The sequence below is a fragment of the Lynx rufus genome, unplaced genomic scaffold, assembly GCF_022079265.1.
Source record: "Lynx rufus isolate CCGP_SWC_20201006 ecotype Redwood Valley unplaced genomic scaffold, mLynRuf1.p SCAF_4, whole genome shotgun sequence".
Taxonomy (NCBI): Eukaryota; Metazoa; Chordata; class Mammalia; order Carnivora; family Felidae; genus Lynx; species Lynx rufus.
Window position 1 is genome coordinate 43160949 of NW_025814856.1, and position 288358 is coordinate 43449306.

Below are 288358 nucleotides of genomic sequence, written 5' to 3' on the forward strand. Positions count from 1 at the left end.
TGGTCCCACCACTGGCCCAAGTCACTCTCATCAACCTTTTTCACTGTCTCTAATGCCCCGTTACTATCTGGAATTAACTTACACATTTGTTCATTGCTTGTCAATTTCCTGTCTATATCTAGTGGAATACAAGCTCTATGTAGGTAAAAATATCTCAGGTCATATACGTTGCTGCATCTCTTACACATAGTACAGTGTCAGACACATAGTAAGCACTCAATAAATATTTTTATTTTTTATTTTATTTTTTTTTATTTTTTTAATTTTTTTTTTTCAACGTTTATTTATTTTTGGGACAGAGAGATACAGAGCATGAACGGGGGAGGGGCAGAGAGAGAGGGAGACACAGCATCGGAAACAGGCTCCAGGCTCTGAGCCATCAGCCCAGAGCCCGACGCGGGGCTCGAACTCACAGACCGTGAGATCGTGACCTGGCTGAAGTCGGACGCTTAACCGACTGCGCCACCCAGGCGCCCCTCAATAAATATTTTTAAATAAATTAGTAAGTGATTGCCCTCTCAAAGTAAGCCCCCATGGCTACTTATGGGTGACACAATATTTGCAAACACTTAAAATTTTATTTTATATTTTTAGAATCCACTTTTAACATATGCATTTTAATCACAATATATCATTTGGTTTCAGGCACTTTTTTTTTTTACTTTTTAAAAAATTCATGATGTATACTGAACACAAGAAGTTTGCTCAGACATACTCAACCTAGGCAGGAATAATTTCAGTGTTGTTTGTTCAAGGACTAGCGTACTTAACACACAGCCAGTGCTATTTTAATATTATTGTACAGTTGATACTCACTGATACTATGTCACGAATCCCTTGAATATTTAAAACCTTTGAGCTGTATTTCATCTCAAGATATATTTATCCATTCCTTCCCAGTTCCAGGATTATCAGTCAAGTCAATCCTCCATGATTTCTCCTCCAGACTTTGGGAGTAGCCTCCTAAATGTTCTCCCTATTTTGAGGAATCCCCTGTATCCTTCACAAGACATAGCTTATTGACACAAAATTCTATCAAGGCAAATCTTCATCAAGCACAGAGGATTTTGTCAACTCTCTATGTTAAGACCTCCACAGATCCCATTTCCTATGAAGTTCAAACTGTCTAATCAAGCATTCAAATTCAATTTCCTTCAACAAATATTGAAAGTTCTCCAATAATTTAATTCAGCCTGTGTCTTGAGCCATGGTTTTTCTTCTTCTCCTTCATGTATCCTTCCTTTAAGTCAGACCGTACTACCAATGAGATCTCTGCATTTTTTTTCATTCCCAAGTCTCCCCTCATGTGAATGTCTCTGCCTGCATTGTCCTTCTTCAGATCTACTTCCTTCTGCAGAAGTCAAATCAAGTTTTTCTTACCCATGTTCAAATGTGACCTCCATTCTGAATACTCCTCCAAGCAACAAATAATTCACCTTTCTTCCTAATACTTATTCCATGAAGTGGAATTTTATTTCCATACACTTTGTTTAAAAATAGGTCATTTTTTTCTCACGTACTCATTCTCAGAAATATTGTATTTACTCTTGTTGAAAATAAATGTATAATAATGGAATTCTCAGTTCTAAAGGGAAAACAAAAACTAACCTTTAATATTTGATTAGGTATACTTTATACCTAGTGCTTTATAGTTTATAAAGCATTTTTTAATAAGTTACACTTTTAAAAAAATTAATGTTTATTTATTTTTGAGAGAGAGAGACAGAGTGTGAGCAGGGGAGGGGCAGAGAGAGAGGGAAACACAGAATCTGAAGCAACTCCAGGCTCTGAGTTGTCAGCACAAAGCCTGATGTGGGACTTGAACCCACGAACCGAGAGACCATGACCTGAGCCAAAGTCGGATGCTTAACCAACTGAGCCACCCAGGTGCCCCATAGTTTATAAAGTATTTTATGTGAAGTGCTTCATCTGTGCTTGAGAGTGACTGGAAGAAAGATCCTTATCTTTCTTCTCTAGCTGGGGAAATTGAAATTCAGAGGTACAAGACTCTTCAAGAACCATAAGGCTAGAAAATATCAGAGTTTATGAGAATGCAATGCTCGGATGAAAAATTTTGTTCACCATTTATTCAAGACATTGCTTCTTGACAAGACTCAAATATATGTAACAATTTTTTTTAAGTTGATGTCAGTTGTGTTTAGGGGCCAGCTTTTGCTCATAGTGTAATCAGATTTAAAGAGGTAGTCTCCAAAATTTTATGACCAACTTCTTTATTTGTGATTCTTTTTTTAATCCAACGGGTGGATATTTATGTTATATACATTAAAAAATAAAAAAAATATAAATTAAAATTCTAGACAAAATAAACACTTACAGAATTTGTAACATTTTCTTTTCTCATTATCAGTAATTCACCTTGTATACTCTGTAGGTGCAAAGTGCCTCATTTTAGAGCCTCTGCATTGTAAAAATAATAAAAGTATTTGTTTTATTTGGAAGAGTCACAGGGAAATAGAAAACCACCTGTACTTACAGCAATTCTCATCTCACCCGAGTAACAGGGAATTTGAGGTAGAAAAGTAGGCCATTTTTGAAAAAGTGTCATTAAGGTAGAAGTAGATAAAATTGGGGAAAAGAGATTTAAAACATCTGTTTCATTAAAATATTATGCAAACCTTAAGAAAACACATACAGTTACCTATTGCTGTGTAGCTAACTCTGTAATTCTGTGGGTTGTCTGGATATTTTCTATGCTGATTTCATTTTGGTTCTCTCTCATGTGGCTCACTGAGTTTAAATCAGAGTAAACTAGAAGGTTGGAGAGATGGAGAGAGAGATAGAATTACCCAGGGTGTCATAAGTCATGATAAAGGGCTGGGTTTTTTCAGTATACCTCCAAATTATGTAGATTTTGTGCTGTATATTGCCATTTGTTCCCTACCCTTCCCTTCCCTTCCTTTTTTTCTCTTTTCTTTTCTTTTCTTTTCTTTTTTTCTTTTCTTTTCTTTTTTTTCTTTTCCCTTTCCTTTCCTTTCCTTTCCTTTCCTTTCCTTTCCTTTCCTTCCCTTTCCTTTCCTTTCTAGGAAACACCTTAGTATATTTTAAAGAATCACATGAGAACCTTTCAAAATGCTGTGTCAGAATCCCACCTTTAGCAATTCAGATTTACTCATGTTCAGTTTGGTCATTGGGATTAAGTTTAAGTGTCAGTTCAATGAATTTTCACCAACTAACCCACCCAATGTAACCACTACTCAAATCAGGATGCATACCATGGCTGACATCCCTCCAATCACAGCTGAGACTCAAAAGGATAACCAGTATCCGACTTCTAATCACATAGATTAGGTTGATATTTTATATGCAAAGTATATGTAATATATAACTTATATGTGTCATATTTATCTATAATCATGCATGTTACATGTATGATTATAGCATACATAAAATCATACAAAATGTACTCTTTACCAGGTAACTTTTTAAATTCAACATTAACTCTGAGATCCACACAGGTTGTTGTGTATAACAGTATTTTGGCTAACTGCCATTAGTGTATAGGATTCCATTGTAAGAATCTTTCACAGTTTATCTTCTCATTCAACTATTGGTGGGCATTAGACTTTATATGTTTTAACTTTTTAAATTATTTTTCCAGCTTTATTGACATATAATTGAAAAAATTTTATGTATTTATTTAAAGTGTACAAGGTGATGATTTGATATACTTACACATTGTGAAATGACTACCTTAAGCTAATTAAGATATCTATCACCTCACATAGCCAAAAGATACAAAATATTTTGTTTATCTTATAGAATTAGTGCTAATTTCAGAAACAAACATAACAGACTTTAATGCTACTAAAAAACAGTCTCAATCTGAAAATGTACCTGATAGGTTATCAGAAAAACAGATGAAGAGAATTTCTTTCTCTTCTCATAATTAATAAATGAAGCTTGCATATCCTAAAGCTTGCAGCAAACCACAAGTGTTGTCTTCTCACATTACCAGAAATTCACCATGGAAAATTTGGTACATACGGAATTAAAACCAACATTTGAACAAAGAACAAAACTCTCCCCAAATGCTCACCAGCTATATAATCAGTTCTCAACACTGAGCCAGGAAACAATGATGATTTCTTATGTCAAAAAGGGCAGGGAGATTTGTTTCTTTTTGTTTATGTCTTTTTCCTGTACTTGCATGTGTGGGAATTACAAAAAGGACTTATATCAAAGAACACAGAAGTGGTACATTTGCCATTGGAGCTCTACACAGCCACAACTGCACAACTGGAAAGGGAGGCGGGTGCAAACCCCCCATCCTTTTCCTCATCAGATATCTGATTCAGAATCACCAATAATTGAAGGAAGAGTGCTTTCTTGGAGCAAATTATCCAAATCAACCTCATAGCCACCATATCTCTTTATAATTGCCAATTATTCTTTCCATTTTGTACTCTTTATGTGGCATGGCTAAACTGAATCCAAGGCCATAAGTATGATTTAATATATCTAAGATCATGACTATAAATTTATTTTGCTTACCCAGACTTCCAGTCCGTCTTAATTAAAAACTGACAATTTGCCAAATGATTTTCTGTTGTGTGCTGAAATATTTGTGGAAGCTGGACCATGCTCTGTGTTAGAGAACTTATTTCCAGAGTCCAAAGCACATAAGGTTTGATGGTGCAGATAGGATTTTTTATATTTTATTTATGTTTTTAACAGGTTATTAGTTTCCATTGAAATATAGTTGACACATAATGTAACATTAGTTTTAGTTGTACAAATTAGTGATTCCACAAGTGTATCCATTAGGCCATGCTCATCACAAGTCTAACTACCAACAGATGGATTTTTTTTAGAGAACTGTTTCCAGAAAAATCACCTCCTATTCAACTGCTGGGTTTTTCTGTTTACCACCTAGCTGGATATTCTGCCTCTTTGCATCTGCCAATTGCCTGTATTTTTACAACATCAAAATCATTTCAAACGAGAGCATAAAATAGAAAAAGGAGGCAGGAGAAGTCAGACCAGGGGAAATAATGTGTACCTGAGGACTGGCCTTTTAGTCTCCTTCCAGTTTGGCCCTTGGTAGCATTGTAGTTTGTAATCCATGTACCAGAAGGTGACCACAGTCCTTTACAGTCTTGATACTCGGTGATTTTAAGACGAAAAGCCTTACATAACTCACTATTTGTTAATAGTTCTGATGAAAGAATGTACATCACCGCTTCTTTCAGCTAAAAAGCACTTTGGGACTCATCTGTGAATTTTATTTATCCATCTTATGCTGTTCCTTTGGGTAATTATGAATGAATTGCTCTGTGCTGTCCTTTCATCAAGCATTTTCTGATTGTTATTTTGAAATTTATTTTCAAAAGCATCACCAATGGAGTGTAGTCACACATGAGTGATGCTTTTTATTTTTAAACTCTAGTGCTGCAGTTGAGTTGTCGAATGCCACATTTTCATGGCTAAAGCTATGCAGTACTCTCCTGTCCCAGTCTTCAAAGCTCATTGATTAGTCTGCCTGTCTGTCAAGGTGGTCAATCAGTTAATTCAGTGGGATGCTCAGACACTCCAAACAAATGATTAATGTGGGGAGACAGACTGAAATACATGTTTAGCAGCTGATGTATTAAGAAGGTAAACACTTAGCCAATCTATAATCATTTGATTCTTCACAATTTACATGACTGCTTATTTTCAATAGATAACTAGGGAATGATCAGGGGAAATCTGAATCCAGAAAGAAGGATTGACGTACTTGGCTTAGCTAAAACTATGTTAAATTTCCCTCCCCTGTATGGTTTTAGACCGGAGTTGACAAAAAAGGCAATTTGAGTGAGACTGAGTAGATAGAAATGATATATTTCTCTGAAAGCTATATGTAAGTAATTGTGATGAGAGAGACCCAGGTAAGCTAAGAGCTTGTCCTCAGTTTCTTTCTTCATATCCAGCTTTTGTCCCAGCTGCTGGCATTGCTGATCAAGAGTGACCCCAAACCCACTCCCCAGACTTTTCACTTTATTTGAAAAAAATTGGCTGTTCTAAATTTCCAAACACTATGAAGAATTTTGACTTTGATAAATAATCAAATACTTAGCTCTTTTGTATATTGTTTTAGGAACTATCAAGTTATATATATATATGGCCCAGGTTAAATTTCATCTCAAATTTTATTGGAAAAACAGTACTTTTAATATACTTATCCATTTAAGTTATTCAGAATTCTTTAATTATACCATAATAATTAATAATCAACAGTATAAAGTAAAAAGGAAAAATGTTATTTTCTCCATTATGTATTTAAAAAAATGAGTAAAGCTACCTCCTAAGACTTTCAGTTAATAGCAGACCTGAGTCTAAAACCCAGAGTGTCTATTTAAATTGCAAACTTCCTTGGGAGGGGAAATGCTTGATCTCTAGAGTCCTTTGATTTCAAGAATTTGATATCCCAGGAAGATACAGATTGAGGTCTTAGCATAAATCAGAATAATCAAAGTGCAACTTAAAACATTTATATGAAGCTCAAAAGTGCTTCTTTTTTTCTATTAGCTTGTATTACCCAACTCTTAGCACAGGAAACATAGAGAATCAAATTAAGAGTGTCAAAAGTTTTGTATCCCATGGCCATTCCTTATTCCTTCCTCATAGACACTGCCATGTAGTTAGCATTGAACCTGGGCTTTGGAGAAGGGCATACTTGGGTACAAATCCCATCGCTGTCCTTTAGGGAGTTGGCTTACCCCTGGAAAATTTCCTGCCTTCCTCAGCATGTTTCTTCACCTTTATTAACAGAGATAACTACTACTTATAGAGTGAGTTTTACATATTACTATTCACATTCACATTACTATAGATGTAGAAGAATGCAGAGTGCTTAACACAGTGCTCAATCAGTGATAGCTAGTGATCATAGTAGAAGTAGAGGTAAGAGTTGTGTTAATAGTAACAGTTGAAGTAGCAGCAATGACCAATATTCATTACGGGTAGATTGCATTTATATCTCTAAGGGCAGCTCTTAAAACTCAGTCGACTGGGAAATTTGCTGTGTCTTTGATCCCTGGGCTTTGGCTGGCTACTTCTTAGTGCTTCTTGTTGCTCAGAGTCAAAATCCAATGTTAAAAGGATAAAAGGGGGGCATCTGGGTGGCTCAGTCATTTGAATGTCTGACTTTTGGTTTTGGCTCAGGTCATGATCTCATGATTTGTGGGATCAAGTCCTGCATCAGGCTCTTTGCTGATAGCATAGAGACTGCTTGGGATTCTCTCTCTCTCCCCCTCCCTCTGCCCCTCCCCAACTCTCTGTCTCTCAAAATAAATAAATAAACTTAAAAAAATAAAATGGAAAATAGGCCATCCTCCATCCCCATTATCCTCAGTGAATAACTGGGTTATTATGACCACAGATAAACCCCAAACTTAAACAAAGAAATAATTATGGGTGCCAGAAACAGATGGGAGGAAGTGTGGCAATGCAGATAAAATTACCCAAAATTGTGCTTCAAAATTTCATTTCAAAATTTTGGCTACAGAATCAGTCTCCTATCCATAAATCAAGGCTTCTCAACTTCAATGCTATTGACCTGATAATTAATCACATTTTGAACCAAATAATCCTTTTCTGTATGGGACAGTCCTGTGCATTGTAGAATATTTGGCAGCATCCCTGACGTCCACACACTAGATGCCAATAACATCCCCCCCACCTAAGTCACAACAATCAAAAAATGTCTCCAGGCTCAAAAAGTTCCTGGGGAACAAAAGCACTCCCAGCTGAAACAATTCCTGTATACTCTTGATTTAAGAATTCTCCTAATTCCAAGTAAGTACCAGTTACACTCTGCCTTTCCATGTAGGCTTAGCCTCTGATTTCACACCATTCAAACCTACTGTGTCTTCAGACCTGTCCTTTCCTACTGAACCATCTCTTCACAGTGGTTGACAGCTGCTTTAGGGATATGTCCCATCAAAGATATTCTGCTTGTGCCCTCTTGAAAGAATAACTACATGCAATTCATACTGCTCTCTTTCCCATCTTTGCACCTACTTCCTCAGAGGTGCTCTAAAAAATAGTATTTTTCATTGTTCTAAACCTTAGTTTACTCTTTCGTCAGTTTCTGAGGGTCTCCAAAAACAGCAGGATTTTGTTGGCTTCTGCAGATACTATACTGGTGATACATTTTTGAAAAAGCAAAATGGGCTTTTAACTGAAAACAGTGTATCAGGACTTATTTAGTCTTTATAGCAAAAATTCACATGAAGAAACTGAGACTGTAATAGATTAAGTTTCCAACATTGCACTATAAGTAAATGGCCATTCCAGATTGTTCTGCCTGACTCAGTATTCTGTGCCCACTGCAGTGTACCCTTATAATAGCATTCAGGAATTCCTATGAAAAGTGGGGACAGCCAGCATTAACCATATTTGTGTGTGTGTGTGTGTGTGTGTGTGTGACAACCTAAGCCTGCTTTTAAAATGATAATCATCTCACTAAAACCCTGAATCAACTATGTCCCAGAGGACCATAGAGAATAGTCAGATTTTTTGGTAAGCAACTCATATACTTCAGAGGGAAGGCAAGTTTCTATCTACTGACCTGTCATGAAGCAAGCTGTCTCTTTTTTAAAATGATTTAGAGGCAGCTGGCCTCCAGTCTGCTAGTCTGTTCATGTCTAACTTGGCTATTCATCATCAGAGTCAGGAATCTCTGCCCATTTCACATAGGTATGTATTTTTCTACTGGAAGATCTTTCTCCAGAAGTGAATGGGTTCAGGCCAAGGGTCTCATCTTGCGAAACAGAGACAGAACTCAGCACTATTTATATCACAGTCGAACTGACTCTGTGTCATTGCTCATTTAACCTACTTGTCTTCCTATCTAAAGATGTTCTTTCCCTTCTGGCCTTCCGGCTAGCTGTGACATCACTCCAGGCAAACCTTAAGGAGAGGACATTTTTGAGGATTACTATATTTGATTCATCCTAGAAAAGTTTAACATCCTTGCTATTGGTATAGGCAGTGGTTATATACATTATCTTTTTTCTTCATTGCAGTACAAGTTAATCAGTCCAGTTCTGCTTATTACTGACTCATTTCTGGCTTCTTCTTTTGGAATTCTAACCCTTTTGCTAAATGCTCTTATTTCATCTGGAAGTTTGCATAGACTTTAGTGTGAATGCTCCAGTAAAAATAGCTGTCTTCATTAACCTTTCTAACATGTGCCAAATATTGTGCTAACTGCTTTACATGAATGATTTCATTTAATTTTCAGAAAACTGTAAAGGGAAATAGATATTATTATCCCTATTTTAGACAGAGGAAACTAATGAGGAAAAGCTAAACAGCTTTTGAATTTCACATAGCTAGTATGTGGCACACTTAGGGCTTGGAGCCCAGATTTGTCCAATCCCCAGACCCAAGGATGTTCCATTTATTACACTGTCTTTCAGTGAGTTTCTGTTGGTATTGTATTTTATTACTTGACAAGTAATATATTTTCATCTTCATTTTATTTTTTGTTTATAAAATGAATGCCTTCGTAGAATCTTCAAAGATATAAAAGTTGGATTAAAAACAAAAGTCGCAGGAAGTGCTCCTTTCCTAATATTTTGCGTGTGTGTGTGTGTGTGTGTGTGTGTGTGTGTGTGTGTGTGTGTCAACGGCACCTACAATAATGGACTATACCAGTATTCCACTAAGTTATGCTGCTATTTGCTCTCTAACACCAGAAAAGTCACATTACTTATCTAGACTTCAGTTTATTTGTAAACTGATGGGGTTGAATTTATGAGTTCTTAATTCCTTTCCTTCTTTGATATTCTCTGATTTTTCTGATGCATACAGTATTTTTGCCTCACAAGGGGCTTGTAAAATACACCAGAGACAGCACCAGTAATAGGAAATTCTGTATCCACTGCTACTTAACTTTGTGCTTATTCAAATATCTCCATAGTGTCTCTCTCCAGAGATTCCAAGCACTTACTTAATTTAATATAGCCCTTTATAAAATGGGTCTTCTCTGCAAATCTCCGCTTGAGGCATTTTTCTGGTACCCACCACAATACATTCACTTTCACAAAGGCTTTATTTTTTCCCCTACTATTTTCCTGTTCATTTAGCTACAGCCAGAGGTAAAGCTAACAAATGTGTACATCTCTTCAGAGGAACCCAATTTACTAAATGTATTTTAATGGGTATGGGAGCCTGTAGAATACCCTCTGAGAAACAATGAGAAGAATTACTTCTTTAAATACAAAATAATGTAGTATATGTTTTCAGGTTGAATCTTTATATATATATATATATATATATATATATATATATATACACATATACTATACATATATATAATATATACATATATACATATACATATATATAATGTATGTATATATAATCTTTATATATATTTATATTATATATTTTATGTATATAAACATATATACCCACATGCACAGTAGAGTGGACTCTGCTCCAGTTTGAAATTATTTAGCTGCCTCTCATGGACTTTCCAGGTTTCTCATCATAAATGGAACCCTATATATTGAATGATGGTAATGACAACCACTGAATCCTTTTCCCATTTTTCCTTTTCTTTTTAAATTCCAGATTATAATTATGGAAGGAAGTGTAATTAGTAACCATCTGTATGGATTTGGGGTCCACAGTAATCTCATACAACCTTAGTCATCCATTCAACAACTGTTACATGTCTCCTACTGCTCACTTCTAAATCTCTGTGCCTAAATCAGCAAGGACACATAGGAGAAACTCAAACAAAATTAAATTAAGATACCAAGCACTGTGCTATAGGTAAGCAAAGTACTGAGCAAAACTAACAAGGGCCCAATCTTTACAGAGCTTACAGACCAGTAATTTTACCCTTAGGCATGTGCATGCATGCGTGCACACACACACACACACACACACACGCACACACACACACACACACACACACACACACACACCTGTGATTGGAGCACTAAAATATACCCAACTTTAAAAGCTTATAATATGGAAAGCTCACTTCATTTAGCGAATACAATGAAACTACTTTGATGAATTGACCTTCTAAAATCTGAATAATTGACCATTAATTAAATGCAGTAGAGAAAAGGCATTTGTAACACAGGCAAAAATAAACAACAAAGAAACTAGGTGGGAGGAAACACAGGTAGTTCAAGGCCAAAAGAAAGGCAGTAGAAGGTAGTAATGGGAAGAACAGCAGATGAAGCAATAGGGCGAGGCAGGGATCAAGTCATATAGGACGTTGTACTCCTTGTGCAAATTATTAAGCATTTCTCCTTTTGTCCAAAAATAATCTAGTCACTGAGTGGTTTCTAGCTGGATGAGGGAGGTAGGATAGGGGAGAGAAACAACAAAAATGTGATCAAATTTCTATATTGAAAATACTACATTGGCTGCTCAATGGTGACTGTATGGAAAGAATGAAAGTTAAAAAGACAATCATTGTAATTAAGGCAAAAGAAAAAAAGTCAGTGATTTGATGTAGGGATCTGGCTGTAGCAATAGAATCATTTGAAAAGATTGGGGGCTTACTCTAAGGTCTAAAAATTGGACTTTGCATTGTATTATACAGAGAGGTGAGAGGAAGATGTTAAGGAAGACTCCCAGGTGTCTGGTGGAGCATTCGGTTCAATGATGGTGCCATTTTCTGCAGAAGGAAGATAACCAGATGTTGAGTTTGAACATGAGTTCCTTATTCCATATAAGTTTATTATTCTATAGAAGTGTGGACTATAAAAATGAATACCCATGGAGCCAAAAATATAAGGCTGAGTTGGAGCCTTGGTGAACTTGGAAATCATCATGTCATGGGTATGAATAAAATATAATAGGCATAGAGGAACAAAGAGGTACCATGACCAAACATGACACAACTGGATTCAATCTGGTTAGTTGAAGAGAGTGGCTAATAGAGAATATTTAGCAGGCAAAAGTGATGAAGACGTAGCGACCACAAAGATCTGAAGCAAGCTAGAGGGTGTTGTATCACAAAAAGCAAAGGAGAACAGTCTAAGACCATTATTGGTCAAGTAAATGAAGAGTTAAAGGAAATTGTAACCTTAATTGAACTATATCTGTTTATTTAACAAACAAGGAATAAAGTTGTATTTTGCAAAAGGCATTTATGAAAATAGAAACGATGTGTATAGAAATCAATTTATATAGATGTTTAGCTTGGATGAAAGTTAAAATGTTTATAATTTATTGGGGAATAAAATATACTACACATAGTCTCAAATTATCATCACACAGATTATTTCTGCATTACAAAGAAAGAGACTTCCCTACTGGCAAGATATACACATTCCATTCTAACCACGTGATCAAAATTAGCATCACTCTTCAAGGGACCAAATGAAATAGTATGCTTCCTCATACAGTAAGATATATAGAACATCCTCTATGTCATATTCTTGCTCAGAATGTTTAACCTGAATCTAATCTTGTGGAAACTGCCATAGAATTCAGGTTGAGAAACTTCCTTCATGGCACACGCCTTTCAAAACTCTTGATGTGATTAAAAGTAGAAAACATAGAAGAACTGTTCCAAATTAATAGAAACTAAAGAAATTGTATCAAAAATTCAATTTTGATGTGATCCTGAAAAACATAATCAGTTATAAAAAAATACATATTTTTGGCCAGTTGAATATAGTTAATATAGACTAAAATGAAATGCTGTATATGTGTCATTTTTCTCAATTGTGATAATGCTCTTATGATTATTGCAGGATAATAGCCCTTTATTAAAAAATAAATGCTGAGGTATTTAGAGATGAAATGTGATATTCTGCAACTTACTGTTACAGCAGTAAATTGTATTTTTACCTTCTTCCTTCACACTTAATCTCCCTATTTCAAAGATTTTGTCTAGCATCCACCATCTGAAGAGCTTTTGTTAATAGTTCTTTTAGTGCAAATCTGCTGACAATATACTCTATGAATTTTTGTTTGTCTAAGGATAATTTATATTTATTCTTCGTTTATGAAAGATATTTTCACTGAGTATAGAATTGTGGGTAAACACATTTTTCTTACAGCCCTTTGTTTGTTGTTATTTGAGAGAGAGAGAGCATGAGTGGGGGAAAAGGGCAGAGGGAGAGAGAGAGAGAGAATCTTAAACAGTCTTCACACGCAGCCCAGAGCCCAGCTCAGTCCCACAACTCTGGGATCATGACCTGAACAGAAATCAAGAGTGGGATGGACACTCAACCAACTGAGCCACCCAGACACCCCTCTTTCAGCCTTTTGAAGATATCCTTCATTTTCCTCTAACCTACATGATTTCTGAGGGAAAGTGTGCAATTTTTGTACTTGTTTTTCTGTGTATATGTGTCATTTCTATGTTTGTTTTTAAGATTTTCTGTTTGTCTTGATATTTTCTGTTTGAATATGACTCACTTAAATATTTTTAACCCTGATCATTATTCTTATTTCCCTGGTCTCACTTTCTTCTTGTGAAATTCTAATTACATACGAGTTAGACAGTTTGATACTGTCTAACAGCTCTTGGAGGCTCTCGTGCTTTCTTCACACATATTCTTTCTTTATGATTTAGGTTAGGGGTTGCTATTAACTTACCTTCAGTTTCACCTTTTCTTTCCTTGAATGTGTCAAGTCTTCTGATAAGACTGTTGAAGGCTTTCTTTATCACTGTTGTTCGTTTCTAACATATCCAGTTGATTTTTTCCATGTCTGTATAAGTTATCCTGCTGATGTTGCGTATGATCTGTGTTTTCCATTAGAGCTTTAATGTATTAATCATAGTTATTTTAAATTGTCCATTTGGTCACTCCAGTACCTGTGTCATATCCAATTCCGGTTCTGTTGATGGTTTTATTCCTTGGTAGTGTTATTTTTTCCTTGTCTTCCCATATGCTTTAAAACTTTTTGCTGAAAGCTGAACATCTTAAGACTAAATAGTTTCTGTCCCTGGGACTGGGGGTGCTTTTAGCTCTGGTAAGCCTCCAGTGTGGGAGTTTGAGTCTGTCTGGCCAAGAGAGGTACTGGGTTTAGATTTGCTTTAATTATCCTCAGTTGACCGCTGGTTTTGACTTCTTTGGGGATAACTGTGTTTCGGGTGAGGATTGATTTGCCAGAGTTTTTTCTCGGTGTCTATTCCACTCTCCTCTTTGGGGTTCTCCTCTTCGAACTGCACCTCAGACAGAGTCTTTACACATGTTTTTGAAAGTCCCCAAGTTGTATCCCACTATTAGATGTCACTTGCCTCTCTTCCGCCTCAAGGTAAGTGGGAGGGACATTCTTGTTCTGACTAAGCTTCAGTTTTAGGCAAACACTATGTTCCTGGGTTTCAGGATATGGCTGTGTCAGTCTTCTTGCCCTCTTCCCAGCTATAACTCTGGGAAAGATGTATTTGATTTGTTATGTTTACATTTCCGGTCTCCAGCTACAATGTGTTTTCACCACTTCCCTTCCCGAAGGCACTTCTCCCTGCAGTTTGAAGCTTTCCTTCCATAGATGGGGGCAAAGGGTATGAATCGGGTTTTGGGCCTTTTTGCAGTGGCTGCTCTTCCCTCCCCTTGTCTTTCCAATAAGGATTATACTACAACAATTTTTTGTGAGCTTCTGCTAAGGTCCAAAGAAGGAGCCCGCGACTGAGTGCAAAGTTCCCTTTTATCTCTGGCACCAAGAGTTTCTGTGGCGAGTGCTTGAAAGTGAGGGTGAATTTTTATTTTATCTGCAGCCACCAGGCCCATGCTCATCCTTACCAATTTGTTACGAAGGAAGGAAAAATGCTAGCTTACCATCAATCCTTTAGGCATGGTGTTCTTCATATCTGGAGCTAGTTTGTATTCTTGTGATCTCAGCTCTTATTGGTTCAAGCAAAGTTGGTTCAAAAAAGTGTTGGCATAATATTTTCAGCTTTGTGCATCCTTGGCAAAAATTGTTGGTTCCCTGCAACTGCCTTTCAAATGATTTAGGAAAAAAAAAAGTAGGACACAGAGCATGCAAAGAAAAGAAAGGGGGAGTAAGAGACAAGAACTGGTGAATCTAGGAGAAGTAAATATGGATATTCATAATACTTATCTTCCCATTTCTCTGTGTTGACACATCGAAAGTGGTTAGTTACCTTACCTGTAATTAAGACATAATCTGTTGCCTGATAGGATTATGATATTTTTATTAGTCTCAACCAAAATGGGTGAGTCATTTTCTGTCATCCTAGTTGGACATTGTCACCTAAGGTACTCCTGCAGCTAATTCTAGTTTAAAAATAGACATTTACTAAGTATTTTACTTACTTCTGTCTCAGCATAGGTTTTTAACAGAGTTGAAATGGTTTTGCATAGATTTATCACTTACTGAGGGAGTCAGGTAACTGGAAAGAACATTAGATTTGGAATTAGAAAAGTAGGCTTAAGTACAAGCTTATTCATTTAATAAACATTTGTGGATATTTAACAATGTTCTGTTGAGTGTTTTGAAGGCTTGGAAGAGAACAGTCGCTCTGCTGCCAATAGTTCTTTGAACTTGCAAAAGTTACATCTTAACCTTGGTCTCCATCTCTATGAAGTATGGATGACAATACTTACCTCTCTTGTGAGGGTTAGATTCCCCAGTATATGCTAAAGCATTTTGAGAATCATAAACAAATTACCCCAAAGCATGTTATTATAATTCTGTTCTAGTTGCTTATTTTTCTCCACTTGTTAGCATTATTCTTTTGACTCTTTCCTCTACATTTCTATAATGTCCTTGGCCTTTCTTTCTTACTTTATTTTATTATGACTGCTTACAATGTTATAGCCATTTACAACTTCATGTTAATCAAAACCATGAATTTCAGCCAAGGCAACAATCCCTGCCTAGTCTGTGACCTTTTTCCCTTTGATCCCAGCATCTGAAAGCTTTTTATACATTCTAATTCTCTTCCATTTTAATAGCTTTGTGAAGCAGTCCTATTTTCTTTGACTGATAAGATCATTGAAGGTGACCTGATTTTCTCCAGAGATGCACAATGAATAAAACACATTGCTGCACATAGTTGCTTACCCATACCCCCACAAAGCGGAGAAAAACTTGGGAGTTGCTATCTCTATATGGAGGTCATATTAAGAGGAACTTACTTCTCACATTGTTAATGAAATGTGCATCATCAAATCATGAGAGCTACTTTAGTTATTAGTCCAAATCTTTCTGGGTTTTTTTGAGATTTTTATCTTGTTTTCCATGTAAGAAATTGAATAACAACAGTTTTTAGAGCAAGAAATATAGAATTTATTTTTGTTTATTTTTTTAGGTGCTCTTTCAATACAAACATCTAAACTTCTGGGCAATATTTTGTGGAGACACAAAGTTATATATACTTCTCAGCATTATCTGTATAGGTGTGTCTGTAAGTACTATGTTTATGTAGTTTTGAGTTTTCAAGGTGACTTATTTCCAGCTTAGTGTGTGTCTTGCACACAAGGTACTTACCCTTGTGATTTGTTTTTGCCATGTTAATGATTCATGGCTTAAACAGCCACGTTATTCATGAGTGTGGAAAATTGATATTTGAGAGCATTTTATTCTGCTCAGTTGGACTTATTCTTTATAAAGAATCCAAATAGTAATAACATTTACAAAAGACTACTGAATATTCAGCCTGTACCTATTGCACACCCCGTAGCAAAACACTGTCTCTGTCCACTATCAGCCTTCGCCTCTGTCAACCCCACTGACATCACACCTGTCACCACAGCAGTCACCCAAGCACATCTTTTCCTTCTGTTTCTCAAAGATTTATATTTCCAAAGCACTCTGTGTATACTGAATGATTTCAAGACCTTTTGATATTCACCGATTAATATCACTTTAATTATTTCCAGCCACTCTTCTAAGCCTTTTGTTTAGGAATGGTAGTCAAATCTACTCAATGTTTTATCCAAGTATCCCAGAGAGACAAATAACACTGGCTTAACATTCCTATGCATCAACTTTTAATGATTATATTTTCCTTATCAGCGTTGGAGTGTGAAGATAAGCATCTTCCTTCTCCAGTTTTCAGGCAGGTACTCCAGTTAACAGACCTTCCATATGGTTTGTTTTCTCAGTCCTAGAAACATGTGCTTCAGGGCACACTGCTCTCTGAAGTCATTGTAGAACTATAGTTACACAGTAGTTCATTTCCAGCAAGTCCTGTTGATGTTTGTTTTTTTTTTTTAATTCAAAATTGTGTCATCGTCCTGAGCAAGGATCAAATATGTAGTTACAATATGTATTCACTTAGTTTAAAGCATATAATTAATTTGTATTCTGTGTTAAAAATGAAGGTAAGTACTCACCCATCTCCTTTTGCCATTTTCTCTACCTTTTTTTGTTTTGTTTTTGTTTTTAACCTCAAAAGTGTAACTCTTATACAAAGTATGCATATATTTATATCATTTATCACACATTTCATATGGGCAAAGGAACAGAAAATTGATGAAACATGCCTGAATGCTTGTGGCTTAAAATTATATTTCAGTTCCAGCTATAAAAGTGTAATCCAATTGAAATGTTTATCATGCATCTGTGAATATTTTTTCTTGCATATGTAATGGTGTTGCATGGACAATTTAATTTCTTTCTTTAAAAGTAATCCTAGAAAAATTCACTCTATAGCTTTTTCAAAAGATAAAACTAAAGATCAGCTCTATAGGAGTCCAAGTTAAACACATACAATGTATTATCTCAAATAATTATTTCATTTTTATTTTATCATTCACTTAACTTACTGAAAAACACTGGTGCAATTTTCACAGGCATGGTCTTTTTTTGGTCCTTCTTGTGTGGGTTAGAGTTGTGAATTTTAAAAAGGACAAGATGAAATATTCTATATACATAGGCACGGAATTTAAAAGGCAACATACAATGTTTCTAAGTTAATATTGAAATTTACAGTTCTCAGAGAAACAGAATCGTTCTAATACTGAGATGATCATTGAAAAAAGTTAATGTAGTGAAGAAAAATCAAACTAGAGAAGGTAAAGAAAGTGAGTCTAAAGATACAAGGTGGCAAATTCTATTAAAAGACAGTTCCATTTATTCAAAGATAAACCATGGCTTAATACCTATTATTAGTCAATTAGTAATTTTAAGTGCATTTAAAATATTAATGAAAATACATTTAAAAAGAAGTAGGTTGATCAAATGGTGGCGTAAGCAGGTTCTTGGCCAAGGCCATATCTTTTCCTTCAACATTAGTTAAGTACCAAAATGTCTCACTAGGGCCAGTATTCTACTGATCACATAATATACAACTGGATTTCATATATTTATAATCCTCAGTGTCCCTTATTTTCTAGGCATTGTAGACACATTTTCATATAAATTTTCCTTTTCTAATAAGTAAGAGTACCTCTTGGAATCAAAACCCCAATTCTGTTTCTGGCAACCTATAAAGAGAACTGATATCTTGGGGTATCTGAGTGGCTCAGTCGGTGAGTGTTGGGACTCTTGATTTCAGTCCAGATCATGATTCCGGGGACTAGGATTCAAGTCTCGTGTCAGGCTTCCCACTGATCATGGGGCCTGCTTGAGATTCCCTCTTTCTCTCTGTCTCTGTCTCTGTCTCTCTCTCTCTCTCCTGCTCACTTGCTGTCTCCCTAAAATAAAATTTAAAAAACATGTTTTAAATGAATCCATAAAAAAAAAGAAAACTGGTATCTGAATCACTATATTGATTTTTCTGTTGCTACAGAATAATAGTACCGTGAATTTGGTGGCTTAAAACAACATGCACTTATTATGTCACAGTTTTTGTGAGTCACTATTCTGGGCACTGCTCATCTGGGTTCTGTGCTTCAAGATCTCATATGAAAGTGGTACTCAAGGTATCAACCATGACTGGGCTTTTATCTGCAGACTCAACTGGGAAAGGATCTGCTTTTGAACCCTTAAGGTTGTTGGCAGACTCAGTCCCTTGAGTTTTGCTGGATTGAGGACCTCGTCTCTTAACAGGTTGTGGCCCAGAGGCTGCCCTCAGTTAGTTCCCGCATGGCCCTCTCCACACAGATGCTTACTTTGTTAAAGTATGCAAGTTAATTACCCAATAGGGACACTCTTCTAGCAAGATGGAAGTTACAGTCTTATGTAACTCATCATGGATAGGATACTCCATCCCCTCTGCTTTTTTCTCTTGATTAGAAGTAGGTCACTGGGCTCATACACACTGAATGGCAGGGAACTAGAAAAGGGTGTGAATATGGAGGAAAGGTCACTGGGGATCACACTATACTTGTTCTATTCCACAATCAGCAGTTGGACAATTTTGCCAAGTGATTATTATAGAAGTACAATAGAAGAAATAGCATGTGTCACTGAAATCTAGGTGACCTGGAAATTTCAGAGAAGATAATGCTCTGACAGTAGGTGGGAAAGTTTCATTATTAATTATTTACTGTGGCGGGTACCAAAAATTCTAATAATGTTTCATTGAGAAGAATGTGCTTTGAGTTTAGTAATATTACAAAGATACTTTCCTTTAATGTAATGGTGGATGTTTGTCCATGAAGCCAGGTGTTTAATTTTTTGTTAATGTCACATCTGAAGGACACAAACTCATGTTATAATAATAATAATAATAATAATAATAACAACAACAACAACAATAATAATAATAAGCCCAAATTTGGAACTAGTTATACTACAGTACCATAATATACTGGTTTCACTGGAATATAAGGATAACTTTCCTAATGAACATTTGAAAATAAGTAATAGTTATTTCAGTGGTCCTAAGATATGATTCAAACAGATAACTGCACACTACATGTGAGTTACATAGCCTAGGAATTAAGTATCTGTGTGGACATCAAGTTTATGAAATGATGTAGAACATTTTCAATCTTGGTATTTTTCACTTGAAGTTCAAGTTAGGAAATAATATGAGACTGTCAAATTCATAGTATTATATAAGAATATGTTGTTTGTGTTTATAGAATTAGGAACAACTAGTGCTTTTTTAGCATTGCATTGATATACTTATTATGTAAATTAGAGCAATTAAGTAGCTTTACTAGGAATGGTTAAAAGTTGTATGTACACTTGAAATTTCTTCATGGCGTTACAAGGAGTTAGACAGTAAAGAATCATTCCTAAAATTTGTGGAATAATCATTGCTTGTTAAATCTTGATCTAATAAGGAACTTCACATGGTTCACTAGTTGATAGAACCAGTCCTGTGGGATACAGGGACCTCAAAATCCCTTCTGCTTAAAATTGTTGCATTTAAGAAGCTTATCCATGATTTCTTGTTTAATTTTATATTTATTTGCTGTAGTTTTTACACTTAGAGACTCTTCTTTTCCACAATGAAAATCATTTGTTTAAAAAGAATGTTATTTAGAACATGTGAGGAGAAAAAGAACAAAAAAATACAAATCACTTACTTTGGTATCAAGAAGAGCTTTGATTGCATAAACAATCTGAAAGGAAGTCAGGAACCCCTAGGGGTTCTCAATGCACATTTTGATAACCACTGCATTAGAATAAAACCACAAAAGTATACAATTCTCAGCCTATGTTTTGTATTGTTAAAGGCCAGTTACAATGCTAATATATCCAATCCTGGCTTATAGCCAGCTTCTGTAAACAGAGTTCATGATAGAAATGAGTTAGTGCATGTAAAGCACTTACAACAGACACAATAAATATAATCTGTTAGAAAAGCTATATATAGCATAGTAATTAAAAGCACAGACTGAAGACTGCATTGATTCAAATCCTTGCTCTGCTGCTCTATAAACTTGAATTACTTATCTCTGTATCTCACTGTTCTTATTTGAAACATTAAAATATTAATAATGACATCCATGAAGTTTTATGAGGATTATATAAATTAAGAAAATAGTGACTTGCATAGATTAGGAGCTATGTCCTATTTTTTTTCCTTACTGGTTTTTTTAGTTCTTAGAGATGTAATATTATCAATAAATTTTAGGCCTTTGTTATTTTCATTCATTTAACAAATATTAATTGATTAATCTACCAGCTTCAAAGCACTGTCCCAAATAATATGAGGAATATAAAAGGGAGTAAGATGATTTTTGTAATGGAAGTATTTATTGTTTAATATAGAAGATAGATACATATATATATATATATATGTATATATATATATATATATATATTAGTATATTGTAGAAAATGAAAGAGATGACAAGATACCAAATTTGCCAAAATAAAAAGGAGTTTTTTCTGTGTATTTGTGGAAGAAATCATTTTGAGCCACATCCAGATGGGTGTCAGAATTGAGCCACAAAGATAGTTGATGTTACTGAAGGCTTACCTATAATTTCAAAAGAGATTTGCAAATCTATGTTTATACGTGAAAATGTTTCATACCTTCAGACCTTCTTGTGAATCCAAACCCAGTTTTTACAGATGGTTTCACAAATTCCACCTACTCTACCAGAATTACTTAGGAAGGAAAATGACCTTCATTTTGATCATTTTGGGAAACTTTCACAAAGACATCTTTAATTTAGCATGACCAAAATATTGAGTCTTAGGGCATGACCGGCAAAATAAAATCCAAATGCAAGTCATGTAGCCACTCTGCTTTACACTTAGGTGTTTTTCTTTTTTTAATATTTCCTGTGAGTTAGGGCTCTTTCATCTTTCATTTAGAGCATGAAATGCTAAATTGGTGCCTCTTAACTCCTAATTTAGCTTCCTGAGTGGAAAAGACAACCTGAACGTGGCTGCAGCAAGAAGCACTGTGCAGTCTCGCTGGCCGTAGACCTTTTATAGCGTGGGGCTGCTTTAGCAATGGCTAAATGTCTGCCACACTCAGTAGGCTTTCTGAAGCCATTCAATCTAGTCTTCTTTTTTAAATAAAGGAGAGGGGAAAAGAGGTGTATGATAAACTGCCCCTTTCAGTATGATTTCTCCAGCCTACCCTGTTCAAATACACACATAAAAGAAATCTTGTCATATACAAAGGTCTGTTTCATGTTGCCTAAGAGAAAAAGAAGTTGAAGAGTGAAACCAATCAAGGGAGATGAAGAGGCAAGGCCAGTGTGTCCTCATAAATGCCCCAGTGGGAGGTTCACCTATTTTATCCACATAGAATGACTTGCAAAAGGCTTTGTTGTTTTTACAATTCTTAGACTTCCCCATGGATCAATTTCAATGGTGGATTTCCCCCCTAAGTAAACACCTTCCATAGGGAGCTATGCAAGCTCCAAAAGCTGCCCGATGTCTAATGAAGTACTTTTTTTGGTGGCTGACATCAGTTCTTTCCATATATACAATTTTTTTTTCTTTTTCTTTCCTACCTTTTCACACTTTGCTTTACATTTCTTTGAGTTGTGAAAGCCAATGGAGATGAAATAATTAAAGTTGGTGGTTGTTGTACAAAAATCCTTCATATACACAATTTTCATTTGGATCTTTTATAGAAAATATAGTATGTTTATATACACAGTTACAGGCCATGGTGTCAGGCTACAATGGCTGCATTTCCCCATGTTAAGTCCTCATGTTATTCCCCAAGTGTAGCTCAATACTTTCTCTCCTGTAGCCCAGCAGGTGCTTGGTTTTACCTTTGGTCCTGTAGTTTTCATGGAGACAGCAGTAGAGAAGGTGGAATGGTCTGGAGATTGACAGTAGGGATGCAGTATTGCCCGTATTCAGGATTGGTTGCATTATTTGTGAGGCCAAGGTAGAAATGAAAATGCAGGGTTCCTTGTTCATAAGTTATTATGTGGGATCCTTATAAGCATGGGGCCCTGTGCAGCTGTTATACCACTCCCTGACCACCTGGATAACAAAGGTCCCATGTATGGCTGTTCTTTGGAACACAAAGTCTACACGGTTGGGGAAGGTAGCCTATCTCTGACTCCCTGAGCTCCCTATGGTGATTCTTACCTCAGTTCTCCCAGTGGTTTCCCAAATAAGAGCCCCACACTGTATCACTCCCTTGAGTGGACAACTCTTACCTCTGTTGGATCCCACTCCCACCAACCTTGCTTCCTCTTCTTCTTCTTCATCTTCCTCTACAAGAGCTCATTTATCCACCATCAGTCTATTCCCCACACCACACACACACACACACACACACACACACACACACACACACACACCACATCCTAATAATGACCCAATAAGCCAAAGTGAATAATCAAAGAACCATCAATAGCAACTGAAAAATAGTACACCCCACCTCAAGGATAGAAAAGAGGCAGTCTTCATGAACTCAGTGGCTGGTACATACTCTCAGAACTGGAGGGCAATATTTGCATCTATTCATCTTTATCTTTTTCTTTTTCCCTAGAAGAGACTGAAAGAATTCTTACAAGATACCACTTTGTATAAACTACCTCCCCCAAAATGAGATTTTATGTAAAAAATATTGATGATCGTTAAATTACTGTTTATGGGATTAGCAAGAATTTTATCCCTTTGGAATCTATAGGAAGTGATAATATAATAACATTTTAAAAGTTTACATTTGCTAATATTCGAAAAAATTTAAGGTGCGCCTGGATGGCTCAGTCAGTTGAGCGTCTGACTTCAGCTCAGGTCATGATCTCATGATCTGTGAATTCGAGCCCCATGTCGGGCTCTGTGCTGACAGCTCAGAGCCTGGTGCCTGCTTTGGATTCTGTGTCTCCCTCTCTCTCTTCCCCTCCCCACTCATGCTCTGTCTCTCTCTCTGTCAAAAATAAATAAACATTAAAATTAAAAAAAATAAAATAAAAAATTTTAAAGATTACTAGATCTACAGAATGAGCCACCCAGTGTACATTCAATTTTTTTATGGTCTCTGAGGACTGGATTTTGGTTAAAAAACAAAAACAAATCAATTGCGGTTTTTAAAATGCTTTCTATTTCAATGAATCCAAAAATGAAAACTGAGAAATGACTATTCCTTGTAATACTAAAAATTAACTTTTCTTATAACCAAGATAAATAACGGTCACAAATACAGTTAAAATTCACAATTTAAATTTAGGAGAGAGGAATGTTTAGTTATCTCCTAGAGAACAATAGGCTTCTTTCTAAGCCTCTGTAGAAAATTATTATGTGAAATTATTACCAATGCTTTTCTATTAGGAAGCTCAATTCAATTTTATCTTATGGGCTCAATTCCCTGGTGTTTAGGTATAAGGTAGTTTTGTTTTTGTTTTTGTTTTTGTTTTCTGTGCACATGTGTGATTGCATATCTGTCTAAAATAGGCTTGAGTTACTTCACTCAACTGATACCACAAATCTGGCAGGACCTTCACCTTTAGCATGCAGATCTCCATCTTTAATGTGGGAAGAGGCTGAAAAGGCATTCACTGAAAAAACCAAGACTCAGCATGGGTTGACTGTCATCTAGCTTGGTGTAGCTAGAATTTATTATGCTACCTTATGATTTCACAACAGCCTTGTGGCCTGAGTTTATGATTTTTCATGTCATAAGAAACAAAATGTACCCGAATCGCTGTCTCCTATGAACACTTTCCCCACCTCCCCTAACACGCACACTCACACAACCTCGTTTCTAAACACCCTTCACTGCTGTTATCACTGTCTACCTTATTTTTTATAACAAATGTAGAGGCATCATCACATTTGCTAACCTGTAAGTCCTTTGGTTTTATCCAGTTTATTTCTGCATCCCTGAAAGTACCCACCACACTGACTTGCACATTCTGGGTACACTTAGCAAGTATCTGTTTAATGAATAGACATATAAAATAACCTAATTAACAATTTTTGGCTGTTAGGGCCAGGAAATTCAGATTATCTACACCTGAACTGATGATACATTGTCTTCCCCATGTTAACTCCAATCATTTAGCTGTGAATTCCCACATTTAGTACTGACTGCAATGAGAATTCCTTGATGGCTACATTTGAACTCAATGGGAAAGAATTCTGTGATCGAATACTAATGTCCACCAAGCCAACAGAATAAAAAGAAGGCCACTACCTTTGTTGTAAATTAAAACCCAAGATGTGTTCTACCCCTCATTCTACTGATAAATTAGGCTTGAGTGTTAACATATTCTGTTATATGTCACACAGTCAGTGGCAAAATTATGATACAAACTCAGACCTTCAAACTCTTGACTATATTACGTCTCTTCTCACACTATGCTGACTCTATGTCTCTTCCATTGAGACTATCTTACTTTTTCCATCATAGGTACTTTTATCCTTGAAGGATTACAAACAGCCTCTAAGAACACACATAGATGAGTTGTTTGTTAGGTTATGGATCATTAAATAAAAAGTTTAAAATGCTAATATAGTACTGAGAATATGGGAAAAAATCAATGCATATTTTTGAATATTATTTCTTTAATGCCACTCTTCTTCTGGTTGCTATATTTGTAAAGTCACCTTCCTCTTGGGGCCTCTATTTTCTCATGATCTCTATGGTTCACTTTACAAATATGTGATTTTCCAATGCAGTTTAATCTCTTACATAAAATACAGCAAGCATATAGTTAGTGCTGTATTTGCTCAACTTTAGTTATATATGAAGGAATCAACCCTGCAAACCTCAGATTTAAATCATTATTCAGTCTTCCCACCACACTCATTTTGAAAAGTCAAAGTATAATTAATATTCAATAAAATACAATGATCTTGAGTGTTCAGTTCAATGAGTTTTAATAATTGTACTCACCATCAAACCACTGCTTAAAACAAGATACAAAACATTTGTATTGGCCCAGGGAATTTCTCATGTCTTTTTTCAATTAAAAAAAAAATGGAATGCCTCAAAAACCTGTGTCATCCTTATGTAAGCTCTATGATAATTTTGTCTGTGTCAGGCCAATTTTGCTTCATTCTATCAAAGTGGGCACTACCCCCTGCATTTCTTTTTTTTTGTTAAGTTTTTTTTTATTAATTTTTTTTTCAACGTTTATTTATTTTTGGGACAGAGAGAGACGGAGCATGAACGGGGGAGGGGCAGAGAGAGAGGGAGACACAGAATCAGAAACAGGCTCCAGGCTCTGAGCCATCAGCCCAGAGCCTGACGCGGGGCTCGAACTCACGGACCACGAGATCGTGACCTGGCTGAAGTCGGACGCTTAACTGACTGCGCCACCCAGGCGCCCCAGCCCCCTGCATTTCTTATTACCTCCCCTATTCCCTCAGTTCCAGCAGAAACTATTAGAAAAGAGAAAAGAAAATTTCATCAGAAATACTCTTAAGCCAGTTTAAGATCAACAAACTCTTGATGAATATAACCCCCCAGACTGTTTAAAGGTAGAAATCTCTGTTTTATAAGGTGTCTTTATAACATTATTGATATTTTAGAAGGAGAAGACAGGAAATCTCTGGGAGGAATCGTCGTACCCAAACAGAGCATCATAGAGTTGTAGTTGTTACGTTTCTGTCTGATTCTCAGCTCTGTGGAGTTAGAAATTAGATTTTCTTAGCACAGAGTTGATCAGGTCTTTATGAATAAACACTTGCTGAGAAAATATATAAGATACTTATATGTAAATCATAAAATAATCGTTTATATTAATATATCAATATATTAATAATAGATTATAATAGATTGTTCTAGTTTTTATTTTGTAGAATATTTACATCCATTATCCAAGGTACTCCATTCTAGTCTTTCTCCACTTGTATTTCATTAACACCTTCCTGATAACACAAAGGAGCCCTCTGAGTGTTCCACCCATAATGTTTTAATACCCTATATACTGTATACCTGTACCTACCCCCTGCACTCCCACATCCAATTTTTACTTCCTTGGAGTTGATATTGATACCGTTGAGAATGTATGCCCTATTCCTTTTTCTTTCTACCTGGGACTGTAAATTATTGTATTAATCATGGCTTCTTCTTTTCTGTATGTCTGATACTTTACCATCTTGAGCGTTTCTGACCCTGGTGAGCCTGCCCCTCCCAAGGCTAACCAATTCCTACAGATATTAAAGGACTCACCTTTGAGTGGGCTTTCATGTGCGGACTAACCAATCCAGTCCCCATAACTCCAACCACTTCCTTTACTGGGCTCTTAAACTTTGGTCATATTCTCCTGCCCTAATCACTCCAGGGCCAGGTCCCAAACAATTAGGGACAGTCCCTATACCCCAGAGACTGATGAAATTATTCAAACTAGTCTCCCCTAAGCCTTCTTGATGTTTTGCCTCTTCCTTCACTCTTGCGCCCCGATTAACCTTGGTGCTCCCCTGTATGGCCTTGCATGATGTGGCATGTCCTCTCTTCTTGGGAACTGTAATAAGCAGTCTTTTCACTGGCATCCATTTCCCAATCAGTTGTCCTCCCTATATCTAAATAATAACAAAAAAACACATTTTAAAACAATTATGTATCAGGAAGTTGGTTGGCTAGCATGAAATATGGATAGTCTTGAGAGATATTTGTTAGAGTGATTGTCAAAGCCTTGTAAATTCTCCCTGTCCCTTACAAAGTACCATCCCTTACAACATTGTCTATATTGGTGGGGAGTAATGTCTGATCTTAGCAATCAGACTCCTGAGTTCAAACCTTAACTTTGCTACTTCTCACTTGTGTGATCTTGAACCTCATGGGTTAGCTATGAGTATTAAGCAATATGTGTAATGCCCTGCCAAGGTTAGGAATTTCCAAGACCATCCTCACTTCTGATACTAACTGCAAGTTCTTAAAATCCTCAAGATCACCTTCAAACTTGATAATTCCCTTGAGGGATGCAGAGAACTCCACAAAGCTATCATACTGACTGTTATGGCTTGTTACAATGAAATGATACAGATTCAAAGAGAGAGGCGCTTAGAGCAGAGTCCAGGCAAGTCCCATGCACAGGGCTTCCAGCTGTACTCTCCTAGTACATGCGCAGATAGTGCTTACTTCTCCCAGGAAAGATGCACAGCAATACACAAGGAAACTCACTTGAGTCTTGATGTTGTTTTTGTGTTTGTGAGGCTGTTTTTCATGCTTAATCATGCAGATTTGGCTGATTGTTCTTGTGGCTTACCTTAGGCTCAAGCCATTCCAAAGGTCAGTATGATACCACAAAGCCTATGCTTCCCCTTACCTTTCACACACTGCACCACAAATCATCTTGTTACTGTAGACTATGCAGTGTAGCCCCAACCACCCACCGTAAATCACATTGTTGGCGTTGACAATGTGGAGTGGCCCAATGCCCCAGGAAAACAGACGCTCTTTTCACATACATTTTTATGACTTCCCAAGAGTTAAGGATTACATTTTAGGGCAAAAAGCAAACATTCTTTTGGGCAAGTTTAATTTTTTACTAAGCATTTAAACTAGTTGCCACACCCATTAAATGCCTAATCAGCATTAGTATTGTTATTGTCTTAGTTGTCAGGGTAAAATCTCCCCTGCCTGAAGAGTACTATAAAAACACTGCCAAATGCTTACTCTTTCTGCTTTTCTTTTCTGGATTTATGTAGAGGACACTTTTATGTTGTTAATGCGCTTTTTATTTATTTATGGTAACATGTACCTGGTTAAGACTTCTAGCCTTTGGTTAGACCCACCTTAGTTCTGTCTTCTTAAGAGTTTACCCCTTAAATAACCCTGGGTATTCCCAGATCTTTTCAGGTACATTTATAGACAACTCCTGGGGCTACTTTGACAGATAGTAGATCTTCATTCATTATTATTTTGGATCTTACTATTCTCACCTATAGTGTAATCTTATTTCTACACTGTTAGTGTAATCTTGTTCTACATTTCTACACATCCCTATAACTTCTATATTCTACATAAGAACCTATACCCATTATTTCAGCAGCCAAAGAAGTTTGTTTTCTTTTGTTTTGTTTTAAGGAGGCAGCATTAAAAGCTTGCACAAAACTCAGCGGTAAGTAATTCCTTTTTTCCCATCCTGGAAAGGTGCTGTCTTTGTCATAAAACAAAAAGACACATAAAAGGTTACCTTCTTATTGCCCCATCTCATTATTGTTGATGCAAAACTCCAAATTAATTTGCTTGTAGTTATGGAAATATCTCCTTTAACCTTGGCGACACGATCTGAAAGAATTTGTTTTAGCAATGGGCATTGCTTAACAGCTTTTGGCATTTGCTCAGGCTGAACAGTCATCCAGAGAACATGTATCTTCTTTCTTTCTTTAGTATAGTGATCGCTGCAGATTATTTCATAAAATACGGTGCAGAAAGCCTTTACCGTGGTGGCCCGTGTAAAGGCACGATTGCTCTGATTAGCACTAGGGGCTCTGTAATTAGGTATCCGAGTCTACCCTGGAACCTGGCTCTTTATGACCTCAGACAAATAGCTTAACTGCTCTGCTCAAAAAGGGGTGGTAGTAATAATCACTTTCTTCTTTTCAGGTCCAGGAGGAGACAGCGGTTTTTTTGTTTATTTGGGTTTTTTTTTTTCTATTTTGTTTTGTGTTGTGTGCTCTGCCCCTAAAAGTGACTGGCACAGAAGAAGCAATAAATGATTCTTAATGAATGAAAGGTTGTGATTAACGTAAAGTGACATCAGGCCTGCAAAGCCCTCAAACCAGGACCTGGCACACACAAAGCTCTACGTAGATATTCATTTGAAAAACATACAATGAAAACAAAAACAGATCAAATGCTTTCTAGCCAACAAAGTGTGTGGTGATAGGTTTATAGGAATTCTGTTAATTATGTTAGACTCCTAATTGCATTGTCCATTTTTATATTCACCAAATGTATTTTAAGCAATTACCACAATCACTATTGCAGGTCCTGGGGACTCAGAGGTTAACAAAAATAGTAAAATAAAGGACATCCACTAAACTTTCTGCCCATCCTAGGACAGCTCCCACATGTCAGTCAGTGACCAATAGCTGAGGAAAAAGAAACCTGTAGGTCAGTGATGAAAACAGAGTTTAGATCATTAACTTTATTATTAATATTTTGCCATTTTTGTATCTCTCAGAGTCTCTAAAACTCTTGAGATACAAAAGCATTTTCTCTAAGTTGAGAGATTTTTGAGAGACTCCCCTCTTCATTTCCCATGTCTGCCTTAGAGAATTTCTCAAACAGTTGTTTCAGGTTATAGACATAATTGGTTATTAGTCATTTCGGTGTCATTGTTCATTGACATACATCTCCACATTATCTCTCCACCATCTGAAAAGCAGGGTTCCATTTTCTGATTAATCTTTGTCTAGTCATTGAGGATATTGAAGCGGCTCCTGGTTAATTAGACCATTTTATCTCTAACCTCATACATTTTCTGGATGTAACAATGATAGTGGTGTCAGCAATTCCAAGCCCTGAAACCTGGCTAATCAGCTCCTGTGATTTGCTAGGGGTACCATTGTTTCAATTGTTAGAACGAAATTGTCATGAGAGGTTATGTGTATGTGGACATTTTTATCTCCAAGTTAATTACACACATGTAATGAAACCTATACAGTTCATAAAGTAGAAAATAAATAAATAAGTAGCATCTACAGCATTTAGTGATGTAAATCCAGTGCACGCGTGCACACACACACACACACACACACACACACACACAATATAATAAAATAGACTTGTACTCGCATAGGAAGCGCACATAGTGAGAAAGAGCACGGGCTTCTCATTTTACCAGCTGTGTGGACATGGAGAAGTCAGAGCCTTTGGAACATCAGCCTCCTTAAATGTCAAATAGAAATAATACCTACAGGATTAGAAGGATTAAAACACATTAAATAAGGGGCGCCTGGGTGGCGCAGTCGGTTAAGCGTCCGACTTCAGCCAGGTCACGATCGCGCGGTCTGTGAGTTCGAGCCCCGCGTCAGGCTCTGGGCTGATGGCTCAGAGCCTGGAGCCTGTTTCCGATTCTGTGTCTCCCTCTCTCTCTGCCCCTCCCCCGTTCATGCTCTGTCTCTCTCTGTCCCAAAAATAAATAAACGTTGAAAAAAAAAATAAAAAAAAAATAAAAAAAAACACATTAAATAATATGTTATAAGACATCCATTCAATCTACTCAATAATGTGTGTTAATTACATAATAGTTATTATTATTCAAAGAAACCACCTCATTCTCTCAACTCATGAAAGAAAGCAATTAACATTTCATAATAATTTGTATTAAAAAGTTATTTTTAGGGGCGCCCAGGTGGGTCAGTTGTTTAAGTGATGGACTTCGGCTCAGGTCATGATCTTGCAGCTTGTGAGTTTGAGTCCCACAACAGACTCTGTTCTGACAGTTCCGAGCCTGGAGCCTGCTTTGAATTCTGTATCTCCCTCTCTCTTTGCCCCTCCTCCACTCGCACTCTGTCTCTCTGTCTTTCTCAAAAATAAGCATTAAAAAATTAAAAACAAAAAGTGATTCCTTCACTTTTATTAAGATTCCAGAAAATTACAGAAGAAGTAAAAAACAGACAAGTTTGCTATTTCTGCTGGGCTTCTTGAGATGTAGTCTAGCTGTACTAGAGTTTAGACCAGAATTCCAAAAGATAACTGGAAGGCAGAAAAACAAGTGAACTTCATTTTATGAACTACTTGAGGCTTGTTTTCTCTAGCATTTCCAAAGAACTATACAAAAGAAAACTAAACAAAACAAAACGAAAATCAACAAAAATCTTCCTTCAAAGAAGTTTGAAAAACACTGAATGTTAGGTTGCCCCTTGAAGAATCACATTTCTTATTTTAATGGTGAAGTGTCTGAGAACTTCGCAACAGCTCTACTGAAGGAATAAAGGGAAAGACTTAAATCCCTTTAGTTTATTGTTTAGGTTTTTCCCCAAATATTCCACATAACCTGTGTTACCGCACAAACATCTTTCAAAAAATGTTGAGGTAAGTGTTGTGGGTTGAAGAGTATCCTCCACAAAATTCATGTCCTTCCAGAAATAAGAATGGGAACTTATTTGGAAATAAGGTATTTGCCAATGGAATTAGTTACAGCCACTTTTATGAAATCATCCGGATTCCGATTGGGCTCTAAATCCGTGACTGGTGTCTTTCTGAGAAGAGAAGAGGATACACAGAGATACTGTGAAGGGGAAGGTGGCAATGTGAAGATGCAGGCAGAGACTGGAGTGATGTTGACCCAAGAATGCCAAGGATCACTGAAAACCACCAGAAGCCAGGGGAGAGGGCACGGGATGTTTTCTCCTTCAGAGCCTCCAGAACAAATCAACCCTGACAACACCTTCATTTTATACTTCAAGCCTTTTAAACTGTGAGAGAATAAAGTTGTTGGTGTGCACCTCTAAGTTTGAGGTAATTTGTTATGGCAGTCCTAGGAAACTAATAATATTGCATGTATGTGGTATTTTAAAAATGGTGATTTGAAGTTTATTTATTATTTATTTTGAAGGAGAGAGAGAGAGAGAGAGAGAGAGAGAGAGAGAGAGAATCCCAAGGAATCTCTGTACCGTTAGCACAGAGCCCCAGGAGGGACTTGATCGCACGAACCATGAGATGATGACCTGATCTGAAATCAAGAGTCAGATGCTAAACCGACTGAGTCACCCAGATGCCCCTAAAAATGGCAATTTGAAACTGAAAACTTCCATAAAATATATCTCGATAAGAGCTTTCCTTTCTTTTCTGTTTTGGTTCCGTTATTTTATTTTATTTTATTTTATTTTATTTTATTTTATTTTATTTTATTTTATTTTATTTTATTTTATTTTATTTTATTTTATTTTATTTTATTTTTTAGTCATTGCAGGGGCAGGGGGAGAAATTGTGCATGCTACTGATAAAGCCTATGTACACTGCTAAGTAGTCTGATTAAGAGGAGACTCGTAGCTCAGAAGTGGACTCTCCATTATTATCACTTGTGCTCTTGTCAGCAAAAGCACTTGGCACCTGTGAATTATTGGTGCTTGTGAAGAGTTCATAAAACAGCTTCTTCCATGCTAGCACCAAGAGAAACAAATAAAATAAATAATAAAATTAGTAATAGCCAATATATGATAGCAATGTTTGCTAAATTTGAGTTAGTCTCTGTACTTAGCTTTGGAATAGCATGGAAAATTAAGACGAATGTCTGCATTTTCAAAGATAAAAGAGCTGGATAGAATTTTGTTTTCTTTGTCTAGAAAAACAAAACAGCATCCACTTTAATTCAGCGCTTCAGAGAGCTGCGTCCACCCAGCTCTGTTTGAACTGAGTCTTAGAGTGTGTGTCACACTTGGTGGTAGGCCATCTGCGATTTCTCCAAAGCAGTAGAAAGAACAGCCAAGATCATGGCATCGAAAGAACCCTTAGGCACTTGGACCCTTTGAGGTCTAATAGGCAAATAAAGAAAAAAAGTAGATTTGCCCAAAGTCTAGTTCCTTCTTATCTGGAGAGCACTTCCTATCAGGATTCTCTGTTGAGCTACGTTAATGCAAGCCTGGCAGCTACTGCTTCCTAGGCACTTTGCGTGCAGAATTTGGCCATGTTTTTCATACTGAAAATGTGTTACAAGCTTAAGTCACATTTATGGCTTCCCAGAGCCCTCCAGATGAGTTCCTCATTCTTTAAGGTAGCTAAAAGGCATTTGTATTTACTTACCCTACCCCCTTTCTAAAGAATCCCTCCACCCGAATTCCTGTACTTTGGGGTGGTTAAGATTGTGGCTTCTGTTGTTAGACTGACTAGTTTCAAGTTCTAACTTGTGTAAAATGGGGGAGGATCAGCAGTTTCATTACAGAGTTTGGGGTAAGACTTAAATCAGATAATAAATGCCAAGTTACTACATGTAATGTTAGTAAATTGTCAAAAATGTCATCATCACCATTGATTATCTTTCGAATCCCCACTGGGATAAATTTGCACTTGAAAAGCATTCCCTGACTTCACAAGATTCAATTAGATGGATGTTAACAATAATTATCAGAACACCCCCAATATTAGTTATCTTAGCTCCATCAATTCTAATTCTAGAAAATTATGCCAAGAAAATAATAACAAATACAGTATAGGAAAGGCATTTGTTATTGCATTATTTATAATAAAAAACCATAATATAGAACGATGTAAACATTTTTATTTAAATATATTTTGACATGATGGATTATTATGAAACTTGCAACATGTGTAGTTCCATTAAAACTAAAATTTCACAAGTTCTCATTATTAACAGTGAAATTACTTATGTTATATTTTTAACTGGGTCCTGGTAGAGATTAACAATTGACAGCATAGTATAGAAAAAGATTCAGGAATGACTGCTACCAGTATCCAAATTGGGTATTTTTTTCTCTTCACATTTCTGAGACTTGCAAATATTCTATACACATCCATTATTTATATAATGGAATAAACTAATAACCTTAAACTTAAAAACTATGCTGGTTGAGTAAATAAAACTGTCTCCTACATTTGCATACCAATCCATGCCAATGAGATGTATGATGTTCCTAACTTTTCCCCTGTGGTGACAAACGTGGAAACAGGTTGGTAAAGAACGTGAAAAGAGAACATGAATAGGAAGGAGGAGAAGGAAAAGCTTGATGTATACTCATCTTTGTGCAGTCAATGTTTACAAAGTCAGTGTAGCATCACTGGAGAAACTGTTTATGTTCAAATACTCAAGTGAGGAAAAACAGGACCGAAATTTAGTACTGTGTGAACCTTGGAAGAATCAACAGAAAATGTCAAGGGCTTTTCTCATACAGGGAACCGACCAATTTTCCCCACTCATAAAAGAAAAAAAAAGCTTTTGTTGATTATGAGTCTGAAAAAGAAAAATTGAACTCATGTTTGTCATCTCTGTAAATCATCCCTGTCATTTAATCTTTATATTGGGAGGAAGACAATATAGCATAATGAATCAGGGGATGCTATTTCATTTTCTTATTTCATATCTGAGTTTAGTCTAGTGTAATTATGGTGTTTATGAAGTTTAAACTGATGTAGCAAGAGAGAAATAGAACAACTGCTCATCCACTCTAAGGAGCATTTCTTCATAAGAAAGATCACATTGGCAAGTACAGGAAATGTATGAGAGGTTTTTATCAACCAATAATTTAAATTTCTGAGAGACTTTCATTGTGGTAAATTGGGAAAAATATAAATCTATTTCTAAATAAGTTTTAAACCAAAATGAGGAAATCTTAGCAAAAATATTTCACAGTTAGAGGGAGATAGAGGCAAAACAAAAACAAAAATACCTCACCCTAATCTGCTGAGAAAGAACCAGGAAATTATAAATGAGCAGAGCTGCCCTTGGCTGGAGGCAAGATCTCTGAGACAGTAATAAGGAATGAGGTTACCAAACATTCAGAGAGATATGAGCTGATAAAACTTAATCAGCCTAGTTTCACAAAGGGCAAATCTTTTCTGACAAATTTGGTGGCATTTTTGCATGGCACAGAGGGCAGGAGAGGTACGTGCCTGGAATGAGAGATGAAATTCAACTTAACAAAGTAGAAAGGCGTAAATGACATACCTCAGAATGCGGTATAGTCTCAGCTTTCCAAAAGAGGCCATGTGAGTGACCTTTCACCCCAAGCCTACAGATTTCATTAAGATATTCATGTTGGCAGTAAGCAAGAAACAGGATTGATGGGTCAGCATGCTTAGTTGTCACACTCTGTTACCAAAATGGCACCTGCTCTCATCAAGTAATAGACATTTGGGATGTGTCTGTATCTTGGCTGCTCAAGATTTTCACAGTGCTTTTCTCAGTGATTTGTTTATCTTCTCCCAAATGTTCTCCATTCAGTTTGTTATCAGTATGCACATGGAATCAGTGCCATTTCAGGGGGTGACAGTCTTAGCTTAGAGGGCAACCAGTGGGGCCACTCTCATATCTCAATGATAATAATAGGTTTTGTAGGGTTTTCTAACATCTTCACTAGTCTTCACTGAAATGTCCAGGGACATTTTAAGGAAGTGTTTTTGGGTACTTTGTATACTTGAAAGCATGCTGTTAATTCTCACAGGTTCATATTGAAATCCTCTAAATTAGGGAAGTAGTAGTATCAAAGACCCAGAAGTTCAAAAGAATCTGAGTTTGCCTCTCAGCTGATTCATTAGCATCAGCCTACACATCAACTTGTCTCTTTCGTCCTAACCATACAAATAAGCAAAACTGAAACATACACATACAAACAGGTTCTCTAGGCCCTGCTCACTTCTCTCTTTCTCTTTGCCATCTGACTTCTATGTTGTTTATACTGCATGCCATAGTTTTCTTTACATCTTCAGTTCACCTTAAACTTGGCCTTGCTTACCAATCCATCTTGACTTTGATAATGATATTTCTCCCAAGGAAACAAAAGGTTATTTGATTACCAAGTAAGTTTTTGTTGTTGTTTTCCACTGTTCTCTAACACATAGCAACCTTAACTATGTCCTCTGTTAAAACCTGGGTGACTCAGTCAGTTAGCATCAACTTCAGCTTAGGTCATGATCTCATGGTTCGTGAGTTTGAGCTCCACATCAGGCTCTGTGCTGACAGCCTGGAGCCTGCTTCAGATTCTGTGTCTTCCTCCATCTCTGTTTCTACCCCTGCTCATGCTGTCTTTCTCAAAATTAAATTAACATAAAAACAAACTCTCCTTTGTTGGCCTCTCATATGATGGATGTGTTCAGCAGAATAATGGCCCCAAAGTTGTCCATGTCCTAATCCCTGGGACATGTGAATGTGATAGGTTACATGGCAAAGGGGAATTAAGGTTACAGATGGAATAAAGGTTGCTAAGCAGCTGATCTAAAAGGAAGTTTATCCTCGATTTTCTGGTTGAGCCCAATGTAATTACAAGAGACCTTAAAAGTAGAAGAAGGAGTTAGATGACAATTCGATGGAGGAATAGTCAGATTCATTTGATATGAGAAGGGGGCTCCATAAGTTAAGGAATGTGGGCAACCTCTAGAAGCTGGAAGAGGCAAGGAGAAAGATTCTACTCTCAAGCTTCTCAAGAAGGGGTGCAGCTCCACCATGATTTTTGCTCATTGAGAGTCATTTTGGAAATCTGTCCTACAGAACTATAAGATAATGGATTTGCATACTTTTATGCTGCTAAGTTTGAGATGATTTCTTATGGTGGCAATAGATAACTAATACAGTGATTCAGGTAAAATAGTCTTACTTTCTCATACAGATTTTCCTCAGAATTTTTTTGCTCTTTTCTCTCTTTTGTCAGTTCTAAAGATGTTGATAATCTCTGGTCTTTCATCTTGGGCTTTCCTTTTACTCAATTCCACCTTGGTACTAACTTTAAAGAACAATGCCATTCAACTCTGCCTTTCTCCCCAGCCAACTCCTGCTTAGAGGTGGCTACTGGTTCTACATCTGTGAGTCTGTCTGGCAACTCAAATTTAACATGTTTAATGACATTTTTTAAATAGCAAAATCATGAATCTCAAACAAATAAAAATTAACCCATTGAAAGATTTTGTTTAAATAATGAATTAACATGGGGACCAGTAAGATGTTGCAACCTGTTCAAAGTAGAATTCAAAGAACCACATGTGCATAGGCAACAAGAAATGGAAAAGTATATTTATAAATGGAGGCAGAATGGGTTTATCATGACTAAATTGCATGGTATATCAATTATATCTCATGGAAGCTGACACAAAGAACATAACAAAACAAAACAAAACAAAAACCTGGTTTATCCACAAGGGAAAAGGGGGAAAAAACAATTTTATTGCACTGGGTACAGTTCATTTGCATTTCAATGGATAAGAATCATTTGCATCCTTCACAGTTTTCTCTTCCTTACATTGTTGTAAAATAGAGAAAAGACATTGAAAGGCAGAGTTAACTCCAAAAAATGCACTGGACAGGATACCCGACAATTTTCCTGTGTCATTTTGAAATCTTTCACGAATTTTCCTGATATGGCCTATCTCGTTTCTCCCCTCTGTTCACTTTTTCATTCTCCTGATGATCATTTTATACATTATCATTATACATTATTCCTTTCTTCACATCACTCCTTATCCACACTCCATTCAGGATTCATACTCCACTTAACTCAAGCTAAGTGTTCAGTGATCTCTACATTGCTAAGCCTGATGGTATATTTCCCCCTCATCCTATTTGGCTTACCAGCCCTACTTGCCAAACCTGACCATTCCCTGTTCAGATGTTACCAGACCAGTGATGTTTTCCTTTGCCAGATTTTATAAAATAACACTCCTCCACATCAGCCCAGAATTCCTAGCTCTCTTACTCTTTATTTTTCTCCATTGCACTTAATACCATCTCAGGTACCATGTGGTCCTTGTTGACTTAATTTATGTCTCCCCCAATTAAAATACAAGCTCCATTAGAAGAGCAATTTGAGCAGGTTTTTTTTTTCCTTACTCTGTTTTCCAGACCCAGAGATAGTTTCTGCAAATGGTAAGGCCACGAAGAAATGCTTGTTCAGTAAATAAATGAAAAATGAATGAAACTTGTATCTGTTTTCTCATCTACTTTCATCCTCAGTGCCCTCATCTTTCCCCTTTTTGTTTTTCTGTTAACAGTCAAGGAGGGGCGCCTGGGTGGCTCAGTCGATTAAGCATCATACTCGGCTTTGACTCAGGTCATGATCTCATGGTTTTTGAGTTTGAGCCCCACATCGAGCTCTGCCCTGGCAGTGTGGAGCCTCCTTGGGATTCTGTATCTCCCTCTCTCTCTCTCTGCCCCTCCCCAACTTGTGCTCTCTCTCTCTCTCTCTCTCTCTCAGTATAAATAAGTAAATAAACTTAAAAAAAAACAGTTCAGGAAGTCAACATACATGCATTCATCAGTTACAGCTAGCTCAGAGGAATCTTTAATGCTCTCTTTCCTTCATCTCTCACTTCAAATCAGTTTTATCATTCTGCCGGTATTGCCTGGAAACACTTCAGAAGAGCTCTCGCATTGTTCTCATTCTCTTCATTTCTACTGACAATGCCCCAATTATCTCAGTGTTTTCAAATGTTTGATAAATAATCTCCATGACTTGTGGTTCTCTTCCCTTGTTCTTCCAGTTAATCATAGATCTAAGCATGTCAGATAGTCCTGCTTAAAATTGAAAGCACTTCCATGTTTTCTAACTGTTAACACATCAAGTTCAAACCTCTGTAATGTCATTTAAGGGCCTTCAAAATGCTCTACATATACGATTCCATTTCTATATTTTATTATTCCCCTACCTTCCAGACTAATTATATCTATTTTTGAATGACACATATTTTTATGTCTCTATTCAAGCTAGTTCTAGAATTTCCATACTACACCCTTCCCTTTCAAAGGCGTTCTCAATGTTTTACACATAGCTTACATAATACCTTTTTTGTCAGTCTTCCATAACCTCTAGGCAGAATTAATCACTTCCTCTTTGAACTCCCTTTAAAGTATAATCATGCTTTTGGTGTAATACTTATTCTGTAATATTGCGGTTACTTATTTTTATGTCTGCTTCCCTTTCTGGAGTACGTATCACGTGACGTAGAGTGTGTGTTCTGGAGTCAGATTGCCTGCATTCAAAATTGGATTACAATATTCTCTCTGGCTGTTCAATATTGAGCAAGTTACTTAAATCCTCTAAACCACAATGTCTTCACACGTACATCGGTAATATTAGAATCCACCTGTCAGAGTTCTTATAAGGATGAAGATAATTTGTGTACAAGTTAAACTTCAGACCTGGCTCTTAGTACATGTCTCAGTTGCTCTTATTTGATTATAAGCTCCTTGAGTGCAATTTATTTATTTATTTTTATATTATCTGTGCCTGAAGAAGGTTTAGCCAATAATTACAGCTAATAAAATTTGGTTGAATTTGCTTCCATTGGACTTTATCACTGTGTCCTGGCAATATTTAAACAAGCAATGATATCAAATTGTATTTTGGTTTGGCTTTAAACTGCAATGATAAACAGAATGTGAACTGTATGGTAATGTACAGTTCTTGCTATGATTTACTTTATGATCTGTGTACCATTTCTGATGTGTCATACACTTTCCAGGCAGGTTTAATACTCAGCCTTTGAATCACTAGGTCACCATAGATTGCTGCCTGGACTGAAATACTGCAAGTCTCCATGTACACATCTTACACCAAGTGTATGCCATTAGTTCATTCTGCTAGAGTGTCTGATATGAAAATAACCAGAATGATTCTATTATGTTCAAAGTAGCTTTTCAATTAAGAATTATCTTCTCAAATGTCTGTTGCATGAAAGAATTTCAAGTATGGCCACTGTCAGGTAGATGTTAAACTCATCCCCCTCATTTAAAAAAAAATTAAATGTTTTTTAAAATTTATTTTTGAAGGAGAGAGAGAGAGAGAGAGAGAGAGAGAGCGTGAGAGTGAGCATGAGCGGGGAGGAACAGAGAGAGAGGGAGACACAGAATTCGAAGCAGCCTCCAGGCTCTATGCTGTCAGCAAAGAGCCCGATGCAGGGCTTGAACTCACAAACCGGGAGATCATGACCTGACCTGAAGTCGGATGCTCAACTGACTGAGCCACCCAGGAGCCCCCTCATTTTTGATGTTTGCTTGAATAAGGACTCACTGATTATCTAAGTTGTCAAATGAGTGCCAATTTCAACGTATGGCTTGATTCTGATCAAGGTTTAAATTTAAGGCTATTTTGAAATTGTACCTTTTTTCCCACCTTTATTGAGATATAATTGATCTATAACATTGTCTAAATTTAAGGTTTATGATATAATGATTGATATATGTATGTATTGTAAAATGATTACCATATAAAGTTAGTAAGCCCATCTATCATCTCATATAGTGACAATTTTTTCTCTTTGTGATGAGAATTTTTAATAACTGTCCTCTTAGCAACTTTCAAATATACACTATACTCTTGTTAACTATAGCCACCATGCTGTATATTATATCCCCGAAACTTATTTATCTCATAACTGAAAGGTTATTCTCTTGGACAAACCTCACCTATTTCCCTCCTCTGCCCCCCACTCCTCCCCATCTCCACCCTTAACAACCATAGATCTTTCCTCTGTTTCTATGAGTTCATTCTTTTAAGATTCCACATACAAGTGGGATCCTACAGCATTTGTCTTTCTCTGTCTGACTTATTTCACTTAGCATAATGACCTTAAGGTTCATCCATATTGTCACAAACTACAGTATTTCCTTCTTTATGGCAAATAATATTTCATTTATGTATTTACCACATTTTTTAATCTGTTCATTCACTGATGGGCACTTAGGTTGTTCCCATGTCTTGGTTTTTGTAAATAATGATGCCGTGAACATGGAGACCTACACTTTTGAAATAGTATAAAATATATTTGTAGAATGATTACCATTGAACTATTGCTAGAACAAAGTTTTCTTTTCGTTAGAACTTAAAGGCCACTGTTTCCAACCACTGTTTCCAAAAATCAGTTTCTCCAACCCAGCCCTCACATCAATATATCCAACTCTTTATTGGACAGCTAAACCTATGAGCCCCAAAATCCTTGATGTTTTTTTCCTCTGAACATGAATTCCAGAGAAGACATAATTGACTTAGTCTAGGTTAGGTTCAACAGGCTTAAGAACTTGGTTTGGAAACTAAGAGGCTTAGTAATAGAAAGCAATAGAAAGGAAAGAAAGCCAGAGGGGAGAGAGCCTTTTTTTTAAATCCTGAAACTATGCAGAACTGGTTATAGTGTAGTGTGTGCAATCCTGGACTTTGAGTCAAATCTGAATTTGAGTACTAGCTCTATAATTTCACTAGCAGTGTCCCTGAGCAAATCATTTAATTTCTGTAAACGTTAGTTAGGACCAGCTACATAATTTGCAGGGCACAGTGAAAAATAAAAATGCAGGGTCCTGGGGAGGCAGGCCTGGTGACAGGAGGAGGTACCAAATGTTAGCCAAGGCATAAGCACTCAATGTTCACCAGACTCATCAAACTTCACTTATAAAACTCAAATATGTGGCTAATGGTATTAAGAGTGCTAAGGCAGTGACTTCAGAACAGAACCAGAAGTGCAGGGCCCTTCTAAGAGCTGAGCCCCATGCAATCATACTGGTTACATGCCTGGTTTAATTTCCTCTTTGGTAAAACCAAGCAAAGTCATTAGACTCTACTTATTTTTTGTTTTGTTTTGTTTTTCAAATAAAAAAATTGAAATTGAATTGGAAAATGATGTTAGAAATGTAACTTCTTCAGTAGAAGACATTTTAGGGAGTGCCAGGAACCGGGGTAGGGAACTATATTCGGAGGGACAGATTGTGACACAAAGAAAGATCCCAGCAACTCTTTATCTGGATGTGACCTTGGAGATGTCTAGTCTTATTACCCCTCTGTGAAACCTGAAATTTGCCCAAGCCCAAAAATTGGGATTCAAGTAAAACCATGGATAATACACTGTTTAGTTTTGTGTTCTTTTAGATATGAACCTTCTCAGGTGTTTGAATTTCCCCTTAATAACTTCTGAAAACAAATGGTTGACTACCCAGGTTGTTTGTGCTTTCATAGTTCTAGAGAGAAGAAAAGCACAAAAACACTGGTTTCTATCTATTGTTTATTGTTTTGAATCTGTCTTTCTAAGTCTCTTAGCAAGAAACAGATATGGTAGAGTTGACACCTCATAGAACCCAGAGGCAGGTCTCACTAAAAACTGGAACCAAAGATCAAAAAGCTCACAGAATAAAGCCAGTCTTTGTTCAATTATTCTTTGTCTCCATCATTCTACCGCCTGTCTTACTGTCTCAGTCTGTAGACTAGACTAGCATTCTCTAAGTTTTCATGAGTTTTATGGAAAATGGATTGCTCTAATATTCCTGAATAGGTCATATCTTTACAAGTAGCAATCATGTCTTAATATTATTTGCTTATTCCTAGAGAGAGAAACATAGCAGCCCAGGAGGACATGTTCACCTTTGGTCTAGTTAACCATGGCTAGAAGGGTAAAGTAAATCAAATAGGACTTTTTGCTATTAAAAAATTGCCTATTTAGTATAAAAGAAGATGACATGACTTTTAACATAGTTTAAAAGCTGATTTTCCATGAAGATGTTCATGGAACTGTTCAGAAATGCCAACATGCGACTGCCTTAGATACAATTAAATGTTCTCGATATTCAAGAGATGACAGTGAACTGTAGACACTGGTAGGTTTGATCCAGTATTGGAGTCAGATCATAGGATATATATATATTCACATATATATGTATATATAATTAATAATATACGTATATATTTATATATATTTATAAATATATTTATATTTATATAATTTATATAAATATAAATATAATAAAATACATTTATTATAAATTATATTTATAATAAATATAATATAAAATATTTATATAAATATAAATATATTTATAAATCTATAAATATATGTATATAATTAATAATAAATATATATTAATATGGAAGACAAAAGAAGAAGGAAAATGAGACAAATCTACATTAATTTTCAATAACTATGTTTTTTTTTAAATTGTCATTTAAAAGTATTTATTTTTCATTGAACCTATATTGCAAACTTCTTGCTTTACTGTCAAATGAAACAATTTTATAGAGTAGCATTATAATCATAGGTGATTTTATAATAGTAGGTACTATTAATACAATTATTTAATTGCTTATTGTCAACACTCATCCTAACCTCTAGTATATTCTTAAAGTAAAAGTACTTGAAAAAGCACTTTAATTTCTTGATTTTGATATCATATTGTCACAGTTTCAGGTGTTCTTGTACAGAAAAACTAATGTTGTCTTTGCTTTCTGACAGTATAAACACAGCAGCAAAAGTATGCTATTATGTAATCATTCCATTACAATATGAAAAAAAATAAAAAAGCTGAAAGTCTACCAAAAGAGTCCAGTTAGTTGACAAGCTAAACTTTTCACTGGTATGAACTCAACCAAGTTCACTACAACCAAGCTTTTGTGGCTTCAAAATAAACCAGTTTGATAGAAAATGCCTTGTTCTATTAGTTATAAATTCTTAATCTACCAAATGGTAGATTAAGATTTATTTTGTTTTGTGTTTTAAAGCTTATTTATTTTGAGAGAGAGAGAGGGAGAGAGAGAGAGAGAGAGAGAGAGAGAGAGAGAACCAGCAGGGATGGGCAGAGAGAAAGGGACAGAGAATCCTAAGCAGGCTCCATTCTGTCAATGTGGAGTGCAACTCAGAGCCCCATTCCACGAACTGTGAGATGGTGACCTGAACCAAATCAAGAGTTGGGCACTCAACTGACTGAGCCACCCAGATGCCCCAGGATTTAATAATTGGTGTATGTAAAGGTCCTTTGAAAACCACAAATCATCTCCCAAATACAAGGTATTATTAAGTGAAGTTATACCCCAAATTTGGATCGTATGGAATTTGAACAGCACTTTTCTCTAAGTGAAGGTAAAGGAAGATAAATTAATTAATATTTCGTGTGTGCCTCTCTTGTGCATGGTGCAATGCTAGATGGCCAATGTGCATTATTTCAACCAGCTTTCTTTCTTGTGGGGCAGGAGCGTGGTTGGTAATTTCTACAAAAGGAACAGAAAAGCCATTCATATTCTACTGTCAAAAATTAATTACCACTTCAACTTACTTGTTTTCAGTCTTTTGACTTCATTTAAAAGGAAAATCCCATGGCACCTGGTTGGCTCAGTTAGTTAAGCATCCGACTCTTGATTTTGGCTCAGGTCACGATCTCAGGTTTGGTGAGTTCGAGCCCCACATCGGACTCTGTGCTGACAGTGCAGAGCCTGTTTGAGACTCTCTCTTTCCCTCTCTCTCTGCCCCTTCCCCACTCACTTACACTCTTTGTCTCAAAATAAGTAAATAAAACATTAAAAAAATTCCATCACAGTTGGCCTTTAAACAACATAGGGGTTAGGAGTGCTGACCCCTTATGCACTTGAAAATTCATGTATATAACTTTTGACTCCCTGCAAACTTAACTACCAAAACCTCACTGTTGACTGAAAGACTTACCAATAACCTAAATAGTTGATTAATACATATTTTGTATGTTATATGTGTTATATACTATATTCCTTCAATAAAGTAAGCTGGGGAAAATAAAATGTTATTAACAAAACCTTAAAGAACAGAAAATACATTTACAATACTGTACTATAAATAATCTGCATATAAGTAGACTGTGCAATTCAAGCCCATATTCAAGAGTCACCTGTATTTTCTTTAGTATAGTATATGTTCATTTTAAACATTCAAACTATGAAAAATTATGCAAATATAAAAAAAACCTTTATCCCAAGTAAAACTCTCCCCAAAATAAAAATTATTAAAATTTGGTAAGATTTTAGCCATCTTTCTATGCATATAAATACAGAGATATAGACTAATATGAAGGTAGATAAATGCATAGAAAAATGCTTTTATAAAAATGGGATTTTATAATAGATACTACTTTTAACATGAAGACTTAATTGTATTTTAGTTTAACAAAAGTCAAACTGAAGCCAAGTAAAATGAGGAGAATTATGAACTTGTAATAAATGATTTGAGTCAACAAAGATATTTATGTTTGTATTTGTTTTCCTAAAAGAGTCCTCTAAGGGTAAAAGATGCACTAAATAATACCAAGAAGTTACAGTACTTATGCTTTTAAAAATTGTAATTTATATTTAATATATATGTATTTTTATAAGTTGACTTTTTGCTATAAAAGAAAATATTAGCACTTAAACATTTGTAACTACGTTCCCTTATAACCCTTCATTCTTCTATTTATATTGTTATTTTTATATTATCCAAGTTTACAGCTTTCATATTCTGTCCTGTAACTAAAAATAACATGAGGTATAAGTATTAGTTTTATATTTAAATATATTCAGTGTTCATCCTATAGCTCCTTCATTCTTTAAAGCTATATATTGGTTCATTTTTAATTGGCTGAATTTCATTGCTAAGTCATTTCTTTAAGAATAGTCATTTATGTTATATTCTCTGAAGGTTTCTTTTTTATGTTAAAGAATGTTGAATGCCATTAAACTTGGAAGATATCTTGGTAGGTGATAATAGACTTGTCACACTTTTATTCAGAATGTTACAGGCTTTCTTTTCCACTGTCTTCTGGTGTAGAAGGCTACCATTTTAAAATCTGAGATTAATTTAATATATTCTTCCACTTTTTAGATGATATTTGGTTTCAGCCTAGTCTTTTTAAGTCTTTCTTTAACTTTGAAGATCACTTAATCACTTAAGATCACACATGCCTTGGTATTGAGTGCTTTCTTTCAGATGTCCCTAGAACATGGTATATTCTTTGAATTCACAGGAAATATTCTTTATGATATCTGCTGCTGATATATTTGTTTTATTCTCTGTCTCAATGGTGAAGATTTTATGTTGGTTCATCTTTATCTTTCTTGTTCATTACCTGTTTTTCAATTGCTTTTTATCTGTGCTTTTTCAACGTCATTAATTACAATTACCTCAAACTTTCCCTTAATGTCAGTAATTTGACTTCAGCAGGTATCTGATTACTTACTTATTCTAATTGATTTATCAGATCTTTAGCGATGTTGTTTGGTTTACAATTTGTATCCTTAAGTTTGCAACCTCCTGATTTATCTGATTCTATTATTTGTTTTTTCATTGCCATCCAGTTATGTTAGCTTTGTCTGAATTCATGTTCTTACTCTACAGCATGAAATGATTTTGAGAAATTTCCTGGAGTTCCTTGAGTTACATTTTCTTCTTGATTGGTATTTTGTCTATCTTCGGCATACTATGTTTTCCGCTTTCATTTTTGAAATATATTTGCATAGTTCCTCTTCCATTCCCGTTCATTTGCTCATACTTGAGGAAATGTGTATAAACAATTCATGTACTCTTTTATAGAGAGGTATATTTCTTAACTTTTATCTCATCAAATCAGGGACTCTTTTGTTTGTTTGTTTCTCCTTCTTAGCTCCAGTTTGGAGGCTGGATGTGTCATGAGCACCCTCATTTTGTAACTTGAGGGAATGATGGGATTGAGGGAAGTTCAGCCTTTATCAGAATACTTGGGTACTTTTCTCTATTTTAAGGTATTTTTTTAGTGGTGTTTGGTAATATTATTGGTGGAGGACTATAGGTATACTTCGCTGGACAGATGTATTGTTTATTAGTTGGACTCTAGAGTTTTACCAAGTGAGTATATAGGCATGAAACTCTTTGTCTGTAAAATACAGTCATCTTTACTATTCACACTTTCCTGCTTTACTCTCCATAAGCTCTGTTTACTCCTCTTCAACTAGAAAAGGAATAAGATTAACAAACATGATGCATATACAAATGTACTTAACTCCAGAACTAGAGGTTGTTATGAGAGTTCTCAGCATTTTTTCATTTCACCAGTGGAGATAGGGATAAGATTAAGGAGTCAAAAACTCATTTCCTGAGCCTGGCCTGAACGCTTCTTACGGCTCAGTTATTTTTGTTGTTTATTTCGTTTGTTTTGATTAGTTTAAAGTCAATGGCATTTGTCCCTTTTCTTGTTCAGACATTGTTCAGTTCTGTTGTTTACTTGTTTGTTTGCATTTATAATTTCTTGCCCATTTCATTAGGTGTTGGGGTAAAAAGAGTCTGTATTATGTTTTCAGTTCACTCTTTTTCAACTAGGCTTCACAACACAAACACATAAGACTAAGTGTTGCTATTTTACAGTTGAGAGTTAAGTAACTTGTCCACCATTATGTAGTAACTGACTAGGCTAGAATTAAAACCTGTCTGTCTCCACTTTTAGGTTATTAATGAAATGTACTGAAATTATAAATATATAATTGTAATATAAGTATAAATTACAAATATTTTGGAAGACTCATGAGAAGGAAGTAGATCTGAGTGGATAGTGAAAACAGTGAAGAGGGAATCAGGAAACCAGAGTTTGATTTCTTGCTTTCTCTTACAGCAAGTAGTGAATCTCAAAAAAGACGATTCAATTTCCTGGGTTTCAATTTCCTTGTCTGTAATAATGGTGACAATGACAATGGTGATGGTGATCGTCATGATATGGTGACTATACATTTACTTGTACTGGGAACAATATGCCATACTTCATAAGCAGTGTATGATTAAATCTGAAAACAATCATTTAAGATACATATATCTTTTTTACCAATGAAGATACTGAGAATTGTTCAAGTCCACTGAGGTCCGTTTGATTCGGAGGTACCATTGCATTTCTATACCACAAAGTCTGGCCTGAGTGGTCTACAAAACATCTACCAACTTTGAGATGCTGTAGAACTATGGTAGGTAGAGGAGATCACCATGCTCTTACATGTCTCTCACGTACAACAATTAGAGTCTGGACTGGGTGTCCTAACATTAAGTCTTGGTATGATGAGATTTATACTTTGTGTTGTTTATTTCAACTTAAAATCTTTTTTTTTTAATTTTTTTTCAACGTTTTTTATTTATTTTTGGGACAGAGAGAGACAGAGCATGAACGGGGGAGGGGCAGAGAGAGAGGGAGACACAGAATCGGAAACAGGCTCCAGGCTCCGAGCCATCAGCCCGGAGCCTGACGTGGGGCTCGAACTCACGGACCGCAAGATCGTGACCTGGCTGAAGTCGGACGCTTAACCGACTGCGCCACCCAGGCGCCCCATATTTCAACTTAAAATCTAACAGCAAAACATCATTTCACCTTAAATGTGAGAATTGAACTCTTCGTCCTCCTCTTTCCTTTCCCTTTCTTTCTTAACAGTTCAGTCCAAATGTCATGAAGGAGCTAAGTAAAGTAGGCATCCACATGAATGTGGATGATGAGAGTTACAGCAGCCCAGCATGAGGTGGTAGAGACTGAGAGGGATGAAAAATCTATCCATGTAAGGCAGAGGGTATCACAGGGGTGGCTCAGAGGCAAAGTGGCAGAGCCCAAGAAAGGTGATAAGGATGCCTATGGTGGTGTAGCCTGGCCCAGGATATCAGAGTCTAAGAAGGCTCGGAAGGGTTCCATTGCCACAGAGAGTGGAATATGACTCTGGATGTTGGGTCAGAGATCAAGTGGAGTGAAAAAGAATACACACAGGATGGAGGCACTGCACAAGGTCAGAACCTGAGTGAGGTGAGAAGAGAGGGGATAGCTTAATAAGTGGTTTCAGGGCAGGTGTGGGAGTAACTTGGGAGCACATGTCAGAACCTGTGCAGGATGAAGAGGACCTTTGTAAAATCTACAGCGGCATTCCCTCGAGATTAGTTATATATAGGGGAATTGAACAAATGCATAAATATTTCTATATATACACATACACACACACTGAGTGAGAAGGCCTGGGAACAAGAACACCTCAGTAACATTGCGTACACTTAGCATCCAGATCATGGTTTCTAAATATCATTCTCTAATAAAAGGATCCAGATTTGCTTAGGAGAGTAGATGACTACTTCCATGGCTACAGTAGAAAAAACACAAGATAATTCTGGGACATTTTGTTGTACAATAAAGTAAGGAAGTATTCAAAGAATGATAGGCACATGTCAAAAAGATAAACTACATTAAATGGGCTCTTGTTGGCCAAATCATTGACAATTTGGTCATCAAAATAATAATAGATTATTACTTGTTTAATAAAATAAGAAATCATTTATCCACTCTGATAGAGTAGACCATTTTGATAGAAATGTATTAATAAAACACTTAAGTGTTCATTGAAGAACAGTATATTTGAATTGTTTCAAAATCTCTAAACACAAAGTACTTACTAAGTATAAGGAGGAAAAAAATAATTTTAAAATGGAAAAGTCTGATAGACAATACCTCACAATCAGTGACCAAAGTTAACTTCAGCAGTATTGGGGCAAATTGAAGTCCTGTACCACCTGAGAGGGTGTAATATAAAGCACATGGTATCCCTGAATCATAGTGAAACAGCAGACACTAAGGTGCACCCAGCTGGGTAGAGGAACAGAGGGACAGAGTAAGACAGTGTAATCAGTGTATTCTGGCTGGTGGGGAGGAGACTTCTTAGGTGATCATTTTTAAAAATAAGAGCCAATTTTCACTGATTCTGTTATTGTTTTTAAAAGTCTTTATAGACCCTTTTTATTACATGCACCCTCAACCTACAGCTCCTACCAGGACCCCTACCCTGTTCTTGGTAGCTGACTGCTCAGACAAGCCCAAACTGAGTGAAACTTGACCAGATCACAGCCTTGTAATCTTCAGCAATGTCAAAGTCAGAAAAATCAAGGAAAGAGTAGGGAACGGTTCCACACTGAAGGAGACTGAAAATATACAACGATTAAATAAAATCTGTAACTCTCGACTGGGTACTTTTGCTGTGAAAGATTTTACTAGGAAAATGTTAAAGTGGGGCCTGAGGATTAAATACTAGTACTCAGTCAATGTTCATTTTTTTTTATTTTGATGGCTTTATTGTAGTTATGTAAAAGAATGTCCTTTTTAGGAAATATAGAAGTTTTTAGGGGTGTTGGGGCAATTGGTTTGTGAAATGATCCAGAGGGGTTCAGAAAAAATATTTCTTTGTATTATTCTTGCAAGATTTTCTATGTTTTTGAGATAGTTTCAAAATAAAAGTTAAAAGTGTATTGACTTCATATCTAATACACAGTTGCATTCAAAGCAGGATCAAATGTTTTCATATGGTGTTACTCTTCTCTTTTTTCAGGTACTGGTCTTTTGAGCCGTCCTGTTTTTACCCAGGAGCCACAAGACATTATTTCTCCTTTGGATTTATCAAAATCTGAAATCATCCTGAATTGTGCTGCCACTGGTTACCCTTCACCCAGTTATAGGTAAAGTCATACTTCTGACATCACACTGTTTGTTTGTTTATTTATTTATTTATTTATTTATTTATTTATTTATTTATTTATTGTCTTTGATGTGAAACATGCACACAATGAAGTGTTTAGAATTACCTAATTTGAAGGATGCAGCTCAGTGAATTTTTACAAAGGTAAAGAGCTGGATACCCACCGCTCAAATGAAAAAAAATTACTATATATATTCCATATCCTCAAGTGTTGCCACTTTCCACTACCCTACTCCCAACCCAGGAACCATTGTTAGATCTCTGTCTTATTCATTAGGATGACTTAGAAGAGTGATTTTTTTTCCTTTTCAAATTTTTATTTAAATTCCATTTAGTTAACATACAGTGCAATACTAGTGTGAGTACAATTCAGTGATTCATTCCTTACATATAACACTCAGTGCTCATTATAACAAATGCCCTCCTAAATACCCATCACCCATCTAACGCTTCTCCCATGCACCTCTATCCATCAGTCCTCAGTTTGTGCTCTTTGAGTCTCTTATGCTTTGTTTCCCTCTCTCTTTTTTTTCTCCCTCCCATATGTACATGTATTTTATTTCTTAAATTCCATGTGTGAGTGAAATCGTGGTATCTGTCTTTCTCTAATTTATTTTGCTTATTAGCATAACACATTCTAGCTTCATATATGTTGTTGCAAAAGGCAAGAGTTCATTCTTTTTGATGGACATTTGGGCTCTTTCCATAGTTGGGTTATTTTTGATAATGCTGCTATAAACAGTGGGGTGCATGTACTCCTTCAAATCAGTATTTTTGTATCCTTTAGGTAAATACCTAGTAATGCACTTGCTGGGTCATAGGGTAGTAGTTATGTTTTTAACTATTTATTTATTTATTTATTTATTTATTTAGAAGAGAGAGAGAGAGAGAGAGAGAGAGAGAGAGAGAGAGAGAGTGTGTGTGTGTGTGTGTGTGTGTGTGTGTGTGTGTGAGGGGGAGAGGTAGGGAAAGAGGGAGAGAGGATCCCAAGCAAGTCTCATGCTGTAAGTGCAGAGCTCCACGTGGGGCTTGAACTCAGGAACCTTGAGACCATGACCTGAGCCAAAATCAAGAGTCAGACCCTTAACCAACTGAGCCACCCAGTCACCCTCTATTTTTAACTTTTTGAGGTAGCTCCATACTGTTTTCTAGAGTGGCTGCACTAGTTTGCATTCCCATCAACAGTGCAAGAGGGTTCCCTTTTCTATGCATTCTTGCCAACATCTCTTGTTTCCTGTGTTGTTAATTTTAGGCATTCTGACAGTGAGGTGGTATCTCATCATAGTTTTGATTTGTATTTCTCTTCTTATGAGTGATTTGAGCAGTTTTTCATGTGCCTGTTACCTATCTGTATGTCTTCCTTGGAAAAATGTCGGTTCATGTCTTCTCCCCATTTCTTAACTAGCTTATTTGTTTTTTGGGTGTTGCGTTTGGTAAGTTCTTTCTAGATTTTGGATACTAAAGTTATTATTATTAGATATGTCATTTGCAAATATCTTCTCCCATTTCAGAGACTACCTTTTAGTTTTGTTGATTATTTCCTTCACTGTGCAGAAGCTTTTTATCTTGATGAAGTCCCAGAAGTTCATTTTTGCTTTAGTTTCCTTGCTTCCGGTGACAGGTCTACTAAGAAGTTGCTCCAGCCTAGGTCAAAAAGGTTGCTGCCTATGTTCACCTCTAGGATTTTGATAGTTTCTTATCTCACATTTAGGTCTTTCATCCATTTTGAGTGTATTTTTATGTATAGTGTAAAAAAGTGGTCCAATTTCATTCTTCTACATGTTGCTATCTATCCTGTTTCCCCAGTACCATTTGTTGAAAAGATTATCTTTTTTCCATTGGATATTATTTCCTGCTTTGTCAAATATTAGTTGACCATATAATTGTGGGTGCATTTCTGGGTTTTCTATTGTGTTCTATTGATCTATGTGTCTATTTTTGTGCCAGTACCACACTGTCTTGATGACTATAGCTTTGTAATATAGCTTGAAGTCTAGAATTGTGATGCCTCCAGCTTTGCTTTTTTTTCAAGATTCCTCTGGCTGTTTGGGGTCTTTTTGTGATTCCATACAAATTGAGAATTATTTGTTCTAGCTCTGTGAAAAATGCTGGTGGTATTTTGATAGGGATTGCATTAAATGTGCTTTGTGTAGTGTAGACATTTTAACAATATTTATTCTTCCAATCCATGATCGTGGAATGTTTTTCCATTCCGTTGTGTCCTCTTCAGTTTCTTTCATGAGTTTTCTATAGGTTTCAGAGTGTAGATTTTTTACCTGTTTGGTTAGGTTTATTCTTAGGTATCGTATAGTTTTTGATGCACTTGTAAATGGGATTGATTGTTTTATTTCTTTTTCTTCTGCTTCATTGTTGGTGTATAGAAATACAACAGATTTCTGTACATTAATTTTATATCCTGCGACTTTGCTGAATTCATGTATTAGTTTTAGAATTTTTTTGGTAGAGACTTTCAGGTTTTTATTTAGAGTATCATGTCGTCTGCAAATAGTGAAAGTTTGGAGAATTTTTCTTGACAATGGTGGCGTGCAGTTCCATGTCGTGGTTAGAATTGAGGGGAAAAAGGAAAGAAAAGAGAAAGAAAGGAAAGGGAAGGAAAAATGAGAAAAGAAAAAGAAAGGAAAGATGGAAGGAGACAGGTAAGGAAAGAATAGAAAAACAGGTAGCAAAAAGCAGAGAAAGAAAGAAAGAAAGAAAGAAAGAAAGAAAGAAAAGAAAGAAAAGAAATAAAGAAACAGAAAAACAACAGAAAAAGCAAGGAAAGGAAAAGATTTGTTTCCACAATTATCAATCAGTTATGCACTTAATTAAAAATATCTACTGGCTTATTACAGGCAGAAGGATATAAGATAGTGGTTCTCATGACAATTTACTCATTAGTTTTTACCTATGAAGAAATACTCTGAATGAAGAGACTACAAATTTCACTGTTGCTAAAGGCTTCTGTTTCTAAGATATGTGTGAATTAGTAGGCTAAAGACAGGTAATTTAGCTTATTATTTCAAATCCCCTTAACATGGTTTAGCTCATCTGTAATATCATAGCATAAAATACTCATAGACAAGAGGCTTTGGAAAGAGAGTGAAAAAAGAACTTGTTTTTAATGTGAAAATGGCAGACTCAGACCCAATTTCCATGATAATAAAGCAAAGGGCAGAGATATTTCAGATAATGCACATTAGCAACAAAATGTAAAGTTTTAGTTTTAATATGACCCTTTCTAACTTAAATTTTATTAAAAAGACTCACTCATAACCTTAGATTGTATGTGTGTGTGTGTGTGTGTGTATAATAGAAGGAAAACCTTTATGATACAGATTCTAACATTATTTGACATTATTTGGATATACCGTGAAGCCACAGGAAAGAGCTATTGATTAAAGCAAGGAATGATCATTTCTAGTCACAGTTCTGATATTTATTCATTGTGTGACCTTGGAATAATCATTTCTCTCTCCTGGCATTAACTTCCTCCTTATCCATAAAGTGAGGGTGTGGTTGATTTTAGTAACTTCTTTTAGTAATTTCCTTTTAGGGAAAAGAATCTCATAGCAGAAAATAAGTTATATATAAAGCATAACTTTGGAAACATTTTAAAAGAAACTTGTCTTCTAGTCACTTCCAGTGCAGTAAACACCTTCACAAACAAGGTTTCAGTGCAAGCATGAAGATATAGAAATTTAGGTAAGTTTGAACAAAACTTTCCCATGGAAAGGATAACTCTAAATTTTTTTAAGGGCCAAGTAACACATGAGAATTAAAGTCTAGCCAGGAAGCTTTGCAAAGGGAAGGAAAATGGATTACATAAAGTTGGTACTTGGGTAGTATTTCTTTTAAATAAAAGTCTTAGATAATCGGATAGCCATGAGTTTACTTCTAGCTCAGAATATATATTTTATTTGGGAAAGTGAAGCAACACCTATGTAAATGATTTGTACACAGAATAAACTATATCAGAAGTACATCTGCAAATGTCATAGAGGATTTCTGGCAGATCTCCTCTTGACCGGATCACCAGAGGAGATTTTTTTAACTTAGTCTACTCTGCTCTAGTCATGAGGTCTTAAGTCTGAGGTCTAGGTGTCTTTTTTTTTTTAATTTTTTAATGTTTATTTATTTTTGAGAAATAAACAGAGACAGAGTGTGAGTGGGTGAGGAGCAGAGAGAGGGACACAAAGAATCTGAAGCAGGCTCCAGGTTCTGAGCTGTCAACACAGAGCCCACTGTGGGGCTTCAACGCAGGAACAGTGAGATCATGACCTGAGCAAAGTCAGACACTTAACCAGCTGAGCCACCCAGGCGCAAGGTGTCTTTGAATAAAAATCATAGAAGTTGTCCTTCTGCCTTCTTTCTTTTCATTTTCTCACGTCATCTTCTTAATAAGATGCCTTCTTTATCCCATGGGATAAAGCAGGATATATATAATTGTGCAGATTTTATGATTAATGGATATGACTTCTGGAAAAATTAGATGACTCATCCAGGGATACACAGGAAGGGAATGTCAAAGCTAGGCCTAGGACTGTTGGTATAGGCCAAGGTCAATGGAATCAAATTTAGTACACATTACAATCACCCAGAGAGACTGTTACAATTTTAGATTTTGGAGTTCTCTCCTTCAGAAATTTAGGGATGGGCTCGGAAATAAGCACTTTAACAAACACTTAATGTAGCAAGGTCCAGTTCTGAAACACATACGCACATACGTATATTATCTAAGGACAATAAACATACCCCCCCAGCCATTATATTCTTGATACAGGGCTTAATTACTTAATATTAAAGGATGTTCCCCAGAAAAAGGTCAAGATTTTAGTTCAAATTCATTATGTTTCCTGGAATTAATATGATATTAATGCAGATGCTTAAAATAGTCATTTAAAGCAAATTTCCTACTTTGCATTATAGGAAAATTCTCCTGGGTCTGCATTCCTATCAGTAATGTGTTTATGACAATCACTGGAAATCATTAATACTATTTATCCATTGATTTAAACATATTAATTAGGACAAAGCCCACACCAAGAGGTGAACCCCTGATCTATATGCACAGTTTAATAATCATTGTACCACAGTGATTAGAATGATTATGGGGATACTGTGAAAAATTCATTTGCTGCAGCTAAGCCAACAACTTTGAATTTGTGTTGAAAAACAATTACTGAGCTTAATTAGGAGCATGTAATGATGACAGCAGTTATTTCAGCGATTGATTCCAACATTAAAGAGAGCTGGCAAACTAAGTGTGGTATATCCTTTGCTTTGAAAATGAAAGGGAACATAGAGGTCCAAAGATCATGCCCTGTAAGCAAATTGTGAAAGACAGTATTATAAAGCTGGTAAGGAGAATATTGGAATCTTGAGAAAGGCCTAAAGACAGAAAATGTTTCTATATTTGATTTTTAATATTGAGAACAAAAAACTGTACAAATTTCTCTAGAAAAAAGATTTGACAGAAAGTGTACTGTTTTTGGCTGTTTTCTTTCAACTTCTTTTTGTTAAAAAGAACTTGAGGTACACAAGAATTGGCTAAATAATTTTAAAGTGGCAGAGTTTATCAAAAACCTCTGATTGATTTTATATTTGATCAATCACTTACCTGTTTGAATAGGGTAGAGGATTACCTATGTCTGTATTTCTTTCATACTACAGTAGACATTTACCATAGTCTCTACATTGGATATTTCAAGATGCTCCTAAAAAAGTCAATGACACTTAGAATAACATTATAAAATGTAATTTCTTTCTTACAGTTATCCACCCTCTTCAACATATTTTTAATACGATCTTAGCATGAAAGGGAAAATAATAGCAAAGCTGGCATAAATCCTGAAAGTACATGGTTTGGACATTGGCTATGTTCCATTAGAAAAAGCCATTCATTTGTTTTTCTAAAAGACTGATTGTCTTAATTCAATATTTTTAAGTGTCTTTCTTCCTAAATGATTTCTATGACTACACACAGCTAGGAATATATCTAACTAAATATGCAACACTTATACTTCAAAATGTTTGGATATTTTGAAGAAAGGGGGTGAAACATGGAGGAACTGGGTTTGATTAAAGATAATTACTGGGTATTCATTCATCTTAAAATGACCAAGTGGAATTTCTAAAACATCTTATCATTCTTTGAAAATAAATATAACTGTAAGGCCCTTCTGCTACTTAATTCATGTACCTATAGTTGACTAATAGGTAAGTCAAGAGACTATTTTCTGCCTAAAATAAAATCTCTCAAACTGCATTTGTTTTATTAAAGAATAATTTTAGTTTGGCATTTGTAAGTACTGTTGAAATATATTCTGCATGGTTAATTTTCCAAGTAAGAGACTCACAGAGACAATCATGTTCCAAAGTAGGTGGGTTATTATTGTTTTATTATCAGCCTCAAATTGGCATTGTAAAATCTTTACTGGCTTTCTTTATACCATTTGTAATATACGCTTCTCGGATTTCTATCTCTAAATCATTTTCAACGTCCAATTTTGCAGTATCGGTTGTGGGTGTTCAGGTATAGTATATGTTATTTGAAAAGTCACTAAAGGAATAGAATGGCCAGTATTATTGACTGAATGTCTCAGTTTTATTTCTCATTTCAAGAGTTATGTTGCCTTCTTGTACACATCTGGGTGAATGTTTGTGATTCATCAAGAGTGGAAGATCTTTCAAATAACGTAGTTGTTGATATCACTGAGTTCCTAAATACAGTCATCTTTGGTGAAACTGAAGGATTGTCTTCACATGTAACCATGTTTGTTGTTGCTGATTTAAATGGTACTAGCAAATAAATAAATACGTAAATATATACATCCGTACATACATGGTCTTAGTAGTACAGCTGCCTGTTGTTTAATACAAGGAATGGTCAACTCTGTATATTCTAACATAATTTGATTTTTTTCCCTTGAAGGTGGAAGCAAAATGGCACAGATATTGATTTTACCATGAGTTATCACTACAGGTTGGATGAAGGCAATTTGGCAATCAGTAGTCCCCGCACAGATCAAGATATTGGCATGTACCAGTGCCTGGCCACCAACACTCTGGGGACAATACTGAGTCGGAAGGCGAAGCTCCAGTTTGCATGTGAGTTTGTGGGGGGAAATTTAATCCCTGTGTTTGTTTAATACAATATTTTTGTTCATATTAAAATATTAGCTTTGCCAATCATCTGTTCTTTGAGGGTGATTATTTATGGAGGTAAAAAGTTTTGACAGCGTGCATTTAATGAATCCATACTCCTAGGGATAGTCAAAATCTTCTTCAAAAAAAGGAAGAAAATAACTGTTATTATATTTGATAAATTATGTTGAGAAATATCTCTAAAAGTTTCAGATATAAATTTTAAGAAATATATATATGACACATTACTGTTTTTCTTTCTTTCTTTTTTTCCCTTCTTCTTTTTCATTATATATTAGTGTGCAGAGCACAGGAAGAAAAAGCTGAGGACAGAGATGTCTTTTGGGGGAGGTGGATATTCTCCCAGGAAATGTGATCATACACCCACAGTTAGATGTAGGTGGAAATAAAGTGGTTGCCAAAGGCAGACTTTATATTAACTGTAACAATGTCCAGCTGCATCACATAAATGTCATCCAAGTAATTACCTTGGTGACATTTGAGGACATTAGCAGATGAACAATAGACATATGGCTTCTTATATCCTTTATACGTAGGGTTTCCGGGGACTGAAATGTTTCATATTGGATCCAGGGATAGCCTTGATTGAAACTAATTATATTTGTTGATATGGATGAAATAGAAGCCTAGAATTTTTCTCTTTACACCTCCTCCCCCACCCCACTTCTACCCACGCCTGCCTCACAGGATATATCAGGGGCCAAAGAGTTAGCAATTAGTCTCTTGGGTGCTCATGGAAAGGTATATTCTGTTACTTTGAAAGAGTAATTGTTTTGAAATTTTACTAATAAAATATATGTTCAAAGCCTACCTTGCAGAACCAATGTAGTCATCAACAGATACATGAATTAAGAATTGAGTCTATCTGCCATTGCAAGTCTTGTGTTCCAAAGATCCCTTGCTTCATACCCATTTCCTTTTAGGTTGGCCATTTTGGGGGTAGTCTTATTTCTGAATGTGTGTGTGTGTGTGTGTGTGTGTGTGTGTGTGTGTGTGTATTTAGTCATAGATACAGATGATATAGATACAGATATAAATATAGATATAGATAGATATAAGCATTATATAGGTATATATACACATACATATATGCATGTGGTTATATATACACAGACACTCATGTATATACACACATGCATTGCTAAATGTATTTGAATGTGTTATATATGCATAAATAGATAATGCAAAAGTTTATGGAGATAGGTGGAATATGAACAAAGGCTTGTGGCTATTTTGAAAAAAAAACAAGAGAGAAAATGATAGAAGGGACATATCTAATCAAGAATAAGTTTTCCTATGAAAACACGCTCAACATCACTAACCATTATGAAAATGTAAATCAGAACTATAGTAAGATACTGCTTCATACCCATTAGGATGGCTATTAGTAAAACACACACACACAAACAGAAAATAACAAATGTTTGCAAGGATGTGGAAGAATTGGAACATTTGTGCGTTGTTGATAGGAATGTAAACTGGTAGAGTCACTGAAAGACAGTCTAGCGGTTCATGAAGAAAATTAATGGAATTACCACATGACACAGAAATTCCATTTCTATGCATTTACCTCAGAGACTTAAAAGCAGGCAGTACTTGAACAGATATTTATATACCCATGCTTATAGCAGCATTATTCTGAGTAGCTAAAAGGTGGAAATAACCTGAATGTAGTGTGTGTGTGTGTGTGTGTGTGTGTGTGTGTGTGTGTGTGTACGTGTAGAATAGAATATTATCCTACTTTAAAAATGGAATAAAATTCTGATACAACATGTGTAGCCTTGAAAAAATCCTGCTAAGTGAAGTAAGCCAGACACAACAGGACAAATATTGTATGATTTAATATATCTGAGGTAACTAGAAGGGAAAATTCATAGAGACAGAGGGCAGAGTGGTGACTCCCAGGGACTGGGTGGAAGGAAGATTCGGGAGTTAACTTTAATTAATACAGAGTTCCAGTTTGGGATAATGATAAAGTTCTGGAGGTGAATGGTAGTAATGATTACACAATCTGAATTTATCCAATTCCACTAAATTGTGCACTTTAAATGGTTAAAATGGTAAATTTTATGTTATGTTTTTTTTTAAATAGTATCATCAGAATTCAGTGGAATAGAGTTGGATTTTTTTTTTCCTTCATCATAATTCTTAAAAGAAAAGAAAAGAGTAAGGTTTCTTTATTAAGTATCTGTTTTGGTTCTTTGTACAGAGAAACTAGTCTAAATGCTAGTCTCCAGCCTAATGGAAAGTTCCTAAAGTACAAGACCTGTGTCTTCGATTAAATTTGAATTCCTCACCACCACCTTCATAAATTCCCAACAGTGCCCATGTTGGTAGAAAAGGCTTTTGATATGTAGGATAACAATGGTAGTGGAATGGTAAGATTTTCGATACAGACAGATCTGAGTTCAAATTCTATCATTGTCAAATGTCTACTGGTAAAATCAGGCCACCTCTAAACAATAGTAAGCCTCTGTTAAGAAATTTATTCAATGGAATTATAGCATTATCCATAGAACAATGACCTGGATTACTGGAGATAATTGCAAAGTCCCCATCCTTTAAAGGCATTTGTGAAATGAAAGCTCTAATTCTTCTTGTTATTTTTTACTGCCTCCCTCAATTTGGTCAAACATTTACATATTTCAAACTGCTACAGTTACTCATAGAAAGGTCTTCTAATTTACATTTTACACTTTCTCCAGACGAGTTTCTTCATCTCTTGTTTTCAAGACTTTTAGGTGCTTTGACATATATATGTTACCTTTCTTGAGCCCAGCAACCACCATAGGAGATAGATGCTATTGTTGTTCCTATTTCACAGATTAAGGGCCTGAGCCTCACAGAGATTGGTGCTTTTTTAAAGGTACATTGTTAGAGAACCAGGTGAAACTTGAGTATAAAAGTAGAGACTCTAAAACTCATGCCTCTCATCTTATAGTAGTCAGTCCTTCCCCAACACTGCCCACACAAAATATGTGTGCTTTTTAAATTTAATTTGCTCTTGGCATAGTACTTGTGAAAATATTAAGCCGTATCTTCAAGATAGTAAACTTCACAATAATCCTGGTGACAGATGCTGTTGATACCCTGTCCAGATCCCTGTAAATGGACAGTGTGCCCATCTCCAGCTTTTAGCGACCACAGCTGCACCTCTTTTACCACTTATGCCCCAGACTCCCCAGGGGATCAGGCTAACGCTGGACAACAGCTGAGAACCCCATCTTGTTTAGCTCCTTCCCCGGAGCTTTCCTGCTTCCCTCCCTCCCTTTATCCTGGGAGTGTTCTCTCACTAAATCATACAGACTTGAATGTCTGCCTAGGCTCTGCTTCTAAGGAACCCAAAGTAAGACATTTAAGACATTTAATATAAGGTATTTGATCTACTTATTGATAGAAAAGTTAGGTCCAGAAGCCCTACTCATGTGAATTTCTATAGTAAGAACAAAGATACACATCAAAACAAAATTGTATCAATAACTCTGCTCCCTACAGGTTGGCAGTCAATTGTATAGTGTCCCTTTGACCTTCAGAACAAATGAACTATGAACAGCCTTTCAGAACCTAACCTGTCCCTGGGAAAGACTCTGTAGGTACATACCTCTAGATAATTGATGGCTTTTGTTTGTAACTTTTATCTGGATGTTCAGCAATTCAAAAACACCCTCAGAGTTTATTTTAGACTCAGCCCATAACATTTTGCCTCATCCTGATTCATCCCACCATGAAACCATGCTTAAATGTGGTCCATGTATACAAAGCTATCTATCATGAAATGTCTTTCCAAATCAAATCAAATCTGTCCTTAACCAGCTCTGTGACCAAGACAAGACTTATTAAAGGTATGTTTTGAATTACTTGATTACAAAAACAGACCCCTTCACTTCTTCCACATAAGATTCTGTCATTCCAAATTCTCAGGTAGATTTTTTATTTTAAGCTCTTCCTTTTTCCCTCCAACCTCAACCCTAAAGCAAATTCTGCAGGTGTCTATTTACCAAAAGCTCCTGCTACCAACCTGGTGTTCTTGAATGATAAAACCAGTTTGACTTTTTACAAGCTACACTTGTAGCTGCTTTGAATTTCTTTTATTTCTCAAGGACTTTGGTGGTAAAGGTTGAATGTAGACTTCTTCCTTTCATATGTATGTTAATGAATTACTCTGTACTTGTGTGAGAGAACATTGCATCTGTCATTGCTCTTCAAAATGTCAACCTTGAGAAAAAAAGATAGGTGTTTTAAAAGAAACCTGTGATTTCACTGAGCTATATATATATTTTTTTGAGATTCTTGTAATAATGCAACTCTACCAATGAATAGATAAACATTTGGGATAAGAGTTACTCATGAATAGGACTTTTTGGTTATGCATTGTTTAATATTTAATCACAGATACCCTTTCAAATAAGATTGTCCCATTATTGCAGAGGAAAAAGTAGCTGGACTAGAATCTCCTAACTGACCATTGATTTATTCAAGCCAACCACCCAGAAAACACCTTATTTATATGAATCTAGCTCTGTGCTTGGGCTGAAAGATTAAATGATAGATAAGAAATAGCTACTCCCTGTCTTCACAGAGCAGACAGGTGAAACCTTAAAAAAAACAGGAAAGAAAGAAATTGCTAACATCTATATAGTACATATTAGACAGCAGGCATTATTTTAAACTCTTTAAGTAAATTGATTCCAGTGAACCTGACAATCACCCTATGAGGTAATTTTCAGATGAGCAAATTGAGGCATAGAAGGATTAACTAACCCACACTATATCACACAACCAATAAGTGGCAGAGTCCGTTTTTAAATCCATGCAATCAGAATGTAGAATCCACATTCCTACCACCTATCACACCTCCTTAAAAAAAGTATCAGGTGAAGTGAGAGAAGTAGACCTAACCTACAATGGAGCCCAGAGTGGGGAATCATAAGGTTTGCCTGGATTGGAGAGAGGGCAATAGAAGTATTCCAAAGGGAATGGGGGCTTGAATTAAGCCTTGAAATACTAGTTTGTTTTCCAAACACAGGTGAGTGAAAGAACATTCAGAGCCAAAGGAGAGCAGGGGCACCTGGGTGGCTCAGGCAATTAAGCACCTGACTTCATCTCAGGTCATGACCTCATGGCTTTTGAGTTTGAGCCCTGCTCTGCTGTCAGCATAGAGCCCACTTCTGATCCTCTGTACCCCTCTCTGTCCCTCTCTTGCTTGTCCTCTCTCTCTCTCTCTCTCTTTCTCTCTCTCTCTCTCTCTCTCTCTCTCTCTCTCAAAATAAATAAATAAACTTAAAAAAAGAAAAAAAAAGGAAAGGATAACAAGGAGAAAAGCAGATATGTGAACAAGCTCAAATACCAGAGAAAATCTGAGGAGATTGACAAAAGACCAGGCATGAAAGGCCAAGTTCATGAAATGACTAGTTTTCTAGGAAGAGTCTGCAAAATAATTTGAAGGCAGGTACTTCCAAATTTTGGAGTCCCTTTATATCCAAACCCAGTCTGTACAAAGTGGAATGATTGAGTGATACTATGAAATGCCAAAGAAGCACACAAAAACCCATCATGGTGTGATGCTTTTAGGCAGAGGCACCAGAGGCAAAATGACTGTGTTTGGAGTATATTCTCCACTCACTGTGACATTGTGCACAAGTGTTCATTCATGCATAAAATGGGGTGTTAATATTACGCATTTCATACAGAATTGATATCAGGACAATACTGATTACACGTTGAGCAGAGGGTAAGGGTGACTGTGAGGTGTTAATGGACTGCTCGGCAGAGACCTGGCTATGCAACTATAATATAATAGACCAAGGCTGGGACATCAGTATTTATCCTCAGAATAATGGAAATATTTTGAACGTAGTTAAGGATTTTGAAGTTGTTTACAAATCATAGTTTGAAAATGCCACATTCTTTTTTTAATTTTTTTTAATGTTTTTATTTATTTTTGAGACAGAGAGAGAGCATGAGCAGGGGAGGGGCAGAGAGATTTTGGAGACACAGAATCTGAAGCAGTCTTCAGGCTCTGAGCTGTCAGCACAGAGCCCGACGCGGGGCTCGAACTCACAGAACGTGAGATCGTGACCTGAGCTGAAGTCGGACACTTAACCAGCTGAACCACCCCCGTACTTTTCTTATATAAATATTAGTCTGATACATTAATGGTGTTACTGATATTATTAAAACTATAATACACATATTTAGGGGTGCTCCAAACCCAGTTTTCACTCTTATAACATGGGGTTAAAGAATTCTTGCTCTGTATCACAGGAATTATTTTAGAGGGTTCCAGGTTAAAATGCAATAATAATTCATTTTAAAGAGCTACAAAAATAGGCATTTAAACTCATCATCATTGTTTTCCTGAAGAATGCAAAGAATTTTATATCTGCAATGCCATTCATCTTTAGTCTATACCGGTAAGCTATTCTAAACCATATTTTATAGTTGGAAAAATTCAAGTTGGGGAACTCTGTTACTTGCCCAAGATCACCCAACCAACAGCAGACCAGAATTTCTCATGTCACCATCTCAAAATAGTTTTTAAATATGTTGATTTATAGATGGAGAAAGTAAAACAGAATTCAAATGAATAAAAACCATAGTCACAGCACAACAGGAAAAGTATCCATGTAAAAGCCATAATATAGAGGTCTTTTATCAGTTTAGAATGCCTTCAGATTTTTTTTCATATATAAGAAATGCAAAAACAGTTATACATGATCCTGATAATATGGTGATAAAGTACATTTATATCTTAAAAATAAATTAAGACCCAGGGAAAAAAATCTAAATAACACTTAGAAACACATTTGGAACATTTAAAGTCTCTGATAATTGTGAAGTATGTGTTAAGTGGGTAATGCATATCTAATTACAAATGAAAATACTAGTTGGCTTTTAACCTTTTTTGGTACATTGGAAAAGAATTAGCTAAACAAAATGGGGACATCCATATTTTTCTGTAATTTCTTGAAAGAAAGTTGATACTTCACTACTGGGTTTTCATTATCATCTGGGAAATAGTACTAAACAGTGTTTCAATGAAATTAATATTCTAAATTTGTCTTAATATACTAGTAACCACCAATTGATAATATTAAGGGGTAAGCTTTGTCTTTGCTTTTAAAGGCAATGCCTATCTTAAGGGGAATTGGAACAGTCACATGGTTGAATTACAGCAAGTCACTATTATATTTATTTTTAAAATCAACAGGGAAGCAGGTTATCCAATGTTTTAGCCTCATTTTTTCCTTCACTATCACTGCTGGACGTCTATTTATGTACCTTATCAGAAATGATACTCTCAAAATTCAGGCCTCCTCTCACCTCCCACCTCTACTTATATTCAGTGGGACCTAGTCTTTTTGGTCCATTTAAATAAAATTGCACATTTAAGCTGCACAGACTGAGTTGGGGCGGGAGAGGAAATGTTAAAAATTAAGTTATTCATCCTATCAAAACTGAGAGTTTCTGATTTATAAAACTAAGAGAGAAACCAAAAGGTAAAATGATTATTTGTTATTCCCTTGCTGTTTGACAAATGGTTTTGAGGAAGTTATGAGCATGCATCATTGAGATTTTGCTTCTGAGATTTATAAAACAACTGGGAATTTTAGCAAAATTTTTGTGTTAAAGAATCGGAGGAAATATTATCTCAGATTTATTGTTAATATATGCCCAATGTTACCAAATAGCAAATTAGAATCAAGTATTTAGAAATACAGGGGGACCTGTGGGGCTCAGTTGAGCGTTAAACTCCTGATTTTGGCTCAGGCCACGATCTTGAGATTTATGAGATTAAGCCCTGCATTGGGGTCCAAGCTGAAGCATGAAGCTTGCTTGGGATTCTTTCCCTTTCTCTCTGCTCCTCCCCTACTCTCTCTCTCAAAATAAATAAACAAACTTAAAAATAGACAAAATAAGATTAAAAAGTAAATAGAAATGTAAAGAGGTTTTGCTGCCAACATCTGGAAATGTTTATCATATTTTAAGGTATTAATTTATATGCTATATTTTCCAAAAGGTTTGACCCATATAGAAAACTGTAAAACACAGAAACAGCTCAATAAAGCATGATTAATCCAGAATATTACCAACACCCCAGAATGCCCTCCCCTTCATACTCTTTCAGTTGCTACTTCCTCCTTCCTCTCCAATACCTTGCTTGTCAGTTTATAATTAAATATTAGCTTTTTGAATTTCATATGTATAAAACCACACAACACATATTCATTGTTGGCTTTGTAGCCAATAATACTTGTGAGATTCATCCACACTGTAGGTAGTCACTGTTCATTCGTTTCCATTGCTATATAATATTTTACGGTATAAATATACTACAGTTTATGAATGACATCTGCTGTTAAGGGAACTCTGGGTTTTTTTCAAGAGGCAAAGGTGAATAATTATTTATGAATATTCATATATATACATACATACACATATACATACATATATGTATACATATATACATATAATATACGTATATATATGTATGTGTGTATATATATATATATATATATATCTTTTGGTACATTTGTGAATACATTTCACTGTTGTAAATAAATAGAGTAGAATTACAGGGCATTTGGGTATGCATATGTACAACTGTAAAAGATAATACCAACTGTTGTCCATAGTGATTTTATTAATTTAGCCTCTTACCAACAATGGTTCCTTGACAACACTAACCATTGCCAGTCTTTTTTCATTGTTATTATTTTAAGTTTTATTTAAATTCCAGTTAGTTAACATGTAGTGTAATGTTGGTTTCAGGAGTAGAATTTAGTGATTCATTGCTTACATATAACACCCAGTGCTCCTGACAAGTGCCTTCCTTAATGCCCATCACCCATTTAGCCCATCTACTGCCCACCTCTCCTCCAGCAACCCTCAGTTTGTTCTCTATATTGAATAAGAGTCTCTTATGGTTTGCCTCCCTTTCTTTTCTCCCCCTTCCCCATGTTCATCTCTTTTGTTCCTTTTTTTTTAATGTTTATTTATTTTTGAGAGAGAGTGGGGAAGGGTCAGGGTGAGAGGGAGACAGAGAATTCCAATTAGGCTCTGCACTGTAAGGACAGAGCCGGGTGTGGGCCTTGAACCCATGAACCATGAGATCATGACCTGAGCAAAAATCAAGGGTCGACTCTTAACCGACTAAGCCACCCAGGCACCTCAATTTTGTTCCTTAAATTCCATATATGAGTGAAATCATATGGTGTTTGTGTTTCTCTGACTTATTTCACTTAATATAATACACTAGCTCCATTCATGTCTTTGCAAATGGTAAGTTTCCATTCTTTTTGATGGCTGAGTGATATTATATACCATATCTTCTTTATCAGTTCATCATTCAATGGGCATTTGGGCTCTTCCCATAATTTGGCTATTGCAGACAATGCTGTTATAAACATCAGTATGTATATGCCCCTTCAAATTAGTATTTTTGTTTCATTTGGGTAAATACCTAGTAGTGCAATTGCTGGGTCATAGGGTAGTTCTATTTTTAACTTGTTGAGGAAGCTCCATACTGTTTTCAAGACTGGCTGCACCAGTTTGCATTCCCAGCAACAGTGTAAAAGGTTTTGCCTTTCTCTGCATCCTCACCAACATCTGTTGTTTCCTTTGTTAATTTTAGCCATTCTGACAGGTGTGAGGTGGTATCTCATTGTGGTTTTGCTCTGTATTTCCCTGATGATGGGTGATGTTGAGCATCTTTTCATGTGTGTTAGCAATTGGTATGTCTTCTTTGGAAAAATGTCTGTTCATATCTTCTGCCCATTTCTTAACTGAATTATTTGGTTTTTGGGTTTTGAGTTTGATAAGTTACTTTTATTTATTTATTTATTTATTTATTTATTTATTTATTTAGAATGAGAGCGCGCGCGAGAGAGAAGTCTAGAGAGAGGGGCAGAGGAGTAACAGACAGAATCTTACACAGGCACCATGTTCAACACAGAGCCTGACGTAAGGCTCTGTCCTACCACCTTGGAATCATGACCTGAGCCTAAATCAAGAGTCAGACACTCAACCAACTAAGCACCCCCTCCCCCAATAGGTGCCCTGATAAATTCTTTATAGATTTTGGATACTAACCCTTTATCGGATGTGTTATTTGCAAGTATCATTTCCTATTCCAAAGATTACCTTTAGTTTTGATTGTTTTCTTTGCTGTGCAGAAGATTTTTATCTTGATGAAGTCTCAGTAGTTCATTTTTCTTTTGTTTCCTTTGCCTCAGGAGATATCTCTAGTAAGAAGCTGCTCCAGCTCAGGTCAAAGAGGTTGCTCTCTTTGTTCTCTTCTAGGATTTTGATGATTTTCTATCTCACATTTAGGTCTTTCATCCATTTTGGATTTATTTATTTGCCACTCTTTTTTAAATTTTAGCATTTGGAGAACATATGTTAAGTGTATCTTATTTTGGTTTAATTTATTTTTCAGATAACTAATGACACTGAGCACCTTTTAATTATATTTTTTATTTTTTTATTTTTTTAATGCTTATTTTTGAAGGCCAGAGAGAGAGAGAGAGAGACAGAGCATGAATGGGGGAGGGGCAGAGAGAGAGGCAGACACAGAATCCAAAGCAGGCTCCAGGCTCTGAGCCATCTGCACAGAGCCTGATGTGGGGCTCAAACTCATGAACTGTCAGATCATGACCTGGGACAAAGTCGGACGCTTAACCAACTGAGCCACCCAGGCGCCCCATATTTTAAGTTTATTTTTGAGAGAGAGAGAGAGCACGTGCCCGCATATGTGACCGAGTCGGGGAGGAGCAAAGAGAGGGAGGGAGAGAGAGACAATCCCAAGCAGGCTCCACACTTTCAGCTTGGAGCCTGATGCAGGGCTCAAACCCACAAACCATGAGATCATGACCTGAGGTGAAACTGGGTCAGATGCTTAACCGACTGAGCCACCCAAGCACCCAGAGCACCTTTTTATATGTGTATTGGCTACCTGCAACTCCCCCTTTGCCCTGACACCCAGCTTAAAAAATCTAAATCATTTTTTAGGGGTACCTGGCTGTCTCAGTCAGTAGAGCATGCAACTCTTGACCCCAGTCGGGGCTGTAAGTTTGAGCCCCATGTTGGGTATAGAGATTATTCAAAAATAAAATCTCAAAACAAAATTTAAACCATTTTCCATTTTTTTAGAGTTGTTTTTCTTTTTCTTAGTGACTGATTCTAGATCTGAGCACTTTGCTGCTTATATATAGGAAACTGCTTCTTCTACTATACAACTTCAGTTTTTACTCTCTTAGTTATGTCTTTTGATAAACAGAAAATTTTAAATTCCATATTGTCTAATTTGTGAATCTTTTCCTATATGTAATGATTCTTTCTGGAAAAACTTTAAGAGATGTTCCCCTGCATGAACTCATGAAGATATATTTCTATGTTATCTTTTAGTTTATTGTTTTGTCCTTCATGTTTAAAATTGCAGTTCACTTGGAAATTATTTATTTGTTTACATGGTACAAGGTAGGTTCAGTATATATATGTTTTTTTTTTCTTTACAGGTCCAACTGAGTCAGCAAATATATTAAAAAATGCATTCCTTAAAAAAATTTACTCTTCCTTCACTCTACTATAGTGTCAGCTTTGAAAAAAATCAACTATGAATGCTTGGGACTGCTTTTAGCCTCTCTCTTCTGTTTCTTTGGTATATCAGCCTATGGTTGTACAAATGCCACACTCTAATAATTACTACAGTCTTAACGATAATTCTTGATGTCTGATAGTTACTAGAATAGATGATATGGATAAAGAAAAAAATGAGGTTCAAATTTTAAGCTGAACTCAAGGAGAAGAGAGCTTGAAGAGAATAAAAAGTATAAGAAATAAGTACCATAAGGTTCTATCCACTTACTGAAATTGAACTTTCTAGTGGCCAGCACACAAGAAAGGGGGTTCATATCTTTCATGGGATAAAAACATGTCATTGTTCCTGTGAGCATAATTGCTCTGACTCTAGAACCTGAGAGGTTTCTCCTGTGAATCCTCATCAAGAGCAAAGTGAGCGATTCAGCAAATGGCATTCCCCTCACAAACATGCTCTCACACTTACTGAGTTTCCTATGGTAGCTTCTTCTATCTCAAAAATAATAGCTAACATTCACTGGGTACTTCTCAGACCTTTTCCATAACATCTGTTGGGAGGCTTCCCAATATGTGCCCAGTTTTCTATTACTGTAGCCATTGTTACCATCAGTATGTGTGAATCCCTTCAGTCTCTGATTTCTGGCTGTAGCCATTATATCAGTAGGATCTCAGAAACACGAACAATAGAAATGAGTTGCTGAATTCTTCAAACTTTGAGTGAATCCAGTGCTCACTCTGTTTATATATTATGTGGCTTTTCTTGGTGGAAACTTTACAAAGCATAGCTCCCTGCAGAACTCCTACCTACCTATTTCAGAAAACTGGGTTAAAATATTCTCCTTGAACATTCATTCCTCTGTGTACTTTTCTTAAGCTAAGCCTCTTCCTGTATTGATAAGATAGATGCTTGGGAAGAAAGTCGTTCTGGATCCTGAATTGGTGTTACTATATTTATGTTATCTCCTGCTCCATTTTTGTAGGAGTGAGGAGATAGGAATTTATAGAAATAAGGCAGGAGCATTTCAAGTTTTGTGATCTGACAATGCCCTCCATGATAGATGCTTTAGACATATGTTCCTAAAAGGAGGTACCAACCTTCTCAACAGTTCTTCCTAGTTAAAGAGAATAATCTGGTTCAGTCCCCAAAACTACCATGTAAAATTATAATCCTGGTTTTATGGATGAAGAAAATGCGGATCAGAGAAGTGAAATAATATGCCCAGAAACACTAGAAAACAGTGAAGCTGGGGTTTGATACCACTCATTCTGATGGTTTAGCTCACTTCCATAATCATTTAATGAGCGCTTGTCAAATTTTAATGTGCATATGAATCACTTGTGGATCTTATTAATACAAGTACTGATTCAGTAGGCCTAAAGTGGGACCCGATAATTTATATTTCTGGCAAGAATCCAGGTGACACTACTGTTGTCAGCTTCAATACCAGATTGAATAGGAAACACAGTCTCAAAATAAGATTTAGAATACTGCCTAAAGGCAATCCACTAGTAGTGTTATTATAGGGGTCAACCCAAGGGGATACAAGGAGTCAGCTCTGTTATGGTCTACATGAATCCAGGGGAAAAGCAAACGTTAATCTGTATTTCCAAACTATAAGATGGCTGTTCAACATATTCAGTGATACGTTCCAATAATTCATATTTCGTGAGCACCTATTATGTCCCTAACACACATGGGAACAGTTTGCACGATAAGTATATTTTCTCTATTTGTGTCTCTGCAGCTATAACCACAGGGTCACCATGTATGTATATAAAACATTAGAATAAAAAACAAGGAAAAAAATGTGCTTGAGAACTATCCAAAGTATGAGGTTTTTAACTAATCCCCTGTCAGAAATACTATTTTATTAAAAAAGAATTCTTTTTTTTTCATTTTTTTTTGATGTTTATTTATTTTTGAGAGAGAGAGAGAGACAGACAGACAGACAGAGTGCAAGCTGGGGAGGGGCAGAGAGAGAGGGAGATATAGAATCTGAAGCAGGCTCCAGGCTCTGAGCTGTCAGCACAGAACCCGACGCGGGGCTCAAACTCACCTAACACGAGTTCATGACCTGAGGCAAAGTTGGAGGCTTGAGCAACTGAGCTACCCAGCTCCCCCAACTAGGCAATATTTTTATCATGACACCAGAAAATGCAAATGAGGATGAGACTAGATCTTCATACATCATTTCACAAGTCAACTGCAGGGTGTTTTCCCCCCTTTTTGAGAATTGTACAACTGAGAGATCAACTTTCACATATGTATTAATAAGCTGTTTTGCATAGATCAATTCTTTCATGAATGGAGATTACGTAACCCTTGTTTAATTCTTCCAGAAATCCCATCCATAAGAGCTACTTGAGTTCTTACTAGTGTTCTATCCCTTGAACACAAAGGATTTATTTTAATTATTTCATCAGTTTTACACAAAAGTAATCAAAAGTAAACTGTGCTAGAGGGCAATGCCAGCCTCTCAGCTCTCTGGAAAGCTCTCTGATCTTTGTACCATTTTCAATATTCTTTTGGAAAGTAATCCTATGGTTTTCATTGAAAAAGACATGAAATCTGGCCGGTTTCATGAAAAAGACATGAAATCAGGGTTCATGACATTTCTGTTTGGCAAGTCTGGCTGTCTGAGGGTCTTGACTCTTGTTATCAATGTAAATATTAGCATTAATAAAAGGTAACATATATTCAGTAAGCCAAGCACTGGGCAAAAAAGTTCCTGGGCATGCTTCAATTCCCACATGAGTTAGTGGCAGAGGTAGGATTTTAAACCTGGCTTTGACTGGCAACAGACGTCAGGCTTGGAACACAGCCATAGCCTTTCAAAGCATCCCCAATGGCAGGTGTCCTAAAGATGTATCTGTCCTGCTTATGGTCCCACTTACCCCGTCTGCATATTCCACCTCTCTGCAGTTCACAGAAAGAAGTGCCAGAGTTTGTGATGCCCTGGATGAAATTGTCTCTCCACTTCAACTCCACATTCTCATAGCAGGAATGAAGAAGGGGTTTTGACAAGATCTCCCATAAACACATAACTAAACACATCCTTGCACACGTTTCCCTTAACATGACCATGTCTGAGGTGTTAGGCCTCCCCTGTGGTATCCATAAGTCATTATAATAAGGCTAGAGTTCCAAGATCACCCCCTCCCCCATTGCCCAAACCCTGATCTGTGCATGACTGCATGTTCTCATTTCTGAATCCACTTTGCAGCCCTCCTTAATTGCTGAAATTCTTCCCGAGATCTCATGAAACCAAAGATCAGTCATCAGCTGAATCCTTCTATTTTTTGCTCTCAACCTTTTCCTCATCATATCATTTTGACTGAAGTTTGGCTTTGATCTGAGGCCACTGCTTCTCTGGTATCCCTCCAAAATGGTGACTATTTTCTCCCACACTCTCTTGCTGCTACCACTTCTACTTGGTCTGTGAATAGGGATAGAGTCCTCCTTTCTCCTCAGTGTCACGTCTAGATAATTCTTCCTTTCTTATTACTAATGCCCTAGGCACTATGCTACCCATGTAGCCATCGTGTTCTGTCTTGAGATCACCCCCATAGTTCCCCGAAGACTTTATCTCCTAGATCACTGTTACTCTGTTCATAACATTCCTGTCATATCCTTGACAATTTCAGTTTTCACTGAACTCAACATTCAAAATTTAATAACTTGACTTCTCAGTTCCCTGTTTTTTTGTCTTCCATTGACTTTGTTTCTTAACTTAAGCAAAAGCCACCCTGACTCCAGGACCTTGTCAAATATCTAAAATGTCAAGCTTAGCCCATTTATGATTTTCAACCTTCTCAACTCTGGAACATTACTTCTTAACTGCCCTGCTCGCTATCTCCTGTCCATGAACTCCAACAGTACTCTGGTTCACTGATTCCTACAATATAGTAATCTTAACAGTTATGCCTTGTCCCTCTTGTCATCATTTCCTCCTTTATTGGGACAAACTTCCCTGGCTTATCTTTGAAACATCTTCTTTCTAGTGTTGGTCTGTGTTGACTGTTCTGTGTTGACTGTCTCAACTGTTCATTTCTCCTTTCATTGTATTCATCTGGTGATCTGGTGGAATCCAAACCATAGTGAAATCCAAAAGAAAATTTTCACCTAGAGAAAAATCCAACCATGACACCTGGTCTCACTTTTAATTCATAAACACTTACATCCAATTGTACCCTAATACTGCCTGACATTAAGATTAGGAAGGCAAGTAATCGTGAAATTCAAAGATGTTATTGCATTACCTGACTCTTCAATATTGGAAGGTCCTCTGTGTGAGGAGAAACACACTAGCCAGTATTTCTCGACTGTATTGTTCAACTGATTCATCGCAGAAAATATCTCAAACATTTTCCCAACCCATTAATTATTCTGTGTTATGGGCGAATTGATACTTAGTCCTGACTCAGGTCTGGTTTTGCCTTAAAATTCTATTGCCTAGTCGCTGGGCCAGGATGGACTTTGCCTGTACCAACCATGTCAGGGATTCTTCACATAATTTGGCACTGTGCCCAACTACATGAGGTTCACTTGCCTGTGTCTAGAGTCATTTCTCCAAAATGAAGCCTATCAAACATTAAAACACACAATGAGGGCAACTTCTTTCTTTTTTCAACCCAGATTTTATACACCATTGGATTTCAAGTGTTGGTCTTTTGTTTTTGTCCCACAACCTATACCCACTGTGTAGATGTCACCCAACTTTCCTTTCCCTTTTAACACATTCTAACACTCATTTTCTGTATTGAAATTCACTTCTCTGAAGTCTGATTACATGCTGCCTTTCAGGGACAAGTAATGAGACCTGTGTTTCTTCTTTTTGTGTGCCTTTTTCCTCCTTATTAGTGATCAAGTTTTACTAAATATTACTGTAATATTTAAATATAAGGGTGCCTGGACGGCTCAGTGAGTTAAACATCTGACTTCAGCACAGGTCATGATCTTATGGTTCATGGGTTTGAGCCCTGAGGCGGGTTCTCCACTGACAGTGTGGAGCCTGCTTGGAACTCACTGTTTCCCTCTCTTCCTCTACCACTTCTCCCCCAAAAGTAAAAATTTTTAAAGTAATAATAATATTCAAAGATACATAAAAATTAGAAAATAAAGAAAAGTTAATAATATACCTGCATTGGAGACAACCACTATGAACATTAGTAGATTCTTCTAGAATTTTTTCTTATGTGAATTAATTATATACACACATACATATGAATATTTGTTATTTGTGAACTGCTTTTTCACTTTACAAAAATAATTTAATAAAACTTTAAGGCATTTCTCTCCCAATTATTTGAAAGAAAGGAAATAGCTAACAAAAATAATAAAATATGGAGTATAATCAAGATTTCACATTTCTGTATTTTTGATAGTCATGATCCTTGTTTTAAAATTCAAGTCTCCTGACTAAGATGCTCATTTGACTCCTGAGAACTAAGCTTCAGGAGATGCAAAGCTGAAGGGGAAAGCGTATTCTGTACACAAAGGAAGGGCCCTTCCTGTCAACTTGACTTGAGGAGATGGACAGGTAGTGGTAAGATAGATCTCTGAGAACCTCCAAGTTGGGTCATTTTAAATCCTGTTGGTGTTTGGCTCAGTCCAGGGCCTACTAATCTTCTCGTGGCATTTCCTTAACAAAGATCCCCTGTTGGAAAAACAAATTGCACAGATACATTTGGGAAAGTCAGAATGTTCAGTTTCTTCATTTTCTTCCCCTGAACGGATAAGATTTTGTTTAGAGACAGGGACAACAGTGATTCAATGTGGATGTTCTAATCTAATTAATCTATTTCAATCATCCTCCTTTTTTTGTCAGTAGACAAAAGCCCTACAGCATACTTAATCACCCTCCCAGACTTTCATCTTGCTTTGCGTCAGAGGGCTTGGTGACTTTCTTTGCTTCGGCTCTCATACCATCTCTCCTTACAGAGCCCAGCACTGTGACACCATAGTCTTTGCACTTAGGTTCCTGAGAGCAAGAGAAAGAAGGTTTATAGTCGAATTGCTTATTCTCTTAACTGAGTAGCCTTGTTCCTCGCAAAACTGAGATCATAAAAATATTGAAGTCGACTCTCCCTCTTTTTCTTGATGTAAATAGAGCTATCCATGTTTATATTCTCCCTATAATTGTCATATGTTGATAAATGTTGATATTGTAGCTGCAGGCTGAAAGTAAGAACCTTCAAGGTAATTTCGTTTGCTAATTCTCGATAGATTTCTTAAGCAGTCATGCATATTACTGACACCATTTTCAACTGATTGGACTTATCAAGAAATATTGAACTTTTACCTGGTCATCTAAGGCATAATTTTGATCTCAATCTCTCTTTTCTCAAAATTAGCATAAGTCTATTATATTTTGGGTAAATAATTCATGCTTATTGAAGACAATTTAAATGATGTAAAATATGAGAAAACCACAAGACACATCATTCTTTAAAAAATTGCCACCTATGTCTCTTAAAGTCCTCATATGAGTGAAGTCATATGATTTTTGTCTTTCTCTGACTGACTAATTTCACTTAGCATAATACCCTCCAGTTCCATCCATGTAGTTGCAAATGAAAATAATATAAAAATAGGGAGGAGGACAAAACAGGAGACTCACAAATATGGGGAACAAACTGAGGGTTACTGGATGGGTTGTGGGAGTGGGGATGGGCTAAATGGGTAAGGGGAACTAGGAATTTACTCCTGAAATCATTGTTGCACTATATGTTAACTAATTTGGATGTAAATTAAAAAAAAACTAAAAAATAAAATTGCCACTTCTGTACACTTTAATTATATGCCTGTATGCACACATACACATACATACATTTTTCTTTAATTTATTTATTCATTTTGAGAGAGATCTGGGGCACCTGGGTGGGTCAGTCGGTTAAGCCGCTGACTTCACCTCAGGTCATGATCTCCCAGTGTGTGGGCTCGAGCCCCGCATCAGGCTTTGTGCTGACAGCTCCGAGCCTGGAGCCTACTTCGGATTCTGTGATTCTGTGTCTCCCTCTCTCTCTGCCCCTCCCCTACTTACTCTCTCTCTCTCTCTCTCTCTCTCTCTCTCTCAAAAATAAAATAAACATGAAAAAATATTATTAATTTTGAGAGAGTGAGGGTGGGGTGCAGAGAGCGATGGAGAGAGAATGAATCCCAAGCAGGCTCTGCGCCATCAGTGTGGCGTCCATTGCCGGGCTCAAACTCAGAAGCTGGGAGATCATGACTCGATGTGAAATCAAGAGTCAGAGGAGGCTCAACTGACTGAGCTACCCAGGTGCCCCCTCCCCCCCTCCTGCGCACATACATTTATATAAATAGGATCATTCTAAATTTTTTTTTTCAACGTTTTTTATTTATTTTTGGGACAGAGAGAGACAGAGCATGAACGGGGGAGGGGCAGAGAGAGAGGGAGACACAGAATCGGAAACAGGCTCCAGGCTCCGAGCCATCAGCCCAGAGCCCGACGCGGGGCTCGAACTCACGGACCGCGAGATCGTGACCTGGCTGAAGTCGGACGCTTAACCGACTGCGCCACCCAGGCGCCCCTAAATAGGATCATTCTAAATGACCTACTTTAATTTCTTTAAAAGTTTTTAATTATAACAAACGTCAAGCAAATACCTAGAAAAATATTGTAAATTTGTATTTAGATATATGTTAATATTTGGCCAGTATTGCTTCACGTCATGTTTTTAAAGAGATAAAATGTGGCGATACTACCGCTTTTCCCTTCATTCCTCCCCGACCCCTTCCCAGATGTAACCACTTTCCTGAAGTTGGTGATAACATTTCCAAGTATGGTGGTGCTGCTTCGTTGCCTTTCTATTAAGTTTGCATATAAATAACATCAGAATGTAATTCCTTTTGCAACTTGTTTTACACTCTACCTTATGTTTTTAAAATGTAGCCATTTTGCGGGCTCCCCGGGTGGCTCAGTTGGTTGAGCATCAGACTCTTTGATTTTGGCTCAGGTCATGATCTCATGGTTTGTGAGATCACACCCCACATCAAATTCTGTGCTGACAGCACAGAGCCTGCTTGAGATTCTCTCTCTCCCACTCTCTCTGTCCGCCCCCCCCCCTTGCTCATAGTCTCTCTCTCTCAAAACAAAATAAATATACTTTAAATATAAATAAATAAAAATTTAAAAAATTAGCCATATTTCTACATGTTGGCTTACTTCCTTCCTTTTGACTATTGTACAGTATTTCATTGCAAAATAAAATTAAATTTATTCCATTTCAACACAGAGATGGAAATATACAACATTTAATCTTGTTTTTTTCAAGAACAATATATTATAAAGATATTTTCATTACACTTTATGCATTTATTCACCTTTTTATTGAGCTGCTATAATGTGTTAGGCACTGTCATATCTGGAGAGTATAGTTCTTGAAAAAACAACCTTGCCCCTATCCCTCATGAGTCCAGCTAGGCAGTAGAAAAGGGTTCCTATAAATATATAACATTAACAATTCTTAATAGTTGAAGAAACTCTTGGGAGACTAAAGTATACGGGTTATTCATTGGGGCACAGGAAAGTAAGACTCAATGCAGATGAAATGTTTGATGGATAAAAATTGGAATTTATGCACTATCAGTTATCTATTGTATTTTTTTGCATCCAATTCCATAGTAATGTGAAACAAACAATGAGCGACACCTGTGGTTTACAGCAGTAAACTTTTAATTTTGGCCACAAGTCTTTGAGTTACTAGGTGTTTTTTCTAGTCTCATGTGCGCTCACATATTAGCGGTCAAGTAAGCAACTTTGCTGATTTTGTGGGCTCCTCAGCCCAGACTAGGGCATCTGGCCTAACTCAGTTCTTCTCCAGTTTCTCATGATCCTCTAGGTTAGTTTAAGCTTTTACCATGGTGGCTGGGTGGGGTTGCAAGAGAAAGAGAAAGATCAACAGAGTGCAAAGGTGTTTTGAAGCTGGCTCACAATAGGCATGCTGTTACTTCCTGCTGCATTTTATTCACAAGGCCAGACTAGATGAAACGTGGTGAAATAGACTATACCTATGATGAAAGTTGCTGTAAAGTCACATTGCAAAGATGTGGATGTGGTGAGAGGTAGGGAATTGGGCCACTTTGCGATCAAAGTATAAATGATGTGAGGGATGCGGTTGAAAAACATTCCATTTAGAGGGAAAACAAACATGCTTAAAGGCATACAGGCTGGAAGAAGAGAAGACATTTAAAACCGTAGAAGAAAAAAAATAGAAAACATAGAATGGTGTGAGAGAAAGTTGGAGACAGTGGCATGACCCAAATCATCTTGACCACATTGCTCATATTCTAGATTTTGAATTGTATTCCAAGGATAATGGGCCCCTATAATATTTTAAGAAATAGATTACATAATCTCATTTTAATTGACTCCAGTTTAATCTAGTACATGGATTCAATAAATTATATAATCTAGGTTAATTGGATTTCTTTGGCTGATATTATATGATATAATATGATAACATAATAAAGATTGTAATTGTGCAAGTAGTAACGCACTTTGGGAGACTATTCAGATGTTAAACAATGAAAACGTGAGTATGAGAGTAGCAGAAAATGGGGAAAGTGGAGACATTGCTGAGAAACTTTGGATGTTAATAACATTTGCAGCTAGATGGGATGTAGATTTTAAGGGAAAGGATGATATCAAAGATGGTCAAATGGATAGTTGATACTTATCATTCACTTTCATGAGGAAGACTTGAAGAACTCCTGAGGGAAAGAAATTAAGTGTCCCATTTTAGAGCTGCCGTATAGTTAGACATGAGGGTCTATGCTGCAGACATATGAAGTTGACAACGGTTTGCACATAAATGTTACTTGAAGCCATGGGAGTACTTGAAGTCACCAAGAGTGAAATATTTGAAAGGAAAGAGGAGAGCCCAGAAATAAATCCAAAATAATTCCAAATATTAGACATTAAGGAATATAGACAGATATGTTTGTGCTTCTAAATGGCTACATAGTATCTGATTATATGACTTTACCATATTATTGTAAATAATTGGTTATTAATGGAATTTGGTAGACTTCATTAGACAGTGCTATAATCACTATCTATCATATGTTCCTTTACTCATTTGGCCAATTATATCCTTAAAGTAGATACTGGGAAGTTGAATTGCTAGGGAAAATAGGTTTTACATTTTTAATGTGAATACATCTTGATTAACAACCCTTGAAAAACAGTTATAGAAAATTATACTTGCAGCTGTGATGAGTACACTATTTCCTCAGTCCTTCTCAATATTATATATCACATCATTTTTCATTTAGCATCTGATGAGTGACAAATTTTTGTTGTTTTAATTTGAATTTCTTGGGTTTATTAATAAAATTGAACATTTTCATATGCTTACTGGAAACTGGAAATTCTTTTTCAAATTTCCTAAACATGGTCTTTGCTTATTTTTGTATTGAGGAATTCATATTTTTCTTAAGTATATTTCTTTTTTTTTAATTTTTTAAAGGTTTATTTATTATTTTGAGTGAGAGAGAGACAGAGCTTGAGCAGGGGAAGAACAGAGAGAGAGAGGGAGACACTGAATCCAAAGCAGTCTTCAGGCTCTGAGCTGTCAGCACAGAGCCAGATGCAGGGCTTGAACCCACGGACTGCGAGATCATGACCTCAGCCAAAGTCAGACGCTTATATGACTGAGCCACCCAGGTGCCCCTTCTTAAATATATTTATTAAGTATATTAATTTTTTTATATAAAATACGTAAGATATTTCCATTTCTATTTAACTTTTCATTTGGTATTTTAGCCTGTATAACTGATTTGGTTTATTTGTGATTCAATTTATCTCTCATTCCCTTTATAATTTGTGTGTGTGTGTGTGTGTGTGTATGTATGTGTGTGTGACACACGTATATACATTTTCTTAGGCCCAGGCTCATGAAACTATTCCCCTTTAGTAGTCTTGTAATTTCATTTATTATAATTAGGTTCTTATTCACCTACTATTAATTTTTGTAATGAGCTTGAGGTAAAACCTCTAGCTTTGCTTTCTCACCTTCATCCTATAAAGCTTTCTCGTTTTTATTTATTAAACAGTCAGGTGTTGACAAACTTAAGCAGCCATTTTCCAGGGAGAATCTAAGTAGGTCTTTGCTGTGGAGGCAGTACAGCGTAGTAGTTAAGAGTGAAGTCTCCAATTATCCTAAATAATTATCCACCCCCACATATATTCATCATGTCCCCCTTCGCAGGATGCAGCCCTGGCTGGTGACATGGTAACCTCTTCTACAAAGCACAAAGCTGCACTACAGGGTGCTGTTTCTACTCTGGAGAAAGCCCATTTATCATCTAAGGACAAACTTAAAATGGCAGCACTGCCTAGATCTTAGGAGTTTTGGGTGCTTTATTCTTCTTATGAATAGGTCAGATACAAAAGTTTCAAAGGCAGCCATTAAGACCAAATGCAGAGTCTAAACTGGAGAAAGTGACTGAAGAGTTGCCTTTGAGTCCATTCCATCAAGTTCATTTTAACCTGATTTATGTGGCCATATGTCTTTCCCCCTCTGCATTTCCTATATAAGCTTTATCACAAATCAGTCCCCTGTAGGTTGTATTGGAAAAGCAATATGTGTGATTGAGATATTGTTAACAACAAAGCATGTACTGGTCCCAGAACTGTTAGATTCTGCTTGATAAAATTTAATATTTTGAAAGGAGGGGAAAAAGGCTATTATTCCAACTCTTTTATTTGTAGTGTGGGTGAAGTTCCTTTTATCTCCTCTACTTTCACTGTAGCAGTATGACTGAGATTCCAATAAATTATTGGATGCAATATCCAGATGTCTGGATGATTTTTTGGTGCTGCTGCTACTTCTTAGTGGGCGAGAGAAAGGATAGTTGAGGTTCTGGAAAAAGTGTCAAAGCTTAGCAATAAAATAAGGATTTCATTGAACAGAAAGTAATGAAATCACCCAATTTATTTCCCTTTCACTGTTGTAATGCAGGTAAATCTTGCTTCATATGAGTCACAAAGCTTGAATGTGCAGTGGCCTGGCTGGGGTGGCGCATGGTTTATGTGTAAGGAATTGGAAGAGTACTCATAAATACCTTTAATAAAAAAGTGTGGGTGAAGCAGCTTAGTTCTTCAAATAAAAGAAGTTTCATTTGTGTCTGGGGATCATAGCTGTTACAAGTCAACTTCCTCAACTTTTTCCTCTCGTATCATCCTTCTGATATCACTGTACTCCTGAGGAGTTATATCTCCAGTTCATGTCGTTGCTCTTGGGTTCAGGTTTTATCTGCTCCATGGTGCAGCTACCTTTGTCTGAGGGTACCTTCCATTTTCTTTCTCAGATGTCCTTCATGGCTGTCACATACCAATCATGCAGATTTGATTGAGATATTCGTCTCAAGGAGTGTTATTCGCGGGGTAGACCAGGAAGTTGCAAAACTTTCCTGTAGAGAGCAACATAGTAAATATCTTTGATTTACAGGCCAAGGCTTCTGCCATTATAGGGTAGAAGCAACCATACAGAAACAAATGAGCATGGTTGTATTCCAGTACAACTTTATTTACAAAAACAGGCAGTGGACTTAACTTAGCTCACGGTAGTTTACTGAGCCCTCAGGTAGACTTAGAATATATTTTTAGATGTAGTCTGCCAATGGTAACAGTTAACATTTATTGAACAGATACTTAAAAATCTCATATCATTTAGCAAAACTAAAAGGTAGTTACTGTTGTAAACCCATGTCACAGATAAATAAACAGTAACAGACAAAGATCAAGTAATTTGCTAGTAGAAAGGATTTGAAATCAGTCTCACTTGGTGATCCCAGCTTCTAACCACAGTGCCATAATGCTTTTCTAATTAATCCATAGGAATGGACATGCCATGAAAACACGTTTTGGTGAGACGTTTTCATGTGTGAATGACTTTTTTAATAAACTATTAATAAATAAAGTATCATCTATGTTCTGGCTTATTATCCACACGATGCTAGGTTTCTATTTTTATTTAAATTTTAACTGTTTAGGGTTGCCTGGGTGGCTCAGTCAGTTAAGTGTCTGACTTTGGCTCAGGTCATGATCTCATAGTTTGTGGGTTCAAGCTCTGCTGACAGTTCAGAGCCTGGAGCCTACTTCAGATTTTGTGTGTGTGTGTCTCTCTCTCTACCCCTTCCCTTCTTGTGCTCTGTTCATCTGTCTGTTTCTCTCTCTCTCTCTCTCTCTCTCTCTCTCTCTCTCTCTCTCTGTCTTTCCCTCTCTCTCTCAAAATATAAATATTAAAAAATTTAATTAAACTGCTCCTATTTTTATTCAAGCAAAATAACTTACTGGTCGGGAAAACATGGAGGAGACTAAACATTAAATATGTAAAGGCAGTAGCATGAACTGAAAAAAAGAGACAGGAACAGAGTTAAATGAGTTGAGTTTTTAAATTATGGCTCTATCACTTAAAAAATGTACGATTTTGGGCAAGTTGCATTCTGAACTATTCACTAATTGTGAAACTAGACACTAGAGAAACTCTAGCTGTATAGCTATATTAGAAATTATTTTGATGATTTACTGAGTCACTAGAGAAGTTTTCATAGTGATGTATCAATATGTAATAATCATATATATAGCATAAAATGGAATTATATGTAATTATATACATACATAATGATCATATTCATGAATGTTAAAAAGTCACTTTCTCTATAGATGAGTAAAAAAGTCTGTGTTTAAATGATCTAACCCGAAAATTCTGTGCATTGGAAGCAAAATTTTAGAAGACATTTTTACAGATTCTGTGGTTTAAAGAGTTCTTGAGGGTCATCTAGCCCATTCCTCTGTCTTCAGGCAGAGATATTCCTAAGCCAATGCAGATGAGATCCTGTCTATTTCTTGTAGAGAAGCAATTTGGTAAAAGTGCCTATAAACCATTTGCAGATAGAAAGAGAACCTCTTGAATACAAATTGACTCCCTGATTGTAAGTGACTTTGTGATGACAAGCAAGAGAACTTTTCAGAAACACAGAATATTGAAAACATTTCGTTTGTTTTGGCAAGTCAGTGGCCTTGCCTGCCTGTGGCTTCCAGATGGGGGTTCAGGCTGGAAACATCCGGAGGCCCCATTCGCACTTACTATGCAGCACAACACCTCTTGCGGTCCAAAGGTGAGCCTTAATATTTTATGCCATTAACTGTGTAGTCCCAAAGATGGATTCAGGGCAGGCGTTTGATGTTGTGGCGTGTTTGGGTTGCTGAACACCACGGTGAGTTTCTCTGTCTCTCTTCAACATTTTAATAGTGGTAACAACAACAACAACAACAAATTTCCCCTTATCACTGGTGCTTTAGGTAATTATGCACTCAAAGAAAAACAGAAATTGATTTGTCTTCATAATAAATCATATTCTCTGCTTTATGAAGAAATAATTAAGGAAAACTGCTCAAATTTAATGCGAAGCTTCAGAAAACTCCATGTGTGCCATGAAAAAAAATTAGAGAAACATTGATTTCCCACAGGAGACGAATCAATTTTGTCTGTTTAGTTCATTGCTGTGTTCATGGCTCATAGAGCATTACTTGGCAAATAGTAGCTGCTTAATAAATTGGCAGATGAGACCTGCTTTAAATGTTTGTCGCACACTCTAATTGGTTGACTTTCTCTGAAGGCAGAGATCATGACACAGATTTGGATTAAGTAGTACATTTGGGGAGTAATTCTTCTCAGAAAGCATGGTGAAAGAGTAGGGACGTTTATCGGGAAGGGAGAAGACCCACGAAGAGTAAGGTAATGGGGTTAGCACTGTGGACAGTTGTGGCTCAGTAGGACTTTGCCCCTCCTACAGACGTTAGAGAACACAACTCATGCTTGCTCCCCCTTAGGGCAAGGAAGCTGGGGTATTTCATAGCAGCTGCCATACACCTTGGTTGAGTTTTACTCCTGAGGATATGAAGTCCCCAGACACACTGGAATTTGAGGCATTCTGTTCCCATAGAATAAAGAAATCCTCCTCAAAACAGTCTCAGGCAAAGGGAACAAGGTACGGAAGGTAGCAAGCCCTCAATTATTAACTGCCCCCTCCAAATGATAGGTAATCCCTAGATGGGCTGTGGGGTTAGGGGACTTTTACAGTGGCTACTACAACCATACCTTAAATGAACCACAACACTTCTGTTTTCCTAAGTGACACTCATAATGTGAGAAAATTCAAAACATCGGTTTGATTTTTACATTTATTACATAGTTTTAGTTAAAAAGGTCACAGATGCTTCTTATCTAATAAGCAACAGAATATGTAAAAGTTAAAAGATAGCAGTTCAGGAATTTTGTGTTTTCTATATTCTCGGCTCTAGTATTTCTATGAGTAAACAGGGTATCTCCCAGTTGTTTCTACTTGATTACTGAACAAGTGATTGGACTGAACTTATTCTACCCCTAAAATAAGCAAAATACCTAATTGAGACAATTGCATAGTGATCTCCTTGATGAATCGTCATACTGAAGATGTTAATTATGGTCTCTACCTACCTTATAAAAGAGCAGGTCTAGGTTACTAATAAATAGGTAACCTCTTTTCTGGCATTGGACATCTCAAAAATCTCAAGTAAAAGACACAAATGAACTTCATGGTAGGGTCAAGTTTGTGGAGTGGCTAGGAAAAGGCAAAGTGGTTTACAGGCTGAGATTTTATGGGTGGATGAACTATCCAAGCAAACACAAAGAGACCAGTCTGCAAAGAAGTAAATAGAGCTGATGGTGAAAGGAAAGCAGAGAGGACACAGGCCAGTTGCCCTTGGAAAAGGGAAAAAGAGAGATGGAAAGAGAACAGCTGAGTAAACCTTACTGTTCTCAGATGTGTTTCCACTACCCTGTTGGCCTGAAATTTTTCTTGGTACGTTTTGAACTGCCCTCTCCTTTAGTTCAGACTACCTTAAGTGAATTTCTTTCCCTGGTATGCAGAGACCCATATATTCACATTTTTTTTTTGTATTCACATTTTTAAAATTTTAATTTTATTTTTTTAATTAGATCCAAATTATTTAGCATATAGTGCAACAATGATTTCAGGAATAGATTCCTTAATGCCTCTTACCCATTTAGTGCATCCCCCCTCTCACAACCCCTCCAGTAACCCTCTGTTTGTTATCCATATTTAAGAGTCAGAGACCCATATAAAATAGTGAACAAACACGATGATTTTTCTATCAGCAGAAATTGGAATAAATTAGAAAATCGACATAATACTTTAGGCATTATGGCATTGTGGTAACAACTGTAGGTCATACTCCTTGGAATTTGAAATTTAGTTCCATCAATTTCATTACTAGTTTGTTAGTTGACTTATTGGCAATTTTCTTAATTTTTTGTGTTTAGCATTTCTTATGTAGAATATGCTTAACACTAATGCATACTACTTAGATAACCATATAATGTGCTTGTAATGCCCACACATGCAGTGTAAATTTTATGAAAGTTAAGTATACACATAAATACAAAGTGATAAATATAATAGAAAAAAGGAACATAACATAAAATAGAAATATATACAAATCTCCATGTAAGTAAATGAACTATAAAGTTTGTGACAGTTATAACTTACTGAGGCCTATTGGACACAGTATATTAAACAGGTCATGTTTGGTATCTCACTTAATTCTCATAATAATTCACTAATATAAGTGGTTTTTATTTACTTATTTTTATTTCTTTTAGAGAGAGAAAGAGCACACACAAGGTGGGGTGAGTGGCAGAGGGAGAGAGAGAGATAATTCCAAGAAGGCACTGTACTTGGTACAGAGCCCCCTGTGGGACTCAATCCTGTTACCCTGGGATCACGACCTACGCTGAAATCAAGAGTTGGATGCTCAACCGACTGAGCCATCCAGGCGCCCCAATTATGTATTTTTAAAAAAACATTTATAGATTAGATTTACTCATCTATTTTTTCCCAGCAAATGTTTGTTGACTGTCCTTTATTATCAGACACTGGGCATATTAAAGAACACTGGAAATAAGTGAAAAATGAACGTTTCATTGTCTCATAGTTTGTAAATCCAAGAGCTAGATCCAAACACAGGCTTATGTGAATTCAAAGCTCAAATATTTTTCTTTCAACTGTGTAACCACTCTTTCTTTTTAAAGAAAATGAATACTTTCCTTTTGCTCATGGGTTTGTTTCTCTCTCCTGGGCCACACACAGTCTTTTATAACCAGACTTCAGCAGAGACCTGCCATCATTTCTGCCATACCCCACTGGTTGCCCAGACACATCCTAGCATAGTGCAGTAGGAAGGGACTAGACAAGGCAGTGAATACCACCAGTCGGTTCTTACAGACCATTTTGAAGTTTGACTACTATATCATTTTTTAGAATAAATCCTAGCCTCATCTTTATGATTGATCCAATAAAATTTGTATCCTTGTTTCAATTCCTAGAGAAAATATTGTAGACTCTATGCATGGTATATGCTATTCACTCACTCACTTTAGAGTTATAACTTTCTTAATTCATTAAACATGCATTTGTTGAACACTTGCTTTTTGTGAGCACTGACCTAGTTACTGTGGGGAAAACAAGGTCCCTCTTTTCCTGAAGCTCGTTGTCTATTTAGGAAATATTGAAATAAATTTAACTAATAATAATTTCTGACAGTGATTAGACCTTTGGGGGGAAAATAGAGGGTGATAGGAAGCTGAAACTTCAGATTGGTTGGCCAAGAGAGACTTCCATAAAAAGGTAGCCTGCAGGCTGAGATTTGAATGTCAAGAAGAATCCAGCTTTCTGGGGATCTGGAAAGAAGTTTTTAAGCAGAAGAAATGATAAGGCCAAAGGCTCTAAAGGGGAGGAAATTTAGTGTGTTCTGAGAAACAGGAAAATAAAGTATTCATTGTGTCTGGAATTTTCTGAACAACAAGTAAAAAGGGGTAATAGAATTGATATCATGTGGACCCCTGAATAGCTTTAGTAAGCTTTTTACAGTTATTGTTATTTCTCTGAGCTCATTCATCATTAATCAAACATTTACTGAGTATCTCCTGTGTGCCAGCACTGTGCCATGTACTGGGAAAGCAAAGACCAGCCCATCTACTCATTTTGTAAAAGGAAGTCCTACAAATCATTGCGCGGGAATAGAGTCATTTTAAAATCAATTTCATGAATACATGCACTCATGAATAAACTCTACATTGATGAGATTCTTATGGTAAATTATAATTAATGCAATCGATTTACCTTTTTGTTAATGTATTAAATCCACCCCTATCTTTTGCGCACCTGTCTATGAGATGCAGGCTGTGTGTCCTGGTGGTACAAGTCTGAGACCGAATGTCCCAGTTTTACCTTTGACAGAAATGAGTCCTGTAGCTCAGACCGCTTGCATTTATAGGAAACTCCTTTCAGTTTGCACTCTCTGCTCTTAAAATCTTATAAAATCTACTCGCTGCTCTCCAGGAGGATCAGTGTCCACATTCCTGCATATCCCAGCGAACAGACCTTCCTTCCAGCCCTTCTAACTCCAACACTGCCTCTGCTGAAGTCCTCTTCCCTGCTCAACTCTTAGAGGTTTTTTCCTCTTTCTTGATCTTAGTTTTGACCTAAAAGTGAAACTTCTTAATTCTGCCCCAAGTAGTGCACTCGCTAAAATAAAAATTCATTCACATAGTCTGTCTTTTGCATCCGAACATGTGTGGAAGTTTGAGGGAGGAAAGACCCGAGAATCATCTTTTATTGAGTAGTCTTTTTCTGAAAGTCCTCTAGCATGCTGGAAGTTGATTTTACTTTTGTTTCTGTCCCCATCCCCTCATCCCTGCTCATTGCCAACACAGACCACTTTGGTCCCTTCAAATGTATCCTGTCTGCGGTTCCACCATGTCCTGTGGATCCACCACTTTCCTAAATCAGATTCCCAAATCTCAGGCGTCTCTACCGTCACTTTTGTGGGGTGTGAAATATCCGTGTACCACCTATACTATTATTTGTTTTTTTTTTCAATCAAATTGCTTTGATTTTTAGTACATAAATATGTTAGAAAGTACACACTTATTACCACTGTATCTAGAAAATTAATGTAATTCATCATAGATAGATAGGAAATCTAAAAATCCCTGTGTAGCTATTAAAATTTAAAAACATTTATTTCCATAACACTTAAGTGCCTTGCCGTACAACCAATTATACCTACCACACACAACGGTAATCTCTCTTGTTTACCTCTCAAGGTTACTATAAATATTAAAAAAGATGACAGAAGTGAAAGTGCTTTGGAAAGTAATGGGATTTTAATTTAAAATAGGCTCTCATGCTCTCTCTCTCTTTTTCTCCTTCTCTGTTTCTGTGTCTGTCTCCTTTTGTGTCTGTCTCTGTGTGTGTGTCCCTCTCTTTCTTTTTTTCTGTCTCTAAATGACAATGCATGCAAAATCCTTATCACTGGGACCTTAATTACCCTGAGGGCTGAGCAGGAGGAACCTGCAAAGGAAATGCAGATTGCATATGTGACTCCAAAGACCTTGCTCAGAGTAAAACAATTTGATGGAAAAATAACAGTATTTAGCAACAACCCTGAAGTCAGTCTCCCTAATTCCAGTACTGCAGGTTCCTGCAAATTGAAGTCAGTAGGATAGAAGCTCTATCTTATGTCTGTGGGGGGTCTTTGAAGAAGTGCCCTCATTCCACACTAAATATATAAACAGGAGTAGTAACACATTACCCAGGGGCTCTGCCCCATTACCTGGGAAACCCTGCCTTTTATTTTCTACATAGGTTGCAAATTTCGAAACTGAACTTTCTGACTAAAACATCACAAGGAACAAATGGGCTTGTTATGGGCTGTGTCTGAAAAGAACCACATATTTCGTGCCATGGCTCCCATTAACTGTTGTCAAGGGGCCTGGAGCCTTGTTTCCTGGAAATCACTCCCTTTTCTCTAATGACCAGCACAGAAGTGGCAGCAGAGGAAACTATGAGTAGGATTGTTCCTGAAAGGACACAAGTTCCCCTCATTTGCCACCAGAACTTACACCTCCAGCCCTCTTTGCTGATGACCTGGCACAGAAGCTAAGAACTGAACCTGTGGCAAAACTCCCTCAGACCTCACGGTGGCCAGTGGTCAGTTTGGCTTTTTTGCTACTATGTTTGAAGACTTAAGAACCCAGGCTAAGACTTTCCTCCCAAGAGGCAGGACAGATTGTGCTCACTTGCTTTTGGAAAAAAAAAAAAAAAGAAATTCTGCTTTTCATTCTTCTTTTCCCCTTCCTCTCTTTCCCTCCTCCCCTGTGGAGTACTCAGAGTAATGTTCTGAATAGCTGAAAGTGTTTCTGGAGTTAGAGTTAGGGAGGAGTACATATCCAGCCCCTGTCTCGCTGGTCTTGGGCAGGTTACTTAATCTTTTGAACTGTGGTATGCTTATTTACAAAATGGGAGTCATAGTACCTACATCTCAGGGCCGCCGTGAAGATTAAACCTTATGATGTTTCTAAAGCTCCTGGAACTGGGAGAGGTCTCAGTAAAGAAGAGAATTCTCCTTCCCCTATGCTAGAAAGCCCCTTCCACTGCAATTTTCCGGAGCGCTTAGCTGTTCAATTCAAATGTTTAACCAAGATCTAATAAAGACCGACTATCTTTGGATTAGTGAGTTTGATGCCCACAGTACACTAGGTTTTCTCTCGGCCAGTCAGGACTCAGCAAAATCCTCCCGTCTTCATTTTGGTAGAAAGACATACCTTACTGACACACACCACTGAGTCCCCATCTTCCACACGCAGTGTTGCCTCCTTTATTCATCTGAGGACTTGACCTGTTCTAGAAACTCCCCTTTGTGCACTCGAGAATTATATGTATCATTCATAAATTCTAGCAAACACAAACAGCCTGAAGAAATCTCTTTAGAGATTACTGACTGAAAAGGTACCAGCATTGTCCTCCCCAAAGAACAAAAGGTGGGAAAATGAAGATATGCCAAAAGGCACAGCCCATGACCTGGGAGAAGCAGGGTGGCCTAGGATTTTTCTGGCTCCCGAAAAACCAAGCCAAGAAGTGATTTCTGCCTCCCCCTGAGCTGCCTTGCTTTCTGAGCGGAGAGGTTCAATGGCCCTCCATCTAACAAGTCCTGTCAAGTTGGCAAAACATGGTCTGTAATGAAATACAACGTGATGTGGCAATACTTGGAATAAAATTCACATACTTTTGACTTCAGGCATTTTTTTTTTAATTTATTTATTCACTGAGCATTTGAGCTTGGCACTGGATGGACAGAAAAGGAATTTTCGGGCTCTGTCTTTAAAAAACATGATTTGCTAAATCATCAGATACTGAAATGAAAAATGGAAATGAAACCCATTTAAAAATTCAAAATGTCCAACTTTTGGTGATGTGCAAGTATATCATCAATACTATAATTAAATCCACAACATCATTTATTTTGCGCTTAATACCTTTTAAGCATTTTAAAGACATTACATCATTTTTCCTGTGTGACACATGCTATTATTAGGTTCATTGTAAAACTAGAAAAAACTAGGGCCACCTGGATCGCTCAGTTGGTTAAGTATCTGACTCCTGATTTAAGCTCAGGTCATGATCTTGAGGTTCATGAATGGAGCCCCACATCAAGTTTCATGCTGTCAGTGCAGAGCCTGCTCGGGATTCTCTCTCTCCCTCTTTCTCTCTGTCCCTCCCCTGCTAACATGCACATACTCTCTCTCTCAAAATAAATAAATATATATTCAAAAATGCATATAAAACTGAGATATAAACAGACTAATTAATATGCCCTAAATCAACAGCAAATATGTGCTGAAGTGACCATTTGAACCCAGAGTCTTACCTGAAACCTGTGCTCTCGATCATTTCATTTCTTCAGTGATAACCTTGTACAGAATTCATTAGTGGCTTGTTTAATCTTTGCATGCCTACTTAGATTGCTTCTTTTCTTTCCAGAAACACTGAAGATCTCCACGGCAGTGTAGATCTGACATCTCAGTTAAGTAATCTGTCATCTCAGTCTATCTTATGCTATCAAAGTTCCATCGCTCCATCATTCCCCTCTGCTTCTCTTTCATCCAGCTAGTTATAACTGTAGGGAATATGAAAGCTTAATAAGAGGCAATTTGGGAACAGGCCATATCTAGTATTTGTCTGCATATATATATATATATATATATATATATGTATTTTTTTTTTTTTTTGGTCATAGATGTCACTGCTATCCCAGCATTAGGCAGACAAATGAGTTCTTTTTTTTTTTTTTTTTTTTTTTTAAAAATTTTTTTTTCAACGTTTATTTATTTTTGGGACAGAGAGAGACAGATCATGAGCGGGGGAGGGGCAGAGAGAGAGGGAGACACAGAATCGGAAACAGGCTCCAGGCTCTGAGCCATCAGCCCAGAGCCTGACGCGGGGCTCAAACTCACGGACCACGAGATCGTGACCTGGCTGAAGTCGGACGCTTAACCGACTGCGCCACCCAGGCGCCCCACAAATGAGTTCTTTATAGAAAATCAAATTCAGTCTTACATGTACATTTTAATAGACCAAATGAGTATTCCATAGTTGCTCACAATGTTCCATATAATAAATACTTTTCTCTCCAAAAACCTAGATGTTCAGCTGATAGAAAAGAATATATCAGCCCCTCCTCACTATTATCCTATATGTTTTTTTTTCTCTTAAGCACCATAAGGAAATGATTCTCAGTGAATTCATTATTCCCAGGAAACCAAGAAACAACTTCTCCACTTATTTATGAAGTTTTATAAAAATCTTTTTACATAAAAAGAGGGGAGGAATTTTAACTCAGATTATAAATGAATTTGACACCAGAAGCTCTTAAAATACCTCCTTACTTCATGCTTAGATATTAGCATTCCCAATTTATGTTCAATATTGAGACTCAGCTATTGCCTCTTTTACAGGATTTGACAATAGCGTTGTGCTTTATTAGGTTATGTCATGTTATGTTAGTGAGTTATGCTAGGAAACACAATAATATCATGAACACTGTAGCTGAGCATATAGCATCCTGAACTTGATGGTAGAAAATGAAAATGGTCTAAGTAAAGGTATTTTTGTATGCAACTTAATAAAGTCCTGGGAAAATTACTTACAGAACCAAGATCTTCAGCTTACTCCAAACCACCGATAAAAGTAAGTAAATAAAAGGAAAGAGTAACATGAACAATTTGATATTCTCATGAGTGGCCCTCTTCAAAGGGGAAAACCGAAGAGGAGATGTGAATTCAGAATAACCTTACTATAATGTCTTGATATTCTTCAAGAGTACTTGGATTTGAAAAGTTACGAATATCATATCTAGGAGTTCCATGAGACTAATACAGAACTAGAAAATTATTCTTGGTATCTCTCACCATTTCTCTTTTGCTGGGCAGGGTATCAGTGGTTTCTCACCCAGCAAAATGTTTGTGCCATAGGCCAAAACAGAGCACATACCTCCAAGGTGGAGACTGTTCAGGAAGGTGAGCAGGCACTCTTCAATGCTACTGACTCCAGTGCAAACCTTCTGTGCTAAAACTAATGCAGAATTTGCAAAGGGGGAGTAGTATTCTACTGGTGCAAAAACAAAGAGCAGTAAAAGAAACCTTGGAGTTAAAAATCAGATTCAGTGTCCTCAAAGTAGCAGATAATTAACATTGTTTTTGAAATGCAGAGAGAGAAAATGAGCCCTGTCTCTGGTTTGGGGGCAGATCATAAGGTCTGTGTAATGGGGAACTCTACTGAGAGAGGCAGTACAATCTGGCAGTTAAGCAAATGCCCCCTAGAGTCATGGTATTTGGAATTTAATTTTACTTCCTTTACTTATAAGCTGTGTGAACTAGGGCAGATCTTTCCGTTTCAGAGTGTGGTAGTGGGAGCTGGAGGGTGGTGAGCTTTGTAGAAGAGAGGGGGAGGGTTTTAATTTCTCTCTGTTCCTGAAAGAGGACTGGAGTGGGAAGTTTATAGAAAAAAAAGAGCAGACGTGAACAACAGAGAGAAGAACTATAGATTTTTAAGAACCAAATATCGAACATTGGTTGGATTCATCTCACTAAATCCCTAAGATTGATAGAGGCACAAATACTGCAGTGGTGGTGCTTCCTATTGGGAGGGGCGGGAGCTGAGTATCTCTCTATGTTGGCCAAGCTAAGCTGTTGAGGTCTTTGTTTGCAGGGATGTGAGGGTGGAGATAAATGAGGAAACACACCTGGAGAGGACACAACGGGGGTTCTGAAAAGTGAGGATATTGGGAATCAAACGATTTCTAAACTTGAAAAGGTAGTACTTCCTCCCCCAATCCAGGAATTTGCAGATTCTTTGGAAAGGCACTAACCTTTTGTGTTGTTTGTTTGAACGGAGTGGTAGTTATGCCCTATTTCATATCTTGTAAATGGCAGGAAGACCCCAGTGAGCATTTGGAAGCAGAATAGCATCATGATTGAGAGTGTGAGCTCTGGAACCAGACTACCTCCTTTTCAGTTTGGTCTTGACATCTAGAAACTGTGGTCTTTGCTCTGTTGCTGATCCTTTATGACCCTCACTTTCCTTCTTTGTTAAGTGAATGTGGTAGCAGTACCTGTGTCCCAGGGTCACCGTGAGAATTCAATGAAACTAACTTCACGGAGTGTCTGGCATGTAGTAGTTATTCTTGACATATTCAAGAAAGAAAAAAAAAATATTTAAAATATTAAAATAATGTGTGGCAAGTAGATAAAGATCCAGTTGATATTATTATTCACCTTTTGAACAACTCAGCTGTAGTATGTCCTGCTTGAAGCATGCATGTTTTCCTGGTGAGTATCTGTCCCAATCCCTGACTTTGTGGGTGTTGTCCTCCTGCTCTGGGTAAATGAACCCTGGGCACCCATAGCCTTCCTCCAAGCTTATGAGAGTTGGCAAACCGCTGGCCTCCTTCTGTGTCAGGGGCTGACGTTGCCAAGCACATCCTCTGATAGTGATCCTCATGCCTTGGCAGCAAATAATACAGTTTTCTCACTTTAATTAGGCTGAGATTCATTCCTACACATGGCAGCTGCACAGATGTATTGTCCTTACAATTAGATGCTGCAATACTTAGCATTGCTTGGACTTAATTTTAAGTACATTTTGGTAGCCCCTGTCCCTCCTCTGTACCTTGGTTGCTCCAGGAGAGAGCATATGGCCCTATAATTCTTTAAAGCTCATTTTATGGGCCATTCTCAGGCACTTCCTGCTGGCCTTTGGAACAGAGCCTTGTTTGTGACTGCATTTTTGCTTATGCTCCTGCCAAATGCTTCCTCCAAAACCAGCAATAAAACCACAGGATCCGATAAGCCATGGTCATCAGAATGGCTTAATGAGAGCAACCTCAACAATCGAGGTCTTTAACAACAACCGTCACTGCAGGACTTATACCTTGAGCACAAGGACAGCCTGGGCAGGTCACCTTTGTGGTTTATGGGAATTTCTCCAAATAATACAGAATTTGAGACCATCTCAGGGAACGATCTCACACTAAGCTATTTTCTCTTAAGCAAAAATGGATAGGACAAAAATAGAAACTGGTGATTCTTTCCGGCCTCTCCATATATAAGAATAAATCTAGTCTTTAAAGGAGTTACAGAGCAAAGAAAATTTCATTGAATGCTCCAATGGCTACCTAATTCAGTCAGCCTTTGACTCAAAATAATCTGAAATATATCGTGCCTCTGGCTAGCAAAAAGGCTACAAGTTGGATACTTAAAACAGATCTTTATCAGGGGTGCCTGGGTGGTTCAGTCCGTGAAGAGTGTGACTCTTGGTTTTAGCTCTGGTCATGATCTCATGGTTGTGAGATCGAGCTCTGCACTGAGTGTGAAGCCTGCTTAAGAGTCTCTCTCTCCATCTCCCTCTGCCCCTCTCCAACTCACCTGTGAGCACACAAGCACATGTTCTCTCTCTCTAAAAAAAACAAAACAAAAACAAAAACAAAACCAGATCTTCATCAAAGTGTATTCACATAAGATGGCACCTAGTTTAAATAAGGCAAAATTATATTTTGTCTATCATTTATGTGCTGTTAAACAGTTTTAAAATCTGAATTATTAATTAAAACCTGTGAACTAGTATCATTTTGGAATGACTATGTTTTGATAGCTTACAGGACTTGTTTGACTTTTGACAGATGTTGATTTCCTTTCATGTCAACTATTAGATACCCCATTGTAATCATAAAAGGCATGAAGAAATTATGTTACAAGCGGATCCTATATAAGTGGAAATGAACACAGAATATATTAAAATATCAGCCATCTTATCAACAATGTGTTATAATGGCTTCTGATTAACACTGAGAACATGATTGATGTTACTGGGGGTATGGCACACTAACAATGTGACATTGAGAAAATTCAATCCAAAGCTTGTTAATTTCATAGAATCATTCAAATTCTCATTACTCCTTCATGACAGTTTTTGTTTTTGTGACCATTAAAAAATAATGACAATTTAATGGGACCTTTCAATAATGATAGTAGGAAACACATTTTTTTCAAATGCTCATCTGTTGTTACAACAAGAAATAGAAACAGTGGATACAATATATTGATTTTTGGTTTTAAAAGAGTTTGTTAACTTGATTCTTATTGAGTCACTTTTAAAATTATGGAAACGCAAGTCATAAAGAACTTCCAAGTCAAAGCAGTAGTTCACGTCAATGGTACCAACATATGTAGGTTGATTTAGCTTTTTCAAGGGCAAAGAAAAAAAAAGCACATATTTGATTAAAAATCCTCTGTAAGAAACAGACAAGGCATGCCAGGTCTTGAATTAGTGTAAAGCGAATGGCTGCTAATCAAGAGCAGGTGGGGGAAGAAAAGGGGGTAGAGCTGGGTATAAGTAGAGTTTATATTGGCCAAATATTTGTATTATTAAAAGTTGAGTGTATATAAGAATTACTAAATTTATATATCAGACCTCTTACTTTTCATGGATACAGAGCAAACGTATGAAAAATAATCTTTGGGAAATAACTGAACAGCAAGAATGCTTCAAATTGAAACATTCACCTACAAAAAATTTTATTGGAACCAAAATATGCTATTTGACTTGTGTTTGCAAATTCATTCATCTTTACTTTGTACCAGGAAGATGAAAATATAGTGTCATGACTTGATCAGTTGGTATGTCATAATCACAATAATTACCACATATTGATTATTTCCTCTATAACACACTGTAGTTTAGATACTTTAAATTGATTATTTTATTTAATCCCTACCGCAACCCTGATAAGTAGGTTTATGTATTGCATTTTTCCCTTCCTCAATGATTTATCCAACACTGTCCCATCCATTTCACTGAGAAATTTGAAACCACCATGAAAAATGTTCTCATCTAACCAGCAAATAATCCTACTGTCTATCTTATATCAGTAGTTAATATCTTTTTTTTTCTTGATACCCCTTTCTTAAAAAGGTCACTGCTTCCACAGGAGCTCTGATTACCACTTTTCTGACTTTTCAAGAACTTCACCCTAATCTGTGTCTTAGAATCAGCAATCTCTTTATCTAATTGTTTATATCTATATAGCAACGCTGCCCTCCAAACTCCTCCCTGTTCTCGAAATCTTACCTCTCATTCATAGCCAACTCTAAAGAGTTTAGACACCTGTGATTCCGATATTCTTATCTACTACCTACTATTCACCTCTCAATCCACTTTATCCTCTTCTCCATAATTTTACTTACATTTCTCCTGTCAGGATTACGTATGACCTTCATGTTGCCTAATACATTTTTCTGTCCGCATCTTATTCCATGTCTTAGATGCTGCTTTCTACCTATTTTCCCTTTTTCTGTCTCCCTCTCTCCTTCCCTCTTTCCCTCCCCTTCCTTCCTTCTTTCCTTTCTCTATAGTTCTCTACCTGTAAATATTGGAGATTTTTAGAGTTTGATTCTAGATGACTATCTACCAAATTGTTCTTGCCAAAAATTTGAGAGTCATCCCATGGGGATTACGTGCATTCCTATGGCTTTAAATGCTATATATATGCTCTTAAATTTCATTCTCATAAATCTGGACCTTGCCTCACCTGTGAATTCAGGGCTCATATGTCTTATAGCTTACATGACATTGTCATTTAGATAACTCATGGATAAGACACACACAATAATCAAAATAGAAGTCTTCAATCTCCCTAAATCACACCACAAATTAATTTCAATTATACTACAATGAAGTTGTTAAGCAAAAAAGGCACACACAATTTATAATCTTTATATTTTTAAAGATAAAGAGAGCTGTAGGTAAAGATCTAATAATCTCCACTTCCATATCTTTCATTCACGTCCTTGAGATAACCAAGGTGAATAATAAAAATGTATATATTCTATAATTTTCTCTATACCAATTAAAAGAGATGCTCATATTTAGGTTTTTACTTCATTCTTTCACGGTGGGATAGGTCATAGCAATATTTAGCACTTTTTTAACTTAATAGTCTAACTCACTTTCCAAGAACTTTCCACATGAGTCCTTTATATTTAATAAATTCTTTCTAATCATGAATGGCATTCCATTCTATGACCTTGTGGATATTTTTCACCTTTTGCACTGATTTATTATTCAGTTGTTTCTTGGTGTTCCCTTTTTACTTTTAATATAATTCCATTATAATATAATAGCCCCAAATGTCCTGATTACTGCAGTTTCTCATTGACCCCTGCCCACTATGTGCCGATGAATAGTGCTTTCTTTCAATATTATGAAAATTCCCTGCTGTTATCTACATCTAGGTTTTTAAACATGTTTTTCTTTCTGCAAGGAATATTTTCCCTTCTCCATATCACCATTGCATGGCTGTCTCTCATCCATAACATCTGTATCCTGTTCTTTTCACTTACAAGATAGGTCAGTTAGATAAAAGTTTAAGCTGCTGGGGTGCCTGGGTGGCTCAGTCGGTTAAGCGTCCAACTTCTGCTTAGGTCATGATCTCATGATCCATGAGTTTGAGCCCTGCATCGGGCTCTGTGCTGACAGCTCAGAGCCTGGAACCTGCTTAGGATTCTGATCTGCCTCTCTCTGCCCCTCCCCTGTTGGCGTTCTGTCTCTCTCTCTCCATCTCAAAAATAAACATTAAAAATTTTAAAAAAGAAAAACAAGGTTAAACTGCTATAATACAGAGACCTCAAAATAAATGCCTCAAACAATATAGGAGTTTATTTATCTTTTCTATGATGATCCAGAGTGGATGTTCCAGATCACCTGTGGTTGTACTCCATGCAATCACTCAAGTACCCGGGTTAATGGTGGCTCTTTCAACTTGACCAGGATCTTTCCTGTCATTGGCAATCTAGATGCTGAAGGTATGGGTGGAGAACATACAACTGTGGACACTTCCTTTCACACATAATAGAAGTTTCACTCGTTTCTCCTTACCGTATGAAGTGCGAAGATGTCTGCGAAACGTAGCCTCTGGTTGGAGCAGTGTATTTGATCTACAAATCTATTATTATGGAAGAAGGGAGCATATATCATTTTTGTAGACAACCAGCAGCCTCCACACCATAATAATCACAATTTGTAAATTATACATTTGTTGCTTTGTTTTTTAACTTGTGTTCTAGTTTTCCTCTTAGATAACAAGCACAATAAGGGCAATGTACATGCCTGATTCATTTACCAATACATATTCTCTCCTTAATACGCTTCCTGCATTTGAGTAGGGATTCAATACAAATTTGTTAAAAGACTAAATGAATGTATAAAAGAATTTTACAGGTGAAAAAACCTAAGGTTCAGAGAAGTTCAACAATTTACTCATTCCTGGATGCTGAATGACCATTTTCCAGGAATGTTGAAAGATTTGTACCTCCTGTGGATGGCTTAACAAGATAACTAGTTAGCTTTCTTCTAACAGTGAATTTATATGATTGTTTTATGGTATAGGATATTACAACACTCCAAACAAGATCATGATGCTACTTTTTGATGGAGTAGAACAAGAAAATGAGAAAATATGCCTTCTTTCTCATTGGTTCAGTCACATTGAACTCTTTCCCTCACTCTGTTCCATCCTAAGTTCTCACAGACTTCATGTGCACATCAAATACCAACCATTAATCTAAGATGCTAGAAGATTACAGCAAACTTGCTGCATATACATACTTTTTTTTTTTTAATCACACCTTCCCTGGGCAAAGAAAGTAAATATGTGCTGGATTTTAAAGATTTTCTGCTGGGCTACAGGCTGCCTGGGAGAATAAAAGTAAACAGATAGTAGGTATTGTTAATAAATGTTTTCATCACATACTCTGATTATATGAAAAAGGAAGAAGAGAAGAAAGAAGAAAAAAGAAGGAAAAAACAAGATTTTTAGAGATAAAAATCAGTGTAGATAAATTGATCATCAACTAAATCTTCTGGTCAGCCAAGTATGGGTGTCCATTACTGTTAAGAATAAAAATAAGTTTGAGATTCTTCTTTAATGTGTTTGTTACTGCAAGATGATTCTAAAGCTGTTTTGTTTGTTTTCCAAGATATTGAAGACTTTGAAACCAAAACAAGAAGCACAGTGTCCGTCCGAGAAGGTCAAGGTGTGGTGCTTCTCTGTGGCCCACCACCACACTTTGGAGGTATGGTGGGGGGTACTTTGGGTCACACCATTAATGTGGTCTCTTGATGAGTAAAGAAGGTACATCTTGGAGTCAAAGATAGCTCTTCATCAAATCAAAAGGAACTTCAAGTCCCTTCAAGTTCATCCTATCGCATCTGAACAGTTCCATTGTAAATCATTTTTAAAAGAATTTTTTTCATGCAGTCACTCGAGTGAAAATGAGTACCTGAGTACCAAGTAAAAATGACCCCTGATGCAATCTGATGCTTGTCACCCTGAATGTCAGGAGACAATTTGTTTAACCTCCTTTGGCTCAGTTTCCTCCTCTGTAGAATTGAGACACAAACTGATAATCTGTATTACAGTGCTGTTGTGAATGTTGAGTGAGCTAATGAATGCAAATTGATGAGTGTAATGGCTAGTACTTATTCAGAAAAGAAAGCTGAGATTGTTATTTCATTGTTGCTATGGACATCCATGGAAAAGCAAATTCCAACATTCCTCTTGGGAACCTCACCTTAACTATTGTGAGAGGAGAGTTACCACATTAATTACAAGCAAATTTTGGATGGCACCAAATCAGAGTATCTCCTAGCAATGGTGAAAACATGCACTTGACACCAATCTCTAGTTTGTAAGAATCTGGACTGATCCATGAATTAACCTGTTTGTTGCCAAGGACCTAAACCATCTACTCATTCGCACCCCCTCAGGGTTGCATTTGGTCAAATGATTTGGTAAAATATGGTGGATTCTTAACCAACAGTGAATCTGGAAGAAGCAGCATCACAATATCCATGGAGTTATTTGATTTGGTTCAATTCAGTATCATACTGACTATATTATAGTTAGCGTAATAATAATAGCAAATATTATACAGCATAGATCTAAGTACTTTACATGTATTAACTTTTAAAATTCTCATAGCAGCTTCATGAAAGAAATACTATGATTATTGTTTCACAGATGAGAACAATAAGGTAGAGAGAGGTTAAGTAACTAGTCTATGGTAACATAGCTGATAGGTCCTGGAGCCGAGCTCCAAATCCAGCCAGAGTGGCTCCTAGAGCAGCCCTTTTATAGTTTAGTCCCACTCTGGAATGGGAGAATTTTGAAAGCAGATAGAACAAATATTTAAAAATAAAATGAAAGCTATTTTACCCCTAATATTAAACAAAATATTATGACCTTTTAAAACCTGAAAATATTTTTCCATTTGTTTCATTTTTACACAGTTACATGAAATGCTGATGCAAAAAAAAAAGAAACTGATTAGAAGTTAACAATATTTTATTCAAAAATATTACACAGTAGTATAACAATTATGCTCACCTAAAATATTGGGGGAGAGTTGTACTGTTTTCAATGCTATCTGAGGTAAAATAGTATTATTCTACAGCATTGAAAAAATATAATGCCGCTTATTTTTTAACCATAGGGAAATTATTTTTTAGTGGTATAACCTAAGATGACAAGACAGGCAAAATCTTGCCTGTTTTGTGCTGTCAGTCTATGTCAGTCTATGTCATTTTATGCTGTGACTTTGGTCAAAGAATCTTGTCAGAATTGAAGATTATTTTCAACTTTGTTTACCCTGAATGAAGGTAGCAGAAATGTCAAATATTTGTAAATGAATGTCATATATTTTTAAAAGGCAGCCAGATAGGAAAAGCTTTCCCTATTACCTTGTTACCTACCACCATTAAAGTATGTGTTGATCATCTAAAGCATGTAAGACCCTTATTGTAACAGTTCTCTCTGCTTAATGCCATGAGATTAAGTCATAGACAAAAACTGCCTTCCATTAAGACCTTTTTAAGTGAATAACTAATGGCTATTGCATGCAAGTTATGACAAATTTGTCAGATACCAAATTTGATTATATCATATGTTTTTAGCAGGATTCCAAGGTATTTGTCAATATTGACTTCATCCGGCTATTGTAGGAATTTTCATCCTGAGAGCTCCTGGGGTTGTGCATGCTTCCTCATCTCTACAAAGGCAGAAATACTGGAATACTTTTCTTCTGTTCTTTATAGTTCTCCCAATCAAAACTGAGGGGAATATTGACAGACACCCTTTGATCCAACTATATAAAGAGTCATCAATTCATTAGAAGAGGAAAGTATTAATAATAGTAACAATGACTACCAATTATTGACTTGATATCATGAGCAAAAAGGACTTTGCATGATTTTCTCATTCCCAGGATTCTGATCATTAAGAATAATCATTTTTAAATGAGGAAACCAAGACTCAGATAAACTAAGTAAATCAGTTTTCAGTTAGTAAATGAAGACAAGATTCTAGTAGAGGAATTTCTGACTTCCAAAAAAAAAAAATTGCCTTTGGATAGAAAGCTCTGTAGTTAATGGTTAAACCTCAGATTGTGTATCAGTTTCAACACTCTTACACCTCCAGTTTGCTAAAAGTTTTAAGAGTGTCTTTAACTGGCTCATTTGAAACAATTCTTTATTCTTCCTTTTCCTTTCTCACCTTCCTGTGAAGGTGAATTGTGCCAAGAAAGACTTCAAGAATGTAGAGAAACATATTGGTTGGATAACCTTCAAACTGATTTAGTGGACAGCTGGTTTAAAATGAGCCAATTTTACACATAGACATTTTTGTCTTTGTAATTTTTCTCTGGTTTAGGATGTATATATGTGTGTATATATTTGTAGCTTCAAGCAACACCCAATTATTAGTTCACAGTTCTATATGTCAGAAGCCAAAGGATGATGTGGCTGGTGTCTCTACTCAGATTCTTACAAGGACAAAATCAAAGTCATGACCAGATGGCATTCTTTTCTGACAAGTCTGAGGAAGGCTCCGTTTCCAGGCTTACTCAAGTTGTTGGCTGAACTGGGTTCCTCGCCATTGTGGAACTCAGGTTTACCCCAGTTCCTTTCTGGCCAGATGTCAAGGGCCACTGTCATCTTCTAGAGGATGCCTGCACTTGCCACATGTTTTCTTCCATCTTCAGAGCCAACAGCAAAGAATACCCCTCACATCCATTCGTTCTAATAGTTCAAATCTCTCTAGCCAAGATAAGGGAGAAATTATCTTAAACGTGATGTTATCAGAACATTCTGAGTTATATATATTTTTTTCTCTAGTGTATTCACAAAACAAAACAAAACAAAAAAAACTTGGAAAACATTTGTTAAACAAGGCAGGCCTGGGGCGCCTAGGTGGCTCAGTTGGTTAAGCGTCCGACTTCAACTCAGGTCATGATCTCACGGTGTGTGAGTTTGAGCCCCACGTCGGGATCTGTGCTGACAGCTCAGAGCCTGGACCCTGCTTTGGATTCTGTGTCTCCCTCTCCCTCCGGCCCTCCCCTGCTCACTCTCTGACTCTCTCTTTCAATAATAAATATTAAAAAAAAATTTTAAAAACAAGGCAGGCCTATCAGATACATTGTAGTTTGTTTTATAAAACAAAAGCCAAAAACAAGAACGATGGGAGACTAAGAAAAATTATCAAATAGGTTGAATTCTATAAATTGACCTGGGGGAAGAAAATGGCTCCAGGAACAAAACAAAAGGAAAAAGTGTGTAGATGGATTTCCCATATAAATGATTAGTGATCACTCAGTGAAGTAGAGTAATCGGCATAAACCAAACTCAATAGGTGCTGTTTTATTGATGTCCTTTTTTTCCCCATATAGACCAAAGGAGACCTGACTTCAGAATAGGCTTTCTTGTGGATATTTCCTACCCAATTTTAAAGGTAACTGTGAGTGTGCTGTTCTTCTAGAAAGAGAGAATTTATAGATAAAGCTTATTCGAAAGGAAAGGGACCCATAGTGAAAGAGAAAGAAACCTAGGCAATAATGCCAGAACACAAAACTGGCACATTCTGCTTTATCTCTTAGAAATGTGATATTTGGACACAAAACAGGAACCATTCCCTATACTCTGAGGAGAGAAGTATATTTGCTTCCTTAATCCTATTTCTTAACTACAGATAAACTCCATGAATGTGACTGAATCTATGCCAATAGAGCCAGATTAAGCCCCCGTTTCCATCTTCCTAAAAAAATATAATTCTAGAATGTTACAGAGAAATATAAATTTTTCTGAAAGTTTTGCCTCAAGACCACAGAGAGTGCTACAATGTTTATCTGGTTGAAACACTTTATACCCTATTAGACATTGTTTTCCTTTCTCCTAAACTCTCTCACTGGTAGTCTATGACTTCCCTCGTCTCTACACAATCTCCAACAGTCCCTTCTATTGTCTATTATAGTTATTATCCATAATTTGGATACCCATGTCAGAAAAATACAAGTCTCAAAAGAAAAAAAAAAGAGAAAAGAAAGAAAGAAAAATACAAGTCTTCTAGTTAGCCTCTTGGTGCTTGGCAAAGCTAAAATTTACTAGTCAGCTAAAAAGACTTTTCCTTTCCTTTACTAGGTCTCTAGAGGATTCTATGATCTCTTCTCTGTATCCAGGTTTATGTGACAAAAAGAGGCAATACACTATTTATTTTGCTTATTCATTTGGGGGAGGGGTCACTGAGCCTTGAGATAGACTATGAACTTTGTTGCAGGGAAGTCTTTCTACTATGGGTTTTCACTCACCTCAAGGATGTACTTTTGCTTAAGAGCCTTGTCACTTTAATGGAGATTCTGCATAAGTCATTTGCAACGTCACTAAACTCAAAATTATCCTGAACTTTTTGAATGGAGATGAAAAACTTGAAGCCAAAGCTGTTGGATGAATTTGAAAATAAACTATCAGTAGATCTTCATGGGTGCAGTGAGTTAACCCAGCTTCACATGAAGTTTTTTTTTATTTAGAAAAAGAAAATTAATCTTTTATTTATTTTTGAGACACACACACACACACACACACACACAGAATACAAGCAGGGGAGGTACAGAGAGAGAGGGAGACACAGAATTCAAAGCAGGTTTCAGGCTCCTCACTGTCAGCAAAAAGCCCAATGCGGGGCTGGAACTCACAAACTGTAAGTTCATGACTTGAGCCGAAGTCAGACGCTTAACTGACTGTGCCACCCAGGCACCCCTGAAATTTTCTTTAAAAATGACAGAGTGAAAGAATGGTACATGTTGTCTAAAATAATTAAGATCACCTTCACTGTGAAATTATAGTTTCATCATGTCTAAAGTAAAGCACATTCTTTCCCTTTATTGTCTCAATATAAAATTCTCAATCCTGGGCTCATAAACATCATAGGCTTAAAGTTTGTTTTAGAGGAAATATTCCGTTGTCTTCTCAGATAAAACTTTTAGGTTGGTACAATAGTTGAATTTATGCCAGTAGTTTGGAGCATGTATGTCTGTGGTAGGAAGATAGCACTGCTGTTTGAGCCCAGCGTTTGTATTTTCATCAATAAAAATGTTGACAACTCAACATAAATGGAAAATCATTTTCAGCAAAGTCTCAAAATTATGTTATAGAATCAAGAGGAAAATTACATAGAGGAAAAAGTGCTAAATTTTCATATGGCCTTCTACCTAGTTAGTTTTTTTTTTCCCCCTTCTGTTTCTGGAGTAAATGACAGTGGTGTTTTCTTAGTAAGTAGGACAAATCAGCAACAACAGCATTACTTTGGGGTTGCTTGAGTGTGTAAAAGGCAGACAGGCTCAAGAGTTGCCTGTTGGTATAGTAATGACAGTGATAGCCATCATTATTGAACTTGCACTATTATTTACTCAACAAATATTTATTGTGTACATCCTAAGCCACTCATTTTAGTGAATTTTAGGGATAGTGGAGAACAATGTGACAAAGTCTTTCCCTTCATGAATCTTATAATAAGCAAGTATAAAAATATGACAGATGGTCATAAAATCTAGGGAGAAAACTAAAGTGGGTCAGGAGTGGTGGGTGTTGCTATTGTATATTGTGAGGCCACAGTAGGCTTTGTTTGTATTTGAGAAAAGAACTAAAAGAATGAGAGAGTGAGACATCGAGAAAAGGCAGTTTGGGCAGAGGGAACAACATGTGCAAGGGGCCTATGGTAGGGCTGTATCTGGCACATTAGAAGAATAGCAATAAAACCAGTATAGAGAAAGAAAAGTGTGCAAACATGAGACTAGATGAGGATATAAGCACTACTTTAGAGCTATTTTAGAGCCTTTGAATTTTACTGTGACTGAGATTAGAATGCCTTGTGTGGTACTGAGCAAAAGACTGACATAATTTATCTGACTTCCAGTTAAAAATTTTATTATTGGGACACTTGTGTGGCTCACTTGGTTAAGCATTTGACTCTTGATTTTGGCTCACTTCATGATCTCATACTTTGTGAGATTGAGCCCCGCATTGGGCTCTGTGCTGACAGTGCAGAGCCTGCTTGCACTCGCTTTCTCTCTTTCTCTCCCTCCCTCTCTCAAAATAAATAAATAAACAAAAAAATTTTTCTCTAGAGAATAGACCATAAAAGGGCAATAATATAAGGAGTTAAAAGTGATTCAGGGGAGAGATAATGGTGTCTTGAACTGGGATGATAGCAACAAACAGATGAATAAATAACCATCTTCACTATATGTTCAGAGGGTATACCTAAAATAATTTCCTGGAAGATTAGATGTAGACTGTAAGAGAAAGGAGTAGTTTTTGTACCGAACAATTAGAAGAATGGAATGCCATTTATTGGGATGAGACCAATAAAGGGAGAGCAGATTTTGGAATGGGAGACATCAGGAATTTGTTTGGGTACATTTTAACTTACAGATGTCTATTAGATAGAACAATGAAAATTTTGAGTAGGCAGTTGGATTTACATGTTTATGGGGAAAGCTCTGGTTTGGAGAAATCAATTCAGAAGTTACCATTGTTAAAAAACTAAATGTAACTGAATAAATTTAAAGATCTGATTGGCTTTATTCAATGATTTATGAATTGGGCAGCAAACCATCTTGCAAATGGGAAGGAGCTCTGAAGAGCTGTACAAAATGAAAGACTTTTAGAGACAGAAAGAGGCAAAGCAAGGAAGTCGCTCTAGCAAAGTAAATTGTTTCAGGCAAGGTCACCTTCCTCTGGAGGACAAATAGGGTCTGTCCGGTGGATTGCCTCACAAGTGCTGACCCGGTAATTCCAGATTGCCTGGTTAAGGGTCACATTTCTGGGAGAGGCCGAAACTGGAATTTGGTTTGCCAAGGTGGGACTTAGCACCAGGGACTCCATTTGGGACCTATTGTCTATGTCTCTCTTTTTTTCTTTTAACACCATGTGTAAGTAGTGTTTAAAGCATATGATTGGATGAGATAATGAATACCTCCTGTACACTGGGCCATCAGCTCAGCATTTTCTGTACCTCAACTCATATAACACTTTCAAAGAAAATGTCTCCATTCTAGAAATTGAGTAATTGTTTTAAAGAAGTAATTGTTTACTTGACCAAGAAGACATACGTTGAGTGTAAACACTACTGCATTTATTCTCCTGCCTAATCTGACCTGACATAATCTGGCCCACAATAGATGATAACTGCTGAATAAAGTATAAATGGAAATAGCAAGTCCTCTTATCTCTATTGGAGATTATGTAAACAGCACCCAGGGAGGTAAATTAATTTGCATAATGTTACTGTAACACGTTAGAATCAGAAAGATCATGTAGCTGACCAGAGTTCTATGCACCACATTTCCTGTGTCTACTTTCAGAATCTTATTCATACCCAGTAAGAATGTTTTCTCTTACTTTCCATAACATCAGACACAAGTCTTGTGTTACAGCCTGTTTCCATTTGTAGAGCCCAGGGTTTCTCACCATCAGCACTATTGACACTTCAGGATGAGACGATTCTTTGTGATAGGGATTGTCCTGTGTTCTGTGTATTGTGAAGATGGTTAGCAACGTTCCTGGCCTGTGCCCTGTTGGTACCAGTAGCACTCCCTCCCCCAATAACGAGAAGGAAAAATATCTCCAGACTTTGCCAAATAGTCCCTCTCAGGCAAAATCACCCTTGCTTGAGAACCACTGAAATAGCCCATCACTTACATTTTCTGTATTTAGCTCATCTATGGAGGATGGAATTGAGCAGAAAAAAGGAAGTCTGGTCTTTTTGTATTTGCCTTCATGATTTGCCCCTCTTCCTTACAATTGGAGGTTTCTCAGAAGTTCACTCAGACACTGGCTGTGTTTTCATTTCTTCTCTAGGACATGAGCAGTACTAGAGTTCTTTGGAAACTAGCACTAATAGGAACTCAGAGGGCCTTTACTTAGTGGTTGTTTGTAAATGATAGAAACAGCTATCTCCATGATTCTGAACACGGGTGTATAAATCAAAAGGCATCTAATAAAACCTAGGTGGTTAAGCAGTAATTGTGGAACAAATGGGAACTCAAATCGGAGTGGCTGTAAAGGTGTCAGGGCAGTGTTCTGGGCTGCATCATAAACTTGCTCAATACCAGTATCAATGACTTCAACCCAGAAAAGGAATTATTTTTCTTGGATTAGGTCTTTGCCGCTGAGCTAGCATACCCATGATTTACCACCCAACAGCCAGTCACATTTAACTCCAAAGCATTGCACAAGGTTTACAGTAAAGTACACGCATTCCAGGTTATTCCAAAGGGGAGATTTGCCCACTAAACATGAGAACAATGCTTCAGATTCTTTATTCTTCTCATGTATTTTCTACTTCTAGACACATGCTACCAATTTCGAAGTCTATCTTACAGAGCCAATAGAAGTTCTCAGTGTCATTGTTCTTCCACATGGGATACCTCTCCTCTAATAAAAATGACATCCCATATAATGGGTACAATAGCATGGATCTCTTGTGTTTGTGTTTTAAATATTGCAGTGCAAGATATAGGGCTGTAAATTATGTCAAAATGTAATCATGCTCTAGGGAAAACAGTGTTTGTCGTATGCTTGAGGGAACACAGATAGAATCTTCAATTGCTTACTGCAGATCTGCCATTTCTAATAATAAAGTTGTAGAGGATGGTGTCAGTGTGAAACTACAGGCAGTGCTTCAGGAAGGACCAATTATCATTCAGTTCTAATGTTACTGCTGAATCATCACAGGGAAAATGCATCACAATCATTAATAACATAAATGTCATAGGTGGTGGAGAAAATATTTAAAAATTCAATGGTTTCAACTTAAGTGGCTCATGAATTATACATTTAATTAAGAAAAGCCAAATGGGAAGAATTTTAAACTTCTAATTTGTAAGGTTTTTTTTTTTTGCTTTCCCCATTAAAAATATACAAATTAAGCATTACAGTGGCTGATGATGGAACAAAATAGATAAAAGCCCCCGCGGTAGTATGGCTGTTTGGGTGGATGGGAATAGGTGACCCATAGGGAGAAGGGAGAAAGGCGGGATGGAAAATATAGTGACTGGAAGGGCTTGCAGCTTAACTTCTTCACCAATTCACAGAGGAGCACAAAGGGGTACCTGGATTCTAGAACTACTACAGAACTACTGCCATAGTCCCCTCTTCTCATTCACCAGTAAAAAGAGAAGGTTGGGCTGGAGGATCTTTAGGTCCCTTCCATCCCAGACATGCCACAAATCCATGAACTGAGGAACATCCTCTTTTCCAGACTCCCACGTACCGCCCAAAGAGAAATATACGAGATGGCCACCATTTTGTCAAACTCTGAGCCATTTCCCTTCCTAGTATGATTATGCAGAAGAGATTGAGAATTACCACTGTATTAATGGTTTTCAAAGCAGTGTTCTGAGACACCCCCAGTCTCAGCATTTCCCGGGAATTCGTTAGCAGTGCAAATTCTCTGGTTCCTTTCCTGACCTACTGAGAGTGAAACCGGGAGGGTAGAACCCAGCAATTTGTGTTTTACCAAGTCCTCTAGGTGATTGTGATGCACCCTGAAGTTTCAAAATCTCTATTCTAGTGAGGCCATTTTGGAGAAAATAATTACTTCTTAGTGGTTTAAAAAATGCATACTATTCCCCACTAGTACTAGCTACAAACAGGTTGAAGTGATTGAGAGTGACAGATTAACGTTTCATTCTGTAAGATTCTGAGGAAATTGAACACAGGACAGACATTGTTGATGGAGGGAGAGGATGGGTAGAGAGGAACAGGTGTCCTAGTTCTCAGTAGGCTTGGATAGGCAGAGAGCTTGGGTGTTTAGAAAGAAGTGTCAGGGTAAGGAAGAATAGCCTAGGGGATTTGGCATCTGAAAGAGCTAGGTTCAAGTCCTACCCCTTGCACCTGCAAACAATGTGATTTGGGGAAATTACTTTTATACTTTTAGCTCCAATACCCTGTACTATTTAATGGGCATATTATTAATAGCCAATTAGCCTCACAAAATGAATTTATGGATTGATGAAACAGGTATGAAATAAAAGTGCTCATTACTTTTTATATAATTTTGTTTATTTCTGAACCACATTCTTCTGGCAACTTCTAAATGTTCCACTATTGAAGAAAGATACATCACATGCAGGGATAGATCAGAAAGTTTTAGCAGTCAAAGTGAAAATGAATTCACCAAGGGAGAAATGGAAATTACAGTCTCAGGTCTCAAGATTATAGGGTAAAGAATACAAAGATTTCTTGGGCATTAGTGGCAACTTGTAATTTCTGTTAAGTGAGAGGGTTACCTTGGATTTCATAGAACTAGAGATTATTCCTCTTCCCAAATCAGCATTGAATAAAGATCCCTAAGCTGGGACATAGCCCTGGGAATTTTCTCAGGATTGTCTTTATTTCACAAAAGGTTCAAAAGATGAGGAGTCACTGACAGCAAGGGAATCTGAACTACATTTTTTCCTTCTCTCTTTATTGAAGAAAAATTTACTATCTAGATAGCTCTCAGTTTCAAACAAAAACCCTTTGAGCATCTTCTCTTTGGTGGAGACAGAGTAACAGGCTTAGAAGTGAAGCAGCAAAGGACATCAGTAAAGAAACTTAGAAGCAAGAGACCACATGAAATGATAAAAGACTCCAGTAGAGACTTGTAAAAGCAATGAAGATTCAATACCCAGGAATAGGACAAGAATGTCAAGGCATATTTTCAAAAATAAAAAGTGAATTGCATTTATGCATACTTGATCTAAAAGCATTAGACTCTTAGAGAGATCAAAGGAACGTTGAGGGTGGAGTAGACAATTCATAGCTTTAACTTCCCATTCATTGCAAAAATAAATATTTTTTCGTAACATCTCAAGCAATGCTCATCTTTCCTCTGCTTTGTCATCTTTGATAGAGAGCTGTTACCTCATAAATCACCTGCTATTATAGTCCTGAAGTTTAGGATGGTCTTCATTTTATTAAAGACCATATAGCCTTCTGTAATCCCCAACAGCCAAAGTCCTATTTTTGCCTCCTGGACATCAAGAGAAAGGGCGTTACTTAACCCTTCATACGCCTGGCAGCAATTCAGTCTATGAAGACAGCTCAATTATTCTTCCTCACCCTGCTCCCAGGGTAACAATCTAAGTTATCATTTTCTTTTGTGACTTAATTTCTGGCCTTTGCTATGTTGGTTATCTGTCTCTTGATATACTTGAGAATTTTAATTCCCCTTCCAATAAGAAGTGCTCTGAACATAATATTCCAGTTCACCCACATGAGCCATTTGTAGGGTGTTGAAAATACAGATTCCATGATACTTCACTCAGATATAATGAAACCAAATTGCTAAGAGTAGGATTAGCTATCTGTATTTTAACAAGCTTGCTTCGTGATTCTAATGTGCTCTGAATAAAACATAATACTCCAGTCTGAATGGTTCAGAGTAAGGATGAAAAATATTATTCATCTATTGTTTTACAAGTTGTAATTCATTCTGGTGTTTAGCTTTCCTGACATGATTTTCATCCTATTTTTCCCATTTGTACAAATATTATATAGTAATTTAAAATTGTAATATGACAGAAACACATTATGTAGAGAGTAAAAGTCTTTTGTATTTCTTTCTCTTACCCTAAGAACACCGTCGTATACATTTCTAGGTTGCTGAATTAAATAATTTATATAGACACACATATACACATGCACATACACACAATACTAAATATCTTGATTTACAACATACTTTACACATAACCATACATCTTTGATTTTTTTCTATCTGAATACTACTTTTATAGGCTTAATGCCACTCTCTGCATTTTCACATTCTATACATAAGTGGCATTTTTGTTGATTGTTCTCTGACATATCCTCTCATATTTTATTCCTTCCTGAGAATTATCAGAGTTGTGTCAGTATAGATGAATTCATTTTTACTAAAATAACTTATGAATTATTGTTAGAATTTAATGCTTTGGCTCCTCCCCACTATTAATGGTCTATCTGTAGGCTCTTATGTCTTCCTCCCTCTTTCCTTCCTTCCTTCTTTTTATGCTTTCTAAAGTCTGGTTTCCTAAGTGTAACATCTCAAGCAATGCTCATCATTCCTCTGCTTTGTAATCTTTGGTAGTATATTGTTAATGCTTTATATATTTTCCTCGGAGAAAGAGGTGATAAAGATGGCAACATTCCCATACTCCCACTTTCTCATGAGTGTTTCTATGTAGATGAAATTTAAGGGAAGAATAGCTATCGATCTGTTTTGCCTCCTCATCCTTTAGAGAATTTAAATTCAGTAAGGTTAGTGAAAAATGTTTCAGCCGGTCTGCTTCCACCTGGGGTAGACTTCTAGAGCATATCAGAAATAATTAGTCTCTTTTGGCTTTACCGTATCATGCTTCTGCACCGGTTTTTAATAAAAGTGCAGATGACAATGATGGCCCAGAGCCTCTGCCTGACCAAGAGGCCCCTAGTTGCTTCAACTGTTCTATGAGCTGTGATTTCCTAGTGTGTGGTTTCCAAGTTCATCTGCAGGTGAAGATGTTTTCAACCATGTGTATTTCCCTTCTTCACCCCCAGTACCTCCATATTTGAACCAGTTATATTCTTTACTTCCTTAGACATAAGTTCAGTTCTACCTAGTTTTCATGGTATACACAATGTCTTAGGTTTCAGATAGTATCACACTTAAAAACCTTAATCCATGAGAATATTTTTGTTTGTTCCAAGATTTCTGGCTAAAATTTAAAAAGATAGACATGTGATTTGTGCATAGATGTGAAACAGCTGTAACTCTCACATATATAATTCTGGTAGGGAGGTTGACTGATACAACAACTTTGGAAAATTCTTTTGTAGTTTCTTATGAAGTTAAACATATGTCTATCTACCTTAAGTCTCACTCTTAGGACCTTATCCAAGAGGAATGAAAATGTCAATAGACAGTCTTATAAAAGAATGTTTATTTCAACCTAATACATAATGGTCCCAACCTGGAAACAATCCAAATGCTCATCAACAAGAAAGTGGCTGAACAAATTGTGGTCTATTTATAAAATGGAATATTACTCAGCAATAGAAAGCAAAGGAGTACTGATAGTCACACAACGTAGATGAACATTAAAACTATATATATGTTAAAAGAAATCGGACACAAAATAGTACATTCTACTTGATTTCATTCTTATGAAATCCAAATATAGACAGAAATAATCTATGATGATAGAAATTAGGCAGTAGTTACAATGGTAGAGATTGACCAGAAGGAGACATAAGGAAATTTCTGAAGAGATAGAAATGTTCCATATTTTATTTTGGCAGGGCGGCTATATAGGGTTTGTAATTGTTACAAATAAGTAAACTGAATGTTTTAGATCTGTGAATTTTATGGTATGTTTAACATATACATATACATCAATTAATCTCTGGAAATCATATATATATATGCTTATATATATATATGATCCATTTATATATAAAAGTCATATATATCATCCACTTGTATATATAAATCATATATATATAAATATGTATATATATCATCCACTTATATATATAAAGCATATATATATCATCCCTTTTATATACACAATATATAATGTGTATATATATGCAAATATATATATATATAATCCACTTATATATGTAAATTGTATATATCATCTACTTATTCTCTTAATACCCCATCATTGCATTCCTAATTGAACAAAGCTAATGAAGGGCAGGGTGACCATATAATTCATCATCCAAATTTGGATACATTTGAATATAAGGGAATATTACAATTATAACAGGACAACAGTCATAAACTAGACAAACAGGGGCACAATTTTATTCCAGTTAAGGAGAGGAGGACACAGAAGTTTCAGGTAAGAGTGAATACAACAAAAATAACACTTTTTTTTTTCTGTTTTCCAGATTTATCTTATGCATGGACTTTCAATGATAACCCCTTATATGTCCAAGAGGACAACAGACGGTTTGTATCACAAGAGACAGGAAACCTATACATTGCCAAAGTGGAACCATCAGATGTGGGCAACTATACTTGCTTCGTAACAAACAAGGAAGCCCAGAGAAGTGTTCAAGGACCACCCACCCCATTAGTGCAGCGCACTGATGGTAAGATGATGAGGTCTCTTGGGAATATACTTTGTCCATTGCTCTTGAAGCCTGGGGAGTTCTCTAGAGCTTTCTGCTGCCCTCTGGTTCAGAGGAGCCACATCATGAGTGAGTGGAGGTTTCATCGACAACCATGATGAAAATCAGAAATCATAAAAAGATAGTAGAAAATTCTATAACTCACTCACACGGTACAGTATACATGATTCTGAGTATATTGCACCATCTCTTTGGCATTGGAACAGATACTTTCTTTGCTTAAGGAACATTTTATGTAAACAAAAGTTTGTTTGGAGAAGTAGGCGTGTGTGTGTGCACGTGTGGGTGCTGCCAAACTTATTAATCAAATACTGTGTTTTCAGTGAGCATATGATGCAGCCTTTCTTTAATGCCTCTTTCTCTTTCATATTTGTCTTTTTGTTCATCCTTTATTTACCTGGCTGGCAAAATGGGGAAAAAAAGGTTCACATCCAAGGAAAGCAAAGCAGCAAACATTAATTACAAGCATTCCAAAGAGGAATGAAACCCAGGATTCGTACTAATTATAGTCCTCCAAGGAACAGAATTCAGATTGGTCTCTGATGAGTCTTGTAGCTTCGTCAAGTCATAGCTGGCACAAGATTTAGAAAGCTGGGAAACCTAGGGAAGTTATGAAAGTAGAATAACCCTCCAGTTGATTCTTTATTTAAATATTCACAGTGGTAAATGTAAAGATAGAAAACCTGTTGATGCATTTTATGATCAGATCTGGGCTGGAAATGTAGTACCTCATAGAGTTTTTCTCCTCTCTGAGCATTTTAAGAAAAGCAAGAACATAATGCTAATAACAGCTAACAGAATTATGGAACCAATTCCATACAGGGAGTTCTTATGACAGAGTTTTTATAATCACTAAGTATCCAAATATATTTGCATAGTCTTAATTCAGAATTCAGCAACCACTAGATTTATTCACAGTATCTCCCCTTCAGTGAGTACTCTGTTCACGACAGAAAGAGCTCATAAGCCAATAATATGCATATAAATTCTACCATGTTTTTTCTTTTTTGGTCTACTTGTAGTTTCTGCTTCTCCCCTTCTTAATTCCTTCATACTCCCATCCCCTCTATTCTCTTTAATGCATATGTGGTAAAAAGAGATCAGAAGAATTATACCATATTAATGTAATAGTATAATATAAAAAATATCAAACCTCTTCTAAAAGTAGTCCCTGAAGAAATATCAGATGTCAAGAGAATAGAACCTAGAAAATTGAACCAACGTAGTTGACTGAACTAGTAACTAGTGCTCTCTACCTCCTCAACCATAGCTTCTTTAAATGTTTGGAATGATCAAGGTCTTAAAAATCAAGTATTTTTATTTGATATATATTTTGTAAGTTTTAGCTTTTGTGCGGTTACACTGGCCACCAATAAACCATTTATTTTTAGAATGTATTATTCTGGTGTTTGGTATGTAAGTAAGAAAAAAAAAGTGGGGGGATCCAAAATTTTGAAGAATTTTGATTTGCCAGTGATTAAATTAGCTAAGTTAATGAGGATACCCTAAAGATAGATTTCTGTTCCACCTCTGGTAGGTAGCATGTTTACAATATATTTGACTACTGTCTTATTCTTATCCCATATCCATAATTCCTTATTGAAAAACTTAAAACTATATAACAGAGATGTTTTTTATAAGTGTACATACATCAAAACCATTTAAGAGTAAATTCTTAATGAACTGGCGTAAGAGTATTTATGCCATTATTTATCTCAACTGTTGTTACTACTTTATAGGTTTTGTTGCAAAAATACTGTTATTTTGTATTAAGAGACTTTATACAGTGTTAACTGAAAATTTCCTTACTCCTGAACAGATGTGGCCCCATGAGTTCTGTGAAGGAGTGATAGATCTGGATATCTCTAGAGAACAAATGTTCTTGATAATTCAGAAACATTTTATATTCTAGATGCATTCGTTCCTTAATTGGAAGACACATTTTTTGTAAGATTCAATATGGAATACAGGGAAATGTGGGATGCCTCTATTCTGATACTTTGATATATTTTAGATATTTCTTATTTCAGGAAGACAGGAATGAGTTAATTCTGTAAGTAGCATCATGTAGTTTTTCTTTGCCCTCTGTCACTCATTAAAGTATATAAAAATATTGTTAATTGAAGGACAAAATAATCAGATTTTGGTTAATGAAGCATTTACTTCACAGAAAACTTCTATTCTCCAGAAATGCTGCTAGCTCTTTTGATATTTAACAGGTGTGATGGGGGAATATGAACCAAAGATTGAAGTGCGTTTTCCTGAAACTATACAAGCTGCAAAGGATTCATCTGTAAAACTGGAATGCTTTGCCCTTGGAAAGTAAGGTTTTTTTGTTTTGTTTTGTTTTGTTTCTGGTTGTTTAATTTAAAAAAAAAACCTTTTTGTTATTCAAACATTGCTGTAAGGTAAATTACCAAATAGATTTCAAATGCTGGGCAAAAGTGGAACTTTCTGATTGGAATTTAAACAAACATGCCTAATACTCTGAAAATGAGTGGGCCTGCAGTTCTCCCCGAATGTATTGATAGTTCCTCTACTTTGAGCATAATGAGTATTATTTAGGCAGCATCTTGCAAAGGAATATGTGTACTTGTATAAGACGGTGAGCAAGTCACTAAAACTTCAACACGCCCTTCACTCCATCTTGTCCTACAGCCAGAAATATATTGCCTGGAGTGTCTTCTTGCTTGATTAATCAGCAGTTCTCTTTAATGAAAAACCTGCAACTGCAAGTTTCCAAAATAAAACTAATTAAAGGCCATTGTTCATAGCAGATCATTAGAATTGAGCTCAACTTGCCCTGTAGTGGAGGCACTTTGTTTTCCGCAGATGAGTGTTTATCAGCCAACAGGTTTGGAATGTGTTTAAGCAGTCAAATATCTGCAATTTTGCATAAAATGTGCAGACATCTCTTTGTGCCAAAAGGCACTATGCACACTTCACTCTTATGCCTGTAAATAAGAGTACCCACATCACAAAGAGATGGATGGCTAGACTAGATCTGCTGTTTAAAAACAGGGTGCAGATGAATTAATCACCTGGCGACATGGTTAAACTGAAGTTCTGTAGGTCTGGGGTGAGGCTTGATTTCTCCCTTTCTAACAAGCTCCCAGGTAATGATGGCTTTTCTTTTCTATAGAACATATTTTGAATCATAAGAGACGTGACACTATGAAATTTGAAGGTTCACCTCTAAATACAGGCTATTCTGAAAGCAGGCACCACATTTAGAAAAAGGGATTTACATTACAAATTTGAAAAATGTTTTTTAAAGTTTCCATTTTGTTGTTAAGTAAATATACTGAGCAAGCCAAATAATGCTGGCTACTAAATCCTTTTAAGTTCCTTTCTGATGTAGTTTTAGGGTGATGGTGGGGTGGTTCTGTAGCCAACAGCCAAGAAATAATTCTTGAAGATGTCTTTGGTGCGAAAAGGGTGAATTTATTAAAACATGGGGACAGGAGCCATGGGCAGGAAGAGCTGCCCTGGGGTCATGACTGGTAACTCATTATATACTCTCAGGTTGGGAGGGGGTCAGGGTAAGTCTCTAAGTATTTTGGAAGCAAGGTTTCCAGGATCTTGAGGGGCTAGCTGTTGCTAGGGAAATGGCATTTATTACCATTTAGTGAAACCTCAGTCATGACACCCTTCAGATGTATGTATCAGGGGCCCCATAGCTTGGCATATGATTGTGTATATCTTGGGGCAGTTGAGATAAAGGGAGTAGACTTACAGGATCCTCGAGTTTGGGATAATGTTAAGCTAAGGGTCTCTTTTGCCCCCAGCAAAGTGACATCATGGAGGCAGCTGAGGTCCTAGAGGGAGGTCACTCTGAGGGTCTCAAGGACTTGTCAGTGGGCTATAGGCAGTAAGGGAATTTAATTTTTCATTTGCCTTAGTTTCCCACATCACCATGGCAGGCACCAAACCCTTGTCCTTTGTTCTCGGGTAGCCAGGAGTGTCTGAAGAATATCACACATCCTCCACCTCGGGGGCTGCAGTGCCAACCTGTATTTTGCCCTCTGCTTGCCTCACACTCCCTCATCACTTTCTATATGAAATTTTGTAGATCTTTAAGTTAAATTTCTGAAGGTACTCATTTTTCATGTATTCAAAATACCATATTTTATTTTCATACAGTATTGGTTCCACAGTATGTGTCCAATAAATAATTATTGACTGATTAAATCATGCATAAGAAAAGGACAAATGGGAACTTTCTGTCACAGTTTTTGTCTTCCTGCCTTTTAAGACATGATAAACTTTCACCATTTTCAAGCTTTCTCCAAAATTAAAGTTTATAAAAAAACATAAAGCGTCAGCAAAATACTTTGAGAATTAGACAATTTACTTAAAAAAAAACAATGAAAGATAGCAACTGAAATTTCATTTATAGCTAATTCTATCATATTTGGCATCAGGGAATATGGATGGATTCCTGTAATTAAAGAAAATATTCTTACATAAAAAAAACTTTGAAAATTATTGAGGCTGGTTCTCAGGAATTTCATATAAATAAATTACCTTTGTTAAACATTTGTTAGTAAGAGTTTAGATTGTATATACATATATGTAATCTATCTATATGTAATCCTCATAATTATTCAGGGTATATCATATTTTTATTATATATGAGAAAACTGAGGCTCAAATTGGATAAATAACCTAATCAATTTAAGCTCCTGTTAACACAAGGGCAATTCAAAGCTAGTCACATCTCATTTTAAGTTCTGAACTTAGAATCTTTTGAATAAATGATTAAGATAGTTTCTCGTGAAACCAGTGAAGACAGATTCAATTCCCAGTTTTCTCAAGAGTTGTCTGACTGTTAGCAACATGCTTCTTAAGCTCCACAAATTAACATGTACTCATCCGAGAGGACTTAATGTGATACCAGCCTTTTATGTTTATTTTGAAGTATGAAGTGGATAATACACATAAAGAACATTTAGCATTGAACTTGGTGCTTAGGCAGTGAATGTTCATTGAGTTATTCTGAACCCAAAATTCAAAATCTATTATCTTTTGTCTAACCAGTGTTTGAGTTAGTGGGTATGATGGAACTAGAAACAGGTATCTAAGAGGGTACACAAGTTCTCATCACTGCAGCTCATTCCTTTTCTGTCTCATACTAATGCCAGTATAAGAGAGAGCAACAAACAGAGTCAGTTCTGGGGTAGAAAAGAGCAGCAGTAAGGAGAAAACTTAGTCGATTAATAAAGGTTCTGGATTGCTCACATATCAGGTTTCCTAATTTTATTTATTTCTACATTTCATTTCTAAAAACTCAAACCTACAGAGATACTGGAAGAGTAATAACTGCACAATGACTTCAATCATACATATCATTCACCTGAACTGACCAAGTATAAATCTTTGCCACATTCCCTTCTGTCTCTCTCTGTCTATCTCTCACTCTCTCCCCCAGCCCCACCTTTTTCCCTCTCTCGCCTCTTACCACACACACGCATACCCACACCTGCACACATGCCATGCATTAAAATAGATGGGTCGTTATGTTATAACTTGGACTGCATTTTGGAAAGAGATATTTATGGCAGTCAAAATATTGCTTAAAATACACACTCGGGTCGCCTGGGTGGATCTGTCAGTTAAGCATCTGACTCTTGGTTTCAGCTCAGGTCCTGATCTCACCGTTTGTGAGCTCAAACCCCACATTGGGCTCTGTGCTGGCAGTACAGATCCTGCTTGGGATTCTCTCTCTCTCCCTCTCCCTCTGCCACTGCCCCACTTGTGCTGCCTCTTTTCTCTCTCAAAATAAATAAATAAAATTTAAAAATGTTTACAAAAAATATCCACGCTCAATTTCAAGCTCAGCTTGCTATGAAATGGAGGAGTGGAAGAAAGAAAAAAGGCAGAGTTAGGAAACTTTGACCATCCCATTTAGAGTTCACCATTTGACTTCACTCTTAGGATTCAGTCATGAGTACATACTAAAAGAATACATTGGAAGTAAATGGAAGGAGTAGATTAATAATCCAAACAAGGGAACTGAAGCCTTAGGATATATGAGATAAATTGTTAAAAAATCTCAAATGGAATGATTTAGCAATAAGTGAAATCATCTCTTTAATTAACCTCATGGTGATGGAAACAGTCAATACATTAAAACGTGACAACTAGTGAAACTACATATGGTAAAATTTATTACCTTAAAAATATGTGGGAATACCTAAGCTTCCTGATATAATTTGTACTAGCAGTATTCGACTCAGGAAAATTTAAGTTGGAAAAATAATAGGTTAAAAAAAAACCCTCTTGAAATGTTTAATCTCATGTGTATGTCCAGAAACAACTTGATGGATAAATGGTACATTCATTGTTAAGTTTATACATAAAAGATTTGTTGCAGAGGAAATAAAATTAAGAAGAATGGGAAATGATGAAGATTACTTAACTGCACTTCATAGAAAATTGTCAAGGAAATAATTCATTTAATGGAGTATACTCCATAAGATTTTATGTGACAAAATTAATCAATGTTGAGATTATGTTTTGATTATGTTATGATTATGTCCTTGGGGTTAAAACAGAAAGTCCAAAGCATCCTCTGGGTCAAAGTGATAGTGTTAAAATATCCAGTATAAGAAACACATACTTTGTGTAATTTTAGTGTAGATACATTTCTCATTTCTTCAGATAGACAAAATCTATATGAAAATTTTTGTGTACTTTGCAAAATTATACATATGTATATCAAAAAGAACTTTTATATATGCTTGCCAGCAGTTTTCAGAGAGCAAATTGCATTGCAGTTGAACTAGTGCAAACATACTGAGAATGCTTTTTGGTCCCTTATAAAATTTGATATCTCTCAAATATTTTACCAACTTTTAAAAATTTGCAAATTAATAAACATGAAAAACAATACATTCTCTTGAAAATTAATTATGTGATAGGCAGAATTAACAATCTGAAAATGTTTAAAATCAAACCTTTGCTTCTTAAATTATAAATCTATATTTGCACGTTTATTACAAAGTGTTTTTAGAAACTCTACTGAAAGATAATTATAGATCATATTCTCTGACATCTCTTCATGAATATATTGCCGTGCCGCATTTGGGTTTAGTTATTTTTTTTCCAAATATAGGGACTACTTTGTACAAGTAAGTTTGAATCTCCTTGTTCACTTTCTGAGATGCCACACTTCTTTGTAAGATGTCCGATAAACACAAAACTGAGCAAAGCTAATCTGGGGAGGAATGAAATCAAAGTTCTATTTCTTATTAACACTCTAAACACTTTTGTTAAACGACTAGTGAATGCTTTTTTGCTATCAACTATATATTCATTTAACAAGGATTTACATATTTTGGTAAATAAGAGAGATAAATAGAGAAAGGGAAGGAAGAAGACAGGGAGGGAGGGAGGAAATCAGGTGAATAGGTGGATACAAGGGGGAAAGAAAGGTCAATGTCATCTCTTATTCTTATTAAGTTTTTCATTTTTAGAACCTAAGACAGTTCCTAAAATACTTACTGTTTTTTGTGACATGTTTTTGGAAAGCAGTACATGCAGACTTGCATAATTAGATGATATCCCTTCTTTCCCCATGGAATATTCCTCCTCTTGAGTGTGTAGCTAGTTTTTGGGACTTGTATCATGCTTGGTGTTCTCTGAACTTCCAGCGACTAGGACTTGGTAGCTGTTGTTAATTTTGAAAAATCCCCAACCATCATGACTTCAACGATTTCTTTTATTCATTTTCTTCTCTGTTCTCCTTCTGGTATTTCTGGTAGACATCTGTTGCACCATTTATAATTGCCCACAGTTCTTAGATATTCTGAGGGTTTGTGGGTTTTTTAGTTTTTCATTCTTTTTTTCTCTTTGTGTTTTGGTTTGGAAAACTTTTACTGATATTTCTTGTAGTTCACTTATTCTTTCCTCAGCTATATTCAGTCCACAGGTGAGTCCATCAAAAGAATTCTCATTTGGGGCGCCTGGGTGGCTTGGTCGGTTAAGCGTCCGACTTCGGCTCAGGTCATGATCTCACGGTCCGTGAGTTTGAGCCCCGCGTCGGGCTCTGTGCTGACAGCTCAGAGCCTGGAGCCTGTTTCAGATTCTGTGTCTTCCTCTCTCTCTGCCCCTCCCCTGTTCATGCTCTGTGTCTCTCTGTTTTAAAAATAAATGAACGTTAAAAAAAAAAAAAAAAGAATTCTCATTTGTATTACAATGGTTTTTCTTTCTAGCATTTTCTTTTGATCATCTCTTACAAATTCATTTTTTTCTGCTTGTATTAATAATGTGTTTTTTTATGTTGTCTGCTTTCTTTTTTTTTTCCACTAGGGTCCTCAGCACATTAATCATAGTAATTTTAAATTTCCAGTCTGATAATCCCAAAATATTTGCCATGTTTGAGTATGGTTCCCTTGCTTGTTTTTGTCTCTGAAGACTGCTTATCAACATGCTTTGTATTTTTGTTGTTGTTGTTGAACCACTGATGAGGTTTATCAGTTACAAGGAATTGAGGTAACTAGATTTTAGGGTGAGGTTTATCTAGCAAGGAGTTAAACTGGGTTTACTGTTTGCCACCTTTGTTTCCTGTAGCTATGGTGTCAGAAGGTAACATTTTCTCTATTGTCTTTGGTCTCCCCTGCTGTCTTTGGTTTTCCTGTAGAGACTCTTTCTCAAGTAGAGCCTGAGTCTGCATATTCTATCAGGTATAATGCCCTGCTGTTATACAGGGCCCGACTGATAATATGAAAGTCCTTGCTTGCTAATTCCATCATCTTTGTAATTTATGAATCTGTTTCTGTTGACTTCTTTTTCTCCTAGTCATGATTCTCATTTTTATGCTTTTTAGGTTATCTGGTAATTTAGCTTGAATTATAGACATAATGTTATGTTGTTATATGCCATATTGTGGTGTATATTTAAAATACTAGATTTTATTGACAGGATTTAAGGTATTATAAATCTGCTTGATCTTTCTGTGGCTTATTATGAAGCCTAGCTAGCTATAGAGTAGACTTTAGTCTCAGGCTAGTTAACTAGTAAGATGCATGCCCCTACTGAATGCTCCAGTGTTTATTAAATTTCTCTTCTATAGCTTGGAGGAAATCTGCTGTCTTACAGCCCTGTTTGAGTTCTGAAAATTGTTGTATGCTCAGTCCCATGTGATACACTTGTGCACTTTCTTTTCATAATCCCATCCTCTCTGATACTCTGTTGTACAATCCAGTCGCTTTGGCCTCATGTGACTCCTGAACTCAGTGAAACAGTAATGCCCTATTTAGGTTCCCCTTCCTGATTCTTTCCTCTGGAAAGGGCCTGTCGATAGAAAAACCAAGATACCAAAGGCTTGCTTCATGTATTTCCCCTCCTTCAGGGATCACAGTTTTGTGCTGTCCATTGTTCTGTTTCTGGGATCAGGCTTTTTCCTCATGTAATTGTCCAGGTTTTCATTTGTTTCCAGTAGGAGGGTAAATATAGTCCCAGTGATCTGAACATAGCTAGAAGCCAGATATTGTTTTTAATGCTAATTATGAAGGTGAATACAGTGAAGTTTAGAGAAATTAAGTGTCTAAATCAACATAAATTTAACTCTGGAATTGAAATGTAAATTTCACTGATTCCGACTTCAAAACTCACACTCATAGCCATTTGATATTTACATTAAATTATCTTTTAATATATGAATTTATTCCCTGTGGGTAGAAGCAGTTAGCCCCAATTGTATAAATGTTTTCCTCACAAAGTCTTGAAAAATTTCAGTAAAATATTTAAAAGATTTTGTCTGAGGAATGGAATTATAGATGTATTTCCCATTTAGAGTCTCTGTAATTACTAACATTTCAGCAACAAGTGAGCCTTATCTTTATGTATTAAAAATAAAAAAATAAATAAAAATATAACCTTTTTTAAAATCCAGGCGATTTTTAATAAGAGGCAAGAAGCGTTTCCAAAAATCAATCAGGTCCACTGAGGAGCATTCCCCCCATGGGTTTGTATGAGATGATGGCAGTATCTACCATTTATAAAAATCTGGGATAGATGATTAGAGATGGAACAGAAAACACAGTTTCAGTGACAGAAACCCATGTGGGAGACTGCTGCCATCAGGCAGGCAGGGTGACTAGAGAGTGAGGTCTCGGGAAAGCTGACTCGAGTGTTGACTCATAGAATCTGACCATCCTAAAACACCATAGACTAGCATGAATATAGAGTTAAGACAGAACTTGAGATACCTGCTTGAACTTTAATTGCTATGACTTTGGGGATGTGTAACTCACTTTCCGTGTTGGGGTTTCAGAACTGACGTGATCACAGCTTTCAAGTCTCAGCTTTGTCTCATTTGTTCAACATGGCAGACTCTTAATTACCTAAGCTGCAAATTAACTATATTGTGAAACACCCTAAGAAACTCTGTTTGTAGGTGCTATGCAAATGTAGTATGATTGACAGATAGATTTTAGTGTCTCCTTTTAGGGAAATATAGGCCTTTGCTCTTAGTGAAGAAATTAAACTGATATCCCTCATAACTCTAATACTTCTCTTAGAAACAACCAAACACATTATCCTTCTTCTTCTTCTTCTTCTTCTTTTTTTAACCTTAATTTAGAAACATTGCTGTTAGTGCTCAGAAATGTAAATAAAATTAGTAGCAGCACTGAATGTTCTATGTGTTCTGAAGCCTTCACACAGGACTATATTTATGTAGACATGTATATCTTATTTATTTTTTTCTAATTTATGAAGGAAAAGATACCCAGTTAAGCAATAAATTTGAAGTTTCAACAAGATGTTTTTAGGTATTCCAGAACTTTCAGATGACAGAGAAGCTATCTACTGTTTACTTTTTTCTCTTACACATATGGATATCATTGTAAATTATACCACAGAAAGGTCACTATGGTACCTCAGGAGGACAATGGCATTTTCAAATCAAACTAGGTACGTTTACATTTTTTAGGCCTTTAACAGTTGCTTTAAAAGAAATCAAAGAAGTATCGTAAAATTTTCCTAATTGCATGACTTGTAAGTAAGTTGGCTTTTTTTCCCCCTGATTGAATTGAGTAGCTGGAGAGCAGAATATTATTATTCCATGTATGTTTTGTCCCATTTGCCCCACACTGAGACCTAGTCTTTAGGTGCTTGTTAATTGCTTTGCATGTTATTGTGATACGATGTTGTTTGAGGTAAATTGAAAATTCTGGTAAATTCTATGGTAAACTTCATAAACTACCCCCCCCCTTTGCTGTGCATGCACATCTGAGAACTGACAAATATTCAAGCCAATCTTTCAAAAATTGAAGGACATTAATCCTCAGCAAGCACACATATACATGCACTCACCCTAGGATTGAATGACTTATTAGTGGATTCACTAACATTTCAAGACAACATTGCTTTCTGGAAAAAGTGTAGACTTTGAAATCAAAAAGATCAGTGTTTAAGTTCTAAATTCCCCTGTGAATAGCTGGACTACTCTGATGAGTTTACTTATCTGTAAGACAAAGGCAAAATTAGGTAGAAGATAGATAGATGATAGATGATAGATAGATAGATAGATGAATGATAGATAGAGTAGAATTATTGTAAGGACTGGAAATACTATTAAACTTACCTACTTATATACCAAAGTTCCTGGCCCATAAGAGGTAATCAATAAATACTAACAATTTTATTAATTATGGTAATTGTCAGTGCTGCTTTAACTGAGGAGGTAAAAAGGAACACACAGGAGAGAAAGGATCTCTGCATTTTATATGTGTGTGTGTATGTGTGTGTATACATGTGTATATACATGTGTATATACATGTGTAAATATACATGTATATACATGTGTATATATATATATACACACACATATATATAAATATTTATGTATGTGTGTATACATACACATACATTATATATACACATATATACATTTACATTATATATACACATACACATAACATTATATATTCACATTACATATGCATAAACACATTTTTGTTTGTTAGTTTTGTTTTGTTTTGTTTTGTTTTGTTTTGTTTTGTTTTAATCAAGTAACCTCTACAACCACTGTGGGGCTTGAACTCATGACCTGAAGATTAAGAATTGCATACTCTACCAACAGAGCCACCCAGGCACCCCATGCATTATATTTTTGTGCTAATATAATCCTCAAGGACTTGCTCAGAATAATACCTTTACCATTTCAAAGTTCTGTGTTCAATAACATGTATAAGGGTTATTGTCATTCCTTCACTCATTTGGCAAATTGAACACAAGTATTTGTTAACTCAGCAAATATGCTTTGAATGCCACATTCAATCATTAATTCCTTTATTCCTTCACTTATTTAGTCAGCCAGTCAGAAGGAATTCTACAAGCCACAGACACCAGGCTAGGCTCCGGGGAAATAAAGAAAATTACATGAAAGCCCTGTGGAGTTTGCAGGCTGCTGAAAATAGAATGGGTGTAACAACACATGATGATACATTTTTCTTGGGATCTGCTCTTTCCTTACAAATTTTTGGTGAAGAAAGAGTCAAGGATACTCACTCTGGGAGTCTCACTGATTATCTTTTCCTCAGGCTGCCCTTTGTTCAATTGAGATTAGAGGGGGTCACTCTCAATTCCTTTGGTAGAGCTAATTTTAGGCTGTTGTTTAAGGGGTCCTTTGTATCTCTGGATAATAGGAGGTTCTTGCTTCTTTTTTTCTTCTTTCACCAATATTTCCTTTGATTAATAGACTTTTGGATAACAGTTTTAGAACAGAAAAACTGAGCAGATAGAACAGTGAAATCCCATATAGCCCCACCCATTTCCCCTATTACTAACATTGTGCATTAATATGGCATATCTGTTTCAATTAATGAACCAAGACTTTTATTCACTGGAGTCCATACTTCAAATTTGCTTGGTTTTTGTCTAATGTCTTTTTTTCTTAATTCCAAGATTCCATATAGGGTACCATTTTACATTGAGATTTTTTGGTCTCCCTATTCTTCTTTGCTTAACAGTGTCTCAGACTTGCCTTGTTTTTGGTGACCTTGACAGTTCTGAGGAGCAACAGTCATTGTCATTGTAGGATTACCCTCTGTTGGAATTTGTCTAATATTTTCCTCATATTTAGACTGAGGTTATGGGTTTGGGGGAAGAACACCAAGTCAAAGTGCCATTTCACCACATCGTATCACTGTTACTATTCCATCACAATGACTTATAACTGCTGATGTTGGCCTTCATCACTTGGCTGATGGAGTTTTTGTTAAGATTCTCCACTGTAAATGTACTGAGTTTTCTCTCTTTCCATATTGATTGTTTGGAAGGAGGTCAGTATACACCATCCATATTTTAATGAATAGGTAGTTGTGATTCACCTCCTTTAAGGTACTGAATCCTTATACTTTATTTGGCATTCCTCTGCATGGGAGATTTGTCGTATTTCCCTGCCCATTTATTCGTTTATTTCTATCAGTATTGATCAGTGAATATGTATTTCATACTTTGGGTTATAACCCTATACTACTTTTATATACTGCGTTGTTCATGTGTACATACATTATTTTGTAAAATGTTTTCTAAAAATCTTAAAACCATAAAGTATGAATGTATCTGCAGGTCCTTAAACGCCTTCTTTACCCTCATTTGTGATGACAGGAGGACATTTGAATGTGTATTTTCATCCAGCCTCCTCCTGGTAGACACTATATTTCTTTTTGTTTTGTTACCACTTTTTGTTGCCACAAATAATGATGTAAGGAATACTCTTGTGGCTGTATTTTACCCATGCCCATGAGAACTTCCTCAGTATATTTTCAGAAAATTAGAATTATTGGATAAAAGGAACCTAAAAAGCTAAGTATTCTGAAATGTGTTGCCCTGTTCTCCTGAAGAGTACTTGTAAAGGGGCCATTTTCACAGACCAGGGACCCAGCCTACAAGTTGGGTCTCTTTTGATCTTACGTGCATACTCTGAATCCAGTGTCAAATACTCCTTTCATTTTTTCCCCAAAAACCATAAAGTGGAGTTTAACAGTGCTGTTTCTAAAATTAAACTAATTTGAAGGCTCTAAAACTCATCCAAGAAGAATATATGTGCTTCTGGAAGCAACTCGTCATCTTCCCATCTCAGTCTATCACCACCTGTCCTAGGAGACCTACATTTCTTACTTTTTAAATAGTTGGCAACTGCATGAGAGAGATGTCAAATCCACAATGGTATTGAACTGAAGGAAAAGAAGTTACTTGCTTCCTTTTTTCCAGCTGACCTTGAAACCATTCTCTACAACCTTTATTGGAATCTGGAGGTATCTCAATATGTTAAAACAAACAAACAAACAAACAATTCTATCATTTCATCTTCTGAACCTTGGACAAAAGGAACTCTATCCACTGGTTAGATAAAGAAAATTTTCCAAGCACATCCTAATACATCCTAATAAGATAACCTGTTTTGTATCTGGTTAGTTGATGCAGGAGAAGGAAAACATGATGGTTTAGAGCTCAGTCTCTATGAAAAGACACACTTTGGTTCAAATACCTTTTTATTTTAAGTTTACAGTGTGATACTGGATATGTTATCCAGCCTTTTTCCGCCCCAGTCTCCTTGTGTACTTCTGTACTGTGGATAACAGTAATCCTGTGTCAAACAGTATGGTTATAATGGTTTCACTGAGGCACTTAACACAGTGCCAGGCATATAATATGTGTTCAATACATATTGCATATATTAATGATAGGATGATGATATATTAGCATACCATATGTAATGTTTCCTTTATGTCTTTATATGAAAGCATATGGTTATGATCAGAGCTAAAATCAAGCCCTATAAATTTGACAGAACATAGGCTTCCACAACCTCACATACCTTAACTGAAGTGTCATTTTCTTTACTTTAGAGCAGCATAATGTTCACACAATCAGAGAAGTATTTATTTAGGGTTAATATTATGTATTGACAAAACATTATGGACAAGCTGTTAATTAACTTCTAAATGCAGTATCATTTTCACCTTGGAATGCTGGTCTCCAGTTTATGTTTCACGTGCAAATTAGTACTTATTTTACTTTAGTTAAAAAGAATAGAAAATGGCAATAAAATTCTTAGGGAATCTTTAAATAATAGAGCCTTCTTGTCCCTATGTGATGATGATCATGTTGATAAGGAAATTTAGTAAACCTTGTTTGTGGTTCAAAATTTGTATTTCACAGTGGATTCTCGTATTTCCTTGTTTGATCTTCTCAAGAAGCCTTTTATGTACCCATTGTTATCTCTAGTTATACGAGAAAGCGGAGGCTCAGAGAATTGGGCAATTTGCATTCAGTCACGTAAAACCTGCCTGTGTCCTTTTACCCTACATGCAAGTACCACTCTGCTACCATTGCTATTATGACTAAACCGTTTGTAGTTTTTCAGTTGGCTGCAGCAACTGTACTGTCAAATACCAGATGAATACACGCATACCATAAAATTTTTCCCTCGGAGAAACCTGGCATAGACACTGACCAGTAGAACAGGATCATGACTGCGTTTAGATCACTGAAAAAAAAAAAAAGTTTTCCTTTTTCTGTAACACTGAGATTGCTTTTCTACAGAACTCATGAACATATCCACATTGTATCCCCATAGGACAATCTTACATTCCAAGCTCTTTGTATGAATATTTCAAGTTGGGGAAATGAAAGTAGCTAGCTGAACAGTCTGAAAATTTAACAAAGGCACTCTTTGCTGGTTTTGTTATTCTGCTTCACTGTCTTCGATTAAAAATGGCCACTGACAGGATTTTCTGAAATGAGGTTCAAGTTAAGAATAATCCCAAATATAAGCATCTTAGGAAACTGGTTCTCTGTACCAGTTTCTAGTTAAAAACTTAGGATAGCCTGGATTTAAGCTGTGGATAATGAGGTTTAAGAAATCCAGGGGAGAAATATAAACTTTCTCAAATAGCACTAGTAATGAAAATTCTATTTATGGGCTAATAGTATAGAATTGAAGCACAGTTTCTAGTAGTGTGTGAAGAGCTTTAATTTAACTTCCAGTTGAGGTTGGAACGAGGCCAGATGGTTAACAAATGTATACTCCGTCTTCAGATAAAATTAATAGGATGCTCTCTCAGTAAAAGCATAATGACGAGAGAGAATGGAGTAAAAGTCCTTATTTATGGCAATGCTTATTTAAGAAGCACAAAACCAGAGGGGCAGAGGAACAAAGAAAGAGAGAAAAAACTTTGCTGTTATTATTTGGTAGTATTTCATTACTGTGAAATTTCAGGAAACTTGATTTAGCAAATAGTAACCAAATCAGAAAAGGATTTTGCAATGCTCCTTTTGAAATACAAGACTCGTGAGCGCATCACCTATGGTCTGAAGAAACTTTGGATAAGAGAGTTGCTTCAGATTGGTTTTATTTATTGAGCTTTATATACAAGCTAAATTTCTACATTGTATTTGGGAAGACTTTAAAAAAAAAAAGAAGACAAGGAGGGATTGAAGCTAAAAGCAAAATGTTGCCAGATATGGCTGATATTTGCCATTAGGATAATGACAGCACCATGTATTTTGACTTCCCTTCTGTAACAGCACAGTTTCAAGAGATTTAACGATAATCTCCATTCTGAAGACCCCTCAAAGATCCCCCTTGCTCCATGGCATTCTTCATGTATTTATATTTATAAAGTATGCATTTTATTTTTTTTTATTTATTATTTTTTTTAATTTTTTTTTCAACGTTTATTTATTTTTTTTGGGACAGAGAGAGACAGAGCATGAACGGGGGAGGGGCAGAGAGAGAGGGAGACACAGAATCGGAAACAGGCTCCAGGCTCTGAGCCATCAGCCCAGAGCCTGGCGCAGGGCTCGAACTCACAGACCGCGAGATCATGACCTGGCTGAAGTCGGACGCTTAACCGACTGCACCACCCAGGCGCCCCTAAAGTATGCATTTTAAATAGACCTCTTATTTTAAACTAGGATGAACTGCCAGTGAATATTGCATCACTAACATCACCAACATGGACAAACTAGGTAGATCCTAGGGAGAATGCTGAATCCACAGTAGAAGAAGTAGTCTACTAGTGTTTATAATTGAATGGGTGGTAACTCAAAGAATTGGAAGGTGAATCACAATAAATTAGCCTGTACTGGAAGTCTAAGTGGAGGAGAATTGGCAGGCAATAATTTAACAGAAATTACCTGTCTCAACGTGAATTCCATTCCAAAAGGGTAATTAGAATTGTTAACAGCTGCCAGCTGAGTATTTAGCTTAGATGACAAATGGAAGCCATCTGTCACAATGCCTGGTACATAGTAAGCACTCAGTTAATGAGTATTAATATTCACAAAAATGCTCAGGTATCTTACACAGGACTTTGTTTCTCTTTGGAGAACTCTGTATAATTCCTTTCCTCCCTCCCACCATGGTCTTAGATGATTAACCATGTTGGAAAACAAAGGTGGTTCACAGCAAAACATGTAGTATCTCACCTGAGAGATCTCTGCCCTCAGGGTGAGGAAATAAGCATGACCCCTATGATCCGGGACAGTATCCTAGCAGCCTATGTATAAAGCAGTGAGAAGCAGGAAATTACTTCTAGAATCATATGGGTATGTTTGTGTACCTGTTTCATTGACAGTGTGGAGATCTATTTTTAATTTGCAAATGGTTCATAAATCAATTTATGTTGAATGCATAGTGAAAGGAGTCCTTAACAGAGAACAGAAAATAAATAAATAGCAGCTGGGATTTTTCCTTTTGAAATGATAACAATAACATAATAATGATTTTAAATGATTCTCTTAATTTATCATTAACACTCAAATGTAGTGTTTAATGTGTGCTAAACAGCATGTTGAACATGGGACATGGATTGTATCATTTAATCCTCATAAAATCCTGTGAATTATGTACTATTATTAATCCCCATTCCACAAATGAGAACATTCATGTTTATAAGGTGGAACAAAATATAGCTGATAAGTAGCTGATAAGAGCTGCATTCTGCTCTGTACTGCATAAATAGTATTCTATTATGACAGCTTCATTATTATAATTATTATTATTTACATAGCACAGTATGTCTTAGAAAAGTGAGCTTGCATTAACAAACTAGACTCATTACTAACATAATTTCATTTTTTGTAGATTCCAGTTCTTCCCACCCACTGTCCATTTGGGATGCCTTTAGAAAAGACAGAGGGTGTGAAATCTAAAGCAGTTCATTTAGTGTCTTCATAAGAAGTTTCAGGACAAAATGGGAACTTTTGATTAAAATGCATATGTATTTTTATGTAATCTGTGTTTTGCACTTATTCTCTCTGTCTCTATATATCACATTACCAGTGATAATCAGGAGGATCATGGCATTCACATTTAGCAGTGACATAACAAATCTGAAAAAAAATCTCAGCATTTAATTAGTAACTGTGAATTCTTATAAAACCATTTGATTTTTCTCCCATTAGTAATTTTAACATGAAATGTAGTCACAAAATACAGTTGATAAGACTTCTTTTAAAAAAAAAAACTTTTAAAATGTTTGAGTGATTTTTTTGATAGTGTAGTTGCCGTGAGAATTCTAATGTATGGAGTATAAAATGTAATGTCCACCATATTGTTTTTTTTTTTTTAAGTTTATTTATTTTGAGAGAGAGAGAGCACAATATGCATGAGCAGGAGAGGGGCAGAGAGAGGGGGAGAGGGAGAATCCCAAGCAGACTCTACACTGTCAGCACAGACCATGAGATCATGACCTAGGCCGAAATCAAGAGTCAGACACCTAACCAACTGAGACACCCAGGATCCACCAGCAATCCACCATTTTGTATAATTCAGTCACACAGCATCTAAATCCAGGCATCAGAATCTATTTGTCATGTCTTTTGTTGGGGTGGAGGGGAGAGGGTTGAAAGCATCAAGAAAACAACTCAAACAAGCTTAAGCCAAAAAAAAGAAAAAGAAATGTATTGACTTACAGAAATGTTCAAAGAGAGATTTGGGGGGGGGGGGCATCAGGCATGACTTGATCTAGGCGTGTGAAGAATCCCAAGATTCTTGCCTTTGTAGTAGCTTTAGCTTTCAAAGATACTTGCTCCATTTGGTGGGAAGGAAATTGTTGCCTAGAAGTTCCAAGTTTCTATTCTATCTGAGCAAACCACAGTGAAAAAAAAAAAGATTCTCTTTTCAACAGCTCTTCCAAAACCATTCACAGAATTGAGTATTGTTTTCTCTGATTGGTTGTCTTGGTTCTCATAATTGACCAATCCCAGATACTATGGTCCATCTGCTTCTAATGGCAAGACCTTTATCTTGTGCTCTCTCCTGAAGCCAGAGGTCTAGTCCTTTCAATTCAAATCAGATGAAGTAAAGTTAGGAGGCTCTTCAAAGGAAAATCAAAATGCAGACAGAAACCAACCAATGACCCAACCAAATATGGATCCACTGCGATTGAGATTTTAGGACTCTTAATTCTTATACCCTTCTTCAAAATTGAATAATCTTACGTTAGAAGATTATATTATAATCTCCCTAATTAAATGGTTTGTGGGAGAAGATTTATCACTCCGCCCCCAAATGAGGTAAAAAAAAAAAAAAAAAAAGATGTTCTTTTTTATGTGAGAAACTTATCTCTGTGTTCAGCCTTGTGTCTCTTCTACATTTCTATATCCCTTGCCTTTTGCTATTATTCTGGTGTAAATTAGACCTTGTATGTTCCGCAGCCAAGGCTTTCCACTAGGATTCTACTGCTTAGTTCTGGTCTTGTATTCCGCTGATGTTTAATACTTCAGAATACCATTTCTATGTGTGTCTAATAGCCATACCATACTGAGAATTATTTAAGGCTTCCTTAAAATCGATGTTATAATTAAAGTAGAACAAGGCCAGAGCATATTGGGAATTCTACTAAATTGGTTTTCCAAGAAGCAGACCTTGAAAGGATAATTTTTTGCAAGTGGTTGGTTAGAAGAGTTTTTAGAAAGAACCCATGGGAGAATGAAGAAGTGGGACAGGGAAGGAAGAGTAGCCAAGCAGAGTATGGTATCAAGCAAAATGTCATGGAAGTTAAATTTGCCTCAGTCCTGTATGGGAGCTCTGGAGAGACTCACACCTGAGAGATGGCCCCAGCAGGGGCAGGGAAGATAGAATATTTGTATCACAGCATTTAGTCAGTTGTCGATTGATAGCTGTCCCTGGGGATATGTAAATACCTAGCTGCTTTCACCTCTTTGAAGGGAATGTTAGCTACAGCAGCTTGAGGGTGGTTGTCACAAACAGATACAGATACTCAATGTTGAGGGTAATAGCACTTCAGAATCTGTGGTGGCTAAGGGATCAGAAGGCACACAATTAGAGTACTGACACTGTCTGCTGCATTACTTCTATTGGAAAGGTATATCTCTATCGGATATGCCGTTTCATCCATTAATGGAAAAAAGTGTATCGAGAGAGACTTCGGTGCTATCACTGAGTTCTTCTGTGGAAAGTAGGAATAGTTAGGATGGATGGGACGTGTTCTTTTTACCCCAACTTAATTTGGACACTTAAAATGGTGAGCCACTTGGGGCGCCTGGGTGGCGCAGTCGGTTAAGCGTCCGACTTCAACCAGGTCACGATCTCGCGGTCCGTGCGTTCGAGCCCCGCGTCAGGCTCTGGGCTGATGGCTCAGAGCCTGGAGCCTGTTTCCGATTCTGTGTCTCCCTCTCTCTCTGCCCCTCCCCCGTTCATGCTCTGTCTCTCTCTGTCCCAAAAATAAATAAACATTGAAAAAAAAATTAAAAAAAAAAATGGTGAGCCACTTGAATAAACCTTTTTTTTTTTTTAAGGCGGTGGGCGGGGCACCTGGGTGGCTCAGTCAGTTAAGCATCATGATCTCAGCACTCATGGGTTCCAGCCCTGTGTTCAGCTCTGTGCTGCTGGTGCCAAGCCTGGATCCTGCTTTGGATTCTCTGTCTCTCTCTGTCTCTCTTTCTCTCTCTCTCTGTCTCTCTCTCTCTCTCCCTCTCCCTCCTTCCCTGCCTCCCTCCCTCTCCCCCACTCACACTCTTTCTCTGCCTCTCAAAAAATGAATAAACATTAAAAATTAAAAAAAAAATGGAGAGCCACTACTGTAAAACCACAAATGCCAAATCCGTGGGTGATCCTACAAAAGCTGTAGGGTCTGTATTGCCTTCTGATTAAGTACATAGCTTTTAGGGCAAAGAAACTTGGAAATAAATCCTATTTATGCCCTGTAACTATAGGAAAAGTAAATGAAATGACCTTTGCATGTTTTACCCATACATAATACCAGGCACATAGCTCGTGGTTAATAAGCAGTAGCTATTTATTGTGATATCATTACAATTATTTTTATTAAATGCCAAACAGACTCAGATTTAGATAGTTATGTTAAAAATTGACTTCTGTTTTCATAATCAAAATAAAGAACTATTATATAACTGGCAAATACTCAGTCTTTACTGATTTTGTTTTGTCTGAATGCTTTAAGTTAAAAGCGTTTTTCAGTTAAATACTCTTCATGTATTGGTCATAAACCTCAGAGGTACACTGTCATAAAAAAATGGGAAAGGATCATGAATTTAGACAAGTATCTGAGCCTCTATTTATTTTTCTCTTTATAAGTAAATTTTCTTAGAAATTTTTATTACATAGATAATGAATGCTTTTGTAGAAAAATAATGGAAAATAGAGATAAGCAGAAAGAAGAAAATTAAAGGCATTAATATTCCTACTACTCACAGATAATAACTTTCACTGTCTTCACATATGTACAACATATATTTAAAAAATTAGATGATAAGGCATATACTACAAAATTTACCAGACTTGGTGAAGATCTTCCTATATGAATAATTTTTCTTCTAGAATTTCATTTTTATTTGTAGTTTTGTATTTCATAAAATGAATATATATAAGAAAACCAGTTATCTGAGGTTAATTGTTGGTAGGAATATGCCATTCTACTAAAATGTCAACCTAAATTTGTGGTAAGTGGAAAGTCTTTTTAAAAAGACAAAAACTAAGTGTATCATAATAATTATTTTTTGTGTGTTTATAAGAATTCAAGTCACGTTTTTAACTATATACTAATTCTGAGAAGAATAGACAAATCACACACTGACTAGGGGATATGTTTTCTGGCAAATCTATAGGAGCACATGTATGGCTTTCTACGTTGTTTATGTCTTTGATTTGAATGGAAGGGCCATCATTGTTTGCCAATAAAAAATTCCTTGGACTTGATCAATTTTGCTTTATTTGAATCCTCTACTGAGTCACCATCACCAATTTTCTTCAGTTGTTTACTACTCAAATCCCACACCTCGTAGTTAACCACTTTGTATTTCATTAGGTGGTTTCCCCACATTATTTTTGTTAACTTGAAGAAATCCTGTATCTTTGACAAAGTTTACAATTTGGCTTTGCAAAATGATTTACTTTCATTATTATTGTTAATTTAAAAATTTATAATAGAAACATTTAAATCATCTGGAAATCTATTAGGGAAAGAAGAATGACTTGGCAGTAGCAAAGGAAAGATGTTAATGTAAATAGATTAGGGACTGATCTTACAATCCTGCTATAACTTTACATGTAGCCTGCATTTCTTTATATTATATCTGTAAAAAATAAGGCCTTTCTCACCACAAATTTCTAAATTCATCACTCTTTGTTAGCTCTTCAATTCAGATATTGTAAATATATTTTGCTAGTTTAAAAGATATTCATATTAGACTAAAGATATTAGACATAAGATATTAAGCTAAATCTATAAAGGAACTCCACAAATTCTAATGGTACAATGTAAAGTTATCTTTTATGTTATTTATTTATTTATTTTTGGTTTTCATTTTAGATAAGTTATAAATGAGTACATTCTTTTGAGGATGATAAAACCTATACTCCCAATTTATGTAGATCTATTACATAGTACTGGTCCTGCTTGATAATCTAGCTCATTCATCACAGAGGTCTTCAGTTATGTATTAGTACCAATTTAGCTATAGAGCAATCTGTATTTTACTCTTAAAACCTATAATATATAGAAGAAGCTTGCCTACTCTTAAATGTCACATGCTCGCAAAGAATTTCCTGACCACCATATTTACACTGATAAAATCTTGTTCCTATTTCTGCACTCTGTTTCCTTTTTGCAGTTACTGCAATTTACAAATGTATTATTTTTTATTATTTATTTATTGTATGTTTCTCTGCTGGTCTTTAAGCAACATGAGGGTAGATAATGTATCTATTTTATTCATCAATTTATTTCCTGATAATAGCACAATGATTTGTACATAGCAGGCACTTAAGAAGTATTATAAATTGCTGGATGAGTGAATGGTGAATGCTTGCATGATCTGAAAAGTAGTCATAACATAATAGATTGATTGGAAAATTTTCCTTGAGAGTTATTCTTAAGGACACTCTTAATTTATCCTGCTGTCGTAAAGACTAAATCATCTTCTATTCTAATGAAGTATAACTGTTTAGTCCAGTCCCCGATATTAGTTGGAGGAGGTTGGATGGAAACCCGTTGCCAGGGAAAGTCAAGTACAGCAAATCCCAAGCTATTCTTGAAATCCCGAACTTTCAACAGGAAGATGAAGGCTTCTATGAGTGCATTGCAGGCAACCTTCGAGGAAGAAACCTTGCAAAGGGTCAACTCATTTTCTATGGTAAGCTAATAGAATTTCAAAAAGTATATGAAATTTTTGGTAATATCCTTCATAGGAGATAGTGAAGGTCGTTAGCATGGTGTGGAAAATGTCATAGGAGAAATAAAGAAGACACATGTGTAGGTTAGGATGCTTAATACACTAATGGGCAGGTGGGCATGACCATTTTTAAAATACGCTTTTAATTCCATCATGGTCTTTACTTGCTATTATTTATTATAATTGTCTTGAAAGTATCAGCAATGTCACATTAAAGCTATAAAAGTTTATAACACAAAGTACCATAGAATTCAATATATTTCCCATAAAACATTCAGCAACAGCTCATGACAGTCTTAATTATTATCCTAAGTAGAATTCACAAAAGGAGAGACTGACAGGAGAAATATAATACTGAATGGTAGTTTTCAGTATTTGTTTCTATTTCCCAGATTTTGTCTGTTCATATGTAGATAATAGAAAAATAATGTTATTACTACACTTAAAATATATGTTGGTCTCAATTACCAGAATCTCAAACGAAAGCAAATATTATATAAAAATTGGCTTCATGTCTTCTTTTATTCAGACCAAAATACACAGTTGCATAAAGTTTGCTTCTTTTTTTTTACAGAAAATAAACCATAATATATACCCCAGAATTATCAAAATGTTTGGTGCCCTTAAGATATTCTTAACTTATTTTTGCCAAATTTAATATATCAGTACTGGAGAACTTTTTAAGACTGTATTTACACATGACCAAAAATACTTTTCTGTGTGACATGTTTCTGTGTGACATGTTTACAAACAATGATAAAGTAATTGGGGAAAATATGTATTTTTTTCATAACTGGAAAAATCTAAGGTATTGTAATTACCTCATAGGAATAGTGATTGAGTATCCTGTGGGGAGAGTAAATTGTGCATTGATTATATTATTTTCCATTTCCTTTAGAATTTCCTATTTTAACCTTGAATGAAAAGTATTGTTTTATATATATAGAATATTATGTCCTGCTGATTATTCGTCTACAGTTGTAGCTATATATACAGGTATTTTTTAAAACATTCTTTCACATCTAGAATCCATTGTAAATAAAATAGTAAGGATGTGACTGGGAGTTTTGGGTGGCACCAAGATATTAAAGCTTTGGCTAGTTTTTAATAGAGATTTCATTTTTCTATTAAGTAGACAAAGATATAACCCAGTGGTTAAACAGGAAATGAAAGTATTTATAAACCAGAAGTCAATAAGAAAGTGCTTTCTGTACAGAAGCTGTTAGCTTACACAGCAGATTTTACAAATATTAATTCTTGTCATTCTTAATGATAGTAAGAAGTAGAAATATTTGTCATTAGCCATTTAATGAGTCCACATGGTCCTTGTGGGGTAATAACAGATAATTGGTCAATAAGATAAATATTATACTTCTTATTAACCTATTGATTTACTTGTTATCATGCTCCCAAAGGAGCAGAGTATTGACTCAAGTACCTGAGAATTGCATAATACCTGATAATTTTAAGAAAAGAAACGGTTTTATTATATTGCGGTGTTTAAATTCAGAACCCTTTTCTTCTATATTCCATCTTTATTACCTCAAAAAGAAATCTTTAAGTATCATCATTATAGAAAATGATACCATTATAATAATATCATTATAGAAAATGAAACCTATTCAGAGAAGTTAAGTGACTTTCCATAATCACTCAGTAGGGAAAGAAAGAAAATCTAAAATCCAAGCCCATATAGTTGACCTGAAATCCTAGGTCCTTTGTTTCATGCATTTCCTACATTGTTGAAGATTTAAAACTTTGGTCTTTAGAATCTGAAGCATGCAAAGAATTTACGTATTAACAAAATAAATACATTGTAAAGTTATAATTATCTCATTAAGCATTAAAACCATATGTATTTCAAACTTTTACAACCTATGTGAATTTTATATGTATTTATTTCTTCTCCCAGGTCAAACATATGTTAAGAAAATTTCTCAACAATCTTCACAAATTGTAACATTTTGCTAATAACATTCAGAAACATGATTCACTTTCATCCATACATCTACTTCATCTAAGTCTTGCCTTAATATGTCCCTCAAAACTGTGATAATCATATTCTGTAACTGGAAGTTGTCCCGACTTCCACAGGTGATAATCCCAGGCTTAGTTTCTACTACAGTGAGACATCATGATTCCTTCTTCTCAGTGACCAGCTCTCTGAAGGACCTTTTATCTTAGTGGAAGCAGATGTTGCAATGGGAAAACCCTGGAAGTCAGACATACCCGTACAACTTTCAAAGACTCTCAGTCACACTTCTTTCTCCATCCACTGCTACAGTCACCAGCTCTAGGTTTTGTAGGTATAACCTGATAGAGTCTTGTCTCAGGTGCCACACCAAGTCCGTCTTGTTTCCTCCTTCGGTTTTCTTTGTTCTCTTAGAGCCTACTCAGCACTTTGGTACACACAACCTGGGTCTGCTAATATAGAACATCTATACTAACCTTGAATGACAGTGGACAGAAGCCAATGAATAAATGCTTCCTCTTCCTTTTCCTCAGTAGGCAGTTATAAAGACCCCTTAGAAGTTCACAGAGGATCAAGTAACAGTGGCCCATCTTGGTGGCTAACTTAATAACTGACCCTTGCATTGCCTCTTTCCTTCCCTGTAGACTCTTCCTCTTCCTGATGCCTTATCTTTGGGCTGGCATTCCTAACAGGCAAAATGAACACTACCCCTTAACTTAGGCTCTGCTTTCAGGGTTCAAAGTTTGGCTTCTCTGTTTTTTAACTATGTCTTCTCGAGCAGGTTATCTCACATGTCTGCAAACATCTCTACAAATGACTAGAGGGAGAATTAACTGCAATTACATATCTAGCTTATAAAAGCCTGCAATTCCGAAGGAAATTGCATTCACTCCTACGTATCTGAGGACAGACCTAAATAAAAGAGGGATAAATGACACAGCCAGGCAGCCTCCTGTCATTTTATGAAAGAACATTTGGCAGATCCTCACCACACCAGGGACTATCCAAAATGACCAAGCGGAAGAATTCCCCTCAGAAGAATCTCCAGGAAATAACAACAGCTAATGAGCTGATCAAAAAGGATTTAAATAATATAACAGAAAGTGAATTTAGAATAATAGTCATAAAATTAATCGCTGGGCTGGAAAACAGCATACAGGACAGCAGAGAATCTCTTGCTACAGAGATCAAGGGACTAAGGAACAGTCACGAGGAGCTGAAAAACGCTTTAAAGGAAATGCAAAACAAAATGCAAACCACCACGGCTCGGATGGAAGAGGCAGAGGAGAGAATAGGTGAACTAGAAGATAAAGTTATGGAAAAAGAGGAAGCTGAGAAAAAGAGAGATAAAAAAATCCAGGAGTATGAGGGGAAAATTAGAGAACTAAGTGATACACTAAAAAGAAATAATATACGCATAATTGGTATCCCAGAGGAGGAAGAGAGAGGGAAAGGTGCTGAAGGGGTACTTGAAGAAATTATAGCTGAGAACTTCCCTGAACTGGGGAAGGAAAAAGGCATTGAAATCCAAGAGGCACAGAGAACTCCCTTCAGACGTAACTTGAATCGATCTTCTGCACGACATATCATAGTGAAACTGGCAAAATACAAGGATAAAGAGAAAATTCTGAAAGCAGCAAGGGGTAAACGTGCCCTCACATATAAAGGGAGACCTATAAGACTCGTGACTGATCTCTCTTTTGAAACTTGGCAGGCCAGAAAGAATTGGCACGAGATTTTCAGGGTGCTAGACAGCAAAAATATGCAGCCGAGAATCCTTTATCCAGCAAGTCTGTCATTTAGAATAGAAGGAGAGATAAAGGTCTTCCCAAACAAACAAAAACTGAAGGAATTTGTCACCACTAAACCAGCCCTACAAGAGATCCTAAGGGGGACCCTGTGAGACAAAGTACCAGAGACATCACTACAAGCATAAAACATACAGACATCACAATGACTCTAAACCCGTATCTTTCTATAATAACACTGAATGTAAATGGATTAAATGCGCCAACCAAAAGACATAGGGTATCAGAATGGATAAAAAAACAAGACCCATCTATTTGCTGTCTACAAGAGACTCATTTTAGACCTGAGGACACCTTTAGATTCAGAGTGAGGGGATGGAGAACTATTTCTCATGCTACTGGAAGCCAGAAGAAAGCTGGAGTAGCCATACTTATATCAGACAAACTAGACTTTAAATTAAAGGCTGTAACAAGAGATGAAGAAGGACATTATATAATAGTTACAGGGTCTATCCATCAGGAAGAGCTAACAATTATAAATGTCTATGCGCCGAATATGGGAGCCCCCAAATATATAAAACAATTACTCATAAACAGAAGCAACCTTATTGATAAGAATGTGGTAATTGCTGGGGACTTTAACACCCCACTTACAGAAATGGATAGATCATCTAGACACACGGTCAATAAAGAAACAAGGGCCCTGAATGAGACACTGGATCAGATGGACTTGACAGATATATTTAGAACTCTGCATCCCAAAGCAACAGAATATACTTTCTTCTCGAGTGCACATGGAACATTCTCCAAGATAGATCATATACTGGGTCACAAAACAGCCCTTCATAAGTTTACAAGAATTGAAATTATACCATGCATACTTTCAGACCACAATGCTATGAAGCTTGAAATCAACCACAGGAAAAAGTCTGGAAAACCTCCAAAAGCATGGAGGTTAAAGAACACCCTACTAACGAATGAGTGGGTCAACCAGGCAATTAGAGAAGAAATCAAAAAATATATGGAAACAAACGAAAATGAAAATACAACAATCCAAACGCTTTGGGACGCAGCGAAGGCAGTCCTGAGAGGAAAATACATTGCAATCCAGGCCTATCTCCAGAAACAAGAAAAATCCCAAATACAAAATCTAACAGCACACCTAAAGGAAATAGAAGCAGAACAGCAAAGGCAGCCTAAACCCAGCAGAAGAAGAGAAATAATAAAGATCAGAGCAGAAATAAACAATATAGAATCTAAAAAAACTGTAGAGCAGATCAACGAAACCAAGAGTTGGTTTTTTGAAAAAATAAACAAAATTGACAAACCTCTAGCCAGGCTTCTCAAAAAGAAAAGGGAGATGACCCAAATAGATAAAATCATGAATGAAAATGGAATTATTACAACCAATCCCTCAGAGATACAAACAATTATCAGGGAATACTATGAAAAATTATATGCCAACAAATTGGACAACCTGGAAGAAATGGACAAATTCCTGAACACCCACACTCTTCCAAAACTCAATCAGGAGGAAATAGAAAGCTTGAACAGACCCATAACCAGCGAAGAAATTGAATCGGTTATCAAAAATCTCCAACAAATAAGAGTCCAGGACCAGATGGCTTCCCAGGGGAGTTCTACCAGACGTTTAAAGCAGAGATAATACCTATCCTTCTCAAGCTATTCCAAGAAATAGAAAGGGAAGGAAAACTTCCAGACTCATTCTATGAAGCCAGTATTACTTTGATTCCTAAACCAGACAGAGACCCAGTAAAAAAAGAGAACTACAGGCCAATATCCCTGATGAATATGGATGCAAAAATTCTCAATAAGATACTAGCAAATCGAATTCAACAGCATATAAAAAGAATTATTCACCATGATCAAGTGGGATTCATTCCTGGGATGCAGGGCTGGTTCAACATTCGCAAATCAATCAACGTGATACATCACATTAACAAAAAAAAAGAGAAGAACCATATGATCCTGTCAATCGATGCAGAAAAGGCCTTTGACAAAATCCAGCACCCTTTCTTAATAAAAACCCTTGAGAAAGTCGGGATAGAAGGAACATACTTAAACATCATAAAAGCCATTTATGAAAAGCCCACAGCTAACATCATCCTCAACGGGGAAAAACTGAGAGCTTTTTCCCTGAGATCAGGAACACGACAGGGATGCCCACTCTCACCGCTGTTGTTTAACATAGTGCTGGAAGTTCTAGCATCAGCAATCAGACAACAAAAGGAAATCAAAGGCATCAAAATTGGCAAAGATGAAGTCAAGCTTTCGCTTTTTGCAGATGACATGATATTATACATGGAAAATCCGATAGACTCCACCAAAAGTCTGCTAGAACTGATCCATGAATTCAGCAAAGTTGCAGGATACAAAATCAATGTACAGAAATCAGTTGCATTGTTATACACTAACAATGAAGCCACAGAAAGACAAATAAAGAAACTGATCCCATTCACAATTGCACCAAGAAGCATAAAATACCTAGGAATAAATCTAACCAAAGATGTAAAGGATCTGTATGCTGAAAACTATAGAAAGCTTATGAAGGTAATTGAAGAAGATTTAAAGAAATGGAAAGACATTCCCTGCTCATGGATTGGAAAAATAAATATTGTCAAAATGTCAATACTACCCAAAGCTATCTACACATTCAATGCAATCCCAATCAAAATTGCACCAGCATTCTTCTCGAAACTAGAACAAGCAATCCTAAAATTCATATGGAACCACAAAAGGCCCCGAATAGCCAAAGGAATTTTGAAGAAGAAGACCAAAGCAGGAGGCATCACAATCCCAGACTTTAGCCTCTACTACAAAGCTGTCATCATCAAGACAGCATGGTATTGGCACAAAAACAGACACACGGACCAATGGAATAGAATAGAAACCCCAGAACTAGACCCACAAACGTATGGCCAACTCATCTTTGACAAAGCAGGAAAGAACATCCAATGGAAAAAAGACAGCCTCTTTAACAAATGGTGCTGGGAGAACTGGACAGCAACATGCAGAAGGTTGAAACTAGACCACTTTCTCACACCATTTACAAAAATAAACTCAAAATGGATAAAGGACCTAAATGTGAGACAGGAAACCATCAAAACCTTAGAGGAGAAAGCAGGAAAAGACCTCTCTGACCTCAGCCGTAGCAATCTCTTACTCGACACATCTCCAAAGGCAAGGGAATTAAAAGCAAAAGTGAATTACTGGGACCTTATGAAGATAAAAAGCTTCTGCACAGCAAAGGAAACAACCAACAAAACTAAAAGGCAACCAACGGAATGGGAAAAGATATTTGCAAATGACATATCGGACAAAGGGCTAGTATCTAAAATCTATAAAGAGCTCACCAAACTCCACACCCGAAAAACAAATAACCCAGTGAAGAAATGGGCAGAAAACATGAATAGACACTTCTCTAAAGAAGACATCCAGATGGCCAACAGGCACATGAAAAGATGTTCAGCGTCGCTCCTTATCAGGGAAATACAAATCAAAACCACACTCAGGTATCACCTCACGCCAGTCAGAGTGGCCAAAATGAACAAATCAGGAGACTACAGATGCTGGAGAGGATGTGGAGAAACGGGAACCCTCTTGCACTGTTGGTGGGAATGCAAATTGGTGCAGCCGCTCTGGAAAGCAGTGTGGAGGTTCCTCAGAAAATTAAAAATAGACCTACCCTATGACCCAGCAATAGCACTGCTAGGAATTTACCCAAGGGATACAGGAGTACTGATGCATAGGGGCACTTGTACCCCAATGTTCATAGCAGCACTCTCAACAATAGCCAAATTATGGAAAGAGCCTAAATGTCCATCAACTGATGAATGGATAAAGAAATTGTGGTTTATATACACAATGGAATACTACGTGGCAATGAGAAAAAATGAAATATGGCCTTTTGTAGCAACGTGGATGGAACTGGAGAGTGTGATGCTAAGTGAAATAAGCCATACAGAGAAAGACAGATACCATATGGTTTCACTCTTATGTGGATCCTGAGAAACTTAACAGGAACCCATGGGGGAGGGGAAGGAAAAAAAAAAAAAAAAAAGGACGTTAGAGTGGGCGAGAGCCAAAGCATAAGAGACTGTTGAAAACTGAGAACAAACTGAGGGTTGATGGGGGGTGGGAGGGAGGGGCGGGTGGGTGATGGGTATTGAGGAGGGCACCTTTTGGGATGAGCACTGGGTGTTGTATGGAAACCAATTTGTCAATAAACTTCATATATAAAAAAAAAAAAAAAAAAAAAGAAAGAACATTTAATTTACACCCCACCTGTTTCTATGAATTATAGTAAGGATAATACCACCTGACACCTAAATAACACTTTAACATTAATTAAACCAGTTTTTTTTGTTTGTTTGTTTTTTTTTTTTTTTTTTTTTTTTTTTTTTTTTTTTTTGCCTCAGTACAATGTAGAACTTGGTCATATTTCAGAATAAGGTTTTGGATAATGGATGCCCAGGATTAAATTTAGGTGCTGAGCTTAAATAAAACTCGAAAGTTCTCATTTCCTATCAAGAGTTTTATGTTGGGGAAAAAAATTGGAATCTAATCCTCCTAAAATGTGATAAGGCTCATATTTGAATTGTGCTTCAAGCTATTGAATTGTAATTATGTCTGATATAGATAAACTTCCTTTTAGTTAGTTCAAACCAAATATAATCATGGGCCTTTGCTCACAGTGGGTTCTGATTTAGTATACATTTTCTAACTTGACCTATGTACTAATATTTACCATGAAATTATTCTCTGGCCTTGTTCTGCATTTGGACGTTTTCCTACAACTCCCAAGTTGCTATAAAGGGACATCACAATGACAAATGGCAAACATTTATCTTATGCCGAAGGACCACTGATATTTACAAGATTTCTGTTGTTCCACATTGAGGCTTCTACATTTCCCTTCCCTCAATCGTGTGTTTTCAGTACAATTGGGCCCAGTTAGCTTTGTCCTTCTGCTTTCTATAGTCCTTGGAATGTTGCGCAATGTTTTGGATAATTGACTTGCCAAGTAGTTGTTCTTATCTGTTTTTGAAACAGCCCCACCAGAATGGGAACAAAAAATCCAAAATACTTACCTGTCTATCTATGACAGTTTGTTTTGGGAATGCAAAGCTAGTGGAAAGCCAAATCCTTGGTACACTTGGTTAAAGAATGGTGAACGCCTCACTCCAGAGGTAAGCAACTATGTTGATATTAAAATTTCACCTAATCTCCTAGGGAAATTTTTTTACTACCAGTAACAGCTAATGTTTATGGGATGCTTAGTAGGTGCTAGGAAAGGCAGTATACTCCTCACATACACTAATTTATATAATACTTAAATAAGCTCAAAGTAGCTATTAATATTATCCCCATTTTTCAAATGAAAAAATTAAGGGTAGAGAGGACAACTTGCATAAGGTCACACACTACTCAGTGATAGATCCATATTCAGATATCATCATCACCATCACCGTCTTAATTAACATCCACCAAACTGTTGTATGAGCCTGGTCCTATGTAAATATTTTTCCATGCGTTTTTTGGTATCCTCATGACAATTTTATGAGAGAGATGCTGGTATTATTTCTTCCATAGATGAAGAAAATTGGTTTCAGACAGGTTAGGTCACTTGTCCAAAGTCACACAGTAGCTAGTAAATATTAGAATTTGTTCTAAACATAATCTGATTACGGAATCCAAGCTCTTAAACATTAACCACTATCTGGCTTTTACAAAAACTAATGATTCTAAACCCATAGGATGTGGAGAACTGAGGTAATTATCCACATTTTTCAACTTGGAGCATACTTTATTGTACAGTATACTGAAAATGAGACAAAATTGGCTCCCCCCCCATCACATTATCCAAATAATTGTGTTAATTCTCCCTTTTACTTTGCACTTGTAGGCACAGCTTGGGCCACAAAGAACATCTAGTGTTTAGAAGATGAAAATAATGCTCTTCTTTGTTTTGGTTTTAGTGAAATTTTCTTCCTGAATGCCTTTTTGCATAGAACATTTTCTGTTTCTTCCAGCCTACTTTCATTATCCTTAAAGGATGGTAATAGGTATACTGAAATATTTTTTTAAAATTATATTTGCTCTATTAAGCTATTTCATTATGTGCACTCAAAATTGTATTTCTCTACTCCAAATGGGACTCTGTAACAGATTTGGCTGTTTCAGCATACTATGGTAGGCTTCAGAAAAGGGGAATTTAGCTCCTCCAATTAGAACTACCAAGCCATCACATTTCAGGTCTTTGGGAGACCTTATGATGGAAAGCCAAGGATATTTCTAATCATTATATTCATGTCTAACATTATTATTAGCCATATTTCCTGAAATAATTGGAAGGCTAGAATCATCCAAATTATTTTATATACCATATAACAGAGTTAACATACATTCTATGCAGACAATGCCAATTTTCAAAGAAATGAGAGAACGTACAATATACTAACTACTAAAATTATAGGAAGGATATTTCTTTTTTTAACTTCAAAAAGCTGCTCAGAATCTTACAGTATATTAAGCTCCATCTTCATAAACATCAGTTCTCATGCACCAAAATATCATATATTGTAGAAATGTACCAATGTTTAATAGTGTATTCTGGTTAAGAGAGTGCCTACATTAACACACTAACATCTTTATGTGGCTTTTCTTTTATTAGGAAAGAATTCAAATAGAAAACGGGACACTTGTCATAACTATGCTGAATGTGTCAGATTCTGGTGTCTACCAGTGTGCTGCAGAAAACAAATATCAGATAATTTATGCAAATGCAGAATTGAGAGTATTAGGTAAGTCATTCATTTATAACCGAAAAATTCAAAATGACATTTTAGTGAGCTATGATTATACATAGTATCAACCCAAGTTTTCTGTAAATTAGAGATTGCTTTCCTTTGAAATAATGGGAAATGTCTAAATTAACTATAAAAAAAAGGCAGGGTGAAAATCATTATTCTGCTTGAGCAATACATTAGTGCTTCCAGAGAAGTCTGCTGTTGAGTACATCCAAGCCAGAACAAGGGTCCTCCAAAGCTGATCGTAGCACATGTTTTGAGTACAACTCAAAATTATCCTTTAGGAGTGTTTCAACTGCTAACAAACAAAAAAATAGGAAAAGAAAATCTCAATTTATAGTGATTTAAGCAGGTATTTATTTTATCTTTTAACAAGAATTTCAGGAGTGGTAACTGAACCACAGCACCGTGATTGATAATATTATCCTTTAAATTTTCCCTCATGCTTGTAGCCTTGAGGGAGTGACTGCTCTAGCTACAGGAATAAAACCCATACTTAAGGGAGAAGGAGAGGGAAGGGACAAAAGTGACCAAATCTATCCCTCTCATTAGAAAATACAAAATTTCTGTGCATCCTTACAGTAAAATCATTTTATGACAATGGCTAGAACCCTGTCACAAGACCACCCAGACCTCAAGCAAAGCTGGGCAGATGAGTCCTTGTAGTAGAAATTTTGGGATAGAAGCAGTTCAAGAATGTTATTCTCAGTGGTGTGTGTTACAACAAATAACCCACCAGTCTCTTTTGTCACAAAGTTTTCTTAATGGTAGGAAGAAATGGAATGAGAGAGGAAGGATCAAGCAAAGAGACAAGGTTTCATAAGCTTATGGACAATGGCCATTGATTTGTTTATTCTTTCAATCACTACTATTTATTGAAAAGTTATTGTGTACTAAGTAGTAAAGATATAATTATCAATACTTAAGTGATCTTTACTTTCATAGAACCTATAGTTTCACTGAGGAAAAAAAGCTAAATTTTAAAATATGATTATTATAGTGAATAACTGAGAAGGTGTTATCAGACTTCATGACAAGCTGAAAATAACCTAAATTGAGGATGTTTTCTTGAAGCCTGAGATCCGTAGAAAAAGCATGCACAAGTCAGTAAAGAGAAGCAATACTTTAAATGCCCAGAAACAAGAGACCATGGCATATCTCAAGGAATTTCAGCCCACTTAGACTTCAGGCTAGGAGTGAGGATTGGACACATGGCTTCCCACATTCATGAAGCTGGAAAGACTCAGATACATCCAGGCAGTCTAATAATTTCTCACCCTCATGAATTGGTATTTGTTCAACATTTATTGAGTGGGGACAAAGTTGAAACTGACATTTAAAAAAAAAAATCTGCTCAGCTTGCCTGCTTCTACCGAAGGCAGAGTATTTCCATTTAGCTGGTGAAAGGCTTGCCTGAATAAATCTGACAAAGTGATAGAGTATTTCTGCTTTATTTCAGTGATATTTTATATTTCCCATTTAGGATCATTACCTTGACTGGAAGAGATTTAATGATTTCCCTAATCAAGGTTAAAATCTCTTCTTCTCTCTCTTATGGGACCACCTTCACCCTCTTTGTTGTAAACACGATTTAGAATGTGGCTCTTTGTAACTTGGTTCTTCCCCTGCTCTGATTGCCCTTTGTTATTTCAATGACTAGAACCAAAACAAAAATAAATTACATTTATTGAACACATACTTTGTGCCAGGCACTATGCTAGAGTTCTTTACAGATGTTATCTCATTTAATCTCCTCAGTAAATTTCTGAAGTAATTATCTGTTGTCAACTTCATTTTTCAAATGAAAATAGAACTCCAAGATGCTAAATTGGTAACTTGTCCCAGAACAACCTGAGCAGAATAGCTTGAAAAAAGCCCTGCATGTTAACCTTAAATCCTGTCTCGTATACTACACCATCAGGTTACCACGTGTTAATTAAGTGACTAACTTAACAATTTGGTTTTAATGTTGTTTTTAGCCTCAGCTCCTGATTTCTCTAAAAATCCTCTTAAAAAAACTTCAGTTGTACAAGTTGGTGGGGATATCACTATCGAATGCAAACCAACTGCTTTTCCTAGGGCAGCTATCTCCTGGAAAAGAGGAATGGAGAGCCTGAGACAGAGCAAAAGGTAAATAGATCTCTTTTGTTTTATATTTTGAGATATTTTGCCATATAACGTCTTCCAAATCTAAGTCTTCTAAATCCTCTCCCTTAGGGTAAGCTTACAACTAGGTACTCACAGATACCAAACATTTTCACATGGCAGCAAAAACTAAAGAATCTTACAAACTTAAGACCTATTTGTATAATTTTGCTGCAACATATTTAGTGCATGCACTTATAATAGACATATTTTAAAAAATCCTTTAAGACCTTTTTTTCTATATTCAGCTTGCAGCTTCTTCCTGACCCAGCCTGCTGAGAAATCAGTGAGAAGAGCATTACATAAAAGAGAAAGACACTTATACTCACACACCTGGTGTTGTGGTTTTTAAATAGTCACACAGGTGTTCGCCCCATGACAAAATGAATTCTCCACATGAAAAAAAAATGTAGAGAGGTTCCTGTAGAGAAAGAAAAGAGGTTTCCTTCTGTTCTAGATGTGATTGAGAAATCCTGGATCAGCACTGGCATGTTTTCTATGAGAGTTTAGACAGAGCAAAACGTGTTTTTCTCTACTTAGAATAAATTTTGCTGCATTGTACTATAGAACCTTGTATACCTAGGGACAACTAGGCAATATGTGTGGCTCTATTGGAATGACCCATGCGTGTTACCGTGTGACCAGATGTGCAGTGGAATACTACCCTGCATGAGCCACTGTGCTGAACATAGGAAAATGTTTCAGTGAGCTATTTGTCAGATCATATGTGTCACTAACTCATATGCGTAGCCTACTAGTCCAGTAACATAAATGAACAAGACAGGCCATGTAAAAAAAAGGACAGGGGCACCTGGGTGGCTTAGTCAGTTAAGTGTCCCACTTCAGCTCAGGTCATGATGTCATGGTTTGTGGGTTCGAGCCCCACGTCAGGCTCTGTGCTGGCAGCTCAGAGTCTGGAGCCTGCTTCAGATTCTGTGTCTCCCTCTCTCTCTGCCCCTCCTCAGCTGGCACCCTGTCTCTCTCTTTCTCTCAAAAAATAAACATTAAAAAACGTGTATAAGAAAAGAAAAAGGACAGCTGAAGCATGATGTATGATAAGATATGGAGATATGGTGGTTGCCAGAGTATAAGACAGGTCTGGAGAGTGAATTCTACACCAAAACCAGATAGTCACTCCCAGTTTAGGTAGACATTTTTTTGTGGGAAGATAGAACTTGAGACAGGGTTGTAGAACTTCAAACATTTCCAGAAAAACTAGAAATCTGGGTTTTGGCGTTGAATCTTCTGAGCCAGTAAAAATGTCATAGGCTGGAGGCAGGGATGCCATTTTTATTTCTGATCTAGGACTGCCTTTGTAGTCAAGAGAGAGAGAAAAGGGGGTTAAAACAAACAAGAAGTGCAGGTGGTATAGAGTGCTATCAGGGTTATATCTGGAGCCTTGAAGACGCTCTCCTGACGTGACAAGATAGACAAGATAAAGACCTTTCCAGGGCCCTCTCATTCCTTGCTGTCCCCTGTCTCCAGTGGTCTCTATAGCCCTACACTGAAGCTTTTCCCAGGACAGGGATTTTGTCAAATCTGTCTGTGCATGCCCTGTGCCTTTGGTATAGAACCTAAACTCAATAAATATCTGTGGAACGAATGAATGTGTCAAAAAGGATGAATATGTAAGACGTCACCAGCTTTAGGGAAAAGCTCTTCTGGACAAGATGCCTTGAGACATAAGAGCAGAAGCTTCGAAGCCAAGGGGAAAAGATTGATGAAGGGGAAATCTGTTTCCCTAGCCCTGACTGGGCTCCTTCCTCTGTGTAGACTGCCTAGGAGATCACTGCAGGTATTCTCAACAGCTTTGGATGTGGATTCCTTTTAAATGATTCCTCTTCTGTTTCAGATTCTGTGTCTCCTTCTCTCTCTGCCCCTCCCCCGTTCATGCTCTGTCTCTCTCTGTCCCAAAAATAAATAAAAAACATTGAAAAAAAAAATTTTTTTTTAAAAAGGGGCGCCTGGGTGGCGCAGTCGGTTAAGCGTCCGACTTCAGCCAGGTCACGATCTCGCGGTCCGTGAGTTCGAGCCCCGCGTCAGGCTCTGGGCTGATGGCTCGGAGCCTGGAGCCTGTTTCCGATTCTGTGTCTCCCTCTCTCTCTGCCCCTCCCCCGTTCATGCTCTGTCTCTCTCTGTCCCAAAAATAAATAAAAAACATTGAAAAAAAAAATTTAAATGATTCCTCTTTGATTCCTAAAACCTAGTTGAGGTTCGAAGACACTGCTGTAGAATTAGAAAACTCAAGAGATACCAAAGTATCAAATGCAGCACTTTGTACTGAGAGTCTGGACAAATTGATTACTTCATTTCCTAAAGTGACTCAAAGTCCTCACATAAGGAGCAGGAATGAGTGTTGTTTACTTTCTATAAACGTTAAACACTTAAGCACCATGCATGTGGGGAGGAGAAAGAGAAGGAAGAATATTTGAATAAAGTAAGGAAATGAGAGGAAAACAAAAGGTTTGAGGGAAACTGCTTTGAAACGACTTTTCAGGTTTATGTTTTGTTTTGTCCCATCTAGAATGAATTTGGGACCTTTTCATCTTTTGAATAATCACTAAGAGCATATCAGAATAAGCATTGTCTCACTAGAATTAATTTTTTTAATGTTTATATTTATTTTTGAGACAGAGCAAGACAGAGCATTGAGTGACAGGGGAGTGCAGAGTGCAGGGAGAGGGAGATACAGAATCTGAAGTAGGCCCCAGGCTCTGAGCTGTTAGCATAGAGCCCAACTTGGGGCTCAAACTCTCAACCACAAGATCATGACCTGAGATGAAGTCAGACGCTCATACGACTGAGCCACCCAGGCACCCCGTGTCTCACTTTAATTAAAGGAGTGATCTGTGTGATTTCTATTCACAGATGGTTCTTCTCTAATTTCGTTCTCTCATTGCTATAGGACTTCATTATAGGTTTCAATAAAAAGAAACAAAAAGAATTTTCTCCTGAGCACACATCTTAAAAAATTGAAAAAATAAATAAATAAATCTGAGCCGCAGAAGTACATAGTAATTACAGAGGTGTATCTCTGCCAGTTCTAGATTACCTTAAGCAGTAATTTGCAAAGGTCATACAACTATCCATGAGACTTTGTGTCTCTGCATGATCCCTGTCCTGTCCCTACTTCTATTGCCTTCTGACCTGACTGGTTTCATTGAGTGCATGGCTTCATGCTGCTTTTTGGGAAATACTGCATCTGTGTTTTTATTTGTGTTGACTTAATGGGTTTTTTCTAGTCTCATCATAGGGATTTCCAAAGAAGTTGAAGGTAAAAATTAGAGAAGGAAGGAACAAACGAAGGAAGGAAGGAGAGTAGGAAGGAGTTTTACAGAGCTAGATCCTAAATTCAAAGACAAAAACACTGAATCCCAGTGTACATTTTGAAATGCCATGCCAGACTGCTTATTTCACTTCAGGAGAAACAGAAATATAATTCCTACCCTTTCATACCTCTGTTAAAACATGACACAGTTGTACACATAGAAAGGTTTAAAAAGCCACATATGGACAACAACTTAAATGTTTACAATGATCCCAAGTAGGAATAGTTTTTAGTTCTTGACCTGTGTGGGAAAATGCACATTTTTACTTTCTGTTATAAAACTTGTATACGGTGCTGTCTCCTTTGAAATTTCATTGTCACTAACTCTTGCTTCCAGTAAAGTGTAACTACCTAGAGATGGTTGAAAGGACTCTAAAGAAGCCTATTCAAAGTAATCTTACTGTATTGCCTACTTATAAAAAAATGGTGGCAATATATATATTTTGACACTTTCCTCTACTCTTACATGAAATGAGACAGCATACATCACCTATATAGTAAGTGATAAAGCTTAGACTCTATGCCAAGTTGCCCATCTCTGTTTCCAGGTCTATTCCACTCAACAGGTAACAGAGAGCATACTTGATTCTTCATTTTTGGAATGGCTGTTATTACATGATTTAACCTACTTTCACGTGTTGGTAATTCAGATCAAGCAAGAATTCTAAATATAATTAATATGTTTCTTATTGGCCTGTGTGCTTCAGTTGAAGTCTTGACTCTTTTACGATTTCTGTCTTTGTAAGTACTTGTATTCATGGCAGACTGTCCAAGTAGAAAAGTTTTCCTACATCTGAAAATAGATAGATGGCATTACAGTCCACAGGCTTCCTGGTTTCCTGCTGGGAATGTATGGTCTTAAGACATCTACTTCATTCTTTTTGGAGCTACAAGTCATTTAGCAGTAACACCTAAACTGAACAGAAGCAGAGGTACATTCCTGTGGTGAAAACGGGGATGTATTGCAAAGAATCCTGCATTGGGAATTAGAAAATGGGGATTTTGGGGTGCTTGGGTGGCTCCGTCGGTTGGGTGACTGCATTCACTCAGGTCATGATCTCACAGATGGTGAGTTCGAGCCCCGTGTTGGGTTCTGTACTGACAGCTCAGAGCCTGGAGCCTGCTTTGAATTCTGTGTCTCCCTCTCTCTCTGCCCCTCTCCCACTCATTCTCTCTCTTTCAAAAATAAACATTAAAAACTTAAAAATAACAACAACAACAAAAAGAAAACGGGGATTTTGGTCCCAGTTCTGTCACTGATGAGTGCCCTGACCTTGTATAAAACCACTAGCATATTCTCTCTCTCTCGCTCTCTTTTTTTCCTTTGAGGTGACTGTTCTCTGGATTTATTTAAGGTGAACTACAATCAAAACAACTTTAAGAAACATTAAACCCTATACCCATGTAGTGACTGCCAGAATAGGGTTTATATATTAGAAATAGAAATAGAAATCAATGCAAAACATTAGTGTGCCAGGTTAAAATTGCAGCTGCTATCATACTTATAATTTTCTATATATTGCGCTGGTTTCCTCAGGTGGCCAAGCGATTGAGCCAGACATGGTGATTGCTTTAAATTGTTCGAAACAGCTAAAATGATCTCATTGGATGGATTCAGAGGTTAGAGAGCCCTAGCAGCCACACTGTAGCACCACAGCGTGGTGAGAACCACTGTTTCCTTTACCATTATATGCCCAGCACCCAGCTCAAACCTGGGACATAATAGACATTCAATAAATATTTTCTGTGTTGCTAAATCAATGAAAGGTAACATTTACTTTGGGTTGTTCGTATCCGCCTGACTTAAGACATTTTGCATTTAAACCAAAAACGTACTTAATAATTAATAGGCCCATGATGTGTTCATTCAGTCTGTAAATATTTAATGAGCACCTATTTTGTTCCAAACACTGGACTAGGTGTGGTGGGTAAAATGTTAAGCGAGTCAAATATGTGACACATAATATCCTTTCGTAAGAAAGTGTTTGTCTTTGAAGTTATTGGGAGTCAGAGGATCTGGGTTCAAGTCCCAACCCTACCTCTCATGTAGTTGATAACTTCTAGCAAGTCATTTAACTTCACTAGTCCTCACTTAGAGAAAATAGTACTTGTCTCTCCCACATGGTTCTATGAGACTCAGTTGGTGGTATCTGTGGAAAGGCTGGGTGATCTCTATACTCTACTGCTATTGGGTGCATTTATTGCTGTTATCCTAATCTTCATGCAAATCCTAGTTACACATTCTTACCTCTACCAGCCAGGGTAAAAACCACAAAGGTATCTCTGCAAGGCATTCTGAGGCAACTGAGGGAATCAATTTCACATCGGCTAAGTTTGAGTAATCGCTTCTTTTTTTTTCCTCATGGATCCACTTAGCAAGTGAACTGACAGAAATCAAAGGCCTAGATTTATTTATCTCCTTGTGCTCAGCGACTGCTGGCTATCTGCTCAGGGATCACCTCGTAAATTTAATAGGAAATGTTAACCTGCTGGACAGACAGCTCAAAGTTGTCCTCTGACAGGCAGCATTAAATACAGTGCCTAAACCACCTGGGATTTGGTCAGAGTGTGCATAAAATCTCTGAACAATAAAAATAAAGGGATAGAATGTTTTCCCATTATTGAAATATAATTGAATTAATAAATAATCCACCACATTTCTTCATTCTTCTAAAAAACAAAAGGAAAGAAAAACACACATTTCTCTCTCATTTCCTAAGATAAAATAAAATAAAGCAAAAGAAAACAAAATAAAATCCTGTTATATAGCAGACAAATGGTCATTAATAATGAAAATAACCATTTTAAACACTTTCTATAAGTCAGGCATTATATCAGATACATTATATATCTTAAAATTAAAGTACACTTTTTTCATATGCAGATACATTCCTGAGGAACAAAGTTGTCACATAGTTACATATGGTTACTTTTCTACTATCTTTACCCGGGTAATCTCAAAGAGCTGAATAAAAAGATACTTGGAGATTCACTGACTATCAAACTGAAAAGTAGAGGTTCTAGCCCTTGGCAGTTGGTCTTAGGATGTTTTTATATTTCCCAGACTTGATATCAGAGGACTGGTGAACTCCTAGAACCAATTTTATTACCTCTATCCACTTGGGGTTGGAAAGGGGGGGGCAGGGAGAGAGGGAGAGAGGGGGGAGAGAGAGGGAGAGAGAGAGAGAGAGGGAAGGAGGGAGGGAGAGTTACAAACAGACCTCACATCCATGAATTTTGTGTGCTTTATTCTCTAATATTGATACTCTGAAACCCTGTGTGGCCCTGGGCCCTTGACACAGTACATATACCTTTTGGGAACATATGAATCCCTTAGATAGCATGGAATCTAGTAATGGAGTTTATTCAGTATTTTTGCCTTCGAGCCCCAAACCTGGCAGGCCCACTTCCAACTGCATAGCGCTCCAATGCCCTGAGCTCTCCCTCTTAACACAGTAGTCCTTTGTGAGGAAGTGCTGGGCGGGGGAAGGGGGGAAGTCAAAAATGGCAGTGAATGAGTAGGAAAGAGGAAGTAGAGATGAGTGAGTAGGAGATGAAGAGAAAGAAGGGTAAGAGAAACAGGGTATTCTCTGTGCCAAGAAAGAATCAGTGGTTCTTGAGCAAGTAGTGTCATCTTTCTTCTCTTCATGAGCAAAAAGAGTACCCTTGGGAGGATCTACTTGAAAGCCCTTAGCGTAGTGACACAGAAGATGAACAGAATAAAAATTACAGTTTGTCTTCATTCCACTCTTTGCTAAACTAGCTAGACAGAGTAGTTCCTTTGGTTACATAGGCCATTGCCCAACATTTTGCCACCATTCTGCTTTTCCCAGGAGCCTTTTTCCAACCATCTCACCTTGTGGGTTATCACCTAATGGGGGTCTGTCCGCCTGGATGCAAGAGAGCCAGTGATATGATGCCTCCTTCCTGTTTGACCCTTCTCTATGTATCTTTCAATGTCTCCTTTCTCTATCACCACTTTACCTTATTCCTTTACCTTTATCCTCAAGTGCTCAACCTTCATAAAATATCCCCTCCACACAAGTCTATTCAGTGCAACTTTAACAAGAATGTTGTCACCAGCACACAGGCTTTTCTATCTCTTCCTCCTCCTTGCAAAGCTTCCTAATGGAACAAGCAAATAAACCTAATTTTATTTCGTATCACCAACTACTTAATGTAATAGTGCTTAGTACATCAGGTAGCATGAGTATCAAATAGGCAAATGAACCATATGTTCCCATGTTTAAGGAAGAATGACAGTCTGCATAATGCCAGGCTTATTACAATCTCCCTTCTGTGCTCCTTCTATGTAATAAAATTTTAAATTGTTCCTACTCAACTCCTGAGAGCCTTGTTAAGGTGAGCCTTTCCAAGGGAATACATGCTAAAGATGTCAAGAGCCATCTGATACTCTTGCCTCTGTCACGCAAAGATTTAACAAGCTGAAATCCTGTGCGCCCCTGTCAGTCTTGCCCTCATTTTTTTCCCTCTTGCCATCCAATCCTTCTTTCTTTATCCCCACTGGCCTCTACCGATCCGGTGCACTGACCCTTCAGCAGAGTGCGTGTGAAACCACCTGCCTGCCATGGTCAGAGAAAGCTCTGGTTCATTAAAGATGTAAAGCCTGCCTTTAAACTCAGCCTGCCCAGCTGAGTGTGCTCTGTTTTACACCACTGCCTTGGGTTAGACTCTTACTGGTCTGGTTCCCTATTTGAAATGTTTTAATGATGGGTAACACCATCCTGTAGCTTTAAACCAAGGGCAAATATGACCAAGCAAAAAAGTTCCCCAAATAAAGAGCACCTTATATTCTTGCACCGTACCTTATGTCGAAAAATATATAAGATCCATTGTAGAGTTTTAATTTGTAGTCTGTATCAATAGGCTTCAAACTTGATCATGCATAAGAACCTTGTGGAAAATGCAGATCCCAGAGCCATGTCCAAGATTTTCAGTCCGTGGGTATGAAACGGGACTGAGGAATCTGCATTTTTATTGTAAGTTCACGCCCTCTGCTCTGAGGAGAAGCTGAGACTTTTGAACATCCCCTAGAGAAACACTGGTTTGATGCAAACATACTGCTTGAGAAATAGAAACTTCATTGTATCTCCTTTCCCCCCAGAACTTTGCTTCCTATTTAAAGTGCTTGATTCTTTGTCTTATCTCACTGCCAAGGAGATAGAAGTCCTTAGTTCAGTTGCTGTTTGGAAACATGAATACAATTGGCCATGGAATGGTATCCACTTACTTCAGTGCGTGCTTCTAATTTCTGAGTGACATTTATATCCTCCAAAATTTACATAAATATTCAGCAGCAATAATTTTATAGGAAGAAAAGGTCAGTTATTAGTGCAATTTACACAAATGACCTTTTGTTCTTAGTTTGACGTTTGTGGAAAGAAGTGATTACTTGATGTGCTTAAAATACAACGCTACTTACTTAGAAATGAAATGGTTGCTCTACAGGTATTTGTTACACCCACACCTTTTCATCCATGCTGGTGGACATCTAGAACGTAAATCAATAGAAATAAATGGGATGGATAGAATTGCTGTCTTGTAGAAATTATGATCCAGTTGAAGAAATAAAAGCCCAACCAACTGTGTGAAAGTCAGTCTTGTTAATATCTTCACAATGAAGAGTGAGGCTTGTCAGAGCATTTTTTTTTTTTTTTAGTCACTGGCTATTATTTCCCATTTTCCTTTGTCTTTTTTTTCTTTTTTTCCCATAGAATTGTTTTTGTTGTTGTTGTTTTGTTTTGTTTTGTTTTTGGCAGGGAAGGTGTTCTTGTTTTGTTTCCAAAGGAAGCTAATGCTAGAGCCCATTTCATAAAACAGCTAATAGTGAACCAATCTGACTAATGTCCAAGAGGGAGACCCAGAGCCCCTCTCAATGCCCCGCCCAGTTGCCCTCAGCCATAAGCTGCCTTCCTTCCAGCAGCCCGTAGTGTGCCCTGAGAAGCCCCTATATTTCCTGAGAGCACAGTTAGAGAATTGCTGATTTGGAGTGACAAATCTGATTCTCAAGTGTGACTTGTCAAACTATTCATTTATTTATACGCACAGTTGCAAACCACTTTGACAGGCCTTGTGAAAAAATTCTGGGTTTATAAATTTGAATGAGCTCCGAGTCTTGTGGGGGAAGCAGACAGGTCAATAGCTCCAGTGCAACGGGGTGTGTGTTATCACAGACAAAAGATGGTGAGGACTGACTCAGCTTACAGCCTTTCAGAAAAGGCCTCAGCAGGTTGGAGGGACATGAACTGGCCCTTGAAGTGTAGGGAGGAACTTTTCCTAGAAAACAAAGGTGCGGAGAACAGGTTGATTATGTGTCTGTCTTACCGCGTACACAGTGTCACACATGATGCCGGTTGAAAGGTTTGGATATACACCTACCTTCCTCCTTGCAGGAGATAATTCCTGCACGTACAGACACAAATCATTTTGAGAGCCATCCAATGGTTGACTCTTTGCCTGCTTAGGGATGCTTAGGTATACTTAAATATACACATTTTTGTTTTCCTTCTAAGGTTAAATTAACAAATACAGTCAGAAATCCGGCTTTCTCGTCGTTGACCCTGAGTCTCCTCAAATAATAACAATACTAGTACTAGTAATAACATCAACTTATGGAGTACCTATCATGGGTGGGTAGTGTGTTGGGATGTTAGAGACATCATTTCATTTACTTTTAAAAGATGCCTATGAGGGGTGTGTTATTTATATTTTTTAGGTGGTTAGAACTAAGGCTTAGCGAAGTTAAACATCACAGCTAAAGTTACACACTTTTAAGTCATAGAAATACGTTCACTTCCAGGAAGATCTGACTCCATTTTTCTGTGTAATCTTCAGTACCACCATGTAGGCCTTTAGTTAGTTTTCCGATGTAACGCAGTGTCCATCTGTGGAGCCAAAAGCAGAACGTCATACTATATACATTACTTACTCATTTTTTTTTTTAGTTAAGACTAAAACTCTTCTAAAAACAGTGATATATACAGTCACATTCTAATTTTCTATCAATAAAAGGTATAGAATAAGTCTGTATGTTGTTGCATTAGATGGAGTCTTAATTCACACCAATAAAATAAAATAAATCAGTCCTCTTAATGGCTTAGCCTCCTCTATCTACAATATTCAAATGATTCAAATGACTGATTAGATTCTTTAAATTTTATTTTTTTTAATTTACATCCAAATTAGCATATAGTGCAACAATGATTTCAGGAGTAGATTCCTTAATGCCCCTTACCCATTTAGCCCATCCCTCCCTCCCACAACCTCTCCAGTAACCCTCTGTTTGTTCTCCATATTTAAGAGTCTCTTCTGTTTTGTCCCCTTCCCTGTTTTTATATTATTTTTGCTTCCCTTCCTTGATGTTCATCTGTGTTCTAAAGTCCTCATGTGAGTGAAGTTGTATGATATTTGTCTTTCTCTAACTGATTAATTTCGCTTAGCATAATACCCACTAGTTCTACCCACATAGTTGCAAATGGCAAGATTTCACTCTTTGTTTTTTTTTTTTTTTTGAAACCGGTTTTCTAAATTGCTTTCTTTTATTATTATTTTTTTTTAATTTTTATTTTTATTTATTTTTTTTCTTTTTTTTTTTATTTTATATATATGAAATTTATTGACAAATTGGTTTCCATACAACACCCAGTGCTCATCCCAAAAGGTGCCCTCCTCAATACCCATCACCCACCCGCCCCTCCCTCCCACCCCCCATCAACCCTCAGTTTGTTCTCAGTTTTTAACAGTCTCTTATGCTTTGGCTCTCTCGCACTCTAACCTCTTTTTTTTTCCTCCTTCCTCTCCCCCATGGGTTTCTGTTAAGTTTCTCAGGATCCACATAACAGTGAAAACATATGGTATCTGTCTTTCTCTGTATGGCTTATTTCACTTAGCATCACACTCTCCAGTTCCATCCACGTTGCTACAAAAGGCCATATTTCATTTTTTCTCATTGCCACATAGTATTCCATTGTATATATATACCACAATTTCTTTATCCATTCATCAGTTGATGGACATTTAGGCTCTTTCCATAATTTGGCTATTGTTGAGAGTGCTGCTATGAACATTGGGGTACAAGTGCCCCTATGCATCAGTACTCCTGTATCCCTTGGATAAATTCCTAGCAGTGCTATTGCTGGGTCATAGGGTAGGTCTATTTTTAATTTTCTGAGGAACCTCCACACTGCTTTCCAGAGCGGCTGCACCAATTTGCATTCCCACCAACAGTGCAAGAGGGTTCCCGTTTCTCCACATCCTCTCCAGCATCTATAGTCTCCTGATTTGTTCATTTTGGCCACTCTGACTGGCGTGAGGTGATACCTGAGTGTGGTTTTGATTTGTATTTCCCTGATAAGGAGCGATGCTGAACATCTTTTCATGTGCCTGTTGGCCATCTGGATGTCTTCTTTAGAGAAGTGTCTATTCATGTTTTCTGCCCATTTCTTCACTGGGTTATTTGTTTTTCGGGTGTGGAGTTTGGTGAGCTCTTTATAGATTTTAGATACTAGCCCTTTGTCCGATATGTCATTTGCAAATATCTTTTCCCATTCCGTTGGTTGCCTTTTAGTTTTGTTGGTTGTTTCCTTTGCTGTGCAGAAGCTTTTTATCTTCATAAGGTCCCAGTAATCCACTTTTGCTTTTAATTCCCTTGCCTTTGGGGATGTGTCGAGTAAGAGATTGCTACGGCTGAGGTCAGAGAGGTCTTTTCCTGCTTTCTCCTCTAAGGTTCTGATGGTTTCCTGTCTCACATTTAGGTCCTTTATCCATTTTGAGTTTATTTTTGTGAAAGGTGTGAGAAAGTGGTCTAGTTTCAACCTTCTGCATGTTGCTGTCCAGTTCTCCCAGCACCATTTGTTAAAGAGGCTGTCTTTTTTCCATTGGATGTTCTTTCCTGCTTTGTCAAAGATGAGTTGGCCATACGTTTGTGGGTCTAGTTCTGGGGTTTCTATTCTATTCCATTGGTCTGTGTGTCTGTTTTTGTGCCAATACCATGCTGTCTTGATGATGACAGCTTTGTAGTAGAGGCTAAAGTCTGGGATTGTGATGCCTCCTGCTTTGGTCTTCTTCTTCAAAATTCCTTTGGCTATTCGGGGCCTTTTGTGGTTCCATATGAATTTTAGAATTGCTTGTTCTAGTTTCGAGAAGAATGCTGGTGCAATTTTGATTGGGATTGCATTGAATGTGTAGATAGCTTTGGGTAGTATTGACATTTTGACAATATTTATTTTTCCAATACATGAGCAGGGAATGTCTTTCCATTTCTTTAAATCTTCTTCAATTACCTTCATAAGCTTTCTATAGTTTTCAGCATACAGATCCTTTACATCTTTGGTTAGATTTATTCCTAGGTATTTTATGCTTCTTGGTGCAATTGTGAATGGGATCAGTTTCTTTATTTGTCTTTCTGTGGCTTCATTGTTAGTGTATAAGAATGCAACTGATTTCTGTACATTGATTTTGTATCCTGCAACTTTGCTGAATTCATGTTTCAGTTCTAGCAGACTTTTGGTGGAGTCTATCGGATTTTCCATGTATAATATCATGTCATCTGCAAAAAGCGAAAGCTTGACTTCATCTTTGCCAATTTTGATGCCTTTGATTTCCTTTTGTTGTCTGATTGCTGATGCTAGAACTTCCAGCACTATGTTAAACAACAACGGTGAGAGTGGGCATCCCTGTCGTGTTCCTGATCTCAGGGAAAAAGCTCTCAGTTTTTCCCCGTTGAGGATGATGTTAGCTGTGGGCTTTTCATAAATGGCTTTTATGATCTTTAAGTATGTTCCTTCTATCCCGACTTTCTCAAGGGTTTTTATTAAGAAAGGGTGCTGGATTTTGTCAAATGCCTTTTCTGCATCGATTGACAGGATCATATGGTTCTTCTCTTTTTTTTTTGTTAATGTGATGTATCACGTTGATTGATTTGCGAATGTTGAACCAGCCCTGCATCCCAGGAATGAATCCCACTTGATCATGGTGAATAATTCTTTTTATATGCTGTTGAATTCGATTTGCTAGTATCTTATTGAGAATTTTGGCATCCATATTCATCAGGGATATTGGCCTGTAGTTCTCTTTTTTTACTGGGTCTCTGTCTGGTTTAGGAATCAAAGTAATACTGGCTTCATAGAATGAGTCTGGAAGTTTTCCTTCCCTTTCTATTTCTTGGAATAGCTTGAGAAGGATAGGTATTATCTCTGCTTTAAACGTCTGGTAGAACTCCCCTGGGAAGCCATCTGGTCCTGGACTCTTATTTGTTGGGAGATTTTTGATAACCGATTCAATTTCTTCGCTGGTTATGGGTCTGTTCAAGCTTTCTATTTCCTCCTGATTGAGTTTTGGAAAAGTGTGGGTGTTCAGGAATTTGTCCATTTCTTCCAGGTTGTCCAATTTGTTGGCATATAATTTTTCATAGTATTCCCTGATAATTGTTTGTATCTCTGAGGGATTGGTTGTAATAATTCCATTTTCATTCATGATTTTATCTATTTGGGTCATCTCCCTTTTCTTTTTGAGAAGCCTGGCTAGCGGTTTGTCAATTTTGTTTATTTTTTCAAAAAACCAACTCTTGGGGCGCCTGGGTGGCGCAGTCGGTTAAGCGTCCGACTTCAGACAGGTCACGATCTCGCGGTCCGGGAGTTCGAGCCCCGCGTCGGGCTCTGGGCTGATGGCTCAGAGCCTGGAGCCTGTTTCCGATTCTGTGTCTCCCTCTCTCTCTGCCCCTCCCCCGTTCATGCTCTGTCTCTCTCTGTCCCAAAAATAAATAAACGTTAAAAAATAAAAAGTTTAAAAAAAAAAAAAACCAACTCTTGGTTTCGTTGATCTGCTCTACAGTTTTTTTAGATTCTATGTTGTTTATTTCTGCTCTGATCTTTATTATTTCTCTTCTTCTGCTGGGTTTAGGCTGCCTTTGCTGTTCTGCTTCTATTTCCTTTAGGTGTGCTGTTAGATTTTGTATTTGGGATTTTTCTTGTTTCTTGAGATAGGCCTGGATTGCAATGTACTTTCCTCTCAGGACTGCCTTCGCTGCGTCCCAAAGCGTTTGGATTGTTGTATTTTCATTTTCGTTTGTTTCCATATATTTTTTGATTTCTTCTCTAATTGCCTGGTTGACCCACTCATTTGTTAGTAGGGTGTTCTTTAACCTCCATGCTTTTGGAGGTTTTCCAGACTTTTTCCTGTGGTTGATTTCAAGCTTCATAGCATTGTGGTCTGAAAGTATGCATGGTATAATTTCAATTCTTGTAAACTTATGAAGGGCTGTTTTGTGACCCAGTATATGATCTATCTTGGAGAATGTTCCATGTGCACTCGAGAAGAAAGTATATTCTGTTGCTTTGGGATGCAGAGTTCTAAATATATCTGTCAAGTCCATCTGATCCAGTGTCTCATTCAGGGCCCTTGTTTCTTTATTGACCGTGTGTCTAGATGATCTATCCATTTCTGTAAGTGGGGTGTTAAAGTCCCCAGCAATTACCACATTCTTATCAATAAGGTTGCTTCTGTTTATGAGTAATTGTTTTATATATTTGGGGGCTCCGGTATTCGGCGCATAGACATTTATAATTGTTAGCTCTTCCTGATGGATAGACCCTGTAACTATTATATAATGTCCTTCTTCATCTCTTGTTACAGCCTTTAATTTAAAGTCTAGTTTGTCTGATATAAGTATGGCTACTCCAGCTTTCTTTTGGCTTCCAGTAGCATGATAAATAGTTCTCCATCCCCTCACTCTCAATCTAAAGGTGTCCTCAGGTCTAAAATGAGTCTCTTGTAGACAGCAAATAGATGGGTCTTGTTTTTTTATCCATTCTGATACCCTATGTCTTTTGGTTGGCGCATTTAATCCATTTACATTCAGTGTTATTATAGAAAGATACGGCTTTAGAGTCATTGTGATGTCTGTATGTTTTATGCTTGTAGTGATGTCTCTGGTACTTTGTCTCACAGGGTCCCCCTTAGGATCTCTTGTAGGGCTGGTTTAGTGGTGACAAATTCCTTCAGTTTTTGTTTGTTTGGGAAGACCTTTATCTCTCCTTCTATTCTAAATGACAGACTTGCTGGATAAAGGATTCTCGGCTGCATATTTTTTCTGTCTAGCACACTGAAAATCTCGTGCCAATTCTTTCTGGCCTGCCAAGTTTCAAAAGAGAGATCAGTCACGAGTCTTATAGGTCTCCCTTTATATGTGAGGGCACGTTTACCCCTTGCTGCTTTCAGAATTTTCTCTTTATCCTTGTATTTTGCCAGTTTCACTATGATATGTCGTGCAGAAGATCGATTCAAGTTACGTCTGAAGGGAGTTCTCTGTGCCTCTTGGATTTCAATGCCTTTTTCCTTCCCCAGTTCAGGGAAGTTCTCAGCTATGATTTCTTCAAGTACCCCTTCAGCACCTTTCCCTCTGTCTTCCTCCTCTGGGATACCAATTATGCGTATATTATTTCTTTTTAGTGTATCACTTAGTTCTCTAATTTTCCCCTCATACTCCTGGATTTTTTTCTCTCTCTTTTTCTCAGCTTCCTCTTTTTCCATAACTTTATCTTCTAGTTCACCTATTCTCTCCTCTGCCTCTTCCATCCGAGCCGTGGTGGTTTGCATTTTGTTTTGCATTTCCTTTAAAGCGTTTTTCAGCTCCTCGTGACTGTTCCTTAGTCCCTTGATCTCTGTAGCAAGAGATTCTCTGCTGTCCTGTATACTTTTTTCCAGCCCAGCGATTAATTTTATGACTATTATTCTAAATTCACTTTCTGTTATATTATTTAAATCCTTTTTGATCAGCTCGTTAGCTGTTGTTATTTCCTGGAGATTCTTCTGAGGGGAATTCTTCCGCTTGGTCATTTTGGATAGTCCCTGGTGTGGTGAGGGCCTGCAGGGCACTTCCCCTGTGCTGTGGTGTATAACTGGAGTTGGTGGGCGGGGCCGCAGTCAGTCCTGATGTCTGCCCCCAGCCCACCGCTGGGGCCACAGTCAGACTGGTGTGTGCCTTCTCTTCCCCTCTCCTAGGGGCGGGATTCACTGTGGGGTGGCGTGGCCCATCTGGGCTACTTGCACACTGCCAGGCTTGTGATGCTGGGGATCTGGCGTATTAGCTGGGGTAGGAAGGCAAGGTGCACGGCGGCAGGGAGGGCAGGCTTAGCTCGCTTCTCCTTAGGTGATCCACTTCAGGAGGGGCCCCTCTTCCGTGGGCCTCTCGTCTGCACTTGGGTCCGGTGACTCCGTTCTGCTAATCCTCTGGCGGTTTTCTGGGTTATTTAGGCAGGTGTAGGTGGAATCTAAGTGATCAGCAGGACGCGCGGTGAGCCCAGCTTCCTCCTACGCCGCCAACTTCCTGCCGAGTCAAGATTTCACTCTTTGGATTGCCGTGTAATACTCCATTGTGTGTGTGTGTGTGTGTGTGTGTGTGTGTGTGAGTATGTATACACCACATCTTCTTTATCCATTCATCCATCGATGGACATTTGAGCTCTTTCCATAATTTGGCTATTGTTGATAGTGCTGCTATAAACATTGGGATGTATGTGTCCCTTCAAAACAGCATCCCTGTATCCCTTGGATAAATACCTAGTAGTGCAATTGCTGGGTCGTAGGGTAGTTCTAGTTTTAATTTTTTGAGGAACCTCCATCCTGTTTTCCAGAATGGCTGCACCAGCTGGCATTCCCACAATCAGTGCAAAAGAGATCCTCTTTCTCCACATCCTTGCCAACATCTGTTGTTGCCTGAGTTGTTAATGTTAGCCATTCTGACAGGTGTGAGGTGGTATCTCATTGTGGTTTTGCTTTGTATTTCCCTGATGATGAGTGATGTTGTGCTTTTTTTCAAGTGTCAGTTGGCCATCTGGATGTCTTCTTTGGAGAAGTGTCTATTCATGTCTTTTGCCCTTTTCTTCACTGGATTATTTGTTTTTTGGGTGTTGAGTTGGATAAGTTCTTTATAGATTTTGGATACTAACCTTTTATCTGATATGTCATTTGCAAATATCTTCTCCCATTCTGTCGGTTGCCTTTTAGTTTTGATGATTGTTTCCTTCACTGTTCAGAAACCTTTTATTTTGATGAGGTCCCAATAGTTCATTTTTGCCTTTGTTTCCCTTGCCTCTGGAGATGTGTTGAGTAAGAAGTTGCTGCGGCCAAGATGAAAGAGGTTTTTTCCTGCTTTCTCCTCGAGGATTTTGATGGCTTCCTGTCTTACATTGAGGTCTTTCATCCATTTTGAGTTTATTTTTGTGTATGGTGTAAGAAAGTGGTCCAGGTTCATTTTTCTGCATGTCGCTGTCCAGTTTTCCCAGCACCACTTGCTGAAGAGACTGTCTTTATTCCATTGGATATTCTTTCCTGCTTTGTCAAAGATTAGCTGGCCATACGTTTGTGGGTCCATTTCTGGGTTCTCTATTCTGTTCCATTGATCTGAGTGTCTGTTTCGTGCCAGACTGATTAAATTGTTAATTTAACATACAATATAATTTTTGGTGACATATAGGCATAGATATGCAAATTTGGTAAATAAGGATAAACTCCCTAAGGTCCATGAGGGACTTGATCTAGATATGTAATTATGTATTACAATTAAGAAGAAGATATAATTAGAGTTAGCAGACACGGAGTCACATCTAAGTTGGTATCCCATCCTCAGCCATGTTTGTAAGTTTGGTTCTGTAAACTCTGAGGAATACAATAGTTCAGTAGCCAGAAAGGAACCAGAATTGGAGATTCCATTCGCATCTACCACCAAAACCACATTCAGGACAGCAGGCGAAAACATTTCCCAGATATATTACCTTCTGAAATCGCTGAAGGACAGAGATAGAGTGAATTTTTTTCTTTTCGTGTATTTGTTGTTGAGAGACAGAGCAAGAGCAGAGGAGGGCCTGAGAGAGAGAGAGAGAGAGAGAGAGAGAGAGAGAGAGAGACTCCAAAGCAGGCTCCATGCTCTGAGCTGTCAGCACAGAGCCTGACATGGGACTTGAACCCACGAATGGTGAGATCGTGACCTGAGCCAAAGTTGGACGCGTAGCTGACTGAGCTACCCAGATGCCCCAGAGGTAGAGTGAAAAGGGAAATAATAATAAATGTCCCAGCCCAAATTCCTCTCTTGCTATGCTTGAGGGAAACCAAGGACCTCAGGGGTAAAATTCCAGGTTTAAGGTCACCTGGCTGTACCTGAATCTCATCTGTCTCAAAGTATGCTTCAGATACAACTTTACATTTGCAAACTTTCAAAGTCTTGAGATCCCACAATAGGCTCATCATCATATATGTAATGAAAGTATAATCAAAATGTCCTGGCAATGTTTGAACTTTCATTCTGCACAGCTCTTTCTGTTTCATTGTGTTTTCAATTGATTCTCCTCTACTTATTTTATGAGCATACTTTTTTTTAAAAAATGCCTTTTAAGTCCTGTGTTCACAAACTTTTTTTGTCCTTTGTCAACTTTATAATTTCCCATGTCTTCTTTTGCTCTGCTTCGGTTGTGAGGCACGTTAGCATATGAATCTGTATTAATTCTCTTTTGTGTTTTCTCCAGCATCCCAAAATACTTCAGCAAATGGAGACACTTTTCTTTCTCTTTCCTTCTCCTCTACTGAACAGCCTCTTTCACTGGATTAATTTAGCTAAGCTTTCCATCTGATGCTGTTTTGTTAATGTTAAATCACATTTCCTTAACATTTCACGGGAAACAGCAGCGCACTCTGGCATGCTGTTGGAATAAAGACATATCATGACACCAAATAATTATGTTATTTAGCAACTACTCTTGTCTGCCATCGCCTAATCTGTGTCACCATTCAGTCACCCAGAATCTGTGTTTGTGTTGTGTGTCAGCCACTACAAAGCTGGTGCTTAAATTATTTGCATATATTAAATAAAGAGTCACATTTTGATACATTTTAAGGTCTGAATATCTGATGCTTGGTTTTTGCTTTGGAATTTAGGACAGTTGAACCTGGGACTTAACTTTGAAACATTTGACTGTTGGCACCGATTAATTACACATGAGGCATAAAATACAACTGCAGAAAATCAGGAATTAAAAAAAAAATTAGACACTGGTAGCAGTGACGTTTTGACTTCCATATAAATTGAGAAGTGTTTGAGTGCATTTTAATCTCCAGGTAACACTTCTCAACAATCCTTTGCGAGTTAAACCCTTTCAGTTCGCTGTGTAATGACCCCCAAATTATGTTTGATTAATCCTTTCTAGGGAAGCATATCTTTAGTTATTTAATGTGTTTAAAATATATGTTCCTCTAGTTTATTGGGAGTGGTGATAAAGGGGTAACATTACATCACCCATGCATGCCTGTTTTCCTCTAGGGCACCAAGAGAAATGTGCCTTGTGGCAAAACATAGCAACGTTGAATTTATTTGTGCTGCCAATTAGTGATGCCACTCCATGTAGGTTTTCATTTTTTACTTTCCTTGCCTTAGCCACCTCCCATTGCACATATAAATTTAAACACGCTGTGCCTAACGTAACTCTGTTCCAGAGACCCAAGAAACGCTATTATTTGTCTGGAGCTAGGACAGAGGCAAAGAAAGTACTACAGATATAACTGCTGTATTTTCTGTGAGTCAGTTAAATAGTTAGGAATGCCCACCTCCCCCCAACAGAGTCCATATCAACACAATAATTTTAAAAGATTTTAGGATGGCCTTTGTTAAAACTTCAGTTTCAAGATTGGAACTGCACAAAAGAATGATTAAGGTTTGCTGTATGTACTCAAGTCTTATCCTTGGTTAGACTGATTTGAATGTATCTCTTCTTGTGCTACTCTATATGGCAGTCTGCAAACTAACAGAAAGTCAATTAGCCAAATAATGACTTTGCTTATACCTCTACCTAGCGTCCATTTTTACACAGAGGTTATTTGTCTGAGTGACTTTCTGTTGGTTTCCTGTATGTTCTCATAATATGAATAAATATACATGTAGACCTACAAAAAAAAAGGCTAAAGATTTCAGAGTAAATACAATCAAAAAGCGTATTTATTAAGTATTTATGAATTGTAGGTATTCTTAGAAAATACAAAGAAATAAAGAGTAAGAGTTACCATGTTGGGGGCTTTCATTATCTTCCAGGCTAATGCCCAGCATTTTGAAAATATTTTTAAATGTAACTCTCAAAACAAACCAATGTTGTTATTATTTCCATTATCCCCAGGTACAGGTAAATCTTACAAGGAAATCAAGCAAGTGCTTCCAGTGTGCAACAGCCATAAAGGGAGAACCAGCACACAGACAAAGCAAGCAGACTTTAGAGTCCATTGTCTTACAATCCCCGCAGTTACCTCAAAAAACTCAGCCTTACAGTCTATTTAGAGAATGAACACTTGTCTAAAAAGATAATTATAACAAAGGAGCTAAGGCAATACAATGAAGCAAAGACAGTCTTTTCAACAAATACTACTGGAACAATTGGACACCAACATGCAAAACAAATTTTTGTAATGAATCTAGACACAGACCTCACACCTTTCACAAAAATGAATTCAAAATGGATCATAGACCTAAACATAGAAACAAAGCTATAAAACTCCCAGAAGGTAAGGAGCTGGGGGAAAACTTAGATGGCCTTGGGTGTGGCCATGACTTTAAAAATTTTTTTAAATTTTTATTTATTAAAAACAATTTTTTAACGTTTATTCATTTTTTGATAGAGAGAGACAGAGCGTGAGTGGGGGAGGGGCAGAGAGAGAAGGAGACACAGAATCCAAAGCAGGCTCCAGGCTCTGAACTGACAGCACAGAGTCTGATGCAGGGCTCGAACTCACGGACCTTGAAATCAAGACCTCAGCTGAAGTCGAACGCTTAATCGACTGAGCCACCCAGGCGCCCCAAAATTTTTATTTATTTTTGAAAGAGAGACAGAGTGTGTGTGGAAGAATCACAGAGAGAGAGAGGGAGACACGGAATCTGAAGCAGGCTCCAGGCTCTGAACTGTCAGCACAGAGCCCCACCCGGGGCTCAAACTCACAGACTGTGAGATCATGACTTGAGCCAAAGTTGGACACTCAGAAGACTGAGCCACCCAGGCACCCCTGGCCATGACTTTTTAGATAAAACACCAGAGGCAGACTCCTGAAGAAAACATACAATAAGCTGGACTTAATTAAAATAATTTTAAAAAAACAACTGTACTGTGAAAGACAATGTCAACAGAATGAGAAGTCAAGCCACAGACTAGGAAAAAATATCTGTAAGAGACACATCTGATAAAGAACTGTTATCTAAAATACACAAACAATGATTAAAATTCAGGGATAAGAAAACAATTATCATAAAAAAATGGGTCAAAGACCTGAACAGACACCTCCCCAAACGAGATATACAGATGGCAAACACACATTTGAAGATTCTCCACATCATATGTCATCAGGAACATGCATATTAAAATGAAATATGAAATACTACTACAGGGCTATTGGAATGGCAGAATCTGGAATACAAACACTAAATGGTCAGGATGTAGAGCAGTAGGAACTCTTATTCATTGCTGATGGGAATTCAATAGCCGCTTTAGGAAACAGTTTGGAGGTTTCCCACAAAACTAAACATGTTCTTTCCATACAATGCACGTATCATACCTGCTAACATTTACCCAAAGGACTTGAAACTTGTCTCCATACAAAACCCTGCACTCTATAATTTATAGTATCTTTATTCATAATTGCCAAAACTTGGAAGCAAACAAGATATTCTTCAGTAAGTAAATGAATAAATATACTGTGCCACATCCAGACACTGGAATATTAGTAAGTGCTAAAAAGAAATGAGCTATCAAGCCATGAAAAGATATGGAGGAATTTTAAATGCATATTACTAAGTGAAAGAAACCAATCTGAAAGGTTACATACTGGGTGATTGCAATTATGTGACATTTTGGAAAAGGCAAAACTTTGGAGACAGTAAAATATCAGATTGCCAGGGGTTAGGAGAGGGAAGAATGAATAGTTGGAGCACAGAAGATTGTTAAGACAGTGAAAATTCTTGGTGTGATAGTATAATGATGGATACCTGTCACTAAAAATTTTTCCAAACCCCAAGCATATACAACACTAAGGGTGAATCCTAAGGTAAACTCTGGCCCCTGGATGATTATGATGTGTCAGCGTGGATTCCTCACTTGTAACAACTGTACCACCAGTGGGAATGTTGATAATGGGAGGAGCTATGCATGTGCAGGGGTATATGGGATATCTGTACCCTTCTCTCAATTTTATTATGAACCTAAAATTCCTGTGATAAAAAAAAAAGAAGAAAGAAAAGAAGAAAGGGGCGGCTGGGTGGCTCAGTCACTTGAGCATCTGACTTCGGCGCAGGTCATGATTTCATGGTTCGTGGGTTTGAGCCCCGCATCGGGCTATGTGCTGACAGCTCAGAGCCTGGAGCCTGCTTTGGATTCCTTGTCTCCTTCTTCCTCTGGCCCTCCCCTGCTCGTGCTCAATCTCTCTCTGTCTCTCTCTCTCTCTGTCTCTCTCAAAAGTAAATAAACATTAAAAATTAAAAAAAAAAGAAAATTCAAAATACAAGGCAGCATAATGATTCATATAATGATTCAATAGAAAAAGTGCTGACTCAGGATCAGAAGACTACATCCTGGCTATGTTTAAATTATTAAAAATTACTAATCTTTAATATTTTGAAAAAGAGGAAGCAAAGTGCTGCAGTTTGGTAGAGAAAGCTGCTTTCCCAGGTTCTCCGGGAAACAGAGCTAAGATTGAGGCAGTTAAAGACAGGCAGCAAAATGCAGGGTATTTTATTGCACTAGCCACTGACTCATTTTAAGAACACAGACACATAACTGGTAGTTTGGCATCAGTCAGCCACATAGAGTATCTCCAGGCAGAAACTACATGGGAAAAGTCTTTGGAAGGAAAGAAAAAGGGTTATCTGTTGGCTGCCATTTTGCGGGTGGGGTTGTATTATCTGGACCTTTGACAACCAATGACACTAAGAGAACCTGAGAGAATGTCTGAAACAGTGGGAATCAAGAGTAGGTTTGGGAAGTTGGATGAGATTCAGCTAAGCAAATTGGAGTGCAAATCCTCAGGTATTTGAGGAAGAGCCTCTATCCAGGTTTTCATCTGGCAGTTCTGTGAAGGAGACACTCTTAAGAAATATTTGCAAATTATGAACATTTGTTTTCTCTCTGAGACTTATACAACGCTTTCGTGAAAAGAATATTTGCGCTTTTTTCCTGAATGGCAGATAAACGAGAGACAAATAACATCTTCCATAAATTTTCTTGAATGTTCTGGTATACATTTCCTCTCGTTTAGAACTGACTCAATATTGTAAGTGTATTGTGCTTTACTGAGAATGATCTACATCATTTAGTAGAGAGGTAGATTTTTTCTGTCACCCATTCAATCATCTCTCGAGACAGCACTTCATTTTTATTCTATCTCATCTCTTTCTCTTTTTTGTTGTTTGTGTGGGTTTATCTCATTTTTCTTTCTTTTTTTTCTTACTGCTCTGATGGTCATGGAAGGAATGATAAAATAGGGTTGCACTAATTCATTGATTAAATCTTTAAATTACCCTTGGCCAGAGGTGTAAGCTATTTCTTGTGTATAATTGCCATTAGAGCTATTTAAAGTTATTGACATAAAAAGATGGAAAGGAGAAACTTTATTCTGATTTAAATGAGCAAGCTTTGCTATTTATTTGTTTGTAGATCATGTCAGTCATTTTTTGTAGCTTGCTAAAATAAGGAATTTTTAAAAGATAGCTTATTAAATGACAGTGAAATTGGCATAGATATTATACCTTAACTATGATAATCAGGTGCTAAAATTATTAAAATGTAATATCAACATTTGATCTAAAATGGATTCCAGTGGGATATTTTACCTTAAACCTAAATTGTGTAGTTAGAATTTATACACACTTTCCTACTTCTTATCTAACTCATTTTAATCCAATCTATTTTACATTTTTGAGGTATCAGTAAAATTAGTCCGTCAATTAAAATTTCATGGTCTATGGTATTATCTTTAGACAGAACTGGAAGCAATACTCCAGTTAATAATTTAACTATAAAAATAGCAGTATTGCTCTAGTTTCAGCAATAAGAAATTATAATTGTGCGATGTCCTAATTTCTTTTAGTTCATGAAATTTAGCTACTGCTAGTATTCTCCATCCTCAAACTTTGTGATGGGTGATGGCTGATATCAAACAAACAAAATAAGAGCCTTCTTAATTTTTATTCATGTGAGATCTATGTATATAGATTTGTTTTCTGTATGTAGGGTCACCAAAGGTTGAATATACATTAGATCCACTGTAGTCATAACTACATGTGAATGTGAATCTCTATTATATTTAGGACGTGTAGGACGAATAGGTTATCACATGCAACCCAGGAAAGCAAGGATAAAAACATTCTACATTAGTCTTTCTGTAGTTCCTTATAATGACACAAGAGTTGACATACATGTTTCAGGTAAAAGAGTCCTATGACTTCACTTGATTGGTAATCCATCTTCCTGGTATTTCGTTCACAATAACTCATCAAGAAGAAGTCAAAGGATATGAAATCTGGCAAATGGGTTGAATATTACTTTTGTTTTCTGTTTGTGCCACTAACATTCCTTGACAGTAGAAAGATTGAAATGTTGGATGTTCAGTCACTTTATATATAGTGTTCCTTCAACTTATCCATTAACCTTGAAATGTTTACCTATGTTGGTGGCACAGTTTTCCACATTTTCCATTTTCTCATGCCACTATAAAAATCTACCAATGTCACCTGACTGTCAGATCCAGCTTGTAGTTCTGAATTTCTAACTTTTTAATGCACAGAATGCAATTAAAGGAATAGTGTGGTACATTACAAATGCCAACTATTAATTTTTCAAATGTTGAATAGTGATGATACATCTACACATGTAAATGTCTTTAAATTCTAATTTTCACAGAACATTTTAAATGCAAATGCCTGTTTGTGATTTAATCATCTGAATAGAGTACTAAGCTTTGGTAATATAGGGAAAGTTTTTCTTTTTTTCTTTCTTTTTTATTCTTTCTTTAATACTTATTTATTTTTGAGGGGGGGGGGAAGAGAGAGAGAGACAGAGCCTGAGTGGGGAGGAGCAGAGCTAGAGGGGGAGACAGAATCTGAAGCAGGCTTCAGGTCCAAGATGTCAGCACAGAGCTGGACGCGGGGCTTGAACTCACAGACAGCGAGATCCTGACCTGAGCTGAAGCTGGAGGCTTAACCAATTGAGCCATATAGGTGCCCCTAGGGAAAGTTTTTCTATTCGATTGTGTGAACAGTTTAAATATTCTAATTAAGTGAATATTTAAGGATAGAGACTTGGGAGGGGGAGGAAGGGTGTTTATTGCTAAACTGTGGATTGATTATATTGGAAGTGTTAAGGAGGAAATATACATACAGTGTAAGTTGAGTATCAGAACATAATGCCAAATCCAACATAGTCAGGGACTGATAACCATGTGTTAGTGAAAACCTCAAAATGTGCTGCTGAATCCAATCAGACAAAAGGATTTTAAGACATCAGGCATGAGTAAGAGTCAAAATGAGAATCAGAAATCCTAGGGGCACCTGGATGGCTCAGTTGGTTAAACATTTGCCTCTTGATTTTGGCTCAGGTCATGATCTCATGGTTTGTGAGATCAAACCCTGCATCAGGCTCTGCTCTGACAGCATGGAGCCTGCTGGGGATTCTCTCTCTCCCTCTCACTCTCTGCTCTGCTCCTACCAACACAGGTATGTGCTCTCTCTCTCTCTCTCTTTCTTGCAGTATATACAAATATTTAAAGAAAAATTCCTAGTCTGAGTCGTGCAGTAGAGCAAAGGCAAAAGACTAGTATCGATGGAGAGTAAGCATGAGATTAATAGCTAGCATTTAATTAATTCAATTATCATAGCAACCCTATTTTCCATCCCAAAATAAAAATGAGAACATTGTGGATCAGAAAGAGTAGTTTGACAATTACACAGGAGGTTGCATGAATTCAGCGAAGACTCTTAGGCAGTGAAACTTAATGCTGGGAACAGTCTTTCTGGCATTAGGCTCCTTTCAAAACGCCTGGCATACACCTCTCGAGTCTCTTTGTTCAAAGTGAAGTGTGACAAAAAATAATGTTGTCAGTGTTCATGGAGTTACAAAAGTGCCTATATTCTTTGGAACAATGAGAAACTGGTTCATTAAAAACCTACCTATTGCCTGCTAACTAGCAGTCAGGCATAGTGCTAGCATTTTCAATAGTTTCCATCACTTATTCCTCACAACTCTGACACAGATAATACTAATATCCCCAAGGTACAGGTGAGAAGCTGAGGACTTGGCATGTTGAGTAACTTGGCCATTTGTTACAAATATTAAATCTTAGGGCCCAGATTCAGTAACAGCAGTTTGACGCTAAACTTTGTGTTTGCTAATAACTTTGCTAATAATACCCTACTGCATAGGATGGCATAGAAAAGAAGAAAGAGAATTCTTAGTATTAGTATTGCCATCATTATTATCTCATGTTGATGTTTAACACTATCCCAATGTGGGAGATATCAAACTTGCCTTTAAGATTTCACAAAAATTTAGAACCCTGAGAAAATATGCATATGGACCCTGAAGGTGAGATTAACAGTCTCCAATATTAAAAAAAAAAAAAAAAAAAAAGAATCTCCAATGTTAAAGATCATTCTATGCAAAGATTATGTACATATATAAAATATGTAAACTGCTCAGGTTTGTGATCTTAGGAACTATACTACCAGTAAACTATGCTTTAGAAACTTGAAGTGAAAAAGCACCTGCTCAGGTAGTTGCTTCCTGTTCTAAAGAAAAAGAGAGATCGGAATCTTGGCCCTACAATACGTAGTGGGTAATTTCAGCAAATTACTGCTACTTTCCCTAAGTTTCCCCATCAGGAAACTTGGGGATGGTAATAATTGTGAGTCCCGTCTGACCTAAAGATTCAGCAATTTGGTATTTATTATACAATTAGTACAGGACCTGTGCAGAGTCAATTTGTAAATATAGTTCATAACCTCCTTCAATTTTGACCACTGTGTTTAATCATAGAGATGTGTATCCTTGCTAATTAACGCCCTAGTTCTCTATTTCTATTGTTAACTTCTAACATTGAGTCTTGAACTCAATAGATATTAGTATTTGCTGAATACATTTGGAAGGAATAAAGTCTTAGCATTGCTCCATTTCTATTTGTATATTTAAATTGGTATTAGAGTTTCTTTGTTATTTCCCTTTATCTATTTCACCCACCCCCACTTGCCTCCCCTCTGGCAACCACCAGTTTGTTCTCTGTATTTAAGACTTTTTTTTTGTCTCTTTCTTTCTTTGTTTCACTTCTTAGATTCCACATATGAGTGAAATCATATGGTATTTGTCTTACACTATATATTTCACTTAGTATTGTATCCTGAAGGTCCAGCCCTATTGTTGCAAATGGCGAGATCTCATTCTTTTTTTTCTGGCTGAGTAATATTCCATTGAGTAATACATACCACACATTATTTATCCATTCTTCTATGGATGGATACTTGGGTTGCTTCCCTATCTTGGCTATCAGAAGTAATGCTGTGGGGTGCCTGGGTGACTTGGTTAAGTGTCTGACTTTGGCTCAGGTCATAATCTCGTGGTTCACAGTTCGAGCCTTGTGTTGGGCTCTGTGCTGACAGCTCAGAGCCTGGAGTCTGTTTCAGATCCTGTGTCTCCCTCACTCTCTGCCCCTCCCCTGCTCTTACCCTGTCGCTCTCTCTTTCTCTCAAAACACACACACACACACACTTTTTTAAAAAAAAAGAAGTAATGCTGGAATAAATATAAGTGTGCATATATCTGTTTGAATTTGTGCTTTTTTTTCCTTTGGGTAAATACCTAGTAGAAGAATTACTGGGTCATATGATAATTATATTTTTAATTTCTTGAAGAACTTCCATATGGTTTTCCAAAGTGGCTGTACCAGTCTGCATTCCCAGTAACAGTGCGAAGGTTTCTTTTTCTCCACATCCTTACCAACACTTGTTATTTCCCACCCTTGTTATTTCTTGTCTTTTTGATGTTAGCCATTAGGAACAGGTGTGAGGTGATATCTCATTGTGGTTTTGATTTACATTTCCCTGATGATTAGTGATGTTGAGCATCTTGTCATGTTTCTGTTGCCTCCTGTGTATCTTCTTTGGAAAAATGTTTATTCTGGTCCTCTGTTCATTTTTAAATTGGATTATCTTTTTGTGGGAGGTGTTGAGTTGTATAACGTCTTTATATATGTTGGGTATTCACCACTTATTGGATTATATTTTTTGCAAATATCTTCTGCCATTCAGTAAGTTGATTTGTCATTTTGTTGGTGGTTTCCTTTGCTGTGCAAAAGCTTTTTATTTTGGTCTAGTCAGTAGTCTAACTTTGCTTTTGTGTCCCTTTCCAGTGGAGACATATCTAAAAGAATATTTCTACGGCTGATATTTTCTTCTAGGAGTTTCATGGTTTTAGGTCTCACATTTAAGTCTTTAGTCCATTTTGAGTTTATTTTTGTGTATGGTGTAAGGAAGTGGTCTAGTTTCATTCTTTTGCATGTAGCCATCCAGTTTTCCCAGCACCAGTTGTTGGAGAGACTGTCTTTTTCTCATTGCATATTCTTGCTTCTGTGGTCATGGATTAATTGAGCATATAATCGTGGGTTTGTTTCTGGACTCTCTATTCTGTTTGTAAATTACTAATGAATTTTCAGAAGCTGTACCACATTAAATGATGCTCACATATTTTCAGTTATGCTTTTATTGTCTATTAGCAGTATAATTTCTACAGTAAGTCCTAATATGAATATAAATATATATATTATATAGTAAATCAATTTATCGCCTTATGCTTCCTTCTCTATAACTATATTCTCTTGGCTAATTATTCGAAAAATCTTTATTTTTATTACTAGAATATTTTATCACTTTTTTGATACTTAAGCTTACCTTACTTGTGGCTGTGTTTTGTTTTAAACACTAGAGATGCTTATATGAAATCAAGGTAGAATATTTTAATGAATTTTATTAATATGTCTTTTCCAACCCTCCAGATACCATTTTAAACTATCTTCCAGAATATTCTAAAAGCAGAATAGAAAAATTCAAATTTTATCTTTCTCTATGAATATTACCAAAACCATGAATTAAAATGTTACAGTTAATTTTTATGGGTGGATTCTTCCTTATCTGAAAATGTCAACTGTTTAGTACAGTTTGATCTTAGTTGGGTCTTTCTTTCTTTCTCTCTTTTAATCATTTCTGGTAAGCCATATTTTAATATGTAATAGAGCTGGAAATTCTCACTTTTCTTTACTATTTTTGGTTCAATTATTCTGCATAAAATTAGGGCTCTGATTATGTGGTTTGATTCCATCTATATTATCATAGATTAAGTTTTCTTACTGTATTTTAACTTCTTATTGTTTGAAAAAATTAAATAAGTTGAAATACTCATACTATTTATTGTGTTATAAGATTTCCAGTTATAGTTAAATCTCTGTCTTTTTATATCTTAGATTGCTACTGAATGATTTTTTAATCATCTGTTTTTAATAAGTGATAAATCAGTGCGGTTACTAGTTTGGTTACTTTTATAAAATATCTAGATTTAACATTTTTTTTTATTTTTATACAGTTTTGCATATTGCTCTTATAAACAAAGTGTAGTTTCTTAGAGATAAAGATAATCTTTACAGACTAAAGTTTAACTTATAATTGATTGATCACTGCTTCTCAAACGTTATTGTGGACCGATCAGTGAATATCTTGTTAAAATGCAAGGTTTGATTCAGGAGGTCTGGGATGAAACCAAATTTGAGAAGCAAACACAATATGACTCTTCTAAGGGCATCTAATGATGACTCAACAGGAATTTCTTGAACGTCATAATTAACAAGCAGAATGAGAAAAAAAAAAACGTGGAGAATTTGTTTACTGCAAATTACTATGGATGCTTCTGAATAGAGGATGAGTGCTAGAGATAATTAGATATAACTTTCAATTCATTCTCTAATACTTAAGAGCTATTTAATTTTGGGCAGATAGTAATTTTTCCTAGTCTTCATTCTTATTCTTTCAAACAGTCTAGGCTGTTGAGAAATATTGGTTCACTGATTAAGATTTCACAGAAACTTGGTTAAGCCTCCAACTTGGCTCAGGTCATGATCTCATGGTTTGTGAAGTCAAGCCCTGAGTCGGGCTCTGTGCTGACAGCTCAGAGCCTGGAGCCTGCTTCAGATTTTGTGTCTCCCTTTCTCTCTGGTCCACCCCTACTCGCACTCTTTGTCTCTCTCTCTCAAAAATAAATAAACATTAAAATAATATTAATAAAAAAGATTTCAATAAAAATAATCAATTTCAATGATGACAATTTCAATTCAATTTAACAAACATTATTGAACATTTACCATGAGCCTGAAAAGGGTAGTGGACTCAGGGTAATATTAAACCACTTTTTATATGAATTGTCCTAGGGGCGCCTGGGTGGCGCAGTCGGTTAAGCGTCCGACTTCAGCCAGGTCACGATCTCACGGTCCGTGAGTTCGAAGCCCGCGTCAGGCTCTGGGCTGATGGCTCAGAGCCTGGAGCCTGTTTCCGATTCTGTGTCTCCCTCTCTCTCTGCCCCTCCCCCGTTCATGCTCTGTCTCTCTCTGTCCCAAAAATAAATAAACGTTGAAAAAAAAATTAATATATGAATTGTCCTATTCTGAAAGCTATGTGAAAAATTATATGACATATAAACATTGGCATTTCTAGCTTGGAAATTTGGATGATGGTGTTTAGATATCAGCATATATATATTTTATATCACTTAAATTGTTTTATTGGCCAAAATTTAACATTGCTATGTTGTTGAAAAATCCTAGTTTTTCCTAAATACTAGAAGTAAGTGATGTACTCAAATGCTTCTCACACTGACCTCTCCTAATTAAATCAGACACAGAATTATATTTGGCCAGGAGTTTGCTGCATAGTAGAATAGATTTACCACTATGTCATTAATGGTATGATTCCATTGTTAGTGTAAACTGTGATCAAGAAATCTAGACATTTCAGAAAATAAATGAGATATCAAATGTCTGCTGTTGGGAAGCACTCCAAGATAATGACTTAAACAAAAATCTGATTATATGCCATGGAACATTCTAAACCCAGAAGTGGCCCCTGCTACCCACTTGATGGCAGAATGTGGAACACATCACTAATAATAAACCTGACATCAGAACCTGGCTTCCTAAAAATTGTAGTTGGCTGATATTCTCTAGGTTTCAAAGTGGACAGTTAATTATATTAGCTACATTTTGTGTGATACACATATTAGACACAATGATAGGTTTGCAATTAAACAAATACTGTTTGGTATTTTTTATAGATACGGCATGCTTGCCAATGGTCATGTCTGTATTTCTTTTAAAATTATTGTTGTTACAAATTAGCCTTCATCACTTATTTTTGTACAACTGTGGCTACCTACTAATGTTTTAAGAGCTATTTTTTTAAGTTGTTTAAATTTAAGACATAAAATTGGTCACATGCTTTAATTTGTCTCAGTTTTTTTCTGCTTATTAAAATATTTGATGGTGATTCTGTCAAGACCAATCTTGGGGTTTCCCTGATTACAACAGTGGCCTGATATTTGCTTTTGATTATTTCTGAGTTTCAGAGAAAACTTAAGAATCATTTTATGAAAGATTAGAGCTTCTTAAACTGCTGTCCCTTCATAATGTACTGTATGATGGCATGTATTTTAGGACCATTTAGTTCAGTCTGATTCATGAAGACTTCATTATTTTTATGCTCTTACCTTTTTCTATGCGACAGCTGCATAACAGGGTAAGCCTGTGCCCTTTGGCTTTGGAACCATGTCGATGGTTCCTCCAACTCACTAGTTGTGGCAAACACTGTCATTGAGAACTCCATTGTTTGGTGACTGAAAGTGCTAAACAAGAACTGGTTTATAAAGCCACAACTAAACAATATGAAAATTAGCTTGCATTTCTCTAACATCAGGTTCAATTTTCACCAGGGAGGTGACTTCTCAAAATGTTTAGTGAATTTGTTATTAATCAAGCAAAAGGGCATTGTAGTATCAAGTATCCATTTTATTTTCAATAGGCATCAAAATCAACAGTGATAATTCAAGTGATAGTATAATTAACAACACTGTGTCAGACTAAAACTAAATGTCATTTATTCTACTTTGGAGATTCAGAGATGCTCACAGTCAAAAATAGAATAAAGGAAAGGAATATGTCCGTGGTTTTAGTAATGTTTTAAAATGAAAGTAAACGCTTAAGACTTAATATTAAGTGCCTTACTTCTGTTAATTTTGCATTTTATTTTTAGAGTGTTTCTCTCAGAGGATGGCAGCCTCAAGATATATAATGTTACCAGGTCAGATGCCGGATCATACACTTGCACAGCTACAAATCAGTTTGGCATCGCAAAGAACACTGGCAGCCTAGTCGTAAAAGGTATTTTATTATCTTCATTTGTGCTTGATGAACATTGGAGATATGTATGCATATCACAGTCTCTATCATAGTGTCAAACCTGTATCATAGTGTATATGTAAAATATTTGATTTCACAATTTATTTAAGAGCTGTGTTCTCATATTCATTAATAGTATGTTTACGTTGCCAGTGGGATACGTGGTAGATGTGAATACTTTGGCAGTTGAAATGCTGTCAGTGAGTAATTAAACAGAATTAACAACTGCACCTAAAACATTTGAATTTTCATAAATGCCTTATTGTAGGAAGCTATGGACATTTTGATAAAGTCAGTTGATAATATTTTTCTTGGTTCACTTTCCTTCAGAAGCTCTCATTTTACGTGGAATTTTTACCTGGATATATGATTGCCAAGTACATAACCAGTTCATTTATTTATATAACTCTAGGTGCAGAGCTGGTGAAATGCAGACTCTCTTGCATACACTTTATAAGTAGTTTGTTTCAAAGAGAATGAAATTAAAATATCTGTGTCTGTCAAAGTCATTATTATATTCCCAACACAGTTAACATATAAGCTCACTTAATTTGTGATGAGAAAACTGCATTCTCCATTCTTCAGACTTTGAAGCCACTGTCAATCCAAATGTACCTCCATATATCACCGAGGGACATAATTAGTATTCAAGTATCTATTCCCCATTTTTGCCACTTTACTTTGTTGAATCTCAGTTCATAAAACTCGTATGTTTACTGGAAGCTATGTCACTTTTATCATTTCCTTGCCTCCTGGATGATTAAAATGACTGTCTTGAGAAAGTAGTTTGAGCAGCTAATTAAGCCCAAATAATTACATTCAGCAATTGGTGCTCTGTCATCATTTCTATTAAAAATAAATATATTAAATTAAAAGTAGTTAGCTACTACACTTCAACTATCCCTTAAAATGTCTCAAGGAAAAAAAAATACCTACCTTTATCCCTGGAAGATATTTCTGCCAACACTGTCTTAAGCATATTACATTATACTTGCTGACAATTGTCTGAAACACTCAGGGGAAATGTGATTGATATAACTTGTGTCAAAATCTAACCAGTGTCACACGTTTTTAAAAACTTGATTTCCTTAAGATTGTATTGTCATCAGGTTTTTAAGACAGAGATGGACTTCACATTTCAAGGACTATGCTATCGCTCTATCTAATGATAGGATATCTCTCCAGGAAATATTTGGTAATAATAATTTACTGAAATGTATAAATGCTTTATGTTTAAAGAAATGATATGTCCATTAAGGGAAAAAAGAGGAGATTCATTACCCTGTTTCAAATTAAGAAGTTGTACATGGTATACATTCATTTTATCACAGTAGAAGGTTAAGATATGGTAGAGGGCAACATCATAGTTAATTTTCCCAAATATGGAGAAATCCAGAGGGAATTCAGATGTAAAATGTAAATGATACAGGATATGAGCAGTAGAAATGTAGTTTCTCAGTGAAAGTTTCCGTAGAACACTGGTGATCCATGAGGTAGACCGATGGTTTTGCTTCTACAATACAGTGATCGAGAACCCTTCATCTCAGAGAATAAGCGGGGGGGGAGGGAAGCTAATGGATATATTGGACTGAATGAATAGTTTCTCTTCATCACATTTCAAACATTTGGCATCATGACGCTGTCCTTGAGTGCTGAGTGGGAGAACAGTAAAAGGAGCGGACTCAGGTAAATTTGAGGAACTCTGGAGCATCTGAACTGTGCTTACTTCTCAAGGGAGCATTTGGGTATTTCACATATGTAACAGCCATGTTTTTTGCTAGATAGGTTCCAAGTTCTTAGGATACAAACAGCTTCTTCTGTAATTTGGAACAGTCCATTAAATACACCATAATCCCCAAGTATTCCACTCTCTGTACAAGGGAGAAATTAAATAAGGTTGCTCAGTTTAAAACAAAACAAAACACAAAAACTTTACTTAGTTTTGTTTGTTTCTAGTGTTCTTTTGCTGGGTCTCTTGGAACAAAAATGATCCTAGTCTGCATTCCTGGTCACCTTAATTTTTTTGCATTCTTCCTTCCTCTGTAGCATTTTTCATTTTCTTACATACTCTATAATTCACTTATTTGTTATGTCTGTGGTCCTCTCTCCATCTTTCCTTCCTTTAGAAAGAAGCATAAAGAAGGCAGGAACGTCCTGGGAACTGTATGTGTTCAATAGATAATTATCTATTGAGTGAAATGATTTTATCTACACTCTTTCATTCTTAGATAATTTCCATTCTGACTCCCTTGCTCTAAAATATGAAAACTTTCTGGTTTTTAGGGGTAAAGCTTAGGATACTTTGCAACAAAGAGCATCAAAGGGAAATAATGAACTTCTAAGTGCTTTCACTTTCCCTATTTTAGGGTTTGTAGTCATGTATTTCTAATACATAGAGAACTCCTTGCTCTTCAATGGGGAGCAAGTGTGGGGCTATGTGAAAATCCTACGACTTCATGGAGAGAACTCACTATTCCAGTATTTTCAGCACAAAGAAGAGAATCATCTACATATGCAAAAAAACATATATCAACATGCATGAATATCAAGTAATGTTCACTCATTTATATCTAATAATGAGAAGGAAATTGTGTTTGTTATTTTTAACCTTCATGAAATACCCACATTCTGTTTTAAAGGGAATCTATTTGCTTTCTTGCCATGGACAAGAACCACACACAAAGAAACACATACATACATAGTAACAAAAATACATACATTTAAAAGTAACTACCTAAACACAAAATGTATACTGTACAAATAAAAGCATCTTTAGAAATTTTTATTTTTTTATTGATCTGTATGTATAATTTTTATTACACTATGGGATTGCTATGTAAATACAGGTCTAAGATAAGTCTGTCATTAGCATGTCTTCTCATTCTCTTTCAAGTGGGAATGTTCAAGTTATTACTGACAAAAAATTGTTATTTTACAACCTATAAATTTGAAGCTTTAATCTGAGAAAGAACGGTAGTATTATGCATTGATTCAACCATTTTCTTGACTATTGAGGGTAGTCATCTGATTGTTTAAGATGATTTGAGATTTGTGTGTATGTGTGTGTTTGTATTTTCTAGTCTGTAATGTTCATCTGATTGTCATTACAGAGTCAAATATAATTTTATTTCTCACACCAAAATCAGCATATAGTGACCTTCCTGGTAATAGGGTGGTAAGGAGCAAATGAGAAATTTCAGCAAAGCTGATAAAACAATCATCTCTCTTTGAATTTACTTATCAGCCTCAGTCATGCAAGAAATGTTGTTGTTAGATAACATGTAAAAAGATAATAGTTACAAGAGTAAGATATTTTCCAGCTTAGTTTTTTAGCTGATATGGCTTATCTGTGTTAAGAGGATTCTGAAGTTATCTGCACTGTATGTCAGAGATTTCTCTTTCACTCATGCAGCAGGATAAAGCAATTTTCCATTCAAACATTGGGAGTGTAATTAGCAGCAGCCTCACCAGAGCCTCAGAAGTTGCCCAGTGTAATCTGAGGACATGTTCCATAGGCACAAACAGGAAATCAAAAAGAGAGAGAGAGAGAGTTTAAGTGCTTTCGTTTTGGAGGAGTTGGATTAAAATGACAGTGTATACATACACTAAGAGGTATATGAAGATCACATAAAACAGGAAATTATTTGATCTGGCATTTGAAAAATTATTAAAAAGCAGGGTAACAGCAGGCTATAAAAATGATCTTGTTTGCAGGCAACATTTGTTTTTGTTTCCCCACTGGAGAAGTTTTGGATGTTCAATTATAGGCCTCATTGCTTTAGCATTATTTTCAACTGAAATGTCGGAACTTGGAAAAGCATATCTAATGTGCAAATTAAGTTTATTGCTGCTCATTTAGTTGTTTATTCTTTGTGATAGAAGTCTTTATTATACCAGCATAGAGAATGGCCTATCCATTTTCTCCAGCGGAATGATGGTGTGCACCATTATGGTTCTACATTTACTAAGAGAAATACCAAGATCGGTAGATAATTGGAGGCTTTGTGGCTTTAAAAGGTAGTTTAAAGGATTTCAGGTGTTGAGCCCAGCTTTATTGAGAAGCTCAGCTTTATTGAGTAAACCAAAAGTACAATTTCACCGAAATGACAAGGGACGCTGGAATATCTGTCATATTTTAGTGGCTAAAAGCACCACTGCAGAGAAGTCTCCCAGTACTGCTAATATTTTCCTCAGAATGTTTAAAAATGATTAGTGGAAGCATTTTTCAGGTTAAAAAAAATAGTGAATTTGTACACTGGCTAGGAATTTTCTTTCCCCCACCAATATTGAAAATACTTCTGAGTGAATTCTTGACACTTTAATTCCATAATCTGTGCAAGTAGAAATGCAAACAAACAACCCCCCCCAAAAAAAAAAACATCTGTTAAGCAAATACAATATCGGTGTTATTTTAGTCTTTGTAACAGTTCACTCCACAGTCTTGTAAAAATGTAGTACATATCACTCAGATAAAATAGTAAGCCGCTATTTTTCAAAATATATATTGTATAATATATAATGTGAAGGCAGATATTAATGAATTACAGGTTTGCTCCTTTGGTTTGTTTTTACTCTTCAAGATATTTTCCCCTGAACAAATTGAATCAAAACTGGTTAATGTTTTGTTTTGTTTTGTTTATTCTTAATAAAAATAAGGAGCAGATAGCTAGTCTTTTAAGCAAAGTGAAGGAAACCAGACAGATGAGTATAGACCACTCCTCAAGGAATTGAAAAGCACAGACTTTGGAATTAGATAAACTAGCTTTATTACTACCTAGCTGTATTACTGACATCTTGAAGACTTTGTTTTTATAGTTATTGGTGTTGTATTCTTTATTCCACTTTTTATTAGCCACCATTTATCAAATATATACTGTGTTCCCGGCACTGTGATAGGTGCTTTATGAACATCATCTCAGTGATCCCTCAGAACACTGGGAAGCCAATAATTATTATCTCTTTTACACAAGGGGAGACTGAAGCATAGATTACTAAAACTACTTGACCATGACCCCTGTCTTAGTAAGTGGCAGAACTTTTTTCCTTCTTCTGTTTTATCTTCCAGTAACTTTATGTAATAATAACTACCTGAGACACATGCAGTTTCACATGGCATTGTTTAGAGTGCCCCGAAAAGGAAAATAGAGTAACCTGCAAAGATTAGTCCTTTCCCTAAATACTTCAGCTCTCACTTGTTAGAGTTCGGTACCTATTTATATGCTCTTATCCATTGGAGATGAACTTTACATAGAATGAAATATGCAAATCATAAGTGTGTTTGCTGAATTTTGGCAAATGCATAATCAGTGTATCCCAAACTCTACTAAATATAGAACATTAACATCACCCTATAGAACTTTCCCTTATGCCCCATCTTAATCCTTTAATTCCTGCTCCCACCCTACTTGTAGAAGCAACCATTGTTAGGAGTCTTTTCTGCCACTGACTTCACACAGATGCCATCATACAATATATATATGCTTTGGCGTCTGGCTTCCTTCACTTGTCTTAAACCACTAGGTATCTGCTTTCTGATTTTATTAAAAATGAACAACACAGGGGTGCCTGGGTGACTCAGTCAGCTGAGCATCTGACTGTTGGTTTTAGCTCAGGTCATGATCCCAGGGTCCTGGGATCAAGCCCCATATGGGGCTCCATGCTGAACAGGGAGCCTGCTTAAGATTCTCTGTCTCCGCTCATGTGCACTTTCTCTCTCTCTCAAAAGTGTATCTATATCTATCCATCTATATCTATATCTATATCTATATCTATATCTATATCTATATCTATATCTATATCTATATATTTATATAGATAGATAGATAGATAGATAGATATAGATATATACATACATACATAAAAAGAACAAAACTTTTACCAAGAGTAGGTGTAGTCTGTGCAGTAGAAAAATATCTTGAACTGTAAGTATTTTTGTCTTCAATCTCCTTTCCCAACGTGTACACATATGTGTCCTGAGTATTTGGTTAGGAAGTAGAAGAAGTTCTTTGGTATGTCTTTGATTCCGGCCTGATGCTAAAAGAAACTGTTATACTTCTCTGTTGCTCAAGCCATCTCTTTCTAAAGTGGAACAGTGGTCACTTATGTTGTGGTGCCATTTTTTAGGAATAATGTGCTTCATTAGGATGGAAAAGACCCTCAGGTGCAAGTTCTGTCTTCAGTGTCTGGATCCTGAATACTCAAGGACGCAGTTGGCAGATTCTTTCTAGCCTAAGTGAGGGATGGTGCTGGAGGAGGGTGGTGGTGAAAGGGAAAAAAGTAGTCAGATGAATACAATTCACCCTGATTAGCATCTTCTAGCTTTTATTGTCTCGTTTTGCCTCCCCTCACCTCAACATAAATGTCCAGAAGAAAACATCCCCTTGCTACTAGATTCTGTCACCAAACAAAATAAAATTTCCTAATTCCATTTCCTATAAAACTACAGTGTTCTTCCACCTGATGTTTTATTACAGCCTAGCACAGGGTTACAGTTGGAGGACTGAGTGAATGTTATCTATTTATAAGAAATATAAATGTGATGCCAAAAATAGTCATTGCCTATTACATAGTAACAGCCTCGAAACTGAGTAGTTGGTGTATCTAATTCATTAAGCATACTCTACTGTGCATGTTCTTTTTAAATAGATGTCAGACTCTGTTCTGATTACTTGTTGATATAAAAGATCTGTGTTTACATTTTACATTATTACTTGCTAGGGAATTTTTCAGTGTTACCTTGCATGATATTTAGACATGTTTTCTCGTTGAGACAACTTGAATTTTAGACATTTACTTTCTCTGGACTGTTCTTTCTTTTCTTCTGGGATTTTGGAAGGCTTTTCATATTTGTTCTACATCATTTAAATATTGAGGTGAAAGATAAATGGGTGATAGTACCTGCAGGTAAACTGGAATATATTGACCATGGTTACTTTACACATTGAAATTAAGCTATTACACTGCCTATGGTAGAATATACCAAGTGCTGTGTGTCTTTTTTAATCTGTGAAAAATTATCTGTCTGAGCGGATAAAACTTGTTCTTGACTAAACTTACCAGCCTTATGCAAGTAGACATATGAAGAGGAAAAGTACATTATAACAGATGAAAAATTCCTCCATTTCTGGCTTGCTAGAGGAAAATTAAAGACTCTATCATACTGATTTCCTTGTTTGTTTGTTATCTCTCTACAGGGTTTATTTCAGAGATTAGCTTTGAATTTCCTGTATTTGCTTTCCCTAGAGTTAGTAATTTTCTTGTTTTGTTTGTTTGCTGCATTTTCTATGGACTTGCCAATTACTCATTCCTCAATTCTATCTCAGTTGTCTCCCTTAAAAAAATCAACCTGACCTTGTGTTTGGGAGCCCCATTGCCTAAGCATCATGCCTTTCTCAACATGCTCCCTCATTTTGGTCTAATGCATCTTCCAGTGGATTTTTGAGAAAGAATTCAAGAGGAATGCCAATTTTGGAGATCCTTCTTGTTTGAAAATGTATTCATTCTATGCTTACACTTGCTTGATGGCTTAGTTGGAAATAGAATTCTAGATTGGAATTCATTATCCTTGGCAATTTGGAGATGTTAGTCTGCTCTGGGAGCTGAAACCATTTTGATTTCTGAACTGTTGTGTGTGACATCTTTTTTATATCTCTGTCTGTCTCTCTGTCGGTTTTTCCCAGCATGCCACAATTGCATGATGATGTGAGGTGGTGCATGTCTATTTCCGGCCTTTACTCGCACCCTTCTTCCTGGAATATCTTCCTGAATAATTTATTAATTTATTCCATTTCTTCTTCTATAATCCGTATTATTGAAGAAGTTAGATTACGTAAACTGGTACTCTAGTTTATGTGTGTGCAAGTATGTATATATATATATATACATATATATATATATATCTGTGTGTGTAGTTTATTATATTTTACATATTTATATAGATTTAGATAGTAGATGTAGTTTTTATGCATGTATATATGAACTATATATTTTGTTTGTTTCTCTCTCTTAGTATCCATTTTGTATCTTTTTTGTTTTATCTTCTGGGAAATTTTCTCTACTTTGTCTTTCAGACCTTTTATTGAATTTTTGTTTTTTGCTATTTTTTTTCAAATCTCTAAGTGTCCTTTATTTTCTGACTGTTCCTTTATATGGTACCTTGCATTTTTTCTCTCTCTGTCTAAAAATATTGCTCATAAAAGTATTGCTCAGTTTTTCTTTTATCTAGCTTGTTTTACCTGCATGGCCTCCGTGGTCCCAAATTCCTTTCTTCTCTTTGTCTTAATCCTCACCCTTTAATAAGAGGTGTACCGAGATACTTTGTGAATCTTAGTTGTCTGCTCATATTTAAGAATGGAATACTAAAAATCTTATAGAAAGCTCTGACCAAGTTGCTGGACTTCACACTAGGAAGATCTGGCTGGGATGTATCCTTGGGAAACTCTTAAAGACACTATGTTTAGGTGTTTTCTCTTAGGTTTATCAGATGCCTAGGACAACTGTCCCCCACTTCTAATCCCACATTCATGCCTGGAGAGCAGAGGGGCAGCAGACAGCACCCTCAGAGCTAAATGATGTTATAAGACATGGATCTCAGCGCTTACTATGTACATGTTCCTTAATTTCCCTGTTTTTAGTAAGAGTCCCCACCTTCAACTATGCTCATACCCAGCAGTTCAGAGACCCTCTGTTTCATATCCTCTCTGGAGAATAATTTTGCCAGTCTTCTGCTGAGACTGGAAAACGCTGTAGAAATCATATAGCTTTCTATTCATAAAGTGCAAAAGGGGGGTTGACACATTCAATAAATTTTCTTCTCAGCCTTCTTCACGGCCAGCATAGGATTGATATTTATGGTGTATCAGTTAGAAATCGTTTCATTTCATTACCATTTCTCAAATTTTGTTTCTCCTTTTGACCCCTGTTTTGGTGGCTTTATCTTTGAAAAAATTTCTTTGGGTTTTATTTATTAAATGTTTTTAAAGAACTGAAAATAAACACTGTGTTTAATCAATTACCTTCATCAGGATATTATATATCTTATTTTTTATAATGATACTATTTTTCTCTATCAACATTTACAAAAAGCCAAGCTTTAGTTATTTCTTGCTTAAATAAAACTTATCAAGAAATCAATAAAGCAGAGTTTGGATGGGTCAGGAACTCAAATCTTCCACTTGTATTCTAGATATGATTCCCTCTTATGTTCAGGGACATCAATCTACCAATTTTCTTTCTCCCTATCACTCTGTCTCTGTCTCTTTCTCTTTCTCTACCACATTCTTTCTCCTTCATCTCTGTTATTTTGTGTAACGCATCATCCCCACCAAATACTTTTGTATTATTATTCTCATAATTTAAATAAAAGACCTCTTCTGACCCTGCTTCCCTTCCAGCTACTGCCATATTTGACTATTCTCCTTTATATCAAAAGTTATCTATATGAGCTTGTTTTTTCCAAACCTTCTGGTCAACTTTGCTTTAAATCAATGCCACCAGCCTTTTCCCCCTACCATTTCATCAACACTGCTCTTAACAAGGTGACTAGTAACCTCCACGTTATTAAATACTGTAGTCAGTCCCAGTCCTCATTTACTTAACCTATCAGACTATTGATCACATCCTTCTTGAAATACATTCCTCACTTGGCTGCCTGCACATTGCATTTGTCAGGTTTTCCTTTTACATCTTAAGTCACTTCTTTTTTGTTTCCTGTGCTGTTTTTTTTTTTTTCAGTTTTACTATTTCCTAAATTTGGGGTATGCCAGAGATTTTTCCTTGCATTTATTCTCTGCTATATCTACTCCCACTTATTTGGTGTCTTATTCTGTCCTCTTATGTTAAACACCAAACGTAAGCAAATTCCAAATTGATACACCACGTTCACATTTCTACCTCAATCCAACGTGCTAACATTGGCCTCCTAACTCTTACTCCCAAAACTTGCTCCTATTTAGGTCTTTCCCTCTGTATTCAGAACAGTCTGTACTGACAGTTGCCACTCCAAATCTTTGTAGTCATATTTACACCTTGCTTTCTTTCAAACCCCATATCCAGCTGTCCAACAAATGGCATTAGCATCTGTATATGTACAGAATCTAACTACTTCTCACCACTGCGATTACCAAACTGTAACTACTACCATCCTTTTTCCAGTGCATTGCTATAGCACAGAGGTGCTTAACCAAGCTGGTTTTGCCTCCGAGACCTCCAAGGAGACCTTTGGCAATGTGTGGAGGATGCTGCTACATAGCCTGTAATGCACAGGGCCCCCTCCTTACCTCACTCTGAATCCACCCATACGAACATGCAACACAAAATTATCTGGCTCAAAACATTAATAATGTTGATGTTGAGAAACTCAGTCATACAACCTCATGAGTATTTGTCTTGATTCCACCTGTCTCTCCTCTAGAAACTAGAATATTCCTATTAAAATGTAAATGAGATTTTTTGCCTCTTACGATGGAAGTCCTCTAATAGATCTTCAGTTCAGTGTTGTTTCATTTGCTCACTATTCATACTGATGTACACCTGAAAGAAGGTGTAGGATTTGAAACTAATTAGAGAGTTATGAATGAAACATTGAATAAACACTTATGTTAAGGGTTTCTACTTTTTTTTTTTTTGAGAGAGAGAGAGAGAGAGAGGGGCACAGAGAGAGAGAGAGAGAGAGAGAGAGAGAGGGAGAGAGAATCCCAAGCAGACTCCAAGCTCCGTGCAGAGCCCAACATGGGGCTCGATCTCACAGTCATGAGTTCATGATCTGAGCCAAAATCAAGAGTCAGACACTCAACCAACTGAGCCACCCAGACACCCCAAGGGTTTCTACTTCTATAGGAAGTAATACCCAATTCTTTCTCCAATTGTTATTTTATATATATATATATATATATATATATATATATATATACACTATATAATGTATATAAACCCAACTATACCAACCCAAATATGTTATATAATGTATATAAACCCAAATATATATATGTTATATAATGTATAAACACCCAAAGATAAATGGCCTAAATATTTTCAACCCTACACACAGTCTTTTATTAAACATTATTAATATTTGGAGAAACTTTTGTCCTGACTAATCAAAGTAGATTTTCACACCAATATCAGCCCCCAAATATTGTTAAAATCTTTTAAAAATGAATAAAAATAGCAGTTCCAAGGAATTATGACAGTAACCAAGGTGTTTGCAACATAAGGGACAATATTCTGGAGAAAAGAAAAGCACAGATAGGTGATCACAACACTCCCCAGTGTTTTTCTCCTCCAGGAACTTGTCACTTCCCAAGCAGTATGAATCAAGAATTTGTAAAATTTAAAAATTAAAACAAACAAACAAACACAGAAAATATCTCAAACAGAAATTTTGGTTGCTTCATGGTGCAAGGAAGACAAAAATTGGGGCTCAGAATTTTCCAGATAAAACGAACCTACTATACAACCTGACCTTGAATGGAGGCACTGGAAGGACTTTGCCCTGGTAATAAAAACAGAACACAATTGACCACCAATCAAAAAGACTGATATTCAGTCTCCATTCATATCCAGTCCTGATTGTACTCTGCTGTTTTTAGTTGCCTGCTTAGAAAAATAAATCTTCTTGGAAAAAATATAAACGAATACAACATTTATTTACATTGCAATGCATATTCAGTAAAATATTACCAGGAATAGCTGGAGCCGGGATCAAAACCCAGCTGAACATCAGACATTAGCAATAAGTCACAGCCAAGAGGAGTATGAAAGTTATTAGACAAGGGTTTTAACTAATTGTGATTAATATGTTAAAAAATAGATGACAAGATGGCAAATTTTAGAAGGGAAATGACATGTATTAAAAATCAGTTGGACAGAGAAAAACAAATACCATATGGATTCACTTATATGTAGAATCTAAAAAACAAAAGAAAGGAACAAACAAACAGAAACAGACTCATAAATACAAGAATAAACTGGTTGTTACCAGAAGGGAGGGAGATGAGGACGATGGGCAAAATAGGTGAAGGGGATTAAGAGGTACAAATTTGCAGTTGTAAAACCAATAAGTCATGAAAATTAAAAGTACAGCATAGGAGATATAGTCAGTAATATCGTAATAACACTGTACGGTGACAGATGGTGACTGTTTACTATCGTGAGCATTGAGTAATGTATACAGTTGTCAAATCACTATGTTGTGCACCTGAAACTAATATAATATTGTGTGTCAACTGTACTGCAATAAAAGAGAATCAATTGGAAGTCTAGAGCTAAAAACCACAAAAGCTACAATTAAGAACAATAGAGATTGATTTAATACCAGATTAGATGTGGCAGAGAAAAGAATTAGGAAAATGGAGAGTGTGTAAACAGAAAATATCCAGACTGCAACATGGAGAGAAAATGCAATGAGAAAGACAACAAAAGGACATAAGGATATATTGGATATGAATAGTTCCAATATTGTGATACTGTAGTTCCACAAGGACTGGAGAGGAGAGAAAGAAAATGAGGGATGGACAGTATTTGAAGAAGTATTTGCCAGAGATTTAAAAACAAACAAACAAACAAACAAACAAAAAACCTGAAAATGACAGCAGCCATCCTTTTCAGGAAATTCTATGAGCCCTAATTAGGGTAAACACAAAGGAAAGTTTAAGCACATAGTAGTGAAACCAAAAAAGAAAAGAAAAACTATCCTGATAAAATAGATACATTATCTTCAAAATAACAACAATAAGACTGGCAGTTGTTACAACAACAGAAATAAGAAAATCCGAAAGTCTGTGGAATGGCTTTTCTAATGGGCTGAAAGACCACAGTGATAAGAATTCAACTCCCAGCAAAAATATCCTCCCTAATGAACACAAATTAGAGATGCTTTCATACAAACAAAACCTCTGAGAATCCATCACTATCAAATGTACACTACAGGAAGTATTGATGACATCCCTATGGCTACAATAAAATATCCCAGATCAAAGCTTGTAAATGGAAGAAAAAATAAGAGGCATGGAAAGGGTTAGTATGTTCCTATGTAGGTTAAATTGAGATTCTGAGGACTTAGGAAGAGGACCAAATTTCAAGTATTCATTTCTAGCCTTCACAATATCAGAGAATTTTGTCACCTGTTTGAAGTGCTATTTGTACACTAGATTCCTTTATGTTGGTGTCTTAGCAACATTTTCTATAATGTCATTAGACAAATGAAGGCAGACTCACGTTTGTACAGAGTAAAGAAAGGTTTGGTGATTTTTCTTGTTTTTGTCCATTGTTGGAGAGAAGTTGATAAGTTCAGAAATACTTGAGAAGTTACTATTCTGAACAGTCACACTGAAAGATTATTACTTTTAGATGAAAGTTCCAACTGAGTTGAAGGTACAAAAGAAAGAAACAAATACAAAGTGACGCAAAAGAATATTTTCCGGATGGTCAAGAAAGCCCAATTACATATTTTCTTGCCATTCCCTAGCTTCTAAAAATGTAGTTAGGGATCATAATGTGCAATTGATACATGGAAGAAGTCTCATTTGTGTTTAGAGAAATCATGCTGAGGAATTCTGACAGAATTTTTAATATTAGTTTTCATGTGTTTTGAGATGCTTATAACTGAAGATGTATTCTGGAAGCATCTTTGGCTATTACAGCAAAATGAATTTGAGTAAGGCTATTCATCAAAAGCATTATAGATCTTATTAAACCTTTCATTTTACTTCTTCAGAACAGGATTATTAGATCTAGCTGTTTTTATATGATTTGTATCTCATGAAAAGAGATTGAAAATGGAAATATTAAAATTCTATAATTTTATTAACTCTTCATGAATGTTTGTCATTAATATTTAGAATAATCTTCAAAAAGTGATAGGTCCTGGGCTCCTGGGTGGCTCAGACAGTTAAGCCTCCCACTCTTGATTTCGGCTCAGGTCATGATCTCATGGTTCCTGAGATCCAGCCCCACATCGGGCTCTGGACTGACAGCAAGAAGCCTCTTGGGACACTCTCTCTCCCTCTCTCTCTGCCCCTCCCCTGTTGGCATGTATGTACAAGCACACCCGTGTACTCGCATTCACACACACACACCTCTCTCTCTGTCTCTCTCTCTCTCTCTCTCAAAATAAACTTAAAAAAAAAAAGTGGTGGGTCCTCATCATTTCATCACTTTACAAGCTGAATGGGAAAGATGCCCCTTATTTTGTACATAAATTATTCACTAACTTCATCATTTCTTTCTGTTTTTCCTTTATTACAAATGAGTATTACACACAGAAAAGTAGAAAAAATAGTATAAGGAACTCTTATTCACCCATCAGTCAGGGTTGTTAATCATCAACTCATATCTATCTTTGTTTCATCCATACCCCCACCTACTACTTGCTCAGCATCCACCTCAGATATCTAGAGGCAAATCATAAACATCGTAATTTCATGTGTAAATATTTCATAATGTATCTTTAAAAGAAAAGGGAATCTTCTTTTTAATACAACAATAAACCAGTTTTATTGTATTACAAAATTAACAATGATTCTGAATTATTTACAGTTCAAATTTACATGATTGTCTCATAAATATGCATTTCTGTATATATGTATATGCTAAGTAAATACACACAGATAAGCACGTATCCGTGTGTATGGTGTGTGTGTGTTAATTCTCTTCACCCATGACAATCATACTTCCAAACATTGTTTTTCAGAATCTTTATATCCCAAGATGTATTAAGAGGTGTTACATGGATTAAAACTGGTCCCTATCTAGTAAGCGTAGGAAACTGAGAATTAAATGTGCTCTAAGAAGTTTCTTTAATCCAAAATTCTCAGAGCTTTTAATATGCTAAAATATACTGTGGCACTGTAAAGGCAGATATGGTATAGAGAATTAATTACACTTAAATAACCTCAAAAGTCCATTTTTATGTATTTATTTTTTGAAGCATTACTAACCAATTCCATTTTACTAGATACGACCTTTTCCTGGATCTAAAGCATTAGAGACTTTCTGACAATATATTTACATAACTTGGATTTTCCTTAAATAGAAATTTCAGGTTCAAATTTCAAAACCTGAAGCAGTATTTCTCAAAATGTGGTCCCTGGACTAACTACAGCAAAATCGACTGAAAAAGTGGCCTGTTAAAAGTCCATATTCTTGGTTCCCTTCACAGACCTACTGAATCAGTATTTCTGGTAGGAGTTGAGGATTTCACATTTTGAGCATGTTCTCTGAGGAGTTGTTATGCATGCTACAAAGTTTAAACTTCTAGAATTTCTACAAATACTTAAGGAATTTGCTACAAGAAGTAGAAAATGATTCAGAATGAAAAGGAGCAACTATCTTTTGTTCCAAGAGAAAGAGGCTTAAAGAATTTCAAAGTTTCACAGGTGGGAGAGTATAGCATAGGTGACTTCTTTCCTTTTTAATTTGTTATAATTCAGGCCATAATGGTCTCATTTATCCATAAATACAAGAAGTACTTCAGTCTTAACCATGAACTTCATGTTATTGTACCTACTCTATTGGTATTTAAGGACTCCCAGGAAAGGAGAAGAGTAAATGTGTGTATATACCTCCCTCCACTCCCTGAGAGTGATTTGAATGGTTTGGAAAAAAATAAAAATAAAAGTGTCTGATATTAGAATTTCTTAAGAGTGCAAGTGTTTGCAAAGGAGCAGTCTCGACTGGTTAAGGAACTAAAGAATAGTCCTTGTTTTTTTCCTAAAATGGCATCAAAGATTCTGTATATTTCTGCTGCACAAGAACCACTCTCCCCTTCTCTGCGAGTGTGATTTTGTCCCTGCGGGGTATTCACTTGGAATTGTGAGCCCGGAGCTGCGCGTGGTTGTAGGAGAGAGCTCTGTAGGGTAGCAATGAGCAGCCTGGTGGCTCAGAGCCACCTACACAGGATTAGGGCAGATCTGCATGTGGTGCGGGGAGAAGACACAGTAGGTAAAAGACTTCTTGTCCAAGCACCCCCTCACCCACAAGGAGACTATGCGTAGGGGAATGACGCTCGGGTAATCATCTATGCTCTTCTTTTGGATAAAAAAGCCTATTTACATAGAAGCTATTTCTTTTTAAATATAATCTATTTTTCCACCCTACAGACAATGGTATGTCTCTGCTTCATATTTTCAACGCTTCCCATTTTCTTTCCGCAAAAAGAGTACATTTCTAAGCGTGTCACCCAGGATTAGCTTCATTGGTGTGCGCGGCTCCTCCGCATAGGACCCTGTGCTGAGAAAGGCCCCGTTTTGGTTTATCGCCCTGATGTCACTGTCCTGAAATGCTTAGTCATCTTGTCTCTGAAGTCCTACTTTGTCAGTGAAGTCTACCGGGACAGCGGAGCATGCGCGCAAGCAGAGGAACTATACTGGGTGGCGGCAGGTGCGCCCACGTGAGGTTCAGCAGCAGCAGCCCATTTGCAAACAGGCTCAGCCCTATGGACCAAGCAGACAGTGTCCACGCCTAAGAGTCGGTACCGTGTAGACCCCCCTGCCTCGTGGCAGTCAGGAGTTCTGAGGCCCTGAAAGTGGGTCCCTCAGGTTGGTGGAGGTGCTGGTCACAGCAGCCCCAGAAGTTTCAGTGGCCGACTGCAAAGGGCCTCACAGGAGCAAGGAGCTCAAAGCAGTCAGTGCCAGGAAGTAATGTTGAGAGGCCCGCTGGCCCAGAGTCCGTGTAATCTTTGTGACATTTGCACAAATAGTGACTCTTCAACCTGAGCACCAGGACGGAACTGTCAGTGTTCAGGCAGTAACTTTGTTAGCAAAGACTTACAAAATAATTGCCTACACCTGAGCATTGCAATAAGGCATATCACAGAGTTATTCACATTCTTCAAAGAGTTTAGCATACCTTGTTTTTGAACATTTGTCCAACATTGGAAAGCTAATATCCAGAGGCTTAAAAACAGAAATTAAATGTAAAGACTTTTCCACTCAATGGTAAAGAACACTTTTTATAGGAAGCTCCAGGTGACCTAATTATTAATGAGTGTTTCCCTGTAACTGAAGATAAGGCAAGAGAATGCGTAAACAGGCATTTTGGAGTATACACAAGTCATGAAGACACTTTCAGTGTCTTGTACAGCCTTCAGAAATTACAGGGTATGTCAGAAGAGCATTAAAGTTCCACTGTTTACATTTACACCTAAAATTTAATTCAGAATTACACGAAATGCATTTGGATGAAGAGTTAAATCTTCTAAGAAATATTGTCCCATGAGAATCATCAGCTGTAGATGTTCTAAAATTTATATTTCAAAATATATCTATCCCAATGTCGTCACATCCTGTAAACTACTGTTTACAGTTCTGTAACAGTTATATCAGTAGAAAGATGCTTTGCAAAATCAAATATCGAAAAATATTTGTAATTTTGCATTCATCATGAGCAACCGATATCAGTTACTTCAAGTGAAAATGAAATTGCGTAAAACACATTCTAATAATTTAGGAAGCAAATTTGTGGAAAGGTGAGAGAAAGCTTAGATCAAGCCAGATATAACCTTAATAAGGCATTATTTAATGTATTATATGAAACTGACAACAAAAATATATATATATTTTGCAATTTGTAAGTTTATGTTGCTCCAATGCATCACTATTACCCTATTACATTTTATAAGTTATACAACATTCCTAAAGAAAGTTGCTTTATATTCAGTACATTTTTTTAAGTTTATTTATTTTGTGAGAGACAAGAGTGGGGAGGGACACAGAGAGGGAGAGAGAGAATCCCAAGCAGCCTCTGGGCTGTCAGTGCAGAGCACAACGTGGGGTTCAGTCTCCCAAACCTTGAGATCATGACCTGAGCCAGAGTCGGATGCTTAACTGACTGAGCCACCCAAGTCACCCCACATTTTCATTTCACACTGTGACCCACAAAGTATGTAGCAGATCCTAAATATATTTCAGGCTTATGTCTTCACTATGACTATGACTATGGCCCAGGTTCGTATTTTCCAATTTTACTCCTGTATTACTCTCTAATACTGGGATTTCCAGCAATGACTGCCCTGCATGTACTGTTTCTTCTTCGCACAGATTCTTTGTAAATGCTCTTGCATCTTGCTGGTATGGGCACCTTCTCCCTACCTGCTGTCTTTACCAAAACTCCTATTTGCCTTTTACTCTCAGCTAAAACAACTCTTTCTCAATAAACTGACCCCTCAGGATTCCCCATTTTAATGGAATCATTCACTTCTAATATATGACACTTATCACAGCTGTAATTATGTACCCATTAATATGATTTGATTCATGCCAACTTCCTACTTTAGACTTAAATCTCTGTGAAAGCAGGCACTGTATGGTTTTTATTTGTTGCTGATTTTTTTCCTCCATATTCCTTTGTATTTCCAATACTTAGCAGATTGCTAGAATTTGGTAGGTGCTCAGTAAATACCAGTTAATAAGTGAAATAACTAGTGATGATATCTAAACATTATAAATTATAATAATACAAATATTTCTTATTCATGAAGTTTTAGTCATTATTAGTGTCCTACCGATGAGCTATGTATACAGGGAATGATTTGTCTCACTTTGCTACTTTGTGGTGCCATAAATGGAAGGAGTTGCTGTCATTTTTAATGTTTGAAAATTACTTTAATTGCATGATCTAAAACTTTAAATCAGAGCAGTTTTGCTCAACCAACGCATCCAATTAGCCAACTCATCCTCCCATAAATGTAAATAAGACATTAGTGATACATTCTTTTTCCAAGAAATTACATCAGGAAAATATTTTCTAGTTCCAAAAAATGTTCTTGAAACCCTGGTTATCATTTATCCTTACTTTGGGGGAGAGCAGTGAAGAAGTCTTGAAATTAGGAATGTATTGAGTCCACAGAATCATTCTTCAAACTTTTCTCCAAAAATAATTAGAATGAAAAGTGTATGCATTTAATATAATAAAGGAGAGAACATTTTTAAATTATGTAAGCATAAAGATACATCTGAGGTAGATTGAGTTAGATTTTCTGTGTTATATTCAGAAATACAGTATGTGTTTTTATTTTTCCATGGCTCTCTTATCAATACATACCTTAAAACCCAAGATTATTAATTTCTATTTTTTGCTCCTGAACTTTTACCAAGGTAACAGTTGCAATTTTTAAATATTAGAGTAAGACTTAGCATTCTGTTGATAGAACACAGAGGCACACGAATCCATTTGAACACAGAAATTCAGGCTCAGTACAGTTTGGATTCTGGAGTAGCATGAAGAAGACAGAAGGAAAGTAAAATGTTCAGTCCATCTCCTTTAGGGTTAAACTTTATCTTACAAATGATCTTTAGAGAAACAGATCTGTCAGTCTCCCATTTCACAGTTTTGAAACTTCCTTAGGTACAGTATTTTTTTTTCAGTAGAATTTTCCCAAACCCCTATTTCTTAAATGTAAATTCCTTAAAAAAATATTTTATTTTGGTCAGATAGTGCATATCTGAGTCCAAGTGTATGTCCAGGCCTTCTTTATGGTTACTGAATTTCCTATTCAGTCAATCTTTATCCCTCTAAAATCAGAAGTATTTATTTTGTTATAAAAAAAAAATGTAGTCAGATGTGATCTACTACTATGAGTCTCTTTAAAATTTTGTTTAATGTTTATTTATTTTTGAGAGACACAGAGACAGAATGTGAGTGGGTTGGGGCAGAGAGAGATGGAAGCACAGAATCTGAAGCAGTATCCAGGCTCCGAGCTGTCAGCACAGAGCCTGACATGGGGCCCGTACTCACGAGCTGTGAAATCATGACCTGAGCCGGAGTCAGATGCTCAGCTGACTGAGCCACCCAGGCGCCCCACTATGCCTGTCTTTTAATCAGGGAAATCAGGACTCTCAAATTCAACTAGAGTATTTTTGGAAATGAGCTTTGAAATGTTGGTCACTGGAACACTAGGACTTGTAGAACAATGGTTGACATTGTGACTGATGTTTCTGGAGGGAAGTTTTTTTTTTTTTAATGTTTATTTATTTTTGAGAGAGAGAGAGAGAGTGTGGGAGATGGGGCAGATAGAGAGGTAGACAGAGGATCCAAAGAGGGCTCTGCGCTAATTGCAGAGAGCCTGACGTGAGGCTTGAACTTACAAACCATAAGATCATGAACTGAGCCCGGGTTGGATGCTTAAGTGACTGAGCCACCCCAGTGGCCCAGGGAAGCCACTCAGGGAAGATCAGGTAAGATTTTTGACAGATGTATAATTCTGATGTTGCAAAATCTGGATAAGAGAGGGAAAACATGCATCTTTACTCTTCATGTTGCATCTTTAGGTGAAATAGAAAATTATGATCACAACTGTGTCAGAAATAGGACATATATTATATTCACACCAGTAAATATAAGATTATGATTATATTTAATAAGTACCATTTAATAGGTAACTGGTAGAATATATGATTATAATTCTCTACATGAACTATTGTAGTTATCATCTTAATGACATCCTTTTTCTCCTAGTATATGAAACTAACACAGACTAGGGCTGCAACCAGTATGTGGATTTTAATGTTGCACCTAGAATTTTAGAATTAAAAAAAAAAACTGTGTGGTGCATTTTTCATATACAAAATGCTGTCTTTTGAAGTCCAGAGTTTTCTATAAACTACTTATTTTTACATAAAATATGAGTAAAACCATGTCTTACTTGTATGACAAGTAATAAGCTACACTGATTAATGCAGAAATATTTGAATACAATGGGAATACACTTATTCCTACCGAATATGGTAGAGTTCTAAGTTGTATTTATACAATTTCAAACAATTGCATGACCATTCAAAATATGCATTTTATTGCCGTATGCTCACATTTTATAAGCTTCTCATAATAATAATATTTTTTCTCAACAGAGAGGACTGTTATTACCATTCCACCTTCCAAAATGGATGTTACAGTTGGAGAGAGTATAGTCCTACCATGCCAGGTGTCCCATGACCCCTCCATTGAAGTTATATTTATATGGTCTTTCAATGGAGATGTCATAGACTTAAAAAAAGGAGTGGCTCATTTTGAAAGGATTGGAGGAGTAAGTTGCCCAAATTTTTAAGTACTTAATAAAATAAATCAAGTCTTTTCACGTGAATCAACATCTTCCATAATTATTCTCCCCATATTTATTTGCATGGATAACCCCTGTTTATGAAGCTGCATCTGTTTTTGTTTTATTTTGTTTTATGACTTTCATAGTAATGCTTGTGTTCTAGATAATTAAGGGGATAGGAAAAGGGATCATATAGGAGCAACGGCAATGATACTAGTATATCTCTTAATTTCAATGCTGTCCCATATTTAATATTTATCCAGCTGTAAAAAAAAATGGGCCCTGCTGGGTATGATTATGTTTTATCCCCTTTTTGCTTTCTATCTGCAGGAATCTGTTGGGGATTTGATGATAAGGAATATTCAGTTAAATCATTCAGGAAAATATCTATGCACAGTGAAAACAACTCTGGAAAGTTTATCTGCTGTGGCAGATATCATTGTTAGAGGTAAGCATAATGGTGGAAACAAATGAGCACTTTATTCACAGCAAAAAATGTTAATAAGTGAATGGTAGATCTCTGAGTAACCATATCATGATAAAGAAGTGAGATAAAAATACAGATTTTTTATTTTCTAAACCTCAGGACTCCATGGCATATGTAGTGTGGATATGGATATTGAATGGAGTAGGTTTTGTGTATTTATAACGAACGATCAGTCTCAGCAAGCAGTGTCAGTCCATAAAACGTAGCCATGCCTTCTATCTATCATAAAGCATTCTTATCAGAAGAGGGTCAAAGTGATATATTCCTGTAGTTCTCTATATAAGTCTCGTTTACTCAAGGTACCTTTTGAAAAAGGAATAGATGAAAGATGTTCCCAATTTTTGAGAGTTCTCAATTTTTCAGAGTAGCTCCCTAATGGGTGATATTCACCCATCTCATGATTGAATTTTTCTAATCTTCAAAGGAAGCATTTCTAAATTAGTATCTCACCATGTAAAGTGAACTAATAGGGCTTTATCTCATATAATTTGTTAACAATACCTTGTGTTCAATATTTTATTTTCTAAGCGTAAGAGAGAAAAATAAACTGCCCTGTCCCAAATCAATGAATTTAATAATTTTCAACATAGTTATCATCCAACGTATTTTTCAAGGTCCACCAGGTCCCCCTGAGGATGTAAGAGTGGAACACATTTCCAGTACTACTTCTCAACTAAGCTGGAGACCAGGCTCAGATAATAATAGTCCCATTCAAATATTTACTGTTCAGGCTCGGACACCATTTTCTGTGGGTTGGCAGGCTGTTTCGACTGGTAAGTGACACCAGGGTTTGGGGGTAATTTTCTAAAACAGGTGTATCTGTTTGTTCAATTGGCTGATATTAAGTAGTGCTGGTTTTCCTGCCTGAATCCCCCCCTCTTTTCAGTTCCAGAAATTCTCAATGGTAAGACGTACAATGCAACAGTGGTTGGTTTGAGTCCTTGGGTGGAATATGAATTTCGTGTCGTTGCTGGGAACAGCATTGGGATTGGAGAACCAAGTAAAGCATCAGAATTGTTAAGAACCAAAGCGTCAGGTAAGAAATTAATGTCTTCTAAACACGCTCTCTGTGCTAATAGCAGAGAGCCTGACATGAGGCTCGAACTTACAAACCATAAGATCATGAACTGAGCCCAGGTTGGATGCTTAAGTGACTGAGCCACCCCAGTGGCCCAGGGAAGCCACTCAGGGAAGATCAGGTAAGATTCTTGACAGATGTATAATTCTGATGTTGCAAAATCTGGATAAGAGAGGGAAAACATGCATCTTTACTCTTCATGTTGCATCTTTAGGTGAAATAGAAAATTATGATCACAACTGTGTCAGAAATAGGACATATATTATATTCACACCAGTAAATATAAGATTATGATTATATTTAATAAGTACCATTTAATAGGTAACTGGTAGAATATATGATTATAATTCTCTACATGAACTATTGTAGTTATCATCTTAATGACATCCTTTTTCTCCTAGTATATGAAACTAACACAGACTAGAGCTGCAACCAGTATGTGGATTTTAATGTTGCACCTAGAATTTTAGAATTAAAAAAAAAACTGTGTGGTGCATTTTTCATATACAAAATGCTGTCTTTTGAAGTCCAGAGTTTTCTATAAACTACTTATTTTTACATAAAATATGAGTAAAACTATGTCTTTTATGACAAGTAATCTACACTGATTAATGCAGAAATATTTGAATACAAGGGGAATACAGTTGTTCTTTATGGTATCGATCTTACAAAGAAAAAGTAAGAAGCATTTTTATGGGTCTTGTAGGATTTGGGGCCCCAAATCAGTGGCAGGAAACCAGCAGCTTTCATTTTCACATTTTTAGGTACACAAAGCAAGGAATATTTTCTCCTAAATATAAGTTCAATGAGAGATGATTATAGCTAAGCAGGCATATCAAAAATAAGAGTTTTTCAGAAACTGTCCTCTCCTCTCATCTATTTTCTAGCCAAACTCCAGCAGGGAATCTGTACATTTGTAGATGCAAATGAGTTAGTGCTTGTTTCATTAAATGTTGTAGCCAAGAATTAATTGAGACTCTGTTGGTGCAGTCAGCCACACATTTCCATCTATTTCTCAACTCTGACCTAGTTGCAGCTTCATTGAGCAATAGTATAAATTATTTCCCATGCAAATGAGGTAAATCCTGAGCTCATTTAACAGAAGCACTAATTGAGCATCAGCTGGTTCGCTGAACAGCAAAATACAGGTGGAACCTGGCTCAGAAATCACCCCTTCTTAAGCTTTTTTCAATGGATCCGTTTTGTTCCACTCCTAACTTTACATCCACGGTCACATTTGATCTTCTTGCTGCGTACTGCTGACAAATTCACTTTCTTACTCAGCGACATAAGTGAGGGATCGCTCTGTTGTCCCTGGCTCAGCTTAACAAGCACAAACTAATTCAATTAAGTGTGCTCAACTGTCCAATGTCAGTGAGGCTTTTCCAAGTTAAAGATAATATAAGTATTTTTGTTTTAGAATTGGAATTGAAAACAACGTATTTGACAGTAATATCTTAAGTTAAATCATCCTAGCAGTTTAGAGGTGAGAGGAAAGTCATTCATTTTACAGAGGAGGAAAAGAAAGATCAGGATCATGGCTGACTGTTTCAGACAGAGGCAGGATTTGAACTCAGACCTTGAGACTTGGGCATCAGCGTTCTCCATAACCATGGGTCTTAATCTAGATGAGCAAGAGATTGGCACAAGGAGATGTGTATATATAAAAATTCCCAGGCCTTACCATAGACTGATTGGAAAAGAATCTCCAGGGGTCGCCTATGACTTGATATTAGCTAGAGTTAGGTCATTTGTTTACAGCTTATTTCTATCATGGTAGCTTTGGCAGGCTTGACTCTAATACTAAAGTTTTACAGTAAGGATTGTACATTACTTTCTATTAACCATTGACACTCTTCGTTCAGTAGCATAATGAGACTCGGTGTTCATAATAATTACCCTGAGGTTCTGAATCATACTGAATGAAGTGTGTTCTTTTTCCTTTCCTTTCCTTTCCTTTCCTTTCCTTTCCTTTCCTTTCCTTTCTTTTCTTTTCTTTTCTTTTCTTTTCTTTTCTTTTCTTTTCTTTTCTTTTCTGTTGTAGCTCCTTAAAGACCCTTCTTCCTAGTATGGTTTTAGGTTTAATATGGTTCATTTGAAAATGGAATAAAAAAGGAACTTTATTAGCCAGAATATTGGAAACTTGGTAAAAAGCAAATTAAAGTTTACTCTAAAATAATTTCCTTATGTATCTACACTATTTAATGGTTCTGAAAAAGTGTCACAATATGTTGTCAAGTACCAGAAAACTTGCAACTATAGAACCCACTCTGATTTACGTTGTTTTTGGCCAAAGGCCATGGAAGACTTAGAAAGTAGGGTCTAGGTACAAGACAATCTTTTAAATACACGTGAAGGTTAAAGCAGGCAAGGTTAGGGTGTATTTGAATATGAAAATGGGTCATGCCTGACAGGTGCTATTATTAAAAAGAACAATTAGACTATCATATCACTATGCTGTTTCTGAAGTTCAACATCTGTATCAAATGGCAGTAAATAAAATAAGTAGTCTAGATTTGTCTGAATGGTTTCCACAGTGGGAAAAAAATTTTGAAATGGGCAATTAAACATTGCATATTTTAATTCCTGCCTACCAGTCGGCGAACGTGCCCAGGCACGCCCACCCTCCCACCTCTGGATTTTAATCCAAATGGTCAAAGACAGATAATTGCATATGTTTCAACATTTAGAAAATATATCCTGCAGGAACACCTGGGTGGCTCAGTCCACTGAGTGACTCTTTATTTTAGCTTAGGTCATGATCTCACAGTTTGTGGGTTCATTGCTTTGTAGGGCTCTGCACTGATGGTGCTTAGCCTGCCCTCTCTCTTCCTCGCTCTCTTAAAATGAATAAATAAGCTTTAAACTTATATATATATATATCCTGCAGAGCTATCCATTATCACAGCGTTAGGATACATCTGCCATTATTCCATGAAAGATTATATTTTAACATTTCCACATGTGTAAAGTAAAACCCCATTCTGATGATATACAAGGCCCACATATACCACTGTCATCAATTTTGTAATTTTCCTCAGACTACTTATTATTCATTATACTAGTCCTCACAAGGGTATACTTGAAGGGCATAATTGTTTTCTAATTCACAAAAATGATCATCATCTGGAATGTTCTACCACAGAGCCTTAGAGTCCTAGAGTTAAATGGAGAATATCCCCTCAGTCACATCCCTGACAGGAGGCCGCGTCCTTAGCTGGCAAGTGAAAGGTTAGGGGGAAGAAACCTTCCTGTTCTGTACTGAGAGATGTGAGATTTAAACACAGAGTTATAATTACAAGACTTACTTACATATTTTTAAGAATGTATTTTTAAATGTTAAACTATCTTGATGACTAAAAAAAAAGAAAAATCATTTTAGTTTGTTTATTAAAAAAAGAATTAATTAATATACTGCCTCAGTAACTTGTTTACAGCACAACTGTATAATTAGGCCCTAAATCAGCAGTGTCACTGTTACCATCTGAATGGAACATCATTTTGCCAATTAGTAGATGATGCATAATAATGTCAAATACACGATGTTACTCGATTTTTAATTAATTTTGGAGCCAGGGTACTCATGTATCAAACACAACTGTGTCCTCTCTCTTAGAAATTTGGATATGTGTAAACATAATTTATGTTCATTAAAAATGCAAGACTGTCTCACAATGTGCAGCATGAGATGTTGAAAGGTGAAATCTAAAAACAAAATGCCTCCTGATGAAGATGTACTTTAATAATTGCCATCCCACATTTCTTTTGGTTGCTTTCAGTGCCTGTTGTGGCGCCAACAAACATCAACGGAGGTGGAGGAAGTCGTTCGGAACTCGTCATTACGTGGGAGGTAATTTTCTGTCCAACTGAGTTATTTTGAAAGAAAAAGATTTAGCTGGCCAGGAAGAATACTGAAAAACAAAAAGATTTATTTGATCACTACGGAGAATATATAAAAATACATGCTATAAAAGACTCCCCATGATGAATTACTTAGAGGAGGTATTGGAAACTCTTCTTATTTCTACTCAAGTGAGAAAGGATAACAGACTCAACACAATTCTCTCCCACATATAAGAAAAACAACTTCAATGTCTATTTCAGGTTTGTCAGTAGCATTTTAATTATTACTTGAGGGACTAGACATTATTGTGTTTATTGTCTCTGGGACTATTGTGCACGAGTTAGACTCTGTAGCGTGCAAGTAGAAAGTTCTTTTCCTATCACTGTTTTTTAAGGCCTTCCCTGCATCTAGATAAAAGCTTGAGCAAATGGTGTAGCTTTTGTGATTATTATCCTTATGAATTAACATATGGGCTCATTTTTATACTTGTTATAAATTTCAGCCTGGTTTATTACCATAAACTTTAGACTTTCCTCCAACGTAACCTTTCTTGTTTCTGGTAGCTTGGGTTTGCCTCAACCTAGGGCTTCTACAGTGTGAAAGGCAATGTAGAGTCAGATCTTTACCTATTCCCCATTCTGCTGTTGAATTTCTCCTTCCTCATTCACTGTTACCTCTTGCTTCTCCAGAGTTATAGTGGGTTTGGGCTGGGAGAAGAGGAAAAATACCGAAAAGATCCTGACTGCTGGTACACTTGTAATTTGATTTTGGTGTATTCCAAAAGTGGCAAATGACCAGACGCTGCTATTTTTTTATTAAGTTTTTAATTTTAATTCCAGTGTAGTTAACATACAATGGGATATTAGTTACAGGTGTACAAGGTAGTGACATTAATATAGAACACGTTATTTAGTGCCCATCATGAGAAGTGTGCTCTTCAATCCCCATCACCTGTTTCACCGCCCCCCCCACTTCCCCCTCCTGTACCCATCAGATGCTGTTATTTTATAGTGTACTTGTTTTTTTTGTTTGCTTTTGTTTTTTGGTTGGGGGAGTGGGGCATCCAGAAGATCTCCCACTGGGGACTCCTAGTTATAATTCCTTGGTGCAAAGCCGATTGACTGCTAAAAAGTCTCCTCAATTCCTGGGGTCTGGCTTGGTTCATACTAGCCTCTTCTAGAGTAGATTATCTTTCTCTTCTAGATGGTCTTTGTGGATAGAGTCCCTTTCAAAGCTGCTCATGGACAGGTCCCTTGCATGAGATGCACATTTACCCTCAGCAAACACCTTTGCTCTGTGTTCATTAGGAGTATAGTACATGCCTCCTTAACCTCTCTTTTCACTCTGCCACCATGTGCTGTCCAGATCTCTCTCCCCTTTACAAGTTTCTCAGGCGTTTCTTAGTTAAAAGAACCCATGTGTCCCAAATTCCAGAGAGCACATACCGGCTGGTTCTTTGTGAGGCCTCTTCAGATGGTTAGGCAAATGATAAGAAGTGGCCTCTTTAGGGGTGCCTGGGTGGCTCAGTCTCTTAAACGGCTGACTTCAGTTCAGGTCATGATCTCACGTTCTGTGAGTTCGAGCCCTGCGTTGGGGTCTGTGCTGACAGCTCAGAGCCTGGAGCCTGCTTCTTATTCTGTGTCTTCCTCTCTCTCTGCCCCTTCCCTGCTTGTGCTTTGTCTCCCTCTCTCTCAAAAATAATAAACATTAAAAAAATTTAAAAAAAAGGAAGTGGCCCCTTTACTTTCCCTAGGTAGAGGGGTGGGAATGCACAGCTTTTTCTACAACTGTGTCAGAGGAGATATTTTCCTACTAATCTATCCCTAAAGAAACAGACACTCCTTTGATATACCTTTGTCATAGAGGATGGGCTAAATTTTGCCTATCAATGGCTTGATTTCTCTCCTTGGAATGCATATTGTGTCATAACTTTGTTGTCAGCTTTGAGCCTCAGGTGTAACTGATAAAAGAGCCCTGCCCTTTTTTATTACCTGTGTACATGTTTTTGGCATTTTGATAACAACTTTCATACTGCCAAAGCATCCACTTACTTGGACTTTTTAATATTACACTTAAGAGCATGATGGCCATGGATGTTTTAATTAAAAACCATCACGGCTGACATGCACAAGAGGGGACATTTTACAATGTTATTCTCTCAGGAGACATTTTACAATGTCTGAAGACACGTTTGGTTGTTACAAAGAAGTTGGGGGAGGCTTGCTTTTGAGCGGAGGCCGGGACGCAATGCACAGGACAGCCCCCACCACATGGAATGTCTGGCCCAAAATGCCAATAATGCCGAGGTGTAGAAACCCTGTTTCTGTAAGTGTAATTCATTGCATCTGTAAATGATCTTGCAGTAGCAAAAGACCTTTTATATCTACATGGTCCATTTTATTCCTTATAGAATTCCATTAAATATAGAGAAAGAGGAGTAGTGGTAGCAAACCCTTTCTGTCTGTGAGGAAACTGGTTCACAGAGATGTTGTTTTCTCTCAGTTGTACATGACAGAGCCAGAAGCCAGGTGTAGCTACTCTGAAAGTCATCCCTTCTTTGGAACATGTAGTTTCATGTACACATTGTGAACCCAGCACAGTGCCTGGAATGTGGTATGGCCTGTCCAAGTACCTATTGGATGGGTGGATGTGTCCTGACAGAGAAGACACTCTCAGAGGCCTGAGGGAGAGGGGACAACCCTTGTAGAGCATGTACAGGGCTTCTGTGCTACACTGGGTATTCCTGTCATTCAGTCCTCACAGTGATGCCAGGAGGTGGGTAATGCCACTTTCAGATAAGAACACAGAGGCTTAGAAATGTGGTATGGGTAGGGGCACTTGGGTGGCTCAGTCGGTTAAGTGTCCGACTCCTGATTTCAGCTCAAGTCATGATCTCACAGTTCGTGGGCTTGAGCCCTGCATCAGGCTCTGCGCTGATGGCACGGAGGCTGCTTGGGATTCTCTCTGTCCCTCTCTTTCTCTGCCCTTCTTCTGCTCTCCCTCTCTCTCTCAAAATAAATAAATTAATTAACATTAAGAAAAAAAATAAATGTGATATGGGTGATGGGCAGCTCAGCATTTGAACACAGAGCTCTTGCTCCATGCTCTTTTGTTAAATTTTAATTCCACTTATCTGCACATGATGTCATGGTTCAGGATAGGCACGAGTCCCTGTGTGTGTGCCTTAAGCAGTAACCTTATCAAATTATTCTTGTCCTCTGAACACATTTCCCACAAAGACATTGACTCCCAAGTGAGCCTATAAGACATATGCTTTTGGGCGATGCTAAGTAGGTTATTTAGGGTTCAGTGTTCTTTGAAGGTCAAATAAACATTTCATCATAGTGTACAAGGAGTTTGGCCTGACTTCGCGCATTATTTTTTCTCCTCTAAGGTGAGAAATTGCTGAAGGTTGATAATGTTTTAGCACATTCAATATTTGAGATGAATGGGAAATCCTTTTTTTGTCCAATTATTTTTTGTTTATTTGTTTATTTTGAGAGAGAGAGAGCAAGCAGGGGAGAGGCAGAGAAAGAGGGGAGAATCCCAAGCAGTCTCTGTACTATCAGCACGGAGCCTGATGTCGGGCTCAGACTCACAAATTATGAGATTATGACACAATCTGAAACCAAGAGTTGGATGTTTAACCTACTGAAACACCCAGACACCCCCTATGAATACTATTCTTAAATAGTCAGTTACAAGAAGAAAAAAAATTTTTCCATGATTTATAACGTCCTTGTTCTTTAAAGTGTTTCCCAAAACCATCACCTATGGCCTGCTCCCTGTTTTTATACAGATTCCCCTACACGATATCCGTGCTCTCAGGTGTAATGTATTGTTGCTTTCATGCTGTTGCAAGAGACTATATGTCTCCCATTGCTGAAAATCGTTACTATCTGGCCTCTATTTTCAAAAAAAAAAATTTGCTGGCCTCTATTTAAAAAAAAGATAATAAATCAAAATAATTTCCTCTGTGTTTTTTCTTGTGGTATCAGATATGCAGATACTTGCAGAAACTGCATTAATGAATGTAGTTTCCCATTTATCATTCACATTTGGCATCATGTATATTCAGTTACTGAGCCAAATTCTTCTGATGCCCAAACTTCCTTCAGGAATAGGTTATATATTTTTAGAAGGCAACACATACATTAGTTAAAGCCACAAGAAGGCATTTAGCAACTGCTTCAATTCAATGAACACAAATGAATGTTGGAACTCTGTTCCAAGCAGTGGGATTACAAATATAAATTTTAAAAAGGTCTGAATGCTCAGAGACCAACAGGACAGGACAATCTTAATCCAGCATGGAAGGTCAGGAAAGCTACCACCCTATCTTATCTCAAATATGTTTTAAAAAAGAAATTGGGAGTGGAGAGACCATGCCAGGCCAAAGTCATTGCTATGGTAGAAGTAATAGTACCTGACGGACTTTCAAAACTAATGCACATCCAGCGACCATTCTAAATTCAGTCAGAATCCACCATTGTGGTTTATAAGTGACAGCTTTACTGGTCATTCCAGACTGCTGCTCATGTAAGTACACCATGGTATAATTTGCCTGCAATAAACATCCTTCTTGTGTTTTCTCCAGTGCCAAAGTAATGTGTATTTTGTGTTTATTTATTTGTTGTGGTTTGTTTTGTTTCCAGCAACCTACACACGATATATAACTTGGAATGTAGTAAATGCCAATTCCTTTTTTAGGGTATCTTTATTCACATATTATCATAATTTATTCTCTAAGATACTCTCAAGTTTGAGATACTTGTGGTAAATATGTCATATGAAATAGGACTATAAAATTAGGAATATGGGATAAAGTACTGTGAAGTACTAGATAAACACCTATACTGGGAGTTGATAAACATATATTATATATATACATTTTTTTGTAAAGGGCTGCTCAGGAAAATTATTCTGCCTTGTGGGCTATACATTGTCCCTCACAGCTTTCCAAACCTGCCATCATCATCAAAAGCATCCACATATCATATATAAATGAACAGTTGTGACTGTGTTTATTTCAAAACCAGACTGCAGACCAGATTTGGCTCTTAGGCCAGTTTGCTGTCCTTGGTCGATACGAAACATTCCGTTCCAGGGGCACCTGGGTGACTCAGTTGGTTAAGCTTCCAACTTTGACCCAGGTCATGATCTCGCAGCTTGTGAGTTTGAGCTCCACGTCGGGCTTTGTGCTGACAGCTCAAAGCCCGAAGCATGCTTTGGATTCTGTATCTCCCTCTCTTTCTGCCCCTGCCCCACTCGCACTCTGTCTCTCTCTCTCTGTCAAAAATAAATAAACACATTTAAAAAAAATGTTGTAAATACATATTCCGTTCTTAGTCTTTACCAACGTTAATAGATTTTACTACCAGAAGAATTTCTGAATTTCTTTATTCTACTGACCACTTGCTTTCCTTAAAGAAGGAAGCTTTGTCCTGACCGTCTTAAATAGCTCCCTTTCCCCTGCCCATATGGGAAGAATGAAATGAAGACCCTTAACAAGTATCTTGTAAGTATCTCCTCCCCACCGCTCCCCACCGCACCCTTCTAAACTATGTATGTTAGACTCAGATCTTTCTTGAGGGAACATCATGAGAAACACAAATTGTCTTGACTAACAAAAACTAAAATCACTAACTTTCTCAGATGAGCTAAACATCTTGATTAAATCTGAGACCAGAGTAGCATCAGAAACAAATCACATGCTTTGGCAAGTAGCTTAAGGTCTCATAAATCTCTTCCATTCCACAAAAAATTAACTGTTTTAATTCTGATCTCCCTGTGAAAAGTGCTAATACAAGGGAACATTTCCTTCCCCAGGTGTTTGGACCTGTATTTTTCTTCCTCTTTTCACTTTCTGTATTTGTTAGACTGTTCCACATGGCAAGAAACAGAGCCCAGCTCAGGTCGTCTCAGTTAATGGGGATTTCTTTTAAAGCTACACGGGAGGTAATGAAGATGGAAAAAAGTCTCACTAACCAAGCAGGCAGGTCAAATGAAGAACTGGAACGTCGTTCATCACTGTTCAGAGCACAGTAGCTCTAGTCTGCTGCCGGCTACTCTGGTGATCCAGCTCCAATGGTCCCTCATGGCTTGTGCTCACTTCTTCCAGTTTCCTTTACTTACAACTTCCTATTTTGCTAACTGCTACATTCTGTCTCTTCTCTATGTGATTTATAGCTGCCATTGCCTCCTAACTTCTATTGCTTCATTATCCCTACTATATTCATTGTATATTTTCTATTTTTTGCCTACTCTAAGTTTATCAGGTATTGGCCCCACCTATGTTTCATATTCAAATTCTGTAGGGGAGAGGAATTGATGGGGTCCATCAGTCACTACGGAACACAAAGATTTGGCACCCGGGGCCTCATAGTGATTAAAATGGCACCATTGATTCTGGTGCCCATTGCTGGGTAATTAGATGTGGTCCAGGTCTTGGGATAATTTGATACAATGAATGGATATGTATGGGCAAGGAAAACCTCCTAAAAAGACTTGTAGGTATGCGGGACTGGAGCATTAATGTCCTCTCAGGTATGCCTTTAATAACGTATCAAAATATTTCAAAAAGAAAAGACAAGGAAGACATTTTTCTTTAAAAAAAAAAACCTACGTTTTCATAGATTTTAAAATACAAACTTCTTGTAAACAGATGGAATATGTGTCTAAATTCAAGCATAAATTCATTTTTGTGTGTTTATTTTACGTGATTATTTATAGTGTAATATCTGTAGAGTTCTGGGGAACTAATATCTATTTTTGTTTTGTAATTTTAATAAGTTTACATTTTAAGTGAGTCTTACAGGATTTGGTCTCTGTGAGAATAAGCAAATTTTTTTTGTTTTGTTTTTAAAAATGTCAGGAAAAGTACACCCTGATGTTACTACTAATGAAGATGTATGTTTTAAAAATACTGGAAGTTCTTTTATGCTTTTGTGTTTGAGTGATGCTCTATAAGTTTTAAAGCAAATATTATTATATAATAATTACATGTATCTTATAAGAATATGTTGAAAATTTTATGAAAGGAAAATATAGCTAGCATTGAAATAGTTAATAAGTTAATTTTGTGCCGAGTTTAAAAATTCATATCCAAATTATGTTTTAACTTATACAGTCTTACAATCTTCTGAACTATTTTTATAACATTTCATTATTGCAACTTAACGAATAATCATGGAAAGAGATATAAACATGTAAAACCTGTTTTACATTTCCATTAAATTTTTCATTTATTTATCTGAATATCCTTAATTGGGATCACTTTCCTAATTGGCATTCCAAATAAAAGTATTATTATTTTTTCAATGTTTCATTAAACAAGGTTAATATCCATGTTTGTCTACACAAAAGAAACGCCAATTAATCAATATAAATTATAGTAGCTCCATAAAATATTTTTGTAAATACTCAGTGATTGATCACTTCTGCCCAAGTCAATTCCAGAAGAACTACAGAATGGAGAGGAATTTGGATACATCATCATGTTGCGGCCAGTTGGCTCAACAACCTGGACCAAGGAAAGAGTACCATCTGTAGAATCATCAAGATTTGTTTACAGAAATGAAAGTATCACCCCCCTCTCTCCCTTTGAAGTCAAAGTGGGTGTATATAATAATGAAGGAGAAGGATCTCTGAGTACCATGTCCATTGTCTACTCCGGGGAAGATGGTAAGTTGTGGTCAGCCCTGGAATGGTCATACTTGGGAATGTATGCATATGTTGCATTCATTTTCCATGAACCATTCTACTGAAGATGATTGTGTCTTTTTTTTGAATGATAGAACCTCAGCTGGCTCCAAGAGGAACTTCTGTCCAGAGTTTTTCTGCTTCGGAAATGGAGGTTTCATGGAATGCTATTGCCTGGAATAGAAACACTGGAAGAGTGCTGGGCTATGAGGTAATCCATATTAATTTCACTTCCACTTATGAATATGCCAGCTAACCATACAATTCTTGTTCAGTAGCCCTATGCTACTAACCTAGTTCTTAGGTTGTATGTCTATAGCTGTGGAGTGAGCAGAAGAGATCTTTCTAGGTGATCTTAAGCAAGCAAATTAACAAATGGTAGCCATTTGTAAGGTGACCAGATGATTATCTCATTTATACATTCAAATCACCATCATATTTGTTTCTTGGGGAATAATAAATATCTAATCCTCAATGATCTTAAATCATAGAAGAATTTTATTGAGAAAGCTGTCTTTGAATTGGAGCAGGACTTGAATAGATGTAGTCATCTTGGAAAAGGCAGTTAAATGATCAGAAAAAAAATCCTAGATTTTCATTAATCTGTCCTTTATAGTCTGTATAGAATGAGGTAAATCATATTTATGGGCCTTAATTCTCACAAAGTTAAACAATGAGACTTCTTAATTACTTTTTATTCTTTAGCTTGCAAATTCAGTGATTCCCCAAATGGATAACACATTTATTTTATTTTGGAGTTACAATAAAAGTATAAATCTATACCTCTTTAGTTGATCCTTACACTGTTTTTGTTTTGCTTTTGTTTTTAATGCAGTTTCTAGTCCAAACAGAAAGTTCTATTCATATGATAGGTCTGTTACTCTAATCCAGGAATGCCTTACCTCTTATCTGAATCCTATTTATTTATGAAAGCTCATTTCTAGTTTCCTCCTCTAACTCTTCTGTGATCACTCCCTGATTTTGGAATTCTTCAAATTCCCAGAGCATTTTTTCCCAATATCACTTACTTGGAATGCATCCTCTGCATTTTGTTTGCCTATATATTCTAGCCTCTCAACTAGATTATAAGGGACTCAAAGGCAGGCACCAAGCTTTATTCTCTTTTGTCTTTTTCAATGTGCATAAATCAGTACTAATGTATAGGAAGAGCCTGATATAAGTTGAATTATTAATTAACCTGTCACTCAAAGAACTCTGGAGGAAATATCAAGAACCAAATGTAACTGAAGTCCTTTGTTGATGGTATGAATCTTGCTTTGGTCCAAGTGATTATATATACCCTTTGTTACAGTCGATAACCTTTAGATAGCTCATGCAATATTTTATTTTGGTAACCTAAAAAAAATCTAGATTCTCTGATTTCCATTGTGAATTTTTATTTTGTAATTTCCTCCCTATAAATCTTAGACTTTGATTATTTTATTGTTGTTGTATAACCATTGTAATTAGAAAATATTCTTCTATTTGTGCTCCTATGCTCCTCCCTTCCCATAACCTACCATGGTTGATACTTGCTGGCAAACAATGAATTGTTTGTTCCTTGTTTTTAATGATCAGGTATTATATTGGACAGATGACTCCAAAGAATCCATGATTGGGAAAATTAGAGTCAGTGGGAATGTCACAACCAAAAACATCACAGGGCTGAAAGCTAATACCATCTACTTTGCTTCCGTGAGAGCTTACAACACTGCAGGGGCAGGGCCCTCAAGCCCCCCAGTCAACGTTACCACCAAAAAATCTCGTAAGTATGCATCCCACTGCAGGGACCAAGATTCATCTATAAATAGAAACATGTTCCTTTGCTCATTCTCCATTTCATTCCTCCCATCTTCTCGTCTTACTTATTACTTTGTTTGGTTAGTTTGCCCCTTAAATAAGGATAATTGTTGAAATTTTCTGATAACAATCAAAAGAAACCATTTTGATTTTTTGGAATTCCAAAAGAGAAAATATTCTGTGTATATAGATGCAAGATAGGAGAGTGTAATGTTTAAAAGCATAGGCTCTGATGCCCTCTCCCAACCTTAGTTCAAAACCTGACCTCTTGGGGTGCCTCGGGTCTCAGGCAGTTCAGCATGCAACTTCAGCTCAGATCATGATCTCATGGCTCACCAGTTGGAGATAGCTCAGAGCCTGGAGGCTGCTTCAGATTCTTTGTCTCCCTCTCTTTATGTCCCTCCCCCTCCTACGCTCTGTCTCTCTCTCTCTCAAAAAATGAATAAACATTAAAAAACAAACAAAAAAACAAAAAAAAACTGACCTCTCATTCTTGGATTATTGAGTGGTTATTTAATCTTGCAGAGTCCCAATATCCTCACCTGGAAAATGTGAGAATAATAGTACCTATTTCCTCACAAGGCTTTCTTCAAGAGTGAAAGACATAAGGAATATATCTAGTACATACATTAGTACGTGCTTGGTAAATTGTTTTTCATTTGTTTCTATTTTGTCTTGTTTATCATTTGAGAATTAGACTGTACTCTGATGTGGCCCTAGCACTTCCAGATGTCTACCTCTTTCTTTCTGGAATAACTTATCACTGCAGTATACTTAGAAGTCCCTCAGATTTAAGAATGAACTCTTCTGCTTCTTTTTAACTCCCTTAATAGTCAGCCAGCTGTCTTCCACATAGGCAAGGCCTACTGAATAAAGGATGAGTAGTTGATCGTTGTTGCATTATGTTCTATGAGTGAGCCTGGTATTACACAAGTATTCTATATTATGAGGCACAGTGATCAAATATGATTTAGGAGCAGCTGCCATATGTCCTTTTTATGACTGTATAATTCTTGTGTATTCCTTACCTGTTGCACATGAACATAAATTATTTGTGTTCATGGGCTTTTAAAAACACATTCTTTGGTCTCTGAATCCCAATAAAAAAGAGGATTCAAATATAGTTGCTGAATTTTGAGAAACAGTTCAAACCTTATATAGTTCAAATATAGTTGTTGAATTTGGACGAAGACTAAGATATGGATACATAGGAAAAGGATAGCTTGCTGTTAAATGCAGTATTCTTTTCTGTGTATTGAAAAAGAACAGGTGGTTGAAGTCAGTTTGAAAATCAAGTGATATAAAGTTTTTTTCCCGTAAACATATATTTGTCCTATCCAAAAAGAACTTAGACATCATCTCAGTTCTTAAACCTTTGACTATAGAATACATGATGCATTTATGTCCACATCACCAGTCAAGTAGCCAAAGACCTGGGTTCTAATTCTGGATGCATCACTGATTCATGACCTGAAACAGGACAAGGCATTCCATTTTGTTGCTTTAATTTTCTTATCTGCTAAGTGGAAATTCTCTCTACCTTCACTCCTTTCCCAAATCATTGGTGAGGCATAAATGAAGTGCTGATTATAGGAGCACCTTGAAAAATACAAGGTGCTGTGAAACTGCTAGGGAGAAACAGACAGGTAGCAAACAGCCTCTGAGGATCAGTCCATTTCAAGGGGAGAGTGGGGCCAATAATTCTTAAACCAGCTCTCTTCCAATCTACCCAGTTTGAAAGAGACTGGGTCATGAGCAGTCCTCAAGAACTGATTAACTAGAAATGTAATTCTCTTTCTCTTCCCGTTTTATCCCATGCTGACCAAATCAATGAAGCCATTGCCATATATGGGTATGAATGATTTGCTTCTGGAGTCCTTCTGGAGTCTAACCTTTTTCAGCTAATCTTCAAATCTGGATGGAAATTTCCAGTAGTTTTAAGATTGTCCAGGTATTCAGAGATGCCAAACTCACAGAAACCCGTTTGTGTAATTCAGTTCCTATCTCAGGCACTATCAAGGGTGATTTGAAATGTGTCAAGATAGTATTTAAAAAACCTCACAGATTTGTATTGTGATTGATGGACAGACACGATAGTGCAGTAATTGAGGCAACGCTTAAGTCAGCTCATATTATCTGTACTCATATTGACCAGTTTAGGGTGGACTGGAACCCGAACAATAAACTACTTTAAGAAGCTTTCAAAATAACTTCCTTTTCTGCAACCTGAATTTGCTAGTTTGATCATCTGTACAACTTAAATCAACCATGCATTAGTTTGTGCTAACTTACTCTATGTGTTTAAGCATAAAACTCGTCTTTGACATGGTGACCCCATGTTTGTTCAGTTGCCCTCCTTCAAGTACTTGATACTTCAAGTGGCCTTAATTGAAATTTGGATTAAATGCCAAGATGATCATAGGTGGCTTGTCTGAGTGTTCACACGTGCTCATCGTTGTCAAAGAGTATGGGATATATCCTTTGAAAACAGTTTGATTAACAAGGAACGATTTCACCAAGATGTAATGTTAGGATGTGTCTGCTGAGAGAAAATTGAGAGGAGATTCAGGAAATTTAAAATGCAGTTTATTATTTTTAAGCATTCATATTCTTTCCTGATTAAATCAAACAAATGAAAACCCTTATAACTCCTAATTTCTTTAGGGCAATTTTGTTCAAATATTTCTTAATGTTGGCTTTCACCAGTCTGTATCCTTCAGTGTCCCAGCCAAAAGGACTTGAGAATAAGAAGTTCTACAGGTCTCTAACTCATTACATTTGAGTTATATTTGAATACCAAGTAAACCTCTAATTTTCTTCTGTAACATTCTATATCATTGTCATTATGAAAATAGAATAGAATTTTTTTCCTATTCCTATTGTTACTGTTCAGATTTCCACAACTTAGTGGTACAAAGAAATACAAATTTATTTTCGTACCTTTCTAGAGGTCAGAAGCCAGAAATGATTTTCAGCGGTTGGAAATCAAGGTGTTGGTGTCAGCTCTGCTCCTTTTGGAGTCTCTAGAAGAACATGTGTTTCTTTGTGTTTCCTGGCTTCTAGAGACCACCTGCACTCCTTAGCCGTGACCCTTTCCTCTATGTTGAAGGCCAGCAGCTCCTTATCTTTAAATCTCCCTGTGACTCTCACCCTCTGCTTCTGTCATTGTATTTCCTCTGACTCTGCCCTCCTACCTCTGTCCTTCCCTCTTAAGGATTGTACTTCACCCACCTGGAGAATCCAGGATTGCTTCCCATCTAAAGATCCTTAATTTAATCATACCCGGCACAGTCGTCTTTTCCATTAAAAAAAAAAAAAAAATTAGAGGGCACCTGGGTGGCTCAGTCAGTTAAGCCTCCAACTTTGGCTCAGGTCACGATCTCGTGGTTTGGGAGTTCGAGCCCCACGTCAGGCTCTGTGGTGACAGCTTGGAGCCTGGAGCCTGCTTGGGATTCTGTGTCTCCCTCTCTCTCTGCCCCTCTCCCACTCATGTTCTATCTCTTTCTCAAAAAGAAATAAACACAAAAAAATTAAAAAAAAATATTAAGCCCACAAATTCCAGGGATGAGGATATGGAAATGTTTCAGGGAAAGGGCCTTATTATGTTGACCACAGCTATAAAATACTGAGCATGTCTATATCCTAAGCCCTGTGTTAATTTTCCACATACATTATCTCACTTAATTATTATAACAAATCAAAGAATTTCGTATTTTAATCCTTAGATATGAAAAGAAATGCCTAGTCAGGTTGTTTTGGCATCTATTAGACTGAGAGACACAATGAACATGGATGGATTCTCCGAATCTCTTCATCCCATGAATACTGTGCTAATTTGTAATCTTCATCTTTAACCATCTACATAGGCTCTCTCTTTCCAAACTCTCAAATCTTCAGTGTAAACCTCAAATGGTCTTTGGATTTCTGTTCCTAAAATGGAATCGTGTCCTATTCTTCTTCCAGAATTTCATTGTCTCCTCTATTCCACAGAACAAAGGCCAAGAGGATCTTTCACCATCTGTCCCAAAGTCCTTCTCTATACTTATCTTGCTAGCTAGCCATGGTAGTATGATTATTGATCTTCCACAGCTTAACATTCACTTACCTCACTTCATGTATTCTCTCCATGTGGTGTGCCCCTGCCGTGCCTGTCAACGGTGAAATATCTTTCCTACCAAATTGTAAGTTTCCCCTATTTTCCCCTTTAATATATTTGCAATTTTTCTGGGTGTTCCACCACTTTGGCTCATTGTGAGATAGTGTTGGAAAGAGAAAGGGACTCCTGAGTGAAAGAAGGTTGTCTGTGAGTCCCAGCTCCGCCATGCACTACCTGTGTGAAAGGTCTAATTCCCTGATGACTCAGAACCCATTTTCTCATCGGAAAAACAGATGAGGCTTCCTCCAGAGTTTTCTCTGAGAACTAAAGGATATTATGTACACCAAGGTGCCCCAGAGGCCGCCATACAGCACAAGCTCAGTGCATCGTAACACATTATTGTACTTCTTCTGCAGTGGTGATTTCATTTTCTTTGCATTTCTTAAAACAGGAAAGCACTTTCTACTTTCTTTCTCTTTATAAATTGTTGCAGAAATTGTCTTCAAGGGTCATGAAAGGACAACCAAAGCGAAGATGAGGAATGCCTTTAATGAAACATTGAAGATTGCTCTGATTCCAAATGCTATCCCTGGATCTAACTTTGATTTTCCATGTCCTTGAGATGACATCAAGATTACCTCAGAAGAGTGGTGACAGCAAAAATTCTGCATCCATCACACATTCATACTGTCACTGTCTAGATTTTCAGTCTGATACTTGATCATCCATTGTAAATTCTCAGAAAGCAAAGCTCACATTTACCAAAATCTCTGCCTATTCTGATTGGGCAAGCTAAAGAGAAGACAGAGCCTTTTTTTGGAAGCATGATGAATCAGTCAATCACTCAAGAAAAATAGTGCTTCACATGAGCTATGCATAGGGTGAGGTGGCTGATGGAGATTAAAACAGCCAAAATCTCTGCCTTCAGGCAATTTCTCTTTTAATGGAGAGGCAACCTGAAAGAAAACAAAGCAAAAAAAAAAAATTAAAGAATCATAAATTGTGAAAAATACTACAAAGAAAATAAGAGGCTGAGATATACATAAAAAGGAGGAGCTTTGTAGTGGAGGGTATATATTTTGATATGGCATGAAAAATAAAAAAAAGAGGTAGTGGACAAAGGGATCTCCAAACAGAAAGAACAGCTTATGCAAAGCTTCTGAAGTCTTTGCTATTATTGTTACTGGTGATAATGATGATGCCTTTTTTTTTTTTAAGTAAATATCAGTGATATAACAAGAATCATAGCTTAGTGAAAAATTATCTATTTCTAAAAGAAAACTGAGGGGCATTGAAAATATATTGTGAGCCACACAGATATTGCTTAAATGGAATTTAGATTACAATCAAAGGAAGAAAAAAATTTACCTCAATTCCAAGAAGAAAAGAAAAAAAAAAAAACTACTGCATATATAGAAAGAAATATTCAGACCCAGCAACACAAAGTGTTTGCAAGTTTTGGTTCAATTTGGCCCCTGTCGTTGACTGACTAGTACTCTGTACTGGATTTTTCTTGCTGTAAATTTGCAATCAATCCATATTTAGACATAAAGGAAGCATTAAGCTTTTATTTCATCTTGCACTTATGTTCTTTCTCTCTTGCCCAAATGTCAACCCCATGCTGTTACTTAGAAGTGTAACATAAGAAGTTGTTTTTGAATTGAGTTCACAGTGTGAACTACAGTTGAATATAAATGCCATCTACAGAAAAATTGATCACAAGGAAAGCATTAGAGCTGTAGACAGCTAGTTTAATGTCACTCCGTCATTTGATTAATAGAAAATGATTTCGTCTCTGAAAACTGCATAGAACGCTTTTAAAAATTAGAAAAGTGCTTGTTTTGTTGAGTTTACCATTGACCAACTTGGTACAGATATCCATGGCATGTGTTTCATATTAGCCATGTGACAACGTTTTAGATTTTCAAGGTAATGGAAATCTCAATGTCATCATAGATATTTGAAATCCAGTTTAACTATGTACATTAAGCACATGAAACCAGAACTGTTAATAGTGTTCATATCAAGCAACTTTCTAAAGCTACTTGCAGAAAATTTATTTAAATACTAGACAAAAGGCATTGACATTGGAGTCATCTTCATGGACAAAGATAAGAAAGATGATTGACTATGAGTAGCTAAAACTCTACCACTTTTTCTGTCTTTTTTTATAAGAGATTTTCTTAAAATTTTTAAGCTGTATTTATTTATTTTGAGAGAGAGAAAGTATGAGAGGGAGAGAGAGGATACCAAGCGGGCTTCACTCTGCCAGCCCGGAGCCTGACATGGGACTCAACCACTGAGCCATGAGATCATGACCTGAGCCGAAATCAAGAGTCAAACTCTGAACTAACTCAGCCACCCAGGCACCCCCATCTGTCTTTAAAAAACCATCCACAGAACCCAAATAAGAGAAATATTATTAAGGGAGAATGTTAAATTTACTCTAATTATATTTAAGAAGTGGGTCATTTGCAAACTTTGGAATTACATTATTATTAAAAAACACTTTGAACACAATTGAAAAAATTAATTATGTCATAAGATCTGAGTGGAGAGCTGTTACTCTTAGGAAAGAGAATTAGCATTTACTGAGCTTTTTAGCATGTAACACTAACCAAGTGCTGAACATTTCATATTTTATGGCATATAAGCTAAAACTCTTAAAAACTAGGAGATTTTTGACTCATTCTGAAGATGGAAAAACCAAGTCCTCTTGGAAGAGACTGGATACAGATTCACATCTCTCTGACTTTAAAGGCCAGCTCTTTCCACCTCCAAGATAGCAAGATAGCAAAGAATTTATCTATGCCATTGGCCATTCACACCAAGAATTCATTCTTGGTAGAACTTTTGTCACTTTATGTCCATTGAACACTTTACTTATGCTTGGGTAGATAAGTAAATGCAACCATTTTGGTGTCATTACCATAGTCATAAACTCCTTGTAAACATAGTTGATAGAAGGGTCAGTTCTGTTTCCCAGCCTGGAGCTTCACCAGTGGATTTGTAGTGTTAAAAACAGTACTTTTCCTCTGAATGAACTACAAAATAGACACAAAAATAGATGAAAACTTCAGAGTCCATCACTGCCAATGACATCAAAGGAGCAAATTTATATTCTCCCTGTATTGATTATATGATGCTGTTAATGTTAGTGCTTCATTTTAAAGAACAGAGATAAAAGAAATGTGCCACAAGAGCATACTAGATATTAAAACTATGGTATCTTCTGAGAATTTTTATATGATCTCTTTTATAACTGAGAAAAATATTAGAAAAGGCACCCTGGGATAGTTGAGGGAGAATAGTTACAAAACTATTATTGTTGCTATCTAGTCCTTCAGGAATAAAACATATTGGCAAACATGCATTGAGTGCTTACTAAGTGCAAAACTCTTAGGCCTTTAATTATGATTGGGTATATATAGTCAAGAAATGTACTAGGGAAAGTTTAATCCATTTGGCCTATCTTATAAATCATATGAATTGCTTGAGGCTTGTCCATGGCAATTGACCTTGATTATAGGAAAGAATAATGAATGGATTGGCCACTTTGTGTCACCTATGGATCTGACCACATCCCAGTACATAATCAATATAGCCTGAGACAATCACTCAGGACTCTGAGTGGTTTTTCTTTAGCTATCTTATTGTAGTCATTTATTCAACATATATGCCTGTATGTCTTCTATGTGCCAACCACTGTGCCAGTGGTTGAGAATACAGAGTTGAACAAGGTACATGCCCTCAATACAGTTAAAGAAACACACAATCAAGAATAATTATAATTCAGTGTGACAAATCCATTGTAAAGTAGGAACTGAGCCCTACTGGAAGCAGGGGGGAAACATTTCTCAGCCGTGTCTCAGTTGAGGTGTCAGTAACTAGGTGGACAAGAGTAATGTCCCTGTGAGTTTACAGCAATGGTAATATATGGTAATAAAATTTCAGACACCCCAAGCAAGACTCATCCAGTAATTTATAAGGGATTAAATAGTAGTTGAGTCAAAGCTCTGAAAGAAATCATTTCCATCAGTGTTATAATGAGTTAAATATTATGCTCATTCAGCCTCACAAATTCAAATAAGATGCCAAAAACATCTTGCTGGGTAGTTTTATCTTTGCCTCTGCTTTCCAGCTAAATTATTTTTAATCTCTCCAGTTTCCTAAATCTCAAAAATAATCATGTGGACTCAAATCTTTGAAAAGCAGCATGTTGTCATGGAGGAACACTGGCTTAGAAATCAAGAGAATGGGATTCTGATGTGACTCAGTCACTCTTTAACTGCTTGCTTTTGGATAACTGGACCACCAACCTGGACTCTAGTTTTCTTGTATGTAAAATTCTACAGTTGGACTAGATCCATTATTGCCCTGAGAAGGCTGATTTGAAGACCATCTTCTCTTACTACTTACCACCTTTCTCCTAGACAACCTTAATTTCTGGGAACTAAAAGCTGCATTTTGGATTTAGAGTAAACACCTTTTGGGATGATCCCCCAGTTTGTAATTATTTTCTCTTTTCTGGGTTTCCGAACAGCTCTATATTCAATGACATGCATTTTTCTTAGTATTTAGCCACAATTGATTAGAGTGCAATAGACATGGCCAAAGGCAATCAATCCTCGTTTTTCTCCTGGGGCTTCTAGCATGGACTTTTTCTGAACAGGGTAGATTTCAAATGTCAGATATGGAGAACAGTCACGATTTCTGTTGCATACGCTGAGAATGACAAAGAGATCTGTAGCATCTACAGTAAGATGACCATGCAGCAGACATAACGGTGGGAAGCAGAAAGAACTTCTTGGCTTTTTGACATTTTTGTTTTGTCCCTCTTAAAGCTCTTTTGCATTTTGCCATGGGTTCTAAGAGATTCCCCTGTATCCTTCATAATCTCTTACTGTTTTGCTTATAGTATCTTGAGTTTGTTGTGTTACTTAAAGTCAGAGTCCTAACTAATGCAAGATTAAAATGGAAAAGACTGCTAGGAAGTAACCTCTGTGTTGATATGTATAAAGTGTTTGTAGCCTGAGTTTGCTTGACATGCTCTTTGATTGATGACCACATGGAACACTAGATAACAGAGCCCTCCATCTAGTTATATATTGGTAAAGTAAACCAATTCAAAAGCAATGATTAATACATTAATACTGGACATGTAACAAGCCATTATTAATTCATAAGTTTGTCACAAACACATTCCCAAATGACCAGAATTTAAATGAATTTGCTTATTCTGATTAGAATTAGTATGATATTTCAAATGACACTGAAAAAAGTTGTGCTTCTGCTATGATAATCATCCAGGACTTATTTTCCCTTTTCATGTTGATGGGCCATACAGTAACCACGAGCTAATTAATATTCATTTGGATCTTTGATTATCTCTTTAAAGCACCAAGCCAACCACCAGCTAACATTGCCTGGAAGCTGACAAACTCTAAATTATGCCTGAACTGGGAACATGTAAAAACCATGGAAAATGAGTCTGAAGTGTTGGGCTACAAGGTGAGTATTTTGTTTCTCCCTTAATAATATCAATTAAATTACTAAGGAACCAAGAATGTCACAACCAAATAAGAAACAAATTTATACATATGAAAATACAGAAATCTTTAAAGCTTATTTGAAAAATGCTTAACATTGCCTCTTTCAAATTCTTCACTGAAAATTTTTATATACTGCGGACAGTAATGCATCATGGTACAACAAGAATAAAGTTTTTCTTCAAGCGACTCCCCCTTGCCATCAGAAGATGATGGTGTGTATGAGTAGTAAGGTGAGATGAAAATGAAATCTACGAATATACTCAAATAGAATTTCTAGAACTTAGGCTGCAGTGACATGTAAGCCTTTAACAATATAAAAGGAATCTAACAAGAGTATAGTCAAATACCCACAGCAAATTATTTCTATCACTGGTAATGGACATATCTCCTAGAAAATGCATATATCCAGTATTTGAAATGGGTCCAAACTAACCAGTGACTTTTCACAGCAAGCTCCAAAGGTAATAGCCTCAAGCTATTTAGTTGAGATAAATCTATTGTCATTTCAGAAGCATTGGCCAAAGACAAAATCTTTGTTTTTGTTCTTGTTTTTGTTTTTTTTTTTAATGCCTAAATTTAAGGAAAAGGCATAGACTGGATATTTCCATTCAAGGAGGACAGCATTTATAATGATACATTGTAGAGTGTTCCATAAGAGTGTCTGGACCTTAAAAAAGCAACATGTCCTTTTAACTTCAATTCACTATTTTATTTAGATTCTGTATCGGCAAAACAGACAGAGTAAAACACATATCTTGGAAACAAACAATACATCGGCTGAGCTTCTGGTTCCGTTTGAAGAAGACTACTTGATTGAAATAAGAACAGTTAGTGATGGTGGGGATGGAAGCAGCAGTGAAGAAATTAGGATACCAAAAATGTCAAGTAAGTTGAATCACCATCGCTGTTGTAGATTTTGAATCTGGACAGCTGCAGCCTGAAATCTAGGCTCTATGAAGCTTTCCAATTCTTGTTTGAATGTTGTGTGAAAAAATAAAAGGTCTGTGTTTCCATTTTCAGTTGTGAACAAGAGGTGATGAGTCAATCTTTCTTTAAATAATTCCTCAAATTTGCAACATGCATACTTATTACAAACAGTTTCATGTTTCCTCATTTGAATCTCAAAAAGAAAAAAAAAGAAAAGAAAACACACAACTGTGTGTCGTTGGTACATAATTCATTCTCTTGGTACAAAAATCAGGAAGTGTTTCTGTGGGTTTTCACAGGCTTCTTGGAGCAGGGACAGAAAATATGAAACGCATGTACTTATACCCCTATTCCCATATCCATTGCAGACGTCACTAATCAATCATGGCTTGCATAGGGAGCTGAGTCCCAAATCTCAGATCCTCTCCATACAGTGTTCTAAGCAGGTCACACCAATCAGTTGGATTTAGCACATAATAAGATTTGTTATTTTTGCTTCAGATGAATCACTTGCTTAAAGTTGGGCCTCAGTGAAATCATCAGGCACCACATGTTGGCAAATCCTAATCTACCCTTCTGTCAGACTTGGTCAATTTAAGCATTTTCCTTTTTCATTTTTACATTTAAAACAGATAGCCTAGGATAGAGGACTAAAGACACTTCCTTGTATATAATATAAACAAAACTAGTATACTAAAACATGTTATTTGAAGACAAATGATAGTATGCATTTTAGGTCTTGAAAATTAATCTAACAAGCAATTGTATTTTTTTCTCAAGATGTTTCATTTTATTTTTATATTTTGCAGGCTTGAGTTCCAGAGGAGTTCCAGTCTTAGAACCTAGCGTCTGTTTCCTGTCAATTGTCATCATTTTTTACTGTTTTGCAATTCAGCCACTTATACGATGAATAAAACCATAAATCTTTGAGAGTTTTTTGAAAACAAATCATTCTGTAAATAAGCTCTCCAGCCCCTATCACAAAATACATCATTAATACAGACTTGTTTGGAAAGAAAAAAAATGTATATTATTAAGATCTTGTAAATATCTATGGTACATTAATAAAACAGTTTTAAACACTTTTGAACTTTAAAGTTCGCACATGATTTCATATATTCTGAAAGTGCCAAATGATCCGTGGAGTTGTAACTGCTGTGGCTTTTAAGTGACTTATATGGAAAGTATAAATAACTCCCCTTGATGATGATGATAAATATGAAATAGATTTGAGTTATCATAGAAAATATGTATATTTTTACATGCTTCAGGCAATTTATGTAACTATTAAAAATGTTCACCCTACTTGGAATAAAATGTAATTATTTGTTTACAGTTGGGATTCTTTAAAAATGTAAGCTTTTCCAAAGCGTGATGTGCTTTTACATCTGAATGAGGTGAGGCCAGGAAATATTTGTACCCAGTAATACATGTATATACATGATGTTCTTTTCAACTCACTTTCCTAAGAATCCCAGTAATAATAGTGGCAGGAGAAAGTGCCTTATGGTAAAGAAAAAGAAAAGAAGGGGAAGAAGCAACCATCTAAAACAATTTAACAAGTCTGGTATATCGTAGGCAGTTTCTCACAGCAAAATTTAATTTTTTAAATCAATTTTGAAATCTCCTAAGAAAAAAAGTTGCATGAACAAGTCTCAGGTAATTATTACAAATTGTTAGCAATGCATGTGGCCTTTTTTTTCATATAATAAATAAATCTATGATAAATAAATACACACATATATATAGCCAATCTTCTCTGCAACTATGAAAATAGTCCTACATTGTCCAAGTCTTATAAAGATTTTTGTGGGTTGGCTCTTCTGTAAGGTGAACCTATTTCAGTCAGTGGCTCTACTTCTTGGATCCGCATTCTGGAGAAAGCAGTCTGGAGAAAGCATAGAATGGACAGTGCCATTCTATGTGGCCATCCATTTCCTTCACAAACAGCCTTAAGGAGTTTGGCCTCCTGGCAACTTGTACTAGCTCCTAGCCAATCAGTCTTTATGTCCTAGGGAGCTAGGGTTGAGAAATGGCCACCCTGGTTCTGCCTTCTTCATATGGTGTAACCTCTTAATTATGTTGAAAATATTTGAATTATCCTCACAACCCTCAAATCACACAGTCCTCAAAATTGGATTTTGTTCTTTTCATTTCTAATGTATTTTAGAGCTATTTAAAATACCCAGTATAGTCAGGAGCAGATGGACAATGACTTTTCATAGTTCAGAATTTCTCCCTGCCTGAATAGTGTGTCAAGCATACAGTACAAATTAATGAGCCTTATTCTCCTCCATGCCCTAAGATATGGCTGTGCTTTGAGGGAGCAAAATAAATAAGCAAGAGCAAATGTTGTTTGGCACACTCATGTTAACAGCTGCCTGTCCAAGATACATCTGTATTGATCAGAAATACCAGCGGCACAAGGTCTCAATGGTTTTCTCAACTTAGTGAGAGACAAGATTTGTGTCTTCCTCCACAAAGCAGAGACTGAGAGTTAAATATACTATGAGATTTTTGTTTCTACTGATTAAGCGAATTGGATACATAGCTGTACGTGTATGAGTCCGAAGGCTAAGGCAGTTCTTATCAATAACTCTTATAGGTTTGCAGTTGTGCTTTAATTCACAATTGTTGGAGGTTTAAAACTATACATTATTCAATATCTGCTATTTATTATTTATCAACCCATACTAAAATTTTTGGAACATAATTTGGTGTTAATACTAAATAGCATTTGTTTTGGCTCTTGATTTACTTAAATTTCTACACTAAGTGAAGCCTTGGACACATCTTTTAACATCCCCACATCACTATTATCAGGATTAAAGGACATAACGTACACAAATGTTGAGTGTAATGAATTCCACAATGCAAGTTTTCAACAAATAGAGCTGCTGTCATCTGCCGCTATGAATTAAACCCCTAATGAAACACGTTACTATATTTCCCTAAGTGCCCAATAGACTATGCTAACAAATTCAGCCTGTGCTTATGTCAAAATCCAAAAAAGTTGCAAGAAAAATGAGTTGTCCACCTACTCTGGAAACTAAATGGCACTAAAGAATGGAACCAGTGATGATTCCATTAATCCACTTCAGGAAGACATTCTGTGTGATGTGTATACTCCCAACATTTACAAAATATTTCCAGTGGACCCCTTTATTGCTGGTAGAAACTGTTATAAACATGATAACTTATTTTCATAATTCTTACAGGAAGGAGAAGAAATGTGGTTGCACCTGGAAACAGCTCAAGGAGGAAAAGGGAATAAGGGTTAGGAGACTTGACACAGCAGATTTACGACCCTATAAAGCTCTGGGCTGCCAGGTAATGTGAAGTTCAAATCAGCCCCATGTCCTCTCTTCTATTCTTCACACTAAAATCCTCTAGGTCAGTGTCCGATTTCTAACTGTACACCAGAAGGTGGCCCATAAGAGGACTTGCTATATTTAACAGCAAATACGGTGAGAGATGGTATGGATTCTATTTGGATTTCAAATGTGATAAAATAATCGTTCTCTCTCCTAAGTGAATCTACTATTTTTAAGCCTCTGTATGTTATCAGTCTAGACTCCATCTTGAGATGTCAACTTGTATACACTCCCCAAATGCCATACTTATTACTTTATTTGCTATAGAACTACATATTTAATTCAACAGAAATCAACAATTTGGTAATCGCATCACTGTTGAACTCAGTACTTGCATTAATCAGGGTTCTCCTGAGAAACAGAACCAAGACAGAGAGAGAGAGAGAGAGAGAGAGAGAGAGAAGATGTGTGTATACACAGTTGCAAAAATGTATACACATATACAGAGAGAAAGATTATAAGAACTTGCTATGCAATTATGGAAGCAAAGAATTCCAGACCCAGAAGAGTCAATGGCATAGTTCCAATCCAAGTCTGGGAACCAGAAGAACCCATGGTATAATTTCTGTTTTGAGTCTGAGTACGAAGGCAGGGGAGGATGAATGTTCTAGAGCAGACTGTCAGGCAGAGAAACCGTTCTTTCTTCCATAGCCTTTTATTTTATTCAGGCCTTCAGCAGACTGGATGAGGCCCTGCCAAATTGGGAAGGGCAATTTTCTTCACTCCATCTACTGATTCAAATGTTCAGCTCTTCTAGAAACTCCCTCACAGACATACCCAGGATATTGTTTAACTAAATATCTGGAACCCCTGCAGTCCAGGCAAGTTGACACATAAAATTAACCATCACACTGCTGTTTTTGATGATTTCAAATAATTAAATTCTAACCTTATAAACTTTTGACATGCAATTATTGAAATATTCTTCTCAGTTACTTCATCTGTAAAATGAGATGTTGGATTACAAGATCTCTGAGTTCCTTTAAAACCTTGCAGTTCTCTATCAAGCTGCATAGTTGACTTCTTTTAGTATAAGACAGTGTTTCATTACCTTTCACAACACACACACACACTCTATATAGCTTTTCCAATTTATTTCTATATTTCACTAGCCTAAATGATTGTGTTGAGCTTTCTTGAGCTTTTCTTTAACTCTGAGTTAATTGAATTTTCATTACTAAAACAATGATTAAATTGAGTATGCTTTTTCAAGTCACAAAGAACCCTTAGAGATTCTGACCCATCTCTACTCTCCACTGAGAATTGCTGCTGTGTTTTAGAGGTCCCCAAGTGCAAAGCTGTGATAAAACTTTCATTGTTCAGGGCAAAATGAGAAAATTCATACAGTGTGATGAGATTTTAATAATGAATAATTTGTGAACTATTTGAGAGGTTACACATTTTTTTGCTTTATGTGGTGAAATGTCCACTCTTTGATGACATGAAGTTGAACATGAATACTGGTTTGCTTTACATGTTCAATTTTAAAATAAAATTACTTGACAAAAAAGAGTATGTTACTTTATAAAAATCAATTCAATTATTATCATTACTTAAAGCTTTATTCTTCTGAGAAAATCAAAAGTTTTAAAATAGTTGATGGTTAGTTTACCTTTTTTTTTAACTTCTTTATCTCATTACCATCAAATTAGTGAGTTTGGCTTGGTCTATTGACCTAAAATTTGTATGTCAGGGTCTTATTCTGTATGCGTTGAATAGCAAGGTGCTGTGTTCTATGGAATTATTGTTTGTATATGTAAACCACAGGCCTAGAAAGTCTGTTCATCCTTTCATAACAAGCTATTAATATAATTAAGATAATAATGTAGAAAAAATATAAAAATCCTGAATTTCTTCATTATTTTAAAAGCTGAGGGGCGCCTGGGTGGCTCAGTCAGTTAAGCATCCAGCTTCGGCTCAGGTCATGATCTCCCAGTTTATGAGTTCCAGCCTCACATCAGGCTCTGTGCTGACAGCTCGGAGCCTGGAGCCTGCTTCGGATTCTGTGTCTCTCTCTCTGCTCCTCCCCTGCTCGCACTCTATCTCTGTCTCTCAAAAATAAATAAACATTAATTTATTTTTAATTTGGAAGTTATTTTCTTTCTACTTTTCCATATGAACATTTATTTTCTTTCATGAAATTATAAATAATAGTTGTTAGGAGTTCTTTCACTTCTTTACATAGCAAGAGAATTTTTATAAAAAGGTAAATTTATCTGCTCCATTATTTTTAATATTCCTCTTCTTGACAGCACTTGGTACAGTCCTGGGTAGAGAGAATGATTCTTACAACACATATTTTGCTTTCTGGACAGATTTATGCAGCCAACTGTTAGGGAGATTTGTTTTCCCCCGTTTTCCTTAGGAAAATAAGTATTTTTCTTTTATAAGCCTGACTAAAATAATAAGCTGACCTAAAGTCCAGATTTTGGTGGGTAAATAATATATTCTTAAAAGAAGTAATACACAAAAATAAAATTCTTGGAATATAGTGGTTTCGAGAAAACATCAGAATAAGGATCCTGTTTTGAAAAACATATACTTTACAATCTGGTTAGGCATATCTTAGAAGATATTTATCTTGTCCAGAGCAAAGCTCAGGAGAGAAGAAAATATGATGACTTTAAATAAAGGCAGTAAGTTGCAGCTCAATGAGAGAGAAAAGAAATCCTGATGTAATGATGTGTTTTGCTTCCTGTCCCTATCAAAGACCCTGTCCCTATAAAAGCATGCTGGATGAAATCATGGCAAATTTGTCACGTATTCCTGGAACCGAATGGTGTGTTGGGTAGGTACCTGTTCTTGGATGGTGATTAATTAATGTTTATGAATCACTTTGAAGATAGAATGCACTTCATAAATTCTAATGATTTTTATTATGATAATTTTTTCCCAGAAGTATATTGACTTTTTGCAATGGCACTTTGAAAAAGTATACATTAGTGACTGAGACCAGGTACCATGCCTAGAGGAAAACAGTAATTGGAAAGTGCGAAAGGTAATAATTTTGAGATTCTGAAATTTTAGTCAAATTCATATTGGCCTGCATGGACTAAATAATTTTCATTCAAACAAAATAATCTACATCCATCCATGATGGAATTTTCAGCTTGTGAAGTAAATGTCATAGCAACAGAATTTCTCAAATGATATTTACTCATAACAAACCTCAAATATTCTCAAGGGCTTTAGATACTAACAGTAATGATTCTAGGCAACTTTTATTACCTTTAAGTGCAGTAGTTATAAAATCTCCCAACTTTGAGCAGATTAATTTCAGCCTATTTTCTAATGACAGCAAAGCATAATTGAATATATTACCGGCCTTCTGAATCAGATCTTTTTTCTTATTTGTTTAAAAGTGAAAGTGTTGTCATCCTAAATTATTGTTATATTTAGACTTGCAAACTCACATGGGACTAATTTCATCCTTCTACATTCTTAAGAGAGTATAGCTATTTCTGAAGAGACTCTTAAAAGTAAAGCAGGGATATGGTTTAAATTATTTGGAGCAATGTTTAGAATCAATTTGTATTTCAAGCTAGATGATTGCTGAAAAATGCATTGTAACTAGTTAAAGATAACTTGATTGCCTACAACCTGTTGCTATTAATGGACAGAAGAGAAATTAATGTTAACTTCATACCTGTCGATAAAAATTAAGATCCTGGATGTGTCTATCTGAAATTAATATTCTTCACCAGAAAACTTCCTATGGTTTCTATTATTTCACATTACCTTATGTCACGTTATGTATCATATATCATATAAATTATTTTATATATTAGTATACATTATGTTTTTATTATATTATATTATTAACCTCTTGTCCCATTTTTCTATAAAATGAGTTCCAGAAGAGGTGGACCTTACCTTTATATCCCCTATTGTATCCATCACATAAGTAGAGTGTCTGACATCCAATAGTTGCTCAAAAAATAGATTCTGGATGAACAAACAACCAAAAGGAGGCATAAATTACTGTGCATACATTGTGGGCATAAACTGATAGAATCTCATTACTGCTCCTATAAAAGTGGTAAAGTTTACCATAATAATGTTGTCTTTTAATGAAGCTTCCATCTTAACAATGTTATAATTTGGTGTGATATGTAATTGATGTAGCTATATCCACATATAAAATATTTTTTCAGTCTTCTAAAATTAAAAACAATTTAAAGGACAATATTTTTAATAGAAAATAACGCAGAATTATGAAAAACCTTCTCCTTCCCTTGGAAGATTATTACTGGGAAAAATACTCATAAGTTTGTCTGTAGAGACATGACTCTGAGAATTATACAGTCAAGCTAGGAAGTGACACCCACAGTGTCAAGAAGGCATTTGGATCATTCCAAGGTCTACATTGTAATTTTTTTCCCTGCAACCAAATTAACTAAAGGCTATATACTTGACCATACACTATAATGAAATGTAATAATCTTGTCATGCTGCAATATTAAATCCATATATTCAGCCAGAAGAGTATTTTTAGTTGGCAAGTATAACACAAAGCTATGACATTCTCTTCTCAGATGCTACTTCCTTAGGCCGTATTGTAATGTTTAGTCATATTTGTTTCCAAAAGCTCCGAATACCTGATGGATTTACTGGAAATTTCAGGGGAAAAAAATAGTCCTTTGTCACTAAAGAGGTTGCACACTTTCAACCCAAGACACAAGCCAACCCCGGACAGGTTAGACGTCATTAGTGTTCATTTATTTTAAAATTGATATAGTTGTCAGTGTTCAGAAGTCAATTTTCATGTGAATCCAGCTTTCCTTGGGTACTTCTGGGTCTGCCTTCCTGCATGGCACTAACCTAGTGAGCTACTTTTGTGTTTCATGAAATGTAGTTAGTCCTAGGGAACACCGATTGTGGCTTTCAAATTAGGTAGCAGGGATAGCTTCTTTCTGTCACCACTTTAATTATGTTAATTCCCAGGTTTACTCTACATTTTTGAAAGCCTAGTAATAAATATTGTCATTGCTTTTTATAGCATATTACCTTATACTTATTTACATGATCACATCATTTTAGCTTTTATGAACTATGACTTTAATGTAAGAAAAACTAATATTTATATAAAATGAAATGTTTAAAAAAACATATCTTTCTGTTTATATTCAGGTCAGAAACATTACAATTACTCATCAAATAGATCTATGTTTATGTCATCAAATCATTCAAGAAACATTAATTGTTTACCATGTTCAATACGTTGTGCTTGGCTCTACAAAATGGGGAAAATGAGTGAAAAATAGACATATATTAGGGAGAGGTGATATACCAACCAACTCCCCACTGCCATCAAAAAAAATGGTTATAAAATATTTACAAATTGTGGTAAATGCTAGGAGGGAATAAGGAAGATGCTGTGATAAGATACCACAATGGGAAATTAACATTGGAGTAAGTGATCAGAGACATCTTCTTAGAGAAATTTCCATTTATACCAAGACCTGAAAAAGGAAAAGAAGTTGGACATGGAAAGAATGGGGAGAAAGGGTATTTCAAACAGAAAAGGTAAAATACATGCAAATGTCTAAGGAGAAGGAGGTCAGTGTGTTTAATTATTCATGGAAAGCCAGTGTGGATGGAGAATGGCACCAGAAGGGGCATATGCAGAGTTCAGCTGGAATTCAGTCCTCTTGGACATCGCAGATAATGAGGAGGGATGTGCATTTAAGTTTTAAATGTTATGTATGTTTTAAGAACATTACTCTTGCTACTGAGTGGTAAATGAATTGTTAGGAAGTCAAGGGTGGAACCAGAGTTTTTCACAGTAGTCCATGTGATAGTTAATGGTGACTTAGCAGGGGATGGATACCTGTAGACTTGTCAAGAATTATCAATTGGCCAAGAATGGATAAAGAAGAAGTGGTATATATATACAATGGAATACTATTCAGCCATAAAAAAAAAAGAATGAAATCTTGCCATGGAGCTAGAGAGTATAAGGGTAAGGGAAGTAAGTCAGAGAAAGACAAATACTGTATGATTTTACTCATATGTGCAATTTAAGATACAAAACAAATGAGCAAAGGGAAAAAAACAAGAAACAAATCAAGAGACTCTTAATTAGAGAGAACAAGCTGATAGTTACCAGTGGAGAGTTGGGTGAAATAGGTTATGGGGATTAAGGAAAAAAACAAGAAACAAATCAAGAGACTCTTAATTAGAGAGAACAAGCTGATAGTTACCAGTGGAGAGATGGGTGAAATAGGTTATGGGGACAAGGAGGGCACTTGTCATGTTGTGTGGAAGTGTTGAATTACTACATTCTACATCTGAAACTCATATAACATTCTATGTTAACTAAGTGGAATTAAAATCTTAAAAGAAATTATTGGGGCACCTGGGTGTCTCAATTGGTTGGTTTGGCGTCCGACTTCGGCTCAGGTCATAATCTCACAGTTTGTGACTTCGAGCCCCGCGTCAGGCTGTATGCTGACATCTCGAGGCCTGGAGCCTGCTTTGGATTCTGTGTCCCCTTCTCTCTCTGCTCCTACCCAACTTGTGCTCTCTCTCTCTCTCTCTCTCTCTCTCTCAAGGATAAATAAATGTAAAAAAAACAAAAACAAAAACAAAAAACAAAAAACACCAACACACTTTAAAATATTATCAATTGGCTATAATGCAGGTAAGGTATGCCTTAATTTTTTTGTTATTATCAGGTGGTTAAAACTAGAGAAGGAACACACCTAGGAATACAGAAGATAGGAAGACCATTAAGATTTGGGGGGGTTCATGGTAAGTTGGAGATACCTATGAAATATCTGGGTGAAGATGTCAAAGGAATACATCGCTAAAATTGGGGTCGAGAAATACATTTTTCCCTGAGGGATCCAGCTTCTTCATTAACTGGTGGTAGTGACCCTTAACCTCTGAGGTGACTTTCAAAGTAACCTACTTCATTTTCTAAGTATCAAATTTTTCTTTCTTACAATGTACTATTATATATAGGTAATTTAGTAGTAATGGAGTAGTACTTAAATGGTACAAATGATGCATAGCTTCTATTTTATAACAAAAATCCTGAACAGTGCAAGATCCTGAGTCAGCCATCAAATTAGGTAAATTCGGATTACCACCTTGACTTTACTAAGTTAAAACTTTTTTTTTTTTACCCCTAAGATACTCAGAGATAAAGTTAACTCTCATTCAAAATGATTGGAAAACTCCATTTGCAAAATACTTGGGCAATTAAGATTGACTACTGATTGGTTCAGAACAGAAAGATTCTTCAAGTTTAACCTAATTCCAAAATGAGAAACCAACAGAACGTCTATAGGGTTTTTTTTTCTTTGACTTCATTTCAAAAAAGAGTTTATTATCAAACGTTGAATTAGTAAGTTTAGAGTAACCAAATGGTTTGCTCTTCCCTGACATTGTATTTTGTTCCTACAGACCTTTGCTTATGCCCCCCTTTTTGGAGGGATTGCCCTCCTTCCTTCGACAGCATCTTCAGTAACCAGCCCTAGTGACAGCCACTGGCACAGTGTTCCCACTCTGTCCCACACTCTTCTGAGACTGTGAGTGCACTTCTCACCTTTACTTATCCTTTGAGCTCCTTGCATACATCCCTGTCACCGCATTTGGCACTTGATCTTTCAATTGTTGGTTCACCTTCCAGCTTCTCTCACATAATGGCAAAATAATTGAATGCTGTGAATTTTCCAGCACTTAATGACTATGCTGAGCATGTAGTAGGCTTTTGAGAAATGTACAGGGAAGACAAGAAGGCAGGGAGAAAATGAAAAAAGTTTTATTTCTTTGTTAACAAGTCTGAGTGTGTTTTGCCAGCTATATAGCTTAGAACAAGAGTAATCTAAATAGAAGAATATAAAATTATGATCTTAAATACTGTTGTTTGCCTGAAAAACGTTTTTTGTAATATTTATAAGAAGAGTTTCTTGAAATGGGGGGGGAGCCTATTATCGACATGAATCTTTTATTCATTTATCTCAAGCAGGCTGATGAACAAACATTTTAAGATATCATGACAAGTGACTGTACATGAATTATTTTTTGAAATTTGTATTTAACGACTCTGTTGGCTTTGTGACAATTAAAGAAACAGCTATTCTCTGTAAACTTACATTTTAAGGCAAAGAGAAAATTCTCGCATTATTTCCTCCATTGTCCAGAAGACAAGTTAATATCCAAAGGTAAAATGATTTGAACATCTCTATCACCAAGATCAATGTTTAATTTATTCTCCTAAATGGATTCTCCTTTACCCCTTTAACCTACCTATACGGTCTTGGCATTCGACATGCCTAGAGGTTTAGGTGAATTCTTGGTGGGGGATAATTCTAGCTGTTTCCAAACTATAGTCTACAGATAAGATGAAATAAGACACTTTCAATGTATAGACAGTCACCAGCTTATAAATATATTGTGTTGTTCTAGGAAAGCTGTCATTTGGATGTTACAACATAATGCTCACTTTGTTTCATAGAAATATTGCTGAAAATGGTCCCTTCTGCAGCCCACTAAAGCGTATTGCTTTGTAATGAGTTGACAGAATAGCATTCATGGAACTCAAGAACAAAATCTTAAAACAAAACCATGATTCTCTGAGAAAGTGCATTTAGGATTCTTACTTGGCTTACAGGAAATGCATCTTCCTCCACTCATATCTGCAACTCCATGGGGAACAGGGACTCCATGACCTCCACACCTGGTATAGTATCTCTCATGGTGTGGGACAGGAGCTCTAGTAAAATAACAGAGGAGAAGTAGAAACATAAGATGCAGGTTGTAGGAACTAAATGACTTTAGAAGAGCTTCCTATGAGTGAAATCTCCATTATCAAATAAAAGTCTTCTGCCATATACTGATTTTTGCCCCCTTCTCAGGAATTTTCCTGCCTTATCTCTCTGCTATTTATCTTATCTTTTAATAATCTCTTTAAACTCCACTGTTATCACTGTAGCCCTGGTTTTTTGGGGTGCCAAGACAACAGACCTTCATTCCCCTCCAACCATGATGTGCCCCATCTCACCACAGGAATTATGCACATGGTATTATCTTGCCCTGGAGTCTCCTATTGCCCTCACACAGCTACTCTTGCCTCTTTCACCAGATTAATTGCTATTCATTCTGATTAAGAAAAATTCTCCTCTTACCATCTCCCATTGTACCAATATACTCTCCCCTAACACTTATCAAGCCTCTAGTTCTTCAAAATATATTTGTGTTATTTTTAAATTAATTCCTAAAATTTCCAGTAAACCATAAGCTCCATGAGGATAGAAGCCATGTGGTTTTTGGTTCATCATTGTATCCCCAGAACCCAATACATTTCCTCGCAGTTTCTGAAGCTCTCAATAAATGGAACTTATTTAGAAACAAATAAATAACAATTAATAACCTCTAATAAGTATCTAATAAATAAACACAACTTATTTAATTACAAAAGGTTAAATTAATGAGTTAATGATCATTACTTATATCTTTTCTAAAAGATTTTTCTCTTCATAGAGCTCATCTTGGAGCTTTTGCTGTGTTACTTGTTCCTCAAAACTAGAAGGCAGTTCTCAGATTTCCTCATCATTCTAATGGGACAGAAAATAATGAGAAATCAGGGAAATTTTCATTAAATTATATTTGCAATGCCTCTTTATCTCATATCTAGTTACAATTCCCCCCCCCACACACACACACACAAAACCAGGGAAATAAAGGTGGCAATACCTGGCATGTATAACCCAACTTCCTGCACCCAAGACAATTGTTCCTGCTGAACATCAGAATCCTTCCTACTACAATGCTGTGGGCAACTATCACTACTAACTTTGTTGGTTTCATGAGATGAAATTGACCTGTAATACCTAAAAGAAGTAAATGGAAACAAGTCTCATTTTTTCTGTTATCAGCAAGACAAAATTTTCCAGGCAACTATGAGAAGAACATACTCTCTAATTACCCATATTGCATGGTTCCAACCATGCATTAAAAATAGCCTTAAATATTTTAGAGTTGTGTTATAAAAAGTTTTTCACAAAAAGAATGCTGATTTCTTTCCTCTCATAATACATATCAGATATTGTCTCAGTTATTCCAGTTCTCTTACATACAAAACCTGAAATGTGGTTCCCATCATTTAGATAATAGGATTTATGAGAACAGTTGGTATGATAAGCAGAAAAATGCTTCCCCATTCCAAAGATGTCCATGTCCTAATCCCCAGGACCTGTAAGTATGTTACATTACATGGCAAAAATGATTTTAAAGATGTGATTGAATTGTGGCTCTTGCAATAAGATGATTTTGGATCATTCAGATGGACCCAGTATGATCACAAAGGTCTTTAAAGGTGGAAGCTAAAGGCAAAAGAAGAGACGCAGAGTCAGTGTTACCAGGCTGGAGAAAAACTAGGTGGGTCATTGCTGGCTTTGAAGATACAAGGGACCATCCAAAGAATACAGGCAGCCTCTAGAAGCTGGGAAGGCAAGAAAACAGATTTTCTTCCAGAGCATCCAGAAGGAATGCATTTCTGCCAAATCTTTGATTTTAGCCCATTGAGATCCACTTTGTGTTTTTGTAAGCCGCTAAGTGTGTGGTATAGCAGTAATAGGAAGCAAATATAATGAGTTTTAAAAACTTGCCAAGTTCAAACAGTGAATGGAGAGTTAGAAATAAAACCCAGACAGTCTAACAAGAAAACCCATTTTATGTAATTGGCAATGGAAAAACAACTCAAAACCATGTGAATACACACACACACACACACAGAGATGAATATATAAACATAGCATAAATGTATATATATACAACTGTATTATGCATACGTATATTTAGTGTGTGTGTACACATACATACATACATGTGTCATTACCACTGCTACACTGCTTCATTCATTTTGATTATTTGAAAATAGCACAGCTTTATGCTAATGAAAGTGCAAAGATAAACTTGGTTTCAAAGTGCTACTAAATGCTGTTTATATAGCCTGTTTTATGAGATGCTGAAGATGTACTACACACATAATACTTAAAAGAAATTACAGTTCTACCAGAGTTATCCTCAGATTGTCAATTGATTGTGGATCATAGAATTCTTTTACTCTGTGTGTGTGTGTGTGTGTGTGTGTGTGTGTGTGTATCTACCTTCTTTTAAAGTACTGAGAATGTTTATAACTGTAATGGTTACTAATGATTGCTCATAAATTATTCATAATTTAGATATGAGGAATCTTGAAATCAAAACTAATGGCACCAGACATAAAGTGACAACCCAGAACTGAAGAATGTGTGAAGAGACCATAGAAGGATGGGCCAGTACATGAATGAGCTCAGATAGCAAGTGTAATTAGAGAGGTGGGAAGCTCTCCTGAAAACCAGGCTTTGAAGTCATTTGCAGGAAATTTTTAGAATGTTTGGGGAGAATCAGAGTGAATGTCCCCTTCCTAGAGCCAGGAAGAAGAGAGATCAGTTTGCAACACCATCATTTTCCAGTTGGATGATATTGAATCGTACACTTAACCTCTCTGAACTTGATTCTTCTCTCATAAAAAAGCATATTAGTAATTTCCACATGAGGCCGGTGTGATGACTAAATGATCCAATGCATATAAGTCACCATGGATAGTGTCAGTGTTCAACAAATATTATTTCCTTATTTGGCCCTGCTCTCCATTGATACTTGTATGCTTTAGAGCAATATACCCTTAAATTTGCTTTGCCAAATAAGCTATTTTTAAATGATAGACTACATAGGGCTTATGTCCATTTTGAAATAAACTTGGTTAAATGAATTATAATTCTTTATTATAGGACTTCTGAGAACCTTCAGTATGCTACTTTGTGTTGTGATTCTTTGAGGGATATGCATTATATGATATGGAGCATTTCCAAATTTTATTGGACGATTTTTTGCATAGAAAATCACATGGGACAAATTCAATAAAACATACCGTAAGAAGTGCACATTTAAACACACACACACACACACACACACAAAACAGAATAAAACTTCAAGAACTTTGAGCTGTATCTTTGTTGCTTCATGGATGTGTTGACTTTCAAACAAATATTTACAGATATTTAAATAAGATTTAAAGAACTTTGTTCTACTCATTGTCTCTTCTACAGAGAGTTGTGAGGATGAAATTGCACACAGTTTGTGAAAGTACACTGTAGAGTTAAAAGCGCCTCACAAGCAAGAGATTAGCATTACATTGTTTCACCATCTGACCTGCCATTTGTTCCACCGTGTGAAAGGGATGTGGGCTGGTGGTTCCTAAAGGCCTAGGTTGGTCACAGTAAAGAAAAATTTGCATCATTGGCCCCAGAGGCTGCAAGGTGAGAGACTGGGGATGAATGAGCACAACCCAATTATCTCTATGAGAGAAGAATTCCTTTCAGAACAAATGTCCTACATTTAAAGAGCCAGTAGAGTTTGGTGCATGAGGGACACAGGCTCTTTTAAAATTTTCACTGAATTTTAATCCATTAAGATAGTCTAGCACAAGACTAGTTATAAGACCATCTGTCCCTTAACTCACAATATTTTGTGGAGAGACCTCACATAGGTCTCTACTTCTTTATGGGATTTCATACTGGAAATGGAGAATCATACACACACACACACACACACACACACACACACTAATTGATTTTATTTGTTCAACTGCTCCCAACATTTCAACCATGAAATATCGAAGGCAGGAGATCCTTCCCCAGTAGGAATCTTCCATGGTCAATTATATTTAGGAAGTACTACTCTCTCCCCTTTCCGGGAGTTTCACAAGGCACTTTATCAATCTAAGAGATCCCAGAAACCCTACACTCAAGAACCATTAACTTGGTCTAATACAATATTTCCCAAATTATTTGATCACAGTAAACACTATAGACAAGAAATTTGTAAAAATTTCACTGAAATGTCCCAATAATGTCCCCAAACCCGTGATGGAAATGCTCCATTAGATGATTCCCCAACTCCCCAAGATGTCTGTCATTCCCAGAGTGTACATAGTTCCTTCAGAGGATGCTGGAATGGCTTGGTGCCCCTGTGTCCTCAGTGCTGAAACCTTCTGTTCTGAAACACTGTTCAGCACCTGCTGAAGAGTATGGTTTAGACCATTAGTATATGGGACTAGATTGCAGTTTGAATAGACTGGAGGGAAGAGGCTGCTTCTGGGGGACCAGTTTTCACAAAAAAGTGCTTCCTCTTTCTCTGTGTCACTACATACCAATTTTTCTTGCCATCTAAGGTGTCTGTAATTGCCACTGCAGGGGGATTATGCACTCCCTTCGTGTGAAGCAAGAGGCTGAGAAGAGAAATTGCTGGTAAATGAGACCTCTATGACATTTGCATAAACATGGTTATATCAAGCCCCGGCTTTTACCAGCATCTCTCGCCAGTCCAGCGGAAGCATCTCAGCTGAAGGATGTGCTCCTTGGCAATGAGCGGCAGAGAAGGGCTCTGTAGGCTGTTAGGCTTGAAACGAACCCTAGAGTCTTCCAGTCAGGATTTGCCTACTCGAAGTTCAAAAGAGAAAGGAAACAGATAAACAGAAAATTAAGACCCAATCTCTAGGCAACCAATGGAAGTCATAAGAAGTACGTTTTAGGAAAAACAATATGCACTGGCTTTGTGTAACGATTATGGACACTCAAGTCTTTAATTGCTAACTATGCATTGCCTGTTTACCGTGCTAGGTAACATATATATAATCTAACTTATCCTTTACAATAATCTTTCAAAGAAGGTATTTTTTAATACTGGTTTCACAAATGAAAATCTAAAGTTGATAGAGAAGAAATGGCTCACAAGTACCATGCAGGAATTCACACAGGTCTAGCCAACTACAAAATGTAGACTCTGTATCCGTTATGATACACTGACTCCTTTCCTATGCTGTATATCTTTTATTTGTTCCTCCAGATCCATTCTCCACCGTTTACTCCCCTTTTTTTGTCTATAAGGATTATGTTAACTAGTTACTTTTTCTCTGGCTTTCAGTTAAACTTCTCTAATAGGGGACACTGTAAGGAAATTTGAAGAAGGTCCTTCTACCATCACTGCTTTTCTCAAGGCAGTTGATTCTGTGCGTTTTTCTCTCTTATGGTTCCTCTTGCCTTTGAGCCAAGGGTTTGTGCATTTAGATTGCTTTGAGAATTGGCCGCAATTATTCCTCCTGTCCTTGTATGAATGCCCCTTTGCAATGTGCCTTTTCTCTCCTCCATTATAGAGGTGGAGTGTATTCCCCTATCCTGTCAATCAGGTCTGAACTTGCCCCTTGCTTTGACCAAGAGAACGTGGTAAAAGAGACCTTTTTAAAGCAAGTCCCAGAACATCAGACTCAAGAGGCTTTGTAACTTCTTCCCTTCCATTCCTGGAAATCTGACAGCGTCTCTTGTTGAAGCCTGGTTAGACTCCTTGAACATGAATGGCCACAAGAAGAGGCTGGCCCAGCCAACAGCCAAAACTGACCTTCAGAAATGTAAATGAGGTTGTCTGGGACCATCTAATTAAATCTGCCAGATCATTGTATCTAACTGTGTAACCTCAGGCAAGACCAGAAGAGGGACTGTCTAGCTGATTCCAGTGTAATATAGCTGCACAGAAATGTGAGCAAATCAATGGTTGTTTTAAAACACTGTTTTAAGGTATGTTTGTTACACAAAAGCAATAGCTGCTACAGTAACTGATCTGTCTTTATCTATTATCTTTATCAATAGTCCATTTTTACATAAACCCTCATCAAAAGATCTGACTTGGAGTGTGCCATCGGGACCCTGGTTGATACCCCTACCATCACAGTTCAAAGAATAATCAGAGACTTGTTTGGAAGAAGAGTGGCCTAGGCTATATGTTATACTCCTGAATCAATGGAGGTAATTCTCTAGGAAATCCTAACTATAATGCTTCATAGTTATAGATAATGATTACTTTGCATCAAGCATGTTGCTTACATTACTTGTAATAACTGTCGCTGTGGACTGGAATTAGATATTATCATTAGCCCCTTTTTGCAGATGAGAAAGCAGAATTTCAAAGAGGTAGGGCAATCACCTCAGTATACTGCTAGTAAGTAGCAGATTCAGAATTAAAACATAGGTCTCAGTTTACTCCAACATTCATGTTCTTTCCACTTCATCAAACTATCTCAGAAACCAAAACTGAGAGGTCTGATAGCTAACCAACAATATCCTTGAGTGCAAACACTGTCGACTTGAGAATTTGTGGATTTATATTCTCTTTTCTTTTTTGTGGATTTCCTTTTATAAAGGTTGTTCTGAAGCTGTAATATCTTCTCTCAGAGAAAAAAGGATTGGGTTCACAATAGCAGCGTACTTCAACACTATCAGGTGGATATAATTTATTTGGCCTTCACGAGTAGCAAATTCAGGGGTGCTGGCTGGTTGAGTTGATGGAGCATGCGACTCTTCATCTCAGGGTCATGAGTTCGAGCCCCAAGATGGGCATGGAGCCTACTTGGAAAAAAAAAAAAGTATAAATTTCAAATCATAGGTACATCTGAATAATGAGCCACAGACTAGTGTTGTGCAGTTTCCCAGTACATCTGCTTTAGAAATTCATCTTGTTAGACCTCCCAGGGGTAAAAAGGGATGTATACAAATAGAGCAGGAAGTAATCTGTGGTTCTTATTTATCTATTCCTTGCAAGAGTCTCCTGAGATGGAGAGTTTATGTCACATAGGTACCTGAGGGAGTATGCCACCAAAAGTGACTGTAGCAGATTCCTGAGGTATGATAGGAATGGTACCCACCAAAGGATTTGTGCTGAAGGGTCAGGCAGCCCAGACGAGCTGAAATTATATTTTTGTGTCAAAGAATGGAACATATCATTAAAGGCCAGGTAACAGAGGCTAGAATAATAGCAGCTCATCCTTAGGGAAAGCAGCATGGATATAGCACGGTCCATGAGCATGTGGGCTCAGGAGTGAGACTGGCTTACGTCTGGGCACTAGTTATGAACTCTTCTCATTCTGTGACAATGGGCAAGTGACTAAGAATCCTTAAATCTTGCTTTAATTCACTATGAAAAAAAAAAGGGTAACAGTGGCACCTACCTCATGAGGATTAAATGAGATAATGTAAGGAACTTACTATAATTTCTGGTTCATACTAACAGTAAAATAAGTTTTTAATCATCGATGTATCTAATATAAGTGCAATATATGAATTATGCCTTTTAATATTCCCCCATCCTTCCAAAGTAAATATATTGTCCATTTTTGTGGTTTTTGAAAACTGAGGCAAATTACCTATCGAAGCCCTTGCTGCCAGTATATGTCAATGTTGGGACTGGATCTGAACTCCCTCTGATTGCACAAAATAGATGTTTTTTCCTCCAGGTATTGTGCCTCTGTATCACTCTGCCTCTCTCAGGGAGGTGTGTGTGTGTGTGTGTGTGTGCAAGAAAGAGCATTTGTGTGTGTGTGTGTGTGTGTGTGTTCAATCTCTTCCATGTGAAAGACATAGCCATTGTGCCATGCACTTGGGGGTGTTCATCCAACTGTGGGAATGTATTTGTCATGATCCAGGAATTCTCTCTTAGCTTCAGTAACACTTTGCACATTATAGCAAGGCAGCTGTTGCAGGAATCTGGTTCCATTCATAGTTGAACAGAGGGTAGCAGAGGAGGAATAATTGGGCTATGTAGGGAGCTCGCCCATGACCTTGGCCTCATTAGCAACATGCTTTAATCATCAAAGCCAAGCAACCACAGGTGGCTGTGCCTCGCGCAAATGTTCTGCATCTCATTTCCTGAAAATGTCAATGTTTGAGAATATAAATATTACTTATAATCCTGGGATGATTGTACAGGTACTAATGGAATGGTTTTATGGTATTGATTTTCAATAGCTCATTTGGTATAATCAGCTTAACTTCATCTGCTAGAAAACGAACTTCTAATTCCAGTCTGAAACATATTACAAGAAAATGATTTTAGCCTACTCTGCCACTACCTTGAATCCTTTATGGAAGTAGACTGGGCATAAATCTTAAATAAATAAATCAACTTTAGACTCTTCCAGATTTTCATGATCTCACAAGATTGATTTCCTTTCCTTTAATCTGTTTCTAATAAAAGGGATATCTTCCTTTGAGACGCAGTCTGTAATCTCTTCCATTTTTATTATCATTTTCATAGACATCCTCTTTTCCATTTTAAGAGGAGCAGGTTTACTCAGAGAAAGATAGCTTTAATGAACAATCAAATCTGTGCAGAAGTGGAGGAATTCTGGAGAGAAGCAATGGTCTTTTGGGTGGGCTGGAAAGACCAATGCATAAAAGCAACCTTTCCCCTCCCCCTTGAGAGGTATGAAAGCACAATTTTCTCCCTTCCTACAAGGGTATGAATCTAAAGAATTGAAAATTGAGAAAGGAAATGAACAAGCAATGGGGATTTTCAACTGGTGTTGCAATAGATAGAATTATTCAGGCATTATTCAGAATGTAATATGCACTTTATCGAATGACCAATTACTAAACACTCTATTAAATCACTAATTACTAAACGCACAAATTAGTAGTTATTAAGCACTTTGTTAAATTACTAATTACTAAACCTTTATTAAATTACTAATTACTAATCCCATATTATAATGGTGAATTATTCCAAAACTCCAAGATTGAGACTGTTATCATATCACTATCTTACCGATGTGTACAGAATTGGATAAACGTTCCCACAGTCATGCAGCTTGTGTAATGGGATCAGGACTCCAACCAAGGCAGCCACACTCCAGTCCTATGCAGGAGCCCACAAGTCTATCAGATAACAATGCCTGTGAGAATGCTTGATGGGACTTAAGTTTTGGATCAGTACTTGTTTCCGATCTTGCCTCTGGGCCTTTGGGCAGAGCACTTCACAGCTGTTGGCCTCAGTTGCCCTAGCTTTAAAATGGAGAAAAGGGGTAGCCTGGGTGGCTCAGTTGATTGAGTTCCAACTTCAGCTCAGGTCATGACCTTACAGTTTGTGGGTTTGAGCCCTGTGTCAGGCTCTGTGCTGACAGCTCAGAACCTGGAACTAACTTCAGATTCTGTCTCTCTCTCTCTCTCTCTCTCTGCCCCTCCCCCTGATCATGTTCTCTCTCTCTCTTTCTCTCAAAAATAAACATTAAAAAAAGTTTTAAAATGGAGATAAGGGGTGCCTGTGTGGCTCAGTCAGTTGAGCATCTGACTTTTGATTTCAAGTCATGATCTCATGGTCATGATTTCATGATCATGAGATTGAGCCCAGTGTTGGGTTCCTGCACTGGGTGTGGAGCCTGCTTCAGATTCTCTCTTCCCTCTCTCTCTCTCTCTCTCTCTACCTCTCCCTCTGCCTCTCCCCTGCTCTCACTCTCTCTCCCTCCCTCTCTCTCAAATAAGTAAATAAAATAAAATAAAATAAAATAAAATAAAATAAAATAAATAAAATAAAATAAGAGATACCTATCTCCTACAACTGAGACAACCCATTGAAAATACCAGTTATGCTGGGCAGCTCATGGGAAAAACCCAATGAGTAATAACTGAGGTTGCTATCATTTTGTTACTGGTTCTGTGACCATGGGCAAATTACTAAACTACTTGAACTCCGGGGACTTTATTATTTAAATGAACATAAATAAGTGTACTGCCTTTACAGTACAGCAAATACAGAGTTGATAGGTATTTAAGGCTAAAAAAGATGCATCTTTACTTCCAAGAAGTGGAACAACGGATTCCTGTTAATCAAACATCTCTGTCTAGCAGGCCTAGATCCAACTGGATGCTAAACAGATCACCCTTAGCAGGGGACCAACATTGAGAGAGGTACTACAGTGCTAGCTTTGGAGGTACCCTGTACCTATACACTCAAAGATAAATCCCTCAAGTGTAATGATGTTATTCTTCTTTGTATTGTAGCACAGAAGGGGTGTGTGTGTGTGTGTGTGTGTGTGTCTTTAGCAAACAGATACACACAGAAGTTGAAATTTATCCAAAGTCAGCTGATTCCTGGGGGGTGTTAGTTGGATCTTATAATTGTCAAATTTGAAAGCCCATAATAATAACACTTCATATTTATAAAGTAACTAATATATATTGAGCCCACTGCAACATACAGGTGTTCTTATCCCCATTTTACAGATTTGTAAACAGGGACTCAAAGTGGTTAACTTGTTCAAGCTTTGACAAAAACATATGGCAGAGTCAAGGTTCCAATCCAAGACCTTCTGGCAGAAAAGGTATGCCCTTACCTATGTAGCCCACTTGAGCCTCGTTGTTGCCTAGTTAGTAAAAACATTGGGAGACAGAGCGTGGTAAGGGGCTGATGGAGTTTCTGGGCACAGGGCTTGGAAGCCAGGTAGATGTGGCTGTGGGAAAATTTCTGCATAATATATGCATAATTTGATTGTGATAATATGGGTGTGGACTCATTTCAGGGAGGAGTGAGTGTGAGATAAATAATTTGAATCTGTGTTCCCATACGTAAGTATGGTGGTTAGCACTTACAATGAATGACTCCTTATACATTATGTGTGTTTCTAAGGAACATGACCTGATCTATGTGATGCATTGAGTCTAGTAAAAAACAGCTTGACTCTTAAGCCAGAGATGAGATCAGCGACTGAGAAAGTAACCATCTCAGTCTTGGAAACTTAATTAAGGATTCTCAGAGGAAGAAATGTTTTACTAAAACTTGAAAATTGTGTCAGAGCTTTGCAGACAGAGAAGGTGTTGAATAAAGGAAAACGAAGAAGGAAAAGGAGTATGGTGCCAATTAATCAACATAAATATGCATGTTTAAAAACTGTAAGGAGGGGCGCTTGGGTGGTTCAGTGGGTTAAGTGGCCAACTTCGGCTCAGGTCATGATCTCGTGGTCCGTGAGTTTGAGCCCCGCGTCAGGCTCTGTGCTGACAGCTCAGAGCCTGGAGCCTGTTTCAGATTCTGTGTCTCCCTCTCTGAACCTCCCCCGTTCATGCTCTGTCTCTCTCGGTCTCAAAAATAAATAAACGTTAAAAAATTTTTTTAAAAAAATAAAAACTGTAAGGAAACTTATAAATAAAAGACACAATAAAAAGTGTGCTTTATATTTATAAAACTCTTTGTGGGGGCAGGGAAAGAAAACCCTTTATTTTCAAAGTGCTGTCATTTGCATTACCCGATTCACACAACCCTGTGAACAGAACATTGGTATTTGGCATATGTTTTAGTCCATTTGGACTGTTATAAAAAATGCCTTAGACTAGGTAGTTATAAATGACAGGATTTTATTTCTTACAGTGCTGGTTGCTGGAAAGTCTGAAGTCAACGCACCAGTAGATTTGGTATCAGGTGAGTGCTCGCTTCGGCAGCACATATACTAAAATTGGAACGATACAGAGAAGATTAGCATGGTATCAGGTGAGAGCTTGCTTGCTTTTCAATGGCGACTTCTCACTGGGTCCTCGGGAGGAGGAAGCGGTGAGGGAGTCCTCTGGGTTTCTATTTTAGGGACACTAATCTCATTCATGAAACTCTACCCTCATGACTTAAGCACATCCCAAAGGTCCCACCTCCTAATACCATCACATTTGGCACTAGGTTTCAACACAGGAATCTGAGGGGACACAAACTCTCTGTCCATAGCGCTAAGGGAACTGAGAAACTATTTAAGTTTCTTGATCTTGATGGTAAAACAACCAAGAACTAGAATTCAGAACACTTAACCCTTAAACCTCAATTCATTGCTCTCAGTAGATAAAATATAAAAAGCCTACTTATACCTTTAATACTAAGAAAGAAAGCATTGTCATGCTTTTAGAGAAAGAAATAGTGTACTTGTAGTCCTTTAACGGTAAGGAAAAGAATTTCTTATCACATTAGATTGAGTTCCTTTAAAAGAAAAGGGGTTAAAAGTGAGAAATCTCTATTTCAGAAGCATCACATAATGATGATCATAGTCAAGAGATGAATAAATTATTCATTATTCTCTTTGAGAGAATATCAAAGAGCTGATTTGAAATATTAGACATTTCACAGCAGTAGACATTTGTATCTAATGTCCACTATAATAATTTACCTAATTTATCTACAGCACTACAGTCAGAAATATAGACTCTAGGTTACCCCTAATATCAAGCTTTCTTCAGTTTCTGGAGAATTTCTGTGTTGCATTTTTGACTTTTAGATTTCTAAGTCATTCTGAAGTTTTTCTCAAGTAATAGGAATTGCATTATAAGTAATTTTCTGTAAAAATAAGGATTTATTAAAGGATTTTTGAACTAACATTAGATGTAATCACTTTCTTTTGGTTTTAATGATCTCAACTTGACTGCTTTCTTCCTCTATTGTGCATTGAACTCAGATAATACTAAGAGCTAATATTAATTGAGCACTTTCTATGTGATACGTATTGTATTAAGCATTGATTCAGACATTACCTAATATATTCATTATAGTGCTTTATTATTTTGTTGTGTTTTATGTCTCTCTACCAAGAAACAATGCCAAGAAAGAGATAGCTCTTTAGAAGCTGGAAAATCTCTGCTCCTTAATTTTGGACGCACAAGTTCAAATCCCAGCTCTGCTGTTTGCCAGCTCTATGGCCTTAGGAAAAACATAACTCTAAATACAATATTATAAAAACATATACCATGAATACAATAAAGTCGATTTTGCTAACTATAAAATGCATGTACGGTCTCTGGTGAGTACATGAAATAAATAGCAGGCAAATACCTAAAATAATATGGCAAAACAGCTCTGTTTCTAGTATGCTTCAGGGGCTGAATATTTTCAGCTGGGTTTATTTACCAGTACTTTAATCCACACGAACACATAGTTTACATAATCCTGAGAATATCAGTGAGGATTTCATTCTCTGCCTAATTAACAGGGTTGATGTTGTAGATCTAATGAAATAATGCACGTGAAATGGATTGCATATTGCAAAGTACTGTACAAATGGAGGTGTTATTATTTTCCCTAGAGCTTAACATAAGATAGAGTGAAGCTATTTCCTATTTCAAAAATTCATGGTCAGGGAAAAAGGAATTCCAGAGGATCCAGGAATATATCCTCTGTGTTCAAAACCTGAGAGAACGGTTGTAATTTGGGCCAGAGAAGATACTATTAACAGGCAACAACTTGGCTATGTGAGCAATGTTTCTGAGGAGGACACGGAACACTTTCTGTTTTATGTTCACCACAAACCCACCTACAGAAAACAGGCTCCAGGAGAGATTTCTATGGAATATAAAGAAGAACTTCTAGACTGCCAAGGTGATAAAACCCTGGCAGGGGTTATTGAATTAAGTTGTTGAGACTCTCTCCCTGGAGAATGTCAGGTAGAGAACAGGCATCTATCTGTTCTAGAAGGCTTAGACATTTAACTGCTGGAGTGCAAATTAAAGACTTCCAGCTGGATCAGATGAGTTTTTAAGGTCCCTTCCAGCCCATTTTCTTACTAATCAATTGTATTTCATCTGACAACTTTTCAGTTTTCAAAATGGACTCACTATATTCCTTAAACTGTGGCTTATTTCTAAACTTTAAAATAATTGCCATTGATCACATTTTATATAATCTAACTACAAAATAGATGTAATATTCTATAGCTGGATTTAACCTGCACTTTACATTTAGCATTAACTGCTATTTAATAAGCACAGGGAGTTGGACAGGGAACCCCATCTGATGATTCATTACATGGAGGAATTCTATGATCTAACATCTGAAATGATAGAAATCATTGGAGTCTTACAGTAATGCTTTTCCTGGGATATACTTAGTGGTTCAATTTTCAAGTTACGCATAATTATATTTTAGCTAGGATTTATGCTTCTTTGGAAGATTTTGAATGTTAGTTTTTCTTACTTGAAGAACTTGAGTCTGACTTGTTCTGGATTTTACTCCATAATGAATTATGAGAGATTCTTGTGTGTCTCTGACAGCATTTCCTCTAAAAGACACCTCAACATATGAATCAATGAACCAAAATGCCACAACCCTGAGAAGAAGTTAACTCACTGTTGTTCATCTTCATAATCCACGTCTTTGGTGGTTTCCATGGTGATTCCCTGGCTAGCAGCACTTTGTTTACCAGATGTCTTATTGTTCAACTGCTCATCTGTCTTAGGAGTTTAAAGTTTGAGAACTAAAGTCTAAGCAGAACATTTTTTTTGTAAATAGCACAGAGAAAGAAAGGAAAAAAAAGACAACTTTGATAACATTTTAAGACATGAGTAAGGATAGGATGGAGGTATTGTCCTGTCACACTCCAAATCACTGCATGACGAATAACTCAGATTTGCATTATATTCTGACATGTTTTAATAACGAGGGAAAGTTTAATTATACTGAAAACAGAACTCCTACCCGCTTAGCAGATTTTACCTCCCTGTTGGCTCCATGATGTGTTAGTTCGCATGGTAAAACGCTTACTCCTACCAAGTGCTGGTCACAAGGTGATCTGAAAGTTGGTATTTCAAAGAAGCTTCAATTCAAAGGAGTCTTTTTCAAATAAATGAGAGTAAGTGGCTGCCAAAGAGATTCTACTTAAATATTGGCTTCCTTGTCTGGAGTTCGGATAACATCCTGGAACATAATCACTCACCCTGTTAAATTTCAGCGCAGTGCCAATTACCGCAGATCACGCCTCAACTTCATGCTGCAGAATGAGGAGCGAGCAACAGCGGGTCCAGCCAATAAGGTGGGAAGCAGTGGAGGAACAGGTGTGAAGGTGTGGAGAAAGGCTTAAAAGCATCATCTGATCCCAGGTCTCCCATTCAAAGCAGGGCCTGCTTATATTTGTAGCTGCAGGCCTAAAAAAGCCATACTGAGCTGGATTCACTTGTCCACATTCCTAGTCTAACAGCAGAAGAAACTAAGATCTGGTGAGGTAAGGCAATTCTTCAGGGTGACAAAAAATTAGTGTTGAGACTAAAACTAGACATAGAAGAGATTATTTCCCAGTCCATGTAGGCAGAACTAGGTAATAGACATTAAGTGGTTTGAACTATAGTACCCAGCTCTCCAGAATGTGTTTTTAAACACTGTGCCCTTAAATTGTACTTTTTAACCATTTTGGTAGTAATCACTGGTACTGATCAGAAAGCTTCTTCCTCACCCCACCCCAGTTCCCCAAGTTGTCTATTCCTTGTCCTTGGAATGGATACTGGGGAATAAGGGAAGTTGAGTTTGAAAATCAACCCATCTTAGGCTGAGCCACATATCAAACATGTGAACGTAACAGACTACTGTGTTTAAAAGAAAGATGCTAATTCAAAGGGGCACATGCACCCCAATGTTTATAGCAGCATTACCAACAATAGCTAAGCTATGGAAAGAGCCCAAATGTCTATTGACTGATGAATGGATAAAGAAGATGTGGTTTATATATATATATATATATATATATATATATATATTAGCATCCGTGCATGTTGTGAAAATTAAGTATCTTAAATGTATATAAATAAATATATATATACACATACTCGGTGGTCAAAAAGGTGAAATCTTGCTATTTGCCACAACATGGATTGAACTAGAGTGTATTATGCTAAGCGAAATAAGTCAGCCAGAGAAAGATAGATATCATATGATTAAACTCATATGTGGAATTTAAGAAACAAAATACATGAACATAAGGGAAGGGAAGGAAAAATAACATTAAAACAGAGAGTGAGGCAGACCAGAAGAGACTCTTAAATACAAAGAACAAACTGAGGGTTGCTGGAGGGGAGGTGGGTGGGGGGATGGGATAAATGAGTGATGGCCATTAAGGAGGGCACTTGTTGGGATGAGCCCTGGGTGTTTTATACAAGGGATGAGTCACTAAATTCTACCCCTGAAACCATTATTACACTATATGTTAACTATCTTGGATTTAAATAAAAATGCATAAGTAAATGCAATGTAAATACATGTCAACAAACGAAAAAAAAATTGAAAATAAATAAAAATAAAAATACTCTCAACTTTTCAGGATAACTACTTACAGAATTAAATACTCCAGAAAAAAAAAAAAAAAGAAGAATGAGTTTAATTTTACTGGCTTTCTCGTCAATGCTACCTTTTAAACCAGTCACACAAGAGGAATTGTCAGTCATCTACCACATGCAGGGAAAGCATTTTCACAGCACTAATGGGACAAAGAAACCTTCACTGTCGTTCTCAGGAAGCTTACACTCTAGCTTGTGGAAAAGGGACACCTGTCAAAATATGGAGTAGCATGCCATTCTCGTGTGATCACTTCATATGAAAAGACAATAAAATTTGTGCAGGTCAGAGTAAAAAAAAAGATCGGGGCGCCTGGGTGGCTCAGTCGGTTGGGCGTCCAACTTGAGCCCAGGTCATGATCTCACAGTTTGTGAGTTCAAGCCCCACGTCAGGCTCTGTGCTGGCTGTGTGGAGCCTGGAGCCTGTTTCAGATTCTGTGTCTCCCTCTCTCTCTGCCCCTCCCCTGCTCGCGCTCTGTCTCTCTCTGTCTCTCAAAAATACGTAAACATTGAAAAAAATTTTTAAAGAATAAAAAAAAGATAAATTTCAGCAGGGATGAGGAAGAAAGACTTTGTGGGGGATAGTGACTGGCCGTGGGCCGTGCGGGAAGAATTGCCTTTGGGAGGATGAGGAGGGTACGGAATAATATATGCGTTTGCAAACCTGGCCTACAGTTAATGAGTACTAATTTGGAAATTTACATAAACCATTTAACGCAGTGCCTGTCATGTTAAAAGCATTTTATAGATGTAATTTTTCTGATTTATGATCCCTACAGAGGTGAAGGGAAAAGAATATTGAAGACAGAATCTAAAGTCTTGGTTCTCGATGCAGTAGCTGACTGGGTAAAATGGAAAAATCATTTACTATTTCAGGACCTATTCTTTTATTAATGATATGAAAGGTGTAACCTGGAATGATCCCTAGGATCCATTTTCACTCACAAGCTCTATGATTCTGGGACCCTGAACAGATACTTTGTTCATCTGTCCTTCCCCACAATAAGCATTTTATCTCACCTGGAAGGAATTTTCTCTGAATCTTGGACTGAAGGCGAGTAAGGTCTGTAACTTCTATAACATATGAACTTCAGACAATTACATTCAAACATCAGAGCACTCTTGTTGCCATCACTGTCTTTCTTATTACCATTAAGATTTTTTTAACTCATCACACAAGGACCTTTAATTCATATTTCATATAAAGCTGAACAATCCAAATAGCTTAACAAAATAATTAAGTGAAAAAAATCCATTTATTTTCTTTTAATTTTTTCAATGTTTTTTTTTCTTTTTGAGAGAGAGTGAGGGAGACAGAGCATGAGCAGGGGAGGGGCAGAGACGGAGGGAGGCAGAGAATCCAAAGCAGGCTCCAAGCTCTGAAATGTCAGCACAGAGCCCAAAGCGGGGCGGGGCTGGAAATCACAAACTGCAAGATCATGGCTGCAGCCAAAGTCAGATGCTTAACCGTCTGAGCCACCCAGGCACCCCAAAAAACTCCATCTCGTGATGGGAAAGTTAATTTACGATCCCAGAGAAAAAGAACTGAGAGAGAGTTAAAGTTCCATTTAGTGTATGAGATTTTAAAGATTAGCATCCGTGCATGTTGTGAAAATTAAGTATCTTAAATGTGTTGAGGTTCTCTTTAGCTATAAGGTTTTAAATTGCGTGACATTCTTTTCCCTTTTTTTTTCCCTATCCTATTGAGTAATGATCTTTATGCTTTCCTTGTACTTCTTACTGCAAATTAGAAGATTAGTGTTTAGTGTCATTGCATTAATGAAGATTATTATTTACCACAATGGCTAGAAAATGATTGGAGGATTAACTCCAGCAACTCCAGCAATTAAAATGCGTGTAGGTTACTTTGAGGTTAAAAAAAATACAGGTTGTTAAGAGGAACTCATCTACTCAAGATGTATAGCTATTGCCAGTGTACCTTCTTTGGGGACCCAAAACTATTTCTCATCAAAACTGCTTTTTGGAAAGACTGTATTATTAACACTTTAGATTAAAGGAAATATACCCCTTCTCCTGACAACACATGGATTTCAACCCTCTTTTCAGAGCCTAGAGTAATGAAAGTCAAACATCTTAATAAGAGAACTCCATACTAACTGGTGGTTATAATGGATATGCACTATTCTTCCCATTCACTCCTTTCTCTCTCTTTTATCTCTGTACCACCCCTTATTTTCTTTGGGAAACACCCTTCCAACTGTCCAAGTATTCCTTTTGGGAATACCAATCTCAGTCGCTTGCCTCTCTCTCCTAACCTTTGGCCAAAAATCTGGTATTTGACCTAAACAAGGGGGGAAAACAGTTCCCTGAAAGTTGGGCCATTACCAAAGTGACACAGAATTAAAATATGAGCAAAGAGGCTGAGACTTGAGATTGCCCATGACTTTCTGCAACCAAGACCTTTATTCTGACCTTCTGAACTTTATTTTCCTTCCTATTGTTTCAATTGCTTATTTTTCTCTCTTTTCTTCCCCGTGTTAGTCTAGATGACTACTACATGGTGAATTCACCAAGTATTTAAAGAAGACATAATACTAATTGTAACTTTATTAAGACAATAAAGTAAAGGTGAAAATTTACCATCTGATTTGGTAAAGATAAAGATAATAATAAAGAATTAAATGAAATATGTGTATATAAATTTATAACTAAGATTTACATCATACATAACAAATAATATGTGTTTATAAATACATTATAAATAATACAAATATTATGTATACTATAATGAAAATATAACATAGATTTTAAAAGAAAAAACTACAAACTGACACAACTTAGGAACATAGACACAAAATTCCTTTAAAAATATAGACATATCAAATCTAGTGATAAATACACTGGATAATACACTATAACCAAGTAAGGAAGGAAATGTTGAATTTAATATTTGAAAATTAATCAATGGAATTCACCCCATTAACAAAGGAAAAAACCCATATCATTTCAACAGATACCAAGAAAACATTTGACAAATTAAACACCTATTCATACTAAATAATGTTCAGCAAACAAAAAATAGAACATCTTTAATATGTAGTACATCTGCAAATATCTTAAAGTATACATCATAATTAACTCTGGGAAATTAAAAAGTTTCCTTCAAAAAGGTCAGGAATAAGGAAAGATGTTTTCTTTTTTTTTCAATTTTTTTAACGTTTATTTACTTTTGAGACAGAGAGAGACAGAGTGTGAATGGGGGAGGGGCAGAGAGAGAGGGAGACACAGAATCTGAAACAGGCTCCAGGCTCTGAGCTGTCAGCACAGAGCCCGACGTGGGGCTCGAACTCACTGACCGCGAGATCATGACCTGAGCCGAAGTCGGACGCTTAGCCGACTGAGCCACCCAGGCGCCCCAGGAAAGATGTTTTCTCATACTACTTCTATTCAACATTGTGCTGGAGGTCCTGGTAGAGTAATAGAACAAAAAAGAAATAAAAGACATAAATAATGCTAAAAGATATGATTGTGCACATTAAAAAATCCAAAGGAATTTACAAGGAAACTAACAGAACTAATAAGTGAATTTGGCACAGGCACAGAATGCAAGTCAGTGAAATATACACATAAACATGCACACACACACACACACAGTCTACAACTAATTGGGAAATAGAAATATAGAAATACCATTCACAATAACATCAAAAAAGAAACAAAAATACCAAGGATAAATGTAATGAAACGTGCAAGAAAATATTTGACAGAAAACTATAAAATATTATTTATAGACAAAACAAATACAGAATTGAGAATCTCCCTGGACGTGAGTTAGAAGATATGATATTAAGATACCGATTTTTCTCAAATTGATTTACAGAATCAACATGACCCAACAAAAGCTCAAGTTTTTTTTAAGCAATGGAAAAGTTTATTTTAGCAATTATATGAAGACCCAAAGAACCCAGACTATGTGACACAATCTTGAAGAAATGCTACAAACCTGAAGGACTTACTACAACTGATTTCATGATTCACTTTGAATCTGCAATGATTAGACAGTGTGGTGTTCACATAAGGTTACACAAATGAATCACGGGTGTCTAATATGAAGTGCTGAAATTGACAGACAGATATGGTAAATTGATTTTTGACATGTTAATGCAATTCAGTGGGTAAATGAAAAGGTTTTTTTCAACAGTTGATGCCAAAGCAAAGTTTTGGGGGTGGGGGTGGAGGGAGTCCTAAATCCGTACTTCATACCATGCAGAAAAATGAACCATAGACCATAAACCTAAACATAACAGCTAAAGCTGTACAGCTTCTAGAAGAAAAGGTGAAAGTGTATCTTCATAATAGTAGTGTAGGCAAAGATTATTGAAGGATTTCTGCAAACAATAGCAATGCAAAATATTTGATAGATCACACTTCATCACAATGAGAATCTTTGCTCATGTCACAGTCAGGAAAATGAAAGGGTAAACCACAAACTGGAAGAAAATAAAATAGGCATTGACAAAGGACTATAGTCCAGAATACAAACCATTTATAGCAAGACAGTAACCCAATTTAAAAAGTGGGCAAAACACTCATGAGTAGATAGTTCATGGAGATTATAAAAAGCCAATGAGCACTTCATATGATGCTTGGCATTATTAGTTATTATGGAAATACATGAGTTAAAACCAAAATAAGATGCTGGTTGACATCCACTAGAATGGTTAATAGTAAAAACAATAAAAATTTAAAAAAGTCTGACAATGACAAGAGTTAAGGAGGATGAGAAGAACTGAGCTTCATAGATAACGAACATGGAGTATAAAATGAGACAACAATATTACAAAACTTTTCAGTTTCTAATATAATTACATATATAATATCTTTTTTAAATTTTATTTTATTTTTTTTTTTTTTTTTTTAAATTTTTTTTTTCAATGTTTATTTTATTTTTGGGACAGAGAGAGACAGAGCATGAATGGGGGAGGGGCAGAGAGAGAGGGAGACACAGAATCGGAAACAGGCTCCAGGCTCTGAGCAGTCAGCACAGAGCCCGACGCGGGGCTCGAACTCACGGACCGCGAGATCGTGACCTGGCTGAAGTCGGACGCTTAACCGACTGCGCCACCCAGGCGCCCCTTAAATTTTATTTTTTATTTATTTTAAAATTTACATCCAAATTAGTTAGCATAGAGTGAAGCAATGATTTCAGGAGTAGATTCCTTAATGCCCCTTACCCATTTAGCCCATCCCCCCTCCCACAACCCGTCCAGCAACCCTCAGTTCGTTCTCCATATTTATGAGTCTCTTCTGTTTTGTCCCCCTCCCTGTTTTTATATTTTTTCCCTTCCCTTCTGTTCATCTGTTTTGTCTCTTAAAGTCCTCATATGAGTGAAGTCACATGATTTTTGTCTTTCTCTGACTAATTTCACTTGGCATAATACCCTCCAGTTCCATCCACGTAGTTGCCAATGGCAAGATTTCATTCTTTTTGGTTGCCGTGTAATACTCCATTTAATATATATATATATATATATATATATATATATATACACACACACACACACACACACATATATATATATATATATATGCCACATCTTCTTTATCCATTCATCCATCGAGAGACATTTGGGCTCTTTCCATAATTTGGCTATTGCTGATAGTGCTGTTATAAACATGGGGGTGCATGTGTCCCTTCGAAACAGCATACCTGTATCCCTTGGATAAATGCCTAGTAGTGCAATTGCTGGGTCATAGGGTAATTCTATTTTTAGTTTTTTGAGGAACCTCCATACTGTTTTCCAGAGTGGCTGCACCAGCTGGAATTCCCACAATCAGTGCAAAAGAGATCCTCTTTCTCAGCATCCTTGCCAACATCTGTTGTTGCCTGAGTTGTTAATGTTAGCCATTCTGACAGGTGTAAGGTGGTATCTCATTGTGGTTCTGATTTGTATTTCCCTGATGATGAGTGATGTTGAGCATGTTTTCATGTGTCGGTTGGACATCTGGATGTCTTTCTTGGAGAAATGTCTATTCATGTCTTTCGCCCATTTCTTCACTGGATAATTTGTTTTTTGGGTGTTGAGTTTGATAAGTTCTTTATAGATTTTGGATACTAACCTTTTATCTGATGTATCATTTGCAAATATCTTCTCCCATTCTGTCAGTTGCCTTTTAGTTTTGCTGATTGTTCCCTTTGCTGTGCAGAAGCTTTTTATTTTGATGAGGTCCTAGTAGCTCATTTTTTGCTTTTGTTTCCCTTGTCTCTGGAGACGTGTTGAGTAAGAAGTTGCTGAGGGAAGATCAAAGAGGCTTTTCACTGCTTTCTCCTCGAGGATTTTGATGGCTTCCTGTCTTACATTGAGGTCTTTCATCCATTTTGAGTTTATTTTTGTGTATGCTGTAAAAAAGTGGTCCAGGTTCATTCTTCTGCATGTCGCTGTCTAGTTTTCCCAGCACCACTTGCTGAAGAGACTATATTTATTCCATTAGATATTCTTTCCTGCTTTGTCAAAGATTAGTTGGCCATATGTTTGTGGGTCCATTTCTGGGTTCTTTATTCTGTTCCATTGATCTGAGTGTCTGTTCTTGTGCCAGTACCATACTGTCTTGGTGATTACAGCTTTGTAGTATAGCTTGAAGTCTGGGATTGTGATGTCTCCTGCTTTGGTTTTCTTTTTCAAGATTGCTTTGGCTGTTCGGGGTCTTTTCTGGTTCCATACAAATTTTAGGATTCTTTGTTCTAGCTCTGTGAAGAATGCTGGTGTTACTTTGATAGGGATTGCATTGAATATGTAGATTGCTTTGGGTAGTATCAACGTTTTAACAATATTTGTTCTTCCTATCCAGGAGCATGGAATCTTTTTCCATTTCTTTGTGTCTTCAATTTCTTTCATAAGCTTTCTATAGTTTTCAGTGTATAGATTTTTCACCTGTTTGGTTAGATTTAATCCTAGGTATTTTATGGTTTTTTTTGTGCAACTGTAAATGGGATCCATTCCTTGATTTCTCTTTCTTTTGCTTCACTGTTGGTGTATAGGAATGCAACCGATATCTGTGCATTGATTTTATATCCTGCAACTTTGCTGAATTCATGAATCAATTCTAGCAGTTTTTCGGTGGAATCTTTTGAGTTTTCCATATTGAGTATCATGTCATCTGCTCAGAGTGAAAGTTTGACCTCCTCCTGGCCGATATGGATGCCTTTTATTTCTTTATGTTGTCAGATTGCAGAGTCTAAGACTTCCAATACTATGTTCAATAACAGTGGCGAGAGGAGATATCCCTGTCTTGTTCCTGACTTTACGGGGAAAGCTCTCATTTTTTCCCCATTCAGGATGATATTAGCATTGGGTTGTTCGTTTATGGCTTTTATGGTCTCGAGGTATTATCCTTCTATCCCTACTTTCTTGAGGCGTTTTATCAAGAAAAGATGCTGTATTTTGTCAAATGGTTTCTCTGCATCTATTGAGAGGATCACATGGTTCTTGTTCTTTCTTTTATTGATGTGATGAATCACGTTAATTGTTTTGCGGATATTGAACCAGCCCTGTTTCCCAGGTATAAATCCCACTTGGTCGTGATGAATAATTTTTTTAATGTATTGTTGGGGCCGGTTGGCTAATATCTTCTTGAGGATTTTTGCATCCATGTTCACCAGGGAAATTGGTCTATAGTTCTCCTTTTTAGTGTGGTCTCTGTCTGGTTTTGGAATCAAGGTAATGCTGGCTTCATAGAAAGAGTTTGGAAGTTTTCCTTCCATTTCTATTTTTTGGAACAGTTTCAGGGGAATAGGTGTTAACTCTTCCTTAAATGTGTGGTAGAATTCCCCTGGAAAGCCATCTGGCCCTGGACCTTTGTTTTTTGGCAGATTTTTGATTACTAATTCGATTTCCTTACTGATTAGGGGTCTGTTCAAATTTTCTATTTCTTCCTGTTTCAGTTTTGGTAGTGTACATGTTTCTAGGAATTCGTCCATTTCTTCCAGATTACCCATTTTATTGGCATATAATTGCTCATAATATTCTCTTATTATTGTGTTTATTTCTGTTGTGTTGGTTGTGATCTCTCCTCTTTCATTCTTGATTTTATTTGGGTCCTTTCCTTTCTCTTCTTGATCAAACTGGCTAGTGGTTTATCCATTTTGTTAATTCTTTCAAAGAACCAACTTCTGGTTTCATTGATCTGTTCTCCTGTTTTTTGGGTTTCAACAGCATTAATTTCTGCTCTAATCTTTATTATTTCCTGTCTTCTGCTGGTTTGGGGTTTTATTTGCTGTTCTTTTCCCAGCTCCTTAAGGCGTAAGTTTAGGTTGTGTATCTGAGATCTTTCTCCCTTCTTTAGGAAGGCCTGGATTGCTATATACTTTCCTCTTATGACTGCCTTTGCTGCATCCCAGAAGTTTTGGGTTGTGGTGTTATCACTTTCATTGACTTCCATATACTTTTTAATTTCCTCTTTAACTTCTTGGTTAGCCCATTCATTCTTTATTTAGTAGGATGTTCTTCAGTCTCCAAGTATTTGTTACCTTTCCAATTTTTTTCTTGTGGTTGATTTCGAGTTTCATAGCATTGTGGTCTGAAAATGTGCCCTGTATGATCTCGATCTTTTTGTACTTAGGGCTGATTTGTGTCCCAGTATATGGTCTATTCTGGAGAACATTCCATGTGCACTGGAGAAGAATGTATATTCTGCTGCTTTAGGATGAAATGTTCTGAATATATCTGTTAAGTCCATCTGGTCCAGTGTGTCATTCAAAGCCATTGTTTCCTTATTGATTTTTTTATTAGATGATGTGTCCTTTGCTATGAGTGACTGTGAGTGGGGTGTTGAAGTCTCCTACTATTATGGTATTACTATAGATGAGTTTCTTGATGTTTGTGATTAATTGATTTATATATTTGGGTGCTTTCACATTTGGTGCATAAATGTTTACAATTGTAGGTCTTCGTGGTCTATTGACCCCTTCATTATGATATAATTCCCTTCTGCATCTTTTGATACAGTCTTTATTTTAAAGTCTAAATTGTCTGATATAAGTATGGCTACTCCAGCTTTCTTTGGTTGACCATTAGCATGATAGATGGTTCTCCACCCCCTTGTTTTCAATCTGAAGGTGTCTTTAGGTCTGAAGTGGGTCTCTTGTAAACAGCATATAGATGGATCTTGTTTTATTATCCATTCTGTTACTCTATGTCTTTTGATTGGAGCATTGAGTCCATTGATGTTTAGAGTGAGTACTGAAAGATATGAATTTATTGCCATTATGATGCTTGTAGAGTTGGAGTTTCTGGTGGTGTTCTCTGGTCCTCTGGTCCTTTCTAATCTTTTGTTCCTTTTGATATATATATATATATATATATATATATATATATATATATATATTTTCCCCCCGTCTTTTCTCCCCTCAGAAAGTCCCCCTTAAAATTTCTTGCAGGGCTGGTTTAGTGGTCACAAACTCCTTTAATTTTTGTTTGTCTGGGAAACTTTTGATCTCTCCTTCTATTTTGTTTTGTTTTTTTTTAATGTTTATTTATTTTTGAGACAGAGACAGAGCATGAATGGGGGAGGGTCAGAGAGAGGGAGACACAGAATCTGAAACAGGCTCCAGGCTCTGAGCTGTCAGCACAGAGCCCGATGCTGGGCTCAAGCTCATGGACCATGAGATCATGACCTGAGCAGAAGTCAGATGCTTAACCGACTGAGCCACCCAGGCACCCCTCTCCTATTTTGAATGACAGCCTTGCTGGATAAAGAATTTTTGGCTGCATATCTTTCTTATTCAGCACACTGAATATATACCGCCACTCCTTTCTGGCCTGCCAAGTTTCTGTGGGTAGGTCTGCTGCCAACCTAATCTGTCTTCCCTTGTAGGTTAGGAACTTTTTTCCCTTGCTGCTTTCATGATTCTTTCCTTGCCTGAGTATTTTGTCAATTTGGCTATGATATGCCTTATTGATGGTTGGTTTTGTTGAATCTAATGGGGGTCCCCTGTGCTTCCTGGATTTTGATGTCTGTGTCTTTCCCCAGGTTAGGAAAGTTTTCTGCTATGATTTGCTCACATAACCCTTCTACCCCTATTTCTCTCTCTTCCTCCTCTGGGACCCCTAGGATTCTGATGTTGTTCCTTTTTAATGAGTAACTTATTTCTCTAATTCTTAAATCGTACACTTTTGCCTTAATCTCCCTCTTTTCTCCTGCTTCATTATTCTCTATAAGTTTGTCCTCTATATCACTGATGCTCTGTTCTGCCAAGTCCATCCTTGCCGGCGCTGCATCCATCCGTGATTGCAGCTCAGTTATAGCATTTTTCATTTCATTCTGGCTATTTTTTACTTCTTTTATCTCTTCAGAAAGGATTCTAATCTATTTTCAACTCCAGCTAGTATTCTTATTATCATGATTCTAAATTCTGGTTCAGACATCTTGCTTGTATCTGTGTTGGTCAAATCCCTGGCTGTCGTTTCTTCGTGCTCTTTATTTTGGGGTGAATTCCTTTGTTTTGTCATTTTGAAGGGAGAAAAGGAATTAATGAGGTAGAAAACTTGAAATTAAAAAAATTAAAATTAGAAAATATTAAAATTAAAAATTAAAAACACATACGTAATATCTTATGATCCAGTAATACTCAAGAAATTTGAAAGTATATGTACATAAAAGGTTTGTACAAGAATGCTGATAGGAGACTCATTCATAAAAGCCTAGTGTTTGAAACATCCCAAATGACCATCAATATAATAAACTGTTGTATATTAGTAAAATAGGAAACTATTGAGGAATATAGGGTATTGCTCCTCTATGCACTATAGAGTATTTTTTTTTACCATTATGTCAAACAAAAGTAACCAGGCACAAATTAGCAATACACTAATACACACACACACACACACACACACACACACATATATATATTTACTAAAACTCAATGAAATGTACTCTATATTTATGTTGTTCTGTATGTCAAATAAACACAATAGACATATATGTGTGTGTATATACACATATGCTGAGAAAACATTTGACAAATTCAACACCTATTCATACTAAATAATAATGTTCAGCAAATAAAAAATAGAACATCTTTAAAATGTATATATACAGGGGCGCCTGGGTGGCGCAGTCAGTTAAGCGTCCGACTTCAGCCAGGTCACGATCTCGCGGTCCGTGGGTTCGAGCCCCACGTCGGGCTCTGGGCTGATGGCTCAGAGCCTGGAGCCTGTTTCCGATTCTGTGTCTCCCTCTCTCTCTGCCCCTCCCCCGTTCATGCTCTGTCTCTCTCTGTTCCAAAAATAAATAAACGTTTAAAAAAAATGTATATATACATACACACATATGTATATACCAAGAGAGACATGAGAGTATTTATATCTGTATTTTGTGACACAATTTTAGCCAAGGTAGTAAACAATTGTAAAACACTTTTTTGATAAATATCTTTATTAAAGAAACATAGTAAAGCAGGGGTAGAAAGTTTTCATTAGGAGGCCATAACAAAAAGCTGGTGTTTCTATATACAGCTTTTCAAGAGCTGACTTATCTGGACTGTATGACATGTTTGCAAATGTTCTCAGAATAGGTTTTCAAAAAATAATGCTTCCATTTTTGCACAGACGAAGATTCAGTTCTTGGGTAACTCGGTGATACATCAGAATTAAAATAAATAGTTCATTTATAGACGTCAATAGTTCATTTATAGACATATTATTGTGTTTTTTATTATTAAAAGAATCATTCCTTGAAAATAATGATGTGTTTGCTACAGACCTGCAGTGTAGTAAGTGGAAAACTTAAACACTTCATCAATGCAACATTAATTCCACTCACTAGCGAGACCAAGATGTAGCAGTAAGATTCCAATCAAAATATTTTCCCTCAATATCTGAGATATTAATAAGTATCAGTAAGATCCAGCTTAATTTTTTTCTCCTCCCTCAATATCCTGGTAACTCAAGCAAAGCAAATTGTGGGTAATTTGTTTTTGAAATCCAAGTTTATATACTCTGAGTCTAAAGATGGAAATCTCTGGGTGTGTGTGTGTTTTTTTTTAAGATGAAATTGTCAGATAATTTCCTCTAGTGTCCCCCTTAGAGTGAAAAGGCTAAATACTTTACAATTTGAGAAACAGGTGCACTCAGAACACAAACACACACATACACCCAGATGCACATGTGCACACACATACCTCAATTGCTTTGCGCTGGCACCAAAACCATAATGAAAATAGCATTTTGAAGCTTTGAATCTCAAAACTCTTTTGTACTTATGATTCAGTTACTAGTCTATGTACATATCCATGTGATAATTTTTCTCTTTTTTAAGAGTCTGAAAAGGTTTCTTCGAAATCCGAGGCTCTGATATTACCTCCACTGTATATGCCTAGAATTATTTTCTCAACATTAAATAAGTAGAGCTCTCTTCAAGTTGGTGTATTTCTATGAATATGTATAACTACAGTAAAAATCCATACAAGTGTAGAAATTTGGTTTGGTATCTATTCAGTGGTCCTCCTTACTTGGTGACATGAGGTGAGTATGTTCTGAGAATTCAGAAGGTGGCAGGGATCCTTCTAACAAAGGTGAATTCCCAAAGTCTGATCAAAAGGAAAAGGGAGACAGGATACTTCAGGAATTAGTTAAGATTACCTGTTGGGTGGAACATAAGGATTTCATTTAGTGCCGAAAATGTGCCATGTTATCTGCACCCGCTGAGAACGTATGGTTAGTTCACTGGTGAGTCTGCCTGTTTCCCCGCTGGCTTGACTTCACAGCTGTCCACAATCAGACCAACACACAAGAGGAATCATGTAGCTCTTCCTCAGCCCTGGAAATTTTTCTCCAGACTGTAAAAAGCAGCAGGGAGTGCCATTTATTCTTCACTCTAGTCTGAGCTATGGTAACTAAGGCAGAAGGTTCCCTGGTTTCCATTGATCTGTGCAATGCAGGGTAGCAAAATTGGCTACTGGCAGCCAGCTGGGGCAATCGGGACCAAGACATTGAGAGGGCTCCATTTTTCTTCCATTTTCACTTGGCCCAGAAGCTGTCTCCACTGCAACAGCATGAGGGCAAGAGCCAAAACTTCTTTGCTCATCACTGTAATCCCCAGCCTTTAGCGTCGTCTCTGTCCCAAAGCAGGCATGCAATACAACTTTGCAAATGACTGAGTAAAATAGCTCACTTTATTACTGTACAGTTGTCAATCTTTATATGATTTCGAGTCCAGAGTTGGTTGCTGAAGAGTTGAGAATATTTTCATTTCCTGGCTTAATGTGAAATGCATTTACTAATGCCCTCAAATAAAATCTAAGCCTTCTTAGATTGACATATGAGACCCTATCCCAATTTTTTTCTCACCTCCCCACCACCATCTATGGTCCTGACATAATGAACCATTCACTTTATGAAGGTGTCATGCTCTTTCTTGAGTATGAATCACACACAGTCTTTTCTCTTACTTGTAATTATCATACCTAATTCTGCCAGGAAGCACTCACTCAGACTTCAGATCTCAGACTCAACATCTCTTTATTTCTCTGGTAAAACATGATGTGCCAAATCTGGGTTGGCTTTCCTTAGTAAGTGTTCCCACCAAGCCCTGTGTGCCCCTTATCATCATTCTCAACACAGCATGTAACTGCATGTCTCACTCACAGCACCATGTGTGGAAAGATGCCAGCACCCTTTCTTGCCCTGTTGCCGTGGCTGACAGTGTGTTCTCAGGCCATAGCTATTGAAAGGAAGAGTAAATGAGTGAGTGGATACAGCTGGTCCTTTGAAGGGTGAACTGGTGGTAACTGAGCACTGGAATTTGCTGATGGAATCACTCAGATGTGGAGAATGGCCAGAAAATTCTGCACTTTCCTGTTTTGAGGTTTCCAGCAGATATTTACAAATGAAGAAATGTCAAAATTGGGTCACAGCAATTAAGCATCATTTTAAGTGTTTGTGTTAAATATATCACCATACCCATAATTGACAAAATGTTTGGGGAAAAAATATCACAAGTCTAAATATAGGTGCTTGCAGATTATCTGACCCATTCCCCTTTTGTCCCCAACTCCTTAACTCCTTGTTCCATGGGGAAGGTTTTCTGAGGATTCTGAAAAACAATGAGCCCACATGGCCTTTGAGAGCCCACAATTCCTCAACGGCAGCTTAACCTTTCTTGTTTCATATCCCAGGTCCAAATAAGCACTAAGGAACAGGGACCCATTCTTTCAAACTGCCCTCCTCTCCACTCAACGTTTTCTGGAGGAAGCAAGAAGCTGTCAGTAGTCATCCCAGTTGTTAACAAGCCGGAGGACTTTGCTGTCCTACCTAGGACACCTCACCTGAAGAGAATGTACCCAATTTCTGTGCAGGAAGGGAGCCTGGGACACCCTGAGCTGGGAGTTGCTGAGGGACCCGAGGGCACATGAGGCTCAGAGAAGACTGAGGATATTTTTCAGGCTTTCGGGAACTTGGCCTAGCCTATGGAGAGCTGAGCAGCTATGAAGGAGGGTACAGGGTCCTGCAGGGTCTTAAGTGAGCCTTAGGGAGTCTGCGGGACCCTGTGGGGAAGACGATGGGTCTTGAGGTCCTATAAGGACTGTAGGAGCATTGAGTCAATGGAGGGAGGTTCCTGGGAGAATTTGACGGCTCTGAGGGATCCTGGTGAGAAGCTGGGGGGGGGGGGGTCTGGGGTTAGTGAAAACACTAGGGAAGTATGAGGGTCACGACTCCTTTCAGCAAACAATTCAGTATTGTTGTTTCAAAAGTTTGACTGACGTGACTTCAAGATTGACACGTTTGCGGCATTCTGCCCAGTAATATGACCATCCGACCTTCAGAATTCCCACGTGAGCGTAAGCGTCAGATAGGTCACTGCTACTAGCAAGGACGTATTTGTTTCTGCCCTTATTTTTTATACGTTGCGGCGCCCTCTGTTCCACCCACTCTATAAGGACTAACTGTGGAAACCTGAGTGAACTGACACCGTATTTGTGAGTTATTCCAGTGATAGTGAGGCACTCTTTGTATTAGCTACATAATTTGTGGTACCCAGAGCAAAATGAAAATGTGGGGCCCCTTGTTGGGACTGTATTACGAATTTCAAGAAGGCTGCCACAGGACATTAACCCGGCGTGTGGGTCCTGCACAACAGCGCATGTGACACAGTCCTGAAGCAGCCCTGTTGACTTTCCTGCCGGCCTCCAGCTCACCTGTGTTCCAGTTCTACAGAAAATGTGGTCAGGTGAGCCTACAAGTTTGCTTTCAGACCTTCAGAAACTTTGTTTTCTTTTATCCTCTGGAAATTTACCAGGGTTTCGGTTATTCATCTATCGCCTGATTATGGGATTATCCGATTACCTTTCTCTCCTTTGAACAGTCACTAGGCAGCCATAGAAAAAGTTCAGGGGCTGTCAGCAGAACCCTGGGGCAGAACGTGTATGATGTAATGGTGGCGGATCTCTACTCTCCAAGCAAGTATATTTCCACCATTAGCAAACTTGGGGTTTTGTTTTCGGTAGCCGAAAAACAACTTTGATGCGTGCCTCGGCCATTATTTGCCACAACTTGAGCCCTTTGGCCAGCGGAGAATCAAGCAAAGGGCCAAATGTGAAGTGAGCGCCTGCTACGTGGGATGGCGGGGAATCCAGGTTGATGAAGAAAGTAGCTAACAGCAGGCAAGAAAAAAAACAGTAGAGTAAGGCAAAAGGGAAAATTTGCTCCTGGCACACTTCTAGTCACCATCCCATTCCCCGCCCCCCCCCCCCCCACAGGCCATGGAGTTTGTAAATAAACAGGTGCATAAATTAAAATCAGGCAATTAGCTGCCAAGCTGACGCCCGCTGCTGCCCCAGGGCTGAGGTAATGTTAACACTAGTTACAACAGGAGCAGCCATCACTGGCTAAATGTGTTCTCTTCTGGAATACCTTCTCTTTTTTGCTTAAGTCTTTAAATAGATGGATGGCAGAGAGATTTGCTCTGAGTTTTATAACAGAAGTCTGTTAACAGCCTTGAACACCACATGGACAGTAAAACAAAACACTGGAGGACGTTAGGGTGGATAGCCGAGAGCTAGCATTGCTAATATTGCTCGGGTTTTTCAAAGAGGCCATTTACATTTTAAAACCCTGGCAAAAAATAGAATGATTTTTCTTTAATCCCAGAAATTGCACAGGAACTGGGTATTTCAAGGTATTTTAAATGTGCTAACACTTGAGGATAAAGACTGAATTCTTCTCTGGTGCTCATCGTTTTCGAAGTAAACGATTAAAATTGGGGATGAAATTTTGTTCGATAACAGTTTTCTAAAATTCCTTTTAAATGCATCTTAGTCACTATTTTTCTGTAAAGTTTAAGAAGGTATTGAATGTGTAGGGTTGGGGAGAGGGAATGTAGGAAATTTGTCCGTGATGTGGAGATCATACAAACTTGGTACCATTAAAGTATTATAATAACACTCTAGTTGACTTAACTTTTCATAGAGAATCTCGGGTTATGGATCAATGTCACAGTTGGTATATTAGTGTTTCAGAAAAAAACTGAGGTTTCAGAACACTCATGACCTACAGATGATTATACATCATCTTCCAGATTGTTGTTTGAAGTTAATGGCTACCATGAACTCTGGAGTATGTGGTGTTGAGAGGACCAGGCTTCTCACCCTAGTTCGCTGAGTGTGTAACTTAAGGTTATTATTTAACTCTTTTCAGCCTCTCTTTGTGATTTCTAAAATGAAGATAGTAAACATTTATCTTATAGGCTTCTTTTGAGAAATTAAGTCAAATAGTTTATGTAAAGTGCTTACCACAGTGGCTAACACTATTGTTACAGGCACTGTATAAGTAGTTGATACAATTGTATCTCTCTTTTCCAGTGGTTCTCCCTGAATACACAGTAATACTGGGGCAGGGAGGTTTCAAAAGCACTGACACCTGGGGTCAGCCCTCGGCGATTCCAATTGAGTAAGCTGGGTGTGGCCTAAACATCATGAACCTGGGGACGCCTGGGTGGCTCAGTCGGTTAAGCGTCCGACTTCAGCTCAGGTCACGATCTCGAGGTCCGTGAGTTCGAGCCCCGCGTCAGGCTCTGGGCTGATGGCTCAGAGCCTGGAGCCTGTTTCCGATTCTGTGTCTCCCTCTCTCTCTGCCCCTCCCCCGTTCATGCTCTGTCTCTCTCTGTCCCCAAAATAAATAAACGTTAAACATCATGAACCTGGAAAACAACCCAGGTCATTCTCCTCTGCAGCCACCTTTAAAAACCAATGCTTTGGACAGCAAATTTTCATGAGTAGTCACATTAAAAAAAAAACAAACTGGCATATTCTAAGAATGGCTACTTGATCATTTGTCTCTAATGCTCCTTTTTCTCTTTCTTGTCTTTTCGTGTTAAAAGTACAAATGAAACATCAATGAGACCAGGTGATTTCAGTTTAGAACCTAAGGATCCTTCTAGAGCTCTACTTAATAGTAAAGAGCAAAGGGATTCTTTGAAAAATATGTGTAATGGATATGCTAAAACCATAAAATACAAAACAGAATATCATTAATTCTGTTAACAAGGCCAAATATTTAATCCTCTATGCCCACGTGTTATTATTTTATTAAAAATCCACCTGAGTTTTTCTGAGAGAACTTGGGATAATTCTTTATCATTTAGTAATCCTGGGGAATCCAGAAGCCATACACATTCCCTAAGGAAAATGACAATCATGCCCTTTTTCTTTCGTCTTCTCCCTCTCTTTCAATATCTCTTCCACCCTCTCCTTTGCCCTTCCTTTCATTCTCTCTCTCTTCTTTTTATTTTATTTTTCCTTTAAAAATTGTTTTCTCTCTTTTTTTAAGATTTGACTTCTCTTCCAGGTGAAAAGAATTTCCAAGTGAGGCCAATTAAAGTTGCCCAGATGAAGCAAAGTCCCCAGGGATCAATCAGAATGCCTACATAGATGAGAAAGTAGGAACATGTCCTTTCTTTCTCCTTGTTAGAGTTTAGTTTCTGCCCTGAGGAATACTAGTTATTTATTTTCCATCAGAGAAAAGAATGAGCCCTCAACAGAGCTTAACTCTTTCCTATTTGATAAAAAATAAAATGCCTACTTAAAAAATATAAAATATAAATTTCTCACTCTAACCTTGTAATATTTCTTGTCGTCCTGTCTTTAGTTAATTATACAGAACACCTCGTTCATGCAGATTCTGATAATGGGAAATTAAAATATGTTCACCAGACCAAAACTTAGAACTTCACCGGAAATGGTGTAGAAGGGATGTAGTCACTTCCCTTTTAATCAGGAGATTAGATTTATGTATATTTTCCAGATTTCATGCTAGGGAACATTAGTGTTCGTGAAAATAATAATAAGGAGTTTTGTGGTGAAGTTAATTTGAGAAATGATGATTAGTAGATAACCACCTCCTTCAAACTTCTCTGAGCCTTGGAGCTCAGAATATGGTTCCCAGACACTGGATCAACATAATCTGGTCATTTGTTAGAAATGCGTGATCCCAGGCCCCACCCCATACTGGTTCACTTTTACAAAATTCCTCAGGTGATTCCTAGGTACATTAGAGTTTAGTAATCAATACCTTGGAGGATCCCAATTCATGGTAGCGTGTTAGCAAAAAATAAATTTAAATTAATAATTTAAGAGTCCTTTTTAACTTTGCTTCCATTATTTAATGGGTTTATTTGATCACAGAAAAGTAACTATTTTGTTTTTGAAACAGTTACTTGTATCTCATAGCCCACGAAATGTAAGATATTCAGGAAAGAGTGAAGTCAAATTATTTCTAAGCTTCCTGGTAATTTTCCTATTCTGTTATCTTAAAAAGATGATAAAAGATATGCTTATCTTCTTGGACAAGAAATGGCATGGAAGGGCACTGAGCATCCTCTATTAATGATATTGTTAATTAACATAGGGACTCTAGTTGGTGGTTAAGAGGCTTTTCTCTAGTTTGTTCTGTTCCCATCTAAAGTGGTAGCCTCTCCACCTCTTCAGGGATGTGTGTGTGTGTGTGTGTGTGTGTGTGTGTGTGTTTACAGGCGCAACCTTCAGCTTCTCCTGGCTTTATCTGTGACACATGGTGTTCCGAAATGGGCAGCCATATCTCCCTTTAGCCTCAACATTACTACCTTCTCTCTGCCATTACAGGTTGGGGTAGAACTTGTCCCAGGTTCCATTAGAGTTGTGCCTGAATCTTGTCCCTCATCTAACTTTTATGGAATCGCTGGGGCCACTTCTGTACTCCTTCCATACCTTGCAAAGTCCTCCAGGATTTGGGATGTGATGGCTCTCATTCCCTTTCCATTCCTAGGCACACAGGGTCTTTTCATGTCCTGCTGAAACAAATTACTCCAGTATTTTTTCTTGCTTTCAGGTATCTTTAGACCAAGAGCAGACCCCAGTCTCTGTTTCCATTATTCAAATTCAAGGACCAATGTCAACTTAGCTAACAACTTTTTCTCAGCTATTTGCTCTAGCAGGAGAAGCACATAGGTTCTTATGTTAGGGTACGTCTGGTGGCGAAACATGAAGGCACTGTCCCTTCTTGAAAAATGAGAATGAGATGTCCTTGTTCTTTTTGCAAGAATGATTTCTTATATCCATATATTATCATATAAAACTAAAGCAAAGACTGCTTTTCAGTCACCCATGTTTTGATGCCAAGAAATAACAATTTTATACTTGTAAGAATAATAAATCCAACAGATTTTCAGTCTCATTTTATTTTATTGCTTTACAATGTAACATATAAATTATATATTTTAGGAAAAAATAGGTTTGAGAATATAGGGTGTTTTCTTCAATTTATTCCTTGAAAATAATCTATTTTGGGGTTGTTTTGAAGACAAGTGTACATTTGGCATTTACAACTACATAGAATCTTAAAGTTTTGTCTCTCTGGCAACAAAGCACAATACTATGTTTCTGAAAAATAAATGTATTCTTCCAGGAATTAAGTAACTCATAAAGAACCTGTAATCGATCTTAGGCTTTAGATTCACTAAGGTCATAATATCTGACTCATGGTTTTAAATGAAGATTTCATTGTAAACCAAAGTGTTCTAATATGTCTGCTTCCTGTTTGTGCTTATCAGTTTTGAGAGAATTTAGATGAGGACAATCAGAGCAGACAAAATACTACCTACCTTCTGGCTCCCTCTCAAAAATTTCCAGTGTTCGGATAAAAAAAAAGCATTTTTCTCAGAAATTCTAATTTTTTAAGAGGTGAAGGTTAGACATGTTTATTTATGGCATATTCATTCCAAAGAGTATTCTTAAGAATGCCCTTGCTGGAAAGATGTTAGGTCTGAGAAATGAAGAAGAGCTTGAAATCTCACAAGAAAGAATTTTTTAAGCTGGCAATGAAAGAGCTTTCTATGTTTCAAGGTCATTTCACTGTGGGAGGAAATTGATAGAGTCTAATTAGAGTAGAAATGCTATAAAGTCTGCTCAGTAGAGATGCACTTGGCTAGCACTGATAGCAGGAAGGAGTCAGAGAAAGTATATAAAATTTTCTCTTATTGATTTGCATTTTGTACGGCCCAGTGAATTAGATGTATGTTAATATCACCTACAATGTTTTACCATTGTCGAGCGATTAAAACACAAACTTTGGGAGTTTTCTTCTGTTTAGATTCATTGTGAGTAGTCAAACACTGAATTACAGATTTAACTCCATATGAACTGCCACAACTTAACGAAATTCCAGAACATCTACTCAGAACCTGTTTTACGAAAGCACAATTGGCCTTAGAGGTCGTAGGACATGTACCTCTGGCCTGATGTGCTTATAATTTTAATTGCAAGCAATTAGGTATCATTATACCTTTCTTCTTTTCTCAAACAGGAAAAATCTGAATTTAGTGTGTTTGTACCTGTTTTCTAAGTGGGATGGTATAATTCATGGTAGTGCTTATGTATATAACATAAATAATATGTTTATAAATATATATATTTTTTTCTCTTCCACTTCCATCAACTGATGGGACCTAGAGAAAACGATTATAATTTTAATATCTCTGCAATGTTCTTCCATGTCACCAAATAGTGAGAACCTGAGAAGATGCCTATTATTTAACAAGGCCTGTTACTATGTTTTTGGACGTCTAAAAGTCTAGCATGCCTAATGAATGACATATTTCTACATTTATATACGAATGACATATTTCTATTACTATTCTTGGTAAAGTATTAAAATACTGATATTGCAGATTTTGCTAATAAACACTGTTTTCTTAGAAGAATATAGAGTTGACATAACTTCGTTATATCTGTGTACCACTTGCCTCATACCTCTATTTAAGGCTCCTTAAGTGGGGAAGTCGATAAGAGAATTTATATGAGGTCTGTAAGATGCTCTGCCTCCACCCCTAAAAGAACACCAGTGAATCTGTTTCTTTGCAAAGCCAGAGGATTTCCATAGCCATAGGTTGTTTGAGGTCATTTAGCCTAAAGATGGAGTAATCAATTCCTTCTATTCTTCTCTCATCTTGTTTGTTTTCTCTTTCCCGGAAAGAAAACAAAACCACAAAATCCCCTATAGAGTGTTCTGAGAGTCCCTTTCAAAGAGAGGAGGAGAATAAACCTCACGTAACATCAGTATAATTTATCAGAGTGATTCTGATTCTATGTAGGCAAATTCAAAATGACATTAAATCCAAATTCTCCTCATTCAAGATCTGTCAGATTTACTGCCCATCCATTAATCCCACTAGATTTCATAGTGCCGTTTTCTCCGCTAATAATGTTTTTTATGAGATTGCCATTGCATACTAGCTCTTCTGTGATATCTATGCACAGGAGGCAGTTTTATTGTTCTTTACACCTTTCTCTTAATGTCAGTGTAGACTCTGATTCCATGACCCTTTAAAGGGAGAGGCAGCCTTCCAGGAAGAGGAAATAGGTTACTTTGCAAAATGATCTGAAATTTTGTCATGTCAGGAGCCTCCAGTGTGTTAAGATACCTCATGAGGCATTCATTGCCTACAGTAGCATTTCACTTCAAAAGCACATTCTCTTAATACCATTTCCCAGTTAAAATGGACTTCAACTGATACAGCATATAAGCAGTAGCAGAAGCCTTAAAAATAAAGTGTAGTGATTAGAAGTGAGGGTTCTGGCAACAGATCACATAGCTTCAAAACCTGTACTCACAAGCTGTGTGATCTTTGGTGAGTTCTTTGACCACTCCTATGTTTAACATGGAGACCATGATAACACAAAGCTTGTTACTCATGAGTATTCAAGTTTATGTATGCTTTCCATGTTAAATAGCATCTGGTACTCACTGAGAAGTCAATAAATGCTCACTGCAACTGTTGTAAATCTGGAAGAGATCATGGAACCAAACTTCACCATTGTGCAAATGTGTAAACTGAGGCTCAGACATAAAATAACCAACTTAAGTGTTCTGGCTGTTAGTGTGCACTTTTACGTTCCCTTGGCCGAAGGAAGTTTGAGCGTAGGTTCATTTGAGGCAGACCTGAATTCAAGTGCCATCCCTACCTCTCATTTCTTTTATGACCCTGAGCAAGTTCCTAAATCTTTCTGTGAGTCTCAAAAAGGTTGAGTAATTTACCCAAGGTCACACAACTACTAAGCAGGAGAACTTGGATTCAACTCAAGTAGGTCTGATTCTAAAATGAGTGTTTTGTCCTCCTACAATGTTAAGTTGCTTTATGTAGCATGTCTGTATATATTACTTTTGGTCAATGAAGAAACAAGTTAAATGTCTCATGCACCGTTAGAGCAAATTTAGGCAGAGCTGGACTAGAACTGGAATTACTAAGTGAGCAGGTAAATGTTCTTCCCACTAGATCAGTGGTTCTCAATCCTAACTGCTGCACACTAGAATTACGTGGGGAGTTCACCTTAAGAATATACTTACCTGGGGCCCCATCCCAGACTAACTATTTCTTCCTCATTCTAATGTGCCAATGCTAAGAACCACTGACTTTGCCCCACACAGTGCCAAGAGAATCATTTCACAAAAACAGTCACGCTACCAGGTTGTTTCCAAATTAACTAATCTCACGTCTGTCCTGACCCATAGGTGGCGCTGTTTCTCCCACTTCTTTACCCAAGGTGCTCTAATATTTTTGGCCTGCTCTGTCTCAAATATACACTAGTAGCTATGGAGAGGGGAAAAAAAAAAAAAAAAAAACTAGGAATAATCGTCCAAGGCCTTCATTAATTCTGCACTGATTTCTTATTTCTTATCTGGCTTGTCTCCTCCTCTAAGCTATTACATTCCACTTTTAGATTAGTCTTACTGACAGCCCTGATCATGCTATTCTTGTGTTGAAGAGCTTCAGTGATTCCTCAATGCCTACAGACTTAAGGTTAAGTAGCCCTTATCCAGAGCTACCAAGACCTCTATAACTTTGTCTTAAGCAACCTTTCCAAACTTACCTCTGATGAACCCACCCTCATTTTACATGCTTTAAAGAGAGTTATAGGGCCATAGTTTTCTGAAAGTTGACTATTTTCACCCTTTGTGGTTTTGCTTATGCCTCACACCTTTCTGTGTGGGTCTTCCATTAGCTTTGTGATTAGGCCCAAGAGCTGCTCTGCCTTTCCTATCTCCCCTATTTATTCCTGAAAGTAGAAATCCTACCAAGGCCATTGGAATGGCACTCCCTTGAAGCTTTCACTGATGCCTTTCTCCTCTCAGTGTCCCCCTCCCAGATCTCCATAGCACATTTTCCTAATCTCTCAGATGGAGTTTTTCTCTTTATAATGTACTTTATGTTTAGGGGCATGGGCTATTTTGGATTCATCTTCCACCCCACACATCTCAAAACAGTAAGTAATGGTATGAATATTTCAATTTTGCCTTCTCCCTTGAGGAAATCTGCCACCAGTCTCAGTCCACATGGGCTTTGTGGGGCCTAATCAAGGATAGAGCTTGTGACTTGGTCTAAGCCATCCTGTGTGTCCCATTCTGTAAGCCATGGTGATTGGCCCTAGATTGAGTGCACGACCTCAGCTGTTCATAGGACAAATCGCAGGGATGTTCTTAGAATTTAAACCTGTAAGTGTGTAGATGCAGCAATCTTTTGATAATCCTCCTGCAATCATGAGTGAAAAAACTGTCTCAAGTAACACTAAGGTATGAATAAATGTCATATACTAGGGACATATCCAGAAACCCTTTGTCCAGATTGACCTAAAGCTAGATCTACCTCTGGGCTCTCCTGTTATATAACATAAGCCAGTGCAAGTTAAGTCTTCTGTACCTTGAAACCTATTGAAATAACCAACATAAGACATTCACTCAATAACTGCTAACTAACCAATCATCAGAATATACTTTTCATTCAACATTATTAAGATGAGAAAGGGGAAGATTATGTAACTAACTCCTTTGGTCTAGTTTGACTACATTTTTAATTTTTCAAGTTTTGCTTATCTTAATCTTAAAGTTGTAGTCCACTAAAATTTATCTGACACAAGGCTACAGAATACACACAAAGATAGACAAGATACTCACATCCCTCTGTCCCTCTATTAACCCCATGCAGGAGGGGTCTGTGCCCATTATCTAGGTTGACTTTGCAATGTAGAAAATGGTGATGCTCTCCTCCAATACACTTAATTGTACATCAGGATATTCAGTAAGGCTCAGCAAAAGATTAAAGATTAAAAAAAAAAAAAAGGAAAAAGAGAAAGCTTCATGTCCAGATCATGCTCCTTATCTTCAAGACAACTCGAAGTCCTTTTAGGTGTTTGTAAAAGCAAGAGAAAAATCGATGAGAATTAAGGTCAGAGGAGAGGACCAATCAGACTAGTGCAGGTTTATCATGTTTTGGGTACAGAGTGGCTGTTGTTTACCCCGAGTCCATCATCTGTCCAGGGACGACAGCAAGCATTGTTCGCTCATTTTCACACACGGGACTGATGTGGAGATAATGCTGCTACACCATGATGCATTTCGAGCAGCTCAAGGGCACAAGGAGCACAGATATTGCTTGTTAAGTCTTGGAGATCAGGAAGAACACTTTGGAGGCGTGTTCCTGCAGATCAGGGAGAGAGAGCTAGGGAAGGTACAGGACCACCAAGGAGGCACCATGCGCTGGACGTCATTACCACACAGCAGAAAAAAAGGTAACAGAAAAGGAGAAGAGGAAGGTGGTAAAAGTGAAGAAGATAAAGAAATGTGGGATACCTCAAATAATCTCTTTTCTTTTTTTTTTAAATTTTTTTTTTTTCAACGTTTATTTATTTTTGGGACAGAGAGAGACAGAGCATGAACGGGGAAGGGGCAGAGAGAGACGGAGACACAGAATCGGAAACAGGCTCCAGGCTCTGAGCCATCAGCCCAGAGCCTGATGCGGGGCTCGAACTCCCGGACCGCGAGATCGTGACCTGGCTGAAGTCGGACGCTTAACCGACTGCGCCACCCAGGCGCCCCAAATAATCTCTTTTCTAACTGGAATAGATAACCTCGTGTCAATCTGTGACAACCTGAACTACATCCAGATTGACAGAGGTTGTGCTGAAGCTATTGTTACACACAAATTTATCCACTCAATAAGCATGCATTTCTGCTGTCATATCCTTGTGCCGGTGGTAGAGACAGATATTTGGGACATGTTAAAAAGAAAGCTGCTATTCTATATGTGGAATGATTGAGGTGGAGAACTTGAAATGCCACGTCAAGTACTGCCCAAATTCTAATGGTGCCAAGAAACCCACACTCAGCTAAAGGGTCTGACATGTGACTGAGCTGAAACATGGTCTTTTGAAGTTGTTAGCGAAGGAACAAATAGGTTGTTGCACATGCATGGTCTGGTGTACCACGTGTCAGCACCTTCCAAGAGAAACATTTGGAGGCTCAAAAAATGTTACAGAACTGGCAAAAGGATAGGAAATCAATTATACAAGTAGTGAAATATAACTTATTATTGGACTTGCTCTTTGCCGGTGTTCGAAATTTGCTAAATTTTCATGCCTATAGAAGACTAAAGAAAATCTTTGAGTGACATCTTCTACAAAGATAATCCTCTAGCATGCCAAAAAAAAAAGTGTGTGTCCTTTAAACAATTTAGACCATCACAAGTAGGAAGAAAGTAGATGTCTTTCATGGTCAAGTAGGAAGAAAGTAGATGTCTCTCATGGTTAACAGGAAGGAAAAGGAAAAGAAAGTAAGCCAGGCAAGGTGTCAATGAAACATACTAGGGTTTTGATCCAAGGGAGTAATTATTTTAGGAAACTCAGAGCAAAAATGACTGTGATTTATCCTGGGTCTTGATAACTATTATAGGAGCAGCAGTCACACATGTTAATGTGACTATTTTGTTGCATACAAATTCTTTGCTTTATTTCCCCCTTAATATTTAATTGGGAACAAAAAACAACTGTGTGCATGTCTAGAAAGATAAAATAGATAAATAGATACATATACACATACACATATATAGATATAGACACAGATGTACATATAGACATATGAAAATACCAGCCTTAGGAAGGGGCAAGGGTTATTCATGACTGGATGAGAATTAAAAAGGTTGCATAACATGTCTGCTTGGAGGAAGTAGTGGCAATAACCAGGAATTGAGCAACCAGGAGTTGAGAAGTATAATGAGAAGATACCTCTAAAATCAAACAGATAAAAAAAAAAAAAGTAAGACTGGCTGCTCTCTCACTCTTCGAAGTGACTGTGATTTGCCCTCTATTGTTTACTCATTTGTTCTTTTGCCCCAGAGATAAACAACTACCTCATTATTCCAGTGTGCATGTAGGTGACTCTCACTCTTCACGCCCACACACTCTCCACACCCAATGGAAGGAAGTGGTCCTTCCATTGGTGGTCTCAGGGATCCGGTTTTGATATAACACAGAAAGTCCCCCATATTTAATAACGTGGATGCCCAGGATTCTGCTCCAGCCACTCTTCAGCCTGGACTTGGCCGGACAATTGTGGCATTGACTTCTAACTTGCAAGACTTAGCTCTTCCTTGAACTAGAATGAACCTTCCTATTTCAATACCTGTTAAAATACTTAATTTCTAACAAGTCAGATGAGCAGTGGCTATGTGATATTCACTGTGAAATTCAACTCCATTGAGTTTTGAAATTTTTTGTAATAAAACATTGGGAAAAGTTAACAACACAGCATCTTTTTTTTTTTCTTTTTCTCTTCCACCTTCCCCATACATTCATCCTCCTCCCCCTTCTTCTTAGTAATTCTTCTGTCATTCTCTCTCTGTCTAAAGTAGGGTAAGGAAAACGGCAAACTCTAAGCCATGTCATTAAGAAAAGGAGACTCTACAACTCCTGCCAAATTGAAATATTTAATAATTATTTTACAAAATTATGTTTGTGATTTACTGTGATGATAATATTATTATCTCTCATTTATTAAGCCATACTATGTGCCAATCATCTCTATGTCTTATCTAATGTTATTCTACAATCACTCTAGGAAGTAGCTATTGTAATTTTGATTTGTTTACAAATGAGCTAGCTGAGGCTTAGGGAGGTTAAATTAATTAACCAGTATGTTTAGGCTAACCAGAGGAGCCAGGTTTCAAGCCCTTGTCCTAAGCCCAGCTACTTAGGAATTACATTATAAAAAATTTTCTGTATATAACATGTGAATAAGGCGCATTTAAGAACACCATTGGAACCTGCCAAATCAAGAGACAGGAGCAAGTATTTTAATCTATGATTGTTTTTGAAATTTGCCAACTACAAAATAAACATCAAAGGCAGCTGCAGCAGCCAGATGTGCTCTTTGTTTCTTCACCTGCAAGCCTGTTCCCTGCCCAGGAAGAATGGAACAACGTCTGGACTAAAAGGCTATCTCTGTGGTCCGTTCACTCGTTGGCCTTTGTACAAACATTGCCAGCAGTCCATCACTTAGGATGGAGTGCAGCCGAGTTTTCTATAACGGGAACATCAATCAATTAAAACCGGAGTAAGCCAACAAACACATTTCACTGAGGTCACCAGAGAGTAATCATCACATAGATCATCAGATACTAATGCTTCTTGACAAAAAAGAAACAGCAAACTAGACCAACTGAGTTGATGACTGAAGGGGCAAGGCCTTCTTTTGTGCACCTGTTACCTACTGGTATACTAGAATCTTCTCTTCCTTTTGATTTCATTAGTCACATTATAACCATAACTCATAGAATGAATTTTAAATTAATTTCTGAATAAGTGGTGAGATTTTTATCCTTTTAGCTTCTTTTACTTCCTCATATTTTTAACTCAGTAGACAGATGATTGGATCATTTGAGCTAAAATTATTTTCCCTACACCTGTTATCTCCTAAAGTCAAATTAGTAATACCTATATACTTCTAACTTGCATTGTTATAAAAACTCATATTTAGTTGGCAAACCTCTGCATACCTAGTGTAAAAACTAGTATGTTTTGCGTATTTTCTATTTGTCAGGCACAAATTTATTTATTTAACATATAGCTCACAGAGTGTTTAAGCAACCTGCCCAACATCACACAGTAAGTGTTGGATCTGAAATGTGAATCTAGGCAATAGATCCCAGGTCCTACCCTCAGAATCTAGTGATTACTGATAACATGACAGTTACACCTTTGAAATACCACTATATGTCAAATATTCATTTGGACATTTAATAAATTTTTAAAGTATTTTTTAAATTTTATTTATTTTGGAAAAAGAGGGTGATCATGAGTAGGGAAGAAAGAGAGAGAGAGGGAGAGAGAGAATCCCAAACAAGCTCTTTGCCATCAATGCAGAGCTAGACATGGGGCTCGAACTCACAACTGCGAAATCGCAACCTGAGCCACAATCTAGAGTCAGATGCTTAACAGACTGAGCCACCCAGGTGACCCTGGACATTTTATAACTTTTAAACATTGTTAACAGTTTCAAAAGCATGAGTAGAATGCTTTTTATATTAAGACAGTGTCAATGCTGCTGTTTAAAAGAACTTACTCGTTCAGGTCTAAACTTTGTGTTTTAACAACCTTACCCTTTGACCCCATGAGCCTTCTCTAAAGTATAGGAAGAGAAGAAGGAAGAAAGAGAGATTTCATTTTAGTTGGTCTTGTCTTTCGTATGACAGCAGCGTCATATAATGAATTTCATTAAAATCAAGAATTACCTGATTTTACTTGCCAAGATGATCTCAGTTACTGAGCAAATGCTGGTGAAATAGACATGCTCGAAAGTTTCTATGTGGCCATCTAATCTTGATAAAAAATAATAGCATCTCTAATTGCACTGAAATGCCCTACACCAAAGAGAAGCGGGGAAAATATTGGGATACACCTTCTGGTGTGCAAAGCACCATTTCCTGCAGTGATGGCAGTGAGGGCTGCAAAACAGTCACTGTCAATTGACTACAGTTCAGAATTTAGACAGGATTATTTCATTTATGAGTGTTACAAATCCAACAGAGACTGTCTAACCAAAAACAAACAAAAAAACAAAAAAAGGCAAAAACCAAAAAAAAAAAAAAACCCAAATGGAAAAGGAAATTTATTGAGTCATATGACTAAAAATTCTTTTTTTCCTTTGAAATTTTTGTTTAAATTCTAGTTAGTTAACATATAGTGTAATATTGGTTTCAGAAGTAGAATTTAGTGATTCATCACTTACCTATAACACCCAGTCTTCATAACATGTAACTAAAAATTTTGTAAGTGTCTGATTTTAGGCAATACTAGATCCAGATATATTAAAAAAAAAATGTCATTAGAAATCTCCCCCAGCCCTACTTCTTTCTATGTTAGCTTTACTTTTGGAACATTCTCCATGGAATTGAGAATTAACATCAGCCCTGGGAAAATGATTTATTGACCAAAAGAAGGCAAGATGGAAACAGCAGGTGCCAGTGTGCAGTGATTTCTTGATTGAGGACAGATTTATTTTGGGGGATCCATGGTTTTCAGTATTGGACCCTCTCCTCTTCTTAGCAAACTCACTGTATAAATGCCTTTCTCTTATCTCACCGCTGTCACCATGGAATTTTCATGCCATTAGCACTAGTGTGAACATGCTCACACAACCCAGAATCTTAGTGTCAGCCCTCCTTCCCACCAAGCCCCTAACCTCTTAAATATTTTTCATATCAATCCGTTCATCCCTATTAC

At 36.8% G+C, this 288358-nt stretch overlaps 1 protein-coding gene and 1 pseudogene across 1 annotated transcript; both read left to right on the top strand.

Annotated features, from left to right (window-relative positions):
- The first annotated feature begins 50414 nt into the window (after positions 1-50414).
- On the top strand, positions 50415-230916 carry CNTN6 (contactin 6). The gene is made up of 21 exons (XM_047096510.1): positions 50415-50530; positions 57482-57657; positions 99775-99870; positions 114026-114229; positions 116488-116590; positions 137724-137908; positions 146741-146877; positions 148362-148491; positions 150477-150627; positions 183342-183469; positions 204331-204506; positions 204852-204969; positions 205623-205781; positions 205895-206044; positions 209866-209936; positions 217379-217613; positions 217727-217842; positions 219210-219396; positions 228926-229038; positions 229796-229964; positions 230816-230916. Exons 2-21 carry the CDS (start codon positions 57516-57518, stop codon positions 230914-230916), a joined length of 2871 nt encoding a protein of 956 aa, XP_046952466.1. The 5' UTR covers positions 50415-50530; positions 57482-57515.
- Positions 230917-253673: 22757 nt separating this feature from the next.
- On the top strand, positions 253674-253732 carry LOC124525231 (uncharacterized; annotated as a pseudogene).
- The last annotated feature ends 34626 nt before the right edge of the window (positions 253733-288358 follow it).

Excerpts from the sequence above, each read along its gene's own strand:
- CNTN6 (XM_047096510.1), top strand. The coding sequence starts at position 57,516 with ATGAGTTATCACTACAGGTTGGATGAAGGCAATTTGGCAATCAGTAGT. Across the intron at positions 116,591-137,723 it reads GAATGCTTTGCCCTTGGAAA|TCCAGTCCCCGATATTAGTT; the intron begins GTAAGGTTTTTT and ends ATAACTGTTTAG. Across the intron at positions 204,507-204,851 it reads ATTTTGAAAGGATTGGAGGA|GAATCTGTTGGGGATTTGAT; the intron begins GTAAGTTGCCCA and ends TTCTATCTGCAG.